We start from the raw sequence: 288,358 nt of genomic DNA, 5'->3' as shown, positions 1-288,358 counted from the left end.
CAGAAATCAATGCCTTGGCTACAATCTCTTTCCATCAGCCTGAGTTTGAGAAAGTCAGTTTCTGGGAGCCTAGGAGGTTTCTCCAAGTGTGGTCTGAGACCAGGAGTGTCAAAACCAACATACCTAGGAACTTGTTTAAAATGTAACTGTGAGACCACACCCTCCTGATACTGAATCAGAGATGCTGGGCTGGAAACAGCATCTGTTTTAACAAGTTTGGTAACCATTGACCTAGAAAAATGTGATAATCTAGCAGAAAACATGACCAAACAGTTATGCTACATAATAAAAAATATCCCCAACATAACAAAAATGTCACATTTTGGAAAAACTCCAATTAAGCAGGATCTAAGCTATGTAGATACTATGTGTTTCAACATGGCTAAAAATGATTTTGGTATAATTTTGTCTTTTTGACCCCTTGATGTATTGAATGGTATCTCCCTCAAATTAATGTCCACATAGAACCTTTGAATGTGACTCTTTTTGTAAAAAGGGGTCTAAAAATATAGTGTGTAGTTATGCTGTCATGTGGGATTCCCTTCTGTATGCTGTGAATACCATTGGTTAACAAGGAAACTGTCTTTAGCCTGCACAGAACAGAGCTAGGTGGGGAAAGCTAGGCTGTAAGCTGGGAGAAACAGGGTGGAGTCAAGGAGAAGTCACGGAGCCACTGCCAGAGACAGATGTGCTGAAACCTTGCTGGTAGGCCACGAGCCTCATGGTGAAATATGAAATAATGGAGATGGGTTAATATTAGATGTAAGAGCTAGCTAGCAGTACACTTACGTGATTGTCCAAGCAGTGATTTAAATAATATAGTTTCTGTGTGATTATTTCAGGTCTGAGCTGCTGGGCAACTGGGAAACAAACAAGTGGTCTTCTTACTACAAATGCTGTAACAAGTTTGGTTGTCAATTTGGTGACTGATGCCCTATGTAATGGTTCACATCCCCTCCTCTTCCTAAATCTTTTTTTTTTCACATTTTTTTTTTACAAAAAAAAAAAATACCAATCCCAGTTTCCACTTCCTCCCTTCCTCCCATTCCCTCCACATCCCCCATTCACTCTTCAGAGAGAGTAAGGCACATTACTTTGAGTAAGGACCAAGACTTTCCAACTATATCTAGACTGAGCAAGGTTTCCATCCAAAGAGAATGGGTCCCAAAAAACCAGTACAAGTAGTAGGGCTATAGCCTGGTGCCACTATCAGTGGCCCCACAGTGTGACCCAGCCATAAAGCTGTTTCTCACATTCAGAGGAACTAGTTTGGTTATATTCTGGTTCCTTCCCTGTTCAACCAGAGTTGGTGAGCTCCCATTTGCTCAGGTAAGCTGTTTTAGTGGGTGCCTCCATCATGGTCTTGACCTATTTATTCATATTCTCACTCCTCCCACTTTTCAACTGGACTTTGGGAGATCAGCCCAGTGCTCATCTGTAGGTCTCTGCCTCTGTTTTCATCAGTTGCTGGGTAAAGGTTCTATGGTGACATTTAAGATAGTCATCAATCTGACTACAGGGTAAAGCCGACTTGGGCACCCTCTCCACTATTGCTTAGGGTCTTATCTGGGGTCATCCTTGTAAATTCCTGGGTAGTTCTCTAGTACCAGGTTTCTTGCTAGCCCCATAATGATTTCCTCAATCAAAATATCTCCTTTCTTGCTCTCCTTCTCTGTCCTTTTCCTATCTTGACTATTTACTATCCTGTTCCCTCAAGTTTTCCTCCCCCTCCCCTTCTCCCCTTCTTCTCCACTTCCACCCTACCTTGTCCCCCCATCTCCATGCTCCCAATTTTGTCAGGCAATCTTGTCTATTTCCCCTTCTCAGTGGGTTCTATATATGTTTATCTTAGAGTTCATCTTGTTACTTAGCTTCTTTAGGGTCATGAACTATAGGCTCATTATCCTTTGCTTTACAACTAGTATCCACTTGTAAGTGAGCACACTGTGTCCATCTTCTTGAGTCTGGGTTACCTCACTCAGGATGTTTTCTTCTAGGTCCACCCATTTGCATGTATATTTCAAGATGTCATTATTTTTTACCTCTGCATAGTACTCCATTGTGTAAATGTATCACTTTTCTTTATCAATTCTTCATTTGAGGGGCATCTAGGTGGTTTCCAGGTTCTGGCTATTACAAATAATACTGCTATGAACATAGATGAACAAATGTCCTTGTAGTATGATTGAACATTTTTTGGGTATATGCCCAAGAGTGGTATTGTTGGGTACTGAGGTAGGTTGATTCCCAATCTTCTGAGAAACCACTATACTGATTTCTAGAGTGGTTGTAGAAGTTTGCACTCCCACCAGCAATGCAGGAGTGTTCCCCTTACTCCACACCCTCTCTAGCATAACCTAGCATAATTTGTATCCCACTCTTCTGTTTATTTTTTTAATTCTTTGTATTATTCTTTTGTTTATAACTACTATTCATATCATAAAGTAATGATTTCACTCTATGTTAGTTAAGATTTCTATTGCTGAGATAAAACACCATGAATAAAAGCAACTTGGAGAGCAAAGAGTTTATTTCATTTAACATCTCTCAAGTCACACTCCAAAACTGAGGGAAGTCAGGGCAGGAGCTCAAGGCTGGAACTTGAAGTCAGAACCTGAAACAGAAGGAAGAAAGGAATGCTCCTTAGTGGCTTCCTCTCCATGGCTTCCTCAGTCTGGTTTCTTTTTTTTTATACCTAGAACCACCTTTCCCAGGGGTGGTACTACCCACAATGGGCTGGGCCCTCCCACATTAATCATTAATCAATCAGAAGCCTTACAGGCTTGCCTACAGTTCACTCTGGTGGGAGGGATTTCTCATTTAAGGTTCTCTCTTTCCAAATGACTCTAGCTGTGTCAACTTGACCAAAGTTTACTCTGTACACACTCTCAGGGAGACCAGTCCTTTCGGTAGCCTGGTCTCCTCACTCATTTGTCCTTTCTCTCTCTCCCCTTTCCAAACCTTCACATTAAAGCAATTGCTTATCCGTTGCATGCATCCCACTCTCTCACCAGATGCTATCTTCCCAACTTACTTATTCTTGTAACTTGACTTAAAATTTTTGACAATGACCTAAAATATCATTTTATTGTTCCACATTTTGCTTGAAAAAAAAAAAAACCAAAAAAACAAAAGAAAGGCGAGCACAGTTTTCTGATTTTTCCTGTGCTCCTTCCACTTTACATGTTCCATATACTCAACTTTCTCCCAGTTAACAGTAAAAAAATTCCATGTCTGTGGCCAAGGCCAGCCTCTGCACATTTGCACTAGAGCCCAACCCTCTTGCCTACTCAAAGATGTTGCACCAGCAAGCAAACCTTTATCTCCAACACAAATGTTTGTGTTAGCAAACGAAGTGGGTGTGAGATTCTTCTCATCTTCAACCCCCTTGCTTCAATTCCAGTTTTCTTTCTCGCTAATACCACCTTTCCCCCATTCCTTGTTTGCCCAAACATTTTCAAGGATATACTTATTCTTCTTGTCATCATATCTGTCTTCTTTTCTTTCTGAATCTACTCCATTCTTTATAAAAATGTCTTGTCAATGTCTCCAAAGGATTACATGTCATAAATCTTGCTCCATGTCTTAATTGACCACATGGCAACCCTCCTGCATGGAAAGATGTTCTCATTTCTTCCAGATGCAAGCCCTGTTCTCTATCTCAATTGCTTCTCAACCCTATAAACACGAAATATTGGCTTGTTATAGGATTCAGGACTAGAATTGATGACTCACAAATTTATATACCAAATCTGTGTCTCCCTGACAAATACCATACATAAAGTTACATAAGCATCCTACAGAATGTTTAGGATCCTTTGTCCCATTCTTTTCAACCTTAATAAATAAACAAATTTACTTCTTTTTTTTTAGATTTATTTATTTATTATGTATACAACATTCTGCCTCGATGTAATCCCGCATGCCAGGGGAGGGCACCAGATCTCAGTACAGATGGTTGTGAGCCACCATGTGGTTGCTGGGAATTGAACTCAAGACCTCTGGAAGAGCAGCCAGTGCTCTTAACCTCTGAGCCATCTCTCCAGCCCACAAATTTACTTCTTTAATAATACAAAGTCTACCAGCATCCCTTATTCTTATTACACATCTAATTAATTAGAAAATTCTCTTGGTTCTACGAGAAGAATATTTTTTTCTCCAGAACTCCATCCCTATCATTGACTCTGTGGCCTAAGTCACAATCACGTCTTACTGGGCTTCTTTGTATAACCTGTACATGCTGATCCCACTTTTGATTTTCTTACAGTCTGAAACTCCTGCCTCAAGAGATTCCTACTTCCTGGTTCTTCTGCTTAGAACATATTTCTATCAGATGTTTGTCACTTTGTTCAGGACACTGTCAAAATGTCATTAGCCAGAGATGTTTTTCATCCTTTATTTTATTTTATAAATGCCACCCGAAGATGAACCCTTATCTCTTTTAACTGATGCCAGATGGCTTAAATGAGTTCCTAAAGTTAATGAGTTAGAAATGCAATGCCCAAATTACCTGTGTTGAAAAGTGAGACCTATTTGAAGTGAGGTGACCATAGATGTACAATTCAATGGATTAATGTCACCATCCCAGGAGTGAATCAGTCATCCAGGAAGTATAGTTTATTATAAACATGATTTCACTTTGTTTTGCTCATTTATGCTCTCTTCACCCCCAACCTTTTGCATTGGGATGATACAGTCTGAAATCATTCTCCAGATACCTTTGTTCTTTGACTCCCAGTCTTCAGAACTGTCATACCCAACCGCCCTCTTTATAAAGTACCCATTCTAACTCTGTTATAGCAGCACAAAATGGCTTTCTTGGCTTTCTGTCATTTGGCATGCAGACGGTCTTAAGAAGTTTAATAGTAACTGAGGTTTCAGCAATTTTTATTTCAGAAATTTAGATTTTTGTAAACAATGATTAGATACTGGGTAGACATTTCATATGTAGTAATATAGAAGTTCAGTAAATTTACACAAATGTTTCTCCTATACACTTTTTCTGTATTCCAAGAGATTATCAAGGATAAAGAGAGAACATGATGTCTCCCTGTGGAGTCAAGGAGCATTGGTTCCCATACTATCTTTATGCAGAAACTTTCTTAGCTGCAAGTGCTCCTATTAGGTTTCAGACTTTCAACTGTCAATGTTATGTTAAAAGAGATTCATTGTTCCTGGCTCATCCAGAAGCCAATTTCTGATTTTTTTTCACTGTTCCACCTCCCCAAATATAACCAATGACTGTTGCCCTTACTTAAGAAGATAGCTAGTTTGAAGGCAGGGAGCTGGATGTTTTTAATTCTAGAACACATATTTCTTTTAAAATCTATTGAGACAGTGGTGTAAAAGCATGGTTTCAGTGTGCTGAAAAGCAACAGAGGGAAAACAAAATTCAGACAAAGGAGGCACCTGACTTCTATCAAAGAGAAAGTAATTGTTCACAGTGCTAATTGTAGATTAGTGAGAATTCTGGGTCTGACACAGGACCATTCATACACGGTTCTGAGGGACATTAGAGTGCTGGCTAAAGACTTAGGAACCAAACCTGGAGGCACCATAGGCACTATAGGCCTATTGGAGTTGCCTTACGAATTGGTGTGGAATGTTTTCTTCCAAGATCGAGTCTAATGTGATTCAGGAGAATCTAAGTATCAGAACTTCACTATCTGCGTCCTTGGACAAAGAAGCTTGGGTTGTAAGCATGTTCTCCCCCTACTCCAAGGAGAAAGAATGTAGACTCAGCACAAGATTAGAACTCACTGTGTAGCAAGGAATATCAGAGAAATAAAGGTGGCTATGGTTTCCTTTCACACACTGCTGCCCATAGCAGGGAGGATTGTGCTGCATTGTTACTGGTCCAAAAGAAAAAGAAGATCCAGAGAAGGGTTAGTGTCAAGTTGCATCCTCTGAAAAATGAGGACCTAAGGATTGGCCATCACAGCAGTACCCGAGGTGTTCAAGAATGCTGAAGGCGTAATAAGACATCTGCTCATCAAGGAAGTCTGAAATAAATGAAAAACAAACAAACAAACAAACAAACAAATAAATAAATAAATAAATAAATAAATAAATAAATGGTAGCCAAATTCTCCTTTACTTCAAAGGGCTCTAGATTCTTTCTCAGTTCTAAAGAGCCTCTAGGATGCAAGGAAAGGTTATAGGAGAAAACCCATGCAACCCAGAGTTTACCTAAAAGACACTGTTCTACCCCCACAACTTCATCTGGGAGCCTGCAGAATCATCAAATGTTAGAGGGAGATAGTGTATATTTATACCTTATTCGACTTCACAAAGCCCAGCCCTGAAAAATGTCTCAGTAGAGGACATTGGGATGATGAATAAATAACTAAATGGCAACCTTGTTTGTTACCACATGCTATAAAGATAGGACTGAACTTACAAAGAAAATGATAAAGAAATAAAGGCAGACACATAGCTGTCTCTTGTCTCCAAAATAGACATACTGTTGTGGACAGAAAGAAATGTCATATTACAAATCATTTACTGTGAATGAGAAACCATGCTCAATATAATGTAGTAATAAGGAAGTGCAATTTCATAGGGAAGAGAAGAGACAAGATAGGTTTGGCTGTATTGACAGAAGCAGAATGTCTGGAACACTGACATTCATGATACTGAGCAGATTTCAGAGTACACAAATAGTTTTAGGTTCCGCAAGTGGGAAGAACATTGACCATATATGTATATACAGGCCATAAAGTATCCTTATATTGTTATCATTTGATGAGCAATTGAATATTTGGGTTTAGAAACCAAAAAAAAATTCAAGATACCAATAGGTGATTCAGAATATAAAATAATTGTCTCATAAAAGAAATTATTTCTATTTTAGTTTGCCCCAGAGAACATGAAAAACAACTGGAGGGAAGATTTTTTGATTAGTACTAGAAAAACAGTGCAGCAGGCTACCCCACAAAGAGGTAAGCTCACATCCCTGTAAGTATCTGGTAGCCGGATGCTGACCACTAAAGCACCTGACAAAGTTTGTCATTGGATTGGAGTCCATTTATGCTGCCCTTCATTCTTGAAAACTCATCCAGTTGACTTAACTAAGTCCATCATAGGTCAGCGAGTTGTTAGTTGATCCTAAGCATGTAAGTGAATTCAAACAAGATTTATAGTCCTATCTACCCAACCTGTGACTGCCTGTATATGCCTTAGTGAGCTCAGGTGACACCAGAAAAAAACTACCCAAGTGCTCTATAGACTTGTGAAGAATATAGAGGTTCATTGTTTTAAACATTGAGTTGGGTGTGTTTGTTACATAGTTATTGCTCACTGCTGCAGCCAGGGAACCTGCCTTTCAGCAGGATGGCTGAAGGCTTAAATGGCCAGTGAGCCCATTTAACCTTATTTAGCTTGAATTACTTTATTTATAAAATTCTGTTTGTGCTGCTGTGGATTACTTGCTTGGGTCACTAGAGATCTTTTACCTGTAAAATTCTGACAACATACATGGGACCTATCACATTTCTGGGCACAAGCTAATGTCATAATTTAAATGAAGTACTTTATACAGTACAGGGCACATAATTCTAGTGTGACAGATTATGTCCATTTTTAATATGTTTATGTGTGAGGTAGAGAAAAGAACTTAAGGGGAAATAAAGACACCACATGGGAATAAACTCCTCATGACATGCTTTCTTTCACACATCAAAGGATAAAATAGTTATTTTCTTTATCTTTCTTGATTGATGTATTTATTTTGAGAGAAATCACTTCCTTTACACTTCTGTGTACTGGGCATGCATCCAAACCAACACAAAGAACTTCAGATGACGACACCCTCTCACCTACTTCTTCATGGCAGCCATGTGTTGCTCTGCTCTATTGAGTTCTCTTGGGAAGGCTCTTTCTCTGACTGGGTGGATGGTAAGTGTTGACATTTACTCAGGTCCAAGGAGATAATATGTTTTTGTAACCTTGACTCCATCCCAAGCCGAGGAAGGATAAAACTAAAAAACTTCATTGTATATGAATGTAGTACTTCAAAAGAAAAGATGAACGGTCACACTTTGAATTGCTAGAACAATATCTTCTATAGAGAACTCTGTATTGTATCCATCTATACATTTCAGAATCTCAAGCAGGGGCTTAAAGTTCTCCTTTCTGTACACGTGAGGTTTTAAAGCCAAACATGATCATTTGACTTAGCAATTAAAAGAGGCTTCTGGGTTACATGTGGATTCTTCCATCCTTTCACCTTCCTCCTGAACCTCCTCCAAAATATTGCTGTTGCATTTATAATAAATACTTCTGAAAACTTTGCAGCCTATTTCTCTTTCTTTTCCTTTTTGCTCCCTCCCTCCCCTTCCCTTCCTTCCTCCCTTCCTCCCTCCCGTTTCTTCCTTCCTCCCTTCTTCCTTTCCCTCCCTTCTTCCTTGTTTTCTATTTCTGGCTTATTAATTAAGAATTTAAGCACAATATACACAGAAAGCTTTTCTTTTTCCTTGAATTGATTTTTATCGAGCTCTACATTTTTCTCTGCTCCCCTCCCTGCCTCTCTCCTCCACTTCAACCCTCTTCCAAGGTTCCCATGGTCCCAATTTATTCAGGAGATCTTGTCTTTTTCTACTACCCATGTAGATTAGATCTTTGTATGTCTCTCTTAGGAAAGTTTTTCTAGTATGCAAGAAAGGCAGGTGGAGAATTGGCATAAAGGATAAAAGAAAATAGATACAATTTTAAATAAAATTATTGGTTCAAATAGCTAGAGCCCAATTTTGCAAATAGCTAAAGTTTTTAGCATGCACCTCTCATAATTATCAAATATGGAAGGTGAAGGAGATGAGGTATGTATCTACCAGAATGTACAACCCAGGTTGAATCTGCTGCCTAGAAAAGTTAGTTGCCATACTAGAAGCAGGCAGTGATTGGTGACTTGTACCATATGTGCAAACACATTGCAGGTTTCTGGGGAAAGACCATGGTGTTAAAGGTTAGGCTTGCATCATAGGTATAATCATAGAACAGGGATGTGTGTAGAGCTTCAAGAAAGTGTTTTGCAGAAAGTGAGAAACTATTACTTACTGAAAAAGTTACTTACCCCCTTTGCCCTCCCCAAATCCCTCTGCTTTTATTAATCTTTCCTGCGCATCAGATAGCTGTTTTCCTTGCTTCCATGCATACAGTTTGAAAGGATCTGGGTTTTAATTGTGCCTAGCTTGGAATGAGCACACTATACAGTTCTGGTCAATGTTACAAAGCATCTTGTAGTAACTGGCTTGGAGGTGGGTGTATGATCAAAGTTAATTTATTCAGTTGCAATCCTGGAGTTTTTCTAAAACAATTAGGAAAGGGCAAATGTTCCCTCTGTTGGGATTGCTAAACCGAACGTTTGTAAGCTCAGACATTCTCATTAGAGTGTCTTGACACCTCTGTCAGATCAGCAGACTGAAGCTATCAGAAGAAAACTTTCTTCTGGATTTAACCATCTATATCCAGCGTTCCTTAGATTTTCAGCTTTGATGAACTTCAGTTTGCTCTGTGCAGTACAATTGTTTTAAGTCTCTATCCTTCTATCCTGCAATTTGTTTCTAGTTTTATATAAGACTACCCAATAAAGATATGTATATCAATCTTTATCTGCCTTCTAAATGCCATCCCATTAGAGATATGGAAAGTATGTAATATAGGCCGCCTGCACTTTTGTGGTAACTAAAAACGAATGAACACCATTTCACTAAGAAGACTTATAGATGACCAAAAGTTGTACCTAAAACAATCTCAACCTTATCAAGGAAGTTAAAATAAAAACCACTAAAAACTTTGGCTGACAATAAATGACAACACTGTTGGTGGAAATCTAAAACAGCACAGCGCAGTAGAAAGCACTGTGGGAGCCGTTCAGAAAACTGAAAATGGTCCTCAAGGTCCACCAATCCCATGATGATTTAAAAACAACTAAAATCAAAGCCCTGAAGAATATCTCAATATTCATTTCATAGGATTCTCAGAAGCCAAGGTGTAAAAATGACAGTGTCTGTCAGCAGATGAATAGGCAAAAACTATGAGTGGAGCATGCACACACTCCACCTGAAAACACAAAAATGTGCATGCACACATGCACCAATGATCTACAATGTAGCTATGAAATTCAGGAAATCCTAGAATATGTGACAAAATATGTGAGGTCATTGTGTTCAGGAAAATAAGCCCACTTAAGTGTTGCAATGTTTATATTAGTTTGTTTATGGCGGTGTCTGAATATTCAAAACCACAAGTTAAAATGTTAGGATGGTAGATGGTAGTTTTTCAGGAACTGAGATGGAAAAAGAAAAAGATGAACTAATAATTGAGTTCAAAATTATTCTTAAGATGGATAGTCCCTAGATATTTGCTGTACAATATGATACTTTTGAGGATCCACTTAAGGTCTATCATCTATTAAAGGTTCCTGTCAGAAGCAAAGGACACAGTCAACAAGACAAAATTACAGCCTACAGTATGGGAAAAGATTTTCACTAATCCCACATCAGACAGAAGTCTGATCTCCAAAATATACAAAGAACTCAAGAAATTGGTCACCAAAAGAACAAATAATCCAATAAAAAAAATGGAGTACAGACCTAAACTGAGAACTCTCAACAGAGGAATTTAAAATGGCTGAAAGACACTTAACGAAATGCTCAACATCCTAGGTCATCAGAGAAATGCAAATTAAAACAACTCTGAGATTCCATCTTATACCTGTAAGAATGGCCAAGATCAAAAATACTGATGACAACTTATGCTGGAGAGGTTATGGGGAAAAGGGAACACTTCTGCATTGCTGGTGGGAATGCAAGCTGATACAGCCCCTTTGGATGTCAGTGTGGTGATTTCTCAGAAAATTAGAAAACAACCTTCCCCAAGACCCAGTAGTACCACTTTGCGGTACATATCCAAAGGATGCACAATCGTGCCACAAGGACATGTGCTCAACTATGTTCATAGCAGCACTGTTTGTTATAGTTAGAACCTGGAAACAACCTAAATGCCCCTCAACTGAAGAATGGATAAGGAAAATGTGACACATTTACACAATGGAGTACTACACAGCAGAAAAAAATCACAATATATTGAATTTTGTAAGCAAATGGATGGAGCTTGAAAACATCATTTTGAGTGAAGTATCCCAAACCCAGAAAGATGATTATCACATGTACTCACTCATAAGTGGATTTTAAACATAAAGCAATGAAAACCAGCACACAAATCACAAACTCAGAGGACCTAGACAACAATGAGGACCCTAAGAGAGATATACATAGATCTAATCTACATGGGGAATATAAAAAGACAAGATCTGAGTAAATTGGTAGTATGGGGACCATGGGAGATGGTTGAAGGGGAGGGGAGAGGCAGGGAGGAGAGCAGAGAAAAATGTAAAGCTCAATAAAAATCAATTAAAAAATTTAAATGAAAATAAGGAAGTATTTATTCAAAATAAGCTAAAAAGCAATGGTGGTGAGCATGGCAAACAGGCATGGTATTGGAGAAGTAGCTGAATCCTTATATCTTACCTGCAAGTTGGAGGCAGAGAGAACACACAACTGGGCTGGGCATTTGGAAACCTCACCCTCTCTGCCTGCCTTCATACATCTCCTTCAAAAAAGGCCACACCTAAATTTTATCAAAATTGTTCCACTGACTAGGGAACCAAACATTCAAATATATGAGCCTTAATGGTTCAGTGCCACTCAGACCACCGCAGGAGGCTTCTTCCACTAAGCTTGGAACTTCAGCTTCCAATCCATGCCATGGCTTGAGCCACTTGTTTCTAATTTCCCCAGAAACCCCAGAGGATGGAGATGGCAAGAAGCATTATTTTCGAGTCTGTTCAAATGGAATCTACCTGGGATGGAGAACCAGCTGGCATAGGGCCCATATGCCCCACTTTGGTAACAGCTCTGGACTTCAGGTTTGATGGTCCAGCTCATTAGAACAAGTTTCTGAAGCAGCTTATGTTTCTTTTAGATGACTAGAAAAATATCCCATCCACACCACGCCGTCCAATGTTACTAAGCTTCTGGTCTTCCGGGGTCTTTGCCAACACAGGGGAGATCACAGTCCAGTTAGCAGAAACACTCACGGAAAATGAGGTCATGCAGTCTAAACAGGCTGTTCTCCATGGCTACATGTAACACTCATCGAACTCAGCCTGCCTATGACACGTTCTCCTCTGCAAGCTTTGCTCTTTTGTTTGCTGGCTTGTTCGTTTCAGCTTTCTTTTTATTTGTGTGTTGTGCCTTTCACATAATGCATCTTGATCCCATTCATTTCCCTGTCCCTTCATATCCACACTCTGCCCTTGCAACCTCCTTCCCAAAACAAAATAAAATAAAATTTAAAAGAAAAAAAGGAAAAAAAAATCAATCTTTTCATGGAAGCTGTAGTGTGACACAGTGAGTCATGCAATAAACCCTTGTCCATATATCTTTACTTGCAAGTGTTCATTGCAAGGAGTCCTTGGTCTAGTTCCAGGCCTCTGGTTTCGGCTATACTATCAATGCTGAGCCCTCACTGGGAATCTTCTTGGATATCCTGCTGCTCTGTGTTATGGAAATCCTGCAGCTCAGTCTGCAGTAACAGCCTCTTCATGTGCTCCAGCAGATTATAGATGCAGCAGATGTTGGGATGAGCCAACTCATAACACTCGTTCTGGGCCTGGGTTGGTCTGTCTGCCACCTCTCTTTGTCTTCATCTCTAGGGTGAACTCTCCAGCATTGCCCTGGCTAGTTTGCCCTTTGCAGTGATAAACAAGGTGCGGGACCAGTTCTCTTGCTTACAGGCCCACAGGAACAGATCTTCCTCATCAGCACCTTCAGGGCCAGCTCTCCTATATTTCACAGGTAAGGTGCAGGGTCCGCTTTCCTGAGTGCTGTAGCTGGTAAGGGGGAGGGTTAGCTCCATCACCTGCCACAGGTGGTAGGACCAAGGGGAAAAGACGTCCTTCTCTTGCCCTTATGACCACATTGCAGAGGAGGGGGATATGACCACTCTCACACCCTTAGGGCCAGTTTATAGATACCTCTGCCAGTAGGGTCAGCTCTACTACCTCTTGTAGATCAGTCTGGCCTCGAACTCATAAAACTCCACCTGTCTCAGCCTCCAGAGTTCTGAGAGTAAGGGCTTGTGCCACCACTGTCCAGCCCTATTTGGGAGTTTCTTAAGAACCCTGCTGCTACTTTTACCCCACACTAAATGGTCTTGAACAAGAACCATGGGGAGGGGCCTTTTTCCCCCTCACACTGACTATCTCTGCTTCCTGTATGATTGGTTCTTACGTAACTTTGAGCGATGCTGTTTAATGCTCATGAATCGCATGGTGATTAGTTGAAGAACAGGACCCATAGAAAGACAGCATCCCTGCCCTGAAGGCCTCTGTGTTCTCAAAGACATCAAAAGTCAGTCACACCCCACTACTCTAAACCTCTGCCAAATCATGTATGTTGTAAAAATGCTAACAAGTGTGAAACCAACTGAGTAGTAGAACCATAATTCTTAGTAAGATATGGTATCCAACTGCTTAATGTATAATATTCATGATTGGGAAGTAATTGGGAGCAATATTTTTTCAGGCAAAGGCTGAAAATAGTGGCCTACTGTCTGGAAAAAGGGAGGATAGAAGACAGGGGCATTAGTCTGTCTCCACCTCGTGCACACATGTGCACACCCATAAAGAAGCACAAATCTAGCATTGATGAGAGAAACAGAAAACTGCAGTACACATACATGGGACTTTCCTCCAAGTCATCCAGTTCCTAGCACTGATGGTCCATCAGTGGAGACCTGGTCTATCTAGGGTAGCCATGATGGTTGGTCACCTAATACCTAACACAATGCTGCCCCTTCTCAAAGACAAATACAAGAAGGGTAATGTATTAGTTACTTTTCTTTGGTGTGACCAAATACCATGACCAAAATCAATTTATAAAAGGAAGAGTTCATTTCAGCTTATGCTTGCTACTAATATATAGATCATATTGAAAATAAATACTATGTATGATGGCAGAATTAATCCACAGGGATATATGGAGCAGTCTCTTGAGTCATCTCATTTCCATTAACATCAGAAGAGGAAAGAGCATGTGTTGGCTAATTTTAACAAATACCATGTGCTTGAGAGTAACATGCAAAGGAATGTTTCAATTACAATTTTAAAAACTGAGGTGGGTGTTGGTGGCTCATGCCTTCAATTCCAGCACTCAGGGGACCCAAGCAGGGAGATTCCTGAGTCTGAGGCCAGCCTGGTCTACAAAGTGAGTCCTAGGACAGCCAGGGCTACACAGAGAAATCTTTTATTGGAAATTTTTTTTTTAAAAAAAAACTGCTGTATTTTAATTATTATGTAGTCAATATCACTGAACATTAAGAACCTGCTGTTGGGCTTTATCATCAGCCATATTTCTAGTCCAATAGTAGCATTTATGACACCAGAGACTCGCACGAGTTATTAAATTTCCTTTGATTCTTTAGTGTGAAAGCAGCAGCTACCATTCCGTCAATTGTTTTTGTTTGTTTGTTTCCTGGCTTGTTTGTTTGTTTGATAATTCCTGATCGTCACGAGAGGAAGATGAAAATGAAAACTCTAAAATCTTCTTGATCCCTAACATTTACACTTTGTACTACATACAAACAGCATGTATTATAGATTATTGTCCTGATAGTTCCGTTTCAAATCTGTTTCTTCTTAGGTAGGTAACTGAATGAATTATATAATAGTTATATTGATTTATATATAATTGATATTAATTTATTTATAATTGATATTAGTTTATAAGACTTTATCTATGTATAATATTTTAAATTAAATATTTAAAAATATGTAAATAAGAAAATATTGGCTAATATTAGTTAGTAGACAGTGAATAATATTGACATTATATAACATGACCACATATTAGAAAATCCTTTATGATTAACAATGCTTGAATGTTACATCATGAGTTTCTTATGTTTTCATAAATATACCAAAACAGATACAAATAGTAAATTTGTTTGGTGATAATTGTACAGTAATTTTAAGTGGGAAATCTATGATTTCACAGAGGATTATGAATATATGTAGTGGTGGATCTAATAATTATGGCAGATATATGGTAGGAAAACAATTTTATTCATTGATTGAACCATAAACATCATAAATGCTGGTTTTCCTTTAACACAGTTTCAGGCCTAAGGATATCGTTCTTCATGGCCATCGACCCATAACATACTCTAAGTCAGCCAGTCTTGGTGAAGGACAGATGCTCTAGGGAAGGGCATTTTTCTTCTAGCATTCCCTTCCACATGGACGATGCATCACACCAACATTCCTGACCTCTCTCCTTCCCTTTAATCATTTTCCCTGAATACTTAAAATGGTCTATTAGCTTGGGATGGGAATGTAAACAAATTCAACGTGGTCTTCTCAAGTGCTGCTACCTACACGTGGCATGCTCGTAGACAGCATGCATTCACTCTTATTTTGGCAAATTTTGTGAAATGTCTTTGGTTAGGATTTTATAATGTGTCCAAGGCCTAATACATTGGCTTACTTCTGGGTTTTAAATTGGAAAATCTCCACTCTCATAGGTATAATAAACCCATTCTCCAAAGTAATGTTTTCCGGAATGAAGGTATTATTTTCATTTCATTTGTCTGGAGTTATAAAAATGTCACTGTATGAGCTGTGACCTCAAATCGATGTGTTTCAAGTTCTTGTGCTGCCACCCCTCAAAATAGAGTTGTTAGGAGAAAATGAGTTAATATTCATAAAGCATTTGAAATAGTACCCGGCACAAACAAGTACTCTGTCTGTGTTTGACATCAATTTTTTTTTATTTCATTGTTAGTGTAGCTAAGAATACAAGCCTGGGAAAAGATATTGTGTACTCCTCTATCATATCCTGGTAACAGGGCTTTTCAGAGTAATGTTTAATCTAATTCCTATTGCAAATCACTTTGCAACTAGGTTAATCCTACCCTTACATGTTTCTCATTCCTGGAGTCAGCCTTACCATTGTACAACTTAACGTAATTTTTAAATATTCTGAATAGACACATGCCCCTACATAGTGCTTTGGCTCCCCCACAATATGGCTCCTACTTATCTCATCAAATCCATTCTCTTTCCACACTGTTTTCCCAAGTTCGTCCATACTCGTGGTTGTGAAATCTTGCATGCATTCTTTCTTTTTAAGAGAGTAAGAGATAGTTTTTTTCTAGTTATTATATAAAAGAAATATTTTAAAAATAGAAATGAAAAATTGAACTTCTAAAGAGATAATTTATTCTAGTTATTATATAAGAGGAATATTTTTGAAAATTTATAGAAATGAAGAAAATTCAACTCTAATTTCTATGCACTCAAGTGTGTTCTTGCAAATACAAATTCAAGTGTTTTAAATTTTTAAGTTCTTTTTTGTTTGATTTTACGTATTTTTTATTTATCTAATAGCAGTTACTGAATTTTTATTTGTTGTTCTTTTCCATTTTTCCTTTTATTAAAAATAGATGATTTTCTCATACAATATAGCCTGATTATAGTTTCCCTTCCCTTTATTCTTCTCAGTTCCTCCCCACCTCCACTCTCTTTCAGATCCCCTCCCTTTCTGTCTCTCATTAGAATTTCTAAGAAAAAAATAACCAAACATGATAAAACAAAATATAATAAGATGAAGTAAAACTATTATCGTAAGGTTGGACACAACAATCCAATAAGAAGAAAAGAGTCCCAAGAGCAGGCACAGGAATTAGTGTCCACTTGTTCTCACAGTCAGGAGTCCCATAAAAATACTAAGCTAACAGTTATGATACGTAACAGAGGACCTGGTATAGACCCATGTAGGCTCTGTGCTTGCTGCTTCAGTCTGTGTGAGCTCATGTGTGACTTTCTTAGATGACTGTGAGGGCCTTGTTCTCCTGGTGTCCTCCATCACTCTGGCCTTATAATCTTTCTGCCTCCTCTTCCTTTAGATTCCCCAAGCTCTGAGGGGGAGAGATTTGATGGAGGTCTCACATTTAGACTCTCTCTGTCAGCATAATGTCTGGCTATGGATCTCTACATTTATACCATCTGCCACTGGAGGAAGACCCTCTAATGATGTTGGATAAGGTACTGATCTATGGATGTAATAGAATATCATTAAGAATAATTTTTATTTCTTCATTCTATCCTTCATTTCTTTCTTTCTTTCTCTCTTTCTTTCTCTCTTTCTTTCTTTCTTTCTTTCTTTCTTTCTTTCTTTCTTTCTTTCTTTCTTTCTTTCTTTCTTTCTTTCTTTCTTTGACAAGTTGTGTTTGGTTTCATCCTAGGTCTCTGGGCTATCCAGTCCCTGGTTCTTGGTTACCTATGCAGTGTCAGGTATGGGTTTTTTTTTTTTTTCACAGAGTGGGCCTTAAATGAAATCAGACATTGATTGATTAGTTCCACAAGTTCTGTTCTACTGTTACCATAGCATATTATCCAGGAAAGGAGAGACTATAGGTCAAAGTTTTATGGTTGGCTTGGGGTCTACATTTCTCTTTCAGCAGAGTACGAACCCAGACCAAAGAGACTCAAACATAGGGGGTAAGGGCTCTATATTGGTACCAGTTTGACTTCTCCATGTTCCATGAGTTGTGTGGATGTTGCCCTCAGCAATAGAGCCCTGCTGCTCATTTGTGGAGAGCAGACCTTTGAGTTATCATCAGCCTGAGTTGTTCAGGGAGTCCCTTGGAACCCTCTTGGCAAACAACTCAATTAAATGCAAACCAGTCCCTACACTGCAACACTTGCACGGCTTCAGAAGATAGGCAGTTGAGGCTCCATACTTCTGATCATTAGGAGTCCTCATTAGGATCACCTTCATAGATTCCAGGAAGTTTCTGCTGCACTTCCACATCAACCCCCAAATATTTCCCAATTCTAGTTATCTCTCCCCAAACTCTCCTTGAAACCCATCTCTACCCCAACCTGAACCATCCCATTCCTAGTCTACTCTCTCCCCACCTACCCATAAAATATATTCTATTCCCTTTTCCCAGGAAGATTAATGAGTCTCCTTCTCTTTGTTAATACTTCTTATTTATTAAATAAAAAAATATTTTAAATTTTTATTCTTTATTGATCTTACATCATTCATCTTGATCCCACTCATCTGCTTATCGCTTCTCATCTGCCCTTGCAACCTCCCCTCCAGATTAAACAAAATAAAATTTAAAACAAAAGAAAAATCTCATGGAAGCTATAATGTGACATAGTAAGTTCTACCTTTATTCCATACATCTTACTTGCAAGTGTTCATTGCAATGAGTCAGTCATTTTGTTTGAGGCCTCTGGTTTCTGTTACACTAGCCATACTGGTCCCTCACTGGGGCTCCTCTTGTATTCCCTGTTGTTGTCCTGTGCAATGGGGATCCTTCAACTTTAAGTTTGCAGGACCAGCCCCTTCATGTGCTTCAGCAGCTCTTAGATGGGGCAAATGTTGAATGGACCAACTCATATCCCTGATTCTGGGTTTAGTTGGTTGCTGGCTTTGTCAGTTTGCCAGGTCTTCTGCATCTTGAACACTAGGGAGTGCTCTCCAGCATATTCTATGCAGTAAGCAGCAGGAGGCGGAGCCAGGCCAGTTCTGATTTTACACCCTCATAAAACTCAAGTCCAAGTGGTCTTGTCACCTACATCACTAGGGCCAGCTCTATTGTGTTGCCCTGGTAAGGTGCAGAGGTCACTGGTACATTTATCCAATTATTCTTTATTAATAAAATATTGGGAGTCAGATATTAGGTGAGGAGCCTGAATAATCAAAGAAGCATCAGAGAAACCAGTGACCTCCTCTCTCTTCTGTTCCTCTATCCAACAATATTCAATTCTTCTTTAAACCCTGCCTTACTACTACCTGCCTCTATCTGTCCCCAGTCCTCCAAAACTTATATAGTTAATTTTGGTCAGCTAGTGATTAACTCCACCCTCGGATCCAAAGCAAACTTTATTGTCAGAATGTGATCAAAATATTACACATTTCCCTTTTTGTCTAAATAAAAAGTGAAGGTTTTAACTCTAACATAGGAAAACTATATATAGTGAGAACAATTATCAGGTGAGATTTACATTTACAATGTCTAGTCCACATTTTGCAAATTCAGACACTTGGAAAGTACAAAGTTTTATACCTAATTTACTTTCTATCTTAACTTGCATTACCAACTCAACGGTATCCTTTTATGTCTTTCAACCTTATACACTTTACAACTCTTTTGTGAGTTTCTGTTCTGAATTTGGTAATAAGGAAAACTATAACTCTCTAGGCCTCAACTCCATCAGAGACCTGAGAAAGCTTTAATATTATCTGAGTAAACAGGAAGTGCAAACAAACATTTAAAACTAAGAAATTACAGAAATAGCTGACTGCCTAGAGAATTATCCAAGGTTCCTCTGTACCATTGGGGTATTCTTCTTTGGCCTACAGGTCTAGAAAATCTGAGAGTCTTTTCTGTAAAGCAGCAATTTTGAAGGATTGTCCTGCTTTGTCTTGACAAAGTGTGGCAGTCACTCTCTTTTGGGTCCTGCTTGTCCAATTTGGACAGCATACTGTCAGCAAGTGAGGTAAAGGTGGTTTCTTGCCCAGTGACCAACTTTTGCCACAAAGAAAGAAAACTCCATTTAAAGTTTCTTCAATGGCCATCATCTTCTCCAAAGTAGATTATTGTTTCCAGGAGCAGACATATCTCCTAATCATAAAAACTTATATTATTAAAACATTTTAAATGCTATACTCCGTATATTCTCTAGAATGTTTGAAGACACAAATCTATCTAAAGTAGATCTCTGTTTGACCTTGTAAACATACCTAACATGACTACAAGTTATATTGTAATAGGTTTCCAATGACTAACTTTCATTTTTTATTATACTAAATAGCTGGTAATAATAACTTTCAAGAACTAGAAATTTGCATTACATTATAAAGTGAGTTGCATAGGTATAAAACCTTAATCAACAGTAGAAACTTATATGCAGTATGTTCTAACAAAAATATATTAAATGAGAGCAGAGACATATATACAGTATAATAAAAATAACTTCAAATTTGTATTAATATACAAAAATTCATACCAAAGAAAAATATTTAAGACCAGTAGTTGCTTTTTTACTTCAACGATTTCCTTTGTTCAGCATTAAGTTTTACCATTACCAAAACCAACTTGTAACCAATGCCCTCAAACAGTGGCAAATATCCATAACCCACTGAATGACCCAAAATCTCTCTCTCTATCCCTTGGGAATGTGGGCATTGTGTTCTCTACATTGTTTTCTATTATCTGAATGGCACTGGCATCTCTAGAGGATACTGAGAAAATTGATCTAATGGTCAAGTCCTGGTAGAGCTAGTTATATAATTTGTTGCAAGTCTCTGTGTATTGGGAAAGTGTAGGACTTATCTAAAGTTCTGGCTGGAGTATATCATGAGGCCGGACTGTATCAGCTAGTGACCTTGAAATTTTGTAGTTTGTAGTCAAAAGCAGATCTTTGGGTAGTGTTTTTCAGCTTACTGTCCTTATCGCAATCTAGGTCAAATCATTATTGTGGGACCCCATCATACTTTTAGGGACTATAAACATTGCTTTTAGGAATGGTCACAGTTCACTGCAAAAATGTTATTTACAGAAGATCTCAGAGAAGTTAAAAGACCACCATTTGTTAAGTACATACAGAGTACATAAACTTAATCCCTAGTTACCTGATAGAGACTCAAACCTAAAATCATGTACAGGAAGCTAGATGAAGCCTTTTTCTACAATTAGTTAGTACTCTATATGACAATTAAAATAATGACAAAAATCTGAGTTTTGTCACAAATCATGATGTGAAGTGTGAGCTCCCAAGGGTCTTTGCGTAAGTTCCTGCCCTCTCTGTCTTTCTACACTTGTACAACCAAGCATCTAACATAGATACTTCTCATGTTTGTGCATGGAAAAGTTCTATCTACACATCTCCACAACACTAACCAAAAACATCTTCCTTTATTGAGAGGTCAACCTCACCACCACCATGTTTTACTGACTGTGCTTCAGTGGTCTCTTAAATCATCATTGAACTTGAATACTCAGTCTCTTGTCCTCATCCTTTCAAATGCTGAATACACAAAACTCAATCTCCTCACCAGCCACCTTTTAGATGGCTAGCTATTTTTTCTTTTGCATCTCTTTATCACTCAGCTCAGAAGCCTCTTTTTAAAGACATCTAGAGCATTCTTCTAATGTGAGTTACCCACTTCCCTTTGTTTTTTGTCATATTATTGTAAGTTTTTAAACTTTCTATACTCTGATGTTTATACTACATTCATGATCACTGGTAATATCTGTATCATGTGTTGTCCAAAGATTTAGTGCCTGTGTTTTCCACTAGATCATGCTTCCATGATGATCAGAACAAAGACAGGCTTCCAATCTAACTGGTCTGGATCATTTAGTCCTTGCAAATTGAATACTGGGTACTGGGTATTTAGTTATTAGAATACTGAATCTCCAAGAGCAAGCACACCAGAGACATGTGAAAAATGGGCTCAGAGGAAGATACAAGAGGACATAGAGGCTTTCAGAATTCTAAGTGGCATGGGGGAAGCAGGGCATACCCACATGGGGTAAAATCAGTACGTAGGACTTCTAAGGAGATTTCCAAATATCCCACACTGAAGGGCTTCCACTTACATTCCAATGCTCGTTATGTAGTTCTATTGTTAAAGGCTTCTAGAAATGTGTTGTAACCATGGGTTATTACTGAAATGATATGACAGGAAAACCAAACGCATCAACCTTTCACTGAGAAATGAAAGCAAAGCTTAAGGAAATGCCATCTGACTAATTTGTAGCCAACATAGGCATTCTCTCTTAGTCACCCTTAACCAAAGTGTCAATTCTCTACAAGTATGGTAACAGCTGCCAGGGGCAGGGCAGCTGCCTACGTTATGTGCCTGAAAAGAGGTTTGGGATGCACAATGGAAAGACTCAGGCTTGTGATTATTTCTTGGGCAAGCCTCCTAAACAAAATCCTCATTCTTCCAAGGAATGAAGGATCTGTTACTAGTACCTGTGGCATGTCTATTCATTTGTTGCCTTTGCTGACAATTTCTCTTCCTGGTTTTCACCATTTTTTGTTTCTAAAATAAAATAATATTGATCACCTTTCTATCATCTATCTATCTATCTATCTATCTATCTATCTATCATCTATCTATCATCTATCTATCTACCTATCCATCTGTGTATCTATAACTAGGGAATAGCAAACATAGCTTTTATCCTGAGAGTTACATGACAGTTATTAAATGAACTTGGGGCTAAGCACAGTACTTGGTTCTATAAGGAAAAAATAGTCTATGTTGAAGACAATGTTTTTCTATAGATAACAATGCTCCTGCTTTCTGAGCACCCGTATAGCTAAAGTTCTGTCTTGCCTCCATGAGTATATGGTTAATTCTCTGTGGCCACAGGGCTTTGACAATTTCTGTTTTCTCCATTAGCCACCTAGGAAAGATTTTACCTGGCTTTGCGTTTGGCTCCATCAGTGCCCGGAGTAATCTGGCTGCATCCCCAAAGAACAGGTTAAGCACAGCTGTGCTCCATAATACAACCACAACTGCAGGACCTGACCAGGGGTGGAACTTGGACTTTTAGAAGAAGGCTTATTGCATTTATAAGAGAACCCATGAGTTTCTCCTCTCTTCTGTCTGTTGGCAGCCTATGTGAAGGCCCTGACTCAGCATTTGCTGGTCCTAAATCCCTCACTTGTCCACCCTTCTCTGTGGTGATTGATTCCACTGTTGGCTCATTTTTACTCCTTGACTGTGGGATCTTTCGAGTGCTTAATTCCTTACAAGTTCCACTGGAGGGTGGAAGAGCTAGAACAAGCAGTGACTGGTAGGCAGCGTAGTGACTCATGAGCTTAAGTATTTACCTAATTAGTAAAGAAAAAAATGTGGCCCAGATTTGCAGTTAAGACTGACGGAAGAGTGACTTGGGCCTGCATTACACAAGCTTCTATTTCCTTTTGGGCCTACATCAGAAACTAAGGAGAAGAAAGCCTACCTTTTACCTTTGAGGAATTTTTCAAAGCATTCCTTTTATCGGTGTTGGTGTTCATGGACAAAGGGACCAGTTTTAACACTCAGAAAAAAAATGCCTCATCATTTCCTCTTGTGAAATCTCAGTAGAGGAATGCAGACCTTCTTGCGTGAAGGTCATGTCCAGTTTCATTTGTGACCAAAGGCTGCTACCAAGTGGTGTGCTGGAGAGGGAAGAGCAAAAAATCAGCTTTCCCCAGGTAGTCTTTGACCTGACTGAGTCCTTGGAAGGTGGGATGATTCAATAATTAACAGAACAGCCTTTGATCATCTGAATTCAGACACAGCATAACCACTTTCAGGTTACAGAATGTTCCCCTCCAAGCTTCGGTGTTCTTGTATCTAAGATGGGGGCTAATTATACCTGCTATCAAAAAGCTTACAACCTATGAAATTTTATTAACCTCCATTTCTTACTTGAAAAATCGGGATACATGGAAAGAGAGAAAGAAGAGAGAGAGAGACAGACACAGAGATACACAGAGAGAAACACCAGTCTCAAGCAAAGCGAATAATGAAGAGTGAGCCTTTCCCTCCTTTTTGAGACGGTACTTTCTTTATAGCCACGGTGTCAAGCTTATGATCTTCCTACATTAGAATCAACTGCTCAAGTGCTGGAACTATAAGTATGTACCACAAAGTCTGGCCAACCCGGGTGTTTTCTAAATTACTATTCTAAAACACAAGTGAGCCCTAGACAGTGGCCAAAATTCTAACCTTTCCACCCAGGAAAATGTCACACAGGCTTACAGATACACCAAATTAACAGTGCTTGTCGTGGTACATGATGATGGATGGTTTTTCCTCTTGCTATTTATGCTCTCTTTTGCTGGCAATCTTAAATTAATCACTTGGTGTTGCTGACCACTCCCATTTATGAGGAAAAGATTGAATGTGAAGTGTAAGGCCTTTTCCCCAAGCTTGAAGAAGCTTGGACCAAATTTATCTGCAGATTTACCTTCCTTTCTTTGCTCTTCTTTTCTTTTCTTTTCTTTTCTTTTCTTTTCTTTTCTTTTCTTTCTTCCTGTCCTTTTCACTTATTTTCACTATTTTATGTCTATACTAAAGATAAACATGAGAATGGATCATCTTTCCAAGCAAACAAAGAGAAAGAATGAATTAGCTAGTAGCCATGCCCCAAACTGTCTACACTAGGCATATTCTTTGTATATTTCTACTTTGCTTTTCACAACTTCCAAGTTTTACCAGAAAGAGTAAAATTGGTATTTAAAGCCAGCTAGCTCTCCAAAACTTTGAGACTCAAAGTAGAATCGCCAAATTCCCAACCTCACACTCTTGCTTTTTGTTTTTTTTGTACACTTCCTCATGCACTTAGTAGAGAAATAGGTGATGCATTTTCTTTGTGCATATGCCAACATGTGTATGCTAGTTCAAATACCCCAATGTCAGCAAGGATGATAAACTAACATTTTAGCTAATTGTGCTTCTTGTTCCAAACACTCTCATAAATAAGGTTCTTGTATTTGCAAATGATGAAGAAAGTTTGCAGTCTATGATGCTTCGTGTCTTTCCACTTTGCCCATATGACTCATAAATAACCTTTATATCCTTTCTATGGAGTTCCTATCTTATAATCTGCTAGGACCACAGACACCTTCCTGCCTCTTCATGGACTTTGAAACCTAACACCATCTCTGATGCTTCATAAATGTCTGTATGATAAGTTAATAATAATCCATCAGGTTATCTATATTTTGACTTATGTTTGTTTGTCTGTCTTTTGTGACCTTGCCCTGGTACCAATTTTAATTGCTGATACCTGGAATTTTAATCTCCAAAACTATTCTTCTGGTCTGCCAGTTTTCACTAGGGAGAAGAATTGACTTAGGCCTTCAAATTTTAGGGTGCTCCTTGGTTCCATAGAGCCACAGGGGTTTAGTTAGTTTTGTTCTGTGCAAATGTGGATATTAACTTCAAAATGGAAAGACACACAGCTGGAAGAGACAGCTTAGTGGTAAAGATAGATTGCTGCCCTTTTGAGGATCTGAAGTCTCAACACCCATGTCTCATGGCTCACACCACTCTAACTCAATTCCAGGGGATCTACTAGCCTCTCCTTCTGATAATCACTTCGGGCCTTTAAGAATAATCATCTGTCTGGAGAATAAAAAAGAATTTCATACAGTAGTTCTATCTATTTTTCTGGAGTTATAAAAGAAAGCTTGGTGTTAACAATTCAGATTTTCTTTACTCTCTGGCACATTTCTTGGCTAAGTATCCCAACAGCCTATAATAGCCTCCAAAACTCAATAGTATCCTTAAGGGGGACTTCTTGTTTTAATGAATTCCTTAATGTTCTATATAGTCCTTTGGGGTATTTGAGACAACCACCCCAATATCTGGGTTCTCATATTGTCTCTGATGAGGCAGTACTACCATTTCATTTTTCAGGTTTTAAGGAGGAAAAATTAAGGCACTTATCCTATTGACTGGATGGCTTTGTTTTTAAAATTCTTTTATTAATAGACACACCTTATCTTGATCCTTCCTTAGAGGAGAATCTTGGGTTTCTACATATTCACCATTCAATCTTTGCACAGATATCTTGGCCTGAAGAACATTCCCAACTAGAGAAATCATTTTCTCTTCTTCATACTTTCCTCATGTGGTTACTGGAAATTGCTGATTAACCAAATTAATTTGGTATAGACTTTGAACTGAATTCTTCAATCCCGTACTCTATTACTAACCCCAATATATCACTGTAGAACTGTGTTTCTAGTACACAGAAAATCCCTTAATTGCATCCTTGATTGAAGAATGAGTCATTTACATAGTAGATTCTCTGTGATTATTTGCTTTCCTCTAGGTTGGTGTTTTTGGTTTCTCATCTCTGAATGAGCAAATGTATTTAATCTCTATTTTGATCATGTAATCTGGATGAGCAAAGGTGTCTCTAGACTGATTTATACATTCTAGCTGCCAAAGAGGGGGAAATTTAATCAACATGATGTTAACCTATTTTAAGAGCAGTTTCAAGCATGGCCATTAGTGTTCTTGTAGACTGTTTTACATTCTGATAGGGGCTAAAAATCCCTGCATCGAATGGCTCCCATCACCTAGGTATCTTGTAACAATAACACTGCTGATTCAGACATTAATCTTACGTATCTAGGGACCACTAAAGCATTGTTACCCACTGGCAAAGACCATGGTAATGGCCGTGTAAATCCCCTCTATAATCTGGCCCCTTTTATGGCCAGCCATCCAAGGCTTGCTTTTAAATCATCCCAACTTCACAGAGCCTTATAGAAGGACTATCACCTACACACGGCTCAGATTCTTGTCAATAACTGCTCTCCCTTTTACAAATGGAGTTCCTTATCCACTCCCTTATTCCAGAGTAGCAGCACCTTGGTAAGTAAACAAGTAGGAAGTTTCAAAGGAAAGCAAGACTCATAATTGTTACCAGCTGCTGTGTGAAGCCCTGAGGAACTGTTCACAGAGAAAGCCCCATGCTGTTCTTTGAAGACACCCATGCCTTTATGACTGGATCAATGTATAACTTCCAGGCTACACACCACCCAGTCCCAACAATAAGCCCTGCTGAGGAATGAACTTTGGCCTCCTCTACACTTTATCTGGAGCAGTCGCTGTCAATACTGGCTTTGAAGTTGAACAGGAGAGTCCACCTGTTCATCTTGGGTAAATTATTCTCTTATTTATCCATTCATTAAGTGTACAGGTATTTTGTGGTATACACTGGCTAACAGGACGCATAAAGACATGGTGGAATGCAGAAAACATAATTAGAGAGAATGTCTGAAGTACACAATGATAGAATAACAAAGGCCTAGAAATTGTCTTTTAAAAAGGATCCTGATGGTTTCTGTCTACAAAATGATTGCTGGCTTCAGTGAGATGCTATTTCCCAAATGGATAAGTGTATCAGATGGAGATATGGAATTGATATGTCTCCCCGATGCTTTTGTCTGGTTAGAAAAATTGTACTTTTTGTTTATATAATTATGTATTAAAATAAGATGCAAAGAAAAGGGAAAACTACTTCCATTTTATATCAGAAAGATGTTTACATTATGTTAAATCTTACCATATGTCTTTCCTAGTTTCTAGCTTCTTTTATAAGCTTATATTTTGCATCCATACTGGTTTATACATTAGACCCTTTTATAAGGCTGGCTGTGTGTTGTAACTTTCATATTTTCATAACAATAACTATAGTATTATCTTCAGTGACCTTGTATTGGACCACATGAATTTAGCAAGTTTAATACAACGTTCAGCGATTCATAGTCATTTGAGCTGATTTCTATCCATAGTCTTTATAATGCAATTTTGACCACTGTAAATCATGCTTAAATGAACATCTTTGCACCTATTTTTTTTTTATTTCCTTGGGCTAGTTTCCCAGAATTGGAATGACTGGGTCCTAGGCTATGAATATTTTTAAGGCTCTGTTGTTGTACTGCCAAATGGTCTTCCACAGAGGTCATAACACTGTGCATTTTGCCTGGGAGTGAGTGAGTAGACCTGCCTCTCCTTATGCTTGCCAGCTACGCCGACGTTAACACTACTGTTCTTATTACCATGTGCATTTCAGTTCTCACGAGCATCAGGTTTTAAAAATACAGCTTAGATTTGTTTTCTGCTTCTGAATTTAAAAGTGCTACCTATACATTGAACTTCTTGGGTAAATAAAGAAAAAATCTAACCCATAAAACAAATCAAAACAAGAGTAGATTCACTGATCATAAAAGCTCTCTTATATGTTCATGCAATTCCAATGCATTGATATATTTTTTTCATACTCACTTAGTATGTTTTTAAATTTATATTTCAATCAGACATTAAAAGTCATTTTATTTTCTTAAAAAAAATTTAGGTTAATGTACAAGATAATGGATTCTTATTTTGGCATTTCCATGCATATATAACATTAATGCTTTTTTTCTTATTGCTTCTATTTTCTATTCCCTTGATCCCCAACCCCATTGCTGGTGTTTTTCTTTGAAAATGTTATTTGAAAAACAATTTCTTACACAGTCCTTCTTTGACTAGGTCAATTTCAAATTCTCCTCACAGCTCTAAAGATGTGAGGAGGTAAACATCTTTATCAGACTCTTCAGAATTTCTCCACTTTGACACATTTTGCCCTGAACAGTTATTTGCTAGTGAAGAACTGTCCTACACATCATAGGAGTCTTTGCTCTCTGGCCTCTGAGGACTGTGAAAACCCAAACTACTTGCAATCATTACCAGATGTCCTCTGGGTCATAGCACCCACCACTCTGTGCCACTGGAGTCACCCATCAGCTCGCAGGCAAGCATCTTGCCTAGGTCATGTCGCGCCAGCTGGCACAGCCCATTCCTGTTTTCCACAGTGTCACCTATGAGGGCCTTCCTTACACAGTTAAGAGTTCCCAGTACAGGAATGTTCCTGACTCTTACCACTTTTAGGTATATACCCAAAGAATGCTCAATCGTACCACAAGGACATGTGCTCATCTATGTTCATAGCAGCACTGTTTGTCATAGCCAGAACCAGGAAACAACCTAAATGCCCCTCAACTGATAAGAAAAATGTGATACATTTACACAATGGAGTACTACACAGCAGAAAAAAAAATGACACCTTGAAATTTTCAGGCAAATGGACGGAGCTAGAAAACATCATATTGAGTGAGGTAACCCAGACCCAGAAAGACAATTATTATATGTACTCACTCATAAGTAGCTTTTAGACATAAAGCAAAGAAAACCAGTCTACAATTCACAGTCCCAGAGTACCTAGACAACAATGAAGACCGTAAGAGAGACTTACATAGATCTAATCTACACAGGAGCTAGAAAAAGACAAGATCTCCTGAGTAAATTAGGAGCATGGGGAAAATGGGAGAGGGTAGAAGGAAAGGGGGAGGAAGGGAGGGAGCAGAGAAAAATGCATAGCTCAATAAAATCAATAAAAATTAATAATAATGAATTTCCAGAACAGGAATGTTCCTGACTCTTGTCACTAGGATAGCTTTTTATTTTAACCTATACAGAAATGTTTTAACTTGTTCACATTTTTTTCTTAAATAGCGAAGATGTACATTGTTTGCAAGGTAAAGATTTCCTTTACTTTTTCTTTATTAGTCATAAGTCCTCTCCCACTTTGGTATGTGTTCACCTAATGACTGTGTGTCTTCTTCAGTATCAAAGTGCTCACTTTATTTTCTGAAATAGGGTCTCTTGCTAAATCTGGACCCCACTGTATGACTTAGGCTGGCTTCCCAGTAATCACCTGGAGCCTTCCTGTCTCCTCCCCTCCCAAGACACATGGCTAGTTTAGAGAGGCATGCTTCCATGATCAGTGTCCTGAGGATGCAGGTTTCCCAAGCTCATGTCCTCATGCTGTGTACCAAGCACTCTATCCCCTGAGCCATGACCCTCACTCCTCAATGACTTTGATATATGAGAACAGAGATCTAAAGCCTAATGTATTATTATGCAGTCAAACACCCGATTTAGCCCATTGGACACAATGTTGCATCAAGGATTCTCATTTTCTCTCTCTAAACTAAACTAAAGATTCTTTAAAAAATTATTAACATTGCCCCTATTTTAGGCTTGCCATATTGATAAGGAGAGCTGTCCTGCACATTAATTATGGCAGCATATCCTATTGAAGCAGGGTAGAATATTAGTGAAGTATAGACTGGTGGATGGGAAGGAACCACAGAAACCGTTTTTTTTTGTGTGTGTGTGTGTCCTCTTTTCATATGTGCAAGAGTAGAAGCTCAGAGAAAAAGTATTTGCCCAGTCATAATAACTACTTTCTCATCATTAGACGTGACTGGAAGGCTGCTTTACAGACTACTAGTGTCTATAAGGATATTAGCAGGAACAAGGAAACAGCTTAAGAAAATGCACATAAACATGCACACACATATGTACACACACCTGTTTACACTGCTATTACAGCTAGCTAGAGAAAGGAAATGATTTGAATATCAGGCACAACCTATCGCAATTCCATCTGTAAAGATCAAAAATGAGTGGAATCTTCAGGCAATAAGCTGTTACTGCTTTGATGACAGTAACCAAAGATAATGAAATATATTTGATTGGCTGGATATGCATAAGGAAAGAAATGAGCCAAATATATATTGGTAGAGTTACTGGTTTGGGTTCTCCTTTTCAAGACTGTCACTTGCAAATAATCTCAGGAACTGCTGCAAGGAGTTCTGGTAGAACACTAGTTAATGCTGTTCCAGATTTCTCAGCAAATTAACCCTGCCCACAAGGGTTTCCTTTATTTTTTTCTACCTCTCCTACTTCTGTCTTTCTCTGAGAGCTGGACAAAGCTCTTCACTCGTAGCAAGACAAAAATTGTCGCAGAAATGAGCCATTCGTAAATTGAACCAAAATGTCCCAGCAGCACGTTTTAAAATTAATGGGAGGCATTTTGTTTTAATCGTCACGAGCTGGGCTGGTTTCAGTTTCCCAAGCACCCACTGTTCAATAAATGGACAATATAAATAAACAATGCATCTGTTTCGCAAGACACTAGTGATTATCCAGGGACGCTTATCTTTACCTCCTTGCGGCCTTTTCCCTGTCAACTCATAAACTTCTTATTTGCTCTGTGACTCAGCATTACCTGCGACAATAACTGTATGGCAATTCATAGATATCCACAGGATGTTTGGTTTAGGTTAGCCATGAGTAAATACCGATATCAGTAATCCTAAAAATCGCAAGTATGATAAAAATAAATATTCTGACCTTGCGGTGAGTGAGTAATTGGACATGAATTACATTTGTCTTTCTGATAGTGATGCAAAGCAGAATGGCAGGGCAAAGGGACATCCTGTATTTATGTGCTTCTACTACAATGGGTAATTAAGTGGAGTTAAATAGTTTAAGGTCGGACTGCGGTCCTTGCCCTTGATTTGTGGCGTTGAAGCAGAGGTGGCAAACAGCAATGCCCTCCAATGGTAGGGGCTAGGAGCACAGTACTAGAGTTTGTGAGGTACCCTGGGTTGTACTCTGCCTGGTAGAGCTGCTTATCCTGAGCTTAAAAGAGATGAATTATGGCCATGTCACAAATAGTAAGACATGTATAATATAGAAGTTAATAGTATTGCTTCCCTATAAATAATTGATGTTTCTAGCTTCATTTCAAGTCAGTAGCTCTTAACCCTTATGAACAGTAACAAACAACTTTAAAATAAGTTCTATAGGGTTGCTTTCCAAAGAAGGAATACAGTCCTAAACACTTGTATGCACACATATATAACCCATACACACTCTTTTTTTTAGATTCCAGAAGGTTCTTTGGACTTGAGCAATCCTTTCATTTTTAGGGCTCCATGTGACATGAATCACAGTCTCTTGACACAAGGTGATTTGGTGCAAAAATGGCTTTCTATACTTCTCAACACAGAAACCAGGGCATACAAAGATCCTTTTTCTCTAGTCAGCTGCTTCAGTGATACAGGCCTATATAATTCCAGCACCCTGGAGGCTGAGACATGTGTTAGAAGATAGCCTTGAGACTCAAGAGTACCAGGCCACCCAGACAATGCTACATGTTAAAACACTATTGAAAAAGTTTTTCTGAGTCTTGATTCCATTTCCACTTGAAAATCGAGGCAGAGAAAAGTCAAATAACTTGTTCAAGATCAGGACTGGTCTCTAATGCATGTTGGTGTGCAGGGCCTTGTTACTAGAAAGACTCTCATTTTGATGAGTGTTCTTCTGCTGTCAACCTAAAACATTTATAATATAGAAGTTAATATTGCTTCCCTATAAATAATTGATGTTCCTAGCTTCATCTCAAGTCAATGGCTCCTAACACTTATGAACAGTGATGAACTCCTTTAAAAGAAGTTCTATATGGTTACTTACCAGAAGAATACAGTCCTAAATAGTTGTATGCACATACATACAACTTGTATGCTTTCTTTCTTAGATTCCAGAAGGTTCTTAGGACTTGGGCAAACATTTCATTTTTAGGGCTCCACATGGCCTGGGTCACAATCTCTTGCACTCACTGGAATCATTGTTAAATGCAGTAGGTTTACAAAACGGTACACATACTTGGAAGGGAAGTGATGGGTGCATTGGAAGGAGTAGGGAGTGGCTTTAATCAAAACACATTAGATTCAGGTACTAAATTCTCAAACAACAACAAGGATACATTGCATACCTATCTGAAAAATTTCAAAGCTTAAATAATGAAAAAAGGACTAAGAGGCCAGTTGTGGCATATACCTTAATCTTGGCACTAGAGAGTCAGAAGCAGGTGGATACTATGGTCCAGGCCAGCTTGCCGTCGCTTCTTAGCTTGTTATTTCTCCTTTATTTCCCTCCATCCCTTTGCTGCTGTCATTTACCTGTTGGCTATTTTCTTTCAGTAGAACCCCAACTCCACGAAGGCAGAGATTTGATCACTAGCATATCCCCCCTCCAATATAATGCTTGGTATGTGGCCAGCCTGTATAAATATTGGTCAAAGAAAAAAAATCCCACCCAGGTATACTTAACACATACCTAGTTAACATTCTTAGGTACCATCCCTCAGTCCCTTATTGTACACCAGATCACACATCGAGAGAGCTCAGAATTCTTTGAGATAATCCAATAGGCATGCCACTCATGAAATGAGAAACTATGATGTTTAACGGAAAATGAAGAAGGTTTACTATTGCTATCATACTTGATTACTGGAAGAACTACAGAAGATGAAAACCGGTCACTTCTTATGTAACTAATGAAGTACTAAAAGGTACCACAATGCACTTTACCTCACTTGATTTAGCTGTCCCTCAATACCAAATGTGTGCTTTATTCCCGTGAAATGGAAACTGAGGCGCAGAGGCGCTCACTCTCCTCACCCAAGCTTCCTGAGTTGACAGATGGTGAATATGTGTATAGGCTATCTGCAGTGGTGGTTATAATTAGCCATTGTTAGAACTCACCAATTTTAGTAACTTGTGACCTAAGCTCTTTCAGGAAATAGAAAAGAGTATTCCTCATCCATGGTGATATTCAAACTTTCCCACCATCTGTTGATTAGCTTTTTGCTGAATTCTGTTGTCTTTGGTGAAAACGAAGGAAAGGGAGGCAGGGTCATGAGGCAAAGCAGGTCAGTTTCCTGCCCTATTCATTTACCTGGGATGATGGCACCAATCTCTGTGTGAGCTGCACCTAGGGGGATATTCATAAACCGGATGCGATCTGTCCTCAAGAAGGACCTTGCTTCCTGTAGGAGTCCCAACACGTAGTCATTCCATAACAATGTCCTCTCTGTGACTAGTCTGTGTCCCACATGGGGCTCAATGATACATGCAATGATACATTTAGTCTAGGAGTGGAGCCTCTGGCTGTCAATTAATAAAAAGGCCCAAATCAGAAGCTAGATTGTAAGTTACTGGAGAAGAATGACAGGATTTGTTGATCTAGGTTGTTATCAAGTGTCTAAACACAGTTCCTAATACATAAGTAAGTCAATCCAATAAGCATTTACTGGATAACTAGCCAAGTCAGCTTTCCGCTTCTGTAAAAATATATCAAAGAAAATCGGCGTACAATAAAGGATGGTATATTTGGGTTCATGCTTTCAGAGGATTTGGTCCATGATCATTTGACCTGGTTGTTGGAGTAGAACAATACTTCCTCGTGGTCAGGGTATGGGCTGGAGGAGAGTTGCTCATTTCATGGTACCCAAGAAGTAAATACAGAGAGGAAGTGATGCGAACCTAACATCTCCCTCAAGAACCTGCGCCAACAACCTACTTTACCCCTACTACCTCCCAAATTTCCAATTAGCTGTATACAGTGGCCATCAAGTATTTGCGGATCCTTATTATCTAAACTACTTCAAAGACAGAAGAGCTCCAAGGGGGTTATGGGGAAACAAGTATTCACGGAATGGGTATGAGGATGATGTTTGGAAGAGAGATGATATTTCAGAGATGATTCTGAGCCCCCTTTGATTAGAAAGATAGGGGTTAAAAGGATAGCTGAGGAAAGCCCGAGGAGTCTGAACTGGGGGTGGGGTTACTTTCGTCACTGGCAGAGTGAAGAGGAGGTGAAGGATTTTTGAAAGGCAGGCTGTGAAGCCCTGGAGTGGCTGTCAGCAGGAACCCTCACCAGAAGACTTGTGATAGAACAGTTTCAGTCAGAGCTAAGTCTGTGGCAATGACGGGGACAGGCAGAGGGCTGGCATTTTGGATCAACAATCAGAATCCTATTTATTTCTGAGCCCCGTAAAGAAAAAATCATTAGTTCCATTTTACAGTTGAGGTAGAGGTTTATGGAAGGTGATGATATCACGTAAGTTTTATACTTGATCAGGTACACAAGTCATAATTTGAGCCTAATCTGACTGATTCTGCTGGGGAAAATCCAAATGATAAGTGAAGTAATAAATTAGCTAGATGCACGGTTTCAATAGAATGATCCTAATTAGACTTAATCAATACTAATCGATTCCTAGCCTTCTGTGGCTAGTAAGCTGTTGAAAAACCTGTGAATTTGAGTGTCTGCACCACAGACCCTCTTTGTTCCCTATTGCCAACAAGGCTTCTGGCTTCTTACATATTCCTGGAAATGGCCTGCCTCTGACTAGGTGGTTAAGCAGCAGCTGCAGGATGGAAAGTCTTCAAATCAGCCGAGCTCATTAAAACTCACGTTTACCTAATAAAATGTTATCAGCAAAAGGTTTGTGTAAAAGTGAGGGGGGAGTGGGAAAGAAAGAAAAGCAAAAACAATGGTAAGTGACATTTGGAGCCTTCTATAAGCCGAGGGAGGAACAGGAAACCAGGGGATTCACATTCCTTTCAGATGAGAGGAGTCCAGGAAGAGGGAAGGGGCAGTGGGGAAGATAATGGGTTCCACTCTCTGATGTCTGCTTGGAGCTGGGCCTGAGCTGGGAGGGACAAGGAGGGCCATCTGGCCTGAGTAATTGAAGGATAAGGGGGCTCCGAGACCTGAGTACCCTGTATTCAGATTCCCAATGCCTGAAACGTTCAGGTTCTTATCAAACTGGCCCTGTACTTCAAAGTGGAGGCATTTGGTGTTCTTGTGGGTATGGAGAAGGGAACAATTTCCCACATGGGAATCAGGAATAAACTGGTGAAGAACAGACACGATATAACATGAAGGCAAAAAGGTATAATATGCGTGTGTAGCTGATACTACACATATAGAAAATAATTTTAATTCTTTATGTCGGGCAATGGTAAGCAGTGGTCCCCAGGCCAACTCCAACTTTGTCATCTGTTTCTGTAAATGTAGTAGAGCCACTCTCATTTTTATGCGTCAGCTATGGAGGCTTTGATACCAGAAAAACGGGATTTGAAAAGTATCATGAGAGACCACAGGTCTAAAAGACTAAGATATTTGTCATCTGACTTTTATTAAAAAAAAAAAATGCTGACCCTGCTGTAATGACAAAATACTATTGGCAATTCTTGTAATTGGAGAATCATATAGAGATATTTATTTAAATATATATTTAAAGAACTGTTACATTTACCTTTTGTTTTCTTTATAGCCATGCTTTATTTTTGCACTGAATATAAAATAAAGAAGTATTTAAAAATACATGACTACAGATGAAAATGAACACAGTGTTCTAATTTCACTTTGTTCTGAGCTCAGCTATGCAAAGCGAGTTGTTTTGCTTACGTTTCTCTGAGAATTAGGAAGTCCCAAAGCAAGGTCCCAGAGGGTAATGACCCTCTGCAGTTCTGCAGCAGTTTCCTTCAAAGGTGGCTCTGCGGCTGGGGAATCCCTGTGTTTTCCACACCTTGTGCAAGGTTGGCCAAACACACATGACGTGTCCCTTACAGAAGCATGGAGGAAGCATGTGAGACAATGGAAAAAATCGTTTCCATGGGCAGTGATCTGAAGCTTGCCCCTAGAGACAGCTTTTGGGCATTGCAAGGAGGCCTAACCCCCTCTGAGCGATAGCTTCCTAGTCTGCCAAATTTATGATTTATACCAAACCATAAACCATCACCTACTGTTAGTCAAGGTTACCTCAGACGTCCTCCTGATGGGCTCTGCAGCTCATGAGTGAGGAAACATGCTTAGTTCCTCACTGCTTCTGATCAAATCAACCCTGCAGGTAGAAGTGGTAACGTTTTCACCGTTTCCTATATTTTCTTCAACCCCACTGCTAGAAAGTAGAGGCCCACATGGAGAAGAGAGCCCCTCTCTCCACCATGGGCTTCTCAGGCCACCCAGTCACCCATGAGAACTATATCCCCAGAGAGATGCTGCCTCTTTAGCTCCCATGGCCCCAACTCTCGTCCCCTGTCGTGGCTTTGGTATCTTGTGGTAAATTCCCTGAAACATGTGCCGTTTCACAGATTGTTCGAAGACATTTAGTCTCTATGGGAAAGAAACACAAACCTGTTTGTTATGCTTCAGCTACCAAGAAAATGTCCTAAAATAGCCAAGTCAGTTCACAAGAAGAAAAATTCAAATAGATATTTTCTTTTAAGTTCTTAGTTCTAGTTTCTGTTTTCAGTGGGGATTTCATGGTGGCGGGGTGGGGAAGTTGACTCCCGGGAGCTGAACTACAGACACCTACAGATCTTTTTATGTGATAATTTTCCAGCCAGCTATGGGCAGCAACATTCTTTGTGTGATTAACACTGGTTTCCAGTGTGTCGTGGACAAGTCATTTCTCTGGAAGCACAGAAAAATGAGAAGGAAAGTAATCTTAATTGTACCTTTTCCACATAAACATGATTTGATGTGTAGCTTTGGAGTCCATGTTCAGAGTACTAACAACTTGTTTCTTAAGATTCCCTCAGCACCCGGAATCCAGACTTGTTCTCAGTAAGGTTTAGAAACGGACCCTTGTAATAATATTAGCACTTGAGAGGTGGAGGCCAGAAAAATCACCCAGAATACAAAGCCACCTTGGGATACATAGTGAGTTCCAGGACACCAGAGGGTGACCTTGTCTTGAAACCCACAAAAGAAAGAAAAAGAAAGAAAGAAAGCAAAACAAAACAAGATGTTATCTCTAACCCTTCCGCACAGGTCGTGACAGGCTCATGAAGACGACTGCATTTCCTGTCAAATATTAGGAGCCTAGCAAAGGTCATCTCTATGCCTCTGCCCTGGCTTCCCTCTGTTTCCATTTCCCTGGGTCCCCTGGGATGGCAAGAATTCTGCTCAACCCTGCTTCTCTGACTGAAAACACACCGGACTAACTGTAGATGGACCATTGTACCGGAATCCCACCGTTATGCCCTCTGAGTGTCTTTGGGGACACTGATCTGACCGAAACTAATGGGATCTTTTAGAGAGTCCCTCATCAATGCACAATTTTACTTAAAAGTCAGTAGCTTGTTAGAATTTCAAAATATACACGGAGACCACAGCTGTCTTTAGTAGCAACAAGAGTCAAACAAGCAGAGCCAGGTGGCTCAGACCTGCCTGTAATCTCAGAACTTGGGAGATGGAGGTAGCAAGATCAGAAGTTCATGGCTGCGCCCAGGTATATAAAGAATCTGAGGCCTGGGTGATGTGAGATCCTGTTTCAAAGCAACTGTAACAAACAAACAGTTCCAAATTCACCAAATGTTTATCAATTGAGGTCTCCTGGTTAGCAAATCTGTGGTAAGAAGATAAGCCTGTGCTTGCCTTGCTGGTAGCCTGTTTGTCCCAGCTGTGTAGGGTTGAGCACAATAATAACACGAAGTTCTTAGGAGGGGTGTCTCCTGTTGATCACTACAGGAACTTGTGTTTTCATTAGGTCTTAACCATGCACATGGGGTGTGGCTGAGTCACAGAAAAGGTGGAGAGGCAGCTGTCTTCTACAGCACAATTGTTTTCTCTCTCTGTCTTGCCATTTCTGGCCTTCAACTCCCACCCACTCTATCCGGTGACTTTTCTGTACCCTTCCTTGGAATCTGTGTGGAATTCACATGAAAGAAATCCCTCCTGACCTGTTTTTCTTTTATCACCAAATAGTTTATATTAGCATTTAGGCATTTACTTAGAAGTTTCCTCCATTTTATATGTTTTTTCACCAAACAATATTTTGGGTAGCAAGCACGCTGTGTCACATAAAGGAAGACCAACAATCCAAGCATGCTTCCTATTTCCACAGAACCCAGAGCCTTGCATCAATAACCCTATCAGGTCATGGCCATTGGATGCTCACAGCAACTGCTTCAGGAGAACAGTCAATATGCCCATTTGATAGAACAGGCAATTGACTAAATGAGGAGAGGTGGGAAAGACCTGGAGTTAAAAGTCACTGCTTTCCCAAGAATCAAGCATGGGGCCACAACGAAATAGACAAAAGTACATTGGTAGGGACAGGAAACAGAGTAGAAGTCCATTTGCTTCCTTAAGAGAGCAATGAGCATCTTGAGCGCTGATGGGCAGAGAAAGGATTGGAGGAGAAAGGAAGAGGAATTAATGCCCTTGATTCCAGGTTCCCCATTCTCTTTGAAATGCTTGGTCATTTTTTTGGCCAGCTTTCAACCTCTAGGAAACACTCTGGAATTCCAAGCTAGGCAGGGTTTCCTTGGCAGGTTGGGCTATTGTAACTTTACGAGAAATTGTTCAAAACTTCCTCTCACAGGTTATAAGCCAGTCTTTTGAATGAATTCTTTATTCATGAAGTGGTTAACCCCTCTCCTTTCTGACTCATACTTTGATAATACTTAGCTTTAAGACTAAGGGAAAGCCTGGAAGGACTTCCTATAAATATACATATATAACTATATCCTCGCATGCTAAACATTAAGAAACTCTCCTATACATCAATATACATGTATGAACTCAAATACATACCTATGTAATTCTCTGTACACACTCACTGGTATGACCTTTCCTCTTGTGAATGGGGAAATAGACTTAAAATATCCAGACATCCAAATATGCACAAGGAGATTTTTTTTTCCTTTTTTAAAAGAAGCAGGAAATCCTATTGACTGTAGCTGCTTGTATCCCTCCCCCCATCTCGTTCTATTATTTGTGTGTGGAGATGCTGCCTCCATCAAGTGAGTGGCAAAGTGGAAATGCACTTGCGTTTAAGCCCTTGCTATAGTCATATAGTCCAGAAGGCATGACCTATAGAAAAGAGTGGATGAAGACTCATTGGATGGCATTAGAAAAATACTCCCAGCCATATCAGTCTGTCCTTCTATTTCTATCTCTTCCTCTTTTTATTTTTTTCTTGAGATTACCATTCCCTAGTAGAACATCATTATAAATTGTGAAGATATCACAGAACACAATTTTCCCTTATAGATATTTCGCATATGACAATCGTCATAGTTGGCCGTTAGACATTGCTCAAGCACACAAGCATTGCCTAGATGTCAAGGATTTGCACAGAGTTCATAATTGGCATTTCCTGATTTAAACGAAGTTACAAGGGTACCACCATCACCCATCTCCCTCATCTCTGTCTTCCTCAACCTTCCCTCGAAAAAAGTATTTGTAGAAGTTTCTCCTAATTGTGGTTGCTGCTTTCATCTAGTTTTTATACTGTCGCTCATGATAGATACTGTTAATTTTTGCTATTATTTAAGCCAGTTCTTGTCTCTGAAAAAGGCTCAGAGATCCTCAGGGCTGCAGGCTTAGCCTAGAGTCAGGTGTAAGCAGAACGGAACCAAAACTGCAGCCTGGATGAGCCGTCACTGCTAGCAAGCTCTTCTCTGCTGCAGCTCCCTTGCAATTTCAAATCTAAACTAGCAAAGCCACTTGTTTAAATAGGCCATAATCATTTGTCCTTTCCAAGTTTATAAATATTTGAATGACTCTCAGTTAGGTTTTGAAATAAAGGTAGTCATAACATTTTGCCCATGACTTTTAATACATTTATTATCAGCATATGCCTAGGAATGGAGTTTCAAAGTCATAACATAGGCAAATATTTAACTTCAGTAGGCCATTTCTAGGTGTTTTCAAAGGAGTGAAACCAATTCACACACAATGCAGAATTAGTTATGAGACCCAGTTACATTTTGTATTTACTAGCACTTGTTTCTCTCAACTAATTTTAAAAATTTAGCCAATCCAATAAATATGTGGTTAAAAACTATTTCCTTTATTTTTTGAAATTATAATTTCCCCTTTTCTTCCAAACCTATCCATATACCCTTCTTTGCTATTTTCAAAATTAATGACCTTTTTTTATTAATTGTTGTCAAATATGCATTTTTAATTTTTTGCCTAAATACATGAGTACAACCTGCCCAGTCTGTGTCATGTAACTTGTATGTATGTCTCCAGGGTTGGTCACTTGGTATTGGGAAACAGTTGACAAATTCTGCCGTGAGGAAGAGCACTCTCCTCACTCCTTTGCTTCCTACAGTTCTTTGCCTGGGGTTGAGGTCTCATGAGATTTCCATTGTCGACTTCAGCATATCTGTTGTTGTCCTTGTTCAGGTCACGCTTACGCAGTCCTGTTGGTAAGACCTTATGGGTGTAGCTTCTAACATGAATAGGAGACAAAGCCCCAAAGTAAACTCCCTGATCCTGTACCTCTCATAATCTTTCTTCCCTCTCTTCTAAAAAATTTGCCAGGCCTTGGATGCAAGACGTGAATGTGAGAGCTGTAGTATATATGTGTCCATTGAGATGGGGTTCTACAACTTTGTCTTTGGGTTGGTTGTGTATGTTGTGGTGGTGATGGTCTCTGATGCACAGGGAAATTTCCTTGATACAGGGTTAGGTCTGCACTTACCTGTAAGTAGAAGGACAAATATTTAGAATGTAGTTAGGGATTATCCTGGTTTAGTAAAATGATGGCTGTAGGATCACTTCCAATACCCATAACTTCACTAGCCCTGGGTAGTTGGCTAGGTTTCTGATACCAGGCATGATTTTGATTTGTTTTTCGAAGCAAGACTTCACTATGAAGTCACTGCTGGCCTTTACCTTGAAGCAATCCTCAAGCCTCAGCCTCTTGAGTACTGGGATTATGGGAGTAAGCCACCACACCCAGTAATCACTGGAGTTTTATAACCCATTTTCGTGACCAGTGATCTACATGTAATGTCAGCTTTTGTTGCCATATTTAAAGAGGTTACTTATCCTTTTGATATTAATTTGTAAGAGTTTTTAATGTATTCTTGGTATGAATCCTTTATCCAACAAGTACATACAGGATAGCAAAAGCCTCCTCTAGGGCTGTGACTTGTCTTTTTACTTTTTGTGTCCTGCTAAAAAATATCTTGTATCTACAGGCAGGAGAGATGGCTCAGCAGTTGAGAAAGAGCATGTACTAATCTTAGAAAAGACCTGAGTTTGATTTTCAGCGTCTATTTCAGGAAGCTCGCAATTGCCTATAACCCCAGGGGGAATTGCACATCCTTGTCTTCCACTGGAACCTGCACTTACATGATCAGATACCCCCTCTGATACACACACAGACACACACACACACACACACACACACACAATCAAAATGAAAATAAATCTTAAGCAAACAGAAAAGAAACACCCTGTATCTCAAAGTATGAAAATGGCAATTTTTTCTGAGATGTTTTAACTATGCATATTTGCTATGCATTCTACCTGTGCTTAATTTCCATATAGCATATGAAATACAGCAATGGACTATTTTTCTCATACATTAACCCAGTAGCTCTATGAATATAGTACATTACTTCTAAATTAGCTTGGTATTATTGTAGTAAATCAGATGGACTTGTAGAAGTGGTTTTGTTTCTGGACTCTTCAATATTGTCAGATTGTTAGTCTATTCTTGCACCAATATGTTTGTACTGCATTAATGATCCCATGATCCCACTATTATTATTTTGTATTATAAAATCTATATCAAATAAGTTTGTGAGATTACTTATATGTTCTGATACTTTATAAATTCTTTGGGGGTTTTCATTTCTGCATAACAACATGGTAGCTGAATAAGAGTTTTATTCCTCTTAAACTATATGCCTTTTATTTTTTCTTTTCTTATTCTCTTAGCCCAAATTTGCATAAAAGTAATAACAAATGACGGTAAGGACAAATAGAGTTTTCATGAAAGGAAAATAGAATGCAAAATATAGAAAGTGAAGGAACTCAACTCATTTTTTTTTTTTTTTGATTCTATAATCGAGCTAAAGAGAAAGGACTCTTTCTCTGGAGAAGGCTTTTGCTTTATTGTCAGATTCCGTGGTTGCATTAGAAGGCCTCTATTATCCAGGGCTGAGTTAGTTGTTCTATTAGTTCTTTTCCCCAGTGCCCTGTGACTTCCTGGGCAGATCATGAAGTACTTTCCATTGTCATCCTCTGCAGCCAGCACAATTCCTTCAACTAATGCTTTTACTAACTAGGCTGGGCACTACTCTCCAGAGGACCAGAGTTAGTTGCCAAGCACTCATATCTACTGGTTCACAACCTCCCCTAATTCTGTCTCCAGAAGATTCAGGAGCTTCTGGGCTTGGAGAACACCTACAGTCCTTTATCCATACACAATTACACCCATAGAATATTTTTTTAAAAATAATCTATGTAAGTTTCTTTTTAACCAGAAGCTTTAAGGTATTTAGTCTTAGGGTTATGACAGCAAAAACAAATGTTTTGAAGACCCCAAAGTTTTTCATCTTTCTCATCAGTCATCCTCAGACCATTGACTTCTGATCTTCTTAATTCTCCAGCTAATGTTACAGACACTGTAAGGCCTCCTCCTCTAAAGCATATTCAGGGAAGTAAGAACAATAACATTCCACAGAAATAATTTCTTGAGGTTTCCCTGTACGTCTGTGATAGAAATCACACCATACAATTGCATGACTAACTATTTTAGAATATTCTATTTACCTTGAATACACTCTTGTGCCTAGTTTATGTGACAAATTCTAAAACAATTTTAAATCCCACTCAAATATCTCCACTGCTTCCCAAGGACACAAGAGTTTTATTAACCGTTTTCATTGAGGTCATTAGGCATTATATATATATATATATATATATATATATATATATATATATATATATGCATATACATATACATGTATACACACATATATGTATATATAATATAGGCACATATATATGCATTATTTCAACTTTTTGTTAGATTTTTTAATTACCCACAAAATTTTCTCTTTCACAAGACTGATTATTTGATGATAGGAACTCAGAGCAATAAAATTTTGTATTCTAGTATCTTGACTAGTCCATGATCTACTTAGCAGGTATTTGCTGATAGCTTACTCAACCCATGGAAACAGATGTATGATATTTTGTGACACCTTGGCAGGTGAAAGCACTGGCTGGACCCTAAGGAGCAAACAATTAGTCTTTAGATGTACTGGGATCTGATTGTGGGTATCATCTGAAGAACCAAACTACTCCTTTAGGATTTCCCTTAGTGATGCTTCATAACAGCCACGTTTTCTTCATATTTTTATTGACTGTAAATTTCACATCATGCATCCCAATCTCACTCATTTCCTGGTCCTCCCATATCTTCCCTCCACCCTTATGACCTCCTTCCAAAAGAAAATAAAGTTAAAATTAAATTTAAAAATTAAATAAAAATTAATATTAATAATAATAATAATAATAATAAATCTCTCTGTGGAATCTGAGTTATGCCACACAGTACATCCATTTGTTCAAATTGCTTTTCTTGCAAATGGTCAAGTCGTTGATCTTGTTTGAGGCCTCTGGGCTTCTGCTGCATTATCAATACTGGAACCTCATTGAGACTCCTTGAATCACAGAGATCCTGCCACTTTGGTTCTTCAAGACCACCCACTTCACATGCCTTAGCAGCCCGCAGATAGGGTAGATGTTGGGGTGGGCCACCTCAAAGTCCTGGATCTGGGCCTGAGTGGTAGCTGAGTGGTTCAGACTCCTAACTCTCCTGCACCAGTGTCACTGGGGCCAGCCCTCCCAAACTGCTCAGGTAAAGGGCGGGGCCAGCTTACCCATGCTCACTTCCTGTTGGAGCTACTGTGGGGTGGCCAGTGAGAGGTGGGGCCTGCACAGCACAGCAATGGGTCATCAACAGGTCCTCATAGTGTAACCCAGACCACCTATGTCCGCAAGGCATTTGGTGGTAACAGAGGCTATTGGCATCAACCTAGATCCTTGCTTCTGTAGGGCCATGGACTAAGTAAGACATGTCCCTTGGTGACAACACAGGCCTAGACACCACCACAGCCTCAGGTGGCAGTGCAGGACTCTCAGATCAGACACCACCTCTCTTCTTAGCGCACAAACTACTCTGCTTCTCAGCTTCTTTTTCTCTCCACCACACACTCGCTCATCAGAGTGATACCTACCCAGCCTACGCCTGTGCGGCAGTAGGGCAGGGACCTGCGCCTGTGCAGCGGTGGGTCAGGGGCCTATGGCCTCTGGCTCACAACAGCTACTTCTTAGGAAGGCCATGCAAAGGAACAGTGTTTCCTCGGGGGACCCACATCAGCAGTATTTGCCACCACCCCTAGATACATATCTGTGCGTGGCAATCTGCAGATTTATCTTCTCCATTCTGTGGGTGTCTTCTGCTCACAGTACATCAACAGCCGTGAAGCCAGCCTTGGAGCGGAAGAGGGCATCTTCAAGCTCTGAGTCTTGATAAGCATCAAAAACTTTTCCCTTCTAACAGTAATGGCCCCAAAGTTCCAGCATAGGGGAGAAAAGAACAAAACCCACTCAAGTATGTGCAACGTTAGCATAGATGAACCTTGTTGCCCTCCTTTGGAGACCCCTTCTAACCACACCTTCAACAACATGCAACATTCCATTGCATACAAATACTGGAATATCATATATGTTCTTCAAGTGCTAGTCCTTCAACCATTCCCCATTCTAACACCAGTTTCGAAACTAAGAAATGGCTTTGTATGTGTTTGAGATGTGCTCTTTAGGCTAGCTCACTTCAGATTGTAACCATGTGATCTAACACTGCAATGGTGTGTGGTTATTTGAAGAGTACTTTGACATAATTTTCCTTTTTATTTTGGTTCAAAAACTTTATCCTTTGGTTCATTTCACAAGATTGATATCTAAGATGGAAATAGAGGGAAAGTAAGTGATTTCATATTCAAACATCTGTAATTCAATATACTCTTTAAATGTACATGCTGAATATTTATTATATACTGATAAGTGTCAAATATAAAAAAATTTTATCATGGATGAAAATCCAGTGGTCTGGAGGCCCTGGCAGACCTGGCCGAGAAAGGCCTGGGATCGCCATTTCTACATAAACAGTAAATGGCTAAGTTCAGCCTAAAACTCAGGCCAAATTGATCAAAAAAAATAACGCTCTTTGTTTTATTATTGTTGTTATTTGACCCTAGGTCATTAAAGTTACACTTCATCCAGGGCCAAATGCAATCGGCATAGTATGACAAATGGCTCCATGGTTTTAGAAGCCCAGTGGATCTGATAATGGAAGACAGAGGCCAATTGTTAGAACCTTCTTAAGACATCTGGCAGACCTTGTGAAGCAAAGCAGCCCAGATAGTTAAAAGTAATATTTCAAGAACAACGTAAGTATAAGATAATTTCTTTTCCTAGGATAGAATAAAAATATTTTCAAAACAAAGTCTATAATGTCAACAACTGGAGGACATAGAAGAGACTTTAGTGTTGAAGCTTCCTGTATTCACAGATGCAACGACTGAAGCTCGGAGAAATATGTAATTATACACACTCAGATGCTCAAGCCAGGATTGGAAATGGGGTTTTATGAAACCCAATTCATGGGGGAGACACAGTGGAGTCCCCAAACTGAGAATATGATCAGGCACTAGGTTCAGAATGTTCCATTCACTACGTGTGTGACCTTAAATTTTCTGAGCCTAGAACAATACCTTTCTGCGAGTTCTGTCCTGCCCCAGTGGCTTTCACCTCTTGCTCTTTGGCTAGGTACCAAATGTTCATTTAGAAATACGCTAAGATGTTTTATTTATTGGTTTTAGATGTTGGGTGCATATTTTTGCCAGATCAGTTGAAAGGAAAATATTATTATGTCTTCATCTGTGTTCCACTCACACTGAGCTCTACTTCCTGCTCGCCATTAGGACAATCCAGTGTTTCCCCATCACAACTGAAACCAAAGCAGTGGGATCTGACTCTTACAGCCAGCTCTGGGCATTCCCAAATTTGGGACACAAAGACCAGAAACAAAGAAATACGATGATCCAAAGATCTCTCGGTTACTTCAGACATTGCTTTCTTTTTCACAAAATCACTCCAGGGGTGAAAATGGGAAAAGAAAACCAAAGCAGAACAAAACAGAACCATAGAGTTACTTCACTTTAGCATTAAGCAGGATGGCTTCTCACTGTGAAGTAGTCTCACTGACTTAAAATTATTTACCCTCCTTGACCTCTCCCTGATGACAATGGCATTCTACAGAGACAGAGGTGGGCCAAGAACTCCCTAAAACTTGCAAATGTCTGGTGTTTCTGAAATCACCTGACTTGGTAAAGAGGGCACAACAGTGCATAGAAGGGACAGCTGATGGGGTCAAATTCTGACCGGTTGTCTACAGAGCTGTGTGATCAGAGGCAGCCCACCCAAGCATTTCTGTGATTGAGCATCATCCTCATCATGTGTGGACATAATACGGCCTATGTTCCAGGGTTATAAGTGCCAAATGAAGTGACTGGTGTGAGTTTTATTACTCAAACTATGCTACTTGAAAATGTATGTTCTTGGTTTTATTTGCCTTAAACTGTAGATTCTGTGAAGACAGACTGGGCAGTGTTGTGCATCAAGGTTTGTAGCCACAGTGATGAACATTAGGCAGTTTTCAATAGTCTGCCTGAAACCTAAATAATCAACTTATTGTTTAAAATAGAAAAGTACATTGAAGAATTAAAAATCCATAAGTGATAATAAAGCATCTACAATGTGTTGTGCCAAGGAGACCTCGAATCCTAACTCATTCTGTGAAACTACAGTAAAGACCAAGTGGTATGTAGGAAAATTAGTAAAATTAAAAGGTACTGATCTTTCAAGTGCTTTTAAAGGGCATCAGAGCAAAACTGCAAAGAGAATATGTGCATTGGTGATAGACCCCTGTCTTCTCTCTGGTTGTCTAAGCCCAAAGCCAGGGTCATCTTGGATGTCACTCCCTTCTCACCTTTTCTTGGGTGCTGAGACTTGTCACTGTTCCAGACAAGACACACTTACTACTTCTTTATGTAAGCCACCAAGCTACTACTACTTGAAAATAATCGCCATCTGCATACTAGTTTCTTGGTCTACTATTGCTATAGCATCATTCAGTTACACTCTAAGTGGGATCCCACATTTACTCAAATCCTTCTGGTGTTTTCTGTGCCTCTCAGAGAAACCCCAAGTACCCAGTGCCCTAGAAAACACCCATCCTTTACTGCCGTTCTCCTTATTCCCTATCATCCCTTTCTTTGATGATACTGATCTAGCATGCTGACCTCCTTGCACTCTAAATATGCCTCCCTCCTCTGATTTGCCCTGAGCAGTCCCCGATCCTGGAATACTTCTCTGTTGAGCCAACTCCCATATCTCCTTCAAGAGTGTGCTTGAATATCACGTTCTCAACAAAATCTTTGGGAACATACAAGGAATGTGGCAATCTCGTCTCTAAAACTTTGTGTCCTTTGTATATTGTTCTGCAAAGCATGCTGAGCTAATGTGTAATTCAATTCATATCCCATGGGGAGTGGGATGTCTTAGGTTATGTTAATGCTAGATATTTATGTCTATCGGTTTTCTACCCAATATTTTGACTGTACCGTTTGGAATTTGGTCTATTGGGGACTCTGCAAAGCCAATCCCGTGTTTCTTTTTGGCTTCATTTCTTCTCTGTCCACTTCATGTTTTCTTAATGATGCAAATTTTCTGTAATTCTCCCAAGACTCTAGCTTTATCCACGCCTCTTTGTCTTTGTTCATATTGCCCCTTTTCTCTGGAATACCCTCCTACTCTTCTTTTTGCTGGGCAGCTCTTACACTTTCAATTCAAAGCTGTCCTCAGAAAGCTTCAATAGGTCCCCTTGCTGAGTTTTACTGACATTTGTTCTCTGTTTTTCAAAACCCATCCATGTATTACTACAGATTTGTATTTCCCGTTTGACATCGTTTCCTCAGGTCCACTTCCATTCACAGACTGGAGACCTCTAGAGAAGAGCACAGCAATGAGTTGAAAAAGACCGCACATAAAAGGAAGAACCATGATGGCAGTGATTCCTGGGTAGATATGATCCAAGAACCTGCATTCCTCCAATCCAGACTATTTGCTTACTAAAGAACAGGGATGTGAGACTCAAACTGACATGATTTTGATTTCTGGTTTCTTACCTACCAAAATTAAGTCTTGAGGAAGTGTTGGACCCCGGTGTCCTCCTCTGTCTGTTGGGGACAATGTCATTGCACAACAAAACAAGGCAACCACTATGTGACATTGTATAATATATCCAGTGACTTCATCCTTGGGAAGGAAGGAAAATAATTTCCTGTTGTTGCCTATTCATCCTCCCTCAGTCAGAATATGTAAGAGCCAAGTTTGAACCTGTTAGGGGAAGGGCTGCAAGAAGTAGGTGCTGTTAGATGCGGTGGGAGATAGTTGACTTCCTCCTGGGGGGCCCAGTTAGCAACTGGCATGTTCCTTGGTAGCCAAGTTCAGCTTTCAATTTTAAAGCCCAGAAAGCTGATAAAAAGTTAACTACACTTGTTTTTAGAGAGAACACATCTTTCCCAGATTTATTTCTGTTTTCTTAGGCAAGCATTCAGTGATCTGCATAGTGGCCTTGCTCCTCTCCCTGCACCCTTGATAAGCAAGGAGCCTTAGAATTACCATAATTCACGCCATTGTGTGCCATCAGGTTTGCCAAAGACTTTAGGGAAGTGGAATATAATGGAATTTTAATTTAGTTTGTTGACAACCCAATGAAAAATATAGTATATGCCATGATCAGTCTCTGGCTTTGGTCAGCTTTTGTCTCAGTCCCTAAAGGGTAGTTCGGTTCATAGGTGCACCACAGGTCTTACAGAGGCTCACAGTCATGGCTCCATTACAGACACAAAATACTTCATACTTTGCTAAGTGTCAGTTCTGACACAAAGGGGAAAAGGAAATAAGTCAGAGCGTGTAAGGATGACATTTCCCTTTGTGTTCTTTCTTCTCCCAACCTTTCAATTTCCTTGTCAATGTTGCCAGAACAAACTCATGAGAGGATTTGATCAGCTGGACTTTAGGGACCCAGAGGAAACTGCCCACTTTCCTCCGAAAGTTAGAGAGGTGCAATGTTAGTGTTTAAATGTGTACACTCTAAGGCCAAATTCCCAGCATTCATTCTCCTTGCTTCCACATGTGTTGATTTCTAGAAATGCCTTACCATGTTATGTCTCAGCACCTTTCCCCATAAACTGCAAATACAGAAAATTGCTTGCCAGCATTTGTGATTCTTCTGTATTCCTTAAGTCATCATGGTACTAGTCCATCAACTCCATCTTCAGTAGGTTTCATAGCAAACCACCAATGCTTCATTTCCTTTTGTCCATCCCGTGGCTTCTCGCTGCATTACCTGCTGTTGAATACTGCCATCTTGCTACTGGAAGCTCTGCTCTCAGTTTGTCACAACATCACACATCTTTGCTTCCCTTCTACTCTCTGTCTTCCCTCATGATCTTCTTTTCCTTTTGTATTTCTTGAGCTCTTAATGTCTCATAGAAATACCTTTTCAACTTACATCTCTTCTAAGTATTTTCCTGCTTTCAGTTCTTTATATTTTACCCATATAAGACCTACATGGTTTATATTTTGTATTTTACCTTCATTTCTATTCCGAGACCACAATGTTGAACTACGTAGGCTATAGTACTTTTTGGTGTCCTTATACATTTCCCTGAAGCATAATCTTATAGCAAAATGGCTATTCCTTGTGTTTTAGATAGAAATCTAGAGCCTCTTTTTGTTCCATTCTTATTTCCTTGTGCTCAGTCATTTTGCCCTATGAATTTTCTTGCCAAATACATTTGTTAGATTCCTTCCTTTTTTAAAATCTTTCTTGCAAGGGCTTTGGGAATGACCCAGTCAATTCAGTTCACAGTACTCCGTGTTTCATAGTAATGGACACTCACCCTGCTCATATGTATTTAGCTTGATAATACACAGGTAGCTGAAGATTAGGTAGCATTACTTCTGGCAACATACCCTGGAACACACTTGAAAAATTCATGTGCATGCACACAATGGTTCGCACGCAAGATTGTTCAGAATGGCATTGTTATTCACAGCAAAAACATGGAAGCAACACAACTGATCATCCATAGGGGGATGCAAATGGGCCAGGCCATGTTCATCAAATGAAAAGCAACATTCCAACCAAAATGGGTGATCTGAATGTTATCTTGAATTAACATGAATACTGAGTTGAATAAAAGCAAGCTGCAGAAAAAGATTTTTGAGTTATTGGATATCATTTAATGTAGAGGAACAATCATGAATAGTCTACACATTATTAACATTTGATTAAATTCACAGACAGTGTTAATGCATGCACGGGATGATAATTGTGCAAACTGAGAAAGAGGCAGCATTTAGAAAGAGAGGAGTATGTTAGGAGTGGAACACATGGGATGGTTCAGTTATATCTATGTAGTTTCCCTGCTTCGAAGAAAATTTGAATGAAGCATGACATTAGATTAAGCATGAGAGGCAACACATGTCTTTACTATTCTCTACAATTTTCTCTCTGTGAAAACATTTTATAATTGAAAAAATATGACAGTGTTACTCCTTTGTTTAAAATATGCCGACAACCTTCAACCGCCTATCAAATAACATCCAAATTCCTTGATGCAATGCTCTTTCTGACTTGGAGCTTGCCAATGGTAGTAGAAGTCTGCAGTTGCTGTGCTAAGACTTAGCCTTTCTTGCCAATTGTTCTTTGTTGCTGCTTGGATACTCATGTAATTCTAGCAGAGCAAAGCCTCAGACCTAGTGTTTACTTTGTAGCATGTTTTCCTGTTTTAATACAAAACAACTCCAGTGTTTGGTTTTGAACACAATGAGGGGCCTATATATTGATGGTAAATTCCCTTTCAACATATTGCCTTTTACTTTTGACAAACATGGGAGACCAGAAGGTATCATTGTTTCCCCTCCTTTCTGGAATGAGCTATACTAGTTTAAATCGACTGATTCTCAAAAGAACTGCTATGCATTAATTTAGTTTCATTTATTAGAACACAATGTTTTCTAATATGTAATCTACCTTTCCATGTTTCTAATGCAATCTTATTAATAGGTAGGGTAAAGTAAGATGCTCCTTCTACAGAAACTACTTCAATGACAACCACACTCAAGAAGCACAGGGATGCAAATACATTACTTTCACTTGTAGTAAGCTGTAGTTACCAGGGATGCTGTACTAACTGGCATTAAGCAGTTCAAAGGCGAGCACAGGCATTTGAGAGACCTCATGTGTCAGGTGTGCAGATGGATATCTCTAATGTGCACATTCACAGGCTAGAACACAGTGCCCAGGTGCCTAATTGTAAGAGAGCCTCATAATGTAGATTCGCTCAGTGCCTATGTGGAAGAAAAAAGTAGTTTAAAGAAAAGGTAGCTAGTCTCTCACAGGTGTGAGAAGGAAAACAAAACTTGTAGTAATCGTGCTGTACCCCTAAGAAAAGCCAGACTAATGAACTGAAAACCCTAAGGGACAGGTAAGCCATGCCTCGAAGAATATCAATGTTTCATGTACTATGAATTTAGTTAGGACACACCCCAGTGTACACAGAGTATTAAGTACCAAGAGAACAACACTGGCAAAGAGAGACAATGCTCTGTCTACTTGGAAATTATATAGTAGTTTTTGATTGTAACCAAGATACTCTGCATTGGTTTCTGAAATAGAGCTCACAAAGTCTGTATTTTAGCATTTTCATTGATGGTTCACAAATATTTTCCTAGTTTTTTTATATTTTATTTTGTTGCTTTCTTGAGACAGAGCCTCAAATTTACAATTCTCCTGACTCCTCCCTCTCCTAAATTCCTAGGATTGTAGGTGAGTTGCACATGGTCTCAAGAAACTTTCTGCAAACTTCCATGAGGAAATGCGAAAGAGATTATATTCATAAAACTATAGGCTTTGAGAGTTTTGCAATGATCTTAGAGTTGGGATGACCTATTGTATGTTGTGGCTGTTGCAAGAGGCTGCTTTCTCCTCCTTCCTAGAATGTCTTCCTAACACAACGAGCTCTTCTTCTAACTTGTACAGCTAAAACAACCATTAATACCCAAAAGCACTAAGAGGGCAGCTTGTATATTAGAAAAAGTTGGACTAAACAGTCATGACTAATTTACACACACCACTATTTATTTATCATTAGATTTACATTTACCGCTTTAACTTTGTTGTATTTTTTTATCCCTTTGAGCAGAGACAGGGCCTTGTATTTTATACCCACCTCTGCTTTAATAATGTCTGGTTTCAGAATATGCCCAATGCAGAGTGTTGGTTGGACCACTTTCATTTATTTTAAAAATAGACGAGCCTAATTGCAAATCCTTAGACTTCAGGTGAGGACATTTATTTTCTATTTGTAAGCTATCATTAATCTTTTGTGTATTATCCCCTCTTTAAGCTTTTTTTTTTTGTAATTAACTTTAAAGGTGCTTTATGTACTAAGGACTATGTACAGAATTGCCTATTTTAAAGGTGTAGAGGAAGATGATCTTGCTTTTCGTTTTCACTAAAGCTCTGAGGTCAAGTCCTACATGTGTAAAATGGGAATGTAGGAACAACCTTGGTGCAAGAACCCGGTGAGGTAATGAGGGCGGGAGTGCTCTGTAAAGTGATACATGAAGATTCGCCATAAATTTTGTGCAGCTTTATATTTGTTTATAAAAGAGAACCACATTAATTTATACTTAGACAGAGAGAAGCCTGACGGATAGTTGTTCTTCCCAAGAAACTGAGATTTTTACGTCTTTCTTCATTGATTAAGAAAGCTGGGGTGTAAATGTACCACATTGTCCTTATCCATTCTTTGGTTGAGGGGCATTTAGGTTGTTTCCAGGTACTGGTTATGACAAACAATGCTGCTATAAACATAGTTTAGCACATGTCCTTGTGGCACGATTGGGTATCCTTTAGATACAGCAGAAAAAAAAAAAACCAACATCTTGAAATTTGCAAGCATATGGGTGGATCTAGAAAACATCATATTGAGTTAGGTAACCCAGACCCAGAAAGACAATTATCATATGCAGTCACTCATAAGTGGTTTTTAAACATAAAACAAAGAAAACCAGGCTACAATTCACAATCCCAGAGAACCTAGACAACAAAGAGGACCCTAAGAGACATACATGGATCTAATCTACATAGGACATAGAAAAAGACAAGATCTCCTGAGTAAATTGAGAGCAGGGGACCATGGGAGAGGGTAGAAGGGAAGGGGAGAGCGAGGGAGGGGAGCAGAGAAAAATGTAGAGCTCAATAAAAATCAATAAAATAAAATAAAAATAAAAAGAAAGCTGGGGTGCATCATTTTGGGGTTCTCCTGCTTGCTTACGCTGCCTACTCCACTCGTTGCTATTCTGCAAAACTTTGTGGCACTTAATGTTGAGAGGGAAATAAATCTGAATGAAGAATCACAGCAGAGCCGCTGATGAATTAGCTTGGAGGAGCTCTTCAAGGTGTCGTTTTTAAAGCTTTCGGAATGATTGCTTTTCAGTGGTTCCTTCTAAGAATTTTAATTTTGAGCACTGCATAGAAAAATGTGAACACACACACAAATCACTTGGCGCTCACCTCTAAGGATGAAGAAAAGTGCTTATCAAGTGAAACTTTACTTTTCACCTTCCCCAGCTTCCTGTTAGAGCTGAGGGTTTCTTTTATCCTTCCTTCAAAGTCTAGCAGAGTCTAATATCATAGACCCTGTATGGGCATGCATCTAAGGAAAGTGGGCACAAATCATTTTCTCAGTATACTTGAGTAGGTGATGTTCTTTAGACAAAATTCAGTTGAAGAGTTATTTGCTCTTTCTTTTCCAATATGGGGAAAAAACAGTATTTTAATGAGAGGGATATTTTCCACAATGATAACTTCTTGCTAAAACCATAAAGGCATTATGTGTTTATGGATTAACTTCATTTGATGATCTAACACTTCAACATTAGGTAGAAACTTTCTTATGGTTAGAAGTTTTGTAGATTAAGATATTGGCTTACAGGGGTTTAGTAGGTGAAGTACCTCCCCCAGAATGGCAAATTACATGGCTGACAAGGTTTCTATGCCTCACACCCATGCACTTCTATTAGCCAAGATGTGTAGTCTCTTCTTATCTGTTTCTCCAACTATGAAGGGGTGATAAGTGCAATCTCAGAATAGGAGACAGTGCATGTGAAAGAAACATTATTTTCTAGAAATATTCTCAGTCTTTTGGCTTTTAAACCCTCCTCCAGAAGGCTGATTTTTAAAATATCTGTTATTTTGGATAATGAGGCTGGGCCTAGATCAGAGTGCCTGAGTTAGATTCTTGGTTATCCCAACTGCTGGATTCCTGGTCTTGGTCAAGGTGTTTAACTCTCTGTGCTTCAGTTCCCATACCTCCCAAACTAGTCAATCCCAACAGTTCAAGTCAGGCTGGCAGCTATGAATTGGTTGTAGCCTTCCCATGTTGATTACAGAAGTATTGAAATATAGATCATTACATCAAGGGCATCAGAATCTTCCCTATCCCTGTGAAAAAAATTAACCCTAAGGACCCCACACAGTATACCAACTCTGTGCAAGTGCATTTACTCCTGCATACCTTCTTAAATTGCTGCCCAAGGGAACTCTCTGAAGCATTTCATGACAATCTTGAATCACTTATTAGCTCAATTTTTCATTTTTCCTGAGTTTGCATATTTCAGTTGCACCCCTTTGTTACCAATGTACCAAATCCTTTTGCATTTGCTGCAGTTTGGAATGGTTTCTTAGACAAGAGGCATTAAAATCCTGGGGTGTGACAGGAGATGTAAGGCAAGCTTCCTTCCTCAGCTGTTCAGGCATGTTGAACATTAGTCGACAAAATCATTTCTCCATCCCCAAATTTTTCAGATACTGGCTATAAGGGGTCTGACCATTCTGTGTAATGATGCGTAAAAGGTAGTGATTTGGTGGCTAGAAATTCAAGCTGATAGTGAGGAGAAAGCTACAGTGGTCTATTCTCAGGGAAAGACTATGTGAATGTTTACTGAAAACTTTCCATGTACCAGGCATGGCATTAAAGATTTACTATCTCTGATAACACATGATTCAGTCTAATATGATGGCTTGATGTACTTTTTTTAAACAATCGTGTCAAGCTGTAATTGTCACTATTTTATGAATAAATAAAATTCCAAGAAACTGCAGAGGTTAAGTTAAACGTGACTTTCCCTCAACCTTATCAGTTTCTTTGTAATAAATTATCCCAACTTCAGTGACTGAAGCCATCCATTATCATACAAGTTCTGACACATAAGACTTGCTTTTGACTTGACTGTTGTTGCTATTTTTGACACCAAGCAGAGCTGAAGTAGGATGTATCTTGTAGAGTCATGAAAGATAAATTTACAGAATTAGTAATAATCCAGGGGAGTGTTTTGCGAAGTGATTTTCATATGTAAATTCCTCTAAATTTCAAATCACAGTGAAATATACACCAGTATACTCATTTTATAAATAAGGAGCTTTCTGTAAGGCATTTAACTCCTTTTCAATGTTAGATTATCAGTAATTTGACAAAGAAAATATCAAATCCATACACTCTGGTTGTAGAGTTGTGCTCCTAAATTCTTCTTCAAAGAGCCCGAGGATTGGATTAGGAAGGAATTTAAACACTGGCTGCCATACTGGAGACATGAAGAACAGACAAAGACGGTAAGAAAATGCATCTAGTGGGAAAGTAACAACCTAGGAAATTAAATGATAGACTGTAATCTGGAAGCATGATGGCCTCTTACTGAAAACTCTGCATTTTTTCTGGTTTCAGAACTTCTTTGTCCTGCTCCATCTTTTCCTTCTTTTTTTTTTTTTTTCTTGTAGACAATACCATGTGCCAGCTCCTCTCATCGTTAGTTGTGGCCGTGAGACTGGACAAATGGGCTGGCATGGTCACACTAGAAAACTCACGCATGGACTTCTTGACACCCTTTTCCCTTCTATGGGATTGTGCACCAGTGCTACATGTTTCAGATGCTACAAAATACTCCTAGCTCAGAATCCTTAGTATTCTGTACGGAAAAACTCACTAGTCTGACAAAACAAGATTGACAGTTTCCTTGGGATAATACAGAATGATACAATGAAATTGCTGTGTTGACCATTCGTAAGTTTGAGTGTCTTTGTTATATTATTATACCCTCAGGTAGTATATCTCTAATCCACATCATGCTGAAATTCAAAGAGTCTGTACACCAGAGCTATTCTAAAACCCTTACTGTGGTATACTTCTCTGTGATCTAACCACCATGCTCTTTGATGCATCTTGGCCATGCAGGGCATGCAGGACACGTGAAGTCCTTTGGACACACCTTGGCGCAAAGTAATTATAGGATGGGTGGTAGAGGGGGGCATAAGAAAAGAAGAAAAATCTAAAGTTGTCATCTCAGGATTTTCACAAAATATCTTTCCCACTGGGAGCACACGACGTTCAGTCATGTGTAAGAGAACACTGGGTTTATAAAATTCGTATTTTGAATTTGTGGAAGGCTGATTTTATTTATGCGGTCAGCCTGGTGAGTAACTCACATATGTCAAAAGCTGTATGTCAAACACAGCAGCAGGAAACGGGTAGGTATATTTTTGACTCTCAAAGAGTACAAAGTAAAGAGGGCCCCTGAGAATTGTCATGAAAGACTAAGAGACAGGTCTGATTCTTTTTCTTTCCTTAACAAAGAGGTTGACCTAAAAGGTGCGACTCAATGCTGTGTTTCGTTCTAGTCTACCCCCATGGTCTTGTTTCTCAGAGTCTACAAAATGTGAGCCATTTTGGTCATTTTTGACTGATTTTTCCGGTACTAAAAATATCAGAGACCTAACTGACAAATTGTGAGCGTCTTTGAAGACAAAGAAGATGAGCCTTAGGAAATTCTCTGCCTGATGGAAAAAAAAAGACCATTTTTTTTTTTTTTACTGAGTGGTTGTGGGACTTTCAGTGGTGCCTGTGGCCTCTTCTCCTTGTCCAAACATAGATGACGTAAGACTGTATAAATGTTTATAAATGTGTTCATTTTAATCAGTATAGAAGCTGACAATTTCCCGTTTTAATGCCACTATTTTTCACACACTAAATCATATAAGGAAGACATATATATTTATTCCCTCTCATATTGCCTTGGAAGACATTTATTGGCATCCACTATGTATAGACAATTAGATTTCTATTATAGAAATTATATGTAGGTGAATTGGCAATGCAGTTCAATCCTATCCCAGAGGGAGGACACTTTTGTGCTGTCACTTTCATGGGTCCAGTGCCTTGAATGGAGCCCTTGGCCAGGCTGTAGGATAATCATCAAAGACACAAAGGTATAGACCATTTCCATGCATCCTGGAGATCATAGTTCGGAAGGAAAGTCAATTTTTTTTTCTTTGATAGCATTTCACTGTGTAACCCCAGACGGTCTTGAACTTGTGATCCTTCCACTTCAAGCATCCTGATGTGGGACTACAGCTGTGAATCTCCACTTCTTGTGGAAAGCCAGGTTTAGCGAAATAACGACATGAACAAATACTTTCTTATAAAGCAGAGTCAGTGTTGCAAAGAGAGGGATTTTGAGAGTCTGTCATACAAAAAGTGATCACATTTGGTGGTGCGACAAGATGTGAGAACCAACATCTGGAGCGTGATGAAGTCAGCTGGGTATGACAGTCAAAACCTGACCAGTGGAAACACTAAGAAGAGAGTCCGGTTCCTTCCCCCCCGCCCCATCGTGTCTGGGCTCTTGTTGAGACCACTGTTGAATGCGGGAGCAGAGCAAGCTTCTCTTGTTCTCACAGACGGTTTCCATCAGGCAAAGAAGTCCAGTATGACCTCCCAGAGAATGAAGGGACAGTGTTCTGGGAGGGAGCAGTTCTGTCCGACCCTCTGAGTCTTACTAGTTGAGGGCTTACACCAATGTAGAGCAGGCCTGGTTTCACGTATGTATCCTCAGCCTAGAAGCCAGATCCCTGGCTCTATGGAAATGATAACAGAAGACAAGTTGGGCTGATTGCAGCCAATATTGCTGATTGGAGAATCTGGACCTAATGAGTACTGTCATTACAGAAGTTTAGTAGTGATATATTACATGAAAATTATTTATTGGTATAGGAGCTGAGACTGAGAGTGAGTAAGATATTAAGAGAAAGGAAGGTAAAGAAGATGATAAGATAGAATGATTGAGCAGTACATCTCACCCTTCCTAATGCTGCTGCCCTTTAACACAGTTCCTCACGCCATGGTGACCGCCAGCCACAAGATTATTTCATTGCTACTTTGAACATTAATTTTGCGATTATTGTGAACTGTAATGTAGAGATATGATATGTGACACTCCAAGGGGCTGTGACCCATAGGTTGAGGACCCTTGGTTTAGAGGAAAAGATGGGCCCAAATAAAATGAAGTAAAAGGCCTCCAGTTTCTAAATTTAAAAGGTTAGAAAAAGACATTGGAGACAGACTGGAAAGTGACTTGATTAAACTTGTATGTGTGCATAGATGATTTTGAGTTTTGTAAACTCACTATTTCATATGCAATACAATGCAATGCGAGATTCTACCTTATATATACATGGTAGAAACTCAACAAACTCTATTTTATAATTTTCTCTGACTGGATCAGCAAGATTATCCCAGTCAAAGAAAATAAAATGGCCCAGGTGTAGGGGAGAAGTCCAAAAGCGGAGGGTGCAGAGGTTCAGACCACCACAGTCAACTTTAGTCTGAAACTTTTGAGGGAGTCTATTTATGGTTGAAAAACTCATTTTTCCTACCAAAATCTTTCACTGAAAATCTGTCTTTAACACATTTAGTTGTAAATCAGCTGACAACTTCTGCCATCTAGACTCTTGAAGTGGGAGTTCCTTGACTAGGCTAGCTGGCCATCGAGGAGGCACACACAGGGAAAGGCAGATGAATCTTCAATCTGGCTTTCATCTGGAGTCCTGCAAATGACTACTAAAGTATCCTTGTTGCCGAATCTTGTATATCCATTGGCTTGGAACCTAGTGAGGTCACAAGTGGGAAGTCCTTAGCCAAGTGGTTTGTAAGGATAAAAAGTAGTTGCTCATGAATTTAAAAAGATCTGAAAATCTGAGAGCCATTTTATTTTATTGTTTTTTTTTTGGGGGGGGTTTCGAGACAGGGTTTCCCTGTAGTTTCTAGAGCCTGTCCTGGAACTAGCTCTTGTAGACCAGGCTGGCCTCGAACTCAGAGATCCGCCTGCCTCTGCCTCCCAAGTGCTGGGATAAAAGGCGCGCGCCACCGCCGCCCGGCTAGAGCCATTTTATTTTGAAACTTGAATTTGGAGATGTGTCGACACAGTCTTAGGTTTTAGAGTCATGTGCTTTGGTGTAAATCACGCTATGCTGCTTAAAACTCCTATTGATCTGAAGCTCACTAATCACCTTTTGGCTAAGTTTCTAAAATGGCAAATAGAAGAGAGACAATAAAGTTACTTAGCACAAGAGTGTGCATTAAATAAGATGTGTTCATGAAGGTATTGGGTAAAGTTAGCACACTTCTTCAGAGATTCTGAAGAATTTTGGAGAATGGGTGGTGAGATTCTATCGTGATGTCTTCATTTCCATTTAGATTGGCTATGGATTTGACTGATTTTTAAATAGGAGAAAAACATTTTTTTCATTGCATATGCTTTAATTTTCTCTTTGCTCCAGTTCATTGGCTTTTAGCACTGACTGCACATTGTAGACCCTGGGAAACTTTTTTGTTTTTCAAGACAGGGTTTCTCTGTAGCTTTGGAGCCTATCCTGGAACTAGCTCTTGTAGACCAGGCTAGCCTCGAACTCACAGAGATCTGCTTGCCTCTGCCTCCCGAATGCTGGGATTAAAGGTGTGTGCCACCACCACCCGGCTGATCCTTGGAAACTTGTAACAAAAATATCAATAATATTTCCATCTCCAGAAATTCTGATGGGCTTAGCCTAAATTATAGTTATTCTGGTGAGATAAATTTAATAAAATATTGCATGAACCAATTGAGCTAAGAGAGTTTTAGGGGTAAAGGTAGTTAACCATAGAACTGGTGTGCACCAATAGTCTTTGTGGCTTCCAATGTACGATATCCACAGACAGGACACAACATAGAGTCTTTTTTTTTATTTATTTATTTATTTATTTTTTTTACCATGTTAGTCAATTTGGTAATTGGATACGGTCCTGCTACCTTCCAAGCAAAATGCCTTTGTGACTAACTATTTTAGGTATATCCTGCAGGAAGTAAGTCTTGAGTCAAAGTAGACTTCATGATGTAACACGAAGTTGTGCTGCTCTTCTTCAGTTGACAAGGATAGTGAAGATCAGATATTTTCTTCAAATCACAGGGGCTTGGGACCATCTGCTGTCTCCTGTTGTGTCTCCTCATGTGACTTCTGTAGGTGTCCTCGCTGCACTCCAAGCCTCGCTCTTCAATTAGGGTATGCTGCCACCAGGTGGCAATAAGGGCCTCCCTTGCACTTCACACCACTGGACGATAATTTGCGCAGTTACACACTCCTTCGTTCCTGACTGTCCATGAAGGTTACACTCATACCTCTAAATGTTGAATTCTGCAATGTAGAGCTTAATTTTACCATTCAACGTTACATGTTTTAATAATAAAATTTATGTATTTAGATGTAGACAAGTGCCATATATGCATGTGAAACTCTTCATTTCACTAGGAATAATAGCTAAGAGAAGTTAAAATGAAGATTAACATTGACATTTTATTTTTCCCTGAATAATTACTAAATATAGTCGAATAAAAAATACTTATATTCTATAATCAAATTTTATGGCTAATGCCATTAAATGTTACCATGGAAACTTAGACCAATATGGTGTTAAAATTTATTCACAAGGATCCTTAAACATGCTAGCAATAACTATTTTCTATTAAATACTTGCTAATATGCATACCACTAATGGTTTGATTTTGGCCCATGATACTCTTAATAGGTGACCATTCACTCTTCCATGAAGAAGGACTTCAGGGGACCATAGCATAGGTTTGTATTTCTCCTCTCTATACCGAGTACTCCTGGCCTAGTGCTCCATCTTAGAAGCCACACTTGTTCAAAAACCAAGTGTGAAAATAAAATGATAATTAGCTAGTTATGAGTTGAGAGTTATGTAAAAATTATCCTCATCTACTAAGAGGAGTTTGAACTCAGTATCACCTGAATCTTTGACACAATGACTTTACTACAAAAAAAAAAAAAAAAACCTCTTAGGAATTATTCATTGAGTGGTAAATGGTAAATGCATTAACACAAACTGATGGCCTTTCTCTGGACTTGTAACCCATGACTTATTAAGATTCTAGGGCCATTCTGACATACACAGAAAGTTTGAGGTGCCTGAGTACAGAGAATTGGTTCATGGAAGGCACTGAGCAGGTCCATCAGTGGGATTGTAGGAAGATGCAGGTCCCTACTTTTCTCCTGCCTAGACCTTTAACAGGAAGGACTAGCCAGCTTAACTTGTTTAAGTTTAGGACAGTGGCTGCATTGCCAGGCTGAAGACAAAAAGACTGAGACACATGAGCTGTCGAAACATTCCCAGAAGCAATGATAATTCCCTCTGGAGTTACATGAATCAGAGAACCCTTGATTCTTTAAATTGTTCCACCAAAGGACCTTACTCTCTTGTTGTGGTCCTGACTGACTGGGTACTCAGGTAGAGCACTGGAGGGAAAGATTACTCATATGCTTTCCCTCCTGTTTCTATTATTTTTGGAAAAAGTCCCTCCAGTACTGAGTTTTCTGTGTTTGTCTCTGAACATTTCCTCTACTCCATCCATTTGCCTTTTGTGGTTTTTTTGTCTGTTTGTTTGTTTGGTTGGTTTTGGATTTTTTGAGACAGGGTTTCCCTGTAGTTTCTAGAGCCTGTCCTGGAACTAGCTCTTGTAGACCAGGCTGGCCTTGAACTCAGAGATCCACCTGCCTCTGCCTCCCGTGTGCTGGGATTAAAGGCGTGCGCCACCACCGCCCGGCTGCCTTTTGTGGTTTTATAGTAAAACTTGGGAACAGAGATGATGAGGCTTAAGCCAGTAGCTTAAACGGGCTCTGCAACTTTATCTAATTTACTTATTCAACAGCAGCAAAACAGTAGAAGAAAACACAGATTGCACATTTTATTTTTCTTTATTTTTTTAATTATTGTTCCTTGCTCATATAGACCCACGCAAATGTAGCAGGAGTCAGTTCTGTAGTCTAGACTTCCTACTAGAGGCCCACACTGAGAGGCATTTTGGTGTGTTTAGTTATTTATAGAGTGTTGACTTATTTTCCATATAGTTTATGCTCCCTGGAGCGTGGCCCCCTGCATTAGATGACTCTAAAGGAGACTGTTGAGTGGTTAAGACACCACAATACCACAGACACTTCCCCAGGTGTGTGAGGGGTGTGAACTGAACAGACTCCTGTACATGAGAAGTTTTCTTTTCCTCCTTTCCAGGGTTAAAATAATAATTTGCACTCCACGGAATTAATGAGAAGCCTGTATTAACGAAAGTAGAGGATATGTACTTCATCAAATACTAGTGTAGATGTTTCTGTTATGAAACCCTTAGTTGAGTTTTCAGAATAGTCTAGAAAATAATAATAATACCTTTTAAACATAGAGGCACAGAAGTCTTAAGTGACTTCTCAAAATGCCACAATTTGTCAGTATTGGATCTAGGGTTGAACCACAGGGCCAGCTTTTTTCCCTTCTTTTCCTTCTCATGCTTTTCTTGCACAAATAGCTGACACATCATCCCTATGCTCACTGACATTTGAGTGCTATCCCCTCCATCCTCCATATATTTTCCAGGTTATTCCATCTCTTGGAACCTACTGTCTGAACTATCAAGCTTATTGATCAGCTTCTCTCAGAGCTGGAGGTGAGGCAGCATCTGGAGTAAGCAGCTCTTCATGTATAGCAACAAAATGCAGTACTGCAGTTGAACACAAGCAGTAATAAAGCATTTGGGGCTACCCAAATACTCTGTAGTAGATGTGGCTCAGCATGGACCAACAGAAACCTTGAGTAGTTCAGTCAGATCTTCTGATAAAACCAAGTCCAACTTGGAATTGTCCATGTATACAAGGGATGTGGTCATTTCCAGACTGGACTGTTCTGTTGGAGCTACATGGAGCTGCCTGAATGCATTGGAGATCGTCTCAAGTCAGTTTTCAACAGAGAAAGAATGAAGGTCAGGGGTGTTAACATTATAGAATGAGTTATACCTGACCCATCCTGAAGGTCTGTCCATGGTCTCTTTTGAACTCCAGAATGTTCTTTCAACTATTTTGGATTTTCCTTTATAATCTTGGGAGCCAACCGAGAAATGGAGTGTTAACTTGTTCTTCTGAGATGACTGCCCTAGGTAGCAAATAATCTTACTTCACTTCAGCAGACATTTTCTCTATATCTTTCATGATCCTATCCTGTGGTCAGTGTGCTGCCCAGTCATATATTCATTCACTCTCCTGCTTATTCTGTAATGCCGCACCCCCCCCCCCCCCCCGCCGGCTCTATGCGCTAGAATCCAGTTCGCAAGCTTCCTGCAAGGGACTGGAGGTTGAGGAAACACACGCAGAGACAGACCAACACACGGACCTCTAATCGCTGGTACAAAAGCCCCTCTGGGTATTTAAGCCTTTAAATACCCAGCAGTCAATGGCCAACAGGTGAAAATCCCATCCTCTGATCCTCTAGGCAAAGCACAGCTTTTAGTAACTTCAATTAGAAGGCTCTAGACAGGGAAGCTGAAAGCCAGGACTCAATTGGTCCCAACAGTGTAATTTCAAATTTTATTGAGCATCTTCTATCATCTTTTATAAGCTGGGCTCCAATATTCATAAGAGACACAATGTTGAACAACTCTTGTCTGTGTAGCCATAACTTTTAAGCATTCACTTAGCAGTATCAAATATTTCTTGAGTAACCTTTATGCCAAATGGAAGGAAACGTGGGGAGAATTAAAGAAAGAGTTTGGGGGAAAAAAACCTAGTGAATAGCAAAGCCACTTGATAGCATGATCATTATACTGTGTTTACTAAAGTGCTCTTTGAGCCAAGACCTGAACGAAACTGTGAGAGAAGATGTGGACATTTCGAGAATACCTGAAGGTGAGAGTGTGTGTGAACTGTTTAAGGAGCCAAAAGGAAGTCAGTGGTCTGGAGTGAAAAAAAAAAAAAAGACGAGTTCAGATAGATTTCACTCTCCATAGCTCATGGGGACCAGAATCCAGGAAACACAGGTTGTGTGAAAGAAGCAATATGGAGTCGTCCTCTATGATGCTTTTCCAAGTAAGAAGGTGCTCTTTGTTAGGCTGCTGGTAGCAATACTGGTTAAGCTATTTTGAAGGTCAAGACATCAAAATGTTTAGAATGCCAGATCTGTAAGGTAAAAGGGAGAAGTCAAAGGTGACTCCATGACTTTCAGTATGAGTCATGAGTTGATTAGAACTCTCATTTGCTGACATAGGACAATCAATTAAAAAAAAAACAAGAAAAAACAGTAAAATGCAAGGTGAAATTAATATCCCTGAATCCAAGAATGCTAAACCCTGTAAACCCTCAATTGTATCCTAGTCTCCTCTTTTTATAACTTTATTCTTTCTGATTTATCATGATCCTTCTTCTCATAGAGACATTAAGACTAATCTTTCTAAACATTCAAATTTTCTAGAAAAGTAACAGAACTGGGGTATTATGAATGAAAAGAGATGAACATATCTGTGGTTTGGAAAGCTCATTTTGGCTGTAAAATGGAGCATGTCTTGGAATTGTCTGCAGCTATGCAGAGCGAGATGGTGATGACTGGGGTCACAGAGCCATGACAGGGGATAAGCCTGTTGTTGCAGAAGCGTTTTGGACACATTGAATTCTCAAGCTCAAAAAAGTGACCTACTTGCGATGGCTTGGTTGTAGTTTTTAGGCCAGAAAACAATGCTATCAGGGACTGGAGGAGAAAGAGCAGTGGCAAGTTGCTTGTATAGAAGCTTTTACAGGAGGAAGTTAAATGTGGTCTTCAGGGTGGGGCCCTCAGAAGATGATGAACTATTTCCAGGAAGAGGTGATACATTTCTTTGATGTCCTGGTGGTTTTTCACTTTTTCTTGGTGAAGTTCACCATTTTCAATCTAAGTATTCCTCCCCACAGCCTTCCTCCTAGAAATATCATTTAATAATATTTGCTTCAGTCCTTTTCCTGGATGCCCCATCTAATGCCACTCTAGACCGCTAAAGTGTGAAAAGGGGGCAGTTTTTCTTAATGTTCACGATCACTGTCTGAAGTTGTACTGACTTGAATCTTGAGTCTGTGTTTACTAATTACGTGCCTATCACTACACAATTTCTTGGAACCCCAGCCTTAATACCTGTGAAATGATAAAGGTTATACCTACCTCAAAGACATTTATTAGGGCTTTAAAGAGCACTGGGGAACTTCTAGTTTTTGGCTACATGTAGGAAGCTTAAAAGTTACCACTTCATCCAAACTACAAAAGAGATGAGCAAAGTAATATTGTTACGTATTTCTAAATCTGAAAGAGGAGGCTATAGTGGGGTTAATGCCGCTCACATTGCAGATGACAGATGGAAAAGCACGAATGACAGGAACAGAATCCTGGGAGCAGCAGCATTCATGGAAACCAGTGCCAGGGTAGGGAAAGATGAGCATAGAATTGATGGAGCGACAGAAGGGAACTCTCTCAGAAGTCATGGCATAAGTGAGACCAGGAGTTGCCACAGGATCTTGCCAGAAAAGTCAGAAGATTTCCCTCTGCATCTGCTCAGGGAGAAAAAGGGAAAGGAATCTTTTACATATAGAACCATGTGAAAAAGGTTTGTTCTTAGAAGAAATTTTTAATAAGAGCTCAGAGTGGTAGAGTTCTCCTAGTATGTAACTCATCTGGGAAAAGAAAGACCTGACACAAAATTTCAGTACCTCTCATGAATAAATATGTAAAACCCTCAATTAAATATAAGTAAAATATTAATAAGTCCAACAAGGTACACAAAGACCTACACACCATGACCAAATGTGATTGGTCTCAGGTATGAATTACTGATTTGATATCTGAAAAATAATGTATATAACCCATTGCATTACTAAGAGTAAGAAGCAAAAATCATATGATCAGACTAATATATGTAAAAAATACATTTGAAGAAATAACCACACATTTATTTAGAAACAGAAATGTACTTGACAAAGGTAATTACTGAAACATAGGCAGTAAATGATAAGATACTAGAAATAAGATATTAGCATTGATAATAAGACAATGATGTTTACAGTTTATTTCTTCTAAGCATCCTGGCTAGGACAATAGCACAAGAAAACAGCAACATTTGTAGTGACTCAGAATGAAGTAATCAAACATCTTTGCAAACGTTATCATTTTCTATGAAGAATATCAAACATAAGCAACAAATAAAAGAGTCCTGGAACCAATAATTATAATAAACCTTCATGATTCAAGGTTAGTTTGCAAAAGTCAAGGACTTTCTTATATTCCAGTAGTGAAAAAAGACATTAAAATTAAAACCAAAACCATTTACATTACTATTCAGGAAAAGAAATGCATATGCATAGAACTTATAAAATATGTATAGTATCTATATGAGCACAACCACAAAACCATAATGAAAGAAATCAAGATTTCTTTCTTTAAAAAAAAGATTTTTTTAAATGAATAGAAGCTGGTCTTGGTGGTGTAAGCCCTTATCCAAGCTATTCAGGAGAGTCAGACAAGAAGAAAGACAATTTACTGTGGGTCTGCACTGAAGAATGGGTTATTCAAGAACTTAGTGTGACCTTGCCTTAAAATAAAAACACAAACAAGGTTGAGAATATAACTCAACTGCTGTAGCATGCCTCTCTAGAATGTATGAGGCCCTAAGTAAATCCACAGTACTAGAAAAAGAAAAGAGTGAAAGAAGGGAGGGGAAGGAAGGTAGGGAGGGGGAGAAAGAGAGAGAGGATATATCTTGATCATGCATAGGAAGGCATTGTTGTCAAACAGTCTTCCCAACTTTTCCTATAGATTCAATGCCATTACAATGAAAATTTCAGTCTCTCATTTTGTGGATATAAACAAACTAACTCTAACTTTTATATCAATATTTATAGAGCAGCAAAGATCCCAAGGATTAAACTCAATATTGAAGGTAATAAAGTGAGAAGACAGACATATTCAACTTCAAACCTAAGGAAAACTCTAATAAATCAAGACAATGTGTATTAGTGAAAGACACCTAGGTCCACGGAGAGGCTAGAAATCCACATACTGATAGACAACTAATCTTTGATGAAGGAAAAATAATCAATAGAGCAAAAGTCATTTTCTCCAAAAAGAAGTCTAGAATGATTGGAAAGTCACTTGCAAATGAATAAAACAATCCAGACCATACTATAAGTCCTCCACAAAGATCCAGGTCTTAAGTAGTTCTTAGACAACAGCTACAAACCAATAAAGCTCCTAGGTGACGACAAAGGAGAAAGTTAGCTGGCCTTGGGTATGATGATGGCTTTTGAAAGCACAACACCAATGGCACAGTTGTGAAAGAAGCAGCTGGGGAGCTGGAATGCATTAACACTAAAAACTCCAACAGAAAAGGCAAAGCCATGAGGATGAGAGAAGCAAATCATAGACTGAAAGGAGACATTTGCAAAAAACACATCTGCAAAAAGGCAATTACTCAAAAAGCTAACTGACTCAACAGTAAGAAAACTGACAACTGGATTTTAAATCTTCTGAAGACAATAGCAGGACCTTGTCAAAGAAAATACAAAATGACAGCATATTAGATGGTGTTTATTTCACACATCACCAGAGAAATGTCAAATGACGTTGAGATGCAATCATCATATACTCATTTTCATGGCCCAAATCTATAACCCTAAACCAAATGCTGGCAAAGGTGTGGATCAACTGATAATCCCATTCTCTGCTAGTGGGGTTGCAAAATGATGCAGCTATTTAGAAGGCTCTTCACAATCATTTATAAATAAACTCTCAATATATGTAATTCTCGGGGTTTACTCAGAGAAGTTGAGATTTGCAATTGCAAACATCTGCTCACAGGTGTTCATAGAAGTCCTGGTCATAAACACCAAACCTCGAGGCAAACAAGAAATCCTTTAGTAGGCAAATAGTTCCATAGCTATTAAATGCCAGACTTTGAATTCTACTCAGTATTGAAAAGGAGCAAGCTACAAAGCCATTAGTATGACAAAGCACATTCCTATTACTAAGTGAAAGAGGACAATCTCAAAGGCTATCTTCCATATGCTTCCAACTGTAAGGTATTCCTGAGATTATCAAACTAGGAAGGGAGTGAAAATATTAATACTTTTCAAGGTTTTGGGGAAAGTGGTGGCTTTAATATGTCCTGGACAGAAGATTTTTAGTGAAAATAATCTGGTTGACACCTATAACAAGAATCACAAAGATATACATAACCAAACTAGCTCATTCAGTAGGGCATGGGACTTTTAAACCTGGATTTGGACTTCACATCGGGCACCATACACCATATATATAGAACCACAAAGATCTATCTATCTATCTATCTATCTATCTATCTATCTATCTATCTATCTATCTATCTATCTATCTATCATCTATCTATCTATCTATCTGTCATCTATATATCCATATATCAATCAATATATATCAATTTATTGAGGGGTTCTGGGTTGATAAACTCATGGGATTGAGGGAGCTAGAAATTGGTCATATGTTGCTTCACACTGCCTGACTCGGTCTTCACAACCCAAGAGAGTGCGACTCCTCTTTCCTTTTTTAAGAGATCACATCAGTTTAACCTTACTGATTCTGTTTTCATGTCTATAAAATGGGCATCAAGATACCATGACATCCAACATATGTGACAGTTAAATGAAGTGATACAGCTACAGTGTTTAGTGGAGTAAATAAACGGTGGCAATTGTTAAAACAGCATGCCTGCTGTATGCCATAATCTTAAGAAAAGTCACCACCTATGTGAATTTTAAAGAATAGCTCAAGAAAGGCACCAGGCTTTTCTATCCCAAGATGCCCAATCATCTAAGTTGGAATTGTTTTTGACAATTTCCTGAGACCAGTAATTACTTTCATCCCTATTTAACACACCTGTTCCCTACCATTTCAAAACATTTAGTGAAAGAATCCATCTAATTCTATTGAATTTTGGATTCCACTTTATAACTTTTACAAAATAGTCTGCTGCCTCTCCGAGTCGATTCTTATCCATTTCACTCAGTCTGTTTGCAACCTGTAGTATACACCACACCGTGTCTTCACCCATCCCAGTCCACCCACCCATTCTATTACATTCCATTCCATTCACCCTGTCCCACCCATCCCAGTCCACCCATTCTACCCTTGCTAATCAAGTCCCATTCATCCTATTCTATCACTCGCAATTCTAGGACTCTCAGACTATGTTGGCTTAGAAATAATTTTAAAAAACCCAAGTATTGTGTTTTACCCCCGATTATTTACTGGGAGTACGTTGCCTTATAACTGGGCATTTCTCAGAGATATATGGCCTAAGTTAGAAATCATATCTTTTCGGTTGCCTACAATACCCCCACTCCACTTTTGTTTTAAAGTTTTATGGTGCTATATCCATCGTAAGTCAGTTTTAACAGCAGCAGCTGGTTGGTGGTGTGTAGGCACACAACCTACATTTTCTCATTCCAGCAATAAGCTTCCTCTCTCTGCACAATGTCTTCTGGCAACTTTGACAGACATTTCCTGAAAATGGAAAAGGTGATCATTTTTTCCTCCTATTTTTTTTCCTTTTTGTACACGTACACACCATCTGGAATCTGGGTATGTCTCATATTTAAAAGTTTAAGGAAATGTGTGTGTGTGTGTGTGTGTGTGTGTGTGAGAGAGAGAGAGAGAGAGAGAGAGAGAGAGAGAGAGAGAGAGAGAGAGAGATCCTGGAAGCTCTTTCAGACAAGTAGTATAGTGATTGCAGAGTTAACCTACTTGATGATATCAAGACTAACCAGTGATTGTATCTGTAAACAACCAGGATTTCAGCACCAAAAATATGGGGTAATGGGGACATATTTGTGTTGCTCAACAGTGACACCTATTGACCCAGGGGGCACATTCATTTTCCAAGTGAAGGGATGAAGGTGTTAGGACTACAAACATAAACAGCAAGAAGCAACTGACAGCAAAGCAATGTCAACAGAATCAATGAGTGCAAAGTTCTGAAGAATTTTTAATCAATACTTTGAAAGTAACAATGAACTCTGGTTAGTTGAGGAAAACTGATACTCATGTTATAGCAATGACCTTTATGAGGTGTCATGCTATGACTGAGTGTGAAATCAGAACCAGTGTTCCAGATAAAAATCCAGAAGACTTGTCACTTCGAAGTAATGATTCATATTTGGTTTTTGTTTTTCTTCCTTTCCTTTCTTTCTTTCTTTCTTTCTGTCTGTCTGTCTTTTCTTTCTTTTCTGCTTTTTGAGACAGGTTTTCTCTGTATAGCTTTGGAGCCTTTCCTGACACTCACCCTGTAGATCAAACTGGCCTCAAACTCACAGAGATCTACCTGGCTCTGCCCCGTGAGTACTGGGATTAAAGGCCTGTGCCACCACCACCTGGCTTTAATTTTGTTTATTTATGGAAATAAGATAATTACAGAAACCTCCCTTCTTTTCTTGCATCCTCCCACCTTTCCTTCCCTCCTTGGGTATGAACATACCAAAAAAAAAAAAAATGTTAGCATACAAGTTAGGAACTTGGCTGGGTATTCGTAATGAGTAAAACGTGGCCCAGACATGAAAAAGTGCATCAACTTTCAGAGTCATTCCTGTGAGTTACAAACCCTGTTTACTGAGTCAGCTAATTCACAGAGAGCACGCCGGGTCATCAAAGGAGTAGGAAGGATGGTTTCTGAGTGGCTGGAAACAACAGTAGGTCAGTGAAGCTCTCCCTAAGGACTAGGTTTTTTCAATTAGCTCTTGAAAAGTCATGAGAAATTTCCAGGCATACCTGCATATACTTAATGATATGCAAGTGAAGGTTTTGGAGAACAGCTGATTGATAGTCTTGTGTCTTTGTTTCTAGTAGTAGTAGTAGTAGTAGTGTAGTGGATGAACTTAAAGAGACTGCTCAGTTGATTACATATTCAGAAGGGTGTTTCTAAGAAATTATGTTTATATTATGGGCAATGGGGAAATCTGTTGAGATTCTTTTAACGATTAAGTATTCAAGGACAAATATGAAGCTGAGGGTGTACTTCTTTGGAAAAACTGCTTGTTGACTACGTATAAAATCTTTGTGTCCTATTCTCCAGTGCTGCATGTACCGCGCAGGGAGCTGCAAACCTGTAATCCTACTTCTTTGGGGATGGAGAGGAGGATTGGAAGTTCAAGGTCATCCTTCTCTGTTACAGAGGAAATTCAAGGTCTGAGATGTGTGAGGTCTCATCTCAAAACATAACATAGATGTATAAGAAATTCACGTCAGTGAAGAACATCCTGGCCGTGATGTGAGCATGGGTTGAAGAAGTGACACATTGTAGATAAGAAGGCATTTGGGAAGTAGACATTTTTATTTGGAGGCTATAAATCAAAGCCACTTGTCAATCACATAATTCTTTCATAGGAAACATGGGACAGAGAAAGACAGAAGCTTTTAAGAAATGCCAGAAGTGAGGGAAATGAGACTGGAGAGAGGGTTTAGCCTCTTGACCCATGATGCTTTTCTAGAGGACCCAAGCCTCATGCCTAGCATTCGTGGCTCATAATTCCTTGTGATTCTAGCTCCAAGGACCTAGTATCCTCTTCTGGCTTCCATGGGCACCGACGCAGGTAGCACCTTCCACCCCAGGCACACACACCATCTTTCTATAGAGTACCTGATTCTGAAATAAGTTTGAGATCTGCATGAGCATGGTTGCACATACTTCAAATCCCAGACACTTAAGATTAAGAGGCAGGAAGATCAGGAGTCCAAGGCCAGCTTCTAATACATAGTGATTTTGAAGCTAGCTTGGGTTAGTTAGGCCATATATATATATGTGTGTGTGTGTGTGTGTGTGTGTGTGTGTGTGTGTGTGTATACATACATACATATATAGATAGATAGATAGATAGATAGATAGATAGATAGATAGATAGATCCAAAATTAAAGAAAAATAACATAAATCCAATCAAAACCAAGCAAAGGCACAGGAAACCCACTCATCAAAAATGTTCAGATCACTCAAAATTATTGAAGATCAGAACTACATTTCATCTTTCTTTTGGCTAGTCTCTAGCTGCCAAACTTAGAATCAGACCCTGTGACTTCAATTCAGATGTCCCTGTTATCTTCCAACTGGTCCATGATTGTAATGGACATCTAGCATTGAATGCCTGTTTTCTCCAGCTTGAGCCTTCCTCTATCCTGTGCTCTCTCTCCTGACAATTTTCCATCATTTCTTGTGCAATGTGTACCACCTACCCTCCTTTTTTTTTTCTCAATTCATGGAAATGAATCAGACCCGTGATGGCGTCATTCAAAAGAGAAAGCTAATTAAAAAGGTCCCCTTTCCTTCCTTTGGGAGACCTTGCAGTAGTTTCCCCTTTTAGAAGACACAAGCCAGGAAGGAAGTTCTTCAGAACATCTGTGAATAGAGGTGCTGGCTCCAGTCTGGAGGAAGCTGAGTGATGATCATTCCTGGTTAAGACCATAGCCCCAGGAGATTCTTTGTCTTTCCCAAGGTCAGGATGAGGGGAATAACCACAGCTACTCCAAGCAGAGGCAACTGGAATAAACACGATCATTAACGCGAGAGTTAGTATAACTGAATTTCTACTTGGGTAAAACCATGTTAGTGAGCACATGTGCTTAGAGAACTGTTATTGTTGGGAGCCTTTATAGGTGTTCTACATATGCCCACTCATTTTTATATCCACAGCCCCCAAAGACCTCCTCTTTGAAAGATTGGGCAGCTAAGGTAGAAGGAGCCAACTATCTAGCTCAAGGATATTGAATCAGTCACTCTCGTATATTTGACTGCGGCATGTGCCCTTCTCTCAGCCTACTCCTAATTCATTCCTGTCCCCCTGCGCTTGTACATGTGAATAATTACAACTCAGTTTGAAATGGCAAGCAGGAAGTGAACTGTGGCCAACGTAGGAGGACTGATAAAGTGGGGACCCCAAGACAACAGAAGAAAACCTGAATTAATTACGAGCGTTTTAAAACTGCAACTGGCATGAAAATATGTATCTTATTTACAATTATTCTCAATCTGGTTTGGAAAATTCTGTGCTCAATATTGCAAGGCAGCAGTCGGATGAAGCTGAGTGGCTGCTGTGTTCTGAAGATTAGACCATGCCATCTTCAGCTGATTTCTCCTCTTACCACATTCTCTTCTCTCTCTCGTACTGAATCTGTTGGCTTTGTGTTTCTCCTCATCTAATCTACTTGCTTCTCCACCTGATAACATAAATTAGAAATGTCTGCGAGTTTGTGGCTCCTGCTTTGGATTTGGAAGACCTACCTTTCAGTCCAAAGTGAAGCTACACTATGTTGTCTTTGAACAAATTTCCTTAAATATGTCAAAGTTCAATTTTCTTTCTTTAAAAAATAATCAAGAGTAGGTATTATAACACTGCAGGCTGCTTCTCCATGACAAGGCAACAGTCTAGACTGGTAGCTAAGAATTAGTGATGAGGTGAAGGGTCACCGGAGTTGAGTCACAAGCTGTGACCCTAAATTTTGCTCAGGTCTTTAGAAATTTTAAAAAGTGATACTTATTTAGTCTCTGGCCTTCATTTGGATTGTCAGGATGAGAACAGTTTTTGGAAGTAACATGTCCAGCGGATGCCTTCCTTCCCATGACCTTTCCTACTCTAGAGTTTTCATTCGTGACAGCTCTTAACCAGTGTTGCATTCTCCCCTCCTTCTCTCTCCTTTCTCCCGCTCCCTTTCTGACTCGTGTAAGCTAAGTTTATTCCCCTTCCCTTTATCCAAATCACCCTGAATGCATGTAAGCAATTTTTCCTTATGCTTAAGATCCCTAATAAGTAAACGTAAAGTTTTAACAGCAAGAAAGTCAGAACTACTTAGTTTGATTTGGTTTCTGCCTGGGGAGTTCATGCTGCAGGAAGTGTTTGAATGAGCTGTGCTATCCTTACAGAGGCTCAGGCTGGATCCAAGGGGGGAAAATGTAGTCAAACTAAACAAACAAATGGTTCACTGAAGAATGGGGGGGAGGAGAACTGGCTGCTTGTTCTTTTTCTAGCTAATGAATTGAATTGATACAGGAACTTCATCGTGTTCTCAGGGAAATCCTGTTGGCTGGATCTCACTCCTTAGAACTACTAAATTTAGGTCACAGCTCAGTGGAGAACAATTACAGATCCTTAATAAAAGATAATTTACCCAGTGACAGCCAGCAAGACAGCTGGGCAGGCATTCTTATTTTCTTGTTAATGTTGTGGGGGCTGGGGACCCTGAGTAGGGATGCATGTTGACAGAAGGTTATTTTCTGACCTTGCACATCCGTTGGCTAATCTGCATTGTGGTGTGTGCAAACACAAGCTATCACAGTGACTGAAAGCTGGATCTCATGGCTTTCTCTTCTTTTAATATTATTTTGCTTTAATTCTTAATTTAGTTTACTGTTTTATAGTCAGAGTCTCATGTAGTCTAGGCTGGTCTCCAGTTTTCCCTCTGTAGCTGATGATAACCTTGATCTTTTGATCAAGTTCCGGGATTTTAGATGCACACCTCTGTGCCCGGTAACCAGTGTCTGCGGTGCTCGAGATCAAGCCAGAGTATACTTTTCTGCATCAAGGTAGAATGAAAAACAAGGCAAGAAAGAAAAATGGATAGTGCAGGAAGAAAATACTAAGAAGTGTTTCAGGCAAATTGTGCCTGCTTTTGGCTTCCGGATATTTACCTGTCTAGAGTTCCTTTCGCCCATTGCCTCCCCAACTCTCCTGCAGGCCTTCACATTCTTCGCTGTCTCTGTCCATTCTGACCCTTGTCACAGACCTCTGGGCTGGTTTGTTACTCTCACCTCTGAATAGTGCATTCCTGCTTTAAAACGTAGTCTAAATGCCATCTTTTTCTGAAATCTTCCTGCCATCCTTCAAGACACCATGAGACTCCTTCATCTTCCTTTCCTTGATTTCTTCCCATTAGAGTGTTGACAGTCGAGTGCAGACTACTTCCTCACGTTCTTGGTGTGCCAGGCAAACATACTGCATTGAAATCCGTGTCCTTAGTCCTAATGACTTCTTTGTTTCTGAATACAATAGGCTTTCCCCACATTTTACGTTTTCAATGTTATCTGACTTCTTCTCACTTTTGTTTAGCTCTTTGAGACTTTTGTGCAATGTCATTTGATCATAGCCACCTCCCCACCCCACCTCCTCCCAGATTTAGCCTCCCCTGTCCGTACCCACCCAACTCTTTCTGAAAAACTAAAGCCCATGTACTTTACTGCCCGTATACTCCAGGGTATGTGGTCTTCCACTGGAGCTACACCCTTAAAAGCTGCTTAGGGAGCAGCTAGCCAGCTGGAGTCCTCAAGACCTGACTTGTGGGAAGACATCCATGAGCCCCCACCCCTGGAGCCTAGCAGGGCAGGCAGGTGGGTCCCCTTGTGACGAGGAAATGTGAGGTGGAGAAATGGGAGAGAAAGGGAAGTGGAGTGGTTCATTGCTGTGGAGAGAGGCAGAAAGGAAGAAATGGAGGTGGTGAGGAATAAGCTGATGGTGCAGGCCTCATTGCCACTTGGGGGCACGGCAAGGTTGGTGAGGAATCTGCTGATAGGTGAAGTCTGCTTGCCACCTGGGTCCATGGGGCCATGGTGATCTCGGGTCAGGACTGCAGCTGGGAGCCATGTCTGGGTCCAAGGCCCTACTGCCGCCAGGGTCTGTGTTGATGTCTGTGGCTCCTGTTTCCTTTGAGGGTCATGCTGATTCCAGGGGTCTGGACCACCACCTGGGGCTGTGCTGGTGTCCAAAGTCCATGTTGTAACTAGGCCCATGCCAGCCTTTTTGGGCTTCACTGCTGCCTGGGGCCATGGTGAGAACAAGACATGTGGAGACTGGTGTTGGTGGCACATGCCTTTTATCCCAGCACTTGGGAGGCAGACATCTCTGTGAGTTCGAGGCCAGCCTGGAATACAAGAGCTAGTTCAGGACAGGTGCCAAAGCTACAGTGAAACCCTGTCTTGGAAAAAAAAAAACCTGACTGGACAAAAGGGTATATTATGTGACACACTGAGACTCCCAATGCCACCATGATGAATGAAGAGGTATTGGAAAGGCAGAATAGATGGAGAAGCTAAGAGTTGGATTTTTTTCTTTTCCTTTTTTGGTTTGTTTTGCTCTTGTCTTTCATTGTTTGCTTGCTTGCTTTGCTTTGTATTAATTTTTAAAATTTTCTTTTGTTGTGAGATGCTGAGGGGATAAGAGGATGATATAAGGGGGACCACCATGTAAGCAGAATTGGGGTGCATGATGTGAAACTCTCAAAGAATCAATGAAGAAATTAAATTGAAAACAAAGACAAAATAAAACAAACAAACAAAAATCCTTAGATCCTTCCTTTCCCAGTAACTTTCAGTCACCAACAGCTCTTTAGATAAGGGCAGGACTCCATGCCCACCTCCACTCTCCAAACTACGATTCTGTCTGGCATGAGCTAGCACAGGTCTTGCGCTGGCTGCCACAATCATCCTGTGTTTCTATGGGCACCTACTCTGCGGTGTCCAGAAAACTCTGTTTCCGCATATTCGTCCACCATCTCTGGCACTTGCCTTCTTCCTCCCCTCCTCCCTGAACCTTTGGTGTAGGGATGTGGCATAGATGTTTCCTTTTGTCCTGAGAAGTCCATGGTGACTTTTTGCTCCATTTTGACAAGTTCTTTCTTCTCAGTCCACCCATGGGGTTGTAGGTGAATTTGTCTCTCAGTAGGGGATAGCAAGTTCTCATTCCTCCATGTGCAATCCTTGCCATTTGCTTCCCTACCATCTAAGGAACGCTCAGTCTTTTGTTGGCGGTGCACACTTTCCATTACTGTGTCCTCGCCTCTCTGGGATACCCGGATGTGCTGCTCCAGCCGCTACATTGTTTTACAGTCCCTCTCCCTTTGGGAAGCTTCAAGCGCTCATACGTTTTCAGATCTTCTCTTCTTTTTCATGTTCACAATCAGTGGGAATAGTATTTCTAAGCACTAATCCTTTTCCTTTAATCTGGTCTGCTTGTCCCTTACTTATTCTTCAGGCAACGACTGACTTCCTGTGTTCTTCCAGGAACCATCTAGGATCCCGTTTCCAGATTAAAGAAAGAGTCCTTTCTTCACACATGCAGAGCATTCAATGGCTGCTCCTAATGACATCTTCATCTACAGTATTTGAAAGATTGCCCACTTTTGATTCTGAGCACTTTGGAATAGGAATTAAGGACTACCGACTACCATCTAACCAGGGGATCAAGACTATCATTTACAGCAAATATGTTTTTATAAGAACATGTAAATGAGTAAGCTAAGTAATGCAGGAGCAGAGATAATAAGAAAAGTAAAATTGACTAACACTTCATCTTACTCCATTCAGAATGGCTAAGATTAAAAGCATAACTGACAACAAATGGCGAAGAGGATATGTGGAAAGAAAACATTTATCCTCTGTTGGTAAAATTGCAAACTGAAATAGTCACTCTAGGAATTAGTGTGTAGAATTCTCAAGTAACTAAAAATATATACTGTATGACCCAGATGTACCATTTCTTATTATATACCCAAATGACTCAATAGTCATTGACAAAGATACTTGCTCAGCCATGCTCCTTGCCGTGCTATTCCCAATAGCTAGTGAATGAAAGCAGCCTAGATGTCAATCGACTGATGAATGGATAAAGAAAATGGGGGTATTTATGCACAATGGAATTCTATTCAATTAGGGAGGGTAATACAGGGGGGGAAAGAGGGAAACAATAAATAACAGTAAAAATGTTAGGAAAATCTATAAGGGAATCTATTGCTTTGCCCACACAGTGGTATAATCACCAAATTCACCCCTCCACCCTGACCACACAGAAATCATTGACTATCTAACAAAAACCCCAGTGCAAGACAGGGAATACTTTTATTTAAGTTGCTGAGAAGAAAGTCCCAAGAGACACCCAAGACAATCTAAGATGTTTTCATTGTTCTTGGTTGACTGCCAGAGCATGAAGGCAAGATCTGATTGCTGAAGACACTCACTACACACTTTCGTCATTGTAATTGGAGAACTCAGGCTGATATTAATCCTGAAGCTTCCTCCCCCAGGCTTAACTCCTATAGTGCTGGAAGGTAATATGGAAGATGACAAAGAATAAGAGTTATCATTAGCTCTAGCTAGTTGAAAAGCCTGCGAACCACACAATGGCAAGTCCATCAAGATATATACATTGGTGCCAAGGTGGCTTTCCTATCTTTGGGGCAAACAACAGCTGTGTAATTGGACCTAAAACTTGCTCAGTTGGAGACAACTCACGCTTTGTACTATATAAGCCTATTTAAGAACATGTGGCTTAAGAGTTCATAGGCCTAAAGGAGAGCCAATTATTACCATATTACTAAAATTATATAGCTCCCAACTGCCTTTAAATACTCATCTTTATACCCACAAGTAAGTGCTTCTGTCATATCTCATTAATGATGTCTTTCTTTGCAGCATTACTGTTAGAGAGACCTACAGTCAACCAAAATGTAAGTGACTTTGGGGGTGCCCAGACCCACAGATGACACCTGTAACACATTCCCTACATACAAGGCTCAGGAAGCATCATGGAAGAGGGACTGGGAAGAGTGTAAGAGCCAGAGTGTTGGAACAATTGCTGCATGATTGCTTCTTTTGGACAGAACTAGGATGTTACCCTCATGAACTCTGAGTAATATAGCTGCCTACACCGACCTGAAAAGGCCACACTGATTGCCACACAAACATGGATGAAGGCTCACAGGTAGTTTCTGTGCATAAAATGAGTTTCTTCCTCAAGTACCACAAAATAGCAAAGTTCCCTTTGGCGAAGAATTATCAACTCTAGATACTACTTCTCACATGAAAATTTCTTCCTGAACTAGTGCTACCAGTTTCACAGTAGAAAAATAAATAAATTGGAAAAAATTCCCACATTTTGTGTCATAGTCAATGTGTCCTTTCCAGCCTGAAAACACAAAATGCTCAGGCAAGACTTCCCCTTTAGGAACCTGGGAAACAAGTTGCTACACAAGGAAGGACCCAAGCAAGTGTGGTGGCAACCTGGAGACTGTGTGCAAGTCTAAAGAAAGGAGAGTTTGGGGAAGTGCAAAGGATTCCTTTGGTGGTTAGATCTTTTTTAAAATTTACTTTTTATTGCTTTATAAATAAAACCAATCAAAATTTCCACTTTCTCCCCTCCTCCCATTTCCCTCCCGCTCCTCCCCCACATCCTTCCCCCACCCCCTCCAGTCTTAAGGGAGGGCAGGGTACCTTGCCCTGTGGGAAGTCCAAGGACCTCCCCCCTTCATCCAGGCTTAGGAGGGTGGTTTGATCTTTGGCATAAAACTTGTAGTGCAAGAAATCCACGTAAAGAAGGGTGGAGATCTGAGGAAGGACAGGATGCGAAATAAACTAAGTAAAAAGAGCTCTGAGAGGATAACAAGCAAAGGGAACATATTCCCCCAGGCAAGAGACACCCAATTCCGATGGATGCTTCAAATGCTCCTCCATGTTGCTCAATGTGTCCCTGTTGCCCTGAAGAAGGGGAGATGAACAAAGCAAGAAAATTCTGATTCCTCAGCTTAAGTTTCTTCTCTGCCAGGAATCTACTTTTCTGAGCAAAACTGCCACATCAGCGTATTAAGGTTTTAAATTAGTATTAACCGTTTTAACAAATTAGTTGCTGAGAGTCTTAAATCCTACTAACACAGAAGGTCACAGATCTCTCTAAACATAGCCCATTCCACCCTCAATGGGTCAAAATGATGCCATGGATTCCTTTTTATCAACAACTTGTGCCTCGGAGCCAAGGGATGGTCAAAGCAAGATCTAGATGACAATACTTACCACCCACATTTATAATTTGGGTGATAAGACATCCAAAGACTCATCTTTCTTGTATTGAAACCATGAAATCTCTTCCCGTTTCTTTGCCTTGGTAGTTTTGGGCCTACATGCTAACCTAACTGGGATGTCTCTTAACTAACTGGGTCTGCATTTTATCTGTGAGATGTGTGAACTTCATAGAAATTCGTGCTCATATGGGGGACAGACTTAAATTATCATGGAGCTGAGCCCACCATAAGCAAAAAGTGGAAGCCGGTGGACAGCACTGCAGACTTGGTTCTTTATTTCTGCCTATTTATGAGTCCCGGCAATCCAACTCAGGTCAACGGACTTGGCAACCAGAGTTTTACCTATTGAACCATGTTACTGTCCCTGTCCATGATTTTATTAGAGTCCATGGTTTCCTACTCTGACAGTAATATTGTTCCTATCATATTTATTTAACTTTCTATTTTGTATTCATAAAAAGAACTTAATCTGCTTCAGGCATGGGTTTTAATAATAGTTTGCCTTTATTAATATATGAAAAACAATGTAAAAGCATGGAACTGGTATTTGGGGCATAAGATCCACACTATCAAATGGCTCTGCTTCCTCTTCTGGATGCACAGCCAGTAATATTCTAGACATTAAAGTATTTGAGATTATTTTTTTACCTAATATGACTTAACTTTTCTATTGCTGTGACAAAACGTTATGACCAAGACAGCTTATTTATTATTATTAATCATTTAAATAGATTATTTGCTCATGTAATTATTCTGATTACACTTTTCCCTCCCTCTACTCATCCCTGCTCCTCCCCATCTCCCCTTCCATCTGGATCGATTAGAAAAGAATAGGAGACAACAACAACAGCAAAAGAAAGGAAGGAAGGAAGGAAGGAAGGAAGGAAGGAAGGAAGAAAGAAAGAAAGAAAGAAGCGGGAAGAAGGGAGCTAGGGAGGAGGGAGGGAAGGAAGACCTGGGCTTAAGGAAATGTCATGAAAGTGGAGCTGCATTGATGTGAGTAGGTTTAAAACCTTATCCTAAACAAATGACTGGATGTAGAAGCTACATGGTGTCTTCCAGTTTGGGTTGCTATGTGTGTGTGTCCCCATATGTTCACGTGTATGTAAGTTTAGACACCAAACTCCATACTTCTGGGACTGTCTCAATTGTTTCTCACTAAATAATTCACTAGATAAAATTGTGAAACTGAGAGAATATCTACCTCAGAGGAGGAAAAGGAGGCACAGCAGAGTAATTTATTTCATGTCATACTTCAAGAGTCCACTTGGGGCAGGAGTTAAAGTAAAATCTTTCACATCAGAGTCTGTGATATCCTGGACATGAGATTCTTATCTGATATTATAAAACACAGAAAGACAATGTGTATTGGGAGAAAAGTGAATTCAAACTGAGATGTGAAATTCAAGTGGTGGAACATCGCAGCAGAGATCCGAATACAAATACCATAATTTTATTTATAATAAAATTAATAGGGAAAAAGCAAAACCCCAGAGATGATGAACCACAGAAGGACTGAGCTCGTCACACTCAGTATAAAACTTGTATGCAAGAGTCTAAGAATGAAGGTTGACTACCTGAAAGTGTTGGGTTGCTTTGGTGATACAGTTAGGCAATATCACATGCCACAAAAAGAGTAAGAAAACTGAAAAGAAATGAAGATGGAACCATCTTCTCTATGATACCCAGGTCATTATGCTAACTTCCTGTTAATTTTTGTCTCCATGAAATCTATTTTGTACAATTAATATATATCAGTAATTATTTGTAAAATATCTAGATTGAAGGAATCTTATTATAAGGAAAGAGAAGAAAAGAGTGCATAAACCAAATAAATACTATTTTAGTCCATTTTTTTTTGTTGTCAGAACCACTTAGAGATCAGCTAGAACAGCCTTGACTCCTATCTGAGCACTCCAAGTTACATTAATTTTCTGTGTATCTTGCAGTATAAGACCAGGTCAATAATAGAAACATAAAGATTTTGTTGTATTTATTTTTACTTTTAGTTTTTCTTTGTGTGTGTGTGTGTGTGTGTGTGTGTGTGTATGACATGTGTGTGGACGTCTGAGAGCCCAGATGTTGCATCCTCTGGTGTTGGGTTACAGGTAGCTATGGGCCACATAACATAGGTGCTGCGAATCAAACTGAGTTCCTCTCAAAGAGCAACACATGCTCTTAATCACCGAGTCATCGCTCCAGGTCCATAAAAATATATTTTAGGGAGACATTGGTAAATGATCAAATAAATTAATCAAAAGCACAGCTGACCCAGAGAGTATTCTTAATGAGTATGTATAGCACTCCCTGCCATAGTACAATGTGGTTTTTATGGCTCCTCCTGCATGAAGGTGTCCTCTTGTTCGGAATGATCCCTTTAAACGCATGTTGTCCTTTGTCATATCTGACCCTTCTCCCAGTTACAGTAATTAAGTAGTTTTTGGCTGAGTAATGCTCTAAAATTAGGAAGAAATTTTGGTTTGTTCTTTCTTGACTTAGGTAACAAGGAGAGCAGCCTTCGATAAATGGAAGTTCATGATATTTAGAGAAAATGGGCTCCTTGACACTTCCTATTCTGTGAAAAATACTTTGTATCGCTGAGCACTTCCCCTCTCCTGGGTACTTTAAAAGCTGCACCAGGATGCAGGGATACTGAGTTGCAGCCATTTCTTTCAGTCCTGCCCATTGTTGGTTCTTCTACTCCTCAACAGCAGCCGCAGTCCGAGGCAGACCACCTAACTCTAACCAGGATGTTTCCCAGTGGTCACAATGTGTTCTTAATGGGCATTGCTGAGGGGAACCACTGCCTTGCCACTGCTCTTTCCCCTGTGGCTTATCCACGGAGTGCCTGAGAGGTAAAGAACGCTGTTCTTGCAATTGCCATTGCCAGTTCACTACTCCTTGGTGACTGTGATTTCTCCTCTTGGGGACTAGGAGGTTGAACATTGCTTAAGAACAATCCAAGGGTTATTTCAGGCAACCTTATGAAGAAGGTATCTTTTTTTTAAAATTCTTCTCCTCTCTTAACATCAACAACTGCTTTTGAATTGATATCAGTTATTGTTTTTTAATTTTTTATTTAAAGAACTTTCATTGAAACTCTTATGTGTGCTTCACTTTGGGGTATCTGCTGGAAATATGAAAACATATAAGATGTTTATTCATTGTAAATTCAGCCGTGTAAACATGTAAATGTAGCATGCTGCATGAAATTCAGTGATTCATTAAGATACAGAGGACAAGGAAGTCAGTCTTAACAGCAAGGTTTGGAGCAGAGCTAATGTGGTGACCCTTCAATATAGTTTCTCATGTTGTAGTGATCCCCAATCATAAAATTATTTTTCTGCTACTCCATAACTGTAGTTTTCCTACCATTATGAATCATAATGTAAATATTTGATATGCAGGATATCTGATATGCAAGCTCTTTAGAGTCCACAGCCCACAGGTTGACAACCACTGGTTGAGAGACTTAATTATTTTTAGAGAATCAGATCTAAATCTAGGTTTTAAAGAATAAAAGAAAATACTATGTGCTTAACTCCCTTCTACATGCTGGAATTTTGTCTAGTTTGGGCTTGTACATGTTTTGTGCATGCTGCCACAACTTCTGTATGCTCAAATTATCCTGTCTTGCCATGTCTAGAAGATATTTCCTTGGAGCCATCCAACAACTTTGGCTCTTATACACATTACACACCCTCTTCTGTAATGCTTTCTAATATATATATATACTATTTAGGACAGAGAAAACTAGTCTTGTATTTTTTTTTGCACTTTGGCCAGTTGTGGGTCTCTGTGTTCATCATCATTTACTGCAAATAGAAGCTTCTCAGAGGAGCAGCAAGAGATGAATTGACCTATGGATATAGTGATAAGTTATTAAGGGTCAGCCTAATACCATATCAATTTAGTGGCATAATAGTAGCAAACCTTTCCCTAGGGCCTAGGATCTGTCTTGTTATTGGTCATATAATGGTGCCAATAAAAACACATTGTATGAAACTGGAAACACTCAAAAAATTAAGAAAAACTAACAACCAAAAACCCCTTGACTGCATTTTAAGGTCAGATTGAGTAAGAGATAGCAAAATAGGTCTATTTGGAAGTGATGTGGTCTGCATTAGTAAGGCACTTCTAGAAACTGAGAGGTTTTTTATAATTGGACCAGGGGCTGGGAAGTAGAACAGGACGGAAGCTGAAGAGATAAGTAGCAGAAGCTGAGGCGAGTTCTCTGCAACATGATGAAGCATTTGTATTGTATCTTATCCTTCTGACATGAATACCAACTATGAATTTTAATCAGGGCAGCAATATAGCAAATAGCCAATGAATGCCTATTCATCAGATGGCATTGTGAAATTTTGTTGTTTTGAGTACTCATTCTGCCAAGTTTGGGGATTTATGGTGAAATAGGGATAATTCTGGAGATGCAGTTAGAAAGTCGGGCAAGAACGGGAGATAAAGGGGTCTTAGATTAATGTGAATTCAATGAGGGGGAAAATCACGCAGAAGGGTGTCAATGAAAGAGCTGCAAGTCAATATATGCAAAGGTCAGTTAGTGTTTTAAGGTTTGTAAAATGAAATAAAATGTTGTGTATGGTACTACCATTCACCATGGGAGGGATTCCAGACCTGGAGAGGTAATCAGGGAATTGGGGGTGGAGGTGGAGACACAGAAGTCATCCGCATATCAGTAGGGAGCAAGACTTTTTAATGTTCAAGTATGGGCTATGTTCTGCAGAGTGAGAAAACACTGAGGTAGACGATGGAAACATTTAAGGGTAAAGAAAGGAAGTGGCCCAGAGATAGTGTCTAAGGGGGTGTAAGCCAATCCAGGAGAGAAGGCTTCACTAAGGCAAGGGGAAAACATCATTTTAGAGAGTTAAAAGTCATCAGAGCAGTGGGGAGTAAGATAAGGAGTGAGAAGGGTTATTTGGCTGTGCCAGTTAGTGGGTCACTAGAGACTCTGAAAGAACAGTTTTTGACAAATGATGAGGCCCAACGCCAAAGAGCAGTAGGTTGGAGGGTAAAGGAGAGTTGAGCAAGGAAAGAGAGACGAGGCAGCTACTAGATTAAGGAACTAGCTGTACGGAGAGCAAGTGATGTTCATGAAAGCTGCAAGGCTCCACAGTGGTTTAATTACGACTGTGTATCAAACAACCAAACTCAATCCAGTTCCTCTCTGGGCTTTCCTCTACTGATTTCACATTATATGAATTTAAGTAAAGCTAGATACAGTGACATACACCCGCAGTCCTAGTCACTCTAAGGCGAGAAGTTCACTTAACCTCAAGAGCTCAAGACAAGTAGGAGCAATACAATAAGACAGCCTTAATCAGCAACAGCTCATTAAAAAACTGTACTGTCGCTTACTGGGCTCTAGATGGCTGAAAGTCAGGTAGATTCCATATTTTATTCTACAAGGCAAGTTATACATGATTGTAAAGAACTTTAAAGGTTTCTTTCTGCTAGCAGGGTAGCAAGTTAGGCTGCTACTGTTTGACAAGCAGTAGCAAAAGACAGAAGGACTTTTAAGTGGAGAAACAGACCCACTGATGATTGCTCACATTATATAATGACTGGAAGAACATCATTTCCTCACACCAATTTCCATAGCCTCAGTGCCCAGTGTATTATGACACAAATAAGGCGAGGTGTACGATGAGCACTCTGACAGTAAAGACACCCTGGGTTTAGTAAAAATCAAATCCTTGGAAATAGGCAGAGAGATGTTAACCGCACTGGAGACAGTGAGTACGCTTTACTCTTGCTCTGTTCATAAGAAATATTATCTCTGACTTGCAAAGACGTTTGCTGTACAAATATTGGAAAACCAATCCAGCACAAAGAGGGACCAAATCCCAGTTTACAAGGCACACAAAAATAGGTACTGGTAACATTGTCTCCTGGTAGCCTAGATGACAAATTGTCTTGCCAGTCTTAATTTTCTTCTACTTAGTAACAAAACTTCAACATCAAGCAGCAATGCAGTTACTTAAAGTTTATACAGTAACCAGGGCTTTGGAAGTCCTGAAACAAGAGTTGAGTAGCAGAAGAAGGATAAAGCAGATTGTCATCAATATTAGCTATTAGAAATAGAATATACTTTCTGATGCAGATAGAAGGAGCCTAGAAGATTAGAATTATAATCTAGACTTGCTGTTAATTTACTCTGTTAGTTGGATCATGTCCACATAATATTTTCCCCTAAATGCTATGAGTTTCTCAGATTTAAAAGTTTAGAGATCTTTGCTTCATAAATTATTCTTTCATTTTTATGTAAATGGGTATTTGTATGTACTTTTGAGACACGGTCTTACTGTGTAGTTCAGGCTGGGCTGGAACTCATAATCTTCTTCCTTCAAATTCCGGAGTGTTTGGATCACAACCATAAGATAATACGTCCAGTCCATTTTATATTAAAATTAATTGATCTATATATTGTTTTCCCTTGACCTGGGTATTCATCTGAAAAATAACTGAGAAGAAAAAAAATATTAGTTAATAGTTTCATTTGCTATTTCTCCACCACCAACATCTGATGTATGCACTTCAGCGATACCTTGACCTCAGGTTATCTCATTTTCCTGGATTTCCAGACATCTGGAACTTTGGTGAGAAAGGAGTTACCATCTCATAATAAAGCAAATATCTTGTCTCTCATAACTTTTATATTTCTGGTGCTTATTGCCACAGAGCCTCGTAGGCAGCACTTTCTGAAGGAAAATACTGATTGAATGAATGAACAGATGACCTCATTTTAGAAAATAGGAGAGTGGAACAAGAAAGAGTTGAGGTACGCTATCCCCCACTTTGATTGTAACTGACAGCATCTTCTCTTCCTCCACTGTCTTCAAGAATGGGGCAGAGAAACTTTCATATAAAACAAATCCTTGATGACCTAAAGTACAAGAAGTGAGAAAGAGAAGAAACAATTTGAGTTTAATGGTTTCTGATTATTATTATTTTTCTTTGTTAAGGAACAGTGGGCCATTTGTTCATTGGAAACGCGGCTGTCAGTTTAAATTATGCTCCTGTTCAAATGAATTGATATTGGATAATGAGGTCTCGCTGAATAGCTACATATAATTTTGTCATCGAGCTAAAAAATTCCAATTGCTCTAACCTTTTCTTGTAAATTCTATTTTCTGGGCCCTTAATCACTCTTTTTATTCTTCTATGAGATTGAATAAAAATGCAACACTTATCATAGGATGACTTTTATAGGAACATCTTTCCCATGCTCAGATTTCTATACATCATGCCATTGGTGACTCTTGCCTCAGAGTTAGTCTTTGATGCCATACTAGGCAATTTTCTACTTCCATAATATGTGAATTGTCTCTAACTTTGTCTTAATTCGTGAGTCCGTAAGTACAACATAGATATTTCCAAGCAGATAAATAGTTACTATTAACCAAACTCAGCAGTTAGTTGGTAGATGGAATTTTCTTATTTTCAATCTGAACACATTTTCTATTAGCAAATCCTGTTATCCATTCTCCTACCTGGAATTTACTGTTTTTATATCTGTAACAGTTCTAAGTGAAACACTTTCACAGAAATAAAAGGAAGCCCAAAGAACTCATAGTTTCCAGTATCAAGAGCTTCAAAATACCAGAAATTAGCTGGGTGATGGTAGCACACACTTTTAATCACTACACTGCAAAGGCAGAGACAGGCGAGTCTCTGTGACTTTGAGGCCATTCAGATCTGCAGAGCTACCTCAAGGACAGCCAAGGCTAGAAACCCTCTTGAAAAAAAAATAGACAAGCCAGAAAAATATTCCAGAAATTATATTAGGTGATAATTAACACAAAGATAAATGGATAGGATACTACAAGGACACAAAAATTCTCCCAGTGCCTTTGGATTCAGGTGTCTTGGAGGATAAATAGAACATAGGGTTGGACTGCTACTGAATGGTGTAATAGTAACATACAATTGCTGTATATTAGTTATTACAATGAAAGGACTCTAGGACTGAATAAGACCATTTTATCTTTCCATTTGCCATGATAAAGGACAATAATTGATGTGGTCTTCCTGTATGACAAGTACTGTATTCAGTACTAGAAACAGAACAGAACATCAGATAAGTATAGCAGGGAGTTATTGTCTAGAGGAGGAGACATATAGTTATACTGATGATCAAAATCAGCTTGATCTATTTTTGTCTTAGTTTAGTCTCTGTTTCTCTTGGTCTAGTTTTATCACTTATTATACACATAACCTTCCAAAGAACCCAGTTTAGATGATAACAATTAAGTGGTCATCAATGTCATGGCATGATGTAACAATTGTTGGATAAATAGAGTCCACATAGGACACAATGTGAGTTTGGGAGAACACTAAGAATGAGCTTCCAACCTAGCTGATGAATCAGTATACCAATTTAGCAGTTGACTGATATCTAGAATTTTCCAAATGAAATTGAGGTATATATATATATATATTTCTAGCACATTATTTATAAGGTAAAAGAGCCTGCCAGAGTGCATGTGTGGAATTCAGAGATCAACCTGGAGTAATTTGCTGTTTCCCATTTCCTTCCAAGATATGAGTCTTGGGGATTAAATTCAAGTTGTTATCCTTTGAGGCAGACACCTTTATCCACTGAGCATATTTCCTGTCCCCTTGGTGAGTGTTTTAATAGCCTGATCCAAGCAAGTATTGATAACTAGTTTAAACTGGGGTGGAAATAAAGATGCCAAATGGGAAATCTAGTTGTGTTCAGGAGGAGTCAGTTTTTCTCCTATGTAATTAAGGAAGATACACAATCAATAGTGGATGCCTTTGGAGAGGAAATAGTGTCAATTGATTTCCAAGATGAAACAGGTCTAGATACTGGCCAGACTGCTAGAAGAATATGTGGGCTTTCTGAAGTGATTTCGGAAGGCACTCAAGTGAATGTCAGACATAGAATTTCTTGCAGAATTTTGAGTTAGTCAAGCAAATATGTTTGTGGATTTTAGAGGCACATGAAAGTCCATGCGATGAGTTGAGGTGTATTTTTTCCTCATTAAACTGTTTTAAATACCCTCAAGGAAGTAAACTGAACAAGTGAACTTCGAAAAGCAAAACAAAATTCAAGATTTATTGAATTGGCAATCACAATACGTGGAGTGAAAAAGGAATTCTCAGGTTGTGAGGTTGGAGCAATGTTCCATCAGTCCAGTATCCCATAGAACTAAAGAGGAAGGGACCAAGAATACAGCTGCTCTTGCTTATTCATTTGTTACTCTCAACTTTCAGGACAAGTAAGAAGAAGAAAAATGGTAGGTTCTAGGATGGTGGCTAACATGACATCTCAATGGCTAGAACTGGAAGAGAGGAGAAATTTATATGTGTAGTATACATACGTGTGTGTATTTATGTACATATAATATAGGTTGGTAGATAGGCGGGGATATACATACATACATACACACACACACACACACACACACACACACACACACACACACACACATATATATCACGTCTCTATAGCCTTGGTGCAGAGTGTTTGATATACAGCACCTTCCTGATTCCAGAGTAATCTATGAGTAGATATGATTGGTGAGGCTGTGCCTTCGAATAAGGGTTTGCTTCAGATGTTGCTATCATATCATGATGGGTCAATTAAAGACTGGCTTCGCTACACTCCAATGAATGTCATTCCTTCTGTTCATTTCTCATAATATCTATAGAGTCAAAGAGACGAGTATTATTTGTTACATGAAGTTACTTGAAGAATGGGAGATTTCAGATAAAAGACTAGGATGACGTTAGGTATCTGTTCATGAAAGTAGATAAGGCAATTTTCCATCCCTGTCAGAAACAGCCTCACCTACGACAAAATATATTTCAGAAGAATAAACAAAAAGTGAAATGAAGAGCTCAACAGAGAAGATAATTATGGACAACGAACATGAAAATCCATACTAGGCCATGAACCTGATGGAATTTCTGCTCATCACATGGGCAATAATATCAAACTGCACTCTAAATCGGTATTTTCATACCCATGGGAGCATCAGCTAGCTTAGAAGTTTCTTGGTGCAATAGATGGCACTTAATGCAGAAAATCACAACTTGCCAAAGTCCAGAAAAATAAGCATCTTTGTAGTCATGAGTCACATAGAGGACATTTATATTACAACCTTTTCATAAGGCTAAGGAATCACTGAGGAAGAAAGACATAAAGATTTTAAGAGCCAGAGGTCAAGAAAGACTTTGGTGAAACAATGTCCCCTGAATATGACAGAATTAATGTACTCATGAACTCAGAGATGCTGCGTAAGATCTACCTGAGAACAATGCAGTAAACATCCTGGCAGTGATGTTGGGAAAGGACCATAAGCCTTCATCCCCAGTCACGGAGCTACTGGCACTTGATGGCTTCTGGTGCATGGGGGAGGGCGTTGTCATTTATTTATTTATTTATTTATTTATGTGTTTGTTGGTTACTTTTACATCAGGACCACAGTCTTCCTTCCCTCCTCTCCTCTTGCTCCCTCCCCCTCCCCCTCAATCCACTCCTCCTCTGTCATCGCTCAGAAAGGGGTAGGCCTCCCACGGACTTCAGCAAAACATGTCATATCAAGCTGCCATAATACCAAGCACCTTCCCTTATATTCAGGCTAGGCAAAGCAATTCAGTATGAGGACTAGTTTCCCAAGTGGTAGTCAAAGCACCAGGGACAGCTTCAGCTCCCATTTCTAGAATTCCCATATAAGGTCCAAGCTATGGAACTGTCACATATATAGAGAGGACTTAAATTGGTACTATGTAGTCTCCCTGGTTGTTGGTTCAGACTCTGTGAGTTCTCATGAGCCAGGCTAAGGGTTTCTATAGGTTTTGCTGCTATGTTTAATGTCCACATGTTTGCTAAAAATCTCTGCTGTCTTTCTTCAGCAGCATTCCCCAAGCTTGACCCAATGTTTGGTCATGCATCTCTGAATCTGCCTCCATCAGTCACTGGATGAAGGCTCTGCACTGACAACTGGAGCAATCACCAATCTGATTATAGGGGATGGCCAATCCAAGCTATGCATCCATTGCTGCCAAGAGTCCTAGCTGGGGCCATTCTTGGAGACTCTTTCTTGCATCAGGTTTTTACCCAACCCTATAAAGCCCCCTTTCCAGTCATCTCTCTCAGCACTGTTCAAACTGCCCACCTCCAACCTGATCCCTCAAATTCCCATGCCCACCAACCACCATTCAACCAGGATATGTCCTCTATTCCCCTTTCCCAGATAGATCCATATGTCCCCTCTTGGGACTTCTATCTTATCTTGTCTCTCTGGGTCTGTGGATTGTAGCACCATTATCTTTACTGTAGAGTTAATATCCCCTTATGAGTGATTATATACCATGTTTGTTTTTCTGATTTTTTGCCATGTCACTCAGGATTATTATTTCTAGTTCTATCTATTTGCCTACAAATTTCATGATGTTATTGTTTTTAACAACTGAGTAATACTCCATTGTGTAAATGTTCCACATTTTCTTTATCCATTTTTTGGTTGAGGGACATCTAGGTTGCTTCCTTGGTTCTGGCTGTGAAATCAAGCTGCTATGAACATAGTTGAATGTCGCTGTGGTATGATTGAGTATCCTTTAGATATATCCTAATTTTCTGAGAAACTGCCATATTGATTTCCAAAGTGGATGGACAAATTTGCACTCCCACCAGCAATAAGGAGCGTTCTCCTTGCTCTACATCCTCTCCAGCATAAGCTGTCATTTGTGTCAAGTGCAACTAGATCAAAAACCTCAACATAAATCCAGTTACACTGAACCTTATAGAAGAGAAAGGAGGGAATATCCTTGGATGCACTGGCACAGGAGACAACTTCCTGAATATAACATCAGAAGCACAGACAATTAATACATAGGACCTTCCAAAACTGAAAAACTTCTATAAGACAAAGGACAACATTCATAAGATAAAATGGCAGCATACAGAACGGGAAAAGATCTTCACCATCCCTACCTCTGACAGAGGGCTGATCTCTAAAATATATAAGGAACTCAAGAAACTAGACATGAAAAAATAATCCAAGTAAAAAAATGGGATACTGACCTTAACAGAGAATTCTCAACAGAAGAATTTCTTTTAAAAAACACTTAGGACATCTTATTTCTTACCACTGATCTTTTAATGCTTCTGTCCTAAATATTAATTTCCCAAGGCTTCAATAGTAAAATATCAAAAGTTGAAAGTTAATATATCGGAAATTTACTTTTTTATAGTCTTGAACAGGAAAAGTCTGAAATAAACATGCTATTTATTAAAAAATTCTTTTTTGATAATTTTTTCTTTTATTTTTATTTAAAAAAGAAAACAAACTTTGTTTTTCATTTTATATACCAATCCCAGTTCCCAGTCTTCTCCTCCTCCCATACCTTCCACCTACACCCCCATCCCACCCCCCATCCACTCCTCAGAGAGGGTAAGATACATTGCTTTGGGGAAAGTCCAAGGCCCTCCCTACTATATCTAAGCTGAGCAAGGCATACATCCATAGAGAATAGATTCCCAAAAAGCTAATACAAGTAAGGATAAATCCTGGTGCCATTGCCAGTGACCCCACAGTCTACCCAAGCCATACAGCTCTTACCCACACTTAGAGGGACTAGTTTCAGCCTATGTTGATTCCCCCCATCCGGCTGGAATTGGTGAGCTCCCATTAGCTCAGGAAAACTATTTCAGTGGGTGTCCCAATCATGGTCTTGACCTCGTTGCTCATATTATCTCTCCTCCCACTCTTCAACTGGACTTTGGGAGCTCAGCCCAGTGTTCTGCTGCAGGTCTCTGCCTCTCTTCCCTTCAGTTGCTGGATGAAGGTTCTATGGTGACTTTTAAGATATTCATCCTGAATGAGGTAACCAAGACCCAGAAAGATGAACATGGTATGTAATCACTCATAAATGGATTCTAGCTGTAAAGCAAAGGATATTAAGCCTATAGTTCCTGACCCTAGAGAAGCTAAATAACAAAGTGAAGCATAAGAAAAAAAATCCATAGATCCACCTGGAAAGTGGAAATAGACAAGATCACCTGATAAAATTGGGAGCATGGGGATGGGGAGAGAAGGGAAGGTGGAAGAGGAAGAAGACAGAGGAGGAAAACTTGAGGGAACAGGATAGTCGAGAAGGAGGAAGGACAGAGATGAGAACAAGGAAAGGGGTAATTTGATTGAGGGAGCCATTATGGGACTAGCAAGAAACCTGGCACTAGACAAATTCCCAGGAACCCACAAGGATGACCCCAGCTAAGACCCTAAGCAATAGAGGAGAAGGGACCCCAAGTGGCCTTGCCCTGTAGTCAGATTGATGAATATCTCATTCAAGGAACCTTAAGGATTAAATAATTTTCTTGCATTTTCCCATACACTGTAGGCTCCTGGCCATTTTTGAAGTCTCTTGATTGCAAGTTACCCCTCTCCAGTCTGCCTCCATTTTCACTTGGGTTTCATCCTCAGTATGTCTTTGTGTTCTTTTTTGTTAAAATTTCTCTGTATGTAAAAAGCTTCCAGATCAGATATTAATCTGCTGGGACCTTGTCTTCTAAGCTAGCATACAGAGTAACTGATTTCCTTCTGGCATCCATATGGATGCCTATGACTAGACTCATGCATAGTCTAGGTCAGTCCTCCCATCCCACTCATCTCCCACGTCTAACTGCTTGGTCCCCACTTGTACCGCCTCACATCTCCCTGTTTCTCTTTGCAGTTTTACGTCACACGTGTTATAGTACCTTTCCTACATGGTTTTCTTGATGCTCTTTCTCATGGCTCCTTTCCATTTCCATGACCTCTGAACCCCTACATTCTTCTATAAATACACATATATACAGATTAGAAACTAGGTCTCACATATGAGAGATGGCATGAAGTACATTTTCATTTTGGGGCTGGACTACCTCCGTTCATTAGTATTTTACAACACCATCCATTACCCCACAAATTTCAGAATTCCATTTTTGACATTCATTATTCATGTATCTGTTCATGGGCACATACGCCGATTCCATTTTCTAGCAATTGCCACTTGAATGGCAGTTCGCATGGATGTGCAGTATCCTTGTGGTGTGACATAGAGCTGATGCTCAGGAGCGGTGGGTTTAAGTGGTACGGGAGTTCTATATCTAGCTTCCTGAGACACTTCCATTCATATCCATAGTGGAGATACCCGCTTTTACTTACATCAACAGTGAATAAGGATTCCTCTTTCCCCACATCCTTGCCAGTGTTTGTTGCCGTTCGCTTTCTTGACGATAACCCCTCTTAACTAATCACAGCTGCAGAAACTCTGTGTATAAATCCATCCATGTTCTAAGGTTCAAACTGCGTACATACACCCACATTCTGAGACCTTGACTGTCTGAATACATTCTCATTTTGAGTTTTCGAATATAATTTAAAGAAGGTTATGATTCAGCATGTCTTTTTGTTTCCTCCTAGGAGAAAAATAACTACCCTATTCTCTCACTACCACATTGAATGTGTTTTGATGGAGGACTTTAGTTATCTAAAGATGGGGTCATGCCACATTCGTCTTCATTTACAGAGTGTTTGGCAAAATTGGAACACTGCAGGCATAAAATCATTTCACTGAATGAACAAATGAATGAATGACTAGGAGATATGGAGGGAAGAAAGACAACTACAAATATGTCAGGATAATATTTGGCATATTGCCCTATACATGATTATAGAACCCTATGGCCCTGTCATCTACCAAATAACACTATTATAGAAACAGCAAATAAAAGCATGCTTCCTGTCCCTCACGAGAGTTTATAATGAGCTGAATATTGAGAAAATTGACATTACTTTCACTTTGATTCTTCCAAGTTTGTAGATAAAATAGACAGTTTATGACTTCTTTGTATTCCCTTCTGCTTCTCATGAGCTGCCTGTTTCAAGAGTGGTTACATCACACCATGCTGTTTATTTCCTTGACTTGGCTAACATCCCTTACTTTTGTGCTCACTGCACAAGAGTTTTACTTTTCTTAAAGGATTTTATTTTCATACTTTGCTGCTCACCCACACTTAATTTAAGTCTTTTTCTCTAGTTCTAAAGGTCTGCAGAGTCTCTGACTTCACCTCAGGACCAGTAGTTGCCTTCTTCTTTGAAGTCGAGTATCCACTGGAAGACAAATGCTATGTCTTTTGGCTCCGTGTCCTCATCCATGTTAGGAGACAAAGGCACTATTGTCCTAATGGTCTTATGAGATAAATCTAATCCTTTCTATACATAAGGAATCAGTCTGTTCCTCTGCTCTATCTCGGAGGAAAATGAATCTAATTTTAGGAGAGTTACTCAGAGTCTCTATCCCTTAGGAGTGTCACAGGTATGTTTTGGGGTATAAAAGAACACGTGCACAGCTACACAAATCACCTGGGGTAGGCAGGCGGCAGGCTGTCTTCCGTCGTTGACCCGGGATCCATACAACATAACCTTCCTCTCTCCAGTCCCTGCCCTGATCACACTCGGAGTTCACAAAGCAAAATTTGTTTTTCATCTCGTTCCACATCCTAGGAGGGAGATCACTTTGATGGTTGTGCCAGAAACTAATTGTGTGGAGAACCAATTGTATGGGAGGATGGAGTCCGAGAGGCCAGTGGTTTTAGCATCCTGCAGAGAAGGGATGTACCACAAAAAGATATGTTTCCAGGGAAGATTCCAGACTTTCCTTCCTGCAGGCCTCTTAGGATGGAGTTTTTGGCTCCCCCACTGTCATTTTTGACTTTAGGTGTGGGAGCTCTGCTGTGCAAACTTTTAAAGTACACAAGTCTGTCAGGTTACAATGTCTACACTATAGTCATCCAGTGTGTGGCCAATGTGATATTCAGAAGAACATTTTCCTGAAGCCAGTTTAGCTGAATTCATGATCTCGTCTCTGCCCCTGGTGGTGTGACCTTTTTAATATTATTAACAATGATAACATTTTTTAACTAAATACATACATATGATAAGCAAGTCCTCAAACTGATGAAGTTTCACCTTCAATGGCTTATTTCATGTTGATATAGGTCCCAGTGTAGATGATATAACACTGCTCCTATATTTTATATCTAGAATGAAAATGCAGAGTATGAGTCACAGATTCTGAGCTCATGGACTCAATGAAGGTCTAAATGCAGTCTTAGGGTAGGGTAAGGTCACAGAAATTTACATGGAAAACAACCGTCAGATGCTACATCTTGCCAATCCTTTTCCCCCCATATGGAAAATGAGGACATTCTTCCTTGTAATAGCCTAAGAGGGTTGACAAGTTTGTGGCTGGTGTGAGAAAACGAGGAGCGTGTGACCTAAAACCTAGTTTTTCAATTTGATGGCCAATGCTCTTTTCTCTTTGTCCCTTCCTCCCCTGCCCCAACAAACTACAAACTTTAAATCTCACCTTCGAGACACTGGTCAAAGAACATTGTTGTTCTGTATGGCCACAGGGGACTGCTTATGATTTGTCCCAGTTGGCCAATGGTGCCGATTTGCCTCTTCCTAACTGGGGTCACAAGCCTAAATCTGTGAAGCAGATTCTACACAGCAGCCAGGGATTCCCTCTCTCCCTCAGACACACTCCACTGAGCGTGAGGCCCTGATGCGTATTGGCCGGAACAAACTCCCTGTTGTTCTCTGTTTCACAATGCCCTAATGAAATTTTGTTCACAAGGGCACTGATGTCTCTTACACAATCTCCCACTCCTTAAAAATTGAGAAACAAACGGATGCTTCCGGCCCCTCTATAGCCCAACTGGGGAATCCAATAAATCCCATGAACCCTTGGAATTCCAAGGGGGTGAAACTGAACCTAAGGCCCACTTCAGCCTTGCTTCCCTAAGGAACTCTTATTGGCTTGTTCTGTGTAATATTCACAATGGTCCTCCCGTGTTGGTACTCCATTTGACACACAGGAATATGAATCTTTGAAAGAATCTGTAACTTACTTAACACCATGCATGTAAGGTTCAAGTCAGGACTGTCTGATTTCAATGTTGTTTCCATAAGGAGTAGATAAGTCTATCAGACCAGGAGATTATATTTAGAAGATCTATCTATTCATCTATTTATAAGTATTTATTGAGAACCTAGCATGTACCAAATATCAATGTTGGGGAAAAAAAGTACTTCCAGGTGTCAGAGAATACTTGGGGAGAGTAAATAGGAAAGAGAAATAGAGAAGTGCATATATGCACAGAGTAATATGTGATAGTAAGTGCCAGGAAGGAAGAATAGGCATAGTTGAGGAAGACAACTCTGCTGTGGGACAATCATCTTTTATCCTGTCACTTGTATTATTTTTAATAAAATGCAGATTGGCCAATAGTCAGGCAGGGCTATGGTGACCAGGCAGGAAGTAGAGGTGAGGCAATGAGAATTCTGGGAAGAGGGAAGTTTTAGTCTGCAGTTGTCACCCAGACAGAGAGGAAGCAAGACACAGAGCAAGCAAGATGTGACTGCCTCAGCAAAAAAAGTTACCAAGACACATGGCTAACACAGACAAAACTTATGGGCGAGTATATTTTATAAGAGTTACTAAGAAGCCTGAGCTAATAGATTTATGAATAATGTAGACCCCTGTGTGCTTATTTGGAACTAAATGGTTGTGGGACCTGGTGGCACAGAAACCACAATCAACAAATGGCGCCCATGTGGATAACTGCATCCACATAAAGCCTGAGAGAGCTTGGGAAGTAATTCAAGATAGAAAAGAATAAAGTTAAGCATGGCTTATTAATAGCAGCATTTTCTCAGGTGGGCTCTGTTTGCTAGAGACAAGTGCATCTCGTTTAAGAGAGGCTTCCTGACTCAGCTTTAGCTGCAAAAACTTTGTAACCCTTTTAAGAGGCTCTGCCAAAAAAAAAAAAAACACTTAAATGGTGTTTGTGAATAGCCTACAGCATGCTTTTTGGTGGTGCCAGGGACCTTGAAATGCCATAGAGTTGTGGCAATAAACATGACTCCAGCCGGTATGTCTTCCATGAGGCTAGACTCTCAGAAAAAAAGCTAGGAATGAGCTGGATCCAGCTGTCAAAGCCAGAGCTTTAATCCTGGCCATATCACTTAGCAAATTAAAGACTCATGTGGTCAGAAAAAGAGAGGTGTATAGAAAAGATAGATTTAAAGAAGAAGAAAACCTCTAAATGGTTTACTGTGTGTATATGTAGGCTTGGAAGAAAAAAAAGGTAAAATTTTAAAAGAAAAGAGAGTAGTTGGGTGTGGTGGCACACACCTTTAATCCCAACACTTGGAAGGAAGAGCAGGTGGATCTCAGAGTTCAAGAACAACCTGGTCTACAGAGTGAATTCTCAAAACCTCAAAAATTAAAAATAAAAACAAAAGAAATAGAGGTTAAAATAAAGCCACATAAAGATGGAAAATACACACAGAGTCTGGATACTGTATATTATTGTGTTGTCTTTGAATTGTATGACTGCTGAGGAAGGAACAACAGCTTCTAAAAGACATTTGATTATAATTGCTGCTGGATTAATCCAAGATAGGTATTTTTATTTTTTTTCAACAGAAGATAGGTATTTTTAAAATGCTTGACTTTAAAATTTAAATCAAAAAAGATATGTTACTTAGGAGAAGAGGTTTTGCTTTTGTTTCTACTGGAAATGAGAGGCTGTGGATTCATTCTGGGTTAAGAAAAGTCAGGTTTGATCTAGGAAGACTGCTGAGGAACTTCTGATAGGAGAAGATGGCCCAGATGTCTGAGTTCTACATTCAGAACAGATTCAAGACTGCTGCCTGAGATAATCAAGTCATGCAGGACTTACCCATAATTCTAAATTTTCTTTAGGTCCCCATAAGATTATCAGCACCCCTAATCAGCAGGAAATGGCCTGGAAAGCCATGCCCACGTTCCCAAAAAATGGACTATGAATATTTTCTTTTGTTTAGAATGTTGCTTACAACTTGTTATGGATAATGGCAGGAGAAAAACTAAACAAAGGATATTATATTCGGAGTTCTTGTTGCTTTATTTAAAGGGGGAAGTGCTGTGGGTCATTGGTCTTTTATCCTGTCACTTGTATTATTTTTAATGAAACACTGATTGACCAGTAGCCAGGCAGGAAGTATAGATGGAACAATGAGAATTCTGGGAAGAGGGAAGTTTCAGTCTGCAGTCGTCACCCAGAGAGGAAGCAAGATGTGACTGCCTCTCTGAAAAAGGTACCAAGCCACGTGGCTAACACAGACAAAAATTATGGGTTAATATAAGTTAAAAGAGTTAATAAGAACCCTGAGCTAATAGGCCAATCAATTTATAATTAATGTGGACCTCAGTGTATTTCATTGGGACTAAATGGATGTTAAGTCTTTGTCAGACAGAAAACCATAGTCAACACAATTCTCTTGTGGTGGCTTCTGAACAGAAATGGAAATGGAATGGGAGTGTGATTCATGGGGTTTTGGAAAGGACCAAACCAGGGAATGGACAGAAAATCACCTTCCCTCATGGAAGACCATGCTTTGTGTACTGGAGTGTAATTGGAGGCTTCACAGGTAGTATGAAGAGAAGGGAAGTAGGCTAAATCAGAGAAGTGACAGTACACATTATGAGTGGCCCCCTACCATCCTTCTGAGGTAACTTGTTTTTGTTTCCTTAGAAAGATGAGCTGAAGATGAGCCATGATGTCACTTCCGTTCCATGGGAGTATGGATTGCATAGGTGTTTCCGAGTCTAGTCAAACAGGGAATTCCCCAAGGATACACTTAGAGAAGAAACTTCCTGGATGCCATCAGAGTCAATGGTCAGTAGATCTGGGGCCCAGGCTGCATAGTGCTTCTGACATCCCGGTATCCTTGGCAACCACATCCGACATTGACTCACAACTTTTTTTTAACCTCTTTGTTTATAGCCTAAAGTCTATCTACGAGAAGGAGCTACTCATATAAATGAAATATTAGGATGTGCAAAGGATCCTGCCATTATTTATCTTAATCTAGCTCCCACTCCTTAAAAATTGAGAAATGAAAGGGTACTTCCAGCTCCTCTATAGTCCAACTGGGGAGTCTAATCAATCCCATGTTCCCTTGTAATTCCAAGTGGGTGAAAGGTGAAACTAAACCATTTATACATCTCATTCCACATCCAAGAAGGGAGATCAATTATTTCTGTAAGCCAGTACTGTATGATCTCATTACACCTCTCTTTCCTTACTTCTTTCAGTCTTCCTCAGATCACAAGGAAGAGGTTAAACAGCAGAAAAGAGCAAATTACTGTTTCAAATGAAGAAGACTCTTGGATCAAACCTACCATTTTCTGTGTACTTTTGATGTCCAGTAAGTTGATTTGCTCAAACTGGAAAGTTACTCACTAAGGGACCTGCTTGATATTCTACTGCCCTGTTCCAATTACTCCTTCTTGTGATAAGTTTAATCTATTTGTCCAGCTGCCATATTCTATTCCACACTCCTGTTCCAGAAAAATCTCAGTGACTTCATAATAAAAGTGAAATCGCCTGCAAATACTCAAGACTTTTTCTCCTCCTACATCCTTCTTTATACCAAACCCAGACAATGGCAAGACACTTGGAAAAATGTTATATTTTCAGAAGAGCCAAGTTTATATTTGACAACTGACAAGAATAGCTTCAGCTACTGAATTCATGAGCTGTGTTCCAGGTTGGAAAAAAATGCACACATAACCATATAAAATCCCTGGTATCTGATGCTTCAGCCAAATTTCTTCTATCATAAGTTTCTCTTGAGTTAGTTAATGAATTTTTCCTTTAGAAAATCATAAAATGTTTATTTTAGGCATTCTGGTGCTTCTCAGATCTGGTGCCCTCTTGAGGAAGAGACCTGGCCAGTTGTTCTCGTCTACTTAGACAATGAAATCCAGTATGGACAAGTTCAACAGCATAAACCATAAACAGGTTGCCCATGCATGCTTCAGCCTTGCCAGGGAATGAATTTCACTTTCGAATTTCGGTACTACTCACCTCAGCCATTGTTATGTGAAAGTAAACACAGAGAAAATACAAAAGGATGAATTTATCTGCAAAACTTTACACAGAATCAGGAGCAGGGCTAGATTTATGCTCTTTGAATCTTACATAAAAATACTTCATTTTGGGTTGGTTTAGTGTTAGGTATCAAACGCAGGGCATTAAACATAATAGGGAAACTCTCAGTCACTAAGCTGTATCTAAATTTTCTGAGATGCTCTTTCATCAGAGCCCTAGAAGTTCTAGAATCAATTGTAAACTTATCACCCTCTTTTCTAATGATAATAGGAGAACAGCATCTTCCCTGCTGATTGCAACTCTCTAATTCCTCAACAGTGATTCAAGTGCTACAATGCAGTCATTTTGTTTGGTGTATGTGTGTGTGTGTGTGTGTGTGTGTGTGTGTGTGTGTGTGTGTGTGCATGCATGTGCGTGCATGTGTGTATACCCGTTTGATCACATATGGAAGTCAGAAATTCATGCCAAGTTGTCTTCTCTATTTCTATCTTGTGATTTAGGGCAGTTTCTTACTGAACCTGATCCTCACTATTTAAGTTAACCTGGCCAGGTTAACTTAAGTTAAGTTAAGTGGATCTTAGCAAGCCCCCAGGATCCACTTGTCTTCATCTCTTGCAGCTGAGGCAGCACCATACATAGCATTTGTGTGGATGTAGGGATCTGAGCTCAGGTACTCATGCATAGCAAGCATGCTACCCATTGAGCCATGTCTCCAGTCTCTGCACTCCTTTCCTATAATTATAATAACTATATCTAAATCTAAAGTTAAATCTAAATCACAAAGTGGATTCTCATATTCGTAAGAAAATTAGAAGAGACATGCCATCTGTTGGTATTTGTAGAAGTGATTTGAGAATACATGTAATGTGTTGGTTATCATTTTTTTCTTATTTCTACTTTCAGAATTTTCACCAACCTCCTTTATTTTCATGTCAGCTGTCAGGTGTAAGAATAAAATAATTCAATAAATTATTGCATTTCTTCTTGGGCCTCCCAAGTTTTAAGTTCTAGAGGCAAAATATTGTTCACTCATAATTGTTAATACATATTTTTTAGTGAGTGAAATATTTGAAAACACAGCTCTGCCCTTTTAAGGATCAAATACCAATTGTATCAACAAAATATAAGGTTGTGAAAATTTCATGGCTCTAAAGCCATTGTTAAAAATTGATCTCATAGCTGGGGAAGTGACTCAGTGGTGAAGCACTTGTTCAGTCTATGAAATGTCAGGGTTAGGCCTCAGGAAAAATACAGGCACAGGTACACAGACAGAACCCACCCCCAGATTTTAAATAAGTCCATCTATGATAGATTCTGTCCAATAAATCAATTTCAAAAGAATAATTATATAGAGACCTATAACTTTTCAAAATTGGAGTCATAATTGAGAGTCATAATTCTTCTAACAAGGAAAATCACAGATGAATATTAACAGGAGAAATCCTCCTTCTATGCCGCTACACAAGATACATAATCATAACCCTGGTTATGCCGGGCGGTGGTGGCGCACGCCTTTAATCCCAGCACTCGGGAGGCAGAGGCAGGCGGATCTCTGTGAGTTCGAGACCAGCCTGGTCTACAAGAGCTAGTTCCAGGATAGGCTTCAAAGCTACAGAGAAACCCTGTCTCGAAAAAATCAAAAAAAAAAAAAAAAAAAAAAAAAAAAATAACCCTGGTTATGAGAGCTTAGGGTAAATCAAGCGTGTGTGTGCGTGTGTGTGTGTGTGTGTGTGTTTATTTTATTTTCTTGCCACATTGAAAATCGGGGGACCTCTACATGTTAGGCAATCCCTCTAACACTAAGTTGCATCCCAGACCTACGAAATGTATATTTTATAAATCTCTACCCGTAGTCTTTTAGAAAGGTTTATTTTGCTCACACAAGAAAACAGTGAGTACCTAACAGGATTTCCTTAAGGAAAGCATGCTTCTTCTAATACCTTTGCCAATTTCCACCCCACCTTTCATAGACTAGTTGTTTATTATTTGCCCGACGCTACACTGGCACTTTCTGTTTCATGAGTCGACACTATTGATATTAACATGTGGCTTTGTTAGAGTTGCTCATATGAAGTCATTTTCCCACCATCCTATGGGTTTCATTGCTAAGTCTGTAAGTACCTTAAACATGATTGAGCATAAACAATATAAGTTTGTTCCTTTCAGTTCTGAAGCCCAGAAAACCCAAAGTCAAGGCACCATCAAATGCCACCTCTGGTGAAGGCACAATGTTCTGGTCCATAAACTTACACCTTCTCCCTGCATTCTCTCCAAGAGCTGGCTAGCTCTCCACAATCTCTTTTTATAAACTTTAAGTATGAAGCTTCCATTCTCACACTTTAGCCCTTTTTCCTAAGGTCACATTTCCTAATCCTATCCCTAATCCTAATGGGTTAGGATAATAATGCATGACATAAGGGGAACAAATATATTCAGATCACAGCAGTCAAGTCTTTCATCTTATTTACCACGGTGGTCAAAGCAGAAGTGTCATGTAAGGGGGTGAGCCTGCTTTCTCTTACAGTTTTCCATCTTTGGAACACCTAATACACAATGGCTTGATGGTACTGGGAAAGTGAGTAAAATAGGAACTCCTGCTCTGTGAGAAATAAATGCCATAGATTGGGATACACAGTTTAATAAAATACAGTAGCTGCCACAGATGGGGAACCTGACAAAGAGGAACCTTCCACGGAGAAATGACACTACATTTAAATCTTACAGGTAAATGGGAGAATTGTTAGAACTCTCCTGTGAAGCTAGCTCCACTCTCTAATAAATCCTGCTTTCAAGAATATGAATTCTGACCTTCACCTACTGTCTCAGATTTCAAAAGCCTTCAAATACTGCTCATCTACTCAGCAGACCTTTAGTAAGCATTGGGTAGCTGTTTAAGACCCGTCCGTGTGAAAACACCTTTACTGCAGGGAAATCATTTTTCCTACAGGTGACAATCTCCAGAATGACAGGTGGTTTTGATCCCTCTTTGGTGGTAATCTTGGCACACAGCTTTACTGACACATATCTTTACTCTTTGTCTAATTTGTCTCGCCGGGTCCTGGCGTAGGTAGATCTCTTTATGACTTTACCCGATTTAATTGCTTTCCTCCTCCTGGAGTAAACTCTATACAAACCTGAATGTGACCGCATCCCTTTGTGAACTCATACTTCTCTGTCCCTTCCATTCGTGTGAGAAAATTGAGTTTGATGCAGTGAAGAAGCAGCAAGGAGGGAACAGACAGAAGTGTGGGAAAAGAGTGTACTTGATGTAAACGGAGGGGAGAAGTGACAACTTGATTCTATAGTTTTAAATTCTCTATTGACCATGGAAAAGGACAGGTAGGCTCACACAAACGAACAAACAGGAGGGCACAGGGAACTAAGTATCTGCAGGATTGTGGAGGGGGAAAGCAGACAATGAAGATAGAAACCAGGTAAAGACAAGGCCACCATGTAAGGTTGTATGTGCCCCTGTAGCATACTAAGCTTCAACTTTACCAACAGAAAAGTCATACACATATAGGACTGCAAGTCAATGAAAATTCAGCTCTGATTTGGAGCATAGCTCAATAGAGGTAAACATGCTGTACTTTCGGAGGTATTAACACACAGCTAAAGAGAAGTACTTGCTGAGCAAGCATGAGGACTGAAGCTCAATCCCCAGAAACACTATAAAAAGGGGTGGGGGAAAGTGTGTGATAGTGTGTGCTTATAATCCTGGCACTGGAATGGTGGAGACAGGTGATTCTTATAACTCAATGTCCAGGCAGCTTAACTTAATAGGCAAACTCAGGCCAATTGGACACTAAAATTTATCTTAAGAAAATATAAGGTGAATGCAGCCTGAGGAGCAACACCTAAAGTTGACCCATGGTCTTCTTGGGTATGTACACACATCTACATGAACACAAAATACACATATAATACATACATGTACAAAGAATGACAAAATCCAGGGCTCAGACGCTAGGCATTTGCTTTTAATAGGGTAATCATGAAAAATCTGAAAGGGAGACACTTGAATATATATCCAAATGAAATGGAAGACTGGATCCAGTACTATATCAAGGGCAACAATTTCCCTGAGAGAGACTATCGTGCAATCATCCTTGCTACAGCAGAGCACACCAGGGCAATTCTGCAGTTGGATCTCGAGGATGCTCCATTTTCCTGTGCCTCCAGTGTCCCCTTCTCTTGAGGTCTCAGACACAAAACTATTCTTGCTTCCTTTTCTGAGAAGCTGGAATATGCTGCCAGCTGGTCGTCAGTCTGATGAAACCGTGAACCCACGAGGTATCCTGGCGGTGCGGTGCTGTATCTGGGAGCACAGATGGCAACGGAAGGGCCTTGATGCCTCCTTACTTTTGTTCCCAGTGCGATTTCTTCTGCATTACTTCTTTAAAAACATCTCCAGAGCTTATTTATTATACAGCAGCCGTCAGCATGTGCCGAGCCGAATTGCTTTCCATAATAAGTCGATTCATCTTCTGGCACGTCAGAAATTTCTCAAATTGATACTTATAATAAATATGATTAATACCATATTGTATTACAGTTGTTGCCATAAAATAATTGGGAACAAATATCATATTGTGATGTTGACAGTGTTGGGTCAGCTGGTGCCAAATGGTGGGAGCAGTCAACTGTATTTTATTAGCAGCCACATTGCTACAGTGTTGTTAAGGTTTTCATAATCTCCTTAGTGGGGGTTGATCGTTCATTCCATTAGACAAATTCATGCAACAATCCCTCTGTAAGTAAATTTGCTAGTGAATATCTCAGCAGGATGAGCTCTTGGAGGACCCTAGGTTCCCTGCCTGTGAGACACTCACAGAGGGAGCTGTTGCAATCCCAGGTTTGAGGACGAAGGACTAATTAAAGAGTCAGGAGAAAGAATTAGGGCCAATGAATGTGAAGGGTGAGCTTGACTCTGGAATGAGGGGAGACATAGGAAAAGCCTTCCTTTGAGAAGAGCTCATACACCTTGTGATTGTTAGGGTGCCTCCAACAGCACCAGCCTTTTGATTTTCATATGTTCATCTGTCGATGCATGGCTACCTTTTACTCTCCAGACAGAACTATTCCCAGGCTGCTCAGTTTTCTATTTGTGAACAAAATTTCCACTTCTGCAGAAGGCCGCACTGGTTCTTTAAAAAAAAAAAAATCTCCTTGGGCAGCTGAGGAGAGGGAGCCAGAAATGTCCAGATCCTATTGCCATACTCATGAATATCTTACATTTCACCATAGAACCTTCACCTGGTGTTGGATGGAGAAAATGACAGAGCCCCACATAGGAGCACCGGACTGAGCTCCCAAGGTCCTGATGAGGAGCAAAAGGAGGGAGATCATGAGCAAGGAAGTCAGGACCGTGAGGGGCACGTTCACCCATTGAGATGGTGGGACAGAACTAACGGGAGACCACCAAGTCCAGTTGGAATGGGACTGATGGAACAGGGGACCAAACCGGACTCTCTGAATGTGGCTGACGGTGGAGGAGGACTGAGAAACCAAGGACAACGGTGATGGGCTTGGACTCTACAGCATGGACAGGCTCACTGTGAGCCTTGTCAGTTTGGTTGCTTACCTTCCTGGACTTAGGGGGATTGGGAGGACCTTGGACTTAACATAGTGAAGGGAACCCTGATGGCTCTTTGGCCTGGAGAGGGAGGGACTGGGGGTATGGGTGGAAGGGAGGGGAGGGAAGGGGGAAGAGGAGGGGAGGAGATGGAAATCTTTAATAAAAAAATAAGGAAAAAAATATTAAGGATTCTTAGTCATAAAAATAAAAAAAAATATCATGAACTCTTACTCAACCCTACATACCTGCTTCAAGTTACAGTTGTTCCTTGAAGGCAGCTTGGCTCACCTGTTCCTTCTGTCTGGTGACTATAATGCCACATATTTTGTCAAGACTCATCTTACACATTATTGCAATTTCATGTACACCTTCCTATACATATCAAGTTCTCCTCAAAGGCTGGTCTCAGACTTAGTCCCAAGTCTAAGACAACCTGATTCAGAGATAATACTCAGTACCTACTTGTGGATTAAGCCAGACTGAAAGAACATAGAAACACTCAGTGCAAATCAGGGATCAGATTACTAGTTTCTCAAGATTTGAGGGTCTGACACCCTTCTAGATATTAAAGAGGTAAAGAGATTTTTTTTTGTTTTGGAGTGGTTTCTAATGGTTGCATTCATAAAAGTGTAATTAAGACATATATAGGATTAAGATATTTACACAAAATCATGAGTTCCCAGATTTGAATAAAATTTTTAGATTTCCACAAATTTGTATCAAATCACTTAAGTTCTAAAAATTGAGGTTGTTGAACTACAGTGATTCTCTTATGCATGCACAGAAATCCCAATAGTTGTGGAAACATTGATTGGGTTGGAATGTAGACCACAGAAGAAATCTATGTCCACATAGTTTAAGATATTAAATTTAAGAAGAAGTAAGCATTAGCCAATGGACTATACAGATCACTATATAATCATGAACTGTGCTGAACAAATATTTGAAGGATAGAATAAGATTATCAGTGGCAGACTCTAACATTATCCAAGTTGAGTAACAAAAGTTGAGTAGAGGCCACATTGGTGACTAAAGGTAAGAGGATGGAGAATGTTCCAGAAGGGAGAGCAGTTTCTGCCAGGCCCTGCAGTCAGAAGCAGAATGTGGAATTTGAAGGACAAAGGCAAATGTGGGTAACCAGAGCACAGAGGCTGAATCTAGAGAGACAAGCAGGAATCAGGCAAAGAAAACCTTTAGACTATGTTATAGGATTTAGATTTTCATACTCATTCTATGTGTTATAGGAACTGCTTAAAATATCTCATCAAGAAGTGGATAGTGAATATATTCCTGTCTTTCAAAATTTACTCTGCATCAAGGAGGATGAATTTAGAAGCTGTAGAATTAGGGATCTTGGGCTAGGGTTGATACTCATTTTATGTGGTATGGGGACCACTTAAAATGTTACATCAAAGAGTGAATACCGAGTGTATTCCTGTCTTTCACAAACTACCTTACATCAGGAAAAGTGAATACAGAAGAATGAAACTGTAGAAACCCACGGCTCTTGGGTTGGGATCCGTGTCTTTATAGTGATAATAAACATGAACAAAAGTTGATGATTACAAGAAATATTAAGGAGAATATGATTGCTGAGGTGGGCAATGAGTTGGATGAAGACGACCTGGAAAGTAGACTACTGAAAAATGCCACCTTCTCTGGAAGAAATAGACATGTGAGAGACACCATTAGTGAAAGGAAGATCTGGAATGCATGTGGTAATTCTGCTCTGGAGAAGTCACCAGGCACTGAACTTGCAATATGTATTATAGTTACTCTTACCTGGAATACGTACAGAAGGCTGGCATATGGGAATTTCTGTTGCAGTGTTCTTCAGTTGAGAACCTAAGCTGAAGGGACAGAGTGTCAAGCATTCTCCCTTGTTTTTTTTTTCCTCATTTTTTTATTAAAGATTTCCATCTCCTCCCCTCCTCTTCCCCCTTCCTTCCCCTCCCTTCCACCCATACCTCTAGTCCCTCCCTCTCCAGGCCAAAGAGCCATCAGGGTTCCCTTCACTATGTTAAGTCCAAGGTCCTCCAAACCCCCCTAAGTCCAGGAAGGTAAGCAACCAAACTGACAAGGCTCACAGTGAGCCTGTCCATGCTGTAGAGTCCAAGCCCATCACCGTTGTCCTTGGTTTCTCAGTTCTCCTCCACCGTCAGCCACATTCAGAGAGTCCGGTTTGGTCCCCTGTTCCATCAGTCCCATTCCAACTGGACTTGGTGGTCTCCCGTTAGATCTGTCCCACCGTCTCAATGGGTGAACGCACCCCTCATGGTCCTGACTTCCTTGCTCATGATCTCCCTTCTTTTGCTCCTCATCAGGACCTTGGGAGCTCAGTCCGGTGCTCCTATGTGGGGCTCTGTCATTTTATCCATCCAACGCCAGGTGAAGGTTCTATGGTGAAATGCAAGATATTCATGAGTATGGCAATAGGATCTGGACATTTCTGGCTCCCTCTCCTCAGCTGCCCAAGGAACTAGCTGGGGGCATCTTCCTTGTTATATATAAATCTGTGTGGCTAAACCTGAGTGTTTTTCACGGCTTGCATTTTCTAGCACTGCTTGACTCTCCAACTCATCATTGGAGAGATTCTATGAGGTTATTCATTAATGCAAATACATTTATGGCACCCTACTGTGTTAGGTACCATCAGACCATTACAAATGTAGCACATATCCTTGTGGCACAAACTGAGTCCATAGTAGAAGACAGATATGGTATGAACTGTTCTATTTCTGTGCCATTAAACACTACATGAAATGCCAGAGAAGTCAGGGACTAGAGTCTGAGGGACATACAAATCAAAGAACAACATGGAACATGTACATAGTAGTAGTTAATAGCAAGGAACTAAATATTCCTTTCCTCCCACCTTACCTTTTCTTCATGCCCAAGTTCCAACCCCATTGTGCCTCCTTCATTAGAATGCCATCTTTACCTTCTTCTTCCCACAAAAGGAATTATTTAGCTCAAGTTTTAATCACTGCCTTCTCATTTATGCTAAAGCATACCATGCACCTTGGTTTCTGTCTTTGTAAATTCCCCTGCTCTACTATGTTCTTCTTAACATTGCTTTCTTCTGGAGGATATATGGCACCATCATAATTCACTGTGTTGATGTTCAGATCATATTGTTGCTTTCCTTGTTACCAGAAATAGTTTCTTGTATCAGCAGCTTCCTGTCTTTGGAAGGGTGGGGGATGCACCCTCATTTCATCCTTCTCTATTATATTAAGGGTGGTTGAATGGATGGTACAAGTTCATACAAGCAGGGAAGGGCAGATTTGGTATTTCAGTCCGTATCTTTACTCTTCCCAACTTGGTTCACTTCTTACCACATCATAATATCCCTAACTATTGTTTACCATATATAAGCAATACTGAAGACTCTCCAGGAACATTCTTCCTACCACAGGGTCCTACACCAGAGCCTAATCATGGCAGGAGATGTTTAGACATGGTCTTTAACCTCGAACTTTGTATCACTTTACATTCTGTTATTTTTATTTCCTGAAGTGGAAACAGCTGGCTCTACTAAACCCCTGGGTCATTTTACTTTCCTGTACTGTCTTCACCAAGTGGAGCTGGTCTCTCTTGAAGAAGTGTTGCAAGCATGAGTTATGTGCCTCTGGATGATGTCACCCGGGAGAGGAAATCTGGTGCCTTCATTCGGTTTGCTCTCTTACCAAGTAATTGCATGAAGTTTCTGGTCAAATGCATGCCTGTGCCCAGAGACACCTCCTGAGGAGGGGGCTTGTTAGCTGCCATTCCTTCATCTGGTTGGCTGTCCTAACCTCTGTGTGGAGGGTGGTTTCCACCTCCAGGTGAGTGGAATAAGGTGTAACTTCTATTTGCAGTCCTTAGGAACCCGGGATTTGCTTGAACATGCTAGTGTTTATCTGTGGATTCTTCAGAGTGACTGGGCACACAGAAAGCTCTTATTTCCAGCGCTTCTTCAGACCCTGCAGAAATCGTGGCTTCAAACCAAGATCTTTCCACGGGTGCTCTTCATTTTGGAAACTGTCAGTTTTTAACTGCCAAATAGCCCCTCTTGCTATGTTCTGCAGCATTTTGTCTGCTCACAAACCTTTGAAATGATGAGGACCTCGTAACACTGGTTTCAAATCAATTCTCATGTGTCATCTCAAAGGCAACAGCAATGAGTGATCTGAGACAGTTCCTCTTCATCTCATGTGGCTCAGAGGAGCCAAAAAGTAAATTTTTAAACTTTTATTTGCATTCGGCAAAAATGGTATTTATGTAATAACCATATTATTTAGACATACGTGTATACCGAGAAACAACTGTATGAATCTAATAATCATACCCACCACTTACGTTTGCATTTGATAGTGAAACTATTTCAAATCAACTCCTTTAGTTGTTTTCTAATTTATATTATTATAAACTCAGGATACCATGCTACAAATAAGGATATAAATGATAATTTCTCCCATCCAAATGAAACTTAGTACAATTTAATTGGCATCTCTACTTTCTCCTTGTATTTACAATCCCCAATCCTCTGGCAGTCACTACTGTAATCTCTACTTGCCCATACTGAATTTGCTTTGATTCCACATCTAAAATCACATAGTATTTGGTACCTGGCATATATTTTGCTCAGTTTGAGTCTTCCTGGCTCATCTATATTGTTATTAATATCAAGAGTTTTTACCTGAATAGGGATAAATATTCTCTCTCTCTCTCTCTCTCTCCCTCTCTCTGTCTCGTGTGTGTGTGTGTGTGTGTGTGTGTGTGTGTGTATGTGTTGTGTATTCTTTACCTCTTCTTCTCTTCTTGCAGGAGTCCAGGCAGAGAACCTGTTACTGAAATGAACTTAGAGTACTGGAGGAATGGCATGGAGATCAGAATGCCTGGCAGGCAGTAGTGTGTTGTCTAGAGTTGAGGAGTAGCCCTTTCTACTGCATCTCAGCTACTTCTGCTTTACTTAGAGGTGACATAAGAAGCAGTAAGGAGAACAGTCATGCTCAACCTGACTTAAACAACACACAGCTTACATGAGTATCAATGACCACATGCTCACCCAGTAACATGAAGACTTTTCTGATTTCATAAATCAGCCAAAAATGCTGAAAAGGATAACAATAGCAAATAATAGGGAAAAATTCCCTGATTTATGCCTCAGAGATATGCTGTTGGGAAACTATCATTCCAGATATATAGCTCCACAATTCTCTTCTGCCTTGTATCTTCCTCTATGGGAAACTCACTACCTAGTAAGAGTGTTGCTTAACACCTTTGTTGCTTAAAAATTGATATGTTGGAAGGGCCTTTCAGCGTGTGAAAATGTCACTTAGTGTAGCTGTTATTTCCGGCCCTTTAAGGCTGAGCTTGTATGGTTATGCTGCATAAAGCTGATTCACCTTTCTCTCAAAAGTTTGTGAAAGATTTGAAGTTGGTGACCTTCTTTCTCCTAGTTCCCTTCTTTCAGGAGCATCTGCAGAGCTGCCGATGAAATCATGTATTTCCTTCGAAGGTCTGCAATAATTCAGAAGAAAGGTAGCTGTATTTGACAATGGGTTTGCTGAAGTAGCAATTGTAAACATTCACTCTCAAAAGAATCATAGTTTCAGGGGACAGTATAGAGAGAGATTGGGGGATTTCTAATGCCACACCTAATGTTCAAATTTGTGAAAATTGCTTTTTTTCTGTATGTAAATAGCATCATTGCCTGATTTCTTCTGTGACTGATTGTCTTGGGGGGCGGGCAGACTAGTGAGACATGTATCTGTGCATTGTTTCTTCTCCGGATTACATTTGAAAGCAAGTTTGCTTGCTGCTCCCATTTTCCAGATGAAGAGTTAGAAGCAGAAGGCCCCAGACGTGAGGGCTATGATCCCCACCTTGTTGCAAGGCACTGTTAACATCTCATTCATCAGCGCATACAATCCTGCCAGCGCCTGCTTCCTGTGGGAAATAAAAGACTGGAGTGACTTCATTTCCAATGTCTAATTTGTCCTCCTCTGTTCCGTTCCCCCTCCATTTCACCCTTCAGAATAATGTTCCCAATCACATTTCCTCCCCAAATTTCCTCTTGGCTCAGGCATGGCTTCCTCTTCTATGGAGGTTGCAAACAACCCTCATCATAACTGAGGAATGGAAAGATATGCTGCTCCATAAGGATAACTGTTCATTTTATATTTAGACAAGAATAGGAAGAAGCCCTGGGTCAGCCCGTACAGGAATTGCAACAGTTCCCTTAATTTACCATATAGCATGGCCCCCATCTCATACATGGGTTAAGAGTATTGTCCAAAATAGTTAGAAGATCCCAATTTCTTGAAATTTAAAAATATGATATTAAGAACATTTCTAAGAATTCATTGTATTAGAAATAATATGTGGCATTTGTGACATCCACACACATTATGTAGTACTTACTCGTTGGTTATCACTACATTAAATTCACATTTGATCATGTATTCTTTTTAAAGTCTCCACGCTAAATGGACAACTCTTCAAGGAAAATAAAATCTGAGTCAGTTGCTTGTCTTTCACAGGTACCTATGGCACCAGGCAATCTTCTCTGCTTTGGCTGTTGACAGGGTTCATCAAGAGGCATTGCGCATCTGTTACACGATGCGTGTATATAAACTCACTGCAGTGAGTGCCACTTCCATGGCACATGCAGGCTCTGGTATTAAGAGAGAGGCCATAAGTAAAATCCAATTAATATCGATAAAAATGAAATTATGACAAGGATAGATAAGATATGTGCAGAAAATGAAAACAGAGTCTGATGGGAGTTTGGGGACATGTCCCTTTAGCTTGATCAATTAGAGAATAAGAAATGATATTGTTGTGGAAACTGAAGGCACAGAGAGGGGCCAACCACTCAGAAGGACAGGAGTGAACAACATCCATTCCTCTTAAAGGAGATGTGTCCAGTTTCTAGGTGATCCCAGGAGGAGATGCCTGGTGGTTCTTTGGTCTCAATCACAGCTCACCAGCTGCACGGGGAAGATTAGAGCACTCACAAATCTGCTTCCTGCCTTTGAGGGCTCTGACTCTTCTTGTGAGCCTGTTTCCTGTTTTCTCCATTTTACCATATTTTTGCTTCTCTCTTTCTCTTGTAGTCATCTCCAGGGTCAAGCTCAATTTTCCTTTTTCCTACCCTGCACAATATCATCTGAATAAACAGACTGAACACTATGGCCTTAGGCATGTTTATAGGGTGAGCTGGCAAACGTCAAAAGCAAAGCATGAAGGGGGCCCAGCTACCCTCAGCGGACAGACTTCGTATTGTTTCTGGGCAAGAAGGCAGATCCTACATCCTCTGACTTGTGCCTGGCTCTCTAATAATGGAGTGTTATCTAAGGAGTACAAGGCATGAAGACAAAGCGACAAAGCCAGGAGTGAAGTCTAAGTGAGGGTTCAGACCCATCCTTCCAATGGCTTGGCAGGAATTTTTAGAACACATCCTAATGATAAGGCATGATATAAGGCATATATTTCTGGGTGGGACAGCTTCACATAAGAGACATCTGGCATATATTTTCTGTTCTAAAATTATAACACTAACCCCTCAAGCAATTTATATTTTTAAGAAGATGGGAGAGCACGATGATGAGGTACCATCTGACAATTTATTTGTCACTTAAATCTAAAACAAAAATGGAAAGTCTAGAACTGTTATATTGCCAGTGTGTGTGTGTGTGTGTGTGTGTGTGAGTATGTGTGTGTTTGTTTGTGTGTGTGCATGTATATGTGTATGTTGGAGGATCTTAAACACACAAGTGAAGGAAGTTTGCCAAAATATGAACTAGAGGTTTATATTGTTTGTCCTCCATTCCTAAGAACCTTGTGGGTCATAAGTGCATCCCCGAAGCATGCTTCAGTTAAGTGAGTCTGGAGTCAGGGGATGTCATCTGCTCCTTGAAAAGCTAGACATGCCTCTTCCTTGTTAGCCCTGCAAACAGCAATCAAGTCGGATAATTCCTCTTCATAAGTCTCTAAATTCTTAAAGGAAATAGTACAGAGCCAAAGACAAAGACAACAAGTCAAGTATAGAGCTTGCCCCAAGAACATTCCAAGGCTCTCAGAAGCTTCCAGTCAAACATGAGCTGTGAGCAATTGCCAGAAAGGAATAGCACTTTCCAAACATAAGGAGTGGGGAGAGGGTGTACCAGACTTCCCACCTGAAGACAAGGAAATGGGTAGATTGTAGTGAGGAGTTTTTTGACAGTATCATAGCAGACATTGCTTACCATGATGGGCGCTACTTTCCAGTGGCTGATTGATTAAGGGGACTACTCTGCCTTCACCAAACGGGGACTGTCTGTAGTTAAGCTGTACCAGAGCCACCTGCCAGGGAATCCTCTTTTCCTTTCTTTTTGGTTTCTAAGTATCTGACCTTAAACTGGTTATTCAGAGGGAAGCAATCTATACTCCCCTTCAGAGAGCAATGGTTTAATGGTTTTCAAGCAACCATTCCCATCAGAATCCTTCTTCTGCATATGTCCTGGTGCCTTCCCATTGTGCTGAGTTCTGCAGGAAAGGCTTAGCCTTCTGCCCTGCTGAAGTCTCCTCACCCTAAGATGGCTTCTGAGGCCCCTGAGACTCCCTAGACTACTATGCTACCTTAAACAAAGTGTCTTGCCTCTCTTCGTAAACTTTTTTTTGCTAGTTCTAGCCAATAAATAATTTCAGAGCATCATCTACCTGAACCACTGAATGAAGATTTGTCTTTCTATCTATCTATCTATCTATCTATCTATCTATCTATCTATCTATCTATCTATCTATCTATTTTTGGCTTTTTGAGACAGGCTTTCTCTGTAGCTTTGGAGCCTGTCCTGGAACTAGCTCTTGTAGACCAGGCTGGCCTTGAACGCACAGAAATCCACCTGCCTTTGCCTCCCGAGTGCTGGGATTAAAGGCGTGCCCCACCACTGCCCAGCCTGAAGGAAAATCTTAAGAGCGCCACAGCGTACTGAAAACATCCCAGGACCGTTCTTTAAGATCCCCTTTGATCCAGGAATGCATCACACACTTGGTTCTCCAAGGTGTGAAGCCCCCTCTCATGCAAGCCAGGCCCAGATCATGGGAACCATTTGCCCATGGGAGTGCATGCAAGTGGAATTTGCCATGTAAATCCCATGTATAACATCTCTCATGTCTCCACTTCCTATATCAGCCTGCTCTGCTTTCCCATTTCTGTGGCATGGGCTTGGAACCCTGGAGTGCCTTCCCTTTGTCCTCTCTTGGCTGCTCTCGTGGACTCTGCAGACTTTGGACCATCAACTGGCCATCTCGGGACCTAGTTGCTGGCTTTCCTTTACAGCTGGCCCAGAGATCAACAGTCACTGTGGCCATGCAGTTCTGTCCTCCTCCCCTCAGGCTTTATCCTGAGCTACCGTTTAATAAGCACTCTTACATTTATGTTACAGGTCTTGTATTGGGGTGCAGGTATGATGCATTTTTATCTTATTTTGGGTTTCGATCTCTCAGTACTGTGCTCTTGAACCCAGCATAAACACAGACAAGATTTGTGCATTTTCAGAGAAACCCATGATATACAATGGGCAGCCTGCCAATCAAAATTCATAGCCTTGTTCTTGTGGTATAACAGATGGAAGGAAGGAAGTAAACAGAAATGAAGGGAGGTGGTGGAAATAGCAGAGGAAGCAGGGCTACTTTGGTTTAACAGCATATGTCTTTAGCAGGTTTTGCTCCCCTCCCCATCCCCCTTTTGCTATAGAGTTGACCCATAACTGTAATTGGCGCTAGAATCTGTCAAAAATACATCACTGGATCCGTGATAGACAGCACATCCAGCATAGGGTTATCATCATACTTCTCAGAAGAAAGATGAGATAAACCACAGTCAAGCTAATGTTGAGTGTTTGAAGTAAATCTGCTAAATATTAATACCAGCAACAACATGTTAAACCACAAGTGGCCTATAGGTCCATGAAATTTCCATGACTTTCCCACGGTCTGGCATCTGCCTATCTGCATCTTCTTATCATGTCATTCCTCATCTCACAGTCTCTACATCTTACTCACTTTGTTAACTGCCAGACACTAGACTATTCTGAGCTTGGCTCAAGAAGGCCTTTGGTCATTCTGTTTCTCCTTCACTAGGGATGTTCTGATGATTTGGCCTTTTTCCTTTTTCATGAAATTTCAGTTTAACTTTTATTTATTTACTTACTGACTGACTGACTTGTCTTTGAGGCAGGGTCACCCTGTGTAGTCCTTGCTGACCTGGAACTCACTGCATAGAACAGACTGACCTGGAATTCACAGAGTTCTGCCTGCTTCTGCCTCACAGGTGCTAGGCTCAAAGGTGTGTGCCACCATGTCCAGCAGCTGTCACATTTTTGAGTGGTCTATGCAGGTAGATATTATGTTCATATATACATATGTAAACTTGTTTACAAATGTATATAAAATAAACTTAGATGTTTATAGTATAGAAAACTTGCAAAGCATGAAATTATAGAAGACAGACTTCTAATATTATTTCAAGATAAAGAGTTACTATTTTTGTTCATATTCTACCTCTGCAAAGATACTGTTCGTAATAAACAATTCAAATACAGTTATTTGCGGATGCCCAGGGTCTGGCCAGTCACCTGGGAACGTACTGTGCAGAGGCCATGCCGTCACTGGGGCCATGGTTATCTAAATGGCTTGGAACCAAACTTGGGTCCAGCTAGTGCTCTTCCACTGAGTGATCTATCCAACCCTGAATTCAATTACAATGCCCGGAACTCTGATCCTAATCATTATAGATGTCTTCATAGGAATAGATCATAAAAAAGAAAGATATGCTTTCTGTTTCATGGCCTACAATTAGGAAGTCACATGTTGTGATGATTAACTGTCATTAGAAGCTCTATTGGATCAATAAACACCTGAGGCATTAGCAAAATCCACCCTTGGATATGCCCATAAGAGTGTTCTGGAGGGGAGCACTGTCCTGCTCAGAATGGAATGGCAACCTTTCAAGGGCTTGGGGAGAGGAGACATGAGAGGGCGCTACCATTCACCTCTCCTGATCTACCTAGATTTTAGCAGCCAGTCTCACTTTGCTGCCCCCATGCCATCGCCACCAGGATGGACTGTAGTCTCTCAAACTGTAAGACAGAGCAAATCATCCCCCCACTCAACCTGCCTTCTCTCCAGCATTTCATCACAGCAAGGAGAAAAGTAATACCATGCAGTTATACAAACTGGATCATAAAACTAGTGAAGGCTTGCAGGAGACATTGGATATCATATTTCAATTTAAAGATATCACTGATTAAACCATAATTATAGCCTTAGGACTTGGAGAATGGTCTCTGGAGACAGACTGTCTGAGTTCAAATCTCAGTTTTACGCTTGCCAACTGTCCATATTTCAGTGGATTCTCTGGTCTCTTGACACAACCTTCTTCATCTGTCAAATGAGACTATTTTACACAGCTCTCCACAGATAATTCTTTGACATAGTTTGCAGTGGCAATACATGTCATAGCGTAGCCTTTGGTCTCCAGGGCCTTCCATTTATGGAAGCTTTGTTTGTGGTCGTATTAGATGGTGTCCTTCGCTATATGTGGAAGTCCAAGTCTGCACTGCCGTGTGCCACTCAAGCTCTGTAAGTGAAAGTCCTCTGACGGTCAGCTGCCTGAACTTACTCTTTGGGTCACTAAGCCATTCTTCAGTTCTGTTTTGTATCCTCACCACGTAGTAGGTATTATTTTTAGTGCAAGATACTCAGAAAACTAAAGACATAGTTAGGCAGCACTATGACTGAGCTTTAGGCAATCTTGTAGTTTGGAGTCCTGCCATATTGCCTTTCAAAGCCTGGCTGAAATTTGTGCAAAATTTCTCTGTGTTCTTAGGATAAACATGAGGCACAATTAAGTTAAAAAAATATTTAACAAGGGAAGCACAAGAGATTGGAAGACAACAAGTTTAAGCATAGATCAGTTTGATCTGCTTTCAAGGAGCAGTTTGCTATATACACAATTTGAGTGTCTTGGGCTCAAATCATTTGTCTGCTTCCCTGACTTAATTACCAGTTCACACCTCAAAGTTCCCAGGTTCCCTTTCATACCCCTGCCTTTATTGCAATCAACTTTACCTTCCAAAGGGGTTTTCCCAGAGATGAAGAACAGAGCTGCAGGATGGGCTTTGAGACCCAGTGAGCCTCTCCATCTAAATTATCATTAGTTTCTTCCCCCTTCACACCAAGCCATAGTGACCACTTTCTCCATTTGGACGTGTCCTACTCATTGATGAGACACACGAAACATGGCTCAGTGGAAGCATGACAGAAGATACACATGTAAACAATAGAGGGACCATAATTTTTCTAGTCATCAAATTTCTATTTTATGCAAAAGTGAAACTCCAATTACACAAATAAAGTTTCATTTTCATATCCTTGCATTTGATTCAATATATGATTGTGGACGATAATCTGGAATATAATCAGGTGAAAGACATTGAGATTGAGATTGTTTTCTTTCTTTTTTTTTTTTTTTTGCTTTACACTCGGTCTCTGTAACAAAGTCTGCATTTTCCTTTTAGAGACTTTTGTAATTCCAACTAATAATGTTTCCAGTACTTGACGGACATATGGGACATAGCGGCAACCATGTTGGACAGACCCAGGACATCCCAAGCCCTTCACCACATAGCAAGGATAACATACATTGGCAGGAATTCTCCCACCCACCACAACAAGAGGGTCACTCTCCCATAACCCCTCACTTCCTGTTTCCTATACACCCCTCCAGGACTAATAAATCATCTCTTCATGTAAGTACTATGCCTAAACGATGTTTCTCACAAAGCTCTGAGGAAGCTTCCAGCTATATATTACTCTGCTACCTCCCAACTTTCCCCATGTAAGCCACTTTTTCATGATTCTGTAGCTAATGTCTCAATCCATCATCTTCAGCAAACATCACTGGGAATATTGCTGTCCATAGTAGTGGGATAAATAAAATAAGTAAAACTGGCATCATCCCACTTGCTTTGGCCTTGACCGTGTCTCTAATTTCTACTATGTTAACAGCATTGGCTGTATCTTTACTGATAGCATCATCTTACTGACTGAAAAAGTCTGTTTTTTGGAGACAGGGAGATTTTAAAGCTGAATAAATGCACAGAATAGTTATCTTACTTGCTTGAACTAGCTGGTTCATGAGTCCAAGATCCGAGACAAAAAGTGAGATCTGAGCTATGTGACAGATTTTTAACAGGAATAGCTATGGTCTCCCTCACATCTTCCACCTCATTCTTCTACTGGAAAAATGCACTAACCAAGGCCATCTCAGTACTTGAATTCACTAATTTCTTCATTCAAGCCTCACATTTTCTGTGAAGTGTTCCTTTGAACTGTCCAGGATATCACAGATATTACAAGGGTCGCTGATGTGTGAGAAGAGCTTTGTATGCAATCCAGATCCCTTTCAGATGTAGTATAAAGACCAAAAGTGTAGACTTTGGATCCAAACACTTGGATCAAAGTTTTCACTCATTCAATGATTAGCAGTGCATCCTTGGATTGGCTGTTTTATTCTTGCTGACTCGGTTTCTCTATTAGTAGTGCCCACTTTTTAAAGTTACTATGATCTAATATGCAGACGGTACTGTGATTAAGTCTGATGAGTGCTAAATGTTGTCTATTATTACCCTATGATTGCTTTTGGGTTTGATTTTCTTGATGGTGACTGTCACCTTCAAATATAATCTGAAATTTTAGTGAGTGCTAAATGCATGCGTTGTCTCCTGCATTTCCCATTTCTTTCGATCTTTCAATGTTGTCATCAATATTCTACTGCTGTAGCTCACTGCACATTTGAGGACGTCTTGTACACTCTCACGGCTTTCTTGTCCAGTCGTCAGGAAGTACTACCTTCATAACTGCTCCAGGAAGATTCTGAGATTTGGAATCCACAGAGAGGTTACAATGTTCAAATTCAAAGGCTACGTGAGCTGGAAGCATTCTTCACTCTGAGTTTGTCAGGAAGTATTACAGTGCCTGCTTCAACTCGCACCTGCAGCCAATCCCCAACTATATGAGGAAGAGATTTATCAAGAGAATGTACCACACCCACGCTGCTAGCTGCTCTTCAGACGTCTCATATTTCTTAAACGCAGGGCCAATTATGTCACTCTCCGAATACTTACAGAAAGAACATCGTTCTTTCCCTTTAAAAACTAAAATATTGGTATTTGGAATGTCCTTGCTGCAATAGTTATATATCCTAATCCTCTTGTCAAATACATTCCTCTAAAAAAATTTCTCCCAATTGATTTGCCCATTCGCTGGCTAGAAACGTTTGTCTACCTTAGCACCTCCGTTGAAAAGTTCTTTTCAATGAAAATTGCTTTTATATTTCAGTGAAAAAATTTCTAGAAATGTGTTACTTATTCATGAACAGATTCGCAGGCCATCAGTCACTTCGCGTAGGTTTTCCTCAAGTGAAAATTTTATATCTACCTGATGCTGCCTTTGAAAAATTTTAGAGATGTGTTTTTTATTTTATGTGAATGAGTGTTTTTCTTGCATATATACATAGACATATATATATATATATATATATATATATATATATGTATACCTCCACACATGTGTGCACCATATGTGTACAGTGCCCTCTAAATCTCCTGGAATTGGAATTACAGGTTGTTGTGAACCACCCTGTGGGTACTGGGAACTGAACACACATCCTTTGCAAGGGCAGGAAGAGCTCTTAACTGCTGAGCCATCTCTCCAGTCCCCACCTTCTGTCATCTTAATATACCGTGAGTCAATCCTCTAATTGAAGGAAACATTATCTGCACTGAGTAATGTGAGCCATGCCACGCCACACAAGGGGCCTGAACAATTATTAGTTGGGGACAAAGACATGAACACTGAGCAGAACAGGTAGAGGTGATTTGGCCAGTGTATTAGACTGCGATTTCTTTAGTGCCCAGTCAAGATATTTGTTCCTTAGAATTTATGAAAATGTTTTACTAAATGTCGCAAAGCTGAATGAGCTTTAGAAATGTTGATGAGTTATTTCTATTGCCCAGAGAAGATTAAAATACAGAAATTTCTTTCACCCAAATCTCATTAAACTGTCAGACATTTTTCTGCTTTGCCCAGTAACTTATCAAAATATTTATGTGCATAGGCATAGGTCTATATATCTCGATAATCAGCTCTGATGGAGTGGAAATACAGGGAAAGTGTTTGGAATAATGAGAATTTTGACATCTGCTTTCCCAAGACTCCCCATGGATTACAGTAGCAGATTCAAAATTTTATTTACTTGGGGGCATAATCCTTAGGTGTTGAATCCTTCCATCCTAGTAACCTGATTCTCAGATTCCCAGTTCTTCAAGACATTCTTCAGCCGTTTAACAGATGCCTTAATGTTTGTATGCGAATGCTGTCTTTTAACAGTAATCTCCATTTTCAAGTTAAAGTACAGAACTGGGGTGCTAGAATTTCAGGTATGGGCTCATGGATTCCTCCATGGTTTTGTGGCCCTGGGTACTTATTCAGCTTCCTGTGGTCTCCCTCAGGTCTATGACTTTCTGGGAATTTTCTACACCTTCTAAAAGTACTTGACTTGAATTGAGGTCTGAACTGATAAAGTGAAATCCATTTTTCAGGTTGGGTATAGATTAGGATGACTGGAAGTAATGTTAGTGGAAGGTGTGATGGTAGAAAACCATGAAGAACAGAAATTAGTAGGAGGAGATCCGAGTTTATCAGGGGACCCGAAGACAAAATAATGTCCTTAATTGCTTGTTATGTCACTTGATTACAAGGAATTCTTGGCAGGTGAACATTACCTCTTCCCCATCCTATAAACAAGAGGTATTAAATTACTTCTCTAAGTGGAAGAATTGTAATTTGGAAGCAGGCTTTTGTGTCTCTGCCTTACTGAGCTTTGGCCTATTACTCAACATCATCTTCTTTGCAAGACCTCAAGAAACATTTGATAGCTTCTACCAGTACTCCCAGTATCTTTGTTCCATGACCATCCTGTAACCCAAAGCAACCTGCAGCTCAGAAGAAGGAAGTCCTTTCTGTTTGAACTTCTATTTGAATTCTCAACTATGTTGGGGGCTCCTCCAGGACTGACTGTCTGTGAAAACTTTTCTAAGTTTACTGAAGTGGGAATACCCACCCTGACTGTGGGGGACACTGTTTCATGGGCTGAAGTCTAAGACTGAATAAAAGGAGAAAGCAGACCAAACAGTGGCATTTGTCTCTTGCTTTGACTGCAGATGGAGTGTGATCATCTGCCTCAAACTCCTACATCCTAAGTTCCCCATCTTAATAGACTCCACCTTCTAATTATCAGCCAAAACAACCATTCCTTCCTTAAGTTGCTTTTGTTGAATATTTTCTAAACAGGAAAAACGTAATCAATACAACAAATTTTCAAATTAGCTTGTTTGGAGGGACAGACAAATGAAAAAGACCATACCTTACGATGTATTGTGTGCGGACCCATTTTCTGTAGTTGTAAAGATACTAATAGCTACATCCGGGATGTACTGAAGCCTAATGAAATATTATATGAGTAGCATACAGTGATGGCTCAGGAAGTAAACTGTATGTATTACTGGTGACTCAGTTATAGTAAAAAGGACAGTGCTGGCTATTTTTACGGGCTCCTCATTCTCAGAATATTATAAATATTAACCCAGCAGCCTCCTAAATATCTCATGAGAAAAGTACTCTTATTATCATCATTTTATGGTTTCAGAAACAACATAGATACTGATCATTTGTATTAAAGTGTTATAGACAGCAGCGAGTTGTAAATACCATGGATTTAGTACGAGTAACTATGCAATTGGTGATTAGCACTGATTATATATTATTTGGTACCATCCCATGGGTAGCAAAATACTATTCCTCCTCGATTCCACATGATATTAATTAAAAATCAATGTGACAGAAAGTGGATGCTCTCTATCATGCAGCCTATATAGAAACTCTCTGCCACTTATTGGCAACTGATTGTCGGAACCTCAGAGAATGACCTTTGCTGTTTGCCACCATGAATGCTCCCAAGCCCTTCAGAATGACCCTTTTCATTTACACCCAGTAGAAAATTCTTCTGCCCATCTAAGGGAAACCTATCTCATTTTATTTCCTGCTCGGGTCTCCTGAGATTCACCCTTCTCCACAGCTACATTAATTTATTATTTATTTAATATATTGCTATTTAATACATTCCCCGTTGCTGCCACGTTGACTATTTTAAGTGGGTGATCCCATCACTCCAGCTCTCCTTCTCCTCTGGCTGTGTGCTATCAGTCTCCTCAGCTGTCTGTCATATGATGTGTTTGGTGAGCCACTTGTCTTTAAAACCACACCATTCTGGACACTTTCCAGTAAGGCTTACCCTCTCCAGGACACAAACAGAATAGAGGAAATCTGAGTGGGCCCATGGGCTGTGTGGATTTAGAATTGGAAGGGGGTGATGATACGCACCAGCCGTGTAGCACAAGGGAAAAAAAAGGTTTGATTTCTTTGAGGAGGAAGTTGCAGCTAATAGGTTTTGGTGACCATGCAGTGAGATAAAAAGCTAAGTAGGGTTACTTAGGTTTAGCACTCACCATGCAGAGTCACTGATTTTGTAACAAAGAAGACTAACTATACACAGTCTAATGAGCCAATACTACATGCCATTGGGATACAAACGGTGAAGAAATAATCTATGAACAGATGGAACTCATGAGCCACGTTCTCACATACATATAGCAGATTAATTTGTCTTGTATCAATAAACCATTCTTTAAATGTAATTATCTTAATGTTATTGAAATGATCTATTCCATAGGCTTGCAATTACCCTTTTGAAACTGGATATTAAACTTTCTGCTTTCCCCTACTTTGTAGAACTTGGCTTCTGTGAAGAGATCATGTGTATTACATCTCAGACGCCAAGCTTTCTGATCTAGAATAAGTTCTTTTGTTCTCCACTATAATTCAGACATAATAATCATTTTTTTCTCATAGTACTACTGAATAAACAAGAAAATATGTCCAGAGTATTTTGATCAATGTTTGTTATGGAATAAACAAACTCCTTTGTTCAAGCATTAATTACTGTGTGTCTTTCATCGTTGTTACTATTATTTATAATGATTATTATATTGGTTAATTACTTTGTACTGTTGGCTTACTGTTTTCTTTCAATCCATTAGTTAGGCATTAGTAAAACACCTTTTGGGAATATTTTTCTCATTCTTGCCAAACAATTGCTTTGTTCTTGACTTAATTTACTTATATTACATTGTGGGGAGTAGACATATAAACATATACACTAATACTCTTTCATGTCTGAAGGCAGTTAAAGGGGAAAAGAAATTAAGGAAAGGCTCAATTAACTTAACAGATAATAAAAAATCTAAATGGAAAATGTAATACTTGATATAGGTTTTGAGGGACAAATTGGAGTTAGTTCAATTGGGTTTTTTGAAAAATATATAAACATGTCTTGATATCTAAATAAATATTTTCAAAACACAGTCTTCATAGTCTGATTTTCTCTTGAGAGTGTTTCATTCCTCACTGTGAAAATGCCACTTTTACCTTGTAGGGACAGATCAAGTGGGTTTATTTTTACAGTTATATCCACCAGCTACCAACAGTCACTTCACATTTATAGAGAAGGTCAGCAAACTTGGACACCGGCCTTTTTGTAGAAAAGGAATATGAGACACACATTCACACATACAGAAAACCCATAAAAATCAAAATCAGTAACAGTCATATAAAAGCAAAAGTGCTTGTTTTTGTCTTATTCTGGCCTGTTTTTATTTTCTTATTTTATCACTGTTGTTGATTCAGATCACTGTTTGAATTCTAATGAGAAACAGAAGAAAAGGTGTGGATTTGGGTGGATGAGGAAGTGGAAGAGTCTGGAAGGAGAAGAAGGGAGAAGGGAAAATAATCCAAATTTATTGTAAGCAGAAAAATCTATTTTGGATAACAAATAAATAAGTAAATAGACCCCCCAAAATAAGGGAAAAGGAAAGAAGTGTGATATTCCTCTTTATTTTTCTGTAGTTCTTGAAACCTTTACCAGGAAATCACCTGCATAAGCTGCCTTTAAAAAAAAAAAAAAAAAAAAAAAAGATTTCTATGCCTGTTTCCCATCTCATGGAAAATACTGCAATTTTTTTCCAGTTTGTCCTCCTTATTTTATATACAACCACACTAATCAAATTTTATGTGGCATTTCGAATGCTTTCAATTTTTACCTTAGTATAACAGTAATAAATAAGTCTTTTCTCAGCAGTGTTTAAAATCCTGCATTATGCACCCTAAAACCTTATGTTCAGTAAGCTCATTATAAAACCTTATATTCAAGTCTGACACTGTAAACCAAGGACACCTTTTCTTTAATTCTAATGAGAAATCAGCTACCGTTGTGGTAATCACTCATTTCTTTGGCAATGTGTTGTTTCTTTTAAGTTAACCACTGTTTGCTGGTATTTCTTTGGCTTGTGGGTTCATGTTGTGAATTGCTATGTCACACAATCTAATCTCAAATGCAATTATAAGAATTTCTAAGAGAGAAATGGGTTAGAAACCATAGAATACACTTTATAACTGAGCAATTGTTAGAGCATCTATTTATGTATTCATTTATTTTATGTCTTTAGCAGTGTTGCCCATATGTAGCAGTGTAGTATATGATGACGGAATAGATGCATTTTGGTTTGCTGCCTTGCCATTCTCCATCAACACTGATAACCTTTTCCTTGTATCTTAAATGTACATAGTAGTATATGGCTTTTAGTTGACTGTGGGTTATAAACCTTAAATATAAGCTTTGAAAGAATCATTAAGCTTACTGAATGTAAGGTTTTAGGGTGCACAATGCATGATTTTAAACATTTCTGAGAAAAGACTGGTACACTCTCTCCCACCTGTGTTCCTCAGCCTCCCTCACGGATGATCTTGCTGACTTCAGCAGCTTTGTCCTGTCCCTACAGAATGCCCCAGGGATCGGATGCACGTGATTTGAGTTCCATAGGCAGTGTCAGTGAGGGCAGACCCACACTGCAAGTGGGGCTCCTGAGTAGTCCAATCTTTGGGGCTAGCTTCCTGTCAGATCTTATGTCCGCTATTTTATTTGAAACTCTAAGTTCCCTAAGTAGAGCCCACCCAGGCTGGGGAGCACACAGGCAGGGAGGGAGGCCTGAAGCAAAAGGAGAGAGAAGGAATCCCGGTGTACAGAGTAGAGTATCATCTTACTGGGAAGTGTCTTAGTGGAAATTTGATTATATGCAAATTAGGTCTCTCTTTTTTTTTTTTTTTTTTTTTTTTTTTTTTTTGGCGATAGTAGAAAATTTGGTTCAGGTAAACTCAAGTTTTGGGATAGCGATAATACCCAATTAGGAAAAAGGCAGCCAGTGTGGGAAACAGACAAAATAGTACAAAGGGTAGACAAGGGAATTTTGTTAGAAGTCTTGAAAAAGACAATGAGGATGAGCAAAAATGGAATTTAATTTTAGATTCCCTTCTGGGTAGCCTTGGAGATTATAGGAAGTGTTTTGGGGTAGGTCTTTGAAAGATGGTAGATCTGCTATTCCATATTTAAAATGTATCAGTATCTTCAATTTAATTCTCTTATTTATAAAATATGTTTATTATTGCATATTAGTTCAGCATTTATCTACCTCTTTCATTTTTCAAATGCTGCTCGAATCCCTTGATGCTTGTTCTGTGACCCTCTTTCATCTGCCAAGCCATCCCACCTCCCTTCTGCTCATACTTTGCTGCTTTTCTCAATTTTTAAAAGTCAAGGTTTTAGAGGTTTTCACTATAAAGCCCTAACTGACCTGGAGCGCAATACATAGAGTGAGTTAGCCTTGAATATAGGGCCATCTTCCCATCTTGGCCTCTCAAGTGTCAATAATATTGATTTAGCATTGCTTTCAGTTAAAATGACTCCTGTTATAACATTTTACTTGAATTCTGGGCACTCTCTGTAACTTCACTCAAATCTGTAATATTTTTTTGGTCACAAAAAAAAATCAATATTCACAGGTCCAAGGATTAGGATGTAGACATCTTGTGTGTCATTAAAGATATGTAGATTTGAATGAAGATGGTGCTTACCAAACTTCTACTTTATATCAGTTCATTTATTTAATATATTGTACTTAAATTCACCTGCCATTCTATGTGCTAAGCCTTATAGATATAGCACTGAGAAAGACAGTCATGATCTCCATCATTCAAGTATTTGCTAGAATAGCCGTAGTTCCCACCTATCCACTTCTGTTCCAATCACTACCAAGATATGAATGAATTATAAGACACTGAGTCTGTTAAGGGACTATCTCATATGAGTGGAAAGGGAAAGAAAATAAATATGAAATAAGATATGTGATGTAACACAAATTCTAATTGATCATTAAAAATTGAGTCAGGGTGCAAGAGATCAGAGAAGCAGAGCAGCAACCACTAGATCCTGTTTCTATGAATGCTCAGACTGCATGCTGTGAGCTCCTATCTCCTCCCACCGTAGATTCTTCTCTCCTCCCAGTCATATCACTCCCTGTCTCTAACTCCCTAGTGTTGGCATTAAAGGCAGGTGACTCGCAAGAACTGGGATTAAAGGTGTCAGCCACCATGACCTGCTTCTGTTTCTCTTTGAGATTGGATCAGTCTTGTGTAGCTTAGGGTGGCCTGGAGCTCACAGGGACCCATCTGCCTCTGCCTCCCAAATGCTGAGAGTGTGTGCAACCACTATCTGGCCTCTACGGCTAACCAGTGTGACTAGCTCTACACTCTGATCTTCAGGCAAGCTTTATTAGTTAGATAACAAGCAAAATATCACCACATTTCCCCTTTTTAGTTTAAAATAAAAAGGTTATAACTAATATAAGAAAATGATATACAATAATTACAATAACTATATACAGGCAATAAATACATCAATAATATGTAGTCCATTTGCATTTGACAAATTCAGAGAAAATACTCCATTATCTATCATATCTTGGTGCGCCCAAAGTCTCATACCCAATTCCCTTTCCTTCCTAATTTGCATTACCATCCCAAATGGTCTTCTGATGAAAGGCCTGTTTATTCTCTAATGAGAGACAGGAGGGGTGGATGCATGTGGTAGGGGAGGTGGTGAGGAACTAGAAAGAATACAAGGATATATACTGGGAGGAGTGGAGTAATCAGAATATATAAGTGAGAAAAAAATCTACTTTTAATAAAAGGAGAGAAAAACAAGAAGTCTTGGTTGAAGTAGAGCTTAAGAAGACAGAATATGAGTGGGTACTAGAGTTTTTCACCCAGGTCAAGGAATATCAGTACAGATGTGACATCAAGAGAAAATGTGATTGTGAATTACAATGTCCAAAACTAGCAAGCGTCTTAGGAAAGTATTGTTTCTTCCTGAATGGATAAAAACAGTTTTCTTTTAACCCAGAGTGTGAGGACAGGACTGACACCCGGGTGACAAGAATCCAATGGGGGAGCATAAACTTCCATGGTCTGGATAACAACATGGACAATAGGTGACCTGAAACTGAGAGCCACAAAAGTAACATCTGAACGGTGCCAAGGTACACAAGCCTAGAAATCCAATAAGAAACCCAAAGGAGATCCACAGCCATTGTGCAGACACCAAGAACCATGTTCTGTCTGTACTAGGCGACCTGCCTATCAAGGCTACTGCGCCGGTTCTCATTACAGTACATTGATATCGAAACCCCATCCTCTTTCACTAAGCCATCAATGTATCTGTTAGTTCAGTGCACATTTCCCGACCATGGTGACAGGCAGTTTTACCAGTCAATACAATTGTTTTATATATAGCTCCTCATGTATCAATCAGACACCAAGGGGCTACAGTGAATGCATTTTCCAGACATGATTAGAGTTCATTAGCACATTGTAAGTATGGACATTGTTTTAGATAATGTGGGTGGGCCTGACTCACTCTGTTGGAAGTCCTTCAGAGCAGAGCTGAGCTTTCCCAGAGAAACAGGAACTTCCTGTGTATTTGTTTTGGCCTTATTCACTTTGTAATTAATCTACTGAACTATTTATTTGAATAATTCTATTTTATGACCGTAAAGGGCAGTCTTTTCCTTTAACCTCTTATTCTCATTCGTGTTTCATGTCTTATATTCCAGTGTCTGTTGCAGACATTTATTGTGTTTAAATATTGCAGTATTTAAACCTTGCTTTATTTACTTTCATCATCACTTGAATGAAATATCTGACAGACACGACTTGAAAGTGGAAAGACTTATTTTAGCTCATAGTTTTAGTGGAATTTCAAGGAATTGTGATAACGATGCTATGGTAGCAATAGAGTACAACAGAGGCCCCTTCCGCATGGCAGACCAGGTAGCAGAGGAAGCAGGTGGGTACCAGATCTGAGGCCCCAAACCAGTGATTCACTCCTCCACTAGACTTCACATATTGAGGGTTCCATAGCTCATAATATAGGACACAAGCTGAAGACCATATATCTCAACCATGAGCTTATTAGGGACATTTCAGAATCAAACCATATTAAATATTATATTTAAAGCCACTACAATGTTTGAAACACAGTCAGTACTTAAAAAACACAGATAAAATAAATAGAGTTGAGATTATCTTTTTTTTCTCCAGCAAAACCATGAATTCCTTTGACACAATCGGTATCTGCCACATCTGTGCCTATTTCATGGCCTCACTTGGTTGCAGAGCATGTATGGATGAACAGAAGGTCCCTCAGACTGAGTGACAGCAGTGATGCTCAGATATGGGAGAAACACTTGGTTAAATTCTGACTCTGATCCAGAATGACTCAGAGACTGGTATTAGAGCTGCATCTACCTTTGGGAGTCTAGAGACCAAGTAGGAGGAGCACGAGAGGAGAATATGATGACAGAAAGATAGCTTAGATAAATCCGTGAACTTTCTAGTGTGAAATATATAAGCTGGAGAATATCTGAAGCATCAAAGTCATCTGTTTTTAATGCAATTCGTGTTTAAAATAATGATCATGAACATTTATGGAGAATCGTATACGAGTGGTACGTGTCATGATCAAAGGAAAGGCTGATTTTTTCCTGAGCAATTATGTGGGAGTTGTCAATTTTGAAAACACTTGGATAAAGGAGAAATTTGATAAAATGTCCATTGGGTGGGACTGCAACATCCAAAATGAAACATTGCCTGCCAGTTTAAATCCACAATAAATCCAAAGATTCAGGAGAATTTCAATTAAATTTAGCCTTGTTGCCAAGTGGGGTTCCCAGCCCATTCGTGGCTGCAGGCTAGAGAATATATGCATTTCTCTCTGCACAGATCTAAGAGCTTTCAGAACATAATGATAGGCCTGATAACTGACATGCAGGTGGAGAGGAAAGACAGCTTTATCAAACCAGCTGTTTAGAATACAAAACACTGAGCATCCAGATGTCTGTGAACATCTGGTTTTGAGGTGAATCATATTTCACTTCCACCAGCTACCTGATAATGAGCAATCCAGCTATGGGAAACCAGTCTCCTGTTAGAAATCTGCATCTGGAATCTGGGCATGCACATAGGTGACAGGCAGAAGGGTGCTGAGCCTTGGTTTTCACAAAGCATGCTCTTGCACAAAATCACTTTTCCACAACATGGAGGCTCAGTCTTATCTGTGGCCTTAAATCTCTGATGCCTCCTTGAATAAAAGCTCCCTGTGTGACTTCTGCACTTAGCTATAGACTGTCATAGGTCACTTCTGAATATCTTCCATGATTTCTATAGCAATACTTGCTGTACATGATTTCCATTAGCAAATATTTTCATTAATATTTTTTTAGTGTCATGAGATTCTGATAGTTTATCTTATGAAAAAAAATCTTACAACTTATGCATATAGGTGGTTACCACAATATCTGAGAGGTAAATATTGTCAAATGATAAAATTAATTATAGTCTCAAAGGAATTCCAAAGTATTACATATCATGCATTTTAATTTCTTCCTGAATTTATTTGTTCCTATTTAAAAAGCAATACAACTGTCAAGAAAAAGGAGACTTGTCAAGGTCATTTCCTCAATGCAGATGCTTAATTATTATTCATTGAATCAATTAATAGAATTTTTGTTTATTTTTTCTTAAACACAAGCCTATACTTATTTTATTGATTAGTGCAACTTGCCCATACCGTTCATCTTAGCATGTTTGAGCTGCTGTGACATATACCTAGCAATCTTGAAATGTATTTTCTCATAATTCTGGAGGGTAGAAAGTTTATCAAAGTGTTGGAATGTCCGGATGTCTAGTGAAGGTTGCTCTATGATCCCCAATGTTATCTTGTTGGTTGTTGCATCTTTCAGAGAGAAGAGGAAGGACAGAGCAGAATGCTAAGTAAGGGAACTGTCTTAAAGGCCTTTGAACAATCTTTCACAAGGGAGTTTTCATGGCCTAGCCACACCTTGAACAACAAACTTACAACAAACTCTGGAAAAGACAGATTGAAGATGGACCACCAATTTAAGTCTCAAATAGGTAAGACCTCTTTCTTGAGAGCTATGCCTTATACTCATAATCATATTGAAGTGTGCATTGGCTTACCTGCTTTAGTTTATACCATAGTTCCATCATAGTTTTATTTCTCTATTTATTTATTTATCCAAGTAGCATTTACATTATTTGTAAGTTCTTTCTTTTACATTTTATCACTTAGTATGACTGTTTGATTAAAATGAAAACCTTTGACCTTTGTTATAGAGTGTCTGGTTCACATACTTCATTAATGACCATAAATCAACAGTTATAACAATCTACATAATGCCAAAGTGGTCAAGAGAAGAACCTTCCTATGCTATGGCATCCTGGCCTGTCTGGCACAGGTCTTTTTTGTTTTGTTTTGCTTTTTGTTATCTAGCAAAAGAGCAATTTAAGAAAGTAACCCATGTATTTTCACAGTGAGACATATGAACATGTATTAAAGATTTGTAGCAATTTATTAATGTCTAGAGTGGCAAAATGTTATAATGAACTCAAGAAGAAAAAGCATGGGTATGCAGATCAGAAATACTGAACTGAATTGGCAGTTGGCTTTTAGAGAGTGAGGAAGAAAAGTCATAAAACCTTCACTGGAGAAATGATTTTGTACATTGACATTGGTTTCTAGAGCTTTACAATGACTCAAAGATCATGAAAGTCTACAGTCATAAAGTATGAAAAAGTGTGCTTTGAACAACAGGCAGTTTTCTACTAATGAGTGTTGCAGGCCATTTGTTTAACTATGCAAAGATGTGCTGCATTTGTTTAATTATGTAAAGAGGCATTGTTGTGTTACCTTGCCTACATAAGGCAAGCTAATTGGTCTAATAAAAAGCTGAATGTCCAGTAGTGAGAGAGGAGGTACAGGTGGCACTTCCAGGCAGAGAGGAGCTGGAAATTAGGCTTGGGGAAGTAGGAAAAGAGATGCCAGGGAGACACAAGGGACCACCCAATCAGATACAGACGAAGCAGAAAAGTAGGACATACAGAAAAAAAGAAAGGTAAAAAGGCCCAGGGCAAAATGTAGAGGAACAGATGCGGGTTTAATTAAGTTAAAAGAACTAGTGGGACAAGCCTACGCTAAGGCCGAGCATTCATAATTAACAAATCTCTGTGTCTTGGGGAACTAGTTTTTGGCCGAAAGAAAATTCCAACTACAAATATACAGTATTTTATACTCATATCGGAAAGCAATGGGAGAAGAGACAGCATGAATCTAATGACATGAAAGTCAGAGCAACATGAATCTGGTGAAAAAAGCAAGTAGCCATCAGTGGAATGGAAGGTGGGACCTCAGCAGTGCAGTCAAGAAGGCATTAGTCATGCAGCATCTTCGATAATTCTAGTGCTCGATAGTTTAAAGCGAAAGGATGACAAATTTGATATAGAGTTACATCCTATTTTGAATAAGTAAACAATTGGAACGAGTGAGAGGGCTCAGTGGCTAAGAGCAGGTGCTGCTCCTGCAGAGAACCTCATGAGTTCCTAGGACCCACAGGAAAACTCATAACCATCGTGACTCCAACTATGGGGGACCTGTTGACATCTTCTGGAGCCTGCAGTTACCTTTACTCATAAGTGCAAACACCCATACATAGACACACAATATGCATAATTAAAAATAATATCCATCTTGGGGTTGGAGCGATTGTCTCTGTGGCTAAGAGCACTCATTGTTCTTGTAGAATGCCCAGGTTCAGTTTCCAGCATCCACTTAGTGGCTTACCATTATTGGTAACTTCAATTTCAGGGGATCAGATACCATCAACTTATATTCACGGGCCCTAATGTGGTACATGAACATGCATGTAGGCAAACACTCATACACACACAAAAGTAATTAAATATATCTAATAGAAACATTTTTTAAAAAATAAATATTTAAAAAATTTAAAACAACCCCAAACAAGCAAACATGAGAGAAGAGAAGAGAGAAGCAAGCAAATACACGGACTTAAGATTTATTATCCCAGGGAAAGGTGACCTGAAGACCTGGTCCGGCCAGGAAGTGGACTTTCATGAGGCACTGTCAACTCATCTCTTGGGCATGAATAGCACTGGCTCTCCAGGAACACCATCGGGGGCTGTCAGAGTGCCATGGCTTTCCCTTTCAGAAAGGTTGTACATTAGTTACCTAGGTTTGGAAATCTCACTCAGGAGACCAAAGTGGAAGAAGGCATTGGCTCCTAAAGGGCATCGTTTAGGTTACAAAGTTCACACTTGACATTTCAATCATTTTCTCGTGTCTATAGCCCTGGGTGTGTCTGTGTCTTTATCAGGACAGGGACTTACAAAGTGACTCTGCGTCCCATCTGCCAGTCAAAGACAGTGCAGAAATACAGCTGATGGAAATAGTCCAAGAAGTGAACCAGATATTGTCATCAACCCTTTTGGTTGGCTATATCCCTAACGTCAGGGTGTACTGCCATACCAGTAAGTTGAGAGAGCCAGCTGCCTTGTCACATGGGATGGCATTCCTTAAACAGGTGTTTTCTTTTCTAGGACCCAAGTGAGAGACCAAGATAGTTGCCATCATGTCAGAAAGCACACCATTAAAATAGCACTCTGGAACTGTCAAACCAGGCACTATGACTCAGAGCCAGGATCAATTTTCAGCTTAAGTTATCTATTAGAAATTGTGACAATATTTGGAAAATATGGACTTGAAATACCTATTAGAGAGACATTATAAAATTCAAAGACAGAAGGGCCATGGCATTGGATAATACATGATATTTTGGGGCAATGAAAACACAATGACTTCCCTCTTCATATGCTTGATATAAAGTCATTGCATTTGGGTCATAGTCCCAGTTCCTTGATTAGACTTCCAGAGCCCCCCTCACTATGGCTCTTAGGGATGCTCCATGCTCCAGCATATCACTCTGCTTCCAGTTGCTGAGTTGTGTTACTGTTCTTTCTAGCAGCCACTTTCCTCTACCACGTACCCTGATAGTGATCTTACACTCTCCCTGAACACACTCCTCCTGCTCATTTCTGGACTAGATTTATCCAACAGGTCTTTTGTTTGGGATGCAATCATTTCTACCAGAAAACTACCTGTTTCTCTACCCAATACTATGCTTATTTATCCACTTGAATTTCTCATCCCCTTCAAAATGTGCTTGCCTTATCACATTTTGCCTGTGAGAATATGAGACTGAGATTTATAGAGTTTATGTTGAGCAGTGTTTGGACATTGTTGTATATTATTTTGAGGAGCAGGCATTAGTACATGAATTATGAGAAAAACTGAAGTTCTTTCAAAGATTAAAATGAGAACCTCTTAACATCTACTTGTTCTACTTCTGATGTATATGTAAAAGATATGAAATTAATATGTCAGGAAGACATCTGCATGCACATGTTCACTGTGGCTCCACTATTCACAATAGCCAAGATATGGAAATGATCTACATCTCCAACAAGGAATGACCAAATAAAGAATGTGTGTGATATATATATGCACAATGGAATACTACCCAGCTTCTAAAAATAAGGAAATCCTGTTATTGATAACACCAAAGAGCTATTGTGGAGGTCAGACACAGAAAGAGAACCACCAAATCAGCTCACCTAATAGCAGGAATCATAACAGGTTAAATGCATTAAAGTAGAAATTAGAATGATGTTTTTCAGAGGCCAGATGAGGGATATTTGGAGAAAGATGAGATAGATGTTGATCAAGGGGTCAAATAAGATAAATGAGTCCCAGTGTTTCAGCAGGACTAGCTAATGACAATGTACTGTATAATTCAACATTGCTAATACTGAATTTTGAATGCTCTCACAATACAATGAAGATTATCACATGAGATGACAAATGTATTCATCAGTCTGTGTTAATTATTCCACGATGTGGCCATATTCACAACATCACAATATAGCCCATGAATATATAGTGCTATTATTTGTCACTAGAAATACTTCTTCTAATAACAGAAAGAATAGATTTGTTTTGTTCCAGATGGCAGAATTAATCCCGGAAGCTGGGAGGTGCTTGGAGTGTGGTTTTTGCTCAAAGATTTTTTCTAAAAATAGAGCAACTTAACAATAAAACAGATGGTCTCAAAGGTGAGGTATGTGTGAAGGAAAAAGAGGCCACAAAAGATGTGTGGAGAGTTGTGTGAGAGAATAATCACAGGGTAAAGATGGGAAATTAAAGGTCTGTCAGGGGCACTGTCATATGCAGAAAAATAAAGAAGAGAATTTATTTAGCCACCTTTCATTCATTCATTCATACATTCATTCATTCAGCCAAAGAGTCAGTGCTTCTAAGCAACAGGATGCCAGGCAGGTGTTTTTGTCAGCCCTGATGATTCAGTATTGAAGGTATAGTCACCAGGCCTTAGTGTAAAAATACATACAAATTCTGTGGAAGAAGAACACTCATGTCTATAAGTGTATGGAAAGTGTTATAACATAGGAGTGTGCTAGGTAGGATGGAGATGGAAGAGGTGACAAAACTTATCTCATGGGGACAGTAAAAGGTGAGTAGTAATATAAAATAATATCTAAAGAGGAAATCCATAGGATAGCCCCAAATAGAATCCTAAGCAATAGTGGACAGGGTGCCTAAACTGCCCTTGCCTTGTAGTCAGATTGATGACTATCTTAAATGTCATCATAGAACTTTCATTCAGCAACTGATGGAAGCAGATGCAGAGATCCACAGCAGAACACTGGGCTGAATTCCCAAAGTGCAGTTGAAGAGAGGGAAGAATGATAATATGTGCAAAGGGGTCAAGACCATTATGAGGATACCCACTGAAACAGCTTGCCTGAGCCAATGGGGGCTCATCAACTCTGGCCGGAAAGCAGGGGAATCAGCATAGGATCAAACTAAGCCCTCTGAATGTGGGTGACAGTTATATGTCTGGGGCAGACTGTGGGGCCACTGGCAGCGAGATCAAGATTTAACACTACTGCTTGTACTGGCTTTTTGGAACCATTCTCTTTGGGGAGTTACCTTGCTCAGCCTAGATATAGTGGGGAGGGCCTTGCTCCTGCCTCAAAGCAATGTGGTAGATTTGTTGACTTCCCATGAGAAGCCTTATGCTCTCTGAGGAATGGATGGGGAGTTGGGAAGAAGGTGGAGGATAAGGAAGGAGGAGAGGAAGTGGGAACTGGGATTGGAATGTAAAATGAGAAAAGATTTTTTTTTTTAAAAAAAAAAGAAAAACAAATTTTTAAAAACAGAAAGTAACCAGGATACAATGTGGTCTTACAAAAAGATACATAACTATATATAAAAATAAGAGGGAATCATCTAAATAATCTAAAACACCAAATGCTGTGGGTACCAAGTTATAACATGGGAGGAAAGATGGGGTACGGATAGAGGGGTGAACACAAGTCTAAGCAGACAGGCCTGAGACATAGTTTAGCTTTATTGTACAGAAGTAAAGACAAGAACCAAGTGGTCAAAAGCCCAGTTTAGTGTCACAGCCTTCTTGGGGTTTCTGCTCTGTGTATCACAGGACAGGAGATTTTAATGCCACTTGTGGAAATAGAACTTCTTGTAGAAAATCAAAACAGATCCATGTGCCAATTCCCACTCTATGCAAACTCAAAGGCAGGAAAATGATTACAGATTCAAGTTTCTTCTAGATGTCAGCTGTGAATTCTGAAAAGTGAATAGATCTTCCTACTGCATCTAATAAGAATGATAATCTGATGGTTATAGAAGGGACTTTATTACAAAATTATCTCAATAAAGCAAATTTTCCACCAATGTTTATTATTGGCAAAGTACTTTTTTCTTTTAAAAATATTTTCTTAGTTCTTCAAGGATTTTGTGTTTTAGACATGTTCATCCTTCCCTACCTCTTTTCATATCCACTTCCACTTGGTTACCCCAACAATTTTTGTGTCCTCTTGGGCATCTTCATCACACCCCTTCTGCAAGAGAGGAAGCAGAAAGAGTGAAAGATCCAGAAGTGGTAGATAACTACAAAGAAATAATGTTTTCTGGGTACATAAGGATTTGCACATATGAACTCACAGTAATTATCAAAGGATGCATAAGACCTGTGCTAGATCAAGCAAGATCAAAACCCAACATGGAAAAAAGAGTGGTCTCAAAGCCTCACCCCTAGACAAAGAGATACTTTATTGAAAGTTAATAGCTGTTGGAGAGGATGCAGAGTTAATTTTCAGTAAGAGTGCAGTCCCTTGTAAGTTGATCATACTTCAGTAGAAGGTATTCACACCAAAATATATGAACAGCATAAGTTAGGCTGGATAAGTGATGGGCATATTTCTAAAAACTTTCCCTACCAGCTTTCTAAGAGGAAATTCTCAACACCCCCATTTTTACAGATGTGGTAGCTCAGGCACCAGACTCACAGCTGATATGTGCACAGCTTATTCACACCCAGATGATCTTGCTTCAGAGCTGAACTCTTTGGTCACTACTTATTCTGCTTCTCGAAAGAACTGAAGTTTCAGAAAGTGTATTTCAATGAACACAGAGCCTTAGAGATAACAAGCAAGGCTCCAAATGTTCGCCTTGTGTTCTAAGACCTTCCCATTTAAGTAAATCTTATTTTTACCCATCCTTTAAATAGCCCAATCTCACTTTGCTGTCCTTCATAAATTCACAACAGAGTCCCCAAACACTGGCACATTCATTTACATTAATATCCAACACACATCTCACAAGCCATCATTCATTCATTCCTTACTTTTGTCTTCATTTCAGCTTCTCACAAGCTCCAAGTCTCCTCTATAAATAAGATCCCTTTGTTCTTCAGTTTTGATCCAAATATGGGTCCCAGAGTAAACATTTAAATCACAAGTCAGCAAGTGATTGCCTACAGAACAAATCTGGCCTGCACTTTTTTAGTCAATAATTTTATTGAGGCACAGACATGTTCCTCTATTTTGGTTTTAATTTTTGCTGCTTTCATGCTACAGTTAGAGTTGCAAAGGTGTAACAGAGAATGTGTGGCTCACAAAATTGTAAACACTTACTGTCTGCCTTTTGTAGCTTCACTGTCACAACTTATAGAGCCGAGATTTTAAAATATTTGCTTTAAAGATGGCTCTTTGCTATACAATATTATTTTTTAAAAACTAACAATGACTTTAATAATTGTAAAAATATGTTCTGCCCTTAATTGTAATTGATTATTTCTGTCCTGCCTGCCCCTTCCCAAATGACCACTTAGAGGCTTAATATTACTTATAAATGCTTGGCCAATGGCTCAAGCTTATTACTAGCTAGCTCTTACATTAAACTTAACCCATATTTTTGATCTATGTTTTTGCTATGTGGTTTGTGGTTGGTTACCTTACTTTTTACATGGCTTGCTTCCTCACCAGGTGGCTGGTGTCTCTCAGACTGCTCCTTTTCACCTGTATCTATGTTTCCCACCTGGCTCTATCATGCCTTGCCATAGGCCAAATCAGCTTTATTTATCAGCCAATAAGAGCAACACCTATTCACAGCATACAAAAAGACCATGCCGCAGTATTTTCCCCATTCTGTCTAATTAAAAGGGAAGTATTTAACATAATAAAGTTATATACAACAGAAATAGTTACCAAGGAAAAATCAGTTACAGCATTCAGTCTTTATGTATTTGTCAAAAATAAAGAAAATATCATTTACCCTATATTTATGAGTCTAAAGTTTCACATCTAATTTATCTTTTATCATAACTAAGGAAAACTATAATTGTAACTATATAGTCTTCAACTCCATCAAAGACCCCAGAAGGATATAATATTACCTGAGTAAATAGGAATTGCATTGAAATCAACTTCCAAAATTGTAGAAATGACAGAAATATCTGACTTCCTGAATAGTCACCCGAAATTTTCCGTAATGTTGGGGTATCCATAATCAGCCTATAGGCCTAGAGTATCTGTCAGACTCTTCAGTGAAGCAGGAAACTTGAAGGACTGCTCTGCCTATATTGGCAAAATCCATCTGTCATATTCCTCTATGTTCTGCAGAATGGCTGGCAGTTTTTTTTCTGTGAAGCGGGAACCCGAAGGATATGTTTCACTGTCAATAGAAGACTTCTCTGACCTTTGTTATCCAACCAAAAGCAGAGGATGCATTTCTTTCTGTAACAATGTACCAGAAGAGGAGAGCAACTATTACAACAGCGATGGACACAGGACCTTAATAAACCAACATTACTATTCTTTGGTCCCCCATGTATTTCCTAGCCATCACCAATATTTTATCTTCTCTTGAAGCCCAAATCGCTTCATTTGTCAAAATGGCATGTAAACACTTCTACAAATCCAATTGCTTAAGCTTTGATTTCTTTGCTGTGAGTATCAGTCTATGCGAATATTAATTGAAGGTGGTTGTATTAGTTAGGGTTACTATTGGTGTAAGGAAACACCGTGACCAAAGCAACTTTGGGAACAAAGTGATTATTGAGCTTACTTTTCCATATCACAGTTCATCATCAAAGGAAGTCAGGAAAGGAACTCAAGCGAGGCAGAAAACTGGAGCCTGGAGATGACGCACTGGCCATGGAGAAGTGCTGCTTACTGGCTTGATAATTATAGCTTGATCAGTCTACTTTCTTACAGAACCCAGGAATAGCAGCCTAGGAATGGCATCACCAACCATGGGCTGGTCCTATGCCCATCAGTCACTAAGAAAATGCCTTACAAGCATCCTTGCAGCCCAATCTTATGGAGACTTTTTCTTCATTAAGATTTAGCTTGGGTCAAGTTGACATGAAGCTAGCCAGGACAGCTGTATACTTCTTTGCTTAATAATTGTTTCCTTGTTAGTCTATTTCACAATGTCTTGTGTACTTAGTTCAGGATATGAAGGAAGAAAGAAATTCCCTCGAATCTCATTCAAAATCCATACATTATGTAAGATGTTACTCCGTCTTGATTTCTTGTTGTATTTATTCCTATCTTTATTCACTTCCAGTGATTTTAACTCAATCATTTGTGTTCTTACAAACCTTATACCTCATAAAACCTAACCTAAGCACAATGGTTTTAATAGATGGAAATTTTTGGAGGTGAAAAATTCTGAAAGCAAAATATTCATCAATGAGATTAGAGCTCTCATGGCCAGCCTCAGAGAGCTGCTGTGCTCTTTTGCCCAGGTTATAGAGCAGTCTGAACCACATACTACCTAATCTGCCCACACCTTGGTCTGTGGCTTCCTAGACTTTAGTAGAACAGTGGGGAATACATTTCTGTTTGGCACACACGGCCTAGTCTAGAATACTTCATTACAGAAGACTGAACAGACTTAGATATCTATGTTTTGACAAATGCATAACGACACATTCCTGCCATTATAGGATCACACAGAGCAGTTTAACTGCTCTTCAGTTTTTCCGAGGTCTATTAAGCTGCCTTTCCCATAACCCCTGGCAAACACTGGCCTTTTCACTGAGCTAACTCTTGCTTTTCTATAATGTTTTGCATTTGGAATTCTTCAGTGTACAGTCTTTCCTCATTGGCGGCTTCCTTCATTTTGTAATACAACAGATTTTAATTAGACAAATAGAACACTACTCCCAGGTCATATTTCTTTTCCTAAAAGATGAACTGTGTGTGAAGAGGACATGCAAGGCTTGCAATGACACGAGAAAGTAGATCCCAAATCTCAAGAGGTAAAACTAAATTCCAGAACAAATGACGTAGGAAAAATGCCATTTGTCTAAGTTATTTTTCTCATTGTTGTGGCCCAACCTGACAGGAAACAGCTTCCAGGAGGACTATTTATCCTGGCTCACAGTTTGTAGGGAAATATAGTCTATTGTGACAGGAAAGCCATGGAGGCGGGAGCATGAGGTAACACATTGTATCTGGGAAGCAGAAAACACACAGAAAAGAGAATCAGGCTCTCAAACATCAAGGTCGGTGGTCCACTTCCTCCAGCAAGGCTTCATCTTTCTGGATGTCCCTAAGATACAAAACAGAGGTATCAGCTGGGGATCAAGTGGTCAGACACATACGCTGTGGGATACATTTCACACGGATACTGGTATAGCATTTAGACTCAGAAATGTAACCAAAATATCAGTCCTATTCTTAGTAAATAGTTGTATAGGCTTTCAGAATAGTTATTCTTAGTACATAGTTCAGTGACTGAGAATGTTTATCCTTGGGGCCAAGGCAGTTTGCAAAGCATACATCGCCCATCCTTCCATCCTCCTCTAGGCTGTACTCATGCCGAGTGTTCTGCGAGACCTCAGTTGTTATCATTCACTTCAGGGGTCACATGGACAGCTCTCTGGGAACCATTAACATTTATTGGCTACCCTGTGGATGCTTTTTCATACATGAACTCATTCAATTTCATTATTCTGGAGAAGGGGGAAATAAATTCTTGTTTCCTGATTTGAAATAGAATGAATCAGACAAAAAAAAAAAAAAAAGCCGTCTTACTATTAGCATTACTTGCTGCCTGCATCTTGACTTCTGACCTCCAGAACTATAATAGTATATTTTTGTTACTTAAGTCACTGGGGCTTGCGTTCCTTGTTATAATACCCTTAGCCACTGACCAAGGGAAGTAAAATGAATCACCATGCATGCTGTTTAGAAAAATCAGAAGCGGAAAGTTCTCCATTCTTGGTTCTGTTCAAGTAGCTGAGATAGTCTCTAATGAACTTATTCACCTTGGTCCACCTTTCCTTCAATCCATTATTAAATCACCAGGAGCATCCTGGTTTTGAGTGTTGTGAATGAGACAAATGTCTCAAGACAGGGTAAGAGGATATTTCATGTCTTCTCAGACACTCATTTCTGCCCATGATGGTCGCCAATGTACTCTTGAGTAATATGTGATAGTACAATGAACATTCTTACTCACCGTAAATTTCACAGAGGATCTAGTTCTTTGGATACACAGCAAACTATCACCCCCCAAATGAACCCCTACTACTCATCATAAATGAGAGTGTTATGCTCTCATTTGTGATGGATCTCCCCAGATCATGCAACACATCTAGGACAAGCACCTCACTTTCCCTGATTGTCTTATATTTGGGGGCCCCTATACTTTGTAAGCCAAAATGCTCTATGTGTGTAGTGTTTCATTTCTGTGCATATAAATCCAAGCCTTTAAAATTAGAAACTATAGATACACTTAGATATGATAAACAGCAGACTAATGAGCTTGTGTAAGTGTGCAGTCTATGAATAGAATCATGTAATAAATGAACTGTTAGTCAGAAGATGCTGTGTTTTGCCAAAATGCCATTCCTATAAGGGCATCGCCTTCCATTATCAACCCAGCAGCATCAATCATGTGGACACCAATGTCAAAGGTGTCCTTGGACCGGCTTTATATTCAGATAAACTTTACAGCCTGATTTTCTAGTCTTGATTCTTAGCCTCATTCTGGATTTTGAGAACTATTCTTACAATAGCAACTTTCTCACATGACTCAGAGCTTGAAATTGTTCTCCTCTCCTGTTCCTCTCATCAATTCCAGCAAAGCTTCTTTGCTCGCTTTGCTGAGACAGGTCATGACTGCCAGCTCTAGCTGTTGTCAACCACATCTCTGAAGAGACGAAGATTAATCCAGTTATCAGACCCATGATGCTCACCTAGGGTCAGGAATTAGGGTGTTCAAAGAGTTTTGGACTGAAGACCTACGGCTTTAGGGGTAAGAACACTTGAAGATAGTGCCTGCTCTTGAGACACTTTTCCTCCTATTGGGTTGCCTTGTTCAGCCTCATTATGAAGACTTTTATCTTGTCTTATGGTACCTATCTTTGTTCTGTTTGACTATCATCTCTTAGAGATCTGCTCTTTTCTGAAGAGAAAATGGAGTGGAGGGTGGGTTTGGGAGAGAAAAAAGGTGGAGATGAACTAGGAGGAGTGGAGTTGGGAAGCCATGGTTGAGATGTATTGCATGAGAGAAGAATCTATTTTCAATAAAAATTATTTCATAAGAGAACAATGTTAACTTAAGAAAAGGAAAATTAGCCAAGTGGTGGTGGTGCATGCCTTTAATTTCAGCACTCGGGAGGTTAAGGCAGCAACTGGGGCTGGAGAGATGGCTCAGTGGTGAAGTGCATATACTGTTCTTCCAGAGAACGTGAGTTCAGTTGCCAGTACCCATGTCAGGTAGCTCACCACCACCTGTAATTCCAGCTCCAGAGAATCTGACACCTCTTTAAAACACTGGCACCCATATGTATATCTTCCAACACATACACATACAGTTAATTAAAAAGTAAATAAAAGCCGGGCGGTGGTGGCGCACGCCTTTAATCCCAGCACTCGGGAGGCAGAGGCAGGCGGATCTCTGTGAGTTCGAGACCAGCCTGGTCTACAAGAGCTAGTTCCAGGACAGGCTCCAAAGCCACAGAGAAACCCTGTCTCGAAAAACCAAAAAAACAAACAAACAAAAAAAGTAAATAAATAAATATATTTTAAAGAAGTATTGTGTGGGGAAAATGCTTCAGAAGACTTGGCTAGGGTTATACAAATCCTCACTTATTCTGAACTGGGATGTAGGTGTCCATCCCTATACCCTACTATTTACAGGAACTGAAAATCAAATACTCACTTTCACACAAGTTGTTTTTGTAGAAAGAAAAACTTGAATTTACATCAAAAGATGAGCAAAGAATAACTCTTCTCATTAATGATCCAGCTGAAGGCTCTGACTCTTATAAGAACCAATGGGCTTCAAATGACTTTCCTGCTCTTCTCATAAGTGCAGCCTGTCAAGAATACAGAGGTCAAGTTGTACAGATTCAGAGTAGCAAATGGACCCCTATATGGTACCAGCATTGATTTCCCACTCTTCCTACGGTTTGAACTTGAACTTTCCAATAGTTAACTTCACTGTTCTCCTCGAAATGTTTTAACCTTTTAAATCCATGAGTCCTTCTCTTCATTCCTGTCCCACCTGGGTGGCCTCTCTTTCTCAGCCTATTGTTTTTGATTCGTCCTCACCTGCTCTACTCTATAGCTCCAATTTCACACATCACCCCTCTTCCCTATCTATGGTAACTACCCATGTGATTGCATCTCTTCATCTGTACATTGACTGCATCTACATCCAAATCTGGAGTCTAAGTTTGTCACCTGAACTCCCTGATGATATTTCCCTTCATTTACTTCCCATCACCATTTGAGTGTTAATAGACATCACAATGCAGATTTCAAAACCTGATTTCCTCCACAGCACCTGTTTCCTTAGGTCTTCATCATGGTAGATAGCAACTTCATTATTCCAGTTGTTAGTATAAGAACTCAGGAATTATCTTTTATTCCTTCCCACCCCATTCACAGACCACATCTGGTCTATTAACCTATGTATTTTGTCTTCAAAAATAATTGGAAACCTGCCCTCTTCTCGGCATCCCCTCCTTTCAACTCACTGTCATCTATTTGGCCTCTCTTCTCACGTAGGGAGCTTCCTACCATGTATGCCAAAACATAGTTTCTCCCTAGAACTTTTGTGAAGATGAAATACGAAAGCTTTACAAGAGCATGTGTGAAGAGCAAACAGCCAATTCTTTCCAGTTTTGCTGTTGTTGGTTGTTCTTAAGGAACAGAGTTTTCTTTTCTTCTGTTTTTTTTTTTTCTCTGATTGTTAAAGTACAAGCAGCTCCCTTAAGTCAAAGATTATCCACATCTCTGAAATATATTCTTGAATTGGCATAATCTTTAACAAACAACTTTAATTTTCTGGCCTCCCTTCAACAAGAAAGCTTCCTTTAATACTGATATTGTCCTTGTGCGGTTACTTTTTATTGTGTTATTACATTACTCCCTTACTTGATTTCTTCCTGTTCTCTTAGATGATTTTTTTTTATACTAAGGTGATATTTTGCTTATAGGAAACAAATCCATCCCAATGTACCCTGCTTTTGAAAGTAAGGGTTTTGGCTTTATAAAAGTCTATGGTAGTGACTCCCCTGATACCGTCTACTAATTCTCCCTTTATCTCTCCAGGAACTCCTTTAATGCATGTAGCATAACTCAGTGGTTAGTGGGAGAGAATTTTGGTCTCAGATCTGATTTTCTTCTGTAAGCATAGATTACATCATCTCAGTTGAGTATGTGGCCTTTAAAAACCACATGCTCAGCAAAGGCTCCCAGCTCTAGACTCTAGGTGAAGTACGTCCCTTTAACCTTAGAACTCCGGAACCTGTGACTCAAATGCAAAAGGAAAAAAAAAAGAACAAAAGACAGTTGCAACAGTGCTTAGAGGAGCTTTCAAATCAACAAGTAATCCAAGCAAAGCATGATTACTAAAAACTCAGAGAGAGAAATTAGGGTTCAACCTGAAGATCCAAAAAAGAAAACGGCCAGTCACTGGCTCTTACCTTGACTTCCATCCGAATATGGCGATCCTGCCTCCAGGAGTATCATCAGAATGAGACTGTCTGTTGAGAGTTATTTCCTCCCATTTTATAATCCTCTCTAGGGCTGGGATTAAAGGTGTGCATCACCATCATTAAAGGCATGCACTGCCCAGTTTCTATGGCGACTAGTGTGGCTACAGGGATTAAAGGTGCATGTCATTTTGATTATTGAGATTAAAGCTGTATGTTACTATAACCTGGTCTGTAAGGCTGACCAGAGGGACTGTTTTAGTCTCAGATCTTCAGGAAGTCTTTATTTATTAAAACACAATTGAAATGCCACTACATTCAAGTACACCAACCAGAGCAGGCATAAATCATAATAGAATCCATTAGTCTTTGTACTCCTTAAACAGCAAAGAAAAAGAACAAAGTACAGTGACTGGATAAATCACACATGAACATAATATTGGATGAAGGTTTCATGCCATGGAATATACTTCAGCAAACTTTGAAGCTGTTTCTCTAGGACCTTCTCCATGAATGGTGAAACCATGGGAAGAGGATGATTGGAAGTGGCACAGAAGTCTAAGAAGGAGGATGAAGGTGACATCTATGCCACTGACAACATTTGGTTCTAAATGTATGCGGTCAGAATAACGAGGATTTGCTTCATTCTTGTGACTCTTAAGGTTATGTTATACACTTTTTATATCTATTAATTATATGAACAATCCATACTCAAATTTATATTCTACTCCACCCAGGATATATCAGTTTTGTTGTGGTTTCCTTTTCCCAGCCTGTGCTCCCATATTTGGATTACATCAACATCATCCATTTATTTGCTCTAGTTAGAAAATCTAACCACGCTTTTTCTTTATTTGTGTCTCCCACTCAAGATGCAATTAATCTGCTAGATTCTACCCAGACTTAGCGATTGCAGCCTCATCCTTATCTGTATTCCTAACAGCTACTCTGCTCTAGTCCTCATTGTTCCCCACAGAGAAATATCAGCATAAGCTAAGAGTACTCCCTGTCTTCTGAGGTTTAATCCACATCTCACTTTCAAACACACATTTGGTTATTCCCTTAAAATTATGAATCTCAGCCAACTTTTGTGTATACCATTGCTAAATACAAACACTGCCCTTCAATCTAACTTACTGGTATGCTCCCAACTTTAACCATTTCATGCCCATTTCTTTAATATCCAACTTCTGTAGCTAGTCAGTCCTCCAACATGGAGTGGACCTTACATCTCTACTCATAGTGTTGTGTCTTTATCTGATCTGCCTGGTATCCACTTGTCATTTGAGACTCAAACATAATCATCAAGTGATATGGGATTTCCCTCTGTGTGCTGAGATTACCATTAATAAAGAAACTGCTTTGAACCTATAGGAGGGCAGAACTTATCTAGGCAGAAAAAAACTAAGCTGCATGCTGGCAGGAAGAAAGGCAGAGTCAGAGAAGCCATGGAACCGCTACCAGAGTCAGTTATGTCAAAACTTTGCCAGTAAGCCACTGCCATGTGGTAATGCACAGATTAATAGAAATTGGTTAAATTAATATGTAAGAATTAGCCAATAAGAAGCTAGAGCTAATGGACCAAGCGGTAATTTAATTAATACAGTTTCTGTGTAATTATTTTGGGTCTAAGCTACCAGAGTGGCCAGGAACCAACAAGCAGCTTCCTCCAACAATCAAGTCATACCCATGTGTGATTCATTATCTGCCCTCCCCTAAACCAATTACATTCTGGATGCCATAGCCCTTCTCCTTCCTTAACTACACTACTAGCTTCTTGAAGAAACAGAGATCACTTTATCTGCTGGACTCATTTCTCAAATAAGCCAATGCGTGCCTGATACAGCTTTCTTCTGTCTTCCGTTATGAGACTCCAATTTCAGGATTCAGCACTTCAGGTTTCCTAAGATGCATGCATTTATGCTTGCACCTCCCTAACTGCCCTCTCAGAGACCTTAACCTGTTTGTCCAAAGCTATAGTCCTCCGCTGGATAATACTAGAAATACATTCGTAAACATTATATGGCTACATCTCTAGAAACAAGGTCCGGCCTTGCTCCTTGAGTGAACATCATTCAGGAGTTACGCTGGGTTCCCGTATGTAACCTTAGCTATGTTTTTTCACTAGGTGATGGTAAGTATAGCGCCTTGCCAAGGTTCACACAGCAAGGCAGCGTTTGTAAGTCAGGTTAGGATATATCCTCCTACAGTAGCTAGAAATCCCCAACAACAGCAAACATTTCCTTGCTCTCGAATCTGAATTTCCTGTGTGGGCTAATGTGAGCTACTTGCCCATTTCTCTCACTGGCATCTGGTTTCTCAAACGCTGTCAGACACAACTATTCATATTGCACTGCCAGGGTCAATCATGGCCTCATACCCTCACCCAACTCCATGAAGCCTGGGGAGCTTAACTCTTTTTTTTTTCTTAGAAGAAAGGAATAAATACCTGGGAGATGGCACTCCTGATTATCATTAACTGAAGATAATTCCAGTTAAGGTGGGGAGAAATACAGACTAGGCAAATATATAGGTTTTTTTTTTTTTCCAAGAATCTAAGTGGCTGATTCCAACAGTAGGAAGAGGAGAAGGGAAGCAGGGAGCAAGAGGGGACTTGGCAGGACTTAGTTTGTTATGAAAATGCTGTACAATTGTGATGATGTCTGCACAACTCTGTGAACCTAGTAAACTCCACAGGTCAAGACCCTCCAAAGAGGGCAGCTGCATGATAAGCGAGTCATGTCTGAAGGCAGCTGTTTGAACAAACTTGGAAAGCAAGTTTGAAAATGTCTTTAGACTGCGTACATTCATATAAAGACACGTCACATATGGTCATTGTAGGAGGTGTGCACAATTTCTAGAGACATAATCTCTGAACTCGAGTACAAAACCCAGCATCCCCGGGAACCATAGGTATATCTACAGCAAGTCCTGTGGGTGCGCTGTTTGCTGCTAGCTAGAGGTCTGTGTGTGGAGGGACTGTGCTCCGGGGCTGGTATTTCAGACTTCTGTCCCCTCATTCTGACTTCCCTTGCTGTTTGTTACACTTTCCCTTCCCCAGGGCTCTTCAGTTCAACACATCTGCTTCCTTTCCAAATCTCTTCTGAAGCGGAGCCAGTGCATACCCCGAATTTCTTCAGGCATTGGAGGCTGCAGAACTTACTGAATAATGCATTTCATCCCCAGGCTGCTTGAAAAGGGACTCAGCTTAAAGCAGTAGACGTTTTCACGTGACTCATTTTGGAGCCACTGATCTAAAGGGGCAGCTAATGGGAACAGGGGAGCTCAGGTGATTGATATCTTCCAAGAGACAGTGAACAAAATTCCCGTTCCTGGGAAAAAGATAGAGTAATGAAATCAAGTGACAGGCAGAGTAACCTTTTCCTCCATTTAGGGTTTAAAATAAATTTAATCATAGTCCCCTGTAAGCCTCAGCCCAGACGTTACCATGTTTAAATGGATTTTGGGACGTTGGCATCATGTTTCTGGGTTCGAACTGATAGAGCCAAATGGTGTTGGTGAATGAGGTAGACAAGGACTGATACTGCCAGGGCCAGGGAAACAGTACAGGTCTCCCGGCAACACAGAAGTGGGGAAAGAAATCAGACCTCATCAGACAGAGAAAAGTGATTCTCACAGAGCTGTGGCATACATGTCCCTTGGAGTAAGCGCGTCGTTTCACTTGGCTCCCGTGCCAATCAAAATGCCCCCTTGGCAGTGGATGAAATAAAATAAAGAAGGCAGAAATAAATGCCAAAACAAATTCATGCACAGAATGACCTTCCAAATGCTTCGAGGCCCAGCTATGTTGCCCTCTACCAAATGAATTGAAAGGGCAAAAGAAAAAAAATGTGTATAATTTAACTTCAACTAGAAAGCTCTTTAAAACAGCTGAGGTCATGAAATACCTGCCAATTTCTTCTTTCTGGTGGTGGCCCACCATTTAATGACTAGCTCATAGTGAAAAAGCATACCATATGGATTTTTCTCATATTGCTTCACAGGGCTATTTTGAAATGCATACCATTGTCTTCGGTTCATTCTTGAAGAAATAAGTCAAGGTTAAGGGAGCTGGCAAGGTCACACTGGGAAGAAGGGAGTCTGAGATTTGGTCTTCATTTGGATCAAAAGTTTATTTCACTTTTTACAACAAGATAACACCTTGTGTTTGTGCTAGAATATGAAAACTCCACTCGATACTTCTAAAATTTCAGGGTCTTCTCTCCCTCCCTACTCTGCCTGATGTCAAAATAGTCCTTGTTCTGAATGGTTGCTTGATGCAAAATAGATGAAATGAATTGTTTTAAGAAGACACACAAACAATTTCGGTTGCTTTCATTTAATCGAGGTCAAAACGGTTTGGTCTACAATCCTGTATTCTGAGCGTAGAGACCTAAAAGTTCGGGGAGTTATTCAGGATAACCAGTTCTTCATTTCACTCAACTTGAAAGTTTACCAAGAATCATGCATTTAATTTCCCAGGGCCACCTGCCAAGGAATACAAGGAGTTTTACATAACCCCAAGAGGCACAACCATGTCCAAGGACAACTGGAGAAAGGAAAGCCTCCTGTCACCAGGCCTATTGCATCATGTCAGCCTTGGACAAGGAACGCAATAGTTCTGTCCTCATTCCAGCATGGGACATTGGCAGAAGGCCACTCTGAGGGGAGAGATGCCCACTCGGCCTCCTTAGGTGCCCGAAGTTCACATAGGACGTACATTCAGGGTCCTGCTTGCAGAGAGACTCACCAGACACAAGACAAAGGGTCTGTCCATCAGACTCCAGATCCTTGCCTTTTGCTATTTGTTAAAGAAGACATCACCTCCTACTCTGACCTGATTCACTAAATAAGAAAAAGTTCACAGAATGACCTTGGATAAGTTACTTAACCCCCTTGATTAGCACATGGCTGTTGTAAAAACAGATTTATGTCAGGTTCTTAAAGGAAAACAATACAGTACAGTACAATACAATACAATACAATACAACACAACTTTGGACCAATGTACCCTGGGCATCAGCCCTGCACCTCACCAGCTGTGCAGTCTTTGATGAGGAGTTAACTTTACTTCCTGGGCCTCAGTTTCTCACCTGTGTAATTAGGTGCCTAGACATACACTATGGTTCAGAAATACAGAAACTTCAGAGGATCTTAAAGACAGATGTAAATGCAAAAGCAAACCATAGCTACACTTCTCTCTCATTCATGACTGACCTGCGGTTCTTATAGCACAACCCATTGAGACACAGGGTTGGATGCCAGTTTTTGTTGTGGATGCGGGAGGGAACTGAAGTGTGGAATGGGGGTTAAAAAGGAATAGGTAAGTGCATCAAATGATGGAGTAGTGAACAGTGATGTGATGAAAGTGTTATCTGTTAAGAAGTGTGAGCAGAAGCCTAATCAAATGGACAATAAAAATAAGTGTGACAATTGAGTGTGTTTCGTATTTGGATTGGTTCAGCAGTGTCTCCTCCGTATGAACAATGAAGATAGGAGTGTCAACATCTTAGGCAAAGCCTCCATTCTTCCCTTTATGAGTGTGCAGCTGGAGAATGAACCCAGTGCCTTTTGCATACTAAGCAAGCATACTTGTAATTGTTTGTCTGAGACATGGCTAAGGTATATAACCCAAGCTGGCCTGGAACTCATGTCCTCCTGCTTCCAGCTCCAGACAGTAAGATAAGAGGCATGTTTCAGCATACCCAAAACATGGACTTATTTATTATTTATTTATGATTTTCTTGCTCTTGAACTATTTTCTGAGACTTTTTTTAAAAAAAGCATTTGTGTTGCTTTAAAATTTTACAAATATATGTCTATTGAAACAAAATTCCAGCACTTTCCTTCTTCCCTTTCATCTCTCCAGGCTTTTCCCGATGCCCTCCCCAAACCCCTTCTGTTGTAGAAGACTGCTTGTTGGTTCCCAGTTGCTCAGCCCTGAAATAATCACACAGAAACTGTATTAATTAAATCACCGCCTGGCCCATTAGCTCTAGCTTCTTATTGGCTAACTCTTACATCTAAATTTAACCCATTTCTATTAATCTGTGTATCACCATGTGGCTTTGGCTTATTAGCAAAGTTTTGGCGTGTCTGCCTCTGGTGGCAGCTCCATGGCTTTTTACTGACTCTGCCTTCTTTTTCCCAGCATTTAGTTAGAAAACTCCTATAACACCCTTCCATACCCAACCTCTCAAATTGATAGCCTCCTTTTCTTTCTTTATAATTATTACATGCACACACGTGTGTGTGCATATGCACAAATACACACACACAAAACATGTTGCATCTATTTTTGTTGCTTGTGTGCATATGGTTTCAGGTCTGACTACTTTGCATTGGACAACCAATAATAGCAAATCCCTGTGAGAAGCTAATTCTCCTCACTGCAGTCCTTAGCTTTTGTAGTTCTTCATTTAGAGGTGAGACCCCATGAAATCCTCCCCTGTACCTTTAAATATCCCTTGATGCTGCAATTCTTCATTTTGTTTTATGAAGCCATTTCTAGTAGAGACTGTTTCAGAGCAAACTTTCTGGTATTCTAGCTCTAATAGTATTTCTACTCCCTTCCTGGGCTGTTCCTTGAGCAATAGATGCAGGAGCTGTGTTGTAGACACGCCTATTAGAACTGGGTTCTTCAAAATCTGTTGATCTCTGCATTATGTCCACTTGTGGTTTTCTTTCCCTATGATGGCCTTCATTTGCTGTAAGAACAGGCTTCTTTGATGAGGGGTGATAGCTACACTTACCTGAGGGTACAAAGATAAGATTCAAAATATAATGAAGAATTAAGCTGACCTAGCAAAGGGTCAGTAGGAAATTATTTTCTAAGGTCCATGACCTCACTATCTCAGGAAGTTTCTAGTACCAGGTATGATTTCCATACTGTTGAATGGTCTTTAAATTCAATGCAGCAGGAAGAAAGATGAGAGGGCAAATAAAACTATGTTTTAAAAAAAATTTCAGGAACCATATTATTTTAGATCTAGATAAAATTATACACAATATAAATATATATATATATATATGTGCATATAAAGCACACATAAGTACACACATACATATAATATATACATATATACACATAATACATGTATTAAAGGTAATTAAGCCACGTTGACTGACAAGAACATAAAAAGCATAGACTCACAAAAAAAATTCAGTAGAGGCCAGGATAAATCTTCCCTCCGAATGATTGGTTCGGGCAGTTCAAGTGACTCCCAGAGGAATATAGATTATCAATGAAGCACTTGCCTGTCTCTCAGGGGTTGAAGGTGGGTCTCTATTGTTGCAGAGACTGCACACTTAGGACAAAGGACTCAGATGGTTCCAGCTGGGTTTGACTTGAAAGCCTTTTTGCTGCAGCCTAGCTTCTATGCTTCCAGAAGCTACTAGGCAAGCTGCCCAGGGAGAAAAGCAGTTAAAACTACTGCCCAGCTGCAACATCTATGAATCGTGAGAATAACCAGCATGGCAAGATCTACATAAAGGTGCAGTAAGTGACACATGTTAGTGGCAACCAACAGCTCTCTAATTGTAGTTAAGAATAAGAACCTTTTCCTTTTTGAAGAAGAAGACTTTTTATAGAGGAATTCTAACTTTCTTTTTAATTCACTTTTCAATTTTTCTATAATTCAGTTTTCCAGAAATGGGAAGGCTATCTCTAAGAATCCTCTGCCCTCTTTATTTCAGACACAGGTAGTAACACTCTGGTATAAAAGGACAGATTTGGACCAGTAGAATTATGAAAATAATGTCAGCTGAAAATGAAGTATTTTAAGTCTGTCACTTCTTCTCTTTGGTATTCAACATGGCTGGGCCAGGTTACATTTCTTTATACATCAGACTATGGAGAGGCCACAGTGGTCTTGTCCTATCTAATCCTTTATTAAACCAAATTAAAAATAATTTCTCAGTTCCATTATTAATATCCTTGCTCTGTGAAAAGCATCTCCCTGGACAGACCCTATTGACATTCAGTCTAGACAGTGTTGGAGAAGCTCAACTCATGAATATCAATAAATGTGGTTCACTGAGATGGGAAGGTATTAAACTATTTCCAAGCATTTGACAGTTGACAAAATATTAGTCTAGTAATTAAAAATACAGACTGTTTAATGCCTAGCTGGGGTTCCCGAGCACAGCGATGTGCATTGGTCATATGAAAACAGTGTCTTATTACATGACAGCTTAAGGGAGAAATGTAGCATCTAGTTCACTCTGGCTTCGGTTTCCATGAATCCAGCATAGAGAAAGAGTACTTGTTCTTTTAGAGTCTCACAGAGAATTCGTGCTATATGCTGTTGGCTTAAAAAAAGAAATTCAATCATAAATCTTCACAATTTCCTACTTTAATTTTCTTTCTTCCTCTTCACGGTCGATTAATTTAAATGCAATGGATATATTAAAGGGAAAAGATATATTATTGCTAGATATCCTCCTCTCATGCCCATCTATCCTAACCCTCATTTGCTCCTCAACCACCTTTGATAGTTTTATATATTTTTTCAGAAAGAATCTTGAGTTTTCATATTTTTAGATGGCTTCCCCACTCTCTTTCATGTATAGTTAAGGCTGGTGGCTAAAGAATTAAGTTTTCAAACAAGAGAATATAGAGTCCACTTGAAAACAGATTTCTAGGTTCCACTCTCAGGGGTTTCTGAGTTATCTGAGCAGTAAGGAGAGAAAGCTTCATTTTTAACCACACTTGCAATGCCAATTCATGTTGTCTAAGGAGTGTATCTTGAAAAGACTGGACTGAATGCACCCTACAATTTCAGCTGGAACAATCCTGTTTTCCCAGATGTTGACCGAGTGCAGATCAAACAGCAGGCCTCTTCTCTTCCCCTCAATCTAGATGCTTCTTGTGAGGATAGTCGAGTACATTTTGCTAATAATAATGCTTATATGAATCAGTTCAAAAGAAGACAGGGAAAGAGATTTGATATTTACCAAGTACTTCCTATGCTGCAGGCACTTTATACCTGCTCTCCAAATTAATTCAAAGCATTCACAAGTGAAGCTGGCTACACTCCCTCACAGGGCTGGAGAAGAGGTGGAGACGAAAGCAAAAATAAGGGTTGGAAAGCAGTAGAATAGAATATATTTTATGTTTGTATAATGTATTATGGTTCTCAGATGTATTTTTATGCATTGCATTACTTGATTTTGTTTTTTTTTTTCCTCAAATCTTGCCCTGAAGAAAAAAGCCACCTGGAAGACTATTGTTAAAACAGATTATTGATTTCTTGACCTTCCTTCCTGGAACTTTGACTCAGAGGATCTGGAGCAGCTGTCTTTAACCAGTGGCTTGTTCCCCCTTTGACAAACCTCTATCTCCAAAAATATTTACATTGCGATTTATAAAAGTTATGAAGTAGCAATGAAAACAATTTTCTGGTTGGGGTCACCACAACATGAGGGACTGTATTAAAGAAATGCAGCATTAGAAAGGTTGAGAACCACTTGTCTAGCGATTGTTTATGAGGTATGTTAGGTAGCGTGTGAACAGATTCTCATCCCAAGACAACCCGATAGGGCAGGTGAGCGTGGAATTATGAACACAGGTATTTGAAAAATATTCTCCAGCCTCATTAAAGTTTCATTGACAAATAAAAGCCATATGTATTTATGTTTACAATGTTTTATATCTTACCACATTGATAGCATGGCTGACCATGGAGAAAATGTTGCAAAATGATTTACTCCAGGTAGTCAAAATCATAGGCCCGAAGACAAAATGGTGGTTACCAGGGAGTGGAAGTGGCTGGAATGTGAAGATGTCTATTCATCATTTCTGGCTTCATTCTTGTTTCTGAATGGAGGAAGCTTGAGTCAGAATGGTCCAAGGAAATCTCTTTAGAGTTTCAGAGTCATCAGGCACTCACTTTCACACCCCAGACTCTCATTATAATAGGGATTTGATTTGAACATTCTTTAAGGTTATGAATAGTAGAACCAGAGCAAATGTCATTGTTTTCCAAGTACCATAGGTACAAATATGATTTTAATGGACTATAAGATGACCTTTCATTTAATTATAAATTCTCCAATATGATCTCAGGAAAATATAATCTATTGCAGTTTCTTTTCAAAGGTTTATGTATTCTTAAGTACGCATATGTGAATGTGGCTGAGTGAGTAAACATGTATGACTTGCATGCAATGCCCATAGAGAAGGTGGTAAATCCCCTGGAGTTAGAGGCAGTGTCAAGCAACCTGATCTGGATGCTAGAAACCGAACATGTCCTGTGTTAGAGCAGTAAGTTCTCTCACTGTGGACTCAACTCTCCATTCCCCATTTCTCTTTCATAAGGGAGCAACATTTCCAATGTAGAAGAAATAGATTCTAGTAGACCCCATTATGACAAATAGCAAAATCTAATCACCTTGAAGTTAAGTTTTAATCAGCCCATGGGATGGTTGTGAGGAAGAAATAAAGATTTATTTGATTTTCATGGCTATTTGGATATGTTTTAAGTGTCTAATACAGGCTAATACTGAGTTTCATTTTTCTTTCTTACTCTAGGTAAACAACTGAGCACCAAAAAAAAAAAAAAAAAGAACGAATTAACCCCATATTTCCCAAGGCATGAGCTAAGCACACAACTTTGTACTTTTGCACATGGTTCTTGTCACAAACTCAGAGAGTTAACTCAGTTCAGACCCTCGATTTGCAAATGAGAACCCGATGCATAAAAAGAGATGAAGGCCTTTTGTCCTATAGCCATGTTACATAGGGGTAGAACTACAGGCTCAGCCCAGGTCCTATCCAGGAGGTTTCACCCTGAGAGTGTTCTGAGATGGCCTTCCTGGTTTGGCGTCAGAGCTGCTTCACTTAGCGGAGAGGTAAACACGAAGGGATGCCGTGAGAATGGGAACCTGAGCTTGACTGCCAGCTCTGACCTTTCCACCGGAACCAGTGCATGGTTCACAGGACACTGCACAATAAGTGCTATTTATGCTGCTGAATGTCACCTTGCTCTGTTGCTTTTATTCCCATGGGAAAAAAGACCAAGCAGTATGGCCTTCTCAAGCCTCCAGCTTCTCCTTCTTTCTGTCCTGAGTCTTTGGTGAGAGCGTATTTTTGCCGCTTAATCCTTTCATCTTCTTGTTTCCCTGACTGTCACTGCTTGTATTTTGATAAAGTGCCTCTCTCTGACATTTATTCATTATCCAAATAGATATTATATGTGAGGAGTTATTGTGCACTCTCTCAGGCACTGTGAATTTCTGCCAATACAGGAGAGATAGGACAGCCGTGCACACCTCTTCTGCCTTATCCACACAGGGTGTTCCATGTGGCAGAGGCAGGCTGACAATTTCTAACCATTATAAGAATGGTTTCTAAGCAGAGGCTTTTTTGGGAGGGGGGAGTGGAGGATCTGGTTTATCCCATGTTTAAACAACCAGGTTTAGATTCCCACTATAACAAGTAAAATTTAAGATGCAAATCTATCTCAGTGTAAGAGGTTGGCCACATTTTTCTTCTCCCTCAACCATAAGAAATACAGGACATATACTAAAGAAATAGCTACATTCTTGGAGTTTAGGATTTTAAACTTACATAAAGAAGGCACCTTCTCACAGTAGTAAGTAAAAAGTAAAAGCATTTCAGGGTTAGTATTTGTCCATGTTTGTTCTTCCTACATCATGAGGACTCTCATTCTTAAGAGAAGACTCAGAGAGCATGTATCAGATAGAATACCCTAGGCCCCTGTGCCCCTGGCCTCATGAAACTGACCTGTTAAGGCACTTCAGAGAGTCACATCCTCTGTAGGAATTGCCCCTAAAGTAAAGTTGGTTTCTTCTTTACTATATCGTCCCCTTTTTACCTCAATGAAAGTGAGCTCAGCCTTGACAAGACTCAGAAGTCGAGGCTTCTGAAATGAAGCCATATCCCTGCTGTCGACCTTAGTTTCCTCTGCTTGGTCATTAGTCACTGCAGGTGACTGTTTACATGGAGTTCAATTAGCTAACAATAATTAAAGTGATTTGAGAACTCATCAAGCTGGCATTAAAGGGAAATCTCCCATCATGTTTGGATTCTGGGGTACTTGGTGAAGCTGAGTCATGCCTGTCCCTGAGTGTAGGGAATTAGGCAGAGGAAGAGTATTTGGCTGGATCTCTTGCAGATGCATCTCCGTGTCTGCCCAGCCACTGCAGCTGGCGCAGCTGATGGTGAGGAATGCAGAGGGGAAAGGAGAGAAAGAACCGAAATGGCAGAAACTGGCTCTTAACTAAGCCTCGCTTGAGCCACGTGAGCTGTGCTAATGCCTTGGCCCTGCTCCAGCTGTGTTTGGCTCCTTTTGTTTCCCAGGAAACTCTTCCTGTTTGAAAGGGAGATGCTAAGCTCCGCAGTGCCTGCAGCAAAGCCAGGTGATGCCTCGACTTCAAGGGTGTGGATCGTATAAATCTCAAGGGTTTCTGGTTTCGATGGGAATACTGAAACCTTCCTCTGCTGACGCATCTAGGAATGAAAGAAGCATGACCACTTTGAACCATTGTCAAAAACTGCACAGAGTCTCACTTCTGGAGGAGATATCTCATTTTCTGTGCTTTCACTTGGGAAGCATTTCCTCCACAGGCTTTCTTGACCCCGTCCTCCTTTCCTTATCCCTCAGCTTCATTTCCGTCCCTCCATTGACTCTGCCAAATAAAAGGTTTGCATCTTAGGTGTATGGAGACCAGCAATAACTTATGGATTATGACTACCATTACATGTTATTGGCAAGATGTGAAATTTTAATTCAGGAGCTTTTGTTTAAAAAAAAAAAAGTATGTATCTATCTTTTCTGTTAACTTATACCCTCACATACACAGTTTTGTTTTTCTTTGGTTTGATTTTGGAAACAGATCTGGGAGCATTTGAAAACAGCTTGACACTACCAGCAACTGGAGATTCTCAGGAATGGTATCCTGAGTTTTCAACTATAGACAGGTATGCTGTAGAAAGAAAATATAGGCATTCATAAGCCCAATAGAATGAGTTTCTCACTTGTGCTGATATCTCTGAAGAAATACTTGTTACCTTATAATTTTGCATGGGTGAATGCATTTGGGAAATTTTCATCTTATATCTAGCATATAGCTAGTGTCTGGAGCTTTAGATAGAGAACATGAAAATTAAAATTTGAGTTGACTGAGGCAAAAAGAGAGCTGTGAACTGAGGGTCAATCTGAGCTATACAGTAAGATGCTTGCCAAAGCAATAATAATAATAATAATAATAATAATAATAATAATAATAATATCCCTTTTTGTTTGTTTGAGACAGGCTTTCTCTGTGTCATCCTGGTTGACCTATACCTTGAACTGTAGACCAAACTGGCCTCAAAGTTATAGAACCAGCTGACTCTGACTCCGCCTCTGGAGTGCTGGGGTTGAATGCATGCGCCGCCATATTCAGATCCAGTAACTGTAAGTCCTTAAAGCTTATAAAGAAATACAAATAGTGTTCTAAAGAAGACTATTCAGACATTTGATTAAAAAAAAATACCCAGATGAATGTTTTTCAGAATGAATGAGAGTTAAACAAAGTCGAAGAACAAGGCCAAGAACAATTTGTAAGGTACATTATGGAATATGGCAAGAAATCTAGAAGAGGTGGTCCAAAGATTAATGAAAATCTTGTATTTATAGGATTATGGCAAAAGTGGTTTTTCCAATTATCAACTAATTCACCAAGTAGGCAAGGGTATAGAAGGATCCTTGGGGACATAGGAGTGTTTTTGTGGTACAGAAAGTTTAGTTCCATGGCACACTGAGAATAAGGAATAGATGAGGAAGTAAGTAAGACACTCACGGAACTGTGTAGAGTAAGGACGTCCGATCCTATGGCCTGACATATGGTATTATGTGAATAATAGCTTCCATGGAGTGCCTAGGAAAGTCTTGAAGAGGGGATGATTCTGTACAGGAGTGGATAAAGAAAAGAGAAATGACAGAGATGACAGACAGCCTTCCCATCCTAGTCCTACCTGTTTGCTGGGTTGGCAGTGTGCATGAAGGCTTCAGGGCATTTCGAGCACCAGCTGAGCAGGCTGCTTCTTCCCACCTCCAGCTGCCTCCTTAGTCACTGCCTGCTCCTCTGCCCTGCGGCAACGGCCTGAGATCTCGTGCAGATAGATTCTCATCATGCTTGTTCATTTCTGTGCTGCCTGCACCTAGCACAATGCCTTGCGAACAACCAGTTGCCAATAAATCTTCATGAAGTGAGTGAACAAAAGGGCAGGGTCCTGCTCTTCAAAGATTCATTGCAATGAGAGTATTACATTATGATGAGTAATCTTAGCTTCAGATTCGCAATCTGGGTGAACCGTTTCCAAAAACGGATCCGAACCAGCCCAAATAATTGATGGGAGACCGAGAGAGGCATTTAGTGCCCACCCTCATTGATTCTGACTCAGTCAGTTTTGGTTAAGCCCGAGGTGCTTACAGCCCTCAAGTCTTCTTTACAGGGTTTATGAGTCTGTAGACGACTGGTTTTGACTTCAAAAAAGATAGAGGTGTGTAAGGATGACCAAAGAAAGTTTCATCAAAGTGCTGGGATATAAATTTAGCCTGCAAGCATAAGCAGGTTTAGAGACACGCACGGAGGAAGAGCAGTCAAGCCAAAGATGCCGAGGGGAAGACAGGGCGAGAAACAGTGCTCTGTATCATTTGCTTCCCACGCAAAATACCACTCCTCATCTACACCACTGCTTTCTGCCCGTCAATCGTTAATTTGATGTAGGACAGTGGTTCTCAACCTTTTCAATGGCATGACCCTTTAATACAGTTCCCCATGTTGTGGTGACCCCAACCATAAAAATATTTTCATGGCTATTACAAAACTGTAATTTTGCTACTGTTGTGAACTATAATGTAAATATTTAATATGAAAATATCTCATAATGCAACACCTGGGATAGGGTCGTTCAACACCCAAAGGGGTCACTAACCACAGGTTGAGAACTGTTGGCTTAAGGCCTTAAACTAACTGTTATATCTATTACCTATCATGTAGTTAGGGTCAAGAGCTTAGTCGCAGTCTAGCTGAGCTATCTGACTTTGGGTTTCTTAGGAGGTTGCAATCAGATGTCGACTGAAGTTATGCTCATGTTAAAATTATTTATAGTTGGGTAACTGGTCTGATCAAACATAAAAGGCTGAGGCTTAAGACATATGGAATTTTCAGGCATTTTTCACTGTCCCTTCTAGTGGCTTCCACAGAAAGAACATTTTAGAGGGACCAAGCTTCTTAAATGGTGACTTGATGCTCCATAGGCACAAGATTTTAGAATAGGCAGCAGTCTGAAGAGGATAAAAAAGGGAGAAACTGAGTCGTAGTGTGGGTATGGAATGCAAAGGGATTGAAGAAAGAACTGTTGAATATTGGAATTACTTAATCTAAGCTAAATATTACAAGATAATTCAAAATTTCCTAACTGGTCAGAAGATATGGATTACCTATGTCTCAGAATCCTAAAAAGCTCCTATTAAAGTGACTTAATACGACTTCAGCAGAACACAGTGTAGTAAGCCTGTCAGTTTGTTCTAATGTTTCCAACCATTTTTGAAGATCAAGGATATCATTTATAAAGAAATTTTGCATGGATGTATCTCTAGGATCTGAGCCAAAGACCAAACAAAAAGTTTATGTCTTCCGCCGAAGACACTTCATGGTCTTTTGAAGTCTTAACTATCTCTTCCAACTCTGCAATTGATTGCTTGACACTTTCAATCTCAAGCTTCATATTATTCTCTCTCCTGTTCAAGTTCCACAGTAAACATTTTTTTTTTCATTGCATACTCTTTCCCGAAAGCCCAGAGTTTTTACAGATCTCTTTGCCTTGATACGTGCTGGGTTCCTGCATGAGATGCTGCTCTCCCTGGATCTCTCCTACTTTGTCTTCGACAACTGCACCTCCTTGTCTTTGGCTATAGTGCAGTGTCTACTTTGTAGAACGAGTGGATCTTTGATTCTGGACCATCCCATCCTGTGAACTCTACCAGGACTTCTTCTGTGTCTGTATCCATGTCTTTGTTCAGGTCTTGCTATTCTCATTGTTGAACTGAATTTTATAAGAAAAAGGGCACATCTTAATTGTCTCTGTAATAGTTTCGATGACCATAATGTGGGTCACATAGTAGTCTACTGATCAACACTTTTTTGTATGCGAGAGAGTAAATGAATGTGTAAATTCAAAAAGAAAATAATCACTTCTAAATTTAGGCTGTCCAGGTAGACCACATTCATAAAAAATAACAAGTTAATGATTAAAGGGCCCTAACCGAGTAATCTCCTAAAGCCATTACTTTGTCAACATGAAAAGAAACTATGATATCTCAGTTGGTAAAGTTCTTTCTATACAATTATGAGAATCTGAGTTTGATCCTCATCAGATGAAGAAAATGAGGCATGGTAGCATGTCCTTGCAATTCTAGTAGCAATGAGGCAGAAGCAGAAGCACCCCTGGGGTTTTCTGTCTAGCCAACCTAACTAGTAATTGAGCTCTGGTTCATGAGAAACCCTGTTGTAAGAAGCAAGGTGGAGAGTGATTAATGACAAAACCTGATGCCTCTTCTCCACATGCATGTAACTTGCACTCTCACACGTGTGTGCATGCACACACATGAACGCTGACACACTAATACACACACATTAAAGGAAAATCAACCAGAAAAAAGTTCAGTTTCTGCATGGCACAGACAAGCACTTCCCTTTTTTTTTTAAAAAAAAAAATAGTTTACATAACCTAGTTAGCTTTAAGCTAATTCCCTCTTGAGGCTATTTTCCCTTCTTCACAAGAAGCTGTGGAAAGATGAAAACAAGCTTGATATGACCTGCTGTTTTTCTGCTTGTCCCAGATGCATAGTCTCTTCCATTTTTTTGAATACAAACAATGCTATAACACATAGGAGATGGGAATTCATTCCGGGTGGGCTGTGAGCTCCTACCAAGGGAAGATGGATGGTAACCTGACTGTCATCTCACACTAGGTCCCTGGGACAGGGCCAAGTATCAGAAAGAGATGCCTGGCTCTGCTTTCTACCCCTATCCCACTGTCAGAAAGATCTGAGCTGGAATGTAAACCTCCACCCCACCCCACAGATCTCTGTGGTGAGCCTCCTGCCTCTCGCCAGTATTTGACTTCAGTTTCTGAGCTTCAGTATCTTCGTGCAGGATTTAAGATTTGCTGCTGTATCATGATCAGTTCCAAAAAATGAAAACTAATCCAAAGACAGGCGCAAGGTCAGCACACCTACTCCCTCCATTCTCTAGCATGTTGAAGCTGGCTCACAGTTATTGAGCTTCTCTTTCCTTCTCCCATGTGGTCACCTTCAGAGAACATTCTAGTACACACACACACACACACACACACACACACACACACACACACACGATTATTTCTGGTTTCATTTTTCTGCTTAGTAAGGGTAGGGCAGGGCTCTGGGTATGTTCTATGTGTCTTTCTGGCTTGCATATGCGGGCACACCCAGGCACAGGGCTTTGTTTCTTTAACCTCAAGTTATGTAATGTGATGATGTTGGGCCCTAGATTCATTTCCACAAGGACCTGTTTCAAAATCTCCGTTGATTGCTCTAGGGCTCTGCATGTGTATATAAGATAGATAGGTCCATACATGTTTCCCACTTGAAATACCAGGTCTGAATTAGGTCATTCAAACTTTGTATCTTTTACCATTTTATGGAAAGAGTCACGGAGAACAAACTAAAAGCAAGTAGTTGCTTCTCCTTGCATTTTACACATAGATACATGCTGGCTGGGAATGAGTCACGATTTCTGGACTATAGAAGATGACGACTTTATTCAAAGGCTACCTTCCCCCTACCTTCGTGCAGATCTTCTGCAGCTGGGTTTAATCCCTGGACATTAAGGACATGTTAGGAAGGGTATTAGCCTGTTCAGAGCTCTAGGGTACCATTGTGTAACAGCCAGTATACAGGTGGTATCCAAGGAACCATCCCCCAGAGCTGTGGGAAGTAAAATAAGCAATAGTCAATGACTCAAAGATTGATCTGTGATAGTACTTAATCTAAGTCACTACCTACTATGTGCCAGGTGCTGTTTACATTTTCTCTACGACTCCCGTCAGTTCAGCCAGTTATGCAACCAGTGTAGAGGTAGGTTATGGAATTTATGCAAGGTACCAGTGTTACAAAGCAGCAGGGTTAAGATTTAGAGCCGTATGTGTGCAGTGTCAAAGTTCATACATCTACTGTTTAATGCTGCTGCTCCACATTGTCACTCATCTCCCTGGTGTGCCAGGAGGGATGGGCATGCCTGGACTGACATGGACAAAAGCAATCCTCTCTGCCCAGTGCTAAGTGTACTCTGACATTCAGGCTTCAGTAAAGTCACGTTTGCTTGGAATGACACTAAAGGAACAGCAATTCTGGCAAACTCTTATGAGGGTTTTTTTTTTTTTAATTTGATTACTCCTCCTGAGATCTGTTTATTTCATCTGTTTTCCCCCATTGTTAAAACACCTAGAGATAAACTTCTAGGCCATTGGGTTGGTTCCCCCATTTCTTTTATTTCCCCTCCTCTCCCTTTCTCCCTCTTTCCCCCTCCTGTACCCACTCCTGTCCTCCTTCCTTTTTATTCTTGCACTGCCTTCCCCTCCTTCCTTCTTCCCCCTTCACTACACTCTCTTCTTCCTTTCTTTTCTGTTTATGCACTTTTTGCTTTATTTTCTATCTTCTTTTTTCTTCTTTTCATTCTTCTTTTTTTAACTTGAGTCAGTCTGGGACATTTTTCTATTCTACGTAGAAATCTGATGTATTTTGAGCTAATTTTTATGGCAGCTATATAATCTGCCTCAATTCTGTTTTTCTTTAGTATTACTTCTGCATGGGGATGTAAGGTAGTTCTAGCATTTATTGAAAACTCAGCATTGCTATTTTATAGCATATTTAGTCCTTTATCAGAGATGACTTGACTATATTTATGTGGATCTATTTGTGTACTTTCTATTCGCTTCTATTTATTTGTCTAGTCTTTGGTCAATGTGACATTGTCTTTATTACTTTGTCTTTATAGTATGTCTTAAAGTTGGGCAATTTATCCTCTAACTGGAGTTTTCTTCAATATGGAGTTGGCTATTTGCTTTTTTTTCCTCCACATAAACTTTAGAATCTGTTTCTTCATCCACACAAAGCTTGCTCACTGAGATCTTACTCATAGCTGCACCAGCTCTACAAATCATACTGGAAAAAGACATTACCAACTCCTTTGTACTCGTGAAAAGAAGTAATCTCTCAATTTATTCAGAACTTCTTGATATCATTCACCAAAATTCTGTGTGTATGTGTGTCTGTGTATGTATGTCATGTGTATGTGTGTGTCTGTATGTGTATTGTGTATCTCTCTCTCTCTCTCTCTCTCTCTCTCTCTGTGTGTGTGTGTGTGTGTGTGTGTGTTTGTGTGTGTGTGCATGTGTATGTGTTGGAGAATATTATTTTCAGGTGTGTGACTTTTGTTATGCTGAATTTATTATTTAACTCTGTGATGCTATGTTACTGTGCTGTGCCTGTCTAAAACAAATGATGGCCCTGATAAAGAGCTAAATGGCCATTGGTGAGGCAGAAACAAGGATAGGCAGAATTGCCAGGCAGAAAGATAAATTGAAGGAGAAATGAGGAAGAGGAGGAGCAAAAGAACAAGGAGAGGAGGACAACAGAGGCCAACCACCAAGCCAATCACGAAATAAGCAGGAACAGCCAATCACGGAATAAGCAGGAAAGTAAGATATGCAGAAATAAGAATGATAAAAGCCTGGAGGATAAAGGTAGATGGGATAATTTAAGTTAAGAAAAACTGTCAAGAAATGAGCCAAGCTAAGGCCGGGCATTCATAACTATGAATAAGTTGTGATTTATTTGGGAGTGTGGTAGTGGGCCACTCAAAAAGCCAAAAGAATAAAATATCACATAACACATATGTGTGTCTGTGCATTTGTGTGCATCATCATCAAAAACATAACCGGTTAGGGAAGATACCTTGGTCCATCAACAACCTTAATTCTTAACCTTTAATTCCCTTGCTATAACATATTACTGGGTACTCAGGATCATAATGTTGAAGGCATTTGCTCAACCTATCAAACAGCCTCTGCATGAATTCAAGCAATCAGTGAATTATACCACTTGGAAGCTGTTACTACTTGCCATCATTATTAGATGAGAGCAGCTTGACTATATACACAGGGCAGTTTATTGGAAAGGCAGCAGACAAGGAAATGTGATTCCTACCTTCATGATCATTGCAGACTAGTGAAAGGTACTGCCCACTGAATATTCAGTTTAAGTGCAGTGAGTTAAACGCTTCAAAGGCAAAAACACCATGACAAATCATGGGTAAGTACACAATGTCTCCAGTGGAGCTGCTCAATGGTGTATTTTAAAAAGTGAAAAGCAGCCACCAGGCAGCAGTGACGCACACCTTTAATCCCAGCAAGCAAGAGGTAGAGGAAGGAGGAACTCTGTGAGCTCAAGGCCAGCCTGGTCTACAGAGTGAATTCCAGGACAGCTAAGGTTACACAAAGAAACCCTGTCTTGAAAAACAAACAAACAAATAAAAAAAAACAGTGAAAAATATCATAATTCCCCACCCCCACAAATGATAGACAGATTCTTAAAAGGCAATAAATAAAACCATACTAGGCTAGAAGACAAAGTGAAAGAAAATTTGAGCTGAATAATAATAACAAAACAGTACGGGAGTGGTGGTGATGGGAAATTAAGCTAACCCTGTACCAAGAACAGCATGGAAGATGCAGTTGGTATTTTAGACTTTATTCTGTATTCAGTAGGAACCATTTGCATAGGCTTTGCTCTCTGAAGAAATCTAAGCAAATTATGTTTTCATTATTATCACTTTAGCTATAAGCTAAGGAGCCTTTTCCAAATTCTGTTCAATGGAAATTAATAAACATATATAAAAATTTCTATCAGTATGTATAAATTGTTATACTAGAAACAAACAACAAATGAGAATCAATTAGACCATTATTTATATTAAGAGGACGTAGAAGACCTTCACTCTAACTACTGACAGTATTTTCAGTTGTCAGGGTACAATCAGCACCATCTCCCAGGACCATCTGGAGATGGGTGCTTTGTCCAACATCTTGTTCCTTGTTGGGACAAATATCATCAAATGACTAACCAACGCCTGATGCATAAGCCCATCAATGCTGACCGAATTCATGACAAATCCAATGAAAAGCCTTAGCTCCAGAGCCCACATAAAGTTGGCATTGCTCCTCAGTATTCCCATTTCTTGCACAGTTCCATAAGCCTATACTTCTTCCTAAAAAAGTTCTGCTAAATTAGGAAATAAAAAGAGTCTCAAGATTCAACAAAGAAAAAAGTTGATTTACCAAACAGAAAACAAATAAAAAGCATTACACATCTACCAACCAAAATATATTAAAAATGAAAAGAATATAAGAGCAGAATGTAAAATATTAAAAGTGTATTAAGAACAACTTTACACCACTGAATAAAAAAACCCTTTGAAAATAGAAATAATTATGTGTATGTTAAGTATGTAAAATTTTCCTGTATTAATGTTTTCAGGGTTAGCCATTTGGTGCTGGATTACCAGTTGGTATGCTTTTTCACGACTATGTTTCCTGCTCTCAGCATTCCTTAGTTGCCAATAAAGACTATGCATTTGGAGCATGGAGGGGTATATGAGAAAGTTTGGAGGAAGGTAATATAAATGGGAAGTAATGGATTTATATTACAGTTTCAAAAATAAGAAAAATAATTTAGAAAAATTGTAAAATTTATCAAATTTGAGTCAATAAGAGAGAGAAAATAGTTCGCAATTCTTATAAACATTAAAGAAATCGAATTGTTAATTCAAAACCACATTAATAATAAAACATTGGTTTAGATGGCCTTTTTTATTTTATTAAATATTAAAGCAACAGATAATTACCACCAAATAATTTCAGAAAACAGAAAGATATGGACAACTACCGGCGAATTTATGAGGCCAGAATAGTCTTCTTATTTTCATTTTGAAGCCGGGCGGTGGTGGCGCACGCCTTTAATCCCAGCACTCAGGAGGAAGAGGCAGGTGGATCTCTGTGAGTTCGAGACCAGCCTGGTCTACAAGAGCTAGTTCCAGGACAGGCTCCAAAGCCGCAGAGAAACCCTGTCTCGAAAAACCAAAAAAAAAAAAAAAAAAACTTATTTTCATTTTGATTAGTGTATTTGCATGTGCTGCACACCTGTTCACACACAGTCATTTATTTGTGTAATTGTGGGTATGTGCATGCCAAGATGAAGGTGATCAGAAGACAATGTCAGGACTCATCTTGCACTTGTTTGAGACAAAGTCTATTAGTCACTGTATGTATTACGCATGTGTGTATGTATATTTATATGTGTGTACACACATATATGTATACACACATATATGTATATATATACATACATACACACACACACACACACACACACATACACATATATATATAAAATTGTCATCAGGCTCAGTGACCCGCGAGCCTCTGAGGATTCTCATCTCTTCCTCCCACCTTCCCTTAGTTTAACCAGGATTACAGATGCATGTTATTTCCACTCTCATTTACCTGGGTTCTGAGAATTAACTCAGGCCCTCATGCTTGTTCAACAAGTGCATTTGCACACTGCATCATCACCAAAGTTCCTAGAATATACTTGACAAAAAATTAGTAAAATGAAAAATAATGATAATTTACAAACTTTACTGCTTATTAACACATATGAAGATAAAGCAAAAATGTCAGTGTACCTAACCTGGTAACATGTAAAATATAATTTGTTTTTCTCCTTGAAGTAGTCATTGTTTAACATTAGGACATTATATAGTTTATATTATCAACAGACCAAGGTGGAAATTTTTATGATTGGCTCAATAAACAGAGAATGATTGTATGACAAATGTTAGCATTTTGCCAAACATAAACTTCATAAACAATGAATGGGAACTTCTACACTTTGATAAAGGACATGTATCAAAATGTTGTACAAAAAGAAAATTAAGAGATATTTCAATGATATCCTTAAAATATAATAGTCTTATTACTTTGGTTTTGGTATGTATGTGGGTGTATGCCTCCACATATGTTCATGTATATGCATGTGTGTGTGTGTGTGTGTGTGTGTGTGTGTGTGTGTGTGTGTGTGTGTGTAAAAATGTAAGCACATGCATCCTGAAGCATAGGTATGGAAGTTAAAAGATAATGTCAATGTCAGTCCTCATCTTCCTCTTTGAGACAGTGTGTACATCACATCAGCTGACCCATGAGACAGTGTGTACATCACATCAGCTGACCCATGAGACAGTGTGTACATCACATCAGCTGACCCATGAGACAGTGTGTACATCACATCAGCTGACCCATGAGACAGTGTGTACATCACATCAGCTGACCCATGAGACAGTGTGTACATCACATCAGCTGACCCATGAGACAGTGTGTACATCACATCAGCTGGCCCATGAGACAGTGTGTACATCACATTAGCAGACACATCTCTGCCACCCATCTTCATTTCATAGACTGTTATATTCATTATTTTATATATTTTAAATATACTTTATATATTTAATATTTCTTCACAAATATAAGGCAATTTATTGAAGGCAGAAATTCACTCTATATACGTTTGAGAAGCACTAACTCCAGGGTTATGCATAAAAATGGCATCTAAACAATGCATATTGGGTACTAGCTGAAAAAGTCCATAAAAATTTGCCATCATTTCTAAGCACTTTGTCATAGAGATCATAAAATCTCTTAGAAGATTCTTCCCTCTCTTGTCTGCCAATACACAATATACCCGCATGTGGTGTGGGAAGTCCTTCTGTATATGTGTTGCTTTTATTGGTTGATAAATAAAGAAGCTGCTTTTGGCCAATGGCTTAACAGAATATATCCAGTCTGGAAGATATATATCTATATCTATCTTTCTATCTATATCTATCTATCTATCTATCTATCTATCTATCTATCTATCTATCTATCTATCTATCTATCATCTATCTATTGCTACCTATCTATTTATCTATCTATTTATCTATCATATATATATATATATATATATATAGCCAATCAGTAATTTAATTAATACAGTTTTTGTGTGGTTATTTCAAGTCTGGGCAGCCAGGAACAAACAAGCTGCCTCCCTACTAGACACATGTCCTGTGGTATCATAGGTTATATATTCAGTGATCAAAACACTTTTTCTAATAGCTTAAACTTGACTTTTCAGTATAAATTTGTTCTGAATAATTCCTAGTTTTGAAGAGTTTCCATATGAATAGATTGCTTTATCCTCCATATTTTTTATTCTTCTTACTAAAACAATATTAGGGAATCTTAACTTGAGAATATATTGTGAAATGAACCAGAAATGGACTATATTGAGTTTGAAGATGCTGGGACTTTCACCTCATCTGAATTATTAACCAGGAATATGATCTTTGGTGAGATTCAAAATGCCCTGCCCTTATATCCTATTGTGAAATGTGATGCATGACTTATCTATTCTAGGTAAATTAATAGCTTGTTGCATATCAAATATTATGTTTCTGTGCATATTATATAGACCCTGGGTAAGTCAAAAGTTAGGTAGGATATATCACCATGGGTTGCAGTCAGAGACTAAAGGACTTGAAAAGTTGAAAGCTTCAGGAGCTTCTAGCTTCAGATAGGAACCAATTTCTTATATGTTTGCCCAATGTTGGGTCCCCACAGGAGAATATTGGTGAAAATTGAGTTGTATACTAACCACAAACGTATGGTTTTACGCTGCTTGCAATTTAGCAGAAAAATAGTTGACTTTTCACCCTCTTTAACTGTATGTACGATTTGAGTGAAGTCACCTCCTTATGGATCATCTGTTCTTAGAACAAATTTCTGAGAGCAAGGACATTCTTGGAATAGATTAAAAATAAGCAAGGTGCTGAAAATGTGAGCCAGAGAAGAAACACAGCAACAGTGTGTGTATAGGCTATTGGCACCATGGACCTTAGGGTACCTGAGTAACTGTCCAAGTTGCTCATCACATTTGTTCTGCCAAGGGGCAGAACAGCTGGGACATTCTTTCCTTGACTCTTTCCTGTCACTGTGTGAAAGTCACATCTGTTTCTTTAGGGCAGCAGTGCCTGTGAGCTAAGAAGCACTTGAAAAAAAAAAAAAACTTCCAGCTTCAGGCAGACTCAGATAGGGGTTTGGGGGCATGTGGAATAGTGTTTTAGTTACCTTCTGTCATTTTAACAAAATACCAGATAAAATGTCTTTAAAATTGAAATGCTTATTTTGGCTTATGGCTTTAGGGACTGCAGTCTGAGTTCTGCTGAACCCACTGCTTCTGGCATGTGGAAATAGGAAATAACAGTAGGGGAACATGAGACAGAAGATGAAGTTCATCTCATATCTGCAGAGAGGGTAGGGGTTATATGAGGGAGCAGGTAAAGGGGCATACCCTTCAAAAGCAAGCACCCAGTGACCACTTAATTCCTCCAACTACATCCCAACTTCTAGTAGCTATAAAATCAATAGATGAATTTCACTCACTCATCTTTTATGAAGTTAACTCACTCATGACCCAGATACCACTCTCTGTAAATCAAGTCATTGACCCTCAAACCTCGGGTGAAGATGGGTGTGGCATTTCCCATAAAAGATGAGTAATGAACAGCCTCTGCTTTAATAATTTAAATAATAGTAATTCTTGAGTTACTGATTAATAACATGAAAACATAATTTACACCTTGAAACGTAGATGTAGGCATTAAAGTTTTATCATGCCCAGTTTTATTAAGAAGGAAGATTTATTCGTGGTGGTTTAGAGTAAAGGAACAGAGCAATGAAAATATGCAATGGTATACTTACACACATATCCTGTGACCTGGGGAACAGGAGTTGAGTCACAAATCTCCCTTATTATTGTTTGTTTCTTTAAGTGGGGACCAAGAGAAGAACTTGATGGGGACTGGCTGAAAATGGCTGAGTTTGGGTTCACCAGAAATGTTTACTTAACTCAGGGATTTCCAAGCAATTTGTGAGATAAACAAGTTGGGTGAATCAATATCTCTCAACTATATTAGAAATCTAGCCTAGGGCACTAAGTTGAGTTGGGGGCATTTGCTAACCTAAGGTTCACATGTCTGACATAGACTTGAGAGACTTTGTCAAGCCAGGATGAAGCTACAGAAATACCTTTCTCATCCTGAAGCAGAAGGGTCAGTCAAATGAGGTAAGGAAAGGCAAGTGGTTCTTAAATTTGAATATTCAACAGATTCACCAGGAGAGCTTTGGAAAATGCAGTGGTTTAAATGAGAATGTGCCCCATATGCTAAGAAGTTTGAACACTTGGTCCCCAGGTAGTGGCACTGTTGGTGAGGCTTAGGATGTCCTGGTGTGCTGGAGGAAGCATGTCACTGTGGGAGGCTTTGAGTGTTTATAGTCTTGTCCCACTACTAAGTCAAGATATGAGAAACTCAGCTTCCTGCTCCATCCACAGGCCTGCCTGCTGGCATGCTTCCCGACCATGAGGGAACATTTTCCCCCTAGACCTACAATCATAAGCACAAATAAACCCTTCCTTTTTTAAGTTGCTTTGACACTGGTACTTTTTAACACAGCAATACAAAATAACTGATTAAGAAAACAAAGATATTTACATCTTCCGTGACTTTCTGGTTTGATAGGTCCAGATGAGGGCCTAAGAACTGGCACTGCCTACACTTTTCCCAACAATGCTGATTCCAAACAATCATGATTAGAGAGTTAAAACATTAAACAGACCAAGAAAAGTTCTCAATTCTAAATTTACTTAAATGTTTACAGTTCTAGGCCATCAGAAAAAGAATGTGTCTATGAGGAGAAAGTGTGAATGGTTTGAAACTGGGAAGCAAAGCCAAAGGGTGAAACAGGAGCTGCTTCAGACTCTGAGCTGGTTCCTATGTTTACCTTCATGCAGTGGTCCATGAACTTTGTTTCTAACTCCAAATTTGAGATGAACCCAGGATCCCTTTTTAGAGTTTTGTAAAAATAAATAATCTCTCTGTTCTTGGATCTTCTGCTCTTACTGCCCTGAGGTGAGACCCTTTTAGTCAAGAAGATGATGTATTGTAGCCTTCCTGGGAATAGTATTTCTGAAGAAAGAAATCCCTCTGTACAGAATTCTCAAAATGCTGAGGGAGAATTCGCCCCGAGTGATTGATGTGGGACCAAAGCAGAAGTCTTTGAAGTCATCAGTTTTTCTGGATGGTATTAAGACACAGCCTAGCAGGATTTCAATCTGGAGAACTATTTATACAAGGTGAAGCTTATCAAGCAACATTAAGATGACTGGTATTTTTCTAATTGTAAAGATTCTGCAAGGACATGGTCACAGTTTTCCATTTGAACAATGGTATCCAGCATTAAATTTGTTAAATTTAACATGGCGATGCACAGAGTTCCAAGGGGAATGCACGAGTAGGGAATAAAAAAGAAGATAAGGATGATCCCTAGTGGCTAAATTTTCCAGATATGTAGTAGTCTTGCTCAGGCATCTCGACACCACATTAGTAATATTAATAATGAATCTGAACTTACAATTAGATATCATGTCATGGGAAAACAAATGGTACAATTGGCTGAGTCTTTCCACCTGCAAGTGTGAAACTGGATGGGTTGAAGCTCAGGACCTGGACCTTGTTGAGCAACAAGTGGAGGATCTGATAAGGTCATGGGAGGCACTGAAGTCACTCAGTTGCAGCAGCATGTCCGTTGAGATATAGTTGTCGGTCCAGCACTGCCAAGGTTCAGAGAGAAGGCTAGGTTATAGAGGGTAAAACCTGAACTTACAGGTGGACTAAAGTTCACACAGGTAACTTCTCAGAATCTAGTAGATTTCTTCAGTACAAAGCACCACCCAATTAGAGAATTAAATCACAAATGATATTCAAATGTTTGTTCCTGAACTGTGCCCAAAAGGAAGTTCAAAAGGGGTGAGGGCAAGAAGGATGGGATTAGAAAGAGCTTGCATTTGAGATTTGAGGTTCATTTGCATAGCAGGAAAACCCTCCACCGCATCCCTCATATAGACTGGAACATCGGCTGTATTAACACTACAAAGTCTGAGGATCAGGTTTTAGTGTGTTAACGTTTACTTCTCGATCCACATTTCTTAGGAAAGTTCTCTTAAGAGATTAGTTTGTACACTGGTAGAAAGCAGCATTAAAAAAATGTCTTTAACCCCCTCAGTGAAAGAATTCTCTGAACATTAAAAATTCAATACTACATGAAAGGGATTGCCATTTGAACGTTGACTTACCTGTTTCCAGATAACATCCCAAAACAAAACTGCTTTGTTACCTGATATCCTCCCTCCCCCCACCCTCTCTCTCCCCTCTCTCCTCCTGTTTATATGATTGCACCTATGCATGTACATGTCTAGCAAAAAGCAGAGGAGAAAGCAGACTGGACACCTTTTTTAAATTTTTTTTGTTTCTTTATTGTTTGTTTGTTTGTTTGCATTTATTTTATTGAAGTGAACAGAAAGATTTATTGCCCATGTCTTTTTTTTAAGCTGGAATCCAAGGATCCCAGTCAGGTACCATAGACCCGGCTTAGTTCTAATACGATCCCCAAATTCTCCAAGTATATAAATGACAGCTAACAAAAGTTGCAGAGCAAAGGATCCAAACCCAGGACCAATGAGGGAAGGGAAACAGCCCTACTTAATAATAGAGATTGAGTCACACATACCTGGAAGCCTGCCTGTGTCTAGAACCAATTATATAGACTAGGAGAATGTAATCCAGATCCCAGACTCTTTTCTTCTTTATTAATAAAATAATACCTGCATTGTGGAATATTGTGAGACAGAACTGAGACGAGGCATGGAAAATACTGTGCCCAACTCCCAACATCTAAGTAGTCAATCAACAGGAGCCGGTGTTGACACGGAGTAAACAGACATGCCCAAGGCAAACATAATCGAAATATATTCTCTGAACTTTACACGCTACTCAGTATATGTGGGAAATCACCCTGTGTTACAAAGCTAGGTAAGATATTCTTGAATGTCACTGGGAGGCTTAAATTAACTAAGATGCACATATACATAGTCATATATAATGTATACTTTTACTTTCAGCCATTTGTAACCATTTATTAAGGCAATCTCTCACCTTGTGTTTGTTATCTAAGGTTAATCAACATATTAAAAATAATCTTATCATGAATATACAATTCGCAGAGAAGAAAAAAGAAATGGATAATAAACATGGAAAAGTGTCCGATGGAGAACATACATTAAAACAATGACTCCATTTTCTTATCTCAAAATACAACAGATTGAGTTTGGCAGGGTCTTTCTCTGTTGCCCAGACAGGCCCTGAACTCATCATCCTCCTGTCTCTGACTCCTGACTGCTAGGGTTGCAAGTGTGCACCCCACACCCAGATAGCAACATTTTATCTCTTAAGAGTAAGTTCTCGTAACACTAATGACTTATTAAAATAAGCTTGATTATTCATTACTGATGGTGTGGATTGCAGCGGGTCCTTTGAAAAGTCACGTGGTAATGTATACTAAGAGCGTTAAATGATCCAAAAACTCTAGCCAATGATTTTATTTTTAAGAGTAGTGCACAGAAAGATATTAACATGTAGAGAAAAGCATATGAATGTGTCTCAGTTTGCTATTTTCCCAATAACAGGTAGCAGAAAATAAACCCAGACTATAGTTAACAGAGATGGAATAGTGACTTCTATATTTACTCTGGAGAAACTGTCAAATGAAACAGTACATAGCTATTAAAAAAAATGGCAAGAGTTTTAAATAACATATTGAAAACTTATGTTAAAAGATAAAAGCCAGACATAAAATTATATGCAATTGTATAAACAGTGAGTTTATAGTATATAAAACAACTTACTAAAAATGAAAAGAATAAATGATTTAGTGGTGAATATCTGAGGGCACATAATTCTTTTCTGAGTTGCAAAAGCATGTTTTTTCAGAATGCTGGTAAAAGCCCTATGAAATTTTTATTTCATTCAGCAAACCAAGCAAAGGATAACGTAGAGGTGTAATCCTGCATGCTATCTGCTTTGAGAATGGTTTTAAAAGATAGAGCAGTGTTTGTTCATTTATCCCAGCTAACAACACTTTTTATCTTTTAAGACTAAGTCTTGGTGATGCTAATGAGTCATTAAAATCAGCTTGATTACTCATTAATACTGGTGTGAATTACAGTGGGTCCTTCGGAAAATCTTCTGGTAATATATACTGAGAGTATTAAATGTTTCCAAAACTCTTATTGAGTATTTCACTTTTAAGATTAGTGTACAGAAATACGTTGACATATAAAGCAAAACCATATGAATGTGCTTCAGTTGTTATTTTCCCAATAACAAATAACAGAAAATAACCTGGTAGTTAATAGAGGTGAAATAGCCAATTAATTTATTCTCTTGCTGCTAGGGGCTCCTTTCCCCCTTAAGCAACTCAAGGAAGGATGTATCTTAGTTTAGTTTCTAACATGCACTTGACCATGGCAGGGAAGTTCTGACAGCAAGAGCCTGAGGCAGCCAGTCACATTACATCCAGACAGGAAGCAAAAGAGGGGCGAATGCTGGGGCTCAGCCCACTTTTTCCCTTTTCCATAGTTCAGCATCCCAGGCCGAGAATGATTTCGCTCATAGTGGATGGATCTCCTCACTGTGCTAGAGGCTACTGTTTGACTCTTAAGGGAGAAAAATGAATACCTTTTGATTTAGAATATCACACTCTGAGAAGAAATTTAACACCATTCAAATTATGGAACGATTTCAACATTCCATCATCAAATGTCTGTCAAATATTGAAATTACAGTGATTTTGAGAAATCCTCATTTTACAACTTCTTTACAAATAGAGATCTCCATTTGTAACCGACCACAGGCAATATATTATTAAATATAGCTTGACTTTATGTCAAGTTCAAATGAAGAATACATTAGTTGGAGGGCTATTTTCACTGCAAGACAAGACTGGTGTGTGATGACCTTATGGGCATATGAATCTCCCTGGGGTGGCCTTAAACCTGATAAAGGACAAATACTGGCAAGTAAACTTTTGGAAGCTGTCACTGTGCTTATATAAGCACTGAGTCCCTTTCAACTGACCTATAGGCAAAGTGATTGAAAAACTAGACTCTGGTGCAAGACAAGAGACAAGAGGTCATGTGTGGTGGTACACAGACATTAATGGAAGCCAAATCCCTCCCACTTTATTTTATTTGCCATATCCCTACCACATATTCTGTTTACCAAGGATTAGGAACAAATACTTCATTCATCTCTAAATCTGCTCATCCATAGATACTTTTGTTTATAAATAATGAAGAATACAGGAGTTCACACACACATGCATGCACACACACACACACACACACACACACACACATTCTCTTAGCAATAGCTTTCTGCTTTCATTTGTAGTGCCTTAGTCCATGTTAAACTCCATCTTTTCTTTCCTCCTTACACTTTAGCCTGTAGGACTTACTCTGAAACTTGAGGCTGGGTAGAGAAAGGATAAAAATGTCCTTCCCCTCCTGGTGCCTCTGCTTCTCGGACAACAGCAATTGATCTCACAGCCTCATTTAAGTGGATATGATGCTGGCAGTTGTGGGAATGGAGGTGGGGTATTGAGAGAACCTTTCCAGGCCTTTGCTTTCACAGATATCTAATGTATGATGTAAAAGTTCCTATGTTTAGTTCCTTGAGCCTCCCTGTTGTACGCATGTCTTTCAACTCCTGATGTTGTGATCCTCTGACTAACTCATTATCACAAGTAGATATATGTATTCTAACTCCTCCTTGGCTTCTCCTCAGCACCCTCCTCTCTCTCTCCTCCACCCCCTGCTCCTTCTCTTCCTCTCTCTTCCTCTCTCCCGCCCTCTGTGTATGGTGCATGTGTTTATGTTTGTGTTGCACATCTATTTGTGCATGTGTCTGTACAGGTGGACTCAACTACACATGCACACACACACACAGACACACACACACACACACACACCAGTAGAGGATGCTGGGTATCCTACTCTAACACACTTTGTCTTCAGTCTCTCACTGAACCCGAAGCTTGCTGTTTTCACCTAGGATGACTGACTGGTCAATATATCTCGGGGATCCTCTCATATCTTCACACAGCACCCCTCACTGCCAGCACTTGGCTTACAGGCACATGGGGCCATACTCAGCTGTATTTTATGTGGGTACAAGAGAACTAGACTCAGGTCCTTATACTTGCACTTCAAGAACTTTTATCCATCATGCTGTCATGCCAAACCCTATTAGGTCTTCTTTTAGCTGAATAATATTTTTATCTCAACAATAGGGATTTGTGGCTCTTTGTTCTTCAGACTCTCTCCTTTTCTTTCCCCTTTGCACAGGGAGACACTAGTGAAGAACGAGCCATCTAACCCAGCATCTGTTAAGTAGACTTTTAGCTGTTTCATCCTTCTCTAGGACACAGAAAGATATCAGAAAACTTGACTGTCCTCATACCAACTCTGAAGTTTTCCTCTTCTTTGCACCCCTCACTCAGAGTGATATGACTAATTGATGTAGAGAGGATCAGCAGATTTGACTGATTAATAAGTGGCTGACTGGGGCAACGTGATGACTTGTTTGAACTATCAACTTAGCATGTCATAGAGTCTTCTGGGAAGAAAGTCTTATTGTGAATAATCGAGATCATGCCGGTTTGTGATCATGTCTGTGGGGGAACTGTCTTGATTGCTAATGATTAAAGAAATAGCCAGCCTATTTCTGGTGGCTCGATTCCCTACGTATATGTTGCTGAACAGTATGAAAGAAGAGAAAACAAGCTGAGATCAGTAATGGGCAGAGATAATGTATTTGTTTCTTTCGGCTCTTCACTATGGATGTGAAGTGGCCTGCTTCAAGTTCCTGCCTTGACTTCCCCTTATTTGGCCAAATGAGCCACTTTCTTGCTAAGTTGTTTTCAGAGTATTTTTATGGTGGCAACAGCAATAAAACTAGAGCATGAGATTTCTATGATTGCAGGCGGCCCTGTGTAGGTGGGAAGGGATGAATTCTATCTTACCCATGGTTTTGTCATCTACTCACAATTTTGGATCAATCAACAAAGTCCCCCCTTCCAGTGTGTTACACTGTCATTGACTAATATCAAGCAAGCTAACGTGAATGGTAAGAAGTCTGCTCCTGAAAACTGCTAACAGTAGTCCTCTTCACAGGAAATCATCAGGAATACAACACACTTTGGAAGGACCCACAGCTGGGCTTTACTCAGATAAGCTCTGCTGTTCCCATGCCTCACTTACCAATATGCAAAATGCTTTCTTTAACATAGTGTTCTTTCTCATTCATTCCTCCATTCATTCAAGCACCCAACAGTTATTAGTCCCTGTTACTCTAGTTCTAGATTAAATACATCCATTGGAAAGGTGACCTAAAGTTTTGCACAAACATGTGATGCAATGCGATTTAACTTTGGGGCTACTTTAGATTTTAAAGACCATTTACAAGTTGCAGTGTTAACCCTGAATAAACAACAGCTGAGCTTCCTGCTAGGATCCTCTTCCTCCCCCCCCACCCCCTTTCTCTGCTTCCTTTCTCTCCTCATCTTCATTATCTTCTTCCCTTTATTCTTTCTTTAAGCTGTGTGAAGAAGCAAGCTCTCCTGGAAGTTGGGCCGGTAGACAAGCATTGAAGAGTGGACTTGTTTAATTTGGCCAAAGAACAATAGACTGTCTCCAAGCAGTGAGGGCCCACTGGTGTCAGGTTATCCTGTATTTGGTGAGAACCTTTGTGAAAACCTCTACCAGTCACAAGAGAATTCCAGAAACTCTCTTTATTTAGAAGTGTGAGTGTTGGAAGTCGGCAGCACTGGCTAAGTGTGTCTGAGACGGGAAAATACAGTTTCACACAAATCTAAATATAACTTCCTGCCGGGCAGGTAGAGACTTGCTTGCCAAGTCTTGATGGTTGTCAGGATCCAAAAAACCACGAAGAAAGCCAATGTTTTGACAATTAAAATTGCTTTTAAGATGAGAAAATTTGACTTATTTAAGGGAAGACAGAGGCTGAAAGACTCGTCTAATTATCTTTCAACCCCTAAACTTTCCAAACTTCAAATATAACAAACTCATCATTTACCTTAATATAAATAGAAACTAAACCAAGATAATAAAATTACCTCCTGGATCCTCAGCATGCTTTCTCATGGAAAGACAACTTGGAGAGTTTGCATTTGTCAAGACAACTTAAAAAAAAGTAAACAGGAATAGTCAAAGGAAAGCCTCAGTGGCTCAAATTGCATCCGACAAGCATTGCTATATAAAACATCTACTGTTTTCTGTTATGTGTATTTCAGACTGAAACATCTCTGGCGGCAGAAAAAGCTCTTTCTTCTCACTCTATTCCTTGAATCTGGTATCGAGTCTTGTAAACGAATAAAACGCTATTCAATTCCACGTCTATTGGAGGCCAAAGAACACCATGTCTATTCTGAAAATAGCAACGTGATTGATGGGTGTGAGATGTCCACACTGAAGAAGCAAACTGTAGTAAGACGCAGCACAGGGGCTAAGGACAAAGCATGCTGCAGTTCTCCGTCAGTGATATTTGGTCCTCCAGAGTGAAGACAGCCAGACTTATTTAGAGCTTGGGAAAACAGAATTTTGGCATAATTTTGACTTTCCACAGCTCATTTTGGCTGCATTGTTAAAGCAGGCTTTTTTTCCCCCCTAAGTCCTAAGGACTTTATTTGTCTTCATAGTCTTCTCCAACTATGTATCACCGAGACTGGAAAGTACACAGTCTCACCACTTCTTAGAAATTTTGGGTCTGCTCTGGTTTGCATCCCATTAGGGACTAATTAACTCGTGATCTCAAGTTCAAGGGTCACATGATTATACAAGATCGTGAACATCTAGATGATAACATCAAAATTATTCATACAAGTCAGCCTTATAGGTATCATGTGAAATGGAACACAACGTCTCTTGGCTTATATAATCATTATTTTATAATTTAGACTCTATGGAAGTAATGAGACTGGATTACACACTAGGCACACAAGCGTGCACGCGCGTGCGTGCACACACACACACCAATAATAACTAAAATGCGAATTTAAAATGAAGTTCCCTGTTCAATTAAGAAGAACTTAGCAGAGTATGAAAGTTATAAGCACACAACAGCCACACTGGTTTTATGGCATTGAAGGCACTTTGAATGGACTTTATTATCAGTTACTGATTGACTACAGATGATGTTTCAAAATCCATGATCACTTTTCATTTGAGGCCATGTCATCATCTGACCCATCCACCTAGAATGTTCTGATGTTACATATGTGTCCAGTTACCGTTTCAAATTCCCTACCTCAAGGAGAAAACTTCAAGTATTAATTAATTTACTTTTAAATTGGCAGCTGACTGTGTATTTTAGACAAGAGACTTCTAAAATACTCTTGACAAATGCTTTTAGGTTTCTTTGCTGAAAAATGGTGCAAGGCAGGACTTTAGTTCCTTAGGCAATAAAGACCTAACCTCCTCCTAGGAGGAACCTCTGACTCAGCATTCTTTGCATGGAAAACAGCACATTAATTCAGAAAGAGCCCAGAAAGCAAATCTTTAGCCAGAGATTTTGAAGTATGTTAGGGGTATGAATATACTTATTCATATTCGCGACACACATCTATTGATGCTTTCCATAATCTCTTTTCTCAAGCATTCCAAACTACCCATACACAGAGATATATTTTCTCAACAGAGTCTAGCTGGGTTGTGGTAGTCATACAGGGTTGTAACTTAGTAATTCTCTCCAGAAGAGTGTGATCAGGTTGTCTGCAGAAACAGCGATTTCTCTGTTCAAATCAAGACAGCATAATGAAGCATTGCCTGCTCTACTAATTAGTAGGGAAAATATTTTGCCACCATCAAGTGGCTGGACCCAAAATCAGAAAAATGAAAGCGAAAGTGGGAAAGAAAGTGGATGGACAAAAGAGCTGGTGTCCTGGGGGAAATGTTTGCTATAAAGGGAAATATTTATCTGGAGTCTTGACAACATGGTCTTTTGGTGGATTCTACCATCTAGGAAAGAGAAGGTCTAAGGAAGATGGGAGTTGAAGGCTGGACAAGTCTCATAGATGTGTCAACCTTGACCCAGTTAGCCAGGCATGTGCTGAGTTATATCCACCATAACTGTTGTGAAGACAGCTTTGGAAGGTAAGCTTCGTATAATCCTCTGGTGAGATGAGACCAGCAAGTAAATGCGAGGCTTGAAATGTTACTTCCAACCTCACTGGATCTAGAGTAAAAGTGAGTTCACACCAAATTCTCTGTATCATAACATACCTCATTTCTTTTTTCATTCTTCTGCTAACCTCATATAAAAATTCTTGCCAGGCAGTGCTGGCACACACCCTTAATTCCAGCACCTTGGAGGCAGAGGCAGGCAATGCCTATGAGTTTGACATCTGCCTGGTCTACAGAGCAAGTTCCAGAGCAGCCAAAGCTATACAGAGAAACAGTGTTCCAAAAAATTATTCTGGAGAGTTTATTTGCGACACTATATGCTGATACAAGGTGGAAACAACCTGGATCATTTTTCTTACAGGATTTTATAGCCTGGGAACTTGTTAGAAATGCCGATTACCACACTCCCATAGACTGAACTATAGAGAGGGGATCTCACTAATCTATGTCTACGTTGCAGTCTAGTTGATCATGGCTTAAATCTGATAACCCTGGAGACTGAATATTACGGATAAAATGTTTTGCTCATAAAATCACCCAACAAGGAAAATACTTGGTCAGGCTCGAGTTTCAAAAGCATTGTTGTTCTCCCCTGGTGAAGAATGGAGTGGCGGTGGCCATACTGGCACAACCTGGGGAATTGTGGGTAGTCAAAAGTAGCACAGAACATCTGCGTAATGGTGGAGAAGAAAGGAGAAGAGCAGAAAGAGTTAAGAGAAAAATGTGCGAGAGTCGAGGAGGTGTTTCAGTAGTAACTCTCTCTGTGCAGTGTGAGCACCTAAGTTGGTGTCACCAAGGCCCGTGTGAAACTAGGTGTAGCAGGCCGTGTGTTTATAATCCCATCACTCCTGCAGAGAGACAGATGGCAGAGATGGGATAGCCTCTAAAAGTTTCCAGGCTAGCCCAGTGTATATGGAAGGGGGAAAACATCCTGTCTCAAATAATACGAAAGGCAAGGTCTGACACCAGAGGTTGTCCTCCGACCTCCACACGTATGCTATGAAACACATGCCAACACTGACATAACACAAGTTAATGTGTACATGCACACACATACGTGGACATGCAGACAGGGATTCTAAGACTGTGACAGATCAAGCTATCAATTGTCATTGCTGAATGATAATAGATAATAGAGTTGACATGGAATATAGAAGTGTTCACGTTGAGTTCTCCCACCCCCATCCACAATGTGAGAGATTTGAACAGTGTATTCTCAGGAACAGAAGGGGAAGGTCCTTTCAACTAAGGAATCAGGTTTTGATGGAGGCTAAGCTGTTATTGTTATCCACTCAGCATTGTGTATTTTGTACTGTATGTGAGGCACATTGAAGTTGGGAGAAATACAGACATGGATATGAAGCTGTCCATCTCCCCAATGACCCTTTCAGGTATCATGGAAAGATTTTTACATGAAGCAGTCAGATACATTATGCAGAGAGAACCAGCCAGTTGGAGATAATGCCTTCTAAATCTGGTTTCTTGTTCTGATTTTGTTCCTTGCTATCTACGTAACTGTTCTGTTTGATTTTCAGAAGTGAGGTCAGTCTGATGGTGTGCTAATGAACACCGGGCATTCAGGGACCTCTCAACTTTCCTTAAGGCCACCACGGGTGCTTCAGGTCTGTGAGTGTTGCATGAAACCAGATCTCAGGAGCTTTACTTTGTGCTCTCACCATCTCACCATGGGAATATCTCTCCTACCCATTAAGGAAATGAAGAGGAATCAACAGGAAATGAATTTTGCTCAGTCACATAGATCATGTCTAGTCAAATGCAAATTCTCATTTGTATATCTGGAATTGCATTTTTGGTAAAACGAACAAATAAGGATGATTTAGCATAGAGCAAAAATGCCTTACTGTTTACAAATCATAGAGGAATCCTCAGTAAAATTCTCCAGATACTTTAGAGGTTGTTTATTTATCAAAAATACAATGATATTTCTTAGAATGAAAAGATGACCATGATGAACAATAACATAAGAGAAGGTCAGATTGTGGAGCACACTGAGTGAACAGTGTTCTCCTAAGCTTGTGTGTTTAGTGTTAGAATATTCAGATGGTGCATTGTTAATGAGTCTATTCTTCTTATACCTATCTTATTGATGTTTTTGTAGTAAGTACACAATATTCCTATAATCAAAAATAAATAAGACCATTGGTTCATCAAAAAAAATCCATTTGTGTCTATGTGCACATGTCTGTGTCTGTGTGAGAATATATGCTGCATGTGTATGAGTACTTTCAAATTCTAGAGGATGAGTTGTATCCTCTGGAGCTGGAGTTACAGGTGATTGACAGTTGCCTCATCTGTGTGCTGGAAACTGAACTCAGGACATCTAGAAGAGCGCCGTTCTTAAATGCCAAGCTATCTCTCCAGATCCTGCCTTGTTTAATAATAAAAGGAATTAATAAAATTCAACCCTGTTTTAAAATATATATGATCAAATTATCTCTCACAACTTGTCCATTAGATATATAATGATACCAATATTTTTGAGAAAAATCTATATCAGTGGGAAACTATAGATATGTAAAGCTGTCTGTTCCAAGTTATCTGTGTCTCCCTTTGGGAAAACTATTTCATGGCTCTGTGAATTACAGATAAGGAATGGTAAAGTGTTTTTTTTTCTACAGACACAGAAACTTTCCCAGTTCCATTCAGTGAAGAATTTCCTTTTTCACTGTAGAAGAGACTAATTTTTCCATCACTGGCAGATCTATGTATGTGTGTGTTTATTTGGAGATCATCTCTGAGTTGCCTGTAAACTGTTAGCAGCCCTATCAGTAGTATACTGACGTCTCTAGCCCACAGTTACTTTCATGAATGTATGAAAATTCAGGTGTTACCATTTTCAAAGATTGTCCTTTAACAATTATAATTTTAGCTAGTATTAGCTATAAAACTTCATGTATACCTAGCCCTCTATTAACTCTTTACTAGATATACATGTCTTATGACATCTACACTTCCCAGAAAACTTTCTGTCATTAAATTTAATCTAACTTTATTCAAAGAGAAACAGGTGGTATATAGTAGAGCAAGATTCAGATTCAAACTAAGATCAGATGTGTGCTTTGCTGTGTAATAACAGAGCAATTACCCAGGTGAGAAAACTAAGCCTTAGCTGTAGACTGAGGCTGTTAGTTTGTTCCCAGTTGTCCAGACTCAAAATAATTACACAGAAACTATATTATTTGCAATACTGTTTGGCCAATAGCTTAAGTACATTTCTAGCTAGATCTTAGATTTTAAACTAACCCATCTCCATTAATCTGTGTATCACCATGAGCTCATGACCCACCAGCAAAGTTCAGGGGGCCTCCAGCAAGGCACCTGTCTCCTGCAGTGGCTTCTCTTTGACACTGCCTACTCTCTCCTACTCTATCTGTTTGAAATTTCTGCTTTGCCCTATTCTGCTAAAAACTTTATTCATTAACCATGAAAGCAACACAAAGACAGAAGGACTTCCCACGCCATTTCCCCTTTTCTGTTTAAATGAAAAGGAAGGTTTTAACTAGAGCATAGTAAAATTACATATAACAAAACAGGAATCAAGCAAAAATTACAGTTACAATATTTATGGTCACCCATGTGGGCATGCCAATCTGTAGGTGGAGGCTGTTTGTTTGTTCCCGCCTGCCCAGACCTGAAATAATCACGCAGAAACTATTATTTGCAATACTGTTTGGCCAATAGCTTAAGAACATTTCTAGCTAGCTCTTATGTAATAAACTAACCCAACTTCATTAATCTGTGCATCACCACGGAGTCATGGCCTACTGGCAAAGTTCTGGCAGGCTCCAGCGGGGATGTCTGTCTCCTGCTTAGCAAGGTTAAAACACTGTTATTTTTATTTTAAGTCACTCATAAGTATTTTGGACACCTACTATGAACCAGGCACACAGTTAGTATTTGGAACAGGAGAGCAGGACAAGAAAGGTACTTAGCTTTAGAATTTCATAATATTTGAATGTACGTCCTGTGTTTGTGCAATTTGGGGACTTATTTTATTTTTATTTTATTTATTTTTATTTTTATCAAGCTTGTTTGGATCAGCCAATTAAGAACATTTTCTGGATGGAAATCCTAACTTCTTGTCTGTGGACTCTGATATCTTCTTGTACCTTCACTGCCCAGTGACTCAAGTAAACAGAGAATCAGATACAACATCTTACTCAGCCTCCCTTTGCTAACACCACTCTGTCTCTGGAACGCACATTGACTTTTCTACAGGATGGATCCTGTTCTACACCACAAAATTCTGCAGTATTTGGAGCCTTCTTGAGTCTACCTCCTGTCTGGGCTTTATGAATTAGGATGCCCTGCCTCCTGGGTTGTTTTAACTGTTGAGTGGTACCTTGTGCTGAGACTTCTTTTGCATTTCTCTTTAGTTGTCAGTGTGGAATTGGCAACAGAGAGGCATGAGGGTTCATTCACCTTTGCAGCCCCGTGTGCGGTGTCTAGGAGTAGATGGAGGCACTGCTTGTGCTGTCAAGTAATCATCTCCACATAATTTATGCAGCTTCTGTAAAAACTTTAGCTTTTCTAAATATCCAGAGCCTTCTACCTTCCCTGATCTTTGCATTGACTGATCCATCTCTCCAACCACACGCCAGCTCATCTCTCCCTTTGCAATGCCAATGCTTCCTGTTGATCTCTGTGAAGGTAGTCGCTCTGCCAGAATCATTCCCCAGTCCTGAGTCCTGATTCTTCTCTTCATTCTATTACCTTAAGCTTCTCCAATCTTATTGCTTTTAACCAAAGGGCAATCATCTATTCCAATGCCTGAGCATGTGTATATTATTTTATAAATCCTCAAAGGTACTGATTTCACTGGGGTATCATCACATCCTAACCTAGTTTAAACACATTCAAATAAGTGCTTATTTGCATGTTTACAGATAAGCGTCAAATGAAGGAAAGACTAATTTCTCTGTACTAAGAAAAAGTTATTGTCAGGATACAGTATATCGGAACAGAAAAAAAAACATTAGAGGTTAAAGTCTGGATTATATTTTTAGATCAGTCATATATTAGCCATATAACCTTGGACAGATATCATTAATGAATTATACTTTAATTTACTTACAAATAAAATGAAAACTAAAATTGCACCTTGCATTATCGTTGTCAAGACTAAATGGGATAATGTATTGAAGGTCTGAAGCTAAGTAAGCTCCCAGTAAATATGCATTTCCTTCCTTTCTATTTCTGACGAGCACTAAATTATTAGGACAGCATTTGGGCACATAACAGGATATCCTACATGAGGAGGGAGGGCTTCTCTGGGTAATATAGATGGTATTGCTTACAATAGCAAGGAGAATAAGGGGAAGTAGACACAAATGAACCTTCTCAAGGTTTTACCCTCCAGGGGTTCAATGTGAGGTTCACAGGAGGGCTTTGAACATGAAATGACCTCATAAACCAGGCAACACAGTTACCAGCTGTGCGACTTAATCAGCACACATTCCTAAAAGCAAGGTGGCTCAATGAGAGAGAAGAAACTGAAGAGAGGGCTGCCTTAAAGGCCACCAGAGGTACATGGTACGAAAAGTATACGCCAAGGACATTATCAGGCCTGGCGTCTTCCTGCTCTGCCCCTCCGCTGAAATGGAGACTGGCAAGAATAGTCTGACCCGAGCTTATATTTTCAGAACACAGTCAGATCTTCAAGCACTGTTGTTTTTAAAGAAGAACTGCTTTTGACCCTACATAGTGATGTGGCATGTTGGAAGTTGATCAGTCAGATGAAATGCTATATTGATGAAGAGCAAGTTCTATCTTCATTTTACGAGAGACAAAGAACTATATAGGCTTAAGCGTCTCTTCGTAGCAAAGAAGTTACTTCCTGGGCCCTTGCATCCCTGCCTCAAGCTCCTATTCTACCTGTGGCTACCGGTGTACTCCAGTATGTGCCACTATAAGCTTCACCTGCTTCTGCACGAGAAGTGGTCAGAGAAGTAGCTTGGCAATGCTACTTATCGATTAAATTACTTATTCTTTTGGTGTTTAATTTTTAATATTTTATTGAAATAGAATTACATCAACTACCCTCCATCTTCTCCCTCCTGTCCTTCACAGCAACTTTCCCTCAAATCCTTCCCATATCTTCCTCCCTTTCCACCCTTAAGTTGGTAGGCTCCTTTTCCTTAAGAAATCCTCTCCAAGTGTGTCACTGGCAAAGATTTCTTTGCACTATGTAGGCTTTCTCTTTATGGTTTCCGCCATTGCTTCCTTCACCTTTGTGTTTGATGTGATGCTCAGCCCTTGCTATTACTTTACAGTCTGGGAAAAATATTATTGGGGTGTTTTTCAGAAAGTTGTTCCTTATGATTATACCTTCAAGGGTTTTTCCTCTTATAATTTTAAAAGCTAAAGTCTTACGTTAAAATCTTTAATTTGAGATCTATTTCATAACTGTAGCTTTTTGTAGTGAGGTGAACATAGTGTAAAGGTAGTACCCATGGATGAAATTCTGAAAAAAATGTAAATTTAAAATATAAAATCTTTTACCATGTTTTCATTGATTTTGGCACAGAAATTTTGTTTCGTTTTTTGATATGTGGCTATCCACTTCTCCCATGATATGTTAGAGAGGCTGTCTTTGTGTGTGTTTGTGTGTGTGTGTGTGTGTGTGTGTGTGTGTGTGTGTGTGTGTAGAATCAGATGTCTACAGTAGGGTGGATATGTTTCTGGTTCTTCTATTTTTTTTCTCCACTGGTGTTTTGTTTCCATATGAGTGCCATGTGTTTTTGTTGTTTGCTTGGCTGGTAGCTTGGATGGTTTTACTATGGCTTCTCAGTGCAACTGAAGTTGGGTACTCTGATGTTTCTGGCATTGCTTTTCCCCCCACATGAATGTTTTAGCTACGTGTGGTCTTTTTGTTTCCATATGAATTTTTAAGATTGTTTTTCTGGTTTAAAAAAGACGCCACTGGAATTTTGACAGGGACTATACTGAATCTGTTTGTCTTTCAGTAACATGGCCATTTGCATGACATTAATTCTGCCGGTCCCTGAAATTGAGATGCTCTGTCATTTTCTATTAACTTCTTTAGTTTCTTTCCGCCTTTCCTTTCTTCCATTCGCAGCATCCCATGTATCCCTCCTTGCTTTCTTTTAAATTTGTGGCCTCCTGTTTTTCAATAATCGTGGCTACCTACACATCTCTGTATACATACACCCTTCTTCTGACAACAAGTGAGGTTCATTCCATAGCCTTCTCTGTTCTTCTGAAGGGTTGTCACATCCAAAGCCTTTTGTGTATTGATCCATGCCTTATTTTTGAGGCACATCATCTTCTGATCCCTGTGACTATTAGGAGAGGCAATATCTTATCTCCTCTATGACTGTAGCATTTCCTCCACTTCCATACAAGAGTCGGTACTGCCCAGGATATCCAGCTTAGTGTCAGCAGTAGTGGCACTGTATTTACGTGATTCAAGTATTTTTGTGGAAATTGCAATCTGTGGTGTCAAAAAATATTATCCAATTTAACCCCAAGGGTCACACAACAATGTTTTCAACAGGAAAACAAATGATCTGAGAAATGAGATAATAGAAATTTAATACAATAAATAACACTTCTATGGTGTTTTACACCAGGACTCCTCTCTTGCTTTCTGAGTTGAGGTATTGGGTTTCTAAAATTAATTTTAGTCCATCATATTTGAAGCCTTTTGTAAAGTGCAATAAAATGAATTATCAGGAAAAATTAAATTGAAAAGGTATTAAAATAAAAGTTCAAATTATATTACTAGATTCAATAGAGAAACAAGCTTACTCTCAAAATGCTATACTTTCTAACCACTTTCAATTTGTCTAGGGGACTGTGAAGAAACGGCTGCTCACAGCTATACTGCCTAGACTGTACTTGTGGCATCCTTTGTACAGCACTTTGAGGACCACCATAGAACTGGGTTACATCCTAGAGGAGAAAGGTGGGACAGTGGATAGAGAAGAAATGACTGGGAACCAAGTGTTTTCTCCATCCAACATCAAGGGCAAAGACTGGGGATTCTGTCTCTATTGTCTCTATTTTTTGCTCTTCAGAACAAGAAAGTAAGATTAGAAACCACTTCTAATGTCACTGAACCTTGACAGGGCAAACTCAGAAGCCAATATCTGAAATGTTTCAAAGTTCTCAACAGAGAAAAGAATATTCATTATCTACTGCTTTTATGAAAAATTCTTTGAAAATTTTAGACACATGAAAGGTATCTTGGTCAGATTTACTCATGCCTTCTTTCTTCCGATACCCCTGATCTCCTTGAAGCACATTTTTTTTCTTCCAAATTCATGTCCTCTATTTTTGTAAAAACCAACTTAACCCAATTGCTACTGCTCACATGCACATGGATGTGGTGCCACCCACTGAGGCATGGGCAACTCCTCCATTGGGCACTTTCTCCAAATAAAAATGACTCTCCCTCCATCAGCAGCCACCAATCATGAATAGATCCTCTCTGAGGACTGAGGCCTCAGTAACTCCTCCACCAGTAGTGCTCACATTTTTATTTGGCTTGATTTTTTTTTTTTTTTTTTGGTTTTTCGAGACAGGGTTTCCCTGTAGTTTCTAGAGCCTGTCCTGGAGCTAGCTCTTGTAGACCAGGCTGAGCCTCAAACTCAGAGATTCGCCTGCCTCTGCCTCCCGAGTGCTGGGATTAAAGGCGTGCGCCACCACCGCCCGGCCTATTTGGCTTGATTTTATGAGCATGTCCCACATACCGTGATTTCGCCATGTTATATCAAGGGGTCATCACTTGATGGCATTCTTCTCAACCTCCAGTTCTTTCTACCGCTCTGCTATGATGATCCCTAGGTCTCAGATCGGGTGTTGATATAGGTGTTCCATTTATAGCTGAGATGACACCCAGAGTCCTTTATCTTCAGTACTTTGGGTAGTTAGGAGTCTGCATTAACGACTACCCTCTACAATCAGAAGTTTATTTGATCAAGTTGAACAGAATCATAAGTCTGTGGATATAATCACAAATATTTAGAAGGCAATTTGACAGCACAACCTTTCAGCATAACAGCATCAGTAAGTTCTTCCATAGGGCCTAGGAGTTGCCCCCAAGCCATGAATTACATCCATGTCTACTGTACCAGGCATGAGTTCCCTCCAGTGCATTGTCCAATGCAATCAAGAGAGTGATTGGTTATCCCCATAAATAGTCTTACCATTCCCTATTCCATACCTGCCTGGAGGGTGGTATGTTAGCTTGATGCTCCACTGACATCTTTTCTTTCGCAACAGGCTGGACAACACCTTCTAGCACAATGAAAACTAGGTCAGAAAGAGGTCTTCCTGGTCAGATCAAGGCTGAATTCTGTCTGGCAGCAGAAGTGCATGGTATCTTCAGTAATAGTTGCTTATCATTTAGCCATGTATGTTTTTAAAGATATAAAATAATGCTTGTACTGCTAGCTCATTTATGAACTCCTCTCTCTGAATCATTTATTTGTATTTCTGTGTGCTCTTTATCCTCATAGATTCATAGACAATCTTTCCTCCAAATCCCAATGAGGTTGGTTGGATCTGGTGTGTTCTTACCTTGCTAGGAGCAAATCTGTCTCAGAGATGCTAAATGAATTACTACAGACAGCTTCTAATGAGTTTAAGAGGAATTGCTATTGCAGCCCATTGGGTTATTCCAGTTTCTACCTGACAAGTGATGGAGGAGTGTCTATGTGTTACTTTCATTATTAATAAAGATACTTCCTTGGCCCTTTAAGAGAACAGAAAATTAGGTAGGCGGAATAGACAGAACAGAATTCTGGGAGAGTTGGGGAGATGCTTCAGGCAGTCGCCATGGTGAGTCTCCATGCTTCTCCTCTCCGAGATGGACGCAGGTTAAGATCTCTCCTGGTAAGCCACACCTCGTGGTGCTACACAGATTACTAAATATGGGTTAAAGGAAGATGTGAGAATTAGCCAATAAGAGGCTGAAACTATGGGCCAGGCAGTGTTTTAAAAGAATACAGTTTCCGTGTAATTATTTCGGGTGTAAAGCTAGCCAGCGGCCGGGTGGCGGGACGCAGCCCCGCCGCTTCCTTCTACAGACAAGCCTTTACTTCTCTGCCTAATATCCCTTTGCAATAGGCAGAGAATCTAAGTGTGTAAGAAAATATAAAATGTGTACTTCTTTTGTGAAGAAAAAAAGAAAATATCTCTTCACAAAGCCTTAAGATAAGAATTGTGTACCTATCTCTGAGAATATCCAAGTCATACAACCACTGTGTTTATCTGGTAACTTGTATTTGTCTCTGTTGCTTACCTTATATCTGCTTACGTGTTTGTCTACCTCCAATATCAGAAAGACTGATGAGTACTTACTAGGTGCTTGGTAAAGGAATTAAATTAGCAAAAGCACCAAAGGGGAGCCTTTGCAATTATGTTTTCCGGTAGGTCTTGTCTACATGCCTATAAGATGGGCAAGCACATACATATAGTGATATTTCATTTATGTTTCATAAATAAAGCTTGCCTAAAGATCAGAAGCGTAAAGCTAAGACACTAGAAGTCAGACAGTGGTGGCACACACCTTTAAACCTAGGATTTAGGAGACAGAGGAAGATGAATCTCTGTGAGTGCAAGGCCACCCTGGGCTACACAAGATGGATAAAAAAAATCTGGGTGGTTGTGGCTCACACCTTTAATCCCAGCACTAGAGGGAATATAAAATGGGAGGAGAAAGGCTCTGGTTGTGTAGTCTGCTTAGTCTGCAGTTGCCCAGCCTTGGTAAAGGTAAGACTTCTCTAGTGGCTTGGCTGCTTTGCATTTCTAATTTTCGGGTTGAACCCCAATATCTGGCTCTGGGTTTTTATTATTGATGCTGCACACACATAGTTCCTCTCCCTTTTTATAATCATGGCTATGAAGGAAATAAAATAGCACTCAAGATTTCTATTACCACAGTCATAGGGATGAGCCATCCAAAGACCCATAAATCTGAATACACAATTAATATCAAGTTCTATCTGGTTACTGGCTCATTGTTCTATCCTCTGACTGTCTATACAGGTATCTTGACTTTGACCTACAGAGATAATGAGAGTACAGAAGAGCAGATGCAGAGAAGAAATGGAATCATAATCATGGCAATTGTAAAAGTCAAAATGCAACAGTTTATTATTGTTATGTCACTCAGAGAACACAGAAAATACCCATCTCTCTTCCTGAGAATTGAATTGTAGGCAGGGCTCAGTCCCTCCATATGTTGTCTGGAATTTTTGATAGTAGTGATTTTAAATCAAGGTAATATTGGACCAAAAACAATATAGGGCTTGTGCATATTCCTTGGATCCTCATATAATATGATATGAACATATAAAATGTCTCACTATCTGTCTGTCCATGCAAGAGCTTGCCTCATATAACTTTCCAGCTACTTTCTCAGTCTAACACATATGAGAGGGAGATAAGACATTTATGGGAATGAGAGGAGATGGTGAAAGAGGGTAAAGATTGGCAGTCTGACGGGCAATCAGTCCGATATTATCTCCGAGAGGAGGAAAGAAGCTGGGACACAGTGGTTCAATTGTGGGGGCGGAGGTGGTATTGGGGAAATAGATCCATTTTCCTATTTAGGATTTCCTATGTCCTCCATAAAGGACAAAGGAATATTACTGTATAGCATCCACTCAAGACATTGGACAATGTACTAGGCGAGTAACTCAGTTACTACAGTTAACTATCCCTCCTATGCAATAGGCGTATTGGAAATTGTGAACACCAAAGTAAGGGCTCAGGTGAAAATCTCAGAAGAGTGACAGGATAATGACTCAAAGCTCGAAATGTCTTCAATAACACATTCACCTAACCTTCGATGGGAATATGGGGGTTCATTAGTTGACTGTCTGTTCAGGATGGGGTATGTCTCTGACGTGGTCATGTCACACTTTGATCCAGAGTGTCGCCCTCCAGGGACCATGGCAATGGCTGCTATAGAACACGATCTGTTGGTAAGTGTTGCTCTCTCTTGCAGCCTGCCGCCTCAAGATGACAGAGATGTCATGCTTTAACTGGTGGCTCTGCGATTCTGTCTGTCATTACACAATCCATTCTAGAACATCATGTCTAATATAAAGAAAAGGTAGCGTAAGACTGCTTCTGGGGGTCCAGTCTTGACTCTTCACTTACTCTTGATGAAGCAGAGTAACACTGACTAGTACTATTGGAACCAATGCAGGGCTTGCTAGAAGCTCTGCAGCACCTACCCTTTCTTCAGAGTGGTGTACATACTACATACTAACCGTGTTCTTTTGAATTTTACTGTCCATTGCAGCACTGAGAAATTCTTGCTCCAGTTTGAATCTGACACGAGCTGATTTCAAAGGCACTCTGACCTCTTCTAGTGAATCCAACTTTACTCACCATCTTGGCACAACCATGTGCCTTTCCCGAAGAGGAAAACAGGCTCTGTACCAACTCCTTTAAAACAATTAGGTGTGAACAAAGTTGGCTAGAAATAAAACAAATTTGTAATATAACCCTTGTCTGGTAAAATTAGCGCCACTGATTATCTTCAGGCTTCTTTTTTATCTCCAAAATTAGAAGTGCTAATCACAACTGCTCCTCTGTAAAAACACTGTAGAGTTTACAGTGAAAATGTCAATGCGTCGTGCTCTCGTGGCATGTCTCATCTGCGTCTTTAACAGCCTTTCTAAAATGTGTAAGGAGCACAACACACACTGGATGGCAGCTGGAAAGTTCTCCAGTTCCAACACAAATGCTTAAGAGGGTATTTTGCAGCATAAATTCATGTTTAATACCCCACCCACTTCTAATTACAACTTTGCACAAAGATATTCTCATTCAGCAGAGCTAGCAAACCAAGGCTCAGAAAAGCAAAGAAGGTTATTCAAGGCCACAGAGCTAGCCAATGGCCCATCATATCCTTCTTTGATTAAACCCATTAAGTTTCATCTCTAAGGAAGAAAAGATGTTCTCACATTTTTCTCAAAATGATGAGAAATGGGCAAACACATTTCATAGAATATTTAGAAAGACATATAGGGGTTCACATGTAGAAGGTGTCCAAAGTTCTTAGAATAGATTACTTGTAAAAAAAAAAAAAAAAGAAAAAGAAAAAAAAGAAAAAAAAGAAAGGAAAGAAAGGAAAGGGGAAAAAGGAAAGGAGAATCAGAAGAACAGTTAAACGAGGGAAAATTTGCCGCAAAATTCTTGAGTTTTAAGCTACAGCACAGACAGAAAACACTGAAAATGGTTTTCATTTAAATGAGTTTTTTCTGCATCTACTTTTGTTATTGTTATTTCTACTTTTTATCACAAGATGTTATGTAACCCAGGCTAGCTTAAACTTACTCTGTAGAACTGATGATGACATTCAACTTAAATTCTCTTGCCTCTACCTTGCAAGTGCTGGAATTGTGGGAATGTGCTAGTATGCCTAGCATTCTGTAGTGTCAAGGATTGAGTCTAAGGCTTTATTCACACTAGACGGGCCTTATAGCAACTGCATTGCATTCTCAGCCTTAAACGTTTCTGGAATTCACTTTCTGTAGGTAAAGAGATTGGTGATAAATATAGGCAAATAAATGTGGTGCATTACTTTTCCTTATCACCATGAGTTGTTATTACCTGTCAGTGAAGCAACCAGTATTGGCCCCAAACACCCAAAGATCGAGTTCTCAGCACAAAGTAAGTTCATTTGCTCTTGAGGAGCAAAAGGCAAGAAATAAGAAATGATGCAGGATATAACGACAGGGAGAAGGGAAGATAACAAGGGAGAGGGGGAAGATTTATTTGTCCCAGGGGTGGGTAGGGGTGGCAAAGGACTGTCTCTGGAAAGTAAAGAGAAAACTGTGGACCTTAGGCAAATCGTGGTTTATAAAGGTAAAAGATGGGGTATTTAATTTTAATTGGGCATTTTAATTAAGTGAGCCAAAGGGGGCTTTTGATTGCTGGACTCCAGTACTTCACCAGTTGAACCTTGGTAGTCAGCCACAGTGAGAGGAAGTCTCCAAATTAGGGAATAGACCAAGGGTAGCTGACTCTAGGAATTTAATCTAAAGATTCTTAGCAAGGCAGAGGGGATGGGGGAGAAGAGTAAACTCTGCCAGAGCCATGCTCACCATGCTTGGGGCTAGCTAGAGTTTGTTCAGTCAGCAGTGACCTAAAGGGAGAATATTTTATTCTGTCTCACAGTTAAAGAAGTTACACTCTGTTGTGATGGAGGGGCCTTGGCAGCTGTGACTTCATCTGCAGTATCCTTGGGATAGAGCCTGTTGCAGATCCATGGATTGGGAAGCAGAGAACTTGTACTAGGAGCAGAGCAAGGCTAATATCTACAAAGCCTGACCCACAACAACCTACTTCTTCAAGCTAGGTCCCACTTCTGAAAGGTTTCACAGCCTTCCACCCCCCCCCCAAAAAAAACACAAAAAACCACCCAAAAGAATAACACCAGCTGGAGACCACAAGTTCAAAGTGTCTGTGTAAAAATTCTGACACTCCCCTCAAAGCAGCTAAGAGATAGTTTGTGCAGAAGCCAAATTTGAGTGACCATGGTCCAGGAACAAAGACTTGGGTTACCCCATATTCTATGTTTCAACTTACCAGTTTGGTGAAATTTTTAAATGGGAGAGGAAGGGAGGGGAGCAGAGAAAAATGTATAGCTCAATAAAATCAATAAAAAAAAGAATCACAATGTTCTTCTTTAGACTCGTGTATACCAATGGGGATCTCATAATGCAAACTGTATTATGTCAGACTACAAATGTACACCTACTCTTAATGGTATCAACTGTTCAAACATTGAAAGTTCCAAGTCTCCTCTAAGACTGAAAATAATCTTTTAATTGAGAACCACTATAAAATGAATAACAATATATAATGGTGCTCAGTAAACATTTCCATTCCAAAAGAAAGGAATAGAAAAACAACAAAGGAAGGTTGAATTAAAGAAATAACTAAAACAAGCAAACATGTTCAACATCAGGGGCCAATGGCACCATTTGGAGTTCTCTTCTAGCTTAATGGTCTACAGCACACATTAGCCTCACTCAGTGTCTGCAGCTTTCTTTGGACATATTGTGTAGTAATTTCCTCCATGATTAAAACCTTCTATCTTAGAGAAAGGTTTGTTTGGACACAGGATGTTGAAGGGGAGATAAAACAAGAGGATATTCCAAGGGAAAAACTCATTAAGACACGGGATGTTAGAAAGTAGGTGGAACCGAAGGATGTCTTAGGGGAGATGAGACATTCCTTCCTGCCTGGAGTCTCATTAAGCTCAGGAAGTAAACAACTCAAAGGCTTCAGGAAGTCCATAAACTAATCAGATACACTAGGCTCCTCCCCCCCCCCCCCCAAGCAGGAATAAACTGTAAAGGCTTCTGAGAGACTTTTTCTCAGATAAACTGAGCTGCCTGGAAGAGGTGTACACCAGCCCAGGTTACTGGAATAAACAGAGGAACAGACCTTCCTAAAAGAAGCAGAAATCAGGGAAATCAAAGAAGCTAAGATCAGCTGAGCTGCCTCCAGAATCTCAGACTACTTTAACTGCCTGAAACAGACACCCCACAATCTGTATAACACTGCATATATTAAGACAGCATGAACTGTCAACACGCTTTGGTGATGCATCTGTCTTTGGGCCAGTTCTGCTCCTGTAACTAACCCCATCAATATCCCTATAAGCAACCCCATCAAAATCATTAGTTCACCAAGTTGGACTTTGGGTGATATTCTTATCATGGCCTATTCCCTATCTTAGATGAGTAAACATTTCTTCACATCCACCTAGGAAGAGTGTCACACAAGAGTGTTCACACAACAACAGATGCCCCACATTCTTGGTGTCCCCAAGACCCTGGGATCTCGACTCCAACTTGGGCATCACCTGTACAGTTTCTACACATCAGCCTTGGAGTCTCTCTGGTCCACATTACCTGGTTTCACGTGATTTTATTCTAGAATTTTGTTGTACATCTTCATAACCCTCTCATTCTCACATTTTCGGTGCCTTCAAATATAGTACCACACTGATGATACAAAGTCCTGCTGCAAACTTGAGATACACTGGTATCTGTTGATCCAAGGCAAATATGAACTACTGTATTTGCCTTCTAGCAAAGCTGTCGTGGGTTTTGTCCCAGTGCCTGCCTGGCTGAACTGGGAAAATATTTTTCTCTAAGTGATTTTTACTTGAGTAGAATGCCAAGAGATTCTATAGTCTTTGATATTCTGGTGGTTTTTCTCCAATGAAAATTATTCAAATTTGTTTACACTTTGGCCCTTATAGCTTCAAGATACAGAGAATTGTCTTCAAGGCATCTTTCCTTCTGTCCCAGGGAAACTGGGCCCTTGGGTGCTAATCTCTTTAACAGTTACTACTCTTTTGTCAACATGGCCATCTATTTTAAACACACCTGGGATCTGTTCCTTTAAAAACACGTAAGTTTCACATCTTTTGCTCTCTCTCTTCCCTCCCTCTCTCTCACTCTCGCTCTATAACCAAGCTAGTTGAAGCTAAGTTATATAGTATCCATGGCACATCTATGCTTTCTTTGCCCCCTCTATACAAAGTTACAGAATCACCCTTGGAACGACCCAGACTGGAAGAAGTATGCAGCAAAGCTTGAGGTTAAAAGAAGATATAATTTTATATTGAAATTTTAATGTTCTTGAAATGTCTCATTTATTCTTATATAGACAGATTTGAATAATTAGCTGAAATTTCAAGATCTCATTCATGTTTATCTCAGACATGCTGTATTTAAGTTTCCTACACCAGATTATTAAATGTATATATATTATTAAATGTATATATATATGTATGTTTGCATATATACATATATACTTAAATTCAGCTTTACTCCAAATTTCAGGTCATGGACAGGACAGAACATGGCAAGATTTTTTGTTACTTAAACTCAGTTTACAGCACTCTGGGTTTTCTCTTGACTTGAGTGTCAGTCACTTAAACATTTCTCCCACAAACCAGTTCCAAAGACATAAAATCTTTCTAGTAAAGTTTATCACGGCAACTTCTCTGCCAATTTCTATATTAGTTGTTTTTTCTTACCACAGTTTATGGGATTGCTGATAGAAGAAACACGCAGAAAAAAAGTTTCATGAGATACTGTCCATCATGATGGAGAAGGTGTGGCATCTAGAAACATGTCTTTGCTGTTGGCAATTATGGTGTGATTTCCTCATATCTCAGACATCAAATATGAACCAGAGAACAGGATATGGGTTTCCAGGGACCGAGGCAGAAGAAGTAAGTTTTGAGATACCTAAAATATGTTAAAGCTAATTTAACACCACAAATACATTCAGGGAATCTGTTGTATAACATAGTGGTTATAGTTATTAATAACACTGAGTATTAAAATTGCTAGTAGAGTAAATTTTTAATGTTCTTGTTATAATATATATGAGATGATAGATATGTTAGTCAGTTTACAATGCATATATATACAAATGCACCATGCTGAACAGCATAAATATATATATACTTTTCATGAAATGAAAAATTTAAAATATGAGAACATGCATGTTTTATGATGAGAACCCTTAAGTTGCAATGGTATACACATCGGTGGTAAGAACATATGCACACCAAGACAGTGCACAGTAGCTGCTGAGCTATCAGCCCTTCCACTGGGGAAAGAGGGTGTAGGAAATAGTGAGAGTACACATGGAGAAGTCAGCTTCACAAGATTTGTAGCTGATACAAAGGAAAATGCTAAGATCTTCAACAGCAGACTGTAGACAGATGGGAAATTAGACAGGGGAAGAGCATTTTGAAGATTGTTCATTGTGTTAAAAATACAGGCAGACCAAATATCTCCAGGCTCACTACTCTTAGGTCATGTCTGAGATAAACACAAATGAGATCTTGAAATTTCAGCTAATTATTTAAATCTTTCTGTATAAGCATAAATGAGACATTTCAAGAGCACTGGAATTTCTTTGCCCTATCTTTTAACCTCAAGCTTTGTGTATACTTCTTCCAGTCTGGGTCATTCCGAGGATGATTCTGGAACTCTACATAGTGGGGGGGGGGGGCGGGAAGAAAGCCCAAGATTTTGATTTACAGAAGAGGGACCTTGTCCTTCTTAGTACTTCTGCCAGCAATGGGAAAAGACAATGCTCTGTGTTCAGCAGACTCATTTCCTCTTCCTCCTGGTCCTATAGAGAGCCTCTGCCAGATCCTTCACCATGAGGTGAGTCCATTAGAGTGACGGAGTTCAGTCAGTGAAATGTGGGCAAGGAAGTGATATGAGTAAGCTCTTACTGCTCTGGCCATGCCCAGCATTCTCCAGATGACTTTTCAGGCTCCTCCCCCTCCCCCCAGTATGCTTTAGACAAAGACCTTCAGATCTCTGAGGCAACAGAAAACACTGGCACCATCAAAGACAATAGAAGAAACTGGATCCCTAAATCTCATCTTCAACTGTCATAAGCCACATAGTCAACTGGATTATGATGTGAGGGAAGGGTAGTTTATCAGGTTAAAACTTGGACTTGTTCTCAAGGTCCAAATGAGGAGCAGAAGGAGGGAGAACATGAGCAAGGAAGTCAGGACCGCGAGAGGTGTGCCCACCCACTGAGATGGTGGGGCTGATCTAATGGGAGCTCACCAAGGCCAGCTGGACTGGGACTGATGGAGCATGTGATCAAACCAGACTCTCTGAATGTGGCAGACAATGAGGGCTGACTGAGAAGCCAAGGACGATGGCACTGGGTTTTGATCCTACTGCATGTACTGGCTTTGTGGGAGCCTAGTCTGTTTGGATGCTCACCTTCCTGGACCTGGATGGAGGGGGTAGAACCTTGAACTTCCCACTGGGCAGGGAACCCTGACTGCTCTTTGGACTAGAGAAGAAGGGGGAGGGATGTAGGGGGAGGGAGAGAGAAATGGGAGGAGGTGGAAATTTTTAATAATAAATAAATAAATAATAAATAAATAAATAAAGTTCTTGTCATACAAGTAAAAAAAAACTTGAACTTGTGTGGTTGGCAATAGAAAGGGCATATCCTTCTTCGTATATATGAACATCGCTTAAATTCTTCAAACTTTTTTCACTATCTGTGCTGCCGTGTTATGGAATCTCATAACCATTGAATATAAAGCATGTCTAGATACACATACATTCTGTGTGAATCTCATCTTTGGTCATTTTATGCTCATATACAGACTTGGCCAAGGCAGTCCAATTATACACCTCCAATGGTGGCCATATCATTTTGTGGAGGGTCAAGTACAGTATGAACCATGGCTTTCTTCTTGTGCTCCTCAAACCAGACACATGAGTAAATTTCAAAGACACAGCATAGTCACTTCCAAATGAATGTGACAAAAGCAGTTGGTATCACCTTAATCAAAAGATTAAGTAAAGCAACAATGATTTTAAAAGCAAAATAATTTATACCTTTTCTATCATAGCTTTAAAATGTCCTCATGTATAAAATAATAATTTATAGCTTTTCTATCATGGCTTTATAATGTCCTCGTGTATAAAATAATAAGAAGAAGATTTAATCTCCTCTTTAAGTTGTCTGAGTTATTCCTCTCTTGTGGTAATAAAACAGCCCTTAAGTGTCTTGTTTGATATCAAGTAGACAAAAGAAAACCTGATCAATATTCAGCTTTGTTACTTAGGCACTTTTATGTTGATTGGATTCTTAAATTCCCCAGCAATACTTGTTACCAAGTCCATTTGCGCCTCAGATGCCTAGGGCTGGAGTTGAATGCGAACCAACTGGAACCAATTACGTGCGACTTGAACAGTCCGGAGTTTAATAGAGTTAATTTGGGCGCACTACCTACCACCAGGCTGACCGTTCTCAAGTGTTCCAAGTCATATAAAAGCCAGAAGGGAGGCATTGCCACTGTGTTCTGATAGTCTAAAGGCAATCTGATGAGCCCTCCCAGAAGATGTAAATCTCCAGGAAGAAACTGGTAGAAGCAATTCCAAAGGAATGCATTTTTAGAAGGTAGCTTCCTGTAGCCATTTGCCTTCCATTTGCGTGAACATCTGAACAGAGAAAAGGAAAATGACAACATGACTAGATTCTGACATCTGGAAATTGTGAAGCATACTAACTTAATGCATATTCTCACATTACAGTCATGTTTAACAGCTACCCACGTGTCACTCAGAGAGATGCATTGTATGAGAAGAATTTTGGCAACACAGAACCTTCAGGCTGTGGACACAAGAAAGAAAACACTTGTGCAGACACCATGTCAGCGTTTATTCCCTTAGCTTCCCAGAATGCGGGTAGGGGAAGAGGATTTAGGACCTCATGCATTCCAATCATTTTTTTTCTAACATTACGAGGAAACCGAGTCTCCAAGATCAGGAGTGATTGACAGCGAGGAAGCAGACATGAGAAAGAGCAACAAAGTCCTTGCGGGGTCCAGGATGCAAAGGTACCCATCACACACTTTGATGAGCTTTTTATTTTCCTTTTGACAATGACTCATTTCTGTTTGTGCCTAGACTAGACAAAGCATAGAAGCAGATGGTTATCTCAGATCATAGGCTCATTCTTTCTTACTGAATCAGGTGCCTGCCTGGTAGAATGTGATTTTTATCCTCTGGTACCCAACACTGTCAAATCAGTAGCCGAGGATCATATTTTTACCTTTCCAAAGAGACATTTTGCACTCGGTGTGATGCGATTCTTCCTCCTGTCTTTCTAAAGGCCTGCTTGGCTGGTGATTGAAAAGGACCTGGGAGGAGTTGGGAGGACCTTGGTCTTAACATAGAGTAGGGAACCCCGATGGCTCCTTGGCCTGGAGGGGGGGTATGGGTGGAGGGGAGGGGAGGAAAGGGGGAGGAGGAGGGGAGGAGATGGAAATTTTTAAATATAAAAAAATAAACCATATATAAAAAAGAAAAAAAAAAAAGAAAAGAAGTGCTGTGCAAAAAATCACGGCAGCTAGAGTCGAGCATCAGCTACCCACGCGTCCATGGGTACATTCCAACTCCTTGTTATTCTCACCTGTAAACTGAGAAGAGGCGGGCAGGAGCAGAGCTAAGGTGCTACACGATTTACAACTCTACAGTCAAAAATGATTTCATCTGATGCCAACTCCACAACACAAGGCTCTCCCAGGGAAATGCAATAATTAACATGTCAGCCAAGGAGGGTGCCTCTGGAGCCATCATTCATGTGTCTGGACTTCCAAAGAAGAAAGCTAGACAGACTCTCATAATAGCTAACAAGTAGAAATTCTGTCAAGCACTCAGTAGCCATTAGGCATTGTTGCAAGCATAGGCTCATTCGAGCCCCTGGACTGGATGAAGCGCATGCAATTGCCATCTTTATTGATGTGCAGAAATGAAGGTGGGGAAGAAGAAACAGCTACCCAAGGCCGTACAGCTGGCTGAGCCAGGATTAAGCTCCAAGTGATCCAGCTTTGGAGCCTGCACCCTTTAGCACTCTGCAAAGCTTTTGTAACCAAGAGACAAGGATGCTCAGACCTGGAACAGATAGAGGCAATGAAGACAAACTGCTCTGGCCTGAACATCTTCACTCCTTTAAGTGTATTCGAGCTCTTCATCCCAGGGCAGGCATTAATGGCTATGGTGTCCAGTCAAATGGTTAGTTGGAATTAAATGGGACTGTTTTTGCCCATCCCTTTCACTTTATGAGGATATAGTGTTGCCCCTCTATAGAGGCAAGGTAGTGTAGCAAGGGACCATCTTGGAATCAAATACTTGGCCCTTAACGGACATTGAAACTGCCTGCGACTTAATTCTGTATTTTCCACCCTTCATAACTTTAGGCAATATATTTCACCCAGTTTCCAAATTATCCAGTTGTTACAGGAACACCAACTGACTCATTTAAGTAACATGGATAATAGTAATAACCATTATTCATAGAATATATATTCTCTGTCACACACTTGTGCCAGGTGACTTACCTCATTGAATTCCAACATGATAATTCATTCAGTAAAATTTATTGGGGGACTGCCGTTGAGTGGCTACAAGTAACCTGAAGGAATTAAATTGTTCATACTTTATAATCTTAAGAACAATTTCTGGATACATGTCTTATTTATTTATCCATATCATGGAGTTTCTAAGTGATAAAAAGCATAGTTTAAAGCTAGGCCCATAGGACCGCAAAGCCTGTTGCATCTGTTCTTGATAATAGGTTTCATGTGCCATTCAGGATCTAGCAAATACTTTCTTTGAGACAGTTTTGAGTGGTTAGATACAAATGCCATCTCACTCTTAGCCCTGAAGATATTTTGACTTTAGAGTCTTGTGTTTATTTGTTTTGGTTTTCGTGTGTGTATGTGTTCAAAGATAAAGATACAGAGGTAGACAATGCTCTGAAGCACTGAAATCAATTATTCCCTACACTCATCACCTCTCACCTACCATTGCCAAGGTGAGAGGCAAGCAGGATGAGATCGCAAAATAAACAAATGGGGATTTGTGGTCATCAAAGGCAGGAAGCATATCCACAGCTCTAGGGTCAATCAGTATTTAGTGACTGGCTAGGTGTCAGCTAGGCTTCTAAAGAAGAAGAAACATCCTAGTAACCATGGTAGATGTGCAACTCTGGGAGCCAGCCTCACCAGCTCAGCAGTCTGAGTCTCAGCACAGCCCTGGATGCTATGAGAGAACTGCCCATTGGGACAAGTCCATGAGAGACTGATAATTGGGATTGGGTATAATCAATGGAACCTTTGATGTAAAGCCCTACTTCCTATACAGGTGTGGGGTGTTTTATAATACTTTCACATGTGTAATTTCATCCAAACCCCCACACGAAAAGAAAGCACTTTCCCTTACGATCATACTAACAAGATAGTGGAACCTTATTGAATTCAGATAACACTCAGAATTCTTTAGAGAAACACAACCAATAGGGGACATGCAGATGTATAATGAGATCTGTTACACTAATTACCTCATATCAGTGTGGAGGCTGATAAGATTCAGGAGGCACCGTTTGCAAATGAGAGAACCAGGAAGGCCAGTAGTACAGTTTCAGCCAATGGGGTGGTGGTGACATGCTAAGACCAAAGGACTAAGAACGAGAGTAGACAGGGTTGATGCCAATCCCCGTATCTGTAGGACTGATAACCTCAAGCTTTGGTTGCCCCGGAGGAGAGAAAATACATAAATAAGTGTCTCAAATCAGAAAGATAGAGGAAAAAGAGGGAGAGGTTGATTGAGAGAAGCAGAGAGAGATCAAGAGAGACAGAGTGATTCAAATGGTAGGAATGTTTTTTAAAACATTGTCATAGACATATACAGAAATGTTTTATTGGCTTTCTCTAGTTGAAACATACAACCATCTACTGCAGATGACTAATACAGGTTTATAATATCAGGCCTTAAGCTACCATAAGAGAATTTATCTTAACAATTTCACTTCTCTCTTCAGTTGAAGTCTTACCAAGTTTGGACAGTCACTAGTTAGTGGAATTTAGATATATAAACCTAAATAATGCAAAATCTAAAATGGGCAACACCCCCACTATCATAGGGTGTGCCAAGCTGAAGGAATGGGAGTTAGTCTCTCCTACTGTCTACGTTCAGCTGCCCTAAAGACTGCTAAATTCAGTTGTATTTGCCAAAGAGTCATCTAATTCCTAATCCACAATGCCTGTGAATATGGCCTTAGTTAGAAGCAGAGTCTTTGCAGCTGTAATTAAGCACCTTTAAAGTGGGCCTTCCTCAAATTCCAGGAGTAAGGAAAGAAAAAGGAAATTTGAGAGACATGGAAACACCAAGAGAAAGGTCATGAAAATATAGATACAGAGATTTCAAATTTATTTTAATTTTATGTGTATGGGTGCTTTGCCTGCATGTATGCCTGTGTACCACATCAAACCTGGTACCCACAGAAGCCAAAAGAGAGCCTCAAATCCCCAAAGACTGGAGTAATAGATAGACAGTTGTGAATCACCAAGTAGTTGCTGGGACTCAAACCCTCTACTTCTAGAAAAGCAATCAACACTGAGTCATCTGCCCAGCCTTGAGGCAGAGTTGTTAGCAGTGCTTAAGTCAAGGCATGTTGAAGATCACTGGTACTCAAGTCCTAGGAGGATGATGCAGAACACAGATTCCCTCACAGAGTCCCAAGGAATCACTCCTGCTTCTTACAGAGCACTTCCTGAAGTCAGGTGGGCCAGGACACAGCTAATGGAATAAATTAGTCTTCATGATTGACTATTGGCAATGGAATGCCTCAAGAAGAACCTAATTATTTCAATCAGTCTGTCCATTCTAGTAAAGTTTAGCTGCAAAAGAAGAGGATTTTGAGCAGGTCCATTCCTGAACAGTCCCTTTGGAGGGCAAGTTTTTGATAACACAGCCAACACACATTCTTTCCTATGCCCAGTGCTCTGGGTTAATGGGGCAAGTGGTTAAAGCATACACAAGAACAAAAGTGGGAGTCTGGGCACAGCCATAGTCTCCTGTTTTCTTTTACATGTTTATTTAATCCCCACTGCCACCGAGGCTTGAATGGGGCAGGTTAACAGCATGGAGGTGGGTGGAGTGAACTGTAAAGAGGAAAAGAGCAGAAATACAAGCATGTCTTTGTCCCGGCTGCCATCAATGGAGAGGATCTGAAACCCTGTAGCTTGCTGGGGGGCGGGGGAGGGAAGACACACTGTGTATGAATCAAAGGGCAGGGAGGAAATAGTATTCAGCTGGGACAGTAAAGTGATCTACAAGGACATCTTAATACCATCAACATTGTGAGGGCAGTAGCATGCCATGCATAGTTAGGAGTGCTGCTGCTGCTGCTGCTGCTGCTGCTGCTGTGTGTGTGTGTGTGTGTGTGTGTGTGTGTGTGTGTGTGTGTGTGTTTTCAAGTTCTACCTGGACCATTTTATGAAACATTACTTACTGGAATAGTCTCACTTTCTATATACTCAAGTAATATTTAAAATATATTCCAATTACACTGGACTTTCTGTACAGTTCAATTACTTGTTTAAAAGAAAATGCTGTCCAATAGAAAGTAGTAAGAGGGCTTTCTGCTGTGTATTTAGGAGCTTTCCAAGGAAATCAGAAAGTCCAACCACTTTGTCTTGCCCACCACTATTCATTCATTCACTTGTTAAAGGTGACACTGGTACAGTTTGGAACACAGTTCAATGATAGAGTTTGCTTAGCATGCATGAGACCCTGGGTTCAGTGCCTAGCATGTATATGTATGTGTAGATAGAGACTGCTTGTTTCCTGACCACCCCGACCTGAAATAATTACACAGAAAATATATTAATTACAACACTGCTTGGTCAGTCACTTAGGCTAGCTAGCTCTTATATCTTAAATTAACCCATTACTATTATTTTATGTTTTATCATGAGGCTCATGGTTTACCAATAAAGTTCCCAGGATGTCTGTCTCCCCTTGATCCTGCCTTCTTTCTCCCAGCAATTCATTTAGTTTTCCCACCTATCTCTATTCTGCCCTGCCATAGATCAAAGCAGCTTTATTCATTAACCAATAAAAGCAACACATATACAGAAGGACTTCCCCATCATGTATGTATGTATGTATATATACAGATAATCATTACAGAGTCTATTGTAGTTTTGAAAACACCCACTAATATTTTCAGTGCAACTTCTTTTTCTGACTACGCCAGAACATAGTAAATAATTTGAATCTTGAACATAGCCAAGAATTCTTTCTTAGCTTAGGGTTGGGACAAAAAAGGATAGTTAATCATTGATCATTGTAGTAATTTTCCTTTTCTTCCTAAGGTACCAAAAATTCAATATGTCAGCCCTTAAAAATTTACATTTTAAGTTTTTATTAGTAAGATTTCAGGATGACATTTTAAAAATACTTGTTTCTAAGTCTTCTATTTCTCAGAAACATCATGAATTAAGCAGTGAGTAGGTCCAGGTGTGTAGGGTCAGTGGTGTATCTTCACTTTCCTGTGGAACAAATTCTGACTGAGATATAAATCATTTTATTTACTAGTATACTTATTTACTTATTAGATTTATTTTCCTCTAAGTATGGATGAGTGCATGTATACCTTTGTGTAAGCACCTGCCAAAGCCAGAAGCAGTAGTTGGATCCCTTGGAGCTGGAGTTACAACTGCCCAACATGGGTGCTAGAAACCAAACTCTACTCTTCTGCAAGACTCCTTAACCACTGAGCTATTCCTCCAGCTCCTACTCTACTTACTGATATAGATTAAGAGAAACTTAAATTCACATCCTTAATAGCAACTCCCAACTAGCACATAACAAAGCATTTGTTGTATACTTTAATATTGTCTATCATCAAATATTCATAGCAGCATTGCATTATAAATACTTTCATTCTGAAAATACAGATGAAGAAAACTTAGGTTCTAAGAAGTTCAGGAGCTTTCCCATACAATATAGCATGTAAATTCAGGATAAAATTCAAACAAATCTCTGGCTTCTAAGTCCCATGACAATCAGGAGATAATCAACCTTCCTCTCTTAGAAAGCAACTTACATTCATAACCGTCTTCCTCTCTTCTTCCTCATCCTCCTTCTCCTTCATCTCCACCTGCAGCTGTAACTTCATAAGTGCTATATATGATACAAGGGAACAGAGCACACAACCCATAGTATAAATGATTTTACCCTCCTCCCTCCTCCCTGGGAAGTTAATTCGCTCATGATCTTGATGCTGCAGACCAGAAAACTTTGACTTTTATGTAGAGTTATGTTATTGTAACCGTATTCTGACATATAAGGACTGGTAGATACTTCCATGCTGGTGTTATATCTTCATAATGTAAGCAGTCACACCAGATAGATAGATAGATAAATTGTAAAGTTTTCTAGACATAATAAAGAGGTTTTTATGTCTTATGGGTTTTTTATGCTTAAACAATTTATTATCTGTCTTTTCTGTTTACTTTGAACTGAATTCTCACTTATTATAATAAAGGAATATTTCATCTCATTCGGCCCTCAGAAGAGGCAGGATTTGTCATTTCCTTCCTTTTCTGAACTGTACACTTCACATGTGCTGCTATGTGACACTTCAGCTGCACACATTTGGTAATCATACAGCCCCCAGGCAATGCAGTCTGTGAATAAATGTAACACAAACAGAAAAAGATGGCTTTCTTTAAGTGAACTGTAGTTTTATATAGGAAGTATGTCATTATTTTAAATTGTATTTTAATGTAATTTTTTCTTATTTATTTATTAATTGAGAATTGAAAGCATGTAAATAATGAAATATGATTATATCTGTTCTCATTTGCCCTTCATCCCTCCCCATATCACTCCCAACACCTCCCTCTCCCCACAATTAAGATTATTTCTTTACATCCATTGTGAGTTAACAGCTTAGGTACTATAGCTATATCCCTGATTACACAGTAGGCTAAAACAGGAAGTTGTCATTTAAAAATCCTCCATGTTATAGCATGGCCAGAGGTTAAAAAAAAGCCATAGTGTGTCTCAGACAGGGGGATTCTACAGAACACATGCAACCCATTGCAGGTCAGCCATGAAGAAAGCTAAGCATGGATGCATATTAGAAATATATAAAAACTAACAAATTGCATGACTTCTTACTCCAGTTCTAGCAATCTCATACAATTCACTCTACCACACATGCCTCTGCTGTCTATTTGTGCCAATCATTGTGTTTACTTCTTGGGTAGAAATATAAATAATGCATAGTGTGATTTCTGGATGAATGATTAGATACATGTGTGTGCATTAACAGAATCCAAGAAATAAAACAAAATAAATAAAATAAAATCCATAAAATAAAATCCATAGAAAAACTAGGCAGTGTATGATTGTCATTCACCACATGTGATTACTTTTGAGTTTGTAAAGTTTGCAAAATGCCTGGAAGAATGGGAAGAGCTTTCAACTCCCAAAGACAGGGAGTACATTCACCTACATAGAGAATACAACTAGGATTCAGCAATAGAGAAAGATGTCTTGAGGCGAAGTGAGTAGTGGGATTTGGCTGAAATCTTGTGAACGAGCAGCTAAAGAGATGCATGGCTAGAGTCAAAGAGATGGTTGTTTCTTTGTGGAAAGAGTAGTGTAGTACCGAACTAGGATGTTCATAAAGACAAACAAGTAATCTAAGTGACCAGAGCCACGCCAACAAGTAGAATATGGTCACAATAAAAGTCTTAGTAAATTCTGGGATTTGAGAACACCCAAGCCAAGAACAAACTAACCACTCCCTGCTTTTCTCACTGTTGGAGATGTTTGTAGAGTGTAAACAGAGTGACATATGTATGCTCTAAAATTATCTGTTCTCTTCTGTCATCTTTGGCAGGTAGGTGCTGAATAAAAATGGTGAATGCATGTAAGTTAAGTGACAGTTGGAGACATTTTTGTAGCATCTCAGTATAGTTAAACAGCAAGGGGACCAAACTACCTGCAAGAACTCAGTACAGCACGTCTCTGCACAAACTCAAAAGTGACTTGATTTCATCTCTCTGAGAATTTGCTTTTCTTCTCCAAACAACTGGAAAATGAAGAATTGCAGTTGGGTAGACTTGATCCCTGTCTAGAATGATTCCTTATGTCCTATATTACTAAATGATCCCATAATGATTATATTATCAAAAGAGCTGCCCTTGGACTTATTCTCTTAAGCAAGTCTTTGACATGTGTGCTATATATTGTAATAATTGTAGATGGAACGGCGGGCTGTGTCCCACCACCCAGCTAGCTTTACCTAAAATAATTACACGGGAACTGTGTTCTTTTAAACACTGCCTGGCCCATTTGTTTCAGCCTCTTATTGGCTAATTAACCCATATTTAGTAATCCGTGTAGCACCACGAGGTGGATCGCTTACCAGGAGAGATCTTAACCTGCGTCCATCTCGGAGAGGAGAAGCATGGCGACTGCTTATGGCGACTGCCCTGAAGCATCTGCCTGACCCCCTTCTTCCCAGCATTCTATTCTGTTTACTCCACCTACCTAATTTTCTGTCCTATTGGGCCAAGCAGTTTCTTTATTAATTAACCAATGAAAGTCCTCCATCAAATAATAGTTTTACAGAGATTTTTATGAAAGGTTTCCTTCCTACAGTATTTCAGGAATTGATCTGTGCTCTGGATACTACGACTGATAGTGTATTCGTGTTGTGCAAAAGCTGTTCTTGAAACTTCAGGGAACATATGTGAAATAAGTAACCTTTGGAAGCATTGGTAGAATGTGTCCATTCTAAGATCACAGATACAATAACAGCCCATAGCTTGTGAGGGTAAAGATCTGAGGATTTACTTCACCAAACTTAGGCTTAAGGGTAGCCATGGAACCTGGGGAAAATGGCTCCATGGGTAAAGCACTTGTTATGTAAATATTAGGACCTGAGTTCAGATCCCTAGCAACCATGTGCTGGGCTGTGTGTATCTGTATCTCCAGTGATTGCAGAGTATGGCAGCAGAGACAGGCAGATCCCAGGAGCTTGTTGACCAACCACAAGCCCAAACTTCCAGTTCCAAGCTAAAGAAGAGACTCTGTCTCAAAGAGATTAGCTAGCAAGGAAGAGATAAAAGAGGGCCCTCATCATGGACTTCTCTCTTGAACGTGTGAGCATGCAAATAAGCCTTCTTACACACACACACACACACACACACACACACACGTGTGCAAGCGCACAAAGAACATCTGCCAGATTGAAGATTAACTATGGTGGAATGGTAATGGCCTGGAAACCAGAATATGGTCTTCTGACTTGAATCCCGCCCCTACACAGTAATTATATGGCATGTGGTGTTCTACTGAACTTTCTTTAATCTATGTTTCTAATAAAGGCACTTAACCACAATGATGCCCATGGTGGTGTTGATGGGAAATGATTTTAGGCTGTAGTGAGAATTATCTAAGAAAAGGTATAGAAACAGTGTAGTAAAGAAAAAATATTGGAAACTTTTAAAAGCGGCATTTCTTGCAAATCCTGGCACTATACAAACACTCAGTAAAAGTTCGTTATCTGAAGACCTAGTCCACAGGCACAAGAAAATACTATTCTCTTTATGAAACCAATAAAAACATTATGGACATTTAAAAACTACATCCTTAAACAAAAGAAAACAAAGGGACATTGGAAGAAAACAGAATGACAGAATTTCAACTTCCCTTTAACATGTTTAAGAGATGTGGCCCTAAACAGTGATGATGACCCTGTCTGGACTTTCTATTCTCAGCAGCCATCACATGGTTATCTGAAGCAAAGATAACTAAGGAAGGAGAAAGACAGGAAAAGGATTTGGATGGCTTTAGATAAAGGGTCATTGTGTTGGGGACTCCATCTCTCTGGCAGACATCACACCATTGCATGTTTTTGGGTTAAGTCCAGACATGAAGTCATTTATGGGGGGAAGCTGAGACAGACTTCTTAGAGTTCACACAAAGTTAATCCTGTTTGCGGAAACTCTGTGACTAAGGAAGGACAAAGTTTCAGCTTTGATTTCTTAATGTGTCATTATGTGTATGTACACACACACACACACACACACACACATACACACACACACACACACACACGAGTATGTGAACATATGTGGAAGCCAGAGGTCCACATTAAACATCCTCCTGACTTTTCAGAGACAGGATCTTTTATTGAACCCAGAACTCACCAATTTTAGCTGAACTTGTCTGTTTACCCAGCACTGGACTTATAGACATGTGTCAACAAGACTTAGTTTTTGTTGTTATTTGAAGTGTATTAGCTTATTGTTGTTATTGGTGGTGGTGGGTGTTAGTGTTGGTGGTGGCGGTGTTGGTGGTGATGGTAGTGTGGGTGTGGGTGTCATTTGTGTATGAGTGTGGGGTGCATGCTAAGATCAGAGGACGACTTTCTCAAATCAGTTCTCCTCTAGCTTGATGGGTTCTGAGGATTGAACTCAGGTCATCAGGCCTGCATAGCAAACACATTCACAGGATGAACCACCTTGCAAGCTATGCCCATCACTTTCTTTGTTGATTGGTTTGTTACAGGAGCGCTGGGGACTGAACTCAGGTCCTCACGCTTGTGTGTCAAGCACTCTACTGATGTAGTCAACCCCACCCCCAGCCCATGTGTTAACACAGTGTAGGATTGTAACCTAAGAATGTGATACCAGTGCCAAAAAGAGTTCCAAAAATTCATGCTGAAGAGATTCTGAATCCCTTCTAGCCTACTTATGTTAGGCTTTAGGAAAGCTCTTCCAAGAACAGTATGCACACCCTGCACCATCCCCTCACCCTACTCGGCTGTCTTAGCCCTGGTGATTCTTTCTGTTTCTCATGGACAGCCATGCTGCATAAGCGATACCCTTACTTCTCATGGAAGGGCAGAACAACCCAATGGTATGGAGGCAGGATTATTCTAGGTTGGTAATAAAGGTCCAGATCATGACCATTTCTCAACCTTGAGGTCCACGTGTAGAATGATATTGACAGTCACTTGTCACCTCATCCTCTTACTCAGTGGCAAGCCAGTTTCGGGTTTCTATCCACATAATTAACTGAGTGTTGTGGAATTTCATAAAATAAATGAAAGCTACACTGTTTTCATCTATGTTGGTCTCTCTTTTCTTTCAAGTTAATGCTTTGACAGTTTGTTCATATTCAATGTACATGAGAATTTACTTTGTTTATTTTGAGACAGGGTCTCACTCTATAGCCCAGGTTGGACTTGAACTCACTGTGTAGTCCAGGCTAACCAAAATTACAGTAGTCCTCTTGCGTCAGCCTCCTGAATACTGAGACTGTTGGTGTGAGCAACCCACTTAGGCTATGTATATCAGCTCCTTAAGCTTCATTTTGCTAAGCAATATCCTGTCATTTGAATATACTATAATTTATTTGCCTCTTTAGCTATTGATGGATATCTGAGCTGTTTATAGATTTGTGCTATTATTAAACAGGCTTGCATAAGCAATAAGAAATATTTTATAATGGCATATTTTCGTATTTCCTTGATGAGCACCTGGGAGGAGAATGGCTACGTAATGGTAGGTATGCTGCCACCATATATAAGAGCCCTTACCTCTGGGTATAGTAGCTTTCATCATGGCTCCTTTGGTGAATATGGAAATATATATATATATATATATAATATTTATTCTGTGATTTTAATATATGTGTCAGATAATATTCATGTCAGACTTTATGTACATGCCATTTGCCTTTTATATATTTTTATTTAAGAAGTGTCTGTACCCAACTTCTGTCCACCTTATTGGATTCTTTCTGTGATAGGCTTAGATATCCTTTGTACAAGCCTGTTGTCATTGTAACATTCTACAAATATTTTTGCAGTCAGTGGGCACTCAATTACTAGTGGTAAAAATTGGTGAGCACAATTTTTAATGAGTAATATAAAATATTGACAATTTTTAAGCAGGCATGGATGTACATCCCTGTAATTTCAGCCACTCAAGAGGCCTGCCCTGTGCATAGCGAGAGTTCAAGACCAGCCTAGCAAACTTTAGAACATAAAGATTTTCTTCTATGATTTCATCTAAAGCAAAAACTTATAGTCCTTGCTTTTATTTTTGCATTCATAGAATCTGTATGGAGTTTATTTTTCTTAGGAGTATTATACATTTATTCCCCAAATCAATTCTTAAATGTAACTTACTGGTATGGTTTTTATTTTTTATATTTTTATTTATTCTTTGAAAGGTGTGTGTGTGTGAGTGTGTGTGTGTATCTTGATCATATCCACTCATTTCTCCCCTCACCATTTTCCTAGAACCAATACTCAAATCCAGTTTTTTTTTTCTGCCCATGTGTACGTGGTTATGGGGTAAAAGGCATGAATAACATCACAGTGGCTATATAATCCCTAAGTAGTAAAAGGTGACTTTTACTACTCCAGTAGCCATCAAATGCCAATGACTCCTCAGTAGGGCTGCCTGTCTCCATGCTGGAATTTTTAATTGGCAGGTATTATGAAGATAAACATAGCTACTATGAGTTCCTGTGTGCAACAGTCAAGCTATGTCAATAAAACACAAGTTCAAACACTTCTCTCCACTCTTTGTCCCATACATTACTTCCATGGTGCTAACTGAGCCTGAAGGATAGACATCCTCCCAGTGACTATATCACTGGTTGGCATAGGAAGCCTATATATGGCTGAGAACTCACAGCCATTCACTCTCAGAACTTTGAGCAGCCTTGGTTCTCTGTCTCAGCTATTACCCACTGCAACAGGAAGATTCTCTGGCCAAGGTAGAGAGCAGCACACACATATAGACAAAAATCATAAATGTTTAGAAGGAAATTTGACAGCATGATCATTTATCAAAATCACAGCAGTTTCTTCCTTTGGGATCCATGACCTCTGTAGCTCTGATTTTCTCAGCATGTTTTCAGTACCAGACATGAATTTTCTCCTGTGGAGTGAGCTTCAAATATTATCAAGAGATCCCTTTGTTACTGCAGTCATCAGGCTTAGCATAATTGCATCAATTGGGATGTGTTGCCTGGCAGATTGAGATTATAGCATCAGTTACTGGAACAAGGGTATCATGTCATCTGCATATGACTATGGACGTGTTTCTTTATCTTTTGAAATTTTGATATGCGGGTTTCAATGCTCTGGATTTAGAAAAATGTATATTTTAAACTGTTATGCTCTCCTGGTGAGCTGACCCTTTGTCATGTCTTGTCTCTCTTAATACCTGGAAGTATTTCTTGCTTTAAAGTCTTCTTTGGGAAACATCCATACAATTCCCTTCATTAATGTTAATTTTAACAATAGAAATCTACATTAAGCTAATCTGTCAATTACTGTGAGCAATAGGCAAAGGGTTGTCATTTTACATCTCTGTAAAATAAATAGGTAGTTAGAAAATTAATCCATTCATAGCAAAAACAAACAAAGAAAACCCTGCTGCAGGTTAAATTTGTATTCACAGCATGGTAGGAAAGCAGAAATGACAGGAAGAAAGTCATTCAAGGATTCCCACTAACCTCTAGCAGGTCAGACATGGAGCTTGTCCCTTTTAAGTGGTGTGCCTGTGGAGTGGATAGAGAAAGACAGGGCTAACACCCATTTTTGGACTACAGTAATGTGTTTAGCTTTATAGAAAGGCCTTTTTTATGGAAGGTAGGCTCCAAGGAAGCATGCTATCAAGCAATCTTCAACTAGAAAGTAATTTAGTACAAAGACCACATCAATACAGACGTACCCTTACATCATCTCAAGCCACTCCACCTCGCCAGTCAGATTGGTAAATAGTCGGCCTTTACTGAGAGCTATGCTTTGCTTTGAAGTATTTAATTATGTTCATAGCAAACTTTTATTAGTGTTTCCTCTGCACCAATTATAAATGGCACTTTACAGACAATTGTTGATTGAACCTCACAATAACCCTGTAAGGTAAGTACTTATCCGTTTTAGGAAGGTCGGACTTTGAGGTTGTAAATTAATTTCATATGCTTTTTCCAAATGGAGATGTCTCCTTTCAGAACTGAAGCTTTCAGCTATTTGGTTGGAGTTTCGTTTAATATAATTAACATGTATTTGAACGTAGAGTTTGGAAACACAACTGAGGGGCTGTATTGCAGTTGTTCCCAGTGAGGCAGATTTGGGGCTTAAATTAATTTTGCCATGAGTTGAAATGTACATATCCTCTCTCTTGGGCAATACTGTAATTGTTCATAAATAACTTTGCTCATTTTTCAACCAAAGTTTTAAAATACCGTGTAATGTCAAAGTTACCCCACTCTATGCTGGTGAGTTGGCTCAGCAGGGGAAAGTTCCTGCCATCAGCCCTGGCAACTTGAGTTGTGTCCAGTGAGTCCCCACGATAGAAGGGGAGAGCCTACACTGGGCAGTTTTCCTCTAACCTCCACACTGTGCCTACCCCTACACTAAATAAGTGAATGTCATTTTTTTTAAAAAGGTAACTTCACCTCCATCAATAAGACCCATGCCACAGTGAAGCTTGTCTTAATAGGTCCCCACATTACTTTCCTTTTTACTGAGTTCATTTTAAATAAGCAGTTTATGCGTTGGGCATTACTTAGTGCATTTGAAGTGACCATGCCTAAGAATACAGGGCAGTGGACAAGAGGGATCAGCAGGTAAGAAACATTTCCTGTGTAAATTCAGTCTCCAGGGCCCACACAAAGCTGGAAGGAGGCTAACAACAAACACACAATAACAATGATAACGATGATGATGATGATGATGATGACAATGATGATGATGATAAATGAAATAGATTGTTTAAAAATGCAAAGTGATGAAAACAAGTAATGTTTAGTCTGAAGGTATTTCCTTGTAATCTCACCACTCAGAAGAGAGATGCAGACGAATGTGAGTTTGAGGATAGCCTGGGCTACACAGTGAAAGTCTGTTCTATATATGTGCGCATACAGGCAACATTAATGGGACTCAGGAGGTCTCATTAAGTAAATTATGCAAGAAGATGACATGAGTTTGAGCTGGGGATGGGGTGAGCCACACTTTATAGTCATCATCTTTGACTATTTCTTATGTATTTTTTAATACACTGGCTATTCTCCACCCTTGAATTGTAATAGAAATAGCTCATATTGAACAGCAAACACTACCTTACTGAAAACTGTCTGCACAGCAGGTACTGTGTGGGAAGTGTTTCATGATAGCATTTCCTTTGATACTAATAATAATTGGTGTGGGACCATTCACTCTAATTAGAAGGTGGGGAAACAAAGGATTAGAAAAGTTAATTAATTTCTAAGCCATCCCTTCTTACTGCTATCAGAAGGATGACTGCTCGCAATGCTGTTTTGAACCTCATGTTAGCTTATCTATCTTTGTATCAATAACTTTACCATTCTGTCTGGATTTCTATGAAAGTCAACCTCAGACCACCCAAGAATTAGACTCCAGTACAAGGGGCTTGAGGAAGATCCAGGCAGTTAGTTAATGATATTACTAGGAGGCTAACTCTCTTTCCGTATTCCTTTTGTTTGACTTCTCCCAAGGACTTGTCTCTGTCTGGGTGGTGAATGTGTAATGCTATAAACGAGACACTTTCATTCTCGGCCAGGATAAAGATGTGCTAAAGATCAAACAAGAATCTATAAAACTTCCCTCAGGTGTAAAAGGAACAAAGAAAGTTCTGTCTGCTGCCAAAGAGGGTTCGGTGCACTGAAAATGTGCCTCAAATATAAAAAGAATGAAAAATAAAGTAGGTGAAGCATGAGACCATGAAGATTGACATTGCTGCTGGAATTCAAGATTGAAGGCGGGATAAAGCACAAAGGACTTTGAAAAGTACTGAGGAGACATTCATAAATATAACAGAATATCCAGCATCCTAAGCAATTCAGTGGCTTACAGTTGGTCATTTATTCATTCAACAGTCATTTACTGAGTAATATGCCATGTACAAGTCACATTATGGTGACACATAGGGATGTGCTGTCTGGCATTGTTCCTGTAGGCAATGCCCACCAATAAGGGAATATTTCCATCACTGACTAGAGCCGCTGCTTATAGGATCATCTCTATCACTCCTGTATTGATTAATAGGAACTAAGCCCCTTGTAGGCTACTTAGATGCCATTCAGAAGCTCAAAGATTATTTTGTGACTGTGCCATTGTATTCTATTTCATTCACATTGACTGAGGCACATAAATAACTTGTGTGAGACACAGCAATCAACAGTCCTTTCTACAACCTCAACTAATTGATACTCCAGCTTCTAGGAACACTAGTGGTTCACAGAAGGATGATAATCTTTAATAAAAGGAAGTCATATTTTTGAGAATACACCCTTTCTTAGGTCAGCCCATACCAAATAATTGCTTGATAACTGAGGACAAAGTCTTGTCCCTCTTGGCCCAGTTCAGGATGCCTCAAATGTGTCACCCTATCTTATGAATCCTGGTGGGGGCATCTGTGTTGTCTCTGCATTCTGAATTTTATTTCCAGACGTACCCACCCCAAAGTCCTATTTTCTTTTTTGCTTCGTACGCAGTGAGAAAGCAGATGCCCTCTATAAAAGCACTCCACAGTCACTCTAGACCCACTCTATCACATCAGCTCTAAAGCCCCCACAACCCAGACTGCTTGCCACATTCATCTTTTTTCACATATGTGGGCTTAGTCATTGAAATATCTGTGCCTACTCTCTAAAATGGTGTTCTCTGTTGTCATCTCTTTGCAGTGTTTCTGCTCAGGTTTATGACATCTCTCCCCTCAGAAATGCATCTGTTTTTTTCACTTGTCAACCCAACTAGAAAGTTTGTATTTCATAAATCAGGGACTATATTAAGGTATATTTCTTCTCATTCTAAGACTTAAGAAAGATGCTTAGGGCATCCTTGATTAGAGGATACTCTGAGGTGAAACAGAGCCTCTATAGAGTATGTACATAACTTTGTGACTCTCCTGGTCCATAGTGAACAAACAAGGATTGCCTGGATGTGTATATAGCATCCTCCTGAGTACTCTTGAACAGCTCAGAAAGGTAGATAGTTTCTTGACATAATAGTTCCAGTATGGGACATCAAGCAACCATGTCTGTACAAATAAGAGCAGGCAAAGCCAAATGAACATGGATTTCCAACTGAAAGATAGTTGAAGTTTTCATAGCAATATCAAGATTTCATCTGAACGTTTAAAACCAAGTATTACTATTCCATGTGCATCATGAGGCAATTTGGAGACAACAGTGTTGACAGAGACAAAGGTAGGAGCATATGGGTCAGGGCAGAAATGCTAGAATAGTTGTACAAATACATGGTGTTTAGAGGAATAGAGAGAAATGGAGTTGTAAAATCACATAGGTTGAGAGCACCCCCCCAAAAATAGTGAACAAAAGGAGAATGTCATTGTTGTCAAAAGTCGCAGTCTGATATTCTGCAAATGTCTTAAAGCTGCACAAGAAGCACTCAGGAAGATTATGGTATCTTTCATGAACCAAAAATGCATGGGGAGTTTCTGTTATTTTTCAGTGGCTGCAAAGGTTTTTCTTCACAAATTTGGCTCAGAGGCTTCTTCCCATCATCTGGAGGCATTTAAGCAGATACACATAAAGGCAAAAGTTTATCCCCTTGCTGGGAGAGCTGTGTCTGAAGACTGTACTTCCTGAGTAAATTGAAGGGTAACTGGCCACACTGCCATTCACCTATTCACTGCACCTAAATACTTCAAGTTAACCAAACTCCTTCTGTGGAACCATGTACATGAGACTTTGGCAACAAGACAAGCCCATTGATGGCAGGAAACATCTATGTCAACCACGTATGCAATTGCTGGGAAATATTATTTTCAGGTGTGTGACTTTTGTTTAAGCAGCATTTATTAAACTCTGTGAAGCTATGTTTCCATGCCCTTTTAAAACACCTGATGGAGAGAGAGAGAGAGAGAGAGAGAGAGAGAGAGAGAGAGAGAGAGAGAGAGAGAGAGAGAGAGAGAGAGAGAGAGAACGGCCAATAGTGAGGTGGGAGCAAGGATAGGCATGGTTAGCAGCCAGAGAGAATAAATAGGAAAAACAAGAAGGAGAGCAAGGAGCAAACAAGAGAACAAGGAGAGGAGAATGTCAGGGGCTAGCCACCCAGCTACACAGCAAGCCATAGAGAAAGAAGTAAAGAAAGGTATACAGAAATAGAGAAAGATAAAAGCCTAGCAGCAAAGAGTAGTTGGGTTAATTTAAGACAAGCTGGCAAGAAACAAACCTAGCTAAATCCGGGCATTCATAACCAAAATTAAGCCTCCATGTGTGATTTATTTGGGAGCTGGGTGGGTGGTGGGTCTCTCAAGAGTCCAAAAAGTCAAAAGAAAAGAGTAAAAAAAAATCACAAAGTATGTAATAGTATACCATGTTAGATTAGTATATTCCTCCAAAAGTCTGGCAGAGGAAATAAATGAACCTATTTAGTAACTGTAAATTCCTAGGGTCAGGGTTCTCACTGAGGGAACATAGAATCCAGTCATACATAGAATTCAGTCATACATCCAAAAGTATATTCCTTTTAAGTCACAGAAAGAAACGTTTGCTTTTCAGGGGAAAGGGAAGCTAATGCCTTCCTCTGCTTTTCAGGAAAAATTTTGGAGCCTTTGACACTAGTGAGTCTCAGGTTGTCTCTGATGCCGTTTGTCTCCACATATGAATACGGAGACCCTCCTAGCCTCATCTGCAGAAACTGTGTTTCATGTATTCCCTTCTTTCCCTAAAGTTTGATCAGTTCTGTCTTGAATCAAAGCTGTGCTTAAGGAACCTGGCCAATTTGTTTCAATTCTAATTCAGTCAGGCACCATCTCTTAGGTCATTAACAAGAAATTAATCAGCGTTATGACTCAGTTTCCTCATCTGTAAAAGATACAGTTACCTCACAAAACTGTAAGGAATATTTGAAAATATGATTGGTGTATGGGCTCTGCTGATTGCCCAGAATGTAGTAGTCTGCCAACTCTATTTATAATTACTAGCAATAGTTATAACATATTTACAACAGATTTTAGCTCACCCCAAGGGAAAATATGACTGTCTTGCACACTGGAATGGACAGCTTTAAGATACAAAGAGCTGAGTTCAGGCAGCTTGCTTTTCTTAAGAAAGATGTTTTTTGTTTTCCGATAGATTTTCTATTCAACTGTTTGCTTTTACTTCAAATTAGACATTTGAAAATTGTTTGTCATAAACTAGTGCCTCCAAATTTTAATCCCCACCTCCTATTTTACACCCTGATGAAACATTCCACAGCCACAACAGCGCAACATTTACAAATGGGATCAAAATCATAGCTTCTTTAGAGACGGGATCGTATGTAGCCCAAGCCAGTCTTGAACTCACTATGTAGCTGAATACATATTTGAATGTCTGATCTTTTGCCTCCACTTTCAAGGCTAGGATTATAAGCATGCACCCCCCCTCATGCCTGGTTTTATGTCATGCTATAGAAGGATCCGAGGATTTCAGGCATTCTAGGTAAGCACTGGACTGACTAAGCTAATCCAGGACAGAATTATAATCACTTGATCCCAACTGTCTTTCTAACTTCATTCAACTATCATCCTCACCTTGCAATGATTGTTCTATATCTGGGGAATTAAATTTACTTAGCTAATATATATATATATATATATATAGTATAATATAATATTGTATAATATAGTATGCTTAACTAATATGTATATGTATATCGTTAACTAATATACTTAGGTATATTATATATACTTAGCTATATGCATATTATATATGTGTGTATGTGTGTGTGTGTATAACTACTGTGTTCTTTCCCATCATCCCCAAAGCAAAACAAAATGAGCAGAAGCATTATATGATTCAGGATTTTTCTGTGAAGATGTTTTCCCCAGTTTCCAATCTTCATTCTTGCTCTTCTTTCTACCAGGAAAACACCTGTTCTGTCTAGATCACTCATTTTTTTAAGAGCAAACTCACAATTTATTTCCTACTTGAGCTCTTCACAATCTTTCCAGTTTGGACTGTATTAACCCTGCTTTGTGCTCTTTAATCCACAGTCTCACTCCAATTACAACCCTCACACAAGCTGCTCAAATTGTGTCCTAACAGGGATACTAGATTGTAACTCCTAGAAAGAACGGCATGTCTCATTAAAAGCAGATCGTATATCCAGTCATTGTTTATAGACAAGACATTACTAGGTTATAATTTTCTAGGCCATACATCAACTGACCTACATTATGGTCTCTATCATCACTGCCATTAGTTAGTCACATTTTTAAAAATAAACTATTGAAATTCTTTGTGGGCCATTTCCTTGCGTGCAAAATGAGAATGCTTTCCTTAACGAGCCACCATCTGCCTGACCACCTTAACAGTTACTTTAAGGAAAGTCAAACAAATTGATTCATGTTGTTTTTTTAAATTACAAAATGTTATAAAAATACAAAATATTATTAGAGCAAATATTTCATTTGGTTGGAACCTTTTGAGATCACTATGAAAGTATGCATAAATGTAAGCGACCTGGTTCTTTTCCATTGGAATGAGGAATAAAAATGGAAATACAATCAACCTCAGAACTTGAAGTTTCTCATAGAAATTTGTGAAGCTCAAGGAAATGAACTCTAAGCCCAGAAGTTTCGAAGGAATTATGCTACCCCAGGTTTTCATGGATGCGCCGTGATTTCATGTGAGCACCTAGTGTTCTTGATATGAGGGCACTTACAAGATCCTCCAGGCCCGCGCCTTTCTTACCTCATACTTTTTATGCTAAATCAAGCAAAACTTAAAGATGTTTACTAATTCCTAAGTGAACAAAATTCCTTGTTCACTTGGAAATTTCTGTGATTTATTTTGTAAATGTCACCTTACATCTATCCAGCATATTTACAAATCTCAGTGCAAGGAATTTACAGGTTGATATAAGATATAAGATCGAGGAAACCCTCGAGAAATCTAAAGGTAAGGACAAACTTTCCTTATCAAATATATAGAGTTGCACATGACTGGCAGAGCTGCTGGGGGTGACCCGCAAATAAAGTATGACTTTCAGCCATCAGCTGCCAATCACCATGACACTCAGTCCTTACTTACCACCCAAACTATCTGTCCCTACATCAAAGATAAGCCAGGTTTCTTTATATTTTTAAGGGATTCTGGGATGAACCTAGTCCTGGAACCTTCTGAAAGAGTAAAGTCTCACCAAGGGTACGTGCTGGTCTCCCATAGGAGCTGGAGGCTGAAGATGAACTGAACTCCTCCATGTCTTTGCACCTCCCATGGGATCTCTGCAATGTGGGTCTCTGGGAGCCCGTTATCTCAGCCACAGCCTATGTAGATAGTGGTTGGCAGAACTCTACCGTTCTCTCAGTCCAGTCTGATTGCTGTATGAATGGAGGAGAGGATGGGACAAATGAAGGTACAGCCATGTGGGGTTTGTGACAGCTGGCTTGTCTCTTCATCAGAAGTGAGATCCTAGTTTTGCTATCATCTACTGCTAGACTCTGTGTCTATGACTCTCAGCGTTACTCTCTACCCTTTTAGAGTAGTGACTATAATCCTCATTTACATGGTTCTATGGGGGATCAAGCAGGATGCCTGACCACTCTGCTCACTCTCATGCACAAGATCTCCAAAACCATTGATCTTGATTATTGTTACACATCACCCCTCCAGCTGTCTCATTATTCTCCCCAGGTCTATGTTCTCTAACCCTCCTACTAAGAACTGCTCCTGAGACAAATCAGTCTTCACTGTTTTCCATCACCAATGCACAGCTTATTTCTTATTCCTTTTTTTTTTCTTGTTCCTCTCTCAGTGTAAAGTGTTCTTATCGCCAGTGTTCTCTTTACAGGTTGCAAGCTCAGTTGCTATGGAAGCCAGGCAAAGAATATGAAGTCAGCAGATCACCTGGTGCAAAAGCAAAGGCATTTGTAGGAATAGAAGTGAAAGGAAGTGACCATTTCTGTAGCTGCTGTGCGCCCTTGATAATTACTGTTAAGTAAAATGTATTGCCAGCAGGGCTGCATGTCTTGATGCGTTGATGGTGTCTCACAGGACTCTCAGACTCAATTATCCATTCTTTTACTTTCAGTCCACCAGAGTGGGCAATTTCAATTGACTTAATACCAATTCTTCATTTACTCTTCAATAAAGAAAGAACATCATATAACTAATTCTATCAAGATAGAACATGCATATAGAATCATGCATATACCAAACCAGACAAAATATCACATAGAAAAATAAATAAACTCTATTTCTTATGAAAGAAGATGCAAATACCCACAGAACTTTAGTGACAAACGAATACTATGGGATGATACTATTTATCATGACAAAAATAAGATTTACCTTAAAAGTGCATACTTGCTGCAACATGTTAAAGTCACTATATGTAATATGTCATATTAAGGCAAAAAAATAAATAATCTTCTTTATAGACACAGAACTATTACTTTGTATTAACAACAACTTTTCATGATAAATACTCAAATAACAAAGACTAGATCTAACTAGATAAAGACCATGGATAAAAACCATACAGTTTGGATCTCTTTGAGTTCGAGACCAACCTGGTTTACAAGAGCTAGTTTTAGGATAGGCTCCAAAACTACAGAGAAATCCTGTCTCAAGAAAAAAACAAAGATTACACAGTTATCATCACAGTTATTAGTGAGTGGCTAAATCGAGGACTGTATATGTAGCTAAATGGTAGAAAACAAGACTAGAAGGGTCTTAATTTGGTCCATAGCACTAAAGGGGAAAAGGTCTAGGTGCTTTTCCAAGATAAATTGCAACAGAAGATAAATTCACTTGGTGCTGTTTACGTTTTTCCTAGAGATTCAAGTCAGTAAAGCTAAAATATCTAATGAAAGACTTAAAAGCAATAACTATAACAATTCCATTTTCAGATAACATTTAATATAAAATGTCAAATAACATAAAAACTGCTATAAGAAGCCTAGAAATTAATGCAGGTTTAAGGATACAAAATTATCAATTGAAAGCTAGTTATGCTTGTTGGCCTGAGGTATCTGGGGGGGGGCATTATTGCCCCATTATAGGGTAATTCCATTTTAACTTTGTCTCTGTTTTTGTCTCTGTCTCTGTTACCTCTCCCCCTCTCCCTTCCTCCTCTTTCTCTCTCTCTCTCTCTCTCTCTCTCTCTCTCTCTCTCTCTCTCTCTCTCTCTCTCTCTCTCTCTCTCTCTCTCCCCGTGTGTGTGTATGTGTGTGTGTGTGTGTGTGTGCGTGTGTGTGTGTGTATTAAGAAGCTTCTACAATGGTAGGTTTGCACCCGAATTTTGTCTTTAGTGTTTTTCATTATTCCCTTTAAAATTAAAGTTACTTCCTTTGGAATTGGTTGTCAGTGAGGTCCCATAGACCTCCAAACATTATAAACGATTGCCAATATCCTTAGTTACCTCTAGAATTTGATAACAGCACCTTAATCCTGGAGACGCCACATATTTGAATCCTAGAATATGGAGAAATCAAACTGATATTCATCTGAAGAAATGAAGCTTCATCCCTTCTGATTAGCTTTCATAGTACCAAAGGATGCTGTGCATGCTGCCAGGGGAGAAAAGCAAGCATCACGTCTTACCCATATGTGAACCTTATGAGCTATAATGATGAGTTACCTGTCAAAACATGCCCACTGATGTAATAGTCATACAAGCATCATGTGAAGAACAACCACTTGCAGATTGCATCTAAATCTTGCTTCACAAGATAAAATCCATACTTCACAACATCATGGGACCAAAACCCTATGACTAGACAGGCCATAGGCTCTAGGGCAGTGGTTCTCAACCTTCATAATGCTGTGACCCTTTAAAAGAGATTCTTATGTTATGGTGGCCCCCAACCATAAAATTATTTTCCTTGCTACTTCATAAGTGTAATTTTGCTGCTGTATTAATCACAATGTAAATATCTGATATGCAGGATATTTGATAAGCAACCTTGGAAAAGGGTTGTTTGAACACTGCCCCCAAGGGAGGGTTGAGAACCGCTGTTATATGGAATAACATATTACTATTATTCTACTAAAGAGACTTGGTATTAGACTGATGCCTAAAACTTACGATTATACCCACAAATGAGTGCATCTCTCTGCCTTCATCTGATAAGGCTCTTTGAGCGGTAGTAGGTGGTGATTAACAGAGATCCACAGCTGGCCAAGTCGTCGAGAATAAGAGACTAGAACACCATCCCTAAAGGGCACAGCTATCTCACACCAAGTTTCAAGGATCACCTCAGAAGAGGGTATGGAAAGAATGTAAGAACCGCTAGCAGTGTTAACTAGGAGGAAATAGTGTCTTCTGGACATAGCAATGCAGCTGCGCATATGGACTCACAGTGGTTGTGACAGCATGCACACACGCTGTGCAAACCCAAGCCATATCAAGTCCCAGCAAGGAAAGGGGAGCTGGACACAGCCTCCCACCCCTAGCAAAGGAGCTATTGGCAATTGTTTGCTGCTGGAAAAGGGACAGTCTGTTTTCTCTTAAGTCCCTAGTAAGTAGATTATGATCCAGTGGAAGACCACACGTCCCAAAATCCATGGGTAACACAAATGGGTTTTTTTTTTTTGACGTAAGTTTGCATGGGTGAAAAACAGGTAGGATCTGAGAGTTGCTGGGAGAGAAGGGCAAAGATGATCAAAATATGTTGTAGGAAATTCTCAAAGGACTAATATGAAAGAGCATTGTCAAAAGAGAAAAGGAAAAATCAATTATATCTTAAAATACAAAGAATGAATAATACGAAACAATTTGTAATAGCTTCAAAAAGAAAAGGTACTTCAAAAAGAATTTCACAAAAAAAGCAAAAAAAAATAATTGCACACTATTAAATGCTTCTGAGAGAGAAAAACTTTTAGACACCTCAAAGTTATCAATTGAGATGCACAGTTATTGCAAATCTATCCAAGTGATCTACCCTAACTTGATTTATGGATTAAATGAAATAGCTATGAAAATCCCAGACATATAAAATTATGCCATAAATACTTTTATTTTTCCCAGTAGCCACCAGTTGGGCTAAAATTGACTTTCCAGAAGTGATAAACAAATTCTTGAAAATAGTGTGGTGCTTAGAAGATGAACCAACAAGAGTAGAGAGAGGATCAAAATTTCACAAGAGTCAGCAGTTCAGGTTAGCACTGTGCTTGCAACAACTGCGTCCAACATGCATGAAACAGACTCTTGCTAAACGTGCATTTATTAAAAATAAATGAAAATATTGAATGAATTAAACATTTATTTAAAGAATCCATAACAATCCTAACATGAGTCTTCTATTTAGAAAAAAAAAATTCCCTTGGCATTACAGAATCTCTGTTTGGAAGAGAGATTTGAATTCATCAATCCAATTTCCCAGTTATGTCTAAATACTATGCTCTCTCTCCCTCATAACTGATACGCTTGCGTTTGTGTCTTGGTGTATTGAATTCATGCATTCTCAAGGATGGGGCATCTTTGAAGATTCAGCAGTTCATTCTGATTAAACTAGTTCAAGTTCATTGAGGGCTTACTTCCAGCCAGTGGGCACAGGGGTGCTCCCTCAAACCAACCTTTCCTTATACTGTTACCAATGAAGTGAGGTGAGAGGAAAAGAAACAGGTGACTGAAAACAGGCTTTTATCAATTATTTAGTTACAGAAAAGCATAGAAAAGGAAAAGTGAGTGCTGGGGTGATATTTGAACAAAGACGGAAATCCAATGAAGGGGATGGCTGTGCCATCAACATCTGAAATGAAAACATTTCCAATGCTGGAGACAGCAAATGTAACGCCCCTGAAACTTGGCACTCTACAGAAGACAGAACACAGGCATGAAAAGGCAAGAAATTCTTTGTCAGTTCTATACGTCTGGAAAACACATATCTTCTACCTGGAATTCTGTCAGAACAAGATTTCTCTAGTGTGTGGGGGCGAAATTAGCCTAGGGGTCTAAACTACATACCTACACCACAGAAAGCACCATTTATGCTGCTAATTTATGAGGTATCATTTAGTAAACGGTGTATCCTCTTCAGGATGAAGCTTCCTTGTGCATATACGGACTGAATTATAGGGTCCCTTCTAGCTTTAAAAATACTATGATTGGATGAAAATGGCCATCATTCAAGGTCAAGCGAAATATGAGCAAACTGTGCAGCTCCAGGAGATGTGGGAAAACTGCTGACCAGTTTCCTGGTCTGTAATAAAATCTCCTCTGTTCTAAAACTATGCAAGTCAAGGTCACGGTTTACGTCTCTTCCTTCTCTGTGTCCTCAGCTAAAATCTTCCTCCTTAGTGTCTGCACACAATAGCGCCTTTGTGAAAGGCTTTCTTTGAGCGAGGATTCAAGCTCAGTTCCAACTTAGGAGTCAGGTACAATGGCAATGTGGATAATTCTATTGTAATGAATGAACACAGTTTGGGAGGGTTTATGGTGGATCTGCTAGGTCTCAGTTTTATCTAGAACTCAGAACCAGGTTAACTTTGAGAAGTCCCAGTGTCCAGGCTCTCACCCTGAAATGCTTCAGTTAGAATCTCTAGATGTTTATTTGATATTCCTCAAGTCACTGTAATGGGCAGCTGCGGCCAAAACTTGCAAACTATTCAAGCTGCGGGCTGCATTGGACCAGGGTGGCTGTGAATACAGCACAACAACACTTCTTAAACTTATTTGAAATGTCATTATTATCATCATCATTGTTGTTGCGGGGGCATGGGAAGTCAGAGGATGGCTGTGTAAAGTCAATTCTCTTTCAGAGTTCATTAACTTCAAGATGATAGGTTTTACCTGCTATGCTCCCTCTCATCCCCCCTCGAGAGATTCTCTTTTTTTCTTGTATGATATGTGATGTAGTACATATGTGTGAGTGTCTTTCTGTGTGTTTTCCACAGTAGAATATTCATACGTACCCATGTTGTATCACAATGTTGAACACTCCTGTGTCACTACTAGGAAGAAAAACTTGGCTTTCACAGTGGACAGAAAATCCGATTTCAGTATTTGCCAGGCATGAGAATCTGAGAAAAATTTTGATTTTTATTTGGAAAGGAATTTTTACCATATAGAATGTCTGAAACACAAAAAAACTGAAATTGATGTATTTTCCTTAAAATTTATTTTAAATTCTAATATATCAAATTCCCAATTTTACTTAATTCTACACCATCTCTGAGAAGACAAATGTCTAAGCCGTACTCTTTGGAACTGGCAAATCTTTTCTGAAAGCCCTGAAGTAGAAAACTTTAAAAAGGACAGAGATGAAATAAAAGTCCAGTGATCCATTGGTAATTGCTAATAAGAAAGTATGTACTGGCTTGGCTACAGTGATAGCAGTCAACAAAAGTACATATTTCTATTTCCAAATTATCGTGATTGCTATTATTCCAAGCTATAGCATCAAACAACAGCAGGTATTACTTAATGCATTGAACCAAGCTTCTGAGCACAGATTAACTGACTTTTCTGGCACCGGGGCTCTGACAACTCTACAGTTATCTCAAGGCTCAGCTGGGGAGGATTTGGTGCTTACCTCACAAAATTAGGTGTTAGCTGGATTGATCTTCTCACCAGACATTGGGCAGACACCTTATTTAATTTCTTGCAGGCTTTCATTTAGAAGCTTCCCTTGGTTCCTTGTTATGAATCTCTTGAAAACCCTATCACATGATAGCAGTCAATCAGCAGTGAGAAGACAAAAAGGGGGTCCTCATCAAAGATGTGCTGAGGGCCACCACTGTCCAACTTGGATAACTAGCCCATGGAAGTGACATCCCACCACATCTGCTATGTTTTATTCATGAGGAATGAGTTTTGGAACTTGGCTCCACATTGATATGTGGGAAAGTTTGCTTGTCTGTAGTTAATTGTCTCAGAAGAGAGAACCTCGCTGCTTAGAAGTTTCACTATTGTTTTCCTTTCGTTTATAAGAGCCAAGGCCCACCTTACCTCATTACGATAAGAAATGAACATATCGTTTCATTTATTGTGAGCTTGCACACATATCTAAATATCTAAAGTATAAGGACTTTGACAAAAAAAAATACTTCAGTTTTACAGAGACAGCTTGAGCAAAGGCTTGATGGCAGGAAATTTGAGAGCGTACCCTAGGACTGTAAAGACGAAGGGTAGGAATCAGGTATAGAATGGAGAAGGAAAGCTGAGTCTCCTCCCCAAGAGGTAAGATGGAATTTACCCAGGGGACCACCATAGAAACAAGTAAACAAACAAACAAACAAAACCCAGAAGACAAAGATCAGGCAGCCTGTGTTTAAACCAGCACATTCCAACCCTGTGACAGAGACAGAAGTCAGCAAAAGGCAGAGGAGACAGGGTACAGGGAGATCAGCTAGTGGACTTTGGAATGTGCAGCCAAGAGGATCTGACAGGGTTGGGAAGGAAAAGTTAAGTACGAGGAATGAATGGTGAGTAGATTTTCCACCCAGATTATTAGTTTTCTATCAGTGATTCCTGAAGAACCTCTGGAAATGGGAAAAGAGATGCCGGCTGATCCATTCTTAGGATCATCTATCTATCTAACATCCTCTTATTTAGGGATGTGTTGCTTATTTTCTTGTGTAAATGAGAGCTCTGTTATTGTGGATTTACACACGGGGGTGTGTTGGAAGAATTACCACAGGACATGGATTCCAAACCACATAGTGAAACTAAGTCATAGATCAAATTTAGCTCTGTTGGTTCTTTTCTACTAGTATATAACAATGTTTGTTTCTCAGTTCTTGGGTAGTGCTGCTTAGCTGCTTCACTACCCCATAGCTAATGGGTAGCTAAGCCAATGTTATTTTGTGCTTCGTTTGGAAAAGTGCTATTTTAGGTCGCTTACAATTTAGAAGTTTCGTAGGCATGACTTCCCTATTAATGGATTTCACGTAGCATATCTAATAAATAAGAATACTTGAAGATGGCAGGAGAAAGGAATGTCTATTTCCATCCCAGGGTATTTGAAGAAGCCAGGATGGAATGTAGGCTTGGCTCACAGGGAAGAGCATATGTCTTTACTGTATTGTGAAGCCACCACACAGAGAGGAAAAATACTTTTTGGCTGGTGATTCAAACACCAGCACCAAAACAAAAATATCTCCAGGGAAGAGACAGCAAGGGGGTTGAAAATTAAATGGTAAATGGCTGCATCCTACGAGTGCTATAGCCTGTGATGACCACAGAATCGTGTGAAGACTGTCCAGTGAAGGCAACAGTAGGTATGTAGACCATAAAATATTCCCCAAAGGTGTTTTCATCTTCTTCATCACTCTGCAGTAATAAGAAAGCATATTTCTTGTGGTGTATTTATGAGTTTTCCTAATCTCATTCTCCAAAGCTATTTTGAATGATTTTTTTTTTTACAGATCCGATTTTCTTCACCAATCTGTCGTAAATTACCCATTAAAGCTTAACCTCAGACAAGGATTTCAAGACACTAAGTTTACTCCAGAAGTAATGCCAGGAAGCTTTGGTGTGAGTGTAAAAGTATTGGATAGGTGAAGAAGCCTTTGAATAGGGAGATAGTAATCATCAGGTGGCCATTGTGTCTACCTGTGCCTCAGGTGCATTTGGAGCTTCGCGGTGATGATGTGGAATACACCTCAGAGTTCCACAAGCGGAGCAAAACATGAAATATTTATCTTGCTAGTCATTGGTTAATACTACTCTCAGAGGCCATCAATTTTCAAACCTATCTGATCAGCTCTTATGGAGACTGAATTCTCTAAAACAGACTCGGGGAAGGGGATTGCCTGCAAGTGAATGTGCAGGATGGAAGCACAGCACAGGGTTGGGAGGTGAATGGCAAGACCAAAACATCAAAATGAGAGGAATTGGCAGCATCCACATCTTCATCTGCTCTTGGCATATAAAGCATCTCCTTCGCAACTGGCAAAGTCTCCCCTTCTCGCCTTTAATTATGTATTTACTGTGCAGGTACCAGACTATAGCCACTGGGGATGAGGCAGGAAGCAAAGCAGACAGACATGTTCTTTGCTCTCCTGGTGCCTATGCTGAAGTGAGGATGACATAGAATTAACCCAGTAATTATAATAAAAATTATATTGTAAAGTTCTTCAAACATATGCGAAAATGAAGAATTTTGTAATGAACATTCAATTATCTTTTATTCAGTTGAAAAGTACTTGTCGGCATGTTGTATTTGTTTTGTCTTGTTCTGTGGATTTTGTTAAATTATTTTAAAGTAATACACAGACCCCTCTGCTTTTTTTGTGTGTATCTCAAAAGAAATAGTAGAAAGTAAGACAAAAATAGAGGATAATGTTGGGTAAGGAAGCAAAAGAAGAGAAGGAAGGTATCACTATTCAGTAAAGAAACACTATACTTAACAAAATAAATAATTCCTAATAGTGATACTTAAACTTTAGCATCAACTGATAAGTCCTTCAGCAAAATCCAAGAGTGTGTAGGTTGTTCTGTCTTATCTAATGTTCTGATTTACTGAAACATTCTGAAAGAAGAGCCAGAAGACCTGGATATAAAATTGGTTGTTAACCTGAAGATTGATCAACTGTGTCAAAAGCCAATTTGGTTTTAGGAAAAAACAATTTTTACTGACTTATTTCACTGTGAGATCCAGTCATAATACATTTAATAACCTATTTGCCCACCTACCTATGAATGAAATAATTTTATCAGAGCAACCTAATTTGGTTGAATTATATTCAGTATTTAATATATATATATATGCAAAATAAAATAAAATATATAATATATAATATTGATTTTTATTTGGTATTATATTTGCCCCACAGATTAACACAGGTTGCTAGTGGTAGGACTTTGACCAAAGTAGGGCAATGTGGCTCCCAACTTTTATCTTAAGTTGGATGCAGGGACCTAACTTATATTCTAAAATTCTTCCTCCATAGCATTATTTTCCCCTCGACTTTTGGACACTCATGATTGGATCACAGTTGTTGTGTTTTGTTTTTCCTTTGTCCACCCTTATGCTCAACTGTCATAACAGAAATTCTATGTCTCTTTTTAACACTTTCAATGCAAATGGATTCAATTGCATTTCCCTAGTTTTTGCTTAGCCTGGTTACAATTGTGACCCACCCTTCCACCAGGCTCTAAGTCTGAAGAATATTAAGAATCACAAACTGGGAAAGCACAGCCTCGTGTTCACCTCAACTGAGAATGAAGGCAACGGGGCTGCTGCTGCCTGATTAAGAGCTGAATGACAATGGCAAAAACAACCTTACCGCTCTGTGAGAGCTCACAACACAAAACCTGCTTTCTCACTAGACAAAGGAAGGTAGTTAAGCATCTGGGGATCCTTGAGAAACTTTTCAGCTTTATTTTCTGAATCATGTCCAGTGCAGTACACGTAGGCAGGAAATCAGAAGAGATCTGTCCAAAATGATGAAGATGCTTTGTGTTCAAGTGTGAATTAAAGGCTGAGATCCTCCAACAGTCTCAGCCCAGAGTCAATTCCTCTCACGTCTATAGCCACTGTTTCAGAAGAGGGTCCTCACAAAACCTCTGTGGAAAAAGAAATCAATTTCTGGCATCAGTCCTTAGCTTGGAGATCAAGGACTTTTAAAGAAAGAAAAGGCATGAAATACAGTCATTGACCTCATCTAGAAGAGAAATATTTGGTCAATAATTCTTAGTAAAAACCCCAAAACAGACAAAAAGAATTTTTCAGATGATCCTCAAGACTAACCTGAGATTCCACAAGAATGCGGAGTTGTGATGATGCCAAGAAGTTAGGATGCGTCTGATGTCATCAAAGGAGTGAACAGCTCCAGACAGCTCACTTGGCACATCATCAAAGCTATTGACAGCAAAGGAGAGAAAGTCCACCCATGCTTGACATGTCTGGATCTGTGTGAACTCATGTTGATCCTCCTCCTCACTTTGAAGTAAACCTACCTGGTGCCCAGGAATCAATTCAGAGACCACCTCTCATCTTGGATCCAAGAACAGAACAGAACAGAACAGTTTTTCTTCTAAAAGAGAAACAAGAAATTGAATTGCTCACTTCTTACCCAGCTGTTAGACAGAGAAGAAAACTTTGGTAGTATGTAGGGGAAAGAGTCTGAAGCAGAGAAATTAATTCTTTAGCTATCTTTTTAAATCTGTTTGTGAAGCAGGAATTCAACGAATTAACAACAACAAAGACTCAATAACAACGTGTCTACCATGTGTAATTGTAAATCTGTCCTGTTTTCCTCAATTGGCTGTTTCCTATTTTTTTATGTTGGCTCAATCAGAAAGTAAGTATGTCCTATTGGTATTTAGTAATTATTTTTCTCTTTTAGCACAAAACCTATATGTAAGTAATTGCATATGAGTAATGAGAATACAGTTAGATGTAAGTTGTTACTGTACTTCTGCCTTCACCTTCAAGCATTAACTAGCCCTGTAGCTTTCCGTGGAAGGCAGAGAGTAGGATTTTATAGCAGGTTAGACTGATATATTAGTCTTTCGCAACCACAGGCTCAAATCTGAGGTCTAGGTCTTTATTCTCATTTTTGTTCCAAGAAGATGAAAGTTTTTGATGGGTTTTATAATTGTTATGTAGTGCATTTTTTTCTTAAGATTTTCCAACCAGTGATGTATTTGGTATTAAAGAACAGCTCTTGCTTTCTGTGTTCTTTCTCACATGACACTGAGAGGCAGGGTTTAAAATTTTCCTATAACAAGTGACCTTCCACCAAAATGCAAAATTACATAGTATCAAGGCAGTAGAGAGGCTTAGCACTTAATCAGAATCCACTTAACCTTAGGAACAGTGCAATTAGTTTACACACACATACAATATTTACTTATTTACATGCCTCTCTCTGTGTGTATGTATGTATATATATGTATGTATGTGTGTGTGTGTGTATATATATATATATATATATATATATATATTCTCTAAATTGCCTAACACTAACACACAGCATAAATCTCATTAACTCATTAAAAAGACGAGGAATTTGAGACTCAACATCATCGACCATTCTTAGGACGATGACAGAGAAGCAGGCAGCAACTTTGAAATCTGAAACTGAATCTGACTTAGTCCATCTTCTGCCTATATTTTACTCTTTTCACGACTCTTTAATGTCACACTGTTAGGTGATAGTAAAATAACTGTTATGATTAGCAGCACAACAATATCACTAGGTAATCTTAATAGTCTACATTAAAAAGTCCCATCGTCAAGTAACCGAATAATCTGCATATAATATTCTTTTAGTAAAAATCATACTGCTGGCAAAGTAAGTATTCCGAAACGCACTAAGTGATACAACTTGGCTTTGTTTGGCCGGTATTCCCTATGCTTATTCAATCATAAAATGCTTTTTCAGATAACATTCTTTAACTTCTCATGAAGATAGAATCTCATTGAACAGTGCACTGGGGAATACAAAACAGTATCGTGTTATCTTCCCATTTTATGAATAACAATACTATGTTAGAATGCAACTGCCATTTGTGAATGACCATATTGTCTCGGAAAGAGGAAGCAGTTCAAATCTGAAATCACAGCGAATGGCTAGAAGACCTAAAGACAGAGATTAGAACTCCTACAAAAAAAAAAAAAAAAGAGTTAGGTTAATTAAGCATTGGCATAGAGCATCATGTAAGCATTACTTAATGTTACCGCTCTTCTCTGGGAAACAGTTCCCATATCTCTCTTCTCAGCAAAAGCTCACCAGCTGCCAGATGAGGGAAGGATCCTCCACTCCAGCTTTCACACACTTTCTCTGTCTCCAGGAAACAGGTAAAGAAAATGGAAAGTGTCATATCTATATCTTATGCTGAAATTTGATGTCTCCAATTAAAAGTCCAGTATCTTCATGTTTAACCTAGGCATGGCTCTTACATTTATAAATTTCTTGAGTTGGCATTCAAATTTAAACTTAAAAATCATATTGAGTTTATCTAAAATGTGCATGTGTATGTGTCTCTATATGTGTGCACATGTATGTATTGCATGTGTGCATGTTTGTGCATGTGTCTGGGAATTTTTTTTTTTTTTTGGTTTTTCGAGACAGGGTTTCTTCTGTAGCTTTTGGAGACTGTCCCGGAACTAGCTTTTGTAGCCCGGGTTGGCGTCGAACTCACAGAGATCCGCCTGCCTCTGCCTCCCGAGTGCTGGTATTAAAGGCATCTGGGCATATTTTTATGTGTACATTTGTGTGTGTATGTATTTGACGTCTTAAATTTTGGCATTTTTTTTCCTGTGAATTACCTTCTTCTTCCCCCAGACTATTTTAATTAAAGATAGCAGTCATAGTAACCCTTTCTTCTTTCTTAAATTCCTCAGAATACTCATTCCATGGCAGACAGTATTATGTGAAATTATGATCCCAAATAGTGGTTTAAGCACATCAAGTGACCATAAAATTATAGAATCCCCAAATTTCAAGTCTTCAGAGGAAATATGACAAAAATATGTCTCGAAGTGATGGGAGAATTGACCCAGTAGCAACAAATTAAAGTTTGGAGCCCTGAGTACCCAAACCTTAAGGAACCCGAGGATTTAATCATCTCAAGTCTGTCTGTCTTATCAGCAGCTGAGTTTTCCAGAGAGTGAAGTTGTCTTTCATCATTCACGTTCCACAGAGACCAACAGGAACTTCTGGGGTTTACCATTATGTTGGTGGGAGTTCTTCAATTTGTGGCCACAAAACATGTAAATCTCTTAGTAGTTTTCCTCCCCCTCAGGGTATGCTCGCACCTTCTAAGCTGTTGAAATCCTAGGGAAGATTGCCAAAGGATGTACACATCCTCTTAAACAATGCCTACATCTGAGTCTGAGGTATACGGCTGGATGCAATTGGCTTAACCCATGCCGGAGCAGCTAATGGATCTTTTACATCCTAGCCAGCTGAGCCGCTGGCTTCTCCCTCATTTGAAAAGTTGAGTTAAAAGCTGAGACTGAAGAAACCAAACAGATGTGGATAAGAGGGGAAAACAAAAGTACAGAGTCTGTTTCCGGCCGGTGAGAAATGGAAACAATCTAGGTACCCATGGCCAGAAGACTGAATAAAGAAAATATGGATCGTACACATGGAATTTTAGTCAATAGAGAAAAGAATGAGATTATTATATCCACAGAGGAAGTGGATAGAACTGGAAATCACTGCAAAGTAAGACAAATATCAATTTTTTTCTATATAAAATCTGTGTGTAGGCACATGTGAGCACGCGTACACATGCACACATGGAGTTCATAACACTAGAAATATGACCGTAAGAGGGAAGAGAACTTCATGGTGGAATTATAGGAGGGTAAATAGAGGGTGATGGGATTCATGTGACATGAAAACAGAATAATGGACACGTTGACAAAAGAAGGGGAACAGCAAGAGTGGGGAAAATGGTAGCTAGGGGAGGGCTATGGAGGAGCAAGACAAATAAGAAGGGAGTGGCATGATAGTATGTATGAAAGCACCATAATGAAGGCTGTTATTTTGTCTCCCATCTTGAAACTAAATAATAATAATGTAACAATAACTAAAATATTATAAATTCAAGAAAGTATAGGGGAAGAAAATGTCATTGATATACTAGCAAAAATATTACCAGAATTTGAGGACACAGGACATCAGTGGAAAAATCTTAATAGCGAAAAAGTTGTTTAAAGGTAACCTCTGAGAAAGAAATGAAAAGCTGCTCTAACGGATTGGGTGCTACATTCTCCAGAGTCCTATTTACTTGGTCACAGCCACTCACAATTGTTTACTATTTGAAATATGTTGGTTACTGCAAGACCCTGTAATCTCATCTTTTGTCTTACCTTTGTCTTTGCTCCCTGTCCTCCCTGGCTAGATCTCTTGCATTTTTCCAAACCTTTCAACATCAATAGATCTGTCTATGATCATACTAAGTGATTTTTATCCACACTCCTAGTTAAAAATATTTCAACACAGTGACTCCCAAATAATACTTCTTATTTATTATTTGAAATTTTCATGCATGCATATAACGTGTTTTGACCAAATTTACCCCTTTCCACCCATCCCAAATCTTCCCTTCCCCACCACCACCACTTTTCCCTTCCAAGTTCATGTGCTTTGATTTCAGGTTCACTGAGTTCACTTAGTGCTGCCTTTGTATATATGTATGCAAGCCTGGATGGCCTCTCAGGGGTCACATCTCTGAGGAAAACTGGCGCTCCCCTAGAAGCCATTAATTGCCAGTAGCTTCTCAGGTAAGGATAGATTTCATGCCTACCCTTCCCTCCTGACAAAACACACACACACACACACACACACACACACACACACACACACACACACACTGTGAAGGTCCTGTACATCCATCCCAGCTTCTGGGAGCTCATGAGCACATTGGGCCTGTTGTATCCACAAACACTGTTTTGCTGCAAATGTCCATGACCTCTGACTTGACCTCTGGCTCTAATGTTATTTCTCCCCCTTCTTCCACAATAATCCTGATCCTCAGAAGGAACAAGAGTGATACAGTTGTCCCACTTAGAGATGAGCACTCCACAATCTCCTATTTCCCACATACTGACCATCTGTGGGTCTCTATATTTGATGGAGGAGGGTCTTCAATCAATCTGTTGATTTCATTGGTTAATTAATAAAGAAAATTGCTTGGCGTAATAGGTTAGAAAATAGGTGGGTGGAGTAGACAGAACAGGAAGAAGGAAGTGAGGTAGATGGCTCAGACAATTGCCCTGCCTCTACAACCAGACGCAATGAAGCTCCAGCCCAAGATGGACATACGCTAGAAACTTCCCGGTAAGACACCATTCATGGTGTTACACAGATTATTCGATATGGGTTAGTCAAGATGTGAGTAAGAGGCTGAAAATAATGGGCCAGGCAGTCTTTAAAAGAATACAGTTTCTGTGTAATTATTTCGGATAAAGCTAGTGGGTGGCTGGGAGCTGGGCGGCTGGAAGCTGGCCCACAGCTCCCCACTACATATATTAATTGACATCTACTATATAATGAAGCTTCTCTGATAAGGGTTGAATATGCACTGATCTGTGGGTATAAAAACCTAAGGGGGCACTTTATTGTGCTTTCCACTTGATAGAATAATAGTAGTAGCTTCTCACTAGGGCCTATGACCTACCTAGCCACAGTTTCTTTGTCCCAATATTGGTACAGATTCCATCTCAGGGAATGAACCTTAGATGCAACCAGAAAGTAGTTGGTTACTCTGGGACACTCATGCTACTATTGCACCAATGGCCATGCCTTGCCAGGTCAATTGTTACTGCAGCTAGCAAGGGTCACAGATATGTAACATTGTTGATTACCTGTATCCTCTAGTATCATGCACAGAACTATCCAGTACTATGAAAGTTAGCCAGGAGAAATGAAGCTACCAGGTCAATACCAGCTTGATTTCTCCATGTCCTATGACTCAAGTATGTGCTATCTTCAACAACAGAGTCTTATTATCAAGTTCTATAGAATAACCAGCAGCAATGGCAATACCTTTAGTGCTGGAAAGACCCCATTAACCAAGAGCTTAAAGAAAGGTTGTCCGTACCTGGTACTAGGTTTGATATCCTATAACATCTGGGAGAGACATTGACCCCTGTGGCAGGTAATTCCATTGAACTCCTTTTATCTATGTATGTGTATATGTATATGTACATGTATATATATAGATATAGCTATAGATATCTTAGGAAGCTTCTACAGAAGTGGGTTGCATATAGCCTTTTCAAGGGTCTTTAGTATTATGTATCCCTCCCTACACCCCCTCTTCTGTCTGGTTTTTCCATCCCCTAACCAATTAAATTTTGCTTCTAATACTGGTCTCACCCAAAAAGTCTAGACTCACATGTCCAATCATCCCTTAGGATGATTGATGAAAAATATCATTGACAGATTGAAGGATGAAAGATTGACAGATGAGAAGTATCATTTCCCAAAGAGAAGCCCTGCTTCTCCATGCCTAACTCAGCTTCTTTTCCTTTCATGGTCTAGTCTTCATCTTTCATGCTGTTGCTTGTGTTTTGATGTTTCTCACACTTCATGTCTAATCCATCAGCACAGACTTCTCGTTCAGTCTTCACAATCTATCCTTCATTAAGACCAAGCTCATCACCTTCATTAGTGCTGTTGTGAAACCACCTCTCTTCTGAAACAGTAGCACTGACTGATATTTCTGCTTCATTCTTGGTCCCCATTCCTCACTGAGGAAGCCGCCTCCCAGCAGAACCAGGATTTATTTTCAGAACACAATACTAACTACTTGTTTGAAACTGTCCAGTGGTTTCCCATCACACCTGGAATGAAACAAATTTGCATATAAATAGGTTCCTTGGAGTTGTAACAGATAGCACAGAAATTTTGTTCTTATCCATAAACCCTAAACCCAGATCGTGGGAAATAAAAGTCTCTCCTAAGCAGTCTGTCCTCTTGAGAGATGCTTTCCCCACCTTTGCAAGTTGCCAATTGACAGTTATCACTTTCTAGAAAGCTGTGACTTAGTTTCTGGAAACTGATAATAAGATATTTACTGCTTTTATGAATAAAACAGATCCTTTTCAAATGCTGTAGACTCACATAAGGACTTCTGCAAAAATAGTTTCTTAAACGTCCCAAGGAGTCAGAGAAAGTAACTAGTCATGTATCAAACACTAAACCAGCATACTGAGTGACATGAATCCCAAACGCTCTAGGACAAGTACTGTAGAATGTTTCCTGCAAAATAAATGCAAAAATGTTAAATATAATATGTTCTTACACTTCAACCTTGAGAACTTGAGAGATGGCTCAGCAGTTAAGAGCTCTTACTGTGATTGCAGAGGACCTAAGTTCAGTTCCTAGCAGCAATGTTGAGAAGCTCATTGACCTCTTTAACTCCAGCTCTCAAGGGATCTGATGCCTCTGGCCTCCACAGCACCAGGACCCATGTGCATACTACCCCACACATATACATAATTAAGAAATAGCAAAAACAAAACTAAAATAATTGTATTATAATATAAAATTATCATAACTGAGGAATGGAAATGTGATTTTAAATAAAATAGTATTTCTCTTCACGTACAAATGCCTAGAAGACTTCGTGAAATTATGAGGTACTACTTACTTCTAAATCACCAAAAACATAAGTGCAACTGGAGTAGGGGATTTAAAAGATACATTACCAACCATTATTTCCTAAAATTGTGCAATCCTTTCATTAAATTCTGAATAAAACAATAGTAATAAGTCTATAAAAAATATGTAACTACCTAAATATTGCATATATTACCTTAAATCACACAAATAACACATTAAATGGGAAAGTTAAATTCAAGAGAGTTCAAATTACTTGCTAAAGATTGCTGTGTTCTTAGACTGTATATGACTTCTCTAGATTATGCTCAAATTCTAATTCTGGAAAATTGTGTGCACATTAAAACTGGACATATAAAATTAAATTTCTATGTGTATTTAAAAAAGAAGTAAGTTGTAGAGTTAGAAATTGTCAATGAATCATCAATGAATAAATGTTCCTCAGATGATCAAAACTTCAAGTGAGACTCATTCTTGGTTGTGCATACACACACATATGTATGTGTGTGTGTCATATAGTCTGTGCCCCGAACTATCAAATGCCAATTGAGCCTTATCTTAGTCAATATTCTATTGCTGTTGAAAGACACCATGACCATGGCAACTCTTATACAAGAAAGCATTTCATTGGAGCTTACTTTAGTTTCAGAGGTTTAGTCTATTATTATCATGGGAGCATGGCGACATGCAAGCAGACATGGGGTTGAGGAATAAGCTAAATAAAGAGTTCTACATCTGCATCCAAAAGCAGCAGGAAGAGAGAAGTACTTGAGAATTCTACATCCAGATCTGCAGACTGCAAGAAGAGAGAGATTCTGGTCTTGGACTCCTGAAATATCAAAGCCTAACCATAGTGACAATCTTCCTCCAACCAGGCTACACCTCCTAGTCCTTTCAAATTGTGCCACTCCCAGTAAACCAGGAAATCAAATCTATGAGCCTGTTGGGGCCTTTTTTTTTTTTTTTTAAAGACAGAGGTTTTGTGTGTGTGTGTGTGTGTGTGTGTGTGTGTGTGTGTGTGTAGCCCTAGCTGTCTTTAGAACTATATCTGAAGACCAGATTGGCTTCGAACTCACAGAGATCTGCCCGCCTCAAACTTCAGAATGCTAGGTTTAAAGACACACTACCACATGCCTTTTAAGTAAAAATGGCATTCTTATTCAAACTACCACAAGACTCCTATTTATTGACACAACAAAAACCACCCACCCACACAGTGTCCCAGAACACTTGATTGATGTGGAGGAAGTCTAAAGTAACAAAATATACCTTGTTATCCTTGTGTTTCTCCTATATACTTAGCCAGATCAAGTCGTCACATGCGTCCAGACCCATTTACTTAACTTCTAATTAAAGACACTGGTTTAGCTCCAATGTATCAAGGTTAGATGTAAATGAGAAAGGCAGAGAATATAAAGTAAAGAGCAAGTCAATGGTAAAGATACATAGCAAACTCTCTTTATCAGCTCTTATGAGCATATTTTTTTTGAGGGGGGCTATAGACAAAATGATTAACGTAAGCATCACAAAACATACTTCTGTCTACCACAAAGTCAGAAGCTGTTTTGTGCTCAAGCCTAGTGGGGAGCGAAGGCAGCTTGAAAGCATGGCATTCTACTTTTATTTTGTGTGTCTCTTTGACTTCAAATCATTTGTCTACCTCTTCATGTAGGCATGATAACTGGACAAGAGGACTATAAACCCCTAGTACCAATTTATCTCCTTCTCCTTTAAGGCTAAAGGCACGAAATATCATTGGTCTAAACCTATATTCACTTGGATTCCAGGAAGAGTAAGTGGCTAGCAGGTAGGGCAGGCCCATCTCCAAAATGGAAACAGTCATCTATGGAGAGAGCAGGCTGTACCCTGGAGCAGACCACCTGTCCCTCAGCAAAGAGAATAAGTCCTCGATAAACAATTTATAAGATCTTTTTGAAGGAGAGGGCCACAACTTGACCAGTCCTGCTGAATTATATACAAGCATCTTACTCCATCCCAACTCTATCTTTCTATTTAAGCCTGAAGCTAATATTAGCACCCCAAAGAAAGACTTAAGGTAACTGGACCCTTTTATTCCTCCTCTCCAAGCACCAGGACTTAATTTACTTGTCATAACTGGACAGGTAGGCAATCCCAGATTGGGTCTCCAAATTAGTGATATAAAGAGAGACAAGGGAGCCTTCCTTCACAAAATTGATTACTCAGCCTTCCCCAGTTTTTGTCAGTTTGATCCCCACTGTTAATATGCCTCCCACTTTTTAAAGCCACTTTTTAAAACACATCTTTCAAAATGTAAACTCTATTATTAAGATTGACTCATATCTTTTAAAAACATCATGAAAGTAGAACAAAAGGCACATGCAAAACTTAAATGCCCTTAATTTGCTCTATACGTTTTCTTCCAACTTCATCCTCAGTCAGTCCCTGTGGCATTACCTGTTTTTCAGAATGTGAGTGGAGAAATGCTTGAAATTACAGAAAGCCTAGCTAGGACAAGAGGTGAGGCCAGTGAGGGAATTCCAATACCTTCCATTTTGGAATGCAAGAGTCAGAAAGTCAACTCAGAAGCTCTTTTTAAAAAAAAAATACTCTGCTCTCAATTTGAATAAGCAGGCACACAGAGGTCACCCAAAACAATGTGCATGGCTTCTTAGGCGTTTATGTATTTATTTATGAGCAGAACAGGATGCGAGGTGCTAGTTTCCTTTAAATACAGCACTGCCCCTGACATTGTTTATACTTTCCCCTATGCAGGGCTTCCAGGCACACTTTAAAGGAAGCGATAAGGCAGGGGAAGAGGAAAGCCGCTCACACCCAGCAGCCCCAGGATCTTTAAGTGCCTTCAGAAGGTGGCAAAGCTCTTCAGCCACCCTTCTCTTTATTTTTATTGTTTCTTTTTCTTTTAAGAAATGGTCAGGAAACATAGCTCCACCTATGCTGTGTGCTTGCTTGGAAGTGCTGTAGCAATATGAGTCATTCTTATTAAGGATGCTTGTATCTGTCACTCATGCGAGAAAGCCGGGGATGTGTATATACATTGGGCGGGCAGCTTATAGTCTACTCAGATATCATCGAAGGGAAGGAAGTTGGAGTGACAGGATGTGGTCAGGTTAGAAAACAGTCTCTGGAATGCGGAGGAACAATCCCTAACTCCCCCTGGACTGCCAGTTCCCTCTGGAGGGGAAGTTTCTTGCTTCTTCAAGTTCAGATCAGGGATGTGATGGAGCAGGGTTTGGGGGAAGGAAGCAGATCTATTTTAGTGGTTCAGTCAAAGTCAGCCTCACTGTCCAGTGAGCAGCAGGTGAGGAGCTCAGTCCCTAGAGTTGGGCACTCTTCCAAGTGTAACTTGGAAAACTTTCTGTTCTTAGGTTCGCTTTGTTTTTCACTTGAATGATGATGTAAGTAAAGGCCATTGTGAGTTTCTGCCTAACTATATACAGTCACTATAAAATAAATAAAAACATATTTCCTACCAGTCAGGATTCAACTAGTTTAGATTTATTTCTTTGGGATTTTTTTTCTTAAGTATTCAAAGAAGAAATCATCTTAAATGGAGCTGTCTTGGAAATAGGGCCTTTTTCTTTTTGTGGGGGTGCTAACTATATGCCTCAAAAGAATGTCTTTTTTCCTGGTTTCCATCGTAAAATATTCAATGCTTGATGAAACTTTATATCATAAATGTCTAGGGTTGGAAAAGCAAATACTTAATATTCTATCCAGTGCTTTATATTGCTACCCTAATAACACCTATGTCCCTCCCAGTTATCTGGAGTCACAGTAAGTATCTGTATAAGCTGCATTTCAAGGCAGAAAAACTAAGTTAAGGTAGTTTTAGTATCCCAAGTGGCTAAAGTAGACTTAGAAACGACACCAGTCTAATGAATTTTCCCTGTTGTCATCAGTGGCTTGCTGACCATTTAGGAATGTCTTATTCAACATCCATGTGTACATATCACTTAGGTAATTTCTTTGCTATTGGTTTTTTCTGATTCCATCCTCTATTAATCTCACAAGATATAGGAAATTATTTGAAAAATCTCTGTTCAGCGAATAAAACAGCTGAGCAAACAGGCAACCTGCACAATGAGAGAAAATAGTTCAACTTTATATGTGAGAAAGGATTAGTATCTGTAATATATAAGATCTAAGCACAACAGAACCCAAATAATCCAGTCAACAAATGAGCAAATGAATTGAACATACAGCTCTCAAAAGAAATGCACATGGCCGAAAAATGTATAAAAATATTCAATATCCTAATACAACAGGAAAAGAGAAGTTAAAGTCACTTTGAGATTCCATCTCACCCCAGAATGGATGTCACAAGAAAAAAAACAAAAAACAAACAAACAAACAAACAAAAAAACTACAGCAACACTGGCAAGGATGTGGGAGGGGAGAAGAAAATGCTGCAAATTGTTAATGGTAATGTAAATTTAAGAATCCATCATGGAAATAAGAATACAGAAGTCCCTCAAAACTGGAATTATAGTATAATCCAGCTGTAACATCCTTAAATATATATCCAAAGGAACCTAAGTAAGCATGCACTAGAGATAGGACTGCATGCTTGCATTTATTGCAGTACTATTCATAGGTACAATGTGTGATCAGCTTAGACATTTATAGACAGAGGAATTACTAAAGCAAATGAGGTACATATGCACAATGAAGTTTAATTTGGCTCTAAAGAATAACAACTTAGGTTTATTTCGCAAGAAAATGCTGGAACTACACACTATTACAGTAAGAGAAAAGTCAGAGTCAGGAAAATACCATGTTTTCTGTCTATATAAATCTGTGCTATTTATTATATATGCAACTCCAAATGAATGACATAAAAGCAGAAGGAGGTCTCTGTGAGGTAGAGGAATATGTTTAAAGAGTAGGTTAGAAGAGGGAACAAAAACTCGCTTGAATAAAAAAATACCAATACGTTATATTTTTTATTTCTTTTTATATTCAGAATTTTGGTCTAGAGAGATGAGAGATAGATAGATAGATAGATAGATAGATAGATAGATAGATAGATAGATAGATAGATAGATGATACATAAATAGATAGGTGATAGAGAGATAATAGACACATAAATAGATAAATAGGTGGAAAGTACATAAAGTATAAGGGAGCATTAGCTTCCAACATGGAGGTTTGACTATCCATAGGGCCCCCCAAAAGCAGTCTCTTGGGTAGGCTTAGCATATAGAGGCATTGCTCTTTAAAGAGGCCCTGCTGTATAGCCAAGCACTTGAGCAGTTAGTACTAGGTACAAACTACTATTTCAGGCAGAAACATTAAATTCCCAGAGCTGGGGCAGATAAATGTAACTCTAAGCCTGTACCTGCCCACATGAGATGAAACTTTTACAGAACTGCAACCGAGGGGGAGAAGAGCCAGACACGAACATGCCATGTGTTAACTGGAGCCACTCTGTGGTAGCCTAGCAGTTTAAGTGGTTAGAGGAGGCTGCAGACATGCAGAAAGTCAGATCCAGACTGAGAAAAATCTCTGAATAGTTATAATATACTTGATAATGGGCTTAAATATTAAAGAATGAAAACAAAATGAATATAGACAGTCATATAAATAAAGTTTAAAAAAATAAAGCAAAGTCTTTAAGAAAGAGTAAAGTGATATAAAAAGAATAAACCATATAAAGATGGGAAATACTATAACACAGAGAGTTTGGACCTTATATGGTGTTTTTGTTCATTTAAAAGTTTTTAAATGCTAATAAGCAAAAAATCCAGGCTGCTGAGAGATATTAGATTATGGAAACTGCTAAATTCAACCAACATATATGTTGTGCATATATATATGCATATATATATATATATATATATATATATATATATATATCAAAAGGGCACTGATAAAGACCCCACTGGGTTCTCACTACAAAATCTCTCCTAAATTGAAGTAACCATGCTATTTCCAGGTTTGCCAGTTTGTCTGCTCTCTCCTCCATTCTTGGCTAGAACGAGCTTTACACAGCCAGCTCCCTCGTTTCCAGAATAAAGAGCAGAGTCAGTCACATGGGAGCCATCTCCTGGACAAACGTGTCCTCTAGATGAGTAAATGAACTCATGCTTTCTATTTTCGACTTTGTGCTTAGTTTGGGGATTGGAAGTCTCCTCAAATAACATTTGCCAAAACGTTTTCCACTTGGTTTCTAATCCTATGTCTGTTGAGAAGGAAATCAAATCCAGATGTATCTGAATCACCCTCCCTGACCTCACTTACACCAACCAGCACTCGGTGGTGTAAGAGCTGAGTTGCGAGCTTGCAGTGAGGAAACCAATGCCCAGAGAAGGCAACGGGGATTCCCTGGAGATGAAGCAGAGTGCAGACACTGGGAAATGACAGCTCCCACTGAAGTTTGCAAAGGACTTGGTGAGGGTCATTGTGCTACCTAGTAACCCCTACTCTTGTTTTTCTCAGCCAAATTAGGACAACCTCTGTGGGCTGCCCCATTAAGGAATCTTATTCTCTAACCAGTAATACAACCTTCTGCCTGAATCATTTACTCTCAGTCAGAAGCAAGGCAACTTGCCAACTCTCGTTCTCATTATTAATTTTGCTTGGTATGGTACCTTGGGAGCAGAACTCTGCTAGGGATGTGGATACATATTGTCTTCCAGTAAGAGATCTTTCAAGGTAAAATTGGGAAACAGGCAAATCTATGAAATGCCAATCCAGTTTTTTTCCTTTTAATTGGAGTATATGAAGTGTTGGCATCCTTTTATTTCCTTTCTGATTTTGTTTATTTGGTGTGTGTGTGTGTGTGTGTGTGTGTGTGTGTGTGTGTGTGTTTTCATGCTTTAGCACAGACTGGAAAAGGAATATGAGTTTTGTAAGAATACACATTTGTATTTTTAATTCTGCATCTATTATTAATTTATTGATAGTATTTGGGAGGGGGCATGACATAAATTCTTTCTACTCCTGTTTGTAAAATTTAGCCAAAATAGTTCAGAGTAATTAGAAAAATAAAATCAGGGTTTTTTAAGACCTGTCAGAATACCAATATATATTAAAGATAAAACACAACAGGAAAAATAATGAGGGAAAAAGGAAAGAATGGAAAGCTTTGGAGGGGAGAGGAGAAAGACAGTGCTACCCTGAAAACTGTTTAATAACATAGCAACTGGCTCTGCAATAAAGTGAATTTAGTAATAGACCCAGGTTTTTAGTGTTTTCCAATTTCCATGGTAAAAATACTCCAACGGTGGCCAATTACAAGCTATAACATGAGGTCAACGAGTCCAAATTTTTCTGAAAATTTAATGATGAAGCAAGCTGGTAGGGGCTGCACCTGCATACCATTGGAAAAAAGGCTGCAAGAGGCTATAGTCATTCAGAAAATAAACATTGGCTAGTTGGCCTATGACTGCAGTGGGTTTAAATTATAGTTCTAATTCAAATTAAGTCCATCAATGCTAATGCCTACCTACTTAAAAAAGGGTGTTACACTTAAGCTGGGCTACAACAGGGCCTCACAAAACTTAGGATAATATCTGGGTCTGGAATTTGAGCACCCAGGATTTATGAGGAAAAGCTAAAGAAAAAAGGTAAAAAAAAATAGTTCTTTCTAAAGTGATTTTGTCTGTGTGTGTGTGTGTGTGAGAGAGAGAGAGAGAGAGAGAGAGAGAGAGAGAGAGAGAGAGAGAGAGAGAGAGAGGGAGGGAGGGAGGGAGGGCGGGAGGGAGGGAGGGAGGGAGAGAGAGAGAGAGAGAGAGAGAGAGAGAGAGAGAGAGAGAGAGAGAGAGAATCATTCACTCACAAACAGGACCATGTTGCAGGGTCATCTAGTGATCTTCCTAACAGACTCTAAAAGGAGACTGAGATTCTGAAATCCATGTTACTCTCAGAGGTACCATGTCCTTCTAAGGTTAAAATGCAATGCAGTCTTTAAAAGGAATTGCATTTTAATCCCTACCATATGTTTAATACCCAGTATCTGATTTATCTATTTGGTAACCAGTTATTTAGCAGAATCTGATGGAGGGGAAAACAGAGTGCATAAGCTTTATAAAGGATTTTCAAAATTATCACAGATACTGAGACCCTGAGCCAATGCCTTGGCCTGGGGAACAGACAGGTCTGCTCAGTGTTAAGGCAAAGGAAGGCGTGAGAGAACTACGCCAGAGAATCAAGGGGACCAGCAGCAGGTCCTGAATGGCAACACAAAGACACACTTTGGTATTACTTCTCTTTTAGGTTAAAGGAAGGAAATGTATTCTTAATATTTATGTACCTTTGGGGGAAAAAAGTACTTACTTATTTTATCCAGGAAGCTACAACAACCTGCCTATTGATTCAGCAAATCTTTCCAGTTTCAAGAGACAAACTTATTTACCCATCACCTGTGACCAGGGAAGGGATTCATGCTTCCTTACCCTCCTTCCCTTTCATATTCTGTGTGTGTAAGGGATGGAAAGACACGAGGGTGTTTCATGACAGATACTGGAAACTGTGTCTGTTTGTGTGCATATGTGTGTACATGTCAATATTTGTATAAATGTACATGCATATATGTATGTGTATATGATTAAGTATGTATGTGTGTGAGTATAGGTGTATGCAATTGTATATGTGGGGGGGAAGATATATGTGTGTGTGAGCGTATTGTGTTGGTATATGAATGTACATATTATATATGTGTATATGTATGTGAGTATATGTATGTGTAAGTGTGTGTTTGTGCCCATGTGTATGTGTATATGTCAGAGTATACATATGTATGAGTATATGTGTATATGAGTATTATGAGTATATGAGTGTATTACATACATGTATGTCTGCATCTGTATGAGTTTGTGTGCTTCATGAATGCATTTAGACATCTGATTTTGACTTGTTAGAAATGTTTTTATTATAATAACATGGCTTAACTTAGTGCTTTTTAAAGGTGCTATGTTCTATTAGAAGATTCTTGACTTCCCCTAGATCACTTTTAACATATATGTGATGTGGGAGTCTCCTCTGTGTGTTGCTTATATTGGTTAATGAATAAAGAAACTGCTTTGGCTTGATAAGGCAGAACTTAGGTAGGTGGAGAAGACAGAATTGAATTCTGGGAGGAAGAAATCAGAGTGAGAGAGACGCCACGGATCTGCTGGAGATAGATGCTGGGAATTTTCCCTGGTAAACCACTGCCACGTAGCGATACACAGATTAGTAGAAATGGGTTAAATTAATATAAGAATTAGCCAATAAGAAGTTAGAGCTAACGGGCCAAGCAGTGATTTAATTAATACAGTTTCTGTACGGTTATTTCAGTTCTGGGCGGCCAGGACAAACAAGCAGCCTTTCGTCTTTAGTGAAGTTAATTCTCCAAGAAAAAAATCAACCTCCCTTCCAGTCCACTTTTCAACATCTTCCTCTCCACTGTGCTGTCTGGTGATATAATTATCTTGCTGTTCCTGAGATTGGGCATTTGATCTTTTACCTGGAAAGAGGTAACTTCCCATGGATCACCTGAGGTCAGAAAATGTTCAGGGAAGAAAGGAATGTGTTTAAGAAACACAAGAATCTCAATCAGGACCTCCAGAAGCTCAGGTACATTTGTTCTTGGTACTGTATGGGGAAGGTTATGAGGTCATACAGCCTTGTAGGAAGCAGCAAGTCACTAAAGATGCCTTGAAGTGTCCATAACTTTATCTGTGTTTATCTTGCTTCTAAAGATGTGCTCTCTCAGCTTCCTGCTCTGACAACTATACCTACTCCCCTCCCCGTGACATATTCATAGCCTTCTGGAACTGTGGGTCCAAATCAACTCTTCCTTTTATGACTTGCTCGTGGTCATGGTATTTTATCATGAGACGGAAAGGAACTGACACAGAATCCTTCACAAATCTGAAGTACATTTTGATGTAACTAAAATGTGCATACCTTGGCATCCCTGAAACCCCACAAGTACAGGTGACAGTGACTCTGAACCTGGATGCCCCTTTTACCATGTCAAATACTCCCCTGTATCTGTTTTTCCTTTTTTCGTGTTCCCCTATTTACGGGTGGCGATGTCTTTCTAAAAGTAATTGCCATTGTTCACCATTGTGTCCATTGGCCAGCCCTTGAAGGTCACACAGAGTGAAGTAGCAAATTAGTTGTCTTAGAGTTAGGTGCCCCGGCAAATAACCCATGGCTGAGATGTTGGGTTCCTACACAGTAAGCACAAGACATGTGCTAATGGGAGTTAGCTATGTGTTGGGAACTCCAGCAAAGGAGATTGTTACTTGACGAGACTCCATTGTGTCAATTACTGATCTCAAAAGTTACAGATGGTTTCTTATTCATCCCCTAATCTCCCACAGCAGGAACTACAGCATGGGTGCATATTAAAATCCAGTCAAACTAACTCCTCTTTAACTTATTTGGACTCTCATTAATTCTGACTCTGGTTTGATAAGGGTATGCATGCGTTCTCTCTCTCTCTCTCTCACTCTCTCTCTCTCTCTCTCTGTGTGTGTGTGTATGTGTGTGTGTATTTGTGTGTTACAAATAGCGTGAAATGTATTAGAGACATAGAAAGTATTCTCTGTAACTTCTGCTACCAGGAATGGAAAATACTAAATGGAAGATTTCAGAAATAAATAATAAGTTTCATATCATCCATCATTCTGAGTAGCATGATGAAATCTTGTGTTGCTCCACTCCATTCTGCCCTGGATGAGAATCATCTTCTATCCTTTGTATCTGTGCTATTTATACTGCTTGCTTGTTCAACTCGTAGAAGCAGTCCTCAGTTAGCAAATCAACTCTGAATGTATTGTAGTACTTATGTCCAAGTGATCCTTATTTTACTTAATAATGGATCTGACCCTGTCTTGAAACATAAAGATATGATAGTGGCAAATTAAATTTGCTAAACAGTAACCCAAAAGGAATTTGGCTGGGTAACGAATGCTTTTAATCCTAACACTCCAGAAGCAGAGCCAGGTGTATCTCTGGTCTACATTGCAAATTCTAGGGCATCCATAGCTATGTAGAGGGATCTTATCTCAGAAAGAAAGAAAGAGAGAGAAGGGGAGGGAGGGAATGAGGGAGGAAAGGAGGAAAGAAGGAAGGAAGGAATGAGAAAGAGAAAGGAAGAAAGACTGAAAGACAGAAAGAAGAGAGGGAAAAAGAAAGAAAAGAATAGTCAAAATGGGAAAGCAAAATGTTCTTCACACACACACACACACACACACACACTAGTTGTAGAAAGTCATTCACAGAGGTTGCTAATATCTGGAGTGAGAATTAATCTTCTAGAAGAGAAATTGTGAAAAAGAAAACTTGTTCTAGTTTTGCTGTCACACCTCAGGCAGCACTTAAGTGGGACAAATAGCAGACACAGGTTGGTTACAGAAGTTTGCTAGGGGACCTAACATGGGCCAGAGACTAATGAATATTCTATTACAGAAACTGAAATCACAAACAACATTGTAGATACCATTTTCAAGAAAGAAAAAGTCTTAAGGGGCTTTACATCCTCCCACCCAGAGAATACATGGATTTATTTCATTGTCCATTATGATTTCCTTACATTCCAATTGGATGTTAGTGGCTTTGGTCCAGTTTCCACAACCAGAATGATATAATGCTGAAGCACATTTATTTGTTTGGCTGCTTTGCATAAGATACGGGAGTTTGATTTCCATTCTTCTGGCCTACTTCCTGATCCTCTTCCATGTGACTGGAAGCTGGAAGTGATCAAACAGGACTGGTCCTGGATAAGGAAGGAGTTACATAGTTCTAAAGTGTCCTTGTCCTCAGTTCTCAGTTGTGGCTTATATACGTCCAGTGAGATAGTCGGGGAGACACAAGCACCTGGGATCAACCGGATTGTACCCCTTACACTGTGTTACACTGATCTGCACGCCTACAAACATTCATTTCCATCTATCTTCTTGATCTAAACATTTTCATCATAATGTTGGTCACATGGCTTGATTCAGCATATCGTCGCTAAATTGTTGACTCTATACAGTTAAATAGATGGCACTAATTAACTCATAAATGAAAGTAACTCATAAATGATTTCATAACCATTGAAATCATTGCTTACTTTCCCCATCAACTTCCTTTTCTAGACCTTGGCTCTGTTCACACTACCTTCATCTATAACGGTAGGATTGTTAGACTTAGCCAACGTGAACAGAGGGCACCCAACTAAATCAGGATTATCAGAGAATAAATAAAAATGCAGTGTAAGTAACTTCCCCATGAACATGCTGTTTGTCATTCAAATACAATTGAGTCTTGTGCTTAAATGGTAGCTCTCCACGTGTACCAAGAACCCTGGCTATGTTACCATGTTTTTCCCCACCTCCACTCCCTGACCTCCCACTGGGTGCCCCTCTGATGCTCACATATTGCGAGCTGGGTTGGGATGTCAGCCGGAATGAATCTTTCTTTAATGAAAGGAGGCGCTGGTCTTCTGCAAAGCCTAAATGTGGGGAAGGTCTCCAAAGGGCTTTCTAAAGAAAACAGGAGCTTCCAAGGAGGGGGGAGGACATTGGCCTGAGAACACTTACCTCTTTTGTTTAAAATAAAGAAAAGGGCTATTCAGAAAGCAAATTGATTAAAATAGAGGGAAATTGCCAGACCATTAACAATCGCAGCAAAAGGGCAGTGGTCACTCGGACTGATTGCCACTTCAGAGGGACCTGCGCGCCCACAGCCAATCAGGGGCATTAGTGAGAAACAACCTTTTAGTGACCCACGATTCCCCCTTGGTAAGAAGGATTTCACACAGACCTTTAAAGCTCGTGCAAAGCATTTTCCTCACTGTATTTACCTTTAATTCCCAAGTCTGGAAGGGCTGAAAGTCATTCAGCCTCTAAATATCTTTCACATGCTGAAGAGATGAATGAGCACGGCCTCCACCTCCGAGCTTTCTCCATTCACCAGCTTTTAAAGAGCAGCAAGCGGAGAGAACCGCTGGTCCCAGTGTATCCTACATCTCCGGTTACCCACCCTTTCTGCCCCCATCAGCCGGACCACAAAAAATGCCACTTCTGTTCCACACCAGGAAAGACTGAGCAATTGTCTGCGGTGTGTTTTTTCTTGTATCCCTTCACAGTGGCACACTGACAAAGATAAATAAGTCCTCCTTCATAAATGGAGTGTGTTTATACGTTCGGAGGAAGAGTTTAGCTTGGGCCCTGGGAAACTTGGAGTGGTCCCAGCTAAGGCAAGCGGTCTCTGTGGAAGGACTTCAGGCAAGCCGCAAAGCACTTCGGGACTTTAGGTTTCTCACTGGGAACGTAGTGTTGAACAAAGTGGCCTGGTCACTACCTATGTTAACGAATCTGATAGCTGGGGACTCAGAAGGCAGAACTCTAGATGTGATTGTAATTTATAAATAATATTCTTAAAACTACACACATACACTACATACACACATACAATAGGCAAGCAGTCCACAACTGAGCTACACACCCAGCCCCCCTTAAAATAATTTATTTTAAATATTAGGGTTTTTTAGCAGTCCCCTGGAAATTTATGTTTAGAATCAGTAATCTATATTGTATTAAGCACTCTGGATGGTTTTAAAGATTAGACAGGTATGGAAATAACTAGAGGTAAAAGGTCACCGGTCTCTCCTCCTAGTTAGCCTTTCATGGAAAATTAGGCTTTTATTTTCCTGGCTTTTCTTATTTCCTGGGGCCTGGAAGCTGAGCACATAACAGGGTAAAGGTGAATCCGTCTAAAGTGATGTTGTGGTGGGGGAGGGGGAGCAACGGGGTCACCTTTAGGAAGGGATAAGTGGAACCTCTATCCCACAGCAGCAAGAGAGACATGTTTGATGGAAGGGCACTTTCTCCCTGGAGAGGCTGGGGTTCATGTAGCATTCCCTTAACCCTGCCCTGGCCTGTGTCAAAGGAGGCTTTGCTTACTAGGAGAAGGCCAGCAGAGTGAAGCCAGGCCTTAAACATCTGCCCTATAGAATCCACACTGATCCTCTCTGCCATCACCTACCTGTAATGGAGGACAAGCTTGTCACCACAATTCTGACATCTGGTTCCAGAGAACCTAACAGACTGTTTCACGTGACCTTGAGCTGTTCTCTGACTTAGGATGTTTTTCATCTGTAAAGTAGAAAAAGGGAGGAGAAAGAAGAAGACGCAGAAGAGAAGGGGAAGAGAAGGAAGTAAAATAGTAATGAAATTAAAAAGATAATAGGCTGGAATGAGTTGGCAAGGGAGCAGAGGGTGGATAGGATCAAAACACACTGTAACCTTGTAAGAAACTAGCAAAGCACAAATTAAATTCCTTTAAAAATAAACGCGATTGTGAGGTAGTTCAGGGCAATATAATAGGAAGTAAGCCCAATTATTCGAAACCCCAAGCTCTCCACCTGCATATGTGTAAAGGCTGTCTTCCACACCACCCTTCCGAGGAAGCATCCGTTCTCCCAGGAAACGCAAACGTCACTCTTCTGCCCATCATTTCCACACCAACCTTATGTCTGCCTTGGTGAAGAACTCCCTGCAACTGCTCAACAAATTTTGTGTAAAGTGCATTTGGGTCTAACCTTTTGAAAATGTTTTTGTTAAATACTGGAGCAAAACTCCATAGATTGCCATGGAGATAAGCGGTAGTTTGAACTTTGTTTCAAGTGATCATGTGAGTGCGTAGATAAAGGTTAACAGCACAAGTAGCCATCCATCTGTGCTAATCAGCAGGACTTAGATGGTCGTTTGTACTGGTTATTGCTGCCCAACCACTCTGAACCTTTGTCCTCTACCTTCTCCACAGGGGGGAAATAGCACAGATTTCATGAAGCAACATCCTTTTTGGTACCAAAAGGGTAAGCTTAAAGTCCTGCTTCTGCTGCTTCTGGCTGTTGGAATCTGGTGAGTTTGACCTCTCTGTATCTTACCTGATTATCTTCTGAATGAGAAGACAGTCACGTGACTGCTTTACAGCCATGGTAAATTACACCAATCAACATTTAAGTTCTATGTGAATGGAAGTTGCTGATTTTTTTTAATTAAAGCACCCCTTCTATGGTATTTGTCTCTCCTTCTGTTACCTGAGAAATTGGAGGCAGGAGTATAAACACAACCTGGCTATGGTGTGGCATATTTAAATAAAGCTGTTGCATCAAAATGAAGATTCCAGATTAGACAGCTGTGTATAGATTACAGTGATCTGTACCTGTGTCAAACTCCATACCTGTATATGCCTATATATACATATAAATTGTACTTATGTATATTATATGCATATATTATATTTTATTATATTATATATACATATATACACTACTTTTATATAGTATTTGTATGAATGTATATATACATACATATGTATATATATATGTATATATATATATATATATTCATAAAGACTCTAGCAAAGGTTTGCAAGAAAATGAATGGCAAACTGGAACAGCCAAGAGATTACAGCATGGTATGATACCACCATTTTACTTTGGATTTGAATTTTTCCCCAAAATAAACTTTAAAAATTCTCAACAACTGCAAAAATAAATACACAGAAGAGAAAGGTTTCCAAACAATTGTTATGGCGTGGTTATTCCCTATATAAAAGTACTTGTTATTTGGAAAAATAGTACTTTTATTTTGTTCATTTGTGAGCTCTTCCAAATGTGTCTAATGTCATAGACATAATTCACACACACATGCATGCATGCATGTACATATACACACATGCATAAGCTCAAAGAACACATCATACACATGCACAGACATGCAAGCATGAACAGGATATCTTTCAGTCAGTAAGTGATTTGGGATTTCCCTCTGTATGCCGTCAGTATGCTTTATTACCACTGATTATAAAAGAAGCTGTTAGGCCGGGCGGTGGTGGTGCACGCCTTTAATCCCAGCACTCGGGAGGCAGAGGCAGGCGGATCTCTGAGTTCGAGGCCAGCCTGGTCTACAAGAGCTAGTTCCAGGACAGGCTCTAGAAACTACAGGGAAACCTTGTCTCGGAAAAAAAAAAAAAAAAAAAAGAAGCTGTTTTGGCCAGTGTCTTAGCAGAGCGCAACCGGGGGGCAGAAAATCTGATTTTCTAGAGAGAGTTGGTTGAGTCAGAGAGTCAAAGGAGTGACATGCTGGCACTGGTAAGCCATAGCCTCGTGGCAATATACAGATTAATAGAAATGGGTTCATTTAAGATATAAGAGTTATCTAGGAATATGTGTAAGCTATTGGTCGAGTAGTGTTGTAATTAATATAGTTTCTCTGTGATTATTTCTATCTGGGTGGCCAGGAAAGGAACGAGTAGTCTCCATTTACAAGTGAGAGCCAAACTCTCCCCTTCTGTTTCTCCTGTGGCTGTCACTGTCCTCACTCTGTGCAGGCAGAATGGAAACAAAAATTGCTAAGTTTTGGATTTGAACAAATGTTGATTGCAATCTGAACTTGCACTTAAAATCTATGGGCCAGGTGTTTTAGCTCTCCAAGGCCCTGTTCCTAAATTTAGACATGGATATAATGATATCTGGCATGCAAGTTACTATGAAAGCAGGAATAAAATATGTCAAGTGCCATAGTAGTCAACAAATAACAGCTCACATAGTAATACTTTTGTGATTTTGGTTTTTTTTTTTTATCAAAAAGTGACTATTGTTCATACAAGGAAGAAATCAGAGACATGAAAAACACATGTAAGTAAGTGACTGCACAAAAGGTCAGAATCAAGTTTTCTAGTTGCTCCCAAAGTTGCATTTTTTAAAATGACATCTCTCAAATGCTAATGCCCAGTCATGACTGTAACTTGGACTATAACTCTATTTTACTATAAAACAGTTTTGAATTGACAACTATTTCTACTCTTTGGTCAACTGGTACCACTAGCAATCAGCCATTAGGAATCTACCAGGGAAAGGCTTATGGATTCATACTGCCCACGAGTTCTACATTTAACCAGCAAGACAGCTTCACGAGTAGAGTACAGTCTCTGACGTCTAACTGGAGTCACACCCAGCTTTGTCACTGAGCAGAAATTTAACTCACTGAGAAATTCATGAGAGAACATGCCATGTTCATTTGGGGCATCCACATCAGGTGAATGTTTAGTTACTAAGTCTCTCCATATGGCAGACACTGATGCTCATACTATATACCTCATCCATAATAAACACCCTAGGGAGACAGACACAGTCCCTCATTCTGTTTTTCAGAAGAGAAAACTGAGACACAATACAAATATGTATATAAATCTAAAAGTCACAGGTCCTCAAGGAGCAAAACCGATCATAAGCATATTGACACAATCCCTTTCTCATTGATTGTTAAATGGAATGTCAGACTTTAAAGTCTCTTTCCTGAGGATGAGTTTTCATAGTACTGGAAGGTTCCACATAAGCTGCTAAAGGGAGAGAAGCAACCAATGACAACCTACCTAGCCATGACACCTATGAACCGCAATAATGACCAGCATGGCATAAACTTTAAAGGTGTAACAGTGCATACATATCTTTATAGTAACCAACAACTCTTTAATTGGACTTAAGGTCCACTCAACAGGCAGAAAATCATACCTGGCACTAGCCAACTTTCTGGATATAGGGAGGTTATCAATTAGCCAACTCCTTGAGTATAGGTAAGAACATACTACTGCCACTTTACTAAACCAGCATAATCTCTAACTGCATCCTAAATATTTATTCTTATACTCACAGCTGAGTGTAGCTCTTACCACTCATCCAAGGGACTTCTTTTTGCAATAGTCAGAGACCATGGCAGGAAGCCACACCAGTCAAAATACAGAGGACGTGTAACCAGCCCAACTGGTACATCAGCATCACAACTCCTGCATCTAAAGGTCATGGAATGTATCAGGAGAGGGAGTGGAGACTGTGAGAACCAGAAAAAGAGGAAGTTTGACTGCAATATTGCTTGCTTGCTTGCAGTCAATTCAAGCGCTGGTACAAGGCTCCTGAGAAAGCACTCAACTGCATACAATGGTAACAAGAACCAGAATGGCCTCTTCAGTTATATATTTTGTCATGGCTTAGATTATTTGAGATCTACATTCCTAGGTAACACTAAGCAAATTTTCCCATCCTTCGTGTATTTTATCTTTCCCCCTTGTCTTGTTTTGAACTGACCCAATGAACACTTGTGCAGTTGTCTTTCCTGCACTGGGTTCTCTCTTCCCATGGTATGCTAGTGCAGTTACATATGTTCTGTCTGAACACATTGCACAATTGATATGACCTTACAATGCCCTATCAATCCTCAGCCACTTCCATTCCTTTCTTTTTCAGGTGTTTATGTGTGTTGGTGTATGTGTGTGTGTTTGTGTGTGTGTGTTTGCATGTTTGTATGTAATGGACATATGTGTGGGCAAGCACATGCATACATGTGTGCACACATACGTGCACGCAGATGCCTGCATGTGGAAGCCTAAGGTTGATATCGAATATCCTCTTCAACTCCCCACTTTTATTTATTGAAACATGGTCTTTCACTGTAGCCCAGTTTGCGGGGTCTAGCTAGTGTAGCTGGCCTGCTTGTCCTGCAAATTCACTGTCTGTGTTTCTTGACCACCACTTCCACCCCGCTTTTACTTTGGTATTCATGTCTGAGCGTCATGCACTTTACCCATTGTGACACGTTCCCAGCTCCCACAGCTTCCTTTCTTAGACCTTATGTCTAATCTAAGGCTGGGGATAACGACTACTGCGTTGAGCAACCCCAGGACTATCCTTAGTGTTTGGGCAAGTAAAATAATTTGTAAATATACTTTTATTGAACGACTGACATGAAGAGCGGTGAACAAAGCAAATGGCGTGCTGAGGGTTTGCAGTAACAGCTCAGTAGGTGAAGGGCTTCTTGCACAAGCAAGCACCTGATTTCCATCTCCAGCACTCAAACAAAAGGATTACAAGTGCTATGCGCCTGTCATCCCTGCCCTCAGGTGGCAGACGGTTGGATCCTTACCTCTCACTGGCCAGTTAGCTTAGCCAAATAGGCAAGCCTTGGGTTCTCATAAAACCCCTACAACAAAAATGGTGTTGGGCAACTCCTTAAGAATAGTACCTAAGGCTGACCTATGACTTCCAGGCAACATGCACACACATGAACCCACACACACACTGGAACATTGAGCTCTCTCTCTCTCTCTCTCTCTCTCTCTCTCTCTCTCTCTCTCTCTCTCTCTCTCTCTCTCTCTCTGTCTCTCTCTCTCTCTGTCTCTCTCTCTCTCTCTCTCTCTCTCTCTCTCTCTCTTGTGTGTGTATGTGTGTTTGTGCATGTCTGTGTATGTGAAGTTTTGTTAAATAGAAGTCATACCATATTCTTAAATCGTATTAATGATCCTTACATTCTTCAGAGAATATTGAATGTGAGCCATGATAGACATAGATCATGCAAAGATTATATGGGAGAAGAGAATTCATGATCTAAAGTTTACTTATATCCATGGTGAGAAAGCATGAGAGCTTTGTACTAAATTCCTTGGAGGAGTTAAGATGCCCAGGAAAACTAAATTATTGCCAGAATAAAACATTCTATGTTATTTACAAGCAGGAGTTGTCAGGTTAGCTAAATCAATTATTCACCATTTGTTCCATTTAGGTTTGTATAAATCTTCATTTTCTCACATAACAAATTCCCAATTTATTGTGGAGCCATACACAGACATTAATGAGGATAGAACGCCAACATTAAACTAAACACAGGGCAAAATTTGCAAGTTCTGCCCCTCATCTGCCTTCATTTCCTTGCAACTTTGCCTTACCCCAAAGCCATTACTTGGTCTCACTTTCATATGTTAATTCTAAACAAAGACACACACAATTCTATCACCCAATCAGCAATGGTTGTGCAACTACTTTGCTTCATGATTTTGAAACCCAGAATCCTATTGGATCCCTAGCATGTGGGGCACTGGTGAAGGCTGAACAATAGCACCAACAACAGCAGTAATAGCTGTGTTAGCAGCCCTTTCTAAATCGACTACTATGTGGTAGAATCTAGGCAATGCACTTGGTGAACGTTATATCATTCTGATTGCACACTTTGAAGATGTCATCAATGACATTTACAGCTGGGGGAGCTGAAGTCTGAGATTCTAGCAAATCTAGCAAGAGTTATGTTGTGTAGTCAAGAGTCTGCCATGTGATTGGTGTTGGATATAGGTCATTTTTATCCACCCTTTTCTTTTCCCACCTCAAAGAAGAACACAGAAACTAAAAGGAAGCACTGATGTAATGAAAACAGGACAACCTCCCTCCATTATGAGGCAAAAGAAGTGAAACAGCTCATGAAAACTGATGGAAAATTCATTCCCAAAGACCCAATCTTAGACCAAACAAATTGTTTCTTAGCTGGAAACATTTAATAGACTCACTTTTATTTCTGCAGTGTGCTGAAGAATTCCAAGTGTCCACAGCAGAGGAAAGGTCTAGCCAATGAAACTTCAGCCTCTAAGACTGGTGATTTGTGCCAAATTCAGGCATCTGAAGAAATGCCATTGGACTATTACCAACAGACCAAAGGGCACATGTCCTGTCACCCACAATTTTTACAATAAAAGCATTTCTACTCACTAACTGCTGGTTTTTGAAGGGAGGTTCTGATGTGAAATGTTTTTTAATATGGATTCAGAAACCCTAACTTGACTTTTCAAACTATCTGCTCCATGTAGTGACCATATGTTTTGAGTTAAAACCACATGGCTTCTATAAGCCCCATCTCTAAAATACTAATCAACTTGTGTAGTCATAAAGAAAAAAATGGGTCTTAGCATAACTTCATTAGTGCCGAGCAACATTAAGAGGTCTCAGGAATGGCCATGGATGTGATGTTGTATATTTAAGGCACTTGATAAATAACACTATTCATGAACTGCATTTGAGAAGTCATCTCATAGGCAAAAAAAAAAAAAAAAAAAAAAAAAAAAAAAGCCTCCAGAATGGGGTCTTGCAGAGCCTAGATCAAAGCAAGATGTGTTTAGTGATCAGTAGCAAAGACTGTATTCTACTGACTTCTACACTGTGTTCTACTGAGCAGCTTGTTGCCAAATGATGAATACCAAAGCTTTCCGTCCTTTGCTTAGGGGAGACAGTGGTAACAAGTCATTGAGGTTCCTGCCTCCCTCCCTGTTTAAAGCAAAAACACCTCGCGTTTCTGTTATAGCATTGGAATTCTGAAAGATAAACTCTAGTTTTTTTTTTAAGTAATTACTGTTTAAAAAAAGTAATAGAGTAACAGGAGTCATGTGATGCCAGAATGTGTTAAGTGCCTGGGCCAAGCTCACACTAAGGAGTTTGTAAGCAGAGTACATAAGAGGAATTGCTACCACCTTAACTGCTATTCCCAGGAAGCAGAATTGCTACCACCTTAACTGCTATTCCCAGGAAGCTCTTCGACCTCAAAACACAGACCTCCACCTACACATTACTCCAACCGGACTGTGAGGCAACATTACAGCATGATTCTGTCCCTTTGGCCTTGGCATGGTCTGTTTCAGCCCATTCAGAGGCTTGCGAAATCACGTGTGCATTGCCAGGAAGTAGCCTCAATTCTCCATCCTTTCACTTGGTTGAAGGAGACTGAGTTGGTCACCCAAGGAGAACAGGGAAGGAAGAAATACGAAAATTCTCACATTGTTCCATGGCCTTCTTAGCTTCCTCAGTTGACTCACTTGGAGAACAAAACACAGGAAAACAAGGAGAATACCTGTACCTTATGACAATGACAAAGTGGCCATTAGGACAACTAAGGAAGCCAGTGACGAAGGAGACTTGGAACCAGGTGAAATGGCAGTTATTTTGTGATATTTTTCTGAAGCCAGGTTTTAAATCTGGATCTTAAAATTTTTTACTGAAGAAAAATTTCATAAAAGAGCAGTTAAGAAGACACACAGAGACCTCAAAAGCTTAAACACAGAATGATGGCACAGTCTCCGAATTCGACTTTTGAAATGCCAAAGTCCGTAAGAATTCAAAGCAGAATCTTGAAATAGATAGTTTGGCATTCATGTTCACGGCACACTTTCTAATCATTGGCAGCCATTTGGATGTTTATCAGGGAGTGTTTATATAAATAAAATGTCTGAGACTGCACAACAGGGTCTTATTCAGCCTGAAGAAAGAAGAGATCCTGGATAGACTAGACCAGCCACAGGCTGTAAATGCCTAGTGCTTACTGAAAGAATGACGTCGAAAAAGAGCAAATATTGTATGATTCTGCCCACATTGCACAGAGACCTGGAGTCATCAGATACATGGCAACAGAAAATCAGATGTTCTCAGGGACTAGGGGTAGTCAGAATGAAGAGTTGATGTTCAACAACTTAGATGTTCCGTTCTACAAGACGAAGAAGTTCTGAAAATGAATGGTGATGTTAGTCTCACAGAAATTCAAAGGTCCGCGCCCCTGAACTGTGCAGCTGAAAAGAGTTCAAATGGTCTACGTTCTGTGTACTTTGCTATATAAGAAAGGGGTAAATCTAAACAGAGTGTTGAGATCTATGTGTGCCTAGAGTGTTTAACAAAGAATTCAAAATGCCATGCCCACATGCACTCCGGACGTGAGCTGCAGTCCTGGGTCTTCCAGTCAGGACTCTGTTAATGAGAGCACACAATAAACAGGATGCCCATTGTGGCAGAAGCCAGTTTCTGGAAGGATCCTGAACTGAATATCTTGGGGGAAATTTTGCCCAAGTCTAGCTTATTATTAGAATCTGAAGGGTGTGGGCTATTTTAAAGAGACAGCGTATTGCTCAGCAGCCACTGGAGGCAAGAAGTAGCTGAGACCTTTAGTATTGTCTCTGATGAGTACTCCAGAGACAGCCCCTTTCCCGCTCCTCTCCAAGACAGCTCTCCCAGCACATTGTTTCAGAGTCATCCTTATCTTTACATGTGCAGAATGGAAGAGAGGCAAGGACTTGTCCTACCAAGGTCACTGAGAGGAGAAACATGACGTCACTGTTGTGTGCACGTATCCTTACCTTGTGGGAGAGATGAAGATTATGTAGAGCATGGCTCACATTTAATTTTTTTTTTGCTTTTGTTTGTTTTGTTTTGTTTTCAGAGGACCTTGCAGTAATCTTTTTCTGTTGGTGTGACATGTAGGCTCTGCTGTCATCACCCAGCTCTGTCACTGTAGCATGGCTGTGGCTATAGATAAACTGTAAGCCAGTGATTGGTGCAAAGCAGAACCGTCTCAGAGAAGTCTGAGTCGAAGATTATGAAGATTTGGGGAGGCCTGGGGAATCATCAAGAGGTTTGAACAATGGTAAGCTGAGGTGCTGGTGGCATCGAGAACAGGAGGAGGATATGCTCTGGAGGCAAAGTCAGCAGGATTGGTTGACAGGTTGGGTGGGTGTTACTCGGGCATGGAAAAGAAGAAAGGAAGATGAGAGTTGACAGGTTGGGTGGGTGTTACACGGGCATGGAAAAGAAGAAAGGAAGATGAGAGTAAGCTGGACCACCAAGTCCTTTAGCAGAACAAACGTGCCATTGAGCTATGAAAACCTGGGGGCAGTGGAAGATCAAGTGCAAAGCAAAAGCCCACGTTTTCATCTACACAAGTCACGTTTCATCCACTGGTACTTACCTACACAGAGAAGCCAAGTAGACAGGAAAGATTAGGAAACAGTGAGAGCTGATAGAACTGGCTGGGGCACTTGTGAAAATCGCTAACAAATGGGTATGATTGAAAGCAATGGATAGAGTCGTAGCAGGTGAAATATTAGAGAATTTTTTCAGGTTGAATGGTATGGTCCTTGGAAACAAGTTACTACGGTTAATGTAAAGGTGCAGGAAGCAGGTTAGTGTCACGGTAATTCCTGCAAAAGCTACGCATCACCTGCAAGCTCCCTGAAGAGTAAGTCTATAGCACAGTATGTTGCATAGAATATAGTTGTTAATGTTTTTCAAATGCTCTCAGATCTCCTGTGATGTCTTTGCTCTAAAATTATAGCTCCTAGCTCCTAATTTCCTGCTATGATGCCTGATCCAACCCCTGCTGCCTATTTCCCCTTCCCCTTGGCCTTGGGGCTTCACAAGTCCACCCATCTGACCTGCTGCTCTTAGCTCCATCAAGATACTTGTCCCTAACTCTCTTACTTTCTCAGCCTTTAAACTTTACCCTAAATGTCACTTCTTTGGACATTCTTTCTAGATACGTCAAGCTGCAGTACCATTCCCCCACAGATGTCTTTTTAGTGTCGCAAATTACCTTCCATGGCACTGTGAGGACTGTGGGGTAGGTGAAGGCTTGCAAGGACCCTTGAACTTACTAGCGGGGAAATCCTATGTAAGTGTATCTGCTGTGTGCTGCAGCTCTCTTACCAATAAAATGAAGGGAAAATAATCTCATAGGCTCCCTGTAGAACTGAGTTAGTTAATGTATGTCAAACAATTTGGAGAGTGCCCAAAAGGGTAAAAGGCCAATTGAAGCTTTGTCATTATTAGAAAGACCACCTAGATATAGATGTATGAGGTTTGAAAATCTGCCTACTCCTGTGAATGGTAAGTTCTCTAGTAACAAGAACTGTGTCTCTGCAAGTCTCTCCTTCTGCATTCCCAGCACGTGGTGCTCCTGAAATAAGTAGCATACATCATGAGCTCATCTTCCTCATCCTCAGCACTATCATCCTGCTTTGCCTCAATGATTCCCCTTTTGAAAGATGGGAATATCATCAACTTCCCTGCGAGAGGTAAATGAGCTCCAGGTGATGCACGAGCCCTCATTCACAGACAGAATTCGTGTTCAATCCAGATCCATAGACAGATGCTCTGCCTTGCGTGGTATTTGGGGAAAAAATGCCTAGTTGATCATCTGCAGAATATGATAGGAGAAAACCGTCCATGGACGAGTTGCCATAGTTAAGCCCTTAAATATTTCCCCTGAAGATTTCAAATGATTATATTGATTATAATCAATACATGAAATTTAAGATAAAGGGAACTTTGAATCTATCAAAGCCAACTAAGGTGGTAGTTCTTAAAATCCCCTTTTTATCTCCTATCAGGCAAACTCAGTCAGTGGCAATAAGATAGACTAATGTGGCCTAGTGATTTGGGAGGTAGGATCATCAAAGTATTCTGATGTGTGAGATATAACCATTTAAAGAGAAATAAGTGTGAGGAAACAGTCCCCAATCTCCCAATAAAGTGACAGAGTTAGTAATGGTGCTGTCTGGAGAAATGTATGTGAAATATTTGGGTAGAAACAGAGAACAAATTTCCATAGGAGTCTTAAGTTCAATATACTTTGAAATTCCAATGGTAGATGTCAAGTCAGCTACTGTTGCCTCATGGTGCAATCTTGAATGGCTGTAAGTCTGCTGCATTTTTAAGTGCTAAACTCAACACAATAAAAAAAGAAACATTGTTTACTCCTAAATTCTCAGGAAATAGGTAAACTTATACAATAGTCATTATATAAATAATCTGAATGCCGGGTCACATACTTGAGAGCATGGATTTCAGAATGAGTTATACAAACCTAGATGAGCAACTACTGACCTTAGTGATCCTGCCTCACTGGTATCTATGAGCCTCAGGCTCTGCTGTGGAGATGCCATTACATGATCAGAAGGTTGATGAAAGGGTAAAGTAGGTCATATAAGTGGCCAGTGTTAGTTGTTACTGCTTTAATATGAACTAGTATTTGATACCAAGAGAAATAAGATGACGATTATGAACAAAAGTCGTGCTCTGGGATGGTTCCTAAATGAAATGCAAGCCTAACACCTGGAAAGGACAGTGGAGGGAATCAAATGTGATACCAGAGAAGAACTCCAAGCCCTTACACAAGCAGATCCTAAAAATACCCTCTACCCATGTAATTGGACTGGAAAGGCTCTTGTCGAGGCCAGAAACTTGGGCTCGAAAATGACTCATACCCTACTCTGGGTGTTCTTGGGCCAAATTCATAAAAATTCTCATAATTCAAATCCATACAGAAAGTCCTCCTTTTAACTGGTAAGCTGGAGATCACTTAAGGCTGAATGTTATCGACTGGTTGGCCAGTGGTTTCCAGGACAACTGGGCAGCTCACCAACACTTGATGGTCCCTTGCAAGCCTAACTGCTGCCCTGTCCTGTTGGCATAAATTGGCACTGTTTGGGGCGGGTTAATGGTGAAACTTATTTTTTTCTCATTGTCAGTTGTGGAAGAGGGAAGCCAATGTTTCAGAGTAATTTTGATTTCAAGTGTCCATATCTATTGGATTTCCAGACCTATTGAAGCAAATGTTACTACCCTTTGGGCTGTGGGAAAACAAGAGTCAACCACTGTTGTGTCTTTCCTGAGTCACAGATCTGCTAGAGGGTAGGTGTTCTTTGAACCAAGATCAGTTCTAATTCTTTCCTATCAGTCAGTCCTGATAGAGTCCAGTTAATCAGAAACTCCTAGCCCAGGCACAAGAGCTGTTTTCCCATGTCTGCTAGAACTTTATCTATAAGAAGGAATGATAAAGGTGAAGCAAGCGGGGATCCCCCTTTGCTTCCCACTTCCCTCTTGGGCAAGGTCCTTTGGGTTAAATTCCATCTCCCTGGTCCTGAAGTTGGCTCCACAAGGAAGCAGGTGATAAGACATGACTGTTCATAAGAGGAATTACCTGGCCCTTCTTCTCTGGGAGAAAGATGGAAAGATCCCAAATTTCTCTGAATCAGGGCTTGCAACAATCTCTGGGGATCCTTCCCCTTTACTAATGTTGGAGTTATTGAAGTATGTCACCTTATCCATATTTTATAGGGGTGTTGGGGATCCTAATTCAGGTTCTCTGACCTAAGCAGCAAGTGCCTTACCCACTGAGCCATAACCTCAGCCCACCTAAGATTCTTGTTTCTCATTCTCAGTAGCTCTGACTCAAGACCTCAAAGGCCATATCCAATCCCCCCCAAAATAGTATACACTGCCTGTGCTCTAGAGAATTTGGTATTAATCTGCATGGCTAAAGTTCAGGAAAATGCAAGAGGTGTCTGGGGGAATAGGTAAGGGGAAGACCATAGGAGTATTTGACCTACTGTAAGAGAGTTGTTGTGACTGAAACCGGATGTTTACAAATTCTTTTTAGCCAGTGAGTGATGCACGGTATGCATTACAATGATCACACACTGCTGCAGAAATACTGTATTGAGTTGATTCAGTATATTTAGAACAGTTATGAGAACAGTTTCTATTGTTTCTCTCTCCCTCTCTCTCTCTCTCCCTTTCTACTGATAGATGATAGACAGACAGACAGACAGACAGACAGACAGACAGATAGATAGATGATAGATAGATAGATGATAGATAGATAGATAGATGATAGATAGATAGATAGATAGATAGATAGATGATAGATAGATAGATAGATAGATAGATAGATAGATAGATAGATAGATAGATGATAGATGATAGATTAGATTTTTATTCATCTTCCCATATCTATGTGTGTGCATGTGTATGTGCATAACTGTGTTTGTGGTTGTGTGCCCATTGTTGGTACAAATAAAGGAATACTAAGGGTTACACTCAAACCAGCAAAAAAAAATGTAGCACATTTTTGTGGTGGTTTGAATAAAATAGCTGCCATGGGCCTTTAGGGAGTGGCACTATTAGGAGGTATGGCCTTGTTGAACTAGGTGTGGACTTGTTGGAGGAAGTGAGTCACTGGGGACAGGCTTTGAGGTTTTAGAAGCTCAAGCCAGTTTCATTGTCACCCTCTCTTCCTCTTGCCTACTGAACCAGATGTAGAACTCTCAGCTACCTCTCCAGCACCAATCTGTCATCATGACCCCATGCTTCTCACTGTGATCATGATGGACCAAACCTCTGAACTGTAAGTCAATCCCAATTAAATGCTTCCTTTTAAGACTTGCTGTGGTCATGGTGTCACTTCACTGCAATAAAAACCCCAGCTAAGACAATTTTCAAGTAAGGATCATTTGGGAATATTTAAATGCAAACTCCATCCAAAGCAGGGTATACAGAAGCCACAAGAAGACTGTACCTGGCAGCCAAAAGCAGTGGTGAGGGTTGCTACACCAAGCCCAAGAAGGGGAACTTGAACATGGAGAAAGGACTGTGTAAACAGAGACCACACTTTTATTTCCTGGCCACTCATACCGAAATAATCACACAAAAACTATATTAATTACAACACTGCTTGGCCAAAGACTTGGACATGTTCCTAGCTAGATCTTACATTTTAAATTAACCCATTTCTGTTCATCTGGGTATCACCATGAGGCTGTGGCTGACTGGTAAGGTTCTGGTGTCCTTCTCCTTCCACAGCTGCATAGAATCTGCCTGACTCTGCCTCCTTTCTCCCTGCATTCAGTTTCGTTTTTCTGCCTAGCTATATTCTGCCCTGCCAAAAGCCCAAACAGCTTCTTTATTAACCAGTGATAATAAAACATATTTACGGCATACGGAGGGGAATCCCACAACATGACTGGCAGCCTATATGGATAAAGGAGGCATACTATTGAAGATTCCCCTACAGTTTGGGGTAATTCTCAAGGCAGGATGACCATGGAACATATTCCTTAACTCCAGGCTTTCCTTCCCTCTGTTTCTCATACACGTACTCTCTAAGCAGAAGTCCAGCCACTACGGAACTGATGAGGAAGTGTATATATCCAAGCTTACCAAGGAATGATGCGGGATGGAGAAGGGCAGAGAATAACTTTAGAATGGCAATGAAAACCTGATCACAAGGAACTTATCATATAATGGTGAAAAATCAACGAACTGAAGAAGTGCTTATAAATCAGAGTCCATATGCAAGAAGATACACATGGAGAATGGAATAGAGAAAGAGACTAGCTAGGAAACCCAGATTTCTAGCTGAAGTCATAAGAATCCTAATGGGAACAATTGATTTCAAAGTCGTAAACATGGAAAACTGCATTCTTAGGATGCTCATGACTCATAAGTATGTTGATATAAGATACTCATTGATTATAGAGTACCCAAGTAGAAATGCCAACTGAGCAGGTGAGTGAAACACATGGTATCTCCAAAGACACGTGCTGGCTACAGAAATAAATCTGAGAGCTGTCAGCACATGCATGGTGCTTAATGAGATGAGAATGGCGATTAACTCGAGAGAGGATGTAAGAAAGAAGAGGAAGACAGCTTCCCTCCTGCTTCTCAGATCAGTTCGAAGAGAAGAAGCTGGCATGGAGAACTAAACAGGTGTGATAAAGGAAGGAAAACTTAGGCCTGCAGGGGGTCAGAGAACCCCCAGGGAAGAGTGGGATTCAGGGAAGAGGCCACCAGTCATGAAGAGTGCCGAGCTGAAGCCATGGCTCTTCAGCAAGGGGGGAAGGGCAGAGGCCAGGTTGGAATCAGTTGCCCACCAGCAAAAATCTGATATTGAGTTATTGTGTTATTCTGTCTTCTCTCCCAATAAACAAAAGGATGTTAAAACTGAACGTTAAGTCAGTGGTTCTCAATCTGTGGGTAGCGGCCCCCGTGGGGGTCATACAACCCTTTCACAGGGTTTCCTATGACCCGGGAAAACACAGATATTTACACTACGACCACAACACTTGCAAAATTACAGTGATGAAGTAGCAATGGAAATCATTTTATGACTGGGCGTCGCCACAACGCGAGGCTCTGTATTAAAGAGTCACAGCTTCGGGAAGTTGAGAGTCACTGAGTTAAGTGGCTTTTTAGTTCCCTGTCCAGAGATATGAATGCAGGTCTCTTGATTCCACAGGCCGCGTCTTTCTCCTCACTGCTCAGTAATTTTCCAATCTGTGATTCATGTTGCATGGGGAGAAGGAAGAAGGAACTTTCCATTGGGCCTCTTGCCCCAGGGATTTGCCAAGTCTGACCTTCTCTTAGGCAAAAGATGAAGAAAATTTCTCATCTTAAGGAGGGAAAAAAAAAACCCATAAACTAAATGGCAAGATATTAATCTTGAGACCATTTACAGAGAGGTGTTAAGTGGCCCCGTTGGCATTAACAGCAGTAAGCTTCGAATATCGCTTGTACAGCAAGCTGCTTAGCTCTGCAGATAAGAAGACACAGCAGGCCTTCTTGGGTTGCAAATATAGTCACTCTGTTTGCCAATTAACTCTTTCCCACGTTATATATATATATATATATATATATATATATATATATATATATATATATATAACCAGCCAGGAAGCTTTGCCGAGACAGCAGAATCTTCTGGCAAGCAGCGCCGGCCTGGGAATTAGAAGTGATGTGATAGGAGCCTCGGAGGTGGTCAAAAAGGACAGAGAAATCATGGTGGAACAGTCATTCGTCAGCCGGAGCCTCCAGAGGCTTGTTCTTCTCTGGAGTAAGTGTCCACAGTTTCTGAGCTTCTAATCAGTCAGAGTAACGGGCAAGACAATGTTCTTTTATCTTAAGAAAATGTAGCCTAGCTGGTATTATAAACAAGCTAAAAGGAGATTTTTGTGTGTCTTCCAGGTACACCGTCCTCTGCCTCTAGTGCATCTTGTTGTTTGAAGGCAGGTTTCTGCAGGAGCAGGTGACTGGCTCCGGGTCATGTCCCTTAGCAGGTAAAGCCAGGCTTCTCTGCCTCCTGTTCCCTCAGCTGCACTTGGCACGCCTGACCAGCCCTCTTCACGAAGCCTTTAGTCCCTCTCTTTCACACGCCACAGACTATTCTCTTTCACTGTTTCTGGCTTGGCCCCTCCCTTTTCTTCATCTGTATACCCTAATAGGCTTTTGCAGACTCCACCCTTGTCCATTTCCCTTTTTCAGTGACAAGATACGACATAAGTTGTCATCTCAAACAAGCAAACTTAACAACGCTATGAGGCTGAGCCAGGCAGTACACACAGCTGCGTGGCTTCCCAGTCCTGTCCACTACACTGTGACATTTCTTAGGTCTTTGAAGCCTGGATTCATCTACCCAGTACTCAGCTTCGTATTTCTGCTGCTCAGATTTAAATAAGCACTTATTGTAGTAGCAACAAAATGGAATCTTGTGGGGTTTTGGTTTGTTTGATTGTTGTTGTTGCCTTGCTTTGTTTATGTATGGAAAAAAATTCCTTTTTTCTCCCTCCTTGTCAAGATCTCTGTCACTCTCCCGCTACTCAAAGGTCTCATTTTTATCTTTGGTTTCTCTTTCTTTCTTCATCTCCAGCTGATTGTCAGGTTCCATTGACCCCATTCTTGTGTTGGGTGAAGCCACTACTCACCCGTGTTAATTAACATCTTGCTGCTGTGACAAAATACCTGGGAGAAATGGTTTAAAACCATGACCGGTTTTATTTTGCTTCACAGTTTATTGTGTGGCCACTGGGCTCCCCTGATGATAAGCCTGAAATGAGGCAGAATGTCATAACTGTGAGCAGGTGATGGAGCCCTGGGCAGAAAGAAGAGAAGGAAAAAGGGGCGGGCAAGAGAGGCAAGGATCAGGACAAAGAATGTACCCAGCCTGGTGACCTGTTTCTTCTGATTAGACCCCATCTCCTCAGGAATCTGTTCTATCCGCTAGTGGTATAGAAACACTATAGATGAAGCTGTCATTGAGGTCAGAGCCCTCATCACCATCCAAAGGTCCCACATCTGAAGCCTTCACTATGTGAGTACCAGGAAGACAGTCTAGCTCTAAAGCACAATAATACCCAACTAGCTGCCACCATGGCATCTTAACTGTGCTTACTTAGACTATTGGCTCTTTCCTATCTACTGCAATGCTGTCAACATATGAACCTTCTCATGGTGCACAAAGTTCATCCTAATTCGTTCCTCCTCTAGACAACGGTGGTTTGAATGAAAATGGCTCCCATAGGACCACAGGGAGTAGCACTATTAGGGGGCATGGCCTTGTTGGAGTAGGTGTGGCCTTGTAGGAGGAAATGCGTCACTGGGGTGAGTTCTGAGGTTTCAAATGCTAGAGAGCGGCACAGTGTTATTCCCTCTTCCTGCGACCTGCCAATCCAGATGTAGAATCCTCCGCTCTTTCCAGGACCTTGTCTGCCTGTATGCTGCCACGCTTCCGGTCATGCTGATAATGGACTAAGCCTCTTATACTGTAAGGCAGCCCCATTCAATGTTTTCCTTACTGAGAGTTGCCGTGGTCATGGTGTCCCTCCATAGCAATAGAGACCCTAAGACATAGACTCTAGCACTATTTCCTTCTCCTACCCCATCCTCCGCTGTGCTTTGCCTCTCTGGCATCAGCATCCCTTCTCTCTCCTTCCCGTTCTCTTACCTTGAGTGGCTAAGTTCTTGAGATGCGGGGCACAGCTTCCCATCAGAGCACCCATCTCAAGGAGAGTTTCTCATCTGACTCGCAGAAACATCCAAAGGTACTCATTATCTTTAAACTTTGAAATTCTCCCAAGGCCTTTTCATGCCTGGTGCCCCTCTAGACTGCTACAGAGGAGAGAGGTTGTTGATGTCTTCTATCAGCTTCTGCTGAAAACGGTACCATGGGCTGTCCCTCAGCTCAGTGGCCACGACTACCTGATGTCTCCCTGATTATTTATGTCTCTGTTCTCCCCACCCCCATTTTTGCTCATCTGGTAAACCCCCTAAGGGTATAGATTGTGTGCATTCCTTTGCTGGTACAAAGCATACATCGAGTAAACGGTTGCTGAACGAAAGCGGAACAACAAACTGAGGTAGAGGAAGTGTTTCTCTCCAACATTTTCTGAGGCTGTCCTCACTACACTGGTCGCTCCGAGCCCACTTTAAGTGGTTTTGCAATTATGTCATCATGCCTGCCTTTTGTGACAATCTCTGTCATACCCTTCCATTATTTCATTGCCGCCTCTCCCCCTCTCTTCTGCGGCTCCCTTCCCCGCTTCTTGCACCTCAGAAGCTGAGAGCCATAGTAAGAGAGAGCTCATCTGACTTCCTGTTTTGTGTATTGCCCCAGGTTCATTGAGTGCTGGCAGATCAACCGTCTGCTGTCCCCATGACTGAGAAAGAGGGTAAGTTTCTGGATAACGGACTTCAGTGTAGGCTTCACTTTGTGTCCTCTTTGACACATGTCAGGGTTACTTACTAAGCCAATCTCCATGTCATATTTCCTCACCTGTAATCCAGACCCATCATTAACAGCATAAGGAGTACAGCAGCTCACATGTTGTTGTGGTGTGATGCCTCCGTTTGAATCCTTCAGAAACGATTAACCACACATGTTGTCGATGCTTGCTTTTCTTTCTGGGCCCTCTTAAATATTTTACAAGCTATAGATAGTTGTGGACATTGGAAGAAGAAATGTGACAAACTTTAATCAGGCATTCAAAAATACCTGGGACCCTAAAGAGTTAAGATCCACTGATAGCTAACTCAAGACTTTTCCCATTTTCACCCATCCATTCGGTATCATTATTCTGAGTACCAAAAAGGATGCTGCAGCCACCAGGCTCTCACAGCAGCCTTGATGCTGTACTCTTCCATGGGTGGAGACTTGAGACAAGGTCACCTAGGCTGTCCTGGGGTGGCGGGGAGAATAGCATCCCCTTACACACATGCTGTGCATAATAGACCATTTCTGCTTTTCTAGTCTGTTGAGAAGACCAAATGGCACAAGCACCTGGCACTGGTCTTGGCACCACAGCATAAAGAGCCCCTTTAAGTTTGTTACTTAGATACCAAAAGTGATTAGACACATAAAGCCATCCCTGGCTGGAGTTCATCCTAGAGGAAGTGAGTGGCAGAGCATCTGGGCTGCAGTGGCTGATCTGACCTTGTGGATGTTTCCGAAAAGGCCATTTAAAGACAATGACAGGGGGAAGTCCATTTATGGCCTTCAGCAGGCCAGGGTCATCGGGACTGGATTCTCCCTGTGCTTGCCAGATCCTGTGATAACACAGACAGCTGGAAGGTCAAAAATAAGGAGAAACTTAGATGTGCTGCCAAGTATTTCCTTGATGTGGGTAGGTGGGGCCCAGGGAAATTACTCTCCCAACATTTGCCCACAGGATGCAAGGCAGTGTCCTTAGCTTCAGAACTTCAATCTTAGGTACAATCTTAATGCTAAAAAAGTCACTTGCCTGCTATATTTTAGCTCTGTCTGAATGCAGGTGCAAGAGTCACTCTGAGAAAGTAAATGAAAATGCCTCAACAGGCACAAACTATTGTAAAAGAATTGCTGAGAAGCATCGCTATAGTCTGGAGAATGCCGGCTTTAGTTTCCCTATGGCCTGGATACAAATTCTGCCTTAACATTTACGAGCTATCAATTGTTGGAAACCTCGAGAAAATCAAACCCATGCTGAGATGTGTGTGTGTGTGTGTGTGTGTGTGTGTGTGTGTGTATGTTTGTGTGTGTGTGTGTGTACTAGTGCACATGAATTATGTGAGTGTTTTCAGATTACAAAAATGGAATCTGGGATGAAGATCCAGTCCAGCCTTTAATCTGAAGTGAATTGGGGAAGATTGGTGGACTTAAGCTAATTGTCTAACTTGTGCTTAGTAGCAACCAAATAGAGGTGGTTTCAACAATCAGTGGTTCATAAGCCATGGAAGGCCATCCTGTCTTTGTAATTGATGTTTTACTTGGATCATGGCCACTCCCTTCATTTATATGTGGACATGGCATCTTCTGGGCTCTGGCCACAGAGCAAAGCACTTGTAACAGTGACCATCTGGACCACAGCCTAAAATGCCGCTCACTCACTGACTGTCAGAGCAAACATCTGTTGAGTCCTGAAATAAAGTCACATACCGTATGCATGTCCCTACCTCCAGCTTTAATGCCTGTGCCCTCCCAAGGCAAGAAAGCCCCCTGAAATGATGGCAGGAAATATGAGCAGAACTGATTTTGCAAAAGCCTCAGATTTTGACAAGTTTCCTCCCCAATTTGTCTTCTCCTTTCTCTGTATCCTTCCTCATGGAAACCTTCAGCTTCCGTCCACTGAGATAGGAACCAGCACACTTAGCTGCTAAATTGGAATGGGGAACATGTGGGCTCTATGAACAACCCTCACCTGCCTTCCTAGAGGATTGAGATTGGAACTTCAGAGACACCCCTAGCCTGCTGTTGGTCACCCTAATGTCCTCTTGGTGGATCATACTTACCCCGCCCCCACCATCTGGGGATAGTGAGAATGGGAATTTGGCAGGTTTTCAATTTGGTTGGAAAGTTGAATTTTAGAGACAGACAGACCTACATTGGGCCCTTTAGTCCATAGCTACCTGGATGTGTCTCAGTTTCTCCACGACGTTCATTGTTTTCTTATTCCACAAATTAGGGGGTACAGACAGCTTTCTGGGGACAGTCATGGAGACATACTCTATGAAGCTATTGTTTCAACATCACTCTCCTTATGCCACCTGCAGAACTCTGTGGATGCTCACGGCCTCCCCTCAGGGCAGGGAAAACGGGATGCCAAGGGGAAGCTGCGGACACAGTCATAACTAGACAGTTCTACTGTGACGTCAGGCTAAAGACACGATGTGTAGAGCTTCTAGAGGGGTTGTGACTCAGGACGGATCCATCAGTAAGTGGCAGCTTCTCGTGTGGCAGCCCTCGGACACTGGCGCATAACTGCCAACTGTGCAACCAGCTCTGACTTCCTCCACCGCGACAAACCGCCTCGGGTGAGAATGTCATTGCACCCACATGAGACATTCGCCATCGCCAATCCTAACGTCCTCCTTAAATCATGTGTGGAGACGGCTGCTGACTCCACCTGAAGCCGGTCCTGGGACAATCGGAGTGGCACACTAAAGCCTGTGAATACACACGGATCGGCTCTTACAAGATCCCGGCAAACTCAGCGCCTGCGCTTGGGTGCTACCTGCTCGTGGGATGGGAGAGAATTGGCTAAAGCCCCCTGGACTCATCTCTGCACTACTTTCCTACCATAGGTTCAGAGTGTGTGAGCGTGTATGGGTGTTCGAGTGTGTCTGTGTACGCGAACTAGGGGACTTGAGACTTGCCTTCAGAGTTCTCTGTTCTCTGTGGCCTTGCTTTAGCCATGGTTCCAATTAAGTCAGAAGTGGTCCCCAAAGAGTACATTTGGAAGGTAGCCCAAGAAACAAGGACAAAAAAAAAAAAAGGCGGGTAACTGAAACAGAAAGGAACATGAATGCAAATGTTCTATCAACTTGACCACAATGGGGAGCAACAGCACCCCACTTTTCCCCTACCCAAGATCTGCCTCAAAATCATTAGACTGAGAAAACAACAAGAAGTTTTGACCTTTGGCATGAGCAGCCCTTCCCGGGTTAAACTCCCAGACAATCCAAAACCTGAGCCACAGGTCAGCCAGCAGAACCCATGACAGCCTAAACACTTACAAATGCTGTCAAACAGTTTGTATAGACAGGGGACACCCTGTAAGGGACTGCGGCAGCTGCCCACACCTCCATCTCTCCATGACTGATGTTCCAGGCCCTGGGGAGGCACACACCCCAGGTGGGGCCTCATTCAGTCTTCGCCAAATCCCAAAGATAACACACAGGAGGCTGGACTGCCTCAGTTGGAAAATCAAATCAAAAGTGGGTGACCTTCCTTGGTGTTCTCTGTCCTCCATCCCTGCACTGTGAGATACGCACTCTAGACACACACACACACACACACACACATCATCATCATCATCATCATCATCATCATCATCATCCCAGCTTTACTAATTTTGGTGTACCCAGTCTGTAAGAGCAGGCAACATTCTCCCTTCCGGGCTCTCATGAAGACAGAAGTCACGGAGAGAAATGGGTTTAAGAGAAGCGTATATGAATTCTCAATGAAGTGCATGAACTGGGAACTAAATATTTTTGTTTTATTTTGCTTTTTGAGAACACAAAGCAAGCCCCAACATTGCAATAGGCAACAGAGGACAAGACTGACAGGTTCGCAGCCACAGCCATGCCTTTCGGGTGGGGAGGTGGACGGACTCTGTTTAAGCAGAATCGCCTCTGTTACCACGAGTCAGAGCAGAGGCAAGATTTCGGGGGGCTGCATGGGGGGAGGCGGCAACTCTTCTCCCGGATTCAAGGAAACATTCAATAAGGGGGGCAGAAAGGATACTGAGGGATACTGCGTATGGCTGTCCCACAGAAATGAAAACTGCGAACCTCAGCTCCTCTCATGAGGTGAAGTAGCTTGGCAATTGAAAGACAGCGAGCCATCCGCCCAGAGCAATTATGTTTTCATTATTATTCCCAAGCTGCTGTGTCACAAATCACATTTTCCGTCCCGGGGCATGTTGGTGCACAGCCGCTGATTGCTGCTCCCGTCCCTCCGCCAGCTGACTACTCCAGCCTGGCCCTGGGAGCAGCAAGCTGCTGGGTCATTAACCGCAATACCTGCTCACCGACAGCAAACCCGGCGGAACAGATGCTGCGGATTTAAGGACGTTCTCCCCGATTGGAAATGAATACAAAATTTCTTGTGTCTTCTTTTATCTTTTTTTCCTCCTTACTATCAAACTCCTGTTGAGATTTTTCAAGAGAGACCGTGAAACCTTTACAGCTTTTCATGTCGATCTGCGTTAACGCTCAGCTGAGACTATTGAAGATGGACACAGCTTTGATTCTCAGGCGCAAGTACAAACACAACCAGACTCCCCTGACTTTTAACTGGAAATTTCAAGTTCCTGGCTTTAGACAGCCGGAGGGCCACTGTGCTTTGCTCCCACCATGTGGCGAGATGAGGAACTGCACCAGAGTCGAACCACCAAAAATTGGAACTTCCTTGGTCCCTTACTTTCTCCACTTTTATCCTCACTCTCTGCCCCCTACTCTTTTGAAACAGCTCCTGCTTTGAAGTGGTTTAATAAAAGAGAAAAAAAGTGGAAAAGAAGTTAATGAACCAGGTCCCAGTGTTTGCCTGTTGGTATTCGTGGAGCTCAGCATGTGTTTCCACGGTTAATCCTCACAAAAATAACCCTCCGTGGCACAAACAATTATTGACAAATAAATGGTCCTCAAAGGAAGCTGACTACAAATCCAACATTCCTAATCTTTCCATTAGGTGAATTCAAAGTCAAAACTGAGCTCAACAGAACTCACACACTCCATTTAAAGGCCCAAGACTAATTAGAATTCGGCTCATTGCTTTGCGTAAAAAAATTTTAAAAAATCAATATTGCTAGAAACTTAAGATCTTACTACTAAACCTTTAAGATCTTATCTGTTATCTATAATATGCAATTTATAAAATAAGAATTTTCATTCAGGAGCTATTAACCTTTTACAGATAATACAGCTACTAATACTATCTCGTGGTCACATACCACGTTCTTTAAGGGGCTTCCAGTCCATTCTGGATTTTGAAAATGATTACTACTGCATTATAAATATAACTGAGGCTGAAAAATCTTATGTCTGGGTTGCAAACATTGCTTACAAAGGTTTCTTAAGGGGCTGGAGAGAGGAGTCATTGCTTAAGAATGCTTACCATTTCTCTCAGACGACTGGAGTTCAGTTCCCAGCCCCCATAGAGGGGCTCACTACCCCATGTAACTCCAGTTGCAGGTGATCTGACCCTCTCTGACCTCCATGCTCCTGTGTGCATGTGGTCCATATAAAATAGTTTTCTGTGAGTGTGTGTGTCTCCTAAGGATGGCAGAAGCTACCTCAGGAAGTCTACCACTCAACATAATTGACTAAATGTAGGCTGAACAGGGGTTCAACAACAGACATGTTCATGTGAATGGGGGAGTCCAGGAGGCCAGAACCCTGCCCAACGGACTACTAGCAACTAAGGAATGATGAGCGTTTGAAAAACAGTCTTCTCTGGGGAAGAGTACACCTATTGGTCATTCAATTCCAAGTAGCCCTAAAAGCATACATACAATTAGCATTATACAGAATGAGAAGGGTATATTTATGTGTTTAGAAATATACACACAGACACAAACATAGACACACCAACAATGACAGCAATGACTAATGAAAAAAGAGGCCCTGAATTTGAAAGAGAGCAAGGGTTTGTGGGAGGGTTTTGGAGAAGAAAGGACAGGGCAGAAATGACGTAATTTTATTATAATCTCAAAATATAAATAAAGAAAACAAATACCTTTTAAGAAAGAAAGTCTCTTAAAATAAGAAAATGGTTATCAAACAAAATTTTATTTTTTTATTCATTTCTCATATATTATATTCCAAACAAAGTTCCCCTTCCCTCCACTCTTCCAGTTCTCTCATTCCAACCTCCCCTTGATCAGGTCTCCCAGAAATATCTACCGAACATAGCATAACAAGTTATAGTGAGATTAGGCACAAACCTTCATATCAAGGCTGGATAAGGCAACCCAGTAGGATAAAAGGTGTCCCAAATACAGGCAAAAGAGTCACACACACACACCCCACTCCCACTGTCAGGAGTCCCACAAGAGCACCAAGCGACACAACCATAGCATATATCCAGAGGATTCAGCTCAGATCCATACAAGCTCCATAACTGCCTCTTTAGTCTCTGTGAGCCCCTATGAGCTCTGCTTAGCTGATTCTGGGGTTGTGTTCTTGTAGTGGCCTCAACTTCCCTGGCTCCTACAATCCTTGTTCCCTATCTTCTGCCTGGTTTCCCAAGCTAGACCTAATGTTTGGCTCTGGATCTCTGCATCCGCTCCCATCAGTTGCTGAGCACAGCAGAATTTCATTAGGAATCAGTTCATTGTTTTCTTTGTGGCAGTCATGTTTGGTGCTACCCTAGGTCTCTGGGCTGTCCAGCCTCTGGTTCCTGGCCATCCAAGCAGTGTCAGACTTGGGCTCTGTCTCATGGCATGGGCCTCAAGATGGACCAGTCATTGGCTGGCCACTCCCAAAAGTTTTGCACCACCTTCACCTCAGCACATCTTGCAGGCAGGACAAACTGTGGTCACAGGTTTTGGGGCTGGGTTGATGTCCCAGCCCCACTACTGGAAGCCTTGCCTGGTTGGCTCAACACTAGGAGTCTTCGTTAGGGTCACCTTCATAGATTCCAGGGAATTTCCACTGCACTAGGTTTGGAGATTGCCCCTGAAATACTCCCCAATTCCAGTCGCCTTTACCAGTGCTCTCTATTTCTACCTGTCCTGTTCCCATCTCCATGTGTCACCAGTCCGCCCCAAAAAACTAATCTTTTCCCCTTTCCCAAAGAGTTCCATGCACCCCACCTTGAGCCCTCCTTGTTACTTAACTTCTCAGGGTCTATGGGTTGTATGATCATTCTTTACAATTCAGCTAATATCCACTCATTAGTGAGAACATACCATGTTTGTCTTTTTGGTTCTGGGTTACCTCACTCAGGATGACTTTTTTTTTTTTGTAGTTCCATCCATTTGCCTGAAAATTTCATGATGTCATCTTTAACAGCTGTTAATGTACCACATTTTCTTTATCCGTTCTCCAGTTGTGGAACATCTAGGTTGTTTCCAGGTTCTGGCTATTATGAATAAAGCTTCTATGAACATAGTTGAGCAAGTGTCCTTCTGGTTGGATGAAACATTCTTTGGTTATATGCCCAGGAGTGGTACAGTTGGGTCTTGAGGTGGATTGAGTCCCAATTTTCTGAGAAACCACCATACCAATTTCCAAAGTGCCTGTAGAAGTTTGCATTCCTGCCAACAGGGAGGAACACTACCCTTGCTACACATCCTCATCATCATGAGCTGTCATATGTGTTTTTTATCTTAGCCATTCTGACAGGTGTGAGTTCTTTATATATTTTGGATACTAGCCCTCTGTTAGATGTGGGATTGATGAAAATCTTTTCCCATTGTGTATGCTATCATTTTGTCCTGTGGATAGGCAATTTGTCCTTTGCCTTACAGAAGCTTTTCAATTTCATGAGGTCTCATTATTGACTTTTGATGTGCATTTTCAGTCCATGTAATTTATTTCCATGCTTCCTTCAAGGTTGACTCACTTAATTTTTTTCATTCAAAAATATGGTGTCAATTCTGTACCATTAAAAAAAGATAATTGACTTCCCTCCTTAAGTCTATACATCATGGATTGAGCATCAAAACGTACTTGGGCCATATGAACCCCATCAGTATAGCACACCACCATCCTATCTGCTAGAAAAAGTCCTCAGCCCTTACTATTATCTTGTGGTGGGGGGGGCTGTCAGAGGTCAATTTTGGGTGATCCTCAGATTCAGCCACCTAGTCTTTTGACACAGTGTTTCTCATGGGTACCTAGGGCTCCTCCATTGGACTAGACTAGCTGGCAAACCCCAGGGATCTACCTGTCCCCCAGCTTTGTAGCACTGTGATTACAAGGACATTCCAAGTTCCTCTTTGTTACACGGGTGTTGACCATCAATCTGAAGTCCTTACATTTGGCAAGCAAGCACCTTAGAGCTCAAGCTATTTCACAAGCCCACTATTATCCTTTGACAAAATATTCTTAGCCATTCTTGACATAAGGTTTTCTCCCATATAAAGATGCAGTTTGGAATTTTTATAGCAAGCATGCATTATTTTCATTAATGAAAACAAAATCAGGTCTGTACCACCCCTAGAACTCATGGTATTTCTCTTGATCCATGAGAGAAACACCATTCTCTAACTACATTCCTGCCCTGAGAAAGTCTATACTGCTAGAAGAAATCACCTTAATTTTGATTGAAGATCCAGAACAACATAAACATAGCTTCCCAAACGTCCACCCCTGTCATCAAGAAGTGGTTGTTCTCAGATAATGAGGAAGGTCATGGATGGAGAGGAACCTTAAATTTTTTAACTACAGCCCTTTATTTCCAAAGTCATCCAAATACATGTACTGATTGTTCTTTTATATGCCAAGACTTGGAACTAGATAATAAACAATAAAGTAGTTATATCCTATGGTTTCAAAGAGCTTGTGATCTAGAATGAATTCATTAAGGGAACAAAATAAGTGACCTACTAGGAAAAAGAAATAGAGGCATAACCACAGTACCATAGAGGCCTCCAGTGAAGGACCGTGACATCTGCTTAGAGGGCTCATGGTTAAGAGGAGTAGGTGCTAGGTGAGGATCTCATTCATGTCTGTGTTAGAAAGGCGAGTGCTGCCTCTGTGGTGTGTACTGTGCATGTTCCCAAGTACACAAGCTGACCCAGTCCCCCTGAAAAACAATCCTGCCAGAGGTGGGGGAGAGTGCATTTGGAAAGAGGGTTAGAGGCTTGCAGGGAGGATGTTGTTATAGGCATCCCAGTCTTCTTTCCTGACCTCCAGCTAACAACACAGGGAAACACTTGTGGCAGAATTTCCCAAAAGGCCAAGGTGCTCCCAGTCCTGGGAAACAGGAGCTCACACCCTCAATAAAGACTCTGCTTCATGCCGTGCCACCTTCTCCCGCCTCCTTCCTGACCCACAAGTACCGTTTGTTTGAAAGTTGATCTCCACTGTAGGCTTCAAGGAAGGGGTGGACACTGCCAACTCTATTGTGCTTCAACTGTAGTTGATGTTTGTCTGTCACATCGATGAGGTCATGAAGATCACAATCTGAGGCAAGAGGATCCTTTCTGTGATAATTACTATTCTTGAAAATCGGAAAGCTAAGTATGAGGGATTATGAGGGCTGCACCCACCAAGGCAGGTATCCAGGCTTAACCCCAGAGGGAAACAAGGCACAAAGGTGGGATAATCCCACCAGGTTTGCACAACAGGTCCACTCTGCACAGACACAACAAAAGAAAACTTCTTGGAAATTCCTCACCATCCCACCATGTTTTAGGGGCTTCCTTTAAATGAAATACACTATCCACTATCGCTATCCTTCCAAACATTGCAGTCAGTATTATTTTAAATCTGAACATTGATAAATATGAATTTTTAGTCCAGCGGGTGACTACTTCTGAGCAAACAAACTACAAAGCATGAAAACCTCTCAGATCCAGAAGTCTCAAACAGAAAGTTGGTCAGGTGCCGAAGGTCTCCATGAAGACAATTTTCCCATTGTTCTCGTCCCCCGATTGCTTTCCTCCTACAGGGCCCCAAACATCATTTAACTGGGAACTTTGGTACACAGCATAGGACTCACACAACTAGATCCTCTCCGCTGTTCTTTGTCTGAGTCATGGAAGTTTGCAGACAGCAATCATTTTTCTTGCTAAAAAGAAATAGTCATACCCCACAAGGAAAATAATACTACCATTTCTACCCTGGCTGGGTAGATCAACGCAACTAACTCTGGGGAATCATTTTAGGGAGCCCACTGTTGCCTTGACCCCCAACACCCGCTTAGGCATTGCTCCTAGAAAGGTGGTATTCGATCTCCAACTATTAACCCCCTTGCAACTCTAACAAGGAAGGGAGTTTTCTTAAACCCCTTCTATCACAAAATGTCAGTATATGTAAAGGCTTCCTCAAATTCTCTGAATGATGTCAAGTTGCTCCCCACGTCTTTATTGTAACTGAAAGATGCCAGTCAACTCAACCATTTTGCCCACTACTTTGTCCTTTGGGTAAGTGCAGAATAGAATATATGACTGGCAAGAGCTTAGTCCAGTCCTCAGAACCACCATTGTCATGAAGAATGACACAAGAGAGCTTTGGTTTGCATGTAACTTGCTCCCAGTGCCACGGTGTTGAGATGTGGTAAGGAGGAGGTGTCCCTGGGGGGTGATTATTTTGTGAGGTTGCCATCTTCAGCAATTGCTACTTGGAGAAATCTTAGTGGAATGGGTTAGGTAGCTGGGGCTAGATTAATTACCAGGAGAGTGGGTGTTATAAAATAAGTCCACTTTGTGTGTTTACTCTCTTTCATACTTACTAGATACATGTTCTGACCAGGAATTGTAATCTATCATGTTCTGACGCAGCAGGAGACATTGACAGGGTGTGGCCTGTCTTGACACCTGCCTTTTCAATCCCTAAAACAAATAAAGCAACATCTTTTCCTTATAAAGCATCCAAGATAAGGCACTTTATTTATAGCAGTATAAAGTCAACTAAGACAAAGAGTCAACAAGCACTGGGAGACCAGGAGAATCTCATCTCTTCCCTTCCCATTCACTTGAATTCACTTCCTTCTCCACGTCTCAGAGAACATGAGTTGGGAGGTCCACCAAAGTCACTGAGTGCAAGCTGGCTTGAGGAATTCAAGTTCTGCTTCAGCAGCCTCAAGAAACACTTGTCAAGGCTCACTTCTCTCACAGGTTAAGAACTAGAGTCTAACATTTCCACAAAGCTGCCCATTCCAATAAGAAACAAGCCCAAGTTGGAGGGCACAGTTATTATTATTGTTGTTCATTTGTTTTGTCTTGTTCTTTGTAGAATTTCATTTCCTCTTTTATGGAGCAATGCCCCAGTTTATCCCATCTACGATGTAAATTTACTTGTATTTTATTTGTGAGCCTGGGACAGTTTGATCAATTGAGGGTGTCATGTTGCCATGCTTGGTCAGGAAAGAGGATATGGCTTCCTTCTGCACTTGCAAGTCTGCTGCTCCCAGCAGTGCACTGAAAACTACAAGCTCTGCACATTTCATTCATCAGACCCTCTAAGTGCCTCTGGGGTAAAGAACTGAAGCCTCAGTGACCCCAAAATAAACCTTTGCACTAAGGTTTAAAAAAAACCAAGACACCAGTATTAACATATAGAGTCATCTAAAAAAAAAAAAACCAAAACAACAAAATCCTCCTAAAGGCAACCGTGAGATGCTTAAACAGCACTGCACAATAAGAGTCTCACTAAAAGGGTAAAACTGATGGTGCCGTAAAGCAAAATTGCTCATCTAGACATCCTAATTCATACATGAAGAGCTACTTAGGAAACACAGCATGCACTGGTGATTTATAATGTGCCTGTAACTCTGGTAAGCCCTTCCCATATTTTATTCCGCTTAATCTACATGAGAATCTAATGAGGTAGTTAGTTTAAGCCCACGCTGCCTTATCCAAAGTGTTTGGTGGGGCCAGGTGAATTTTGCAATGTACAACTCTTTTCATTAAGAAAGGAAATATAGTCTACATATTGTAGGTGGTTTAAGCACATCTGCGAGGTCTGGTCTAACGTATTGGAATCAAATGCCTTAATACGTTGCAGCAAGAATCCACGTGTATGTATACAGAGTGCAATAAAGAAAGACTAGTCTAGGTCTGCCATCTCATACCCCTTTGGGTCAAATTTCATCTGCTCAATTAGTTTGTGCGGGACCTAGAAACAGCTTTCTGTTTCCAGATTTGAGGGCATTTTAAGGCATGTAGCTCAGAGGTTCTGGGGTTGTGACGCTCCATTTTGCTAATAAATAGAGACTACGTCAGTAACTTCCCTGCCAGAGAACCTATGACAGTCAGAGCCTTACCCATTTTGTTTGACACCTCAGTGAAATGCCATTACCAAGTACTTGTAGACACTGCTAGTCCCAAAATTCTCTTCTCCACATTCAAGATAGGCATGTGATCACAGTCTCCAGTCTTCTTGCCAGGATGGATGCTCTGCTTGGATCAGCCAGCAGGTTCCCCTTCACTCTCAAAAGTCATTCTGTAGATCAGTAACATAGAACATGGGGAGAGTGCTCTCTTCCAGAAGAACACAGTGATGGGTAAGGACACTAATAGCTACAGCCACTTGTCCATTTCAACCAATAGCATAGCATATGGTGTAGCCTCTTCTGTTACAATGCATACTGTTTAGAGAGAAAATATAAAAGACAGAACCACCCTAGTTCCAGGGCCAGGGTTGGGAAAAGAGCGTCCCAATTCACAATTTGTCATACAGTCTCTCGAAGGAAGTCAGATATCAAAGGGACTCGACACGATAAATAACAGGTTCTTCAGCCGACTCCCCTGGCTGAACCTCATTGTTCTACTTTCTAATTATGTTACTGTAAGCAAATCGCTTACTCTTTTTATGCCTCCGTTGCTCCATCTGACAGTAGCAGATGGTAAAATGACTTAGCTCTGAAGATTGGTGTGACAAATGGTTTCACACATGTAAGCACCTGAGCTGGTGTCCCAGGTATAGCAAGGAGGTCAAATACATGAATACACTCTTATTGTGTTCACCAGGTCTTCTCAAAAAAAAAAAAAGCCATCCAAGGAACTGGCTCTCTCAATCTCTGACACACTTAACTGAGTGAGTGTCAGGCTGTCCTGTTCCACAATGTTTGTGATATGTGTCTGTTGCCTAAAAATCCACCTACCTGCAAAATTTCAGGCCTTCCTCAAAG

Source organism: Arvicola amphibius, chromosome 9 (assembly GCF_903992535.2).
Source record: "Arvicola amphibius chromosome 9, mArvAmp1.2, whole genome shotgun sequence".
Taxonomy (NCBI): domain Eukaryota; kingdom Metazoa; phylum Chordata; class Mammalia; order Rodentia; family Cricetidae; genus Arvicola; species Arvicola amphibius.
The sequence above is the reverse complement of the archived record's forward strand: the minus strand, read 5'-3'. Positions refer to the sequence as shown.